Source organism: Clytia hemisphaerica, unplaced genomic scaffold, assembly GCF_902728285.1.
Source record: "Clytia hemisphaerica strain Z4C2 unplaced genomic scaffold, Clytia hemisphaerica genome assembly, whole genome shotgun sequence".
Classification (NCBI taxonomy): Eukaryota; Metazoa; Cnidaria; class Hydrozoa; order Leptothecata; family Clytiidae; genus Clytia; species Clytia hemisphaerica.
In genome coordinates, this window is record NW_027104146.1 from 780,098 (window position 1) to 992,690 (window position 212,593).

At 36.0% G+C, this 212,593-nt stretch overlaps 17 protein-coding genes and 1 long non-coding RNA gene across 23 annotated transcripts; 6 read left to right on the top strand and 12 right to left on the bottom strand.

The window, feature by feature from the left end:
* Nucleotides 1-1,197: 1,197 nt before the first annotated feature.
* On the bottom strand, nt 1,198-25,302 carry LOC136813859 (dolichyl-diphosphooligosaccharide--protein glycosyltransferase subunit STT3A-like). The gene is made up of 15 exons (XM_067070353.1): nt 25,051-25,302; nt 20,900-20,960; nt 20,386-20,507; nt 19,724-19,918; nt 18,025-18,173; nt 17,520-17,630; nt 16,912-16,992; nt 16,419-16,577; nt 15,676-15,909; nt 14,938-15,030; nt 14,284-14,565; nt 13,401-13,620; nt 12,755-12,943; nt 12,208-12,257; nt 1,198-1,913 (listed from the first exon to the last, which is right to left on the bottom strand). Exons 1-15 carry the CDS (start codon nt 25,163-25,165, stop codon nt 1,815-1,817), a joined length of 2,160 nt encoding a protein of 719 aa, XP_066926454.1. The 5' UTR covers nt 25,166-25,302; the 3' UTR covers nt 1,198-1,814.
* Nucleotides 25,303-27,102: 1,800 nt separating this feature from the next.
* Nucleotides 27,103-52,610, top strand: LOC136813860 (coiled-coil domain-containing protein 73-like). The gene is made up of 12 exons (XM_067070354.1): nt 27,103-27,229; nt 27,364-27,390; nt 27,890-27,961; nt 29,992-30,063; nt 30,418-30,453; nt 30,880-30,954; nt 31,309-31,347; nt 31,810-31,945; nt 48,526-48,740; nt 49,514-49,570; nt 50,267-50,482; nt 51,426-52,610. Exons 1-12 carry the CDS (start codon nt 27,113-27,115, stop codon nt 51,996-51,998), a joined length of 1,635 nt encoding a protein of 544 aa, XP_066926455.1. The 5' UTR covers nt 27,103-27,112; the 3' UTR covers nt 51,999-52,610.
* On the bottom strand, nt 35,056-36,918 carry LOC136813864 (uncharacterized). The gene is made up of 3 exons (XR_010847560.1): nt 36,815-36,918; nt 35,923-35,983; nt 35,056-35,353 (listed from the first exon to the last, which is right to left on the bottom strand). It is a non-coding gene; the product is annotated as an uncharacterized lncRNA (long non-coding RNA).
* LOC136813861 (uncharacterized) lies at nt 39,010-41,997 on the bottom strand. Its single transcript, XM_067070355.1, has 5 exons — nt 41,873-41,997; nt 41,557-41,689; nt 40,601-40,702; nt 39,996-40,188; nt 39,010-39,367 (listed from the first exon to the last, which is right to left on the bottom strand). The coding sequence occupies exons 2-5, from the start codon at nt 41,599-41,601 to the stop codon at nt 39,078-39,080; spliced, it is 630 nt and encodes a 209-aa protein (XP_066926456.1). The 5' UTR covers nt 41,602-41,689; nt 41,873-41,997; the 3' UTR covers nt 39,010-39,077.
* LOC136813863 (uncharacterized) lies at nt 43,183-46,425 on the bottom strand. Of its 2 annotated transcripts, none has more exons than XM_067070356.1 (4): nt 46,331-46,425; nt 45,767-45,829; nt 44,998-45,055; nt 43,183-43,475 (listed from the first exon to the last, which is right to left on the bottom strand). In XM_067070356.1, exons 2-4 carry the CDS (start codon nt 45,827-45,829, stop codon nt 43,234-43,236), a joined length of 363 nt encoding a protein of 120 aa, XP_066926457.1. In that variant the 5' UTR covers nt 46,331-46,425; the 3' UTR covers nt 43,183-43,233. The 2 variants fall into 2 exon arrangements, 1 of the variants encoding a protein (XP_066926457.1); XR_010847559.1 differs by lacking the exon at nt 43,183-43,475 and adding an exon at nt 44,399-44,715 and having other exon boundaries at nt 46,331-46,424.
* A 2,219-nt stretch (nt 52,611-54,829) lies between the features above and the next one.
* On the bottom strand, nt 54,830-60,029 carry LOC136813865 (kelch-like protein 20). The gene is made up of 2 exons (XM_067070357.1): nt 58,550-60,029; nt 54,830-56,763 (listed from the first exon to the last, which is right to left on the bottom strand). The coding sequence occupies exons 1-2, from the start codon at nt 59,811-59,813 to the stop codon at nt 56,330-56,332; spliced, it is 1,698 nt and encodes a 565-aa protein (XP_066926458.1). The 5' UTR covers nt 59,814-60,029; the 3' UTR covers nt 54,830-56,329.
* Nucleotides 60,030-67,685: 7,656 nt separating this feature from the next.
* LOC136813866 (sperm flagellar protein 1-like) lies at nt 67,686-75,689 on the top strand. 2 transcript variants are annotated; one of them, XM_067070359.1, is made up of 8 exons: nt 67,686-67,857; nt 68,251-68,361; nt 69,774-69,883; nt 70,626-70,740; nt 71,400-71,527; nt 71,855-71,949; nt 72,579-72,681; nt 73,521-74,003. In XM_067070359.1, exons 1-8 carry the CDS (start codon nt 67,743-67,745, stop codon nt 73,881-73,883), a joined length of 1,140 nt encoding a protein of 379 aa, XP_066926460.1. In that variant the 5' UTR covers nt 67,686-67,742; the 3' UTR covers nt 73,884-74,003. The 2 variants fall into 2 exon arrangements, with proteins under 2 accessions (XP_066926460.1, XP_066926461.1); XM_067070360.1 differs by lacking the exon at nt 73,521-74,003 and adding an exon at nt 74,159-75,689 and having other exon boundaries at nt 67,688-67,857.
* Nucleotides 75,690-77,145: 1,456 nt separating this feature from the next.
* LOC136813872 (uncharacterized) lies at nt 77,146-119,263 on the top strand. 2 transcript variants are annotated; one of them, XM_067070369.1, is made up of 5 exons: nt 77,146-77,302; nt 90,624-90,689; nt 118,196-118,343; nt 118,559-118,763; nt 118,922-119,263. In XM_067070369.1, exons 2-5 carry the CDS (start codon nt 90,685-90,687, stop codon nt 119,233-119,235), a joined length of 672 nt encoding a protein of 223 aa, XP_066926470.1. In that variant the 5' UTR covers nt 77,146-77,302; nt 90,624-90,684; the 3' UTR covers nt 119,236-119,263. The 2 variants fall into 2 exon arrangements, with proteins under 2 accessions (XP_066926470.1, XP_066926469.1); XM_067070368.1 differs by lacking the exons at nt 77,146-77,302; nt 90,624-90,689 and adding an exon at nt 117,577-117,930.
* LOC136813867 (histamine H2 receptor-like) lies at nt 77,385-80,954 on the bottom strand. The gene is made up of 3 exons (XM_067070361.1): nt 80,687-80,954; nt 80,111-80,266; nt 77,385-79,141 (listed from the first exon to the last, which is right to left on the bottom strand). The coding sequence occupies exons 1-3, from the start codon at nt 80,817-80,819 to the stop codon at nt 78,432-78,434; spliced, it is 999 nt and encodes a 332-aa protein (XP_066926462.1). The 5' UTR covers nt 80,820-80,954; the 3' UTR covers nt 77,385-78,431.
* Nucleotides 82,829-84,196, bottom strand: LOC136813953 (uncharacterized). The gene has a single exon (XM_067070466.1). The coding sequence runs from the start codon at nt 84,194-84,196 to the stop codon at nt 82,829-82,831; it is 1,368 nt and encodes a 455-aa protein (XP_066926567.1).
* LOC136813954 (uncharacterized) lies at nt 84,288-86,161 on the top strand. The gene is made up of 2 exons (XM_067070467.1): nt 84,288-85,205; nt 85,412-86,161. The coding sequence occupies exons 1-2, from the start codon at nt 84,288-84,290 to the stop codon at nt 86,159-86,161; spliced, it is 1,668 nt and encodes a 555-aa protein (XP_066926568.1).
* LOC136813869 (uncharacterized) lies at nt 87,421-99,313 on the bottom strand. Its single transcript, XM_067070363.1, has 9 exons — nt 96,415-99,313; nt 95,161-95,274; nt 94,742-94,849; nt 93,689-93,799; nt 93,176-93,289; nt 91,344-92,843; nt 90,117-90,320; nt 89,257-89,361; nt 87,421-88,332 (listed from the first exon to the last, which is right to left on the bottom strand). The coding sequence occupies exons 1-9, from the start codon at nt 99,170-99,172 to the stop codon at nt 88,211-88,213; spliced, it is 5,136 nt and encodes a 1,711-aa protein (XP_066926464.1). The 5' UTR covers nt 99,173-99,313; the 3' UTR covers nt 87,421-88,210.
* LOC136813800 (uncharacterized) lies at nt 114,404-115,639 on the bottom strand. The gene is made up of 2 exons (XM_067070288.1): nt 115,277-115,639; nt 114,404-114,970 (listed from the first exon to the last, which is right to left on the bottom strand). Exons 1-2 carry the CDS (start codon nt 115,527-115,529, stop codon nt 114,549-114,551), a joined length of 675 nt encoding a protein of 224 aa, XP_066926389.1. The 5' UTR covers nt 115,530-115,639; the 3' UTR covers nt 114,404-114,548.
* Nucleotides 119,264-121,348: 2,085 nt separating the features above from the next.
* Nucleotides 121,349-125,694, bottom strand: LOC136813801 (uncharacterized). Its single transcript, XM_067070290.1, has 6 exons — nt 125,234-125,694; nt 123,383-123,627; nt 122,820-122,922; nt 122,415-122,564; nt 122,004-122,144; nt 121,349-121,813 (listed from the first exon to the last, which is right to left on the bottom strand). The coding sequence occupies exons 1-4, from the start codon at nt 125,342-125,344 to the stop codon at nt 122,514-122,516; spliced, it is 510 nt and encodes a 169-aa protein (XP_066926391.1). The 5' UTR covers nt 125,345-125,694; the 3' UTR covers nt 121,349-121,813; nt 122,004-122,144; nt 122,415-122,513.
* Nucleotides 125,695-131,306: 5,612 nt separating this feature from the next.
* LOC136813871 (bone morphogenetic protein 5-like) lies at nt 131,307-138,209 on the bottom strand. The gene is made up of 2 exons (XM_067070367.1): nt 137,739-138,209; nt 131,307-132,996 (listed from the first exon to the last, which is right to left on the bottom strand). The coding sequence occupies exons 1-2, from the start codon at nt 138,148-138,150 to the stop codon at nt 132,083-132,085; spliced, it is 1,326 nt and encodes a 441-aa protein (XP_066926468.1). The 5' UTR covers nt 138,151-138,209; the 3' UTR covers nt 131,307-132,082.
* Nucleotides 138,210-141,716: 3,507 nt separating this feature from the next.
* Nucleotides 141,717-176,618, top strand: LOC136813870 (mRNA-capping enzyme-like). 3 transcript variants are annotated; one of them, XR_010847561.1, is made up of 19 exons: nt 157,735-157,915; nt 162,215-162,324; nt 162,763-162,866; nt 163,562-163,650; nt 164,746-164,821; nt 165,213-165,243; nt 166,009-166,233; nt 166,597-166,694; nt 167,373-167,474; nt 168,584-168,719; nt 169,458-169,532; nt 169,970-170,050; nt 170,748-170,831; nt 171,252-171,320; nt 172,780-172,880; nt 173,541-173,607; nt 174,448-174,571; nt 175,105-175,799; nt 176,366-176,618. XR_010847561.1 is itself a non-coding variant. In XM_067070365.1 (18 exons), exons 1-18 carry the CDS (start codon nt 141,752-141,754, stop codon nt 175,197-175,199), a joined length of 1,707 nt encoding a protein of 568 aa, XP_066926466.1. In that variant the 5' UTR covers nt 141,717-141,751; the 3' UTR covers nt 175,200-176,515. The 3 variants fall into 3 exon arrangements, 2 of the variants coding, with proteins under 2 accessions (XP_066926466.1, XP_066926465.1); XM_067070365.1 differs by lacking the exon at nt 157,735-157,915 and adding an exon at nt 141,717-141,791 and having other exon boundaries at nt 175,105-176,515; XM_067070364.1 differs by having other exon boundaries at nt 157,769-157,915; nt 175,105-176,514.
* A 553-nt stretch (nt 176,619-177,171) lies between these two features.
* Nucleotides 177,172-178,483, top strand: LOC136813874 (uncharacterized). Its single transcript, XM_067070371.1, has one exon. It carries the CDS (start codon nt 177,299-177,301, stop codon nt 177,920-177,922), a length of 624 nt encoding a protein of 207 aa, XP_066926472.1. The 5' UTR covers nt 177,172-177,298; the 3' UTR covers nt 177,923-178,483.
* A 2,580-nt stretch (nt 178,484-181,063) lies between these two features.
* LOC136813873 (mitochondrial 2-oxoglutarate/malate carrier protein-like) lies at nt 181,064-182,485 on the bottom strand. The gene has a single exon (XM_067070370.1). The coding sequence runs from the start codon at nt 182,316-182,318 to the stop codon at nt 181,416-181,418; it is 903 nt and encodes a 300-aa protein (XP_066926471.1). The 5' UTR covers nt 182,319-182,485; the 3' UTR covers nt 181,064-181,415.
* Nucleotides 182,486-212,593: the final 30,108 nt, after the last annotated feature.

Sequence of the window (212,593 nt, forward strand, 5' to 3'; positions counted from 1 at the left end):
ATAAAAATCTGCCCTCCTACGCAAATTTTGCGCCCCTTCTGTCTATGCTACTGCCCACCGACTAGGTGTTACGGGGCGCTTCTTTAGCTAGATAGCATATTAGAGCCGATATATGAATCCGTACTCTTGTTCAATTTTGAGGGGATAAGCCTTCAAACGTTTCAAGATCGGTTATACAAACAGACTGTTGTGAAATGTATGTTTTCGCTAATGTACCGGCCCCTTGTGACGGGATTATATGATATTTTTAGGTGGCCAAAACTCCTGTCTCGAAATGAAAAAACTTCTTTTAGCCCCTAGTCACAAAATAGTATCTTTAGAGAGAACGCGTTGGTCTTGGGCCTAGTCATTGAAGGCTGAAAATGCCATTCATATCTAGTGGTGAAGTTCTGTACTCTGTTTCAACGCTTATTGGATTTGGAGTGGGTACCCTAACATTTATGTATATGATATCAGATAAGGTCATTCTTGCACAAGAATCCCAGTCGAGATAATCTAACGAAAACCCTATATCAATTTTCTATGAGTCATTGATCTTTCCAAAAAATGAAGAAATCTTTGGAATGGAAAATTAGACTCCATTATTTCTTATCAACAAAGGGGTGGTCTTCAGTTTGTATAAATTTCGTGTTTTTCGCCGGTTTGCTGATAATCGAAAGAACAAAATTATGCATACAAGATAACCCTATGGAAAAAGATAAGATTGGATTGAATGCAAATGTACTTCTAATGAAGTGCTGGAGAAGATAAAAGCAGCTCTCTTAGAATTATCACCCACGGTTGAAGGAAGGATTATGAAGTCCCTCTTGTCCAGAGGAAATTTGTAATAATATTGGAGGCAAAACCATGAATTCATGGTAAAACCAATATCTAACACAAGATTAGATTCCTTTGCCACCTACTAGCGGAAAAAGACCAGAACTACGGGTATTTGAAAAATGAGCTTCGGAAAGTCAGGTAGTTTTGTGAGTAAACACAAGATTTTCCGTACCATTAGAAACAAACCTTTTCCAATCTAATGCCGGTTATCGCGGGAAATATAGCGGGAAAGATTCCGGAAAAGTAACAAGAATATTAGTGCGGAAATGGGAAACTTAAAAAAAAACGATGGTACCTAACAAGGAAAACAACTTCGCGGATCAAACTCTGGACTAGGCGGACTAGGGTAAACGTCAACGAAGAACCAGTTATTGTCAATTTTGAGATATTGAAGTAGTATTTCAATTGAATGAAAGAAACATTAATCTCAAAACCTAACTGATACAATTCGCTTTTTCAAAAATATTGTAAAAAAACTCGAGTCCCTAAAACTGATTCAAAAAATATGTTAAATTAAAAGCTATAGTGTAGACTGTTGTTCAATTTATAAGAATTCCACAAAAATATGTGGCTCTAGGCAGACAGTACAAAGCTCTCATAAACCAATAGACGAGAATATCGGCTTAAATTAACGTGAAAACTCAGATTTGACCTCCGAAAGTTGCCCACAATACTTTGGGCGAAAAGAAGTTCTCGGTGAAATTTTTCCGCACAAAGCATTGTGGAGAATTCTCGGGGGTCAAATCCGAGTTTTCATGTGAAGCCGATATAGTCTATTTAATAGCATCCTTTGCTTTCAAAAATTGACTCTCATATGTTTCATATGGCAGGTCAGCTAAACAAAAATTATCAAAATACATTAAAATAAAACCCAAGCGAATAAAATCGTTTGCAAAAAAAAATTGTTACAAAATACAAAAGTACCTAAGAAATGAAGTTATTTTTGTTTGTTAATTTAGTGAGTGAGTATATTACTACTTGGTCACACCTCCTCTTTAAGCAGTACCACGGTTGTCGAGATCTTTGACTTTGTAGATTCGAACCAACCAATGTTCTGTAGTGTAAGCTTCTTCTAACACGTCTAGTTCAAACTCCTGTAATGAGAAAATGAAAAAAAATTTACAGTCAATTTCCTCTAATCTGATGACAGATAGTCATAATTTTCTTACGCGCGCGGTAAACCTCTGATGAAGGCATCCCATTTATTGCTTCAGCGTGGTGGGCAGAAACAATCAAGATCTGATTTCATGTCAAATTTCTCTACTGTAGTTTGAACCTCAATCATTTAAACTGAAACGAGGGTTGCGAAGCTGAAAGAAACCCCCTTCTTCAAATTCGAAGCATATTATTGGACCTCCATTTGATTACAGCTTCGAGCATGAGCGACTAAGCTTTGACGCGAGATACACGATATGCGTTATTTCAGTGAATCTGATTGACTGTAGGTAAATTCATTCTCAAAAGTTTTCGAGAACCTCATAAGATCCGCGTTAGATATTTGATTGCTGAGGATTTTTGAATAAATGCAAGTGTAAGGATTGTGTTTCATGTTTAAAAAAAACACACATTTTCTTGTTTAGTAGTATCTCTCAAGTTTCTAAGGCATCGAATGAATGTCAAGCAAAACAACATGGTACTTTAAAAGCAAGAAGAGCCATTGACCACAATACAAAAACATGGAACATACTTCAACTTCCGCTGCGAAAAGATTCCCTTGTCATCACTGCCTTGAAAAGACACTAGTGAAGGACGTTTTAATAAGGGTTAGAATCGGTAGCAATATCCATAAATTTGGCATATTTGAAAGATTTCTTCAACTTTGCAGGGTTCTGGAATAAATTAATATGAACACACTGGCCTTTGACCTTTTTGAATTCTTTACAAAAACACAAAATTGATCATAAAAAATTCTCACTTGAGAGCGACTTCCTATCTGCCTAGCTCATCTTTATGCGAACAATGGCCGTTCGGCAAAACAGTAAATTAAGAAAATTCGCAAGTTTTATGAGAGGCCCGGAATTCCCGAGTTATTTTTTCCGAGTTAAAAAAACCGAGTTAAAAAAAACCCGAGTTATCCCGAGTTATGACGTCATTTTTGAAATTTAGTGACGTCATTTTTAATTTCATAACTCGGTTTCTTTTGCATCCTTTAACTTTCCGAGTTATTTTCCATTTTTTAACTCGGGAATTTTTGCTTCCTTTAACTTTCCGAGTTATTTTCCATTTTTTAACTCGGGAATTTTTGCTTCCTTTAACATTCCGAGTTATTTTCCATTTTTTAACTCGGGAATTTTTGCTTCCTTTAACTTTCCGAGTTATTTTTCATTTTTTAACTCGAGAATTTTTTCTTCCTTTAGCTTTCCGAGTTATTTTTCTTCATAAAAAAAACACCAGTTTTAATCTATTGATCCCATACCAACCTAAATCAAAGACATAACCATCCATTACCAACTAGAAAAACCTTAACTTGCTTAGTAAAATGAATAATCAACAAACAAGTGAATAATTGAAAAGCAAGAACTGAAGTTAAAACCTGCTGGATAAACAAAGTGTAAGCCCTTCAAAAATATTACAGCATAAATAAAATCTCAAAAAATACTACAGGTAAGTGATGAGATAAAGCTATTTCAAAATTTATATTTCCTCCCTATTTCATTAAAGAATACTGTAAGTGACATGACAAGATTCTCAGAAAAATTCACTGAGTCCTTCCCCCTTCGCTGTAAAAAATTTGAATAAATCACCAACGATTCTTGAATCAAACATTTCACAGACTATTCGTAGATTTTTATGAGAGATGTTAAAAAATAAATAAATAAAACTGTCCAGAGTGCACACACTCACCAAATCAACTTACAGAAAAACATTCGAAAGTTTCCCGCACGCATGTGACCTTTGCAAAACATTCGAATTATGAATCGAATCTTTTTGTGTCATAAGGCTCTAATTAGACTTGCGGGTAAAAAACATTCCGGGGGTCAAATACGCTACTTTTTCAAAGTGGAAAGTCTTTAAATGTTGACCTGAAGGTATATTGTTATTCGAATGTTTACCCCCGTCTTTTTATAAAAATAATTCGAACATCAAACCCCATTCTGCGCAATGTGAAGTGAAAGATACTGGAAAATTTTACTTAAGCAACGAGGAAACTGCTAGTCGAGTTTTTTGTCACTCGTTGTCACACGTACAAAGAATAAACGTAACGTAAGCGAATGAATGAACACTAAATTTTCATGAGAAAATTTTTAGAAGCAGAAAAGTCGCCCTTGGCTTGGCACATCCCTGTGTTATTGAAAAACAATGGAGGGATCGTGTAAGACCCGTTCGGCTTTATAGAAGCCCCGGGGATACTAGGGTTGCCAGCTGACGGGTATGTGCCGCAAAAATTGAGGAAAAAACTGATTATTTCGGGATTTTGTGACCCTTATTGGAACTATTGGCTGTTTTTACAAGCCAAAAAAAAATGGAAAATAACTCGGAAAGCTACAGGAAGCAAAAATTCCCGAGTTAAAAATTCAAAAATAACTCGGAAAGCTAAAGGAAGAAAAAATTCCCGAGTGAAAAAATGAAAAATAACTCGGAAAGTTAAAGGAAGCAAAAATTCCCGAGTTAAAAAATGGAAAATAACTCGGAATGTTAAAGGAAGCAAAAATTCCCGAGTTAAAAAATGGAAAATAACTCGGAAAGTTAAAGGAAGCAAAAATTCCCGAGTTAAAAAATAGAAAATAACTCGGAAAGTTAAAGGAAGCAAAATAAACCGAGTTATGAAATTAAAAATGACGTCACTAAATTCCAAAAATGACGTCATAACTCGGGATAACTCGGGGTTTTTTTAACTCGGTTTTTTTAACTCGGAAAAAATAACTCGGGAATTCCGGGCCTCGTTTTATGAAGAGTCTTAAAAACAAAAGGAGACTTATATTGAGTGAGTGAGACTTTTCGACAAGCTTTAACAAACTGTGAGAAACCCCGTTAGAATAGAACACGCTAGCAGCAGAGATGATACGCATTTTTTCATAAGAACTTTAGGTTTCGATGGCCAAAATATTGAGAACAAGTTGGGAACATTTTAAGGCTTTACAGACTAAAAAAAAAACGATTTCTTAGGAGAATGGACAAAAATACTCACGAAATGGCGAAAATAAGAACATTTTTAAAAGCTAAGAGCATCCGAAGGCTTGCAAGTATTTTGGATGCTCCTATAAAAAAACGTGTATTTTTAGACAACATTTTCACGCGAAACAGACAAACCCCATTCGCAACTCATAACAACACGGGTGAATTTCCTTTTCTGAATAAATTTGTTCTATTCGACAACTTTTTAAATAACATGTACACAAACAGTCCCCACATGAACGGTTTAAACCGACAGTTTATTTCGGGACATTAGCCCCGGAATTCTCTTTATAGGGAAGTGACTAAAATAACCATAAAGTATAGAAAGCACCGCGACCACTGACCTTTTCAAACCCTGGACCAAGCTTTTTAGAAAAGTGGTACCTTAATGGTAGCAGTTATCAATTTATAAAAGAAATTTTCCGTTTGAAAATGTTTTCACCCACATACAGTAGTGGTACCGTCAGGCGTTAGGGTACCTTATCGGGGAAAACTTCGTCGGGGAAAATCTTCGTCAGGGAAAAATTCGTCACTTGCTGGTAGTTGGTAAACGCATTAAGGTCGGGGAAAATATTCGTCACTTGTCCAAAATTTCGTCACTTTTCCCCGACGAAGTTTTCCCCGATAAGGTACCACTTTCAAAAAAAAATCAGCTCAAAGACTTTGTTTAGCTGGGATCGAGATACTGTGTCGAGGGTATATGAAAGCCAGTGACTTCGAAACGGTTCGTAGATATTGTGCGAAAAACATAAATAAAGTTATATGAAGGGAATAGTTCATCAAGGAAAGACCAAAAACAGAAAGCGCCAACAGAAACCAGCTCAGGATTAAAAAAAGATTCAAAAAGCGGGCAAGAGACGATAAATAGGGCTTCCAACCTCTAGATTTAGAATGTCAATAGATTTTACGTTTTTTATAAGAACATCCAAAATTTTGGAAGCCTTCGAATGTTCATAGCCTTTTCAGTTTAAAGCCTAAAAAAGTGCTTATTTTAATCATTTTGTGAGCATTTTTGTCCATTTTCCTAAGAAATCGGTGTTTTAGAGTCTGCATAAAAAACGTGTAAGAGCTTGTCTTCCAATGTCTAGATTTAGGAAGCCAATTAGACCTCTCAGTCTCAGTCTAAGGAGGTTTATGAGAAGTTAATAATGGAACTGTTTGAGGTGTCGCAAATAAAATAGCGTGTTTTTCTAATGACAACTTCATGAAAGCTTTAAATATCATTAGAGGGTCGACCTTAATCAACCAACAATGAATTGAACTCATAAAAGGGATTAGATCACTGTCCATAACACAAACAAAAAGCGGTCTCGTTAAAAAAGATGAGCTCATATTGGAAATTGACGAGTCGAGTTAAAAAGAAATATACTTGAAATTTAGTAGCTTCCAAAAAGATAAAGGCTCCTTAGATTAGAGGTAATTTCAGGTGATTTTTGAGCAATACATCTCAACAAAAATTAATGACGACCATTTAAATTTCAAATCCGTTAAAAATCTATCTTGCAATATTTGAGGTAATAAGATACAGTCAACTCTCTCTAATCCGAATTTTATTATTCGAATCTTTCCGTAATTCGAACTATTATATTGGTCTCCTCAACTGGAAAGTCGTTTTAGTTACTCTCTGTAATTCGAATTTTTCTTTAATTCGAACAAAAACATATGTAGTCCTCCTCGGTCGGAACCTTAAATACTCTTCGTAATCCGAATCTTTCTCTAATTCGAGGAAGATTCTCGGCCCCTCATTAATCGAATTAGAGAATGTCAACTGTAAATATGTTCGAAAATCGGAGTCTTCATGTGTTAGAAGTAGACCGAAGCACCATCAGTCGGCATGCTTCAAACATTGTGACGAGCACCTCTGATGAAGGCGAGAAAGAAAAAAATGAACAAAAAGTACAAAAGGGTTTTCTTTCTTTGATCGGATGAATTTTCTAATGAGGGTAATTAAGATTTAATTATACCAATTAAGGGAGCATTAAGGAGTAAAGACATATTAGAGTATCGTACAAAAATATTTGTAATTCTCTTAGCAAGAAGTTTTAACTAGTGTTATAATACACTATATATAATTTCATGAACGTGATGATGGCTAACTCCGAAAAGATTCGAAGAAATTGTTTCATGAATATTGAGTTACAGTATTTTCCAAAGATACTTAAGTCCAAATCAAAAGCAAACACACGGGTGTGACCGAGTCTAGATGGAGTCTAGATGTAAACGCTTCTCTACTTGGTAAAGACCTATCGACATTTGTACACCTTGCAACAGAAACTGACCACCGTTCATAAACTATTGCTGCAGAGTCTTAATTGCTGTAAATTTGAAAACAAATTATTAACCATGAAAGGACAAAGACGATATTGAGCCTAATTGAGCTAACAATATAGATATTAAATTTTACACGTTTTTTGTAAGAGCAAATTATATAAGAACACAAGGCTTCGATGATAACCATATTATTAAGAACAAGTTAAGAACATTTTAAGGCTTTTTGGACTTTGAAACACTCGATCTCTTAGAAAAATGGGCAAATGCTCACAAAATGGTCAAAAATATCAACAAAAAAGAGAAAATAAGAACATGTTAAGGAAATTAGGCTTAAAAGTCAAAAAGTTCAGAGCATTCGAAGGCTTCAAACATTTTGGATGTTCTTATAAAAAACACATGTAGTGTACATACTAAATGATAGGTTGAGCGAATTTGATAGCTGGGTAGCCAATATGTCAGTGTCTGAACCATCAAAACAAAGACCGCCTAAGGTTAAAGCATTTCATTCAAAACAAAAACAAAAAGTCTGACTTTTAAAAGGATAAGCTTTAAGACAAATGATATAGATGGGGCTTAAGGATCTCATTTTGCAATATAGATGGGGCTTAAGGATCACATTTTGCAATATAGATGGGGCTTAAGGATCTCATTTTGCAAAGGGAGCTAGTGATCTTTCTATATTAAGACCATTCGAACTGGTCTAAAAAAGTCTTATTTTCTTATTTTCAATGCACTTGTATTCGCATTTTCAATACTTAGGGGGATAAATTAAACAACTTTCTAAACTTTGGAGACAATTTTCTGAGACGAGACAAGATTTAATCCCTTGATTACGAAGAAGTAATTAAACTGATAAAAAGAGAGTAAAAATAAGTAGGGTAATTTGAGAGAAATGTGAGTTGACCACCCGTTTATTAGGTTGTTGGCTTTCCGTGAGATTACGTTGAAATAAGTTCAGGTCCTAAGAGGAAGTGTAGACCTATAGAGCTTGTTTATAAGGGTCATTCATGGTAGTTAGCTGTCGAAAAAAAATTCGACGGTTCTGTATTATAAAAAGACCTCAAGTTTTAGTGAAATTAGTCAAATGGTTGGCCTCTTTCTTGTATGTTTTCACTATTTCTAGGGTGCATGTCTAAAAATTCTTGAGAACATGTTCTTCTCAACGTTTTTCTCTCCTTACAAGGTTTCGAAGCTTAGCAATTCATAATTTTTACAACCTTGAAAGTGTTTTGCTCGTTTCCTTAGACGGTCCTTGTAGTGAAAATTTACCTCGGAAATGTAAACTTAGATGCCGAACATGTGGAGTTGGTCATTTCTGGGAAAGTATTCCTAGAGCCCTTTTTTCAAAATCTGAACGATATTCCACAAGCAGAAAAAGACTTGTGACTTGTTTTTATAATGAAATGAACGAAAAAACCTAAAAAAAAACCACAAGGAGTGTAAAAGTTTTGCTCCTTTCCTTAGTCGGTTGTTGTTGTGCAAAGTCACGACCTCGAAAAAAACTTAAACTTAGTGCCCAAACAATGGAGTTCCGTCATTTCTGGGAAGGTATCCCTAGAAGCCCTCTCCTCAAAAAACGCGAACGATATTCTACAAAAAACGGTGACTTATTTTCATAATGAAATGAACGAAAAAAAACTAACAAAAAACCACAAGGAGTGTAAAAGTTTTGATAAGACACAATAAATAATGATATAATAAGGTCATGGTATGATGACATACTATGCATATTACGTGATGAGTTGACGTGTGTTGAAAATACACAATCATTGGCAGGAAAATGTTTAAAAACGAAGAAAAAAACCTTTCATGAACTTTGGATAATTTGAAGTGAACTTATTCCATGTTTAAAGTTATGATTTTTCTGTCATTAGTTTAAATATTAGGGTGACCTAAAGTTCAGTAATGTTACATCCCTTGAAGTTCCATTTGTTTTGATCGACTAAATCTATGCCACACAAACAATCAAAATAGTTAGAGAAAATATAAAGGTGTTCTTCCATAACTTTAAATCTTAAGAAACCCCAGGATTATCTCAAAAGATTTCGATAAATAATGTTAAATTCTCTCGAGGCTTATTCTAATTGATATTCTAACTGAGAGAGTAGGCAAAAAATTTAAAGTTTAGCTTTAATAAATGTCTACCCTATCCTCTATCATCATCAACAAGGTCAACAGCAAAGATCTTTAATCGAGATTGATTGAAAGAAGTCATCGCATCGATGTCTAGACAGCAAACTTTTTACCAACTTTAATTCGCAATTAGAATAAAGAGGGCGAAAAAAGACCGTCTAGACTAGTTTAAGTGAACGGGGCTACGTAGGCGTAGCGTGTCTTTGTCTAACGTTTTCGAGAAATGAAGCCACGCCCCTTTGAAGAAAAATCATCGAAAACTTATCAAAGAATGCACCAATAAAAATACCAAACGCTTCACATTTAAACATACGTTAACGACTTTATTAAAAATCCAAAATACCTTTGTTCAGAAGTCATCTTCAATCACCCCATGATGTCTTAATTAAGCTATTTTTAACGAACGCAGATCTATCAATGTTTGATGTGTATTTAATGGGAAGGATAATGGTTTTTCTTGGATGGTGTTACTGAATTAAAGGTTTCCGAATGTGGTTTAAGAGATTGCATCATTTCATGCGTAAACCGGATGCAGATAAAAAAAGTGGAGAAAAGCCATTGTTGTTGTTGGCCAATAATACAAAGATTGAAAAAGACCATCGGCCGAGATAGCTTATCAGTGGAAAATTCGACGTCAAAAATTTCGTTACCGAGCAATTTTTTTCGTCACTTTTGTCTAACGAATTTTCCGCCGAGTTATTCACTCAAATGAGATGATGCGTGTTTTCATATACACTCTCTCACATAAACGTGACTTATTGGTTTTTAACTGACAAGATAATAATACAAGGATTAGATGAAGATTTTTACGAAAAAGAAATGTTGCACCTTTTATGGGTTCTGTTACAGGGATATCATACTATTAATAGATCAAAATGGTTTGAGGGAGGGCGGAATTGTCACCCCCTTCTATAACAATCCGAACACCCTAAACTTTTACAGAAAAATGAAATGAAAAACATTTCAATTATGAAAGAGCGCACGTGTGAAAGCTTCATAACTCAAATTTAAAGAGAAGTCCTTAAAAACGAATTTGAATGATCGAATGGCTTCAAGAGAGAATCGAAGTCTACCGACAACTCTGCATGACCAAGGCAAATATGTCACATCGGGGACGGTCGCTTTAAGAGCGCGCGGTCTGAAAAAAACAAAGCAAAATCTAGCCTATAGAAACGTCATAAAAGACTGTCCTTTTACTTAAGCCGATATAGGTTTTCATTTTAATCTACTTTTGGCCACAGTAGGAAAGAGGCTTTACTTTGTCGTCCGAACCCCGGTCACTGCTATAATATACATAAGACGTATGTGTAAGTAAATTTATGTTTATAAGAAACTTTCTTCGTTAGGAAAATTTAACCAAAAGTTAACGTCGGGAACTTTCGTCTTTGACACAAATCACTATTACCGATATGAATCTCGAGGCTCGTTAGTTCAGCTATTTTGAGCACTTTTACCTATTCGTTTTTCAGCAGAAAACTGATGTTACAGATATCCTCGTATTGAAAGACGAAGTTTCTTATGGGTAAGCAGTGAGAAGCTTGTAATCTTTCTCATACAATCTCTTACACAAAGAAGAGAATGCAAAAGAATCTGATGAGAGATAGATACGTCACCACACAAAACAACAAACAAAGAAGCACACCGATGGAGTGTCTTACCTACGCATAATTTATGCAAGTATTTTTCTTGTCAAATGATGATTAATGATTCATGACTAATTATGCAGAAGGGAAATTCTTTTCGATCTGTTTTTTTTGTTGTTGATTATAAATAATTGATGATTGTAGAGGTGGATGGTGACCGGTGCATAGCGGGGTGTGTCCGTTTGAACTATGTACCGTGTTGATGGTTCATTAGAAACAGAGACGAGAACCTTTTATATTGTAGAAGGAAATTTGCGTGGAGTCACATTGTAATGTTAAAACCCGAATCAAAGTTTTCAACTTTTCGAATAACAATATCAGTTGAATTGACATCCACGATTTCTGGTTTTGAAATAGGTGCATCCAACTTTCATAGTCAAGATTGGATTGTGAACTCCCGAGAATTTGATTCGTATTTTCAGTGTTCAAAAATTCAAGATGGTTTGGCAGGTACCGTTGAATAAAAAAAAGCTCAGATTATTCGGTCACTGAGTGCTAGGAGTATGCATCTCAAACCAAGTCGAACATTCAAAAGAGTTTATTTTTACAGTGGAGGAATAACTTAAACACGCACGGGGAACACAAATTTGTTCGAGTTATGAAGACAAATGAAGCATAGAGGTGCAAGTTGAAGAGTCTCTAATGCACTGGGTTTGCGAACTGACGGTATGTGCGGGCCAAAAATTGGCTTTTAAAATTGCACCCTTACAGTGCAGCAAAAATCAGTGAAAATCATACCCTTAGAGTGCATTTCCCTCCAAATTTTCGATCCCTTTCGTGCAAAAAATGGTCAAAATTCTAGTATTTTTGGTCAAAATATCTGGATTTTTCAAGAATTTTCTGAAATTTCTACCCTTACAGTGCATCTTTAGTTTTTCCGACCCTTACAGTGCATTTTAAACATATTGGAAAAGGTACCCTTAGGACCCGCACATACCCGTCGGTCCTTTTGCCCAGCTGCCCCCCCCCGGGCTCTAATGTATTAAAACAACGAACAGAAATACACTTTTTCGATCGTAGCCGCGCGGACAGGCGCGTGCCACTTTATCATTTAATTTACCACCCTAAACTCGATCCAATCCTTTTTTTTACTCTTTTTTCTATCGTCTTTAGGTGCGAAAAAAAAGACTGGGACGGTTTTAGGGGGGAAAACGGACAAAAAAATGCCCGCGCGGCAATTGGCGGCTACGGTCGAAAAAGTGTATTCTACAAAATATTTCCATACCTTATTTCCAATCTCTGCATTACGGACACGATCATAACCAGTTGGTTTTCCTAACGAAAGAATAATGAAGAAAGAAGAAGGTTACAAAAAGATACACCATAACCTAATTGAATAAAAACCACTGACCTTTATATACCCTGGACAAAGCTTCTCAATCCTGGCAAAGGAAAATCTTTGATCGGAGTTTTTTGAAAAGTGGTACCCTAATGACGGAACTACTCAATCGCTGTGTAAACGCATCGAGAGACATAAGGTCTACTTTCTCTCAAATACTTTTGATGATGTAGCGCCGTTAGACGTTAATTTCTAACATTGCAATGGCTTCATTTCGGGCACCAATTCCAAAAAAAAAACTCCAATCAAAGATGGCAGATATAACTTGAACCAGGGATATATAAAGGTCAGTGATAAAAACAGGCTTTTGCCTTTAAAAAAAGATTCTAGTCAGCAGAAAAGTGAGGGGCCATTTGAGTGATCCGGAATTCACCCCCCTTGACGGGATCCATGGAGGAACAAATCAGACCGGAGGTCAAAACCAATATCCTACCTTGTTCAGTGTAGACAGCGCCGAATCTGTAGAAACACATTTTGTACATGAGACAATTCAACAATGTGGGTGATCCATCTTTGTCGATACGGAATTCACCGGCCGGTGTGTAATAATCGTGCTCTTTGATGTGCTTGCCAGTGTCTGTGCTACCACCGATACGTACCATCCATAAGAATTTGTTGATGTCTGTGAAAGAAGATTTAAAAGGGAAGGTTTTTTCATTGAGAGAAAGCTTTCTGAACCCTCGATATTTTACGCGGAAAGCAGAAAGGATATTGTAGAATTTTTCTCAACAGTGTTTGTTGCAACTCGGTGTTGTTAGTATGGACGGAATATTTAAAATCAGACTTTATTTTTACGAAATTCATCTCGGAAAGCTTATTTTGGAACGGAGATTCACGTTAGAGATTTCAACTAGATTGAATCCCGTCAAAAAGAAAGTTAGAACACTGCTTCAAAACCTTACTATTTGAGTTTTTTATCAAACATTCACAGTAAAAAAATGCATTTTGATAACCTGCTGCCGACTCAAACTTAAGTAAAACTTTCGAAATTTTTCTTAAAAAATAACTCGGATAGGTTGCCAAAATCTACAAATACCAGGTTAAGATCTAAAATTAATGAAAAACTCTAATCAACATACCATCAGAAGCATATCCAGTCAATCCACCAAAGATGACAAGAACATAGTTGACATCCAATTCTCGCATAATCTCATATGCTTTATCTTCTGGCGAAGCCATGGCTTGGCCCACCCTTGAGATATGTGTATTATTCCATGTGTTATTGTCTACCAAGATGGTCCGGTTAGCCATGGCTGTGATTTGGTAACCGTAATCCCACCATGACATCACTTTCGCATCCTGGAAACGAGAAGTGAAAAAATGAAATGACAAGAGCAAGTGCGTGTATGATCTCTTATATATCAATTGATCATTTTCCAAATATTCTAATTATTTCATTTCTTCAAAGGGCAGGGCCAAATTAATTCGTTGGTCTACCAACCGGACAGACCAAGATTTTGAATATCTTTCGAAAATCTTCCCATAAAACAAGAAATTAAATTTTTCATGCTTCGGCCGGCCAGGATTCCTATTGAAATTCTAGTTATGTAGGTTTAAAAAATCCAGTATGATGGTTTTGGAGTGCATCTTAAAACATCGATTTCGAATGGGAATGAAATCAAAGTCAATTTCCCATATGGGCTGAAATTCCAGGGTGTTTTCCCACCGGGGACGTTATTTTTGCCAGATTTTCCAGTAGGACCGGGTTCCCAGGGGGTCTGTGACTCACACAGGGCTGTAATCACGATTCTGGATAGAAGGGAGCAAGCTCTTAGGTTTTTTTTGGGGTTATCAGTTTCGTCAGTCAGTCTTTTAGCCATAACAACTTTTTGCAGACCCGCTCTCAAAAAAAGTCTCAAAATCCTATCTATTTTCGAGCCAACCATATCCGTCCCACAAAGGATGTCTAAGGGTTGGCCTGTCACTAAGAAGCAGCCAATAAAATAAAAACATCTCACTTACCTCGGGAGTATTTTGACGTAACCAATAATAAGCTTCCCTGAAATCGTCGAAAATGATCCTGGAACCGTCGTTTTGTTTTGCGGAGAGGACGATGGAGGGCGATGAGTAGGCTTCAGAGGTGACCCAGGTACAATGGAAGGTATAGGAGATCAAGAAGAATGTGACCAGACCAACCATGAAGGTAGCTACTTCGTTCTTGATGGGGTAGGATGGATCAGTCTGTTTTCCTTTACGGTTTGGATGTTTTTGTGCGGGCTGTTGGCTGGAAGTGAGTTCTACGTTCTATAAAAAGGAAGGAGACATGAATGCAGTCAACTCCTCTAATTCGAACCCCTATTATTTGATTCTTTCTCTAATTCGAATAAAATTGTTGGTCCCTTGGAGATTGAGTTAGAGAGAGTCGTTGAGAAATGCTGTTGTGATTCTTGAATGATTGATTAATCAGGGTTAAAGCTACCTGTTCTTCTACTACTTTTTTGGAAGGTGACAGTACTGAAAAAAATTGTCTATTAAAAACTAATGGTGACATTAATGAAAATCGATTTTTGCAAGATGATTGTAATTTTAAGCATACAAAAAATAGCTCAAAGCCTTGAATTATACCAAATTGAACTACCATATGCAGAAACGAACTCTTGTTAAAGCAAACCTTACCTTCATATAAGTGGACAACACAGATGAGATACCAATTCCAGCAAGAATACAGGCAACTGGCGCGAGTACCAACATCAAACGGACCATAACACCCTGGTGATGACAAAAAAATTGATTTCATTAGCTAAAAACATTACGGGTTGGTTAACGTCTTGATTAACTGTGTTAAGGCAGGTCAAGGTATTCTGAGACTTAAATAAAGAACTTGGGTGCACAATGAAGGGTGCATGAGATCTAATGCTGTAGGCTGACAAAAAGATTGGTGCAAGATCCAGTTTTTTGAATCTGGACGGAAATTGTAATCAATCTTTGGTTTTGTGGGACCCTTTTTCTGGCATAACGGAAATTGTGTGTTTGTATTTCAACTGGGCAGATTACACGTTTATTTTATTTTAAGAAACACACTTTTAAGAAACATGAGGCTCAGAATGCCTAAAAACTAAGAAACATCTAAGAAACATGCTGAGGCTGAGAATGAGAAAATAACATTTTTAACTCAGTTTTTTTTAGAACCTTCCAATCTTTGCATGAAAAATAGGCTGATTATGTCAAAAAGTTTAGAAACATGTAAGAAACATTTAAGGCTCAAACGGGCCGATTTCTTAAGAAACATTGAGGCTGCTTGGTAAAACTAGTTTCTTAAAAAAAAAAAACGTGTACCGTCTTCAGAGGGAAAAATTGCAACACTGAAAAATCAAGTTTAATTCTACTTGTTGCCAGAGATTAAATTTAACTTACTGCAAAATAAATACTGGTGACACCATAAATAATAATGAAAATATTGGCGTCAGTCAATTTGGAGAAACAGTAGTACAATCCCACAGGGAACATAAAAACCAGCATTTGTAAATCAAAGTAGAACGATGACCAAGTGGTCGGTTGATGTTCAGAGACTGAAGCGATGATTGGAATATTGTTCTTGGCGTATGAAGGGTCTAATAATGAGTAGAAACGTCCGGTCCATGGAGCAACCTAAAAAGGCAGTAGAATTTATGAAATTTTCAACAAACTAAGTTATGTTAAATGAATGTGATACGATGAAATAGGTTATGTTATGTATGTTATACAATTATACGACTAAACTTGAAGGTTTCATCATGTTTGAATTCTTCGGTCAGCAAAGAGTTAGAAAAATAAACACGATCAATATCCAGAAATTTCAATGTAATTGCCTTGCACAAACTTATTTATGCCACAATCATGAATGTGCCTTGTTAAGGTTAAAAACTCTTCCCAACCCCAAAAAAATCTTGAAACTTGTTAAAACCTAATTTAGATGGCAAACTTTCTTTCTAACCTTTAAGACGATAGAAGGTCGGCGAAAAATTTAAAAAGAAGTTATCCCATTGACTTTTAAAATAAAACAGCCAACCTCCCAACAAACTTCCTAAAAGATAAAGGACGGCAAGGTTGGAAGTTGGACCTGTAAAATAGAGGTAAGGTGAGAGACCAACTGCAACAGCGAAGATCAGAATTCCTACCTTTCCAGTGATGGTCAAAATAGCACCAATAATTCCGGCAATTGTAGCCGACAAGATCACCAACGATTTGAACAAAATTTCGAAATGTTTAGCACTCAATCTGAATCTCAAGTAATCAACAAAAGCATGGATCTGACAAAGTCCAAAGATTCCAAGAGCCTGAAATAAATATAAGAAAATTACAAGACAGTCTGATGGACAAAATGCATAAAATTTTCTAATAAGGCATTAGATGTCCATTCCCTTAAATTTCAGGATTTCCTTTTATCTAAAATCCTTAAATCTCTCTTGAAAAAAAACAGCCACCAAACAATGAATCCATTTCAATGTTGGGTTACAATAGCCAGACTTTGACATTTAGTCATTTTAGTAAGATTCATATATTCTTTTTCAGAAGTGCAATAATTGACCCCTTCAAAAAAATAAATTAGGTTCTATGTTTACAAATTCCCTAATTAAATTATCCAAAATCAGATCAGAACGAATTACTTACAGCCATATGTTCGCTAGTTTGGACGGGTTGGAAACCAACAAATGAAATTTGCATAGACAAAATAGTTCCAATACAATAAACCTGAAATTAAAAGTAAAGTACTATCAGTCTGCTTTCTTTGTCTTGATTTGAGAAGTTCAAGTCATAATTTATTGCCTTTTATCTTAAATTTGTTCAACAATTTCCCTGGTTTCATTGGAGATCATTGCTTATTTGTTTTGGTTGGCTGTCCTCTTGCAGCCAAACCAGAGTTTCAAAATACGTTGAAGACAATCAAAGACCAGCTCTCTGAAGATATTGGCTGTTTGGAAGAAGATTTTTTGATGGGTCAAACAGGATTGAAAAGCAAGCCATCCTAAGCCAAGAGTTTTTTAGAATGTCATTGGTTAATTTGAGCTAAGAGGTAAGTATATGGGAGATGAGAAAGACACTCTTATCACTTGAGTAGAAAAGGGCAAGACTTTTCTTAAATAGTCAACAGACGTCCAAAGCGTCCAAAACGCCCGGTTTTGTTCCAATGCAATCTTTAAACTCATGTATACCCCTGTGTTAACGGTTAGGTAGTAATTCTAAGGGAATGGATTTAGTTAGGGTTAAAATAAGCTTACAGTTGAATAAGCGACGTAAATACGATGACTGAATCTTCCAGTTAACATTAATGCAAAAACGTGCATTGGAATCAAGTTGATCAGGAAAACGTAACCTCCCCAAGATGAGACCTGCAAGTAAAAATAAAGTTAAATCTTTTAGTAATAGTGATGATTTATGAAATTACTAAGGTTATATTGCTTTATAAAAATTGACTAGGCTAAAGAAAAAAATGTTTCATATCACATATTCATTCATTATAATAATCACATTCCCAAAATACATGACAGGCCATTTTTTATGCCCTTTTAGCATCCAGTCATCGGACGCTGCTCCTCTGGAAAATCACTAAAATTTTGGTAAAAACAGCCTTTTTAGCAGAAAAACACAAGTAAAAGTGCCCTTTTTGGCCCCCAACGGACGCTGCCCTGCCTTTCTAAAATATGGCCTGCATGATTTTCCAAAAGATGATATCAAACTTCAGCATCATTTTTTTTCAAAAACTAGTTAAAAACTAAGACTAACCATGTAAAAGTAAGCTAAAGAGCACAAAGTAGACCATAAGAGGGATCCGCTCTTGACAGATTTAATCCATAACCAGTAGGTCAACAACATGCAGAAAATAGCAATGCCTTCGTTATCGTAAGATCCAGCAACAGAACGAGAAATGTATCCTATGAAAAGAAAGAGTAATTTCTAAGATTTTGCAAGATTATTACTAATCACCATTCATTGAAAATATTTTGAAGAAACTGCTCAATATCAAGTCAACAAGCAACATGCTGAATGGACCTACCTGTTGATCAAAATCAGATAAAAGTAGGCGTTCTACATTTTACTATTGGTATTGAGCAAACACAATAAGTTTTAGAACAATGCAAAAACGTCTGATTTATTTTCTTTTATCATTGTGTAACTTGGTCGTCTTTTTTGAAAATTTTATGACGAAAAAAAATTTTCCGAGAAAAATTACTTCAGCCACATTTTAAGGTACCTTGCACTCTATCTTTCTGACAAAAAAATGAAGCAATTTTGCACCAAGTCCAAAAAAACTTATTTTTAGGTAGTTTTTGGCCCAAATTTACCCCAAATTTTTTTTTCAAAATCAGGCTCCAGTCACTTTTTAGGCATTACTATTTTGTATCATTGTGCAAAAAATGAAAAAAAATAATAAGCCGATCCCGAGAAAAGCTGCTAACAGGAAAATGGTAAAACAGAAATTCCCCCAAAAAAGAAAATTCGTATTTTACGACGAAAAAAAATTTTCCGAGAAAAATTACTTCAGCCATATTTTAGGGTGCCTTGCACTCCATCTTTCTGCCAAAAATCAGGAAAAACTAATAAAGCAATTTTGCACCAAGTCCAAAAGACCTTATTTTTAGGTAGTTTTTTGGCCCAAATTTGCGAAAATCCGTATTTGACGACGAAAAAAAATTTTCCAAGAAAAATTACTTCAGCCACATTTTAGGGTACCTTGCACTCTATCTTTCTGCCAAAAATCAGGAAAAACTAATGAAGCAATTTTGCACAAAGTCCAAAAAACCTTTTTTTTAGGTAGTTTTTGGCCCAAATTTGCCCCCCAAATTTTTTTTTCCAAAAATCGGGCTCCGTCACTTTTTAGGCATTGCTATTTTGTATCATTGTGCAAAAAATTAAAAAAAACTAATGAGCCAATCCTGAGAAAAGCTGCTAACAGGAAAATGGTAAAAGGGAATTTCCCCAAAAAAACGAAAATCCGTATTTTACGACGAAAAAAATTTTCCGAGAAAAATTACTTCAGCCACATTTTAGGGTACCTTGCACTCTATCTTTTTGCCAAAATCTATCAGGAAAAAAAAACTAATGAAACAATTTTGCACAAAGTCCAAAAAAAAACCTTATTTTTAGGTAGTTTTTGGCCCAAATTTGCCCCCCAAAAATTTTTTTCAAAAATCGGGCTCCGTCACTTTTCAGGCATTGCCATTTTGTATCATTGTGCAAAAAATTAAAAAAAACTAATGAGCCAATCGCGAGAAAAGCTTGTAACAGACGAACGGACAACGGTCAAATTAAAGGACCTCCCGGTAGGTCCAAAAAGTGAGACTTGTTTTGTACGTATATGAAAGGTTCTTCAGATTATTCTTGCTTCCCATCTTAACATTTATGAGACACCATAGAGTAACAATTTGTGTATGCAATTGCACATTTTTTATTTTTCCCATAACAATAAAGCAAAAATACCAACCTGGCACAATAGCAATCATGGATGCAGCAATTAAACCAGCTCCAGAATCTTTCAGTTCCTTGGTCAATTGGTATGTGACCAATGCGGTGAATGAGGAAAAGAGAGGAGCCAAAAATACGCATACATTTCTTACTTCAATGGTGATGTGAAAGAAATGCATCACATGATATAAAATGGCTGATGTAACCATCAATCCTGCAGTAAAAGAATGGAAATATTCAAAATAACTAGGGTGTTTATATGTCTTAAAAAAAACAGGTAAGTGCCACATACAGTGGGTCTAAAAAATTAAAACTTGTTTCTAAGCATTAATTGCACAGAATCTTGAATAAAGCTCAATGTTTCAGATCTTTATCTCATCATGAATTGACGGTATAAGACCGCAGTTGAGTGAAAATCAATAAGATTTTCAGAATAAATCAAAAAAGTGAAAAGCAAATCTCTTTAAATATTCCAATCTAAGCTTTAGAATCAGTTCGTTTTTTATATTTATCACATTCTAAAGGGAAAAAGCTGAAAAACATCACTCAGTATTTAAAAGGGAGGGAAAATTAAATTGTCAATAGAAATTATCTTGATAAATTTAGTTTACAGTAAGCTCAGCCATATACTAAGTGAAAGTGAAACGAAATGGGAAACAGGGAAAATTAATTAGAATTAACCTGGATAGATTGTTCCACCAATAATTCTTCCTAAAGGATACCATGCTCGATCATCAAACCAGTTGTGAAACTCATAAAATCCTTCACTTGCTAGGTATTGTGTAGTACGATAGTTGAAATACCTACGGTCAAAATAAATCATAAATGTGAAGATAGTGAGAAGAGCCAGGATAAGATATTGTAAAACTTTCATACTGCAGGTCACTTTGGGAAGCCCACTAAAATGGGAAATGGGTTGCAAATTTATAATAACTATATACAAAGAAATTTCAGAACAAAAAAAAGTAGGATTTATGTTAACTCTTCCAAAGGAAACCCTTCTTTGAGCAATTCATACCATCTCCCATCTTGGGTTTTTAGCATGGGCAATCCTTTATAAGATAAGGAGATTTGAGCTATTGAAGCCGCAAAGTGAAGTAAACAATCAAGAAGATAGTTATTTACAAAATAGAAAATCAATCAACTTTGAACTTGAAAGTTGAAAATAAAAAAGAAAGAAAATTAACTGACTTACGGATCAAATTCGTGAATAACGCTTTCAAATCGCAAAACAGAGAATAATCTTGTAGAGAAAGCTGAAAAATAAATTAGAAAAATACTTAAAATTTTAAGTGCTCATGAATTCATTATGTTTCCAATTTGGAAGAAGATACAATCCCCCCTTGCAGATGGTTTAAAGTTTTCTTCATAATGTCCCTATTCTGCTGATTTATGCTACAAAGATAATTAACAGCATTTTTCCTCTTTGTCAGGAGGAAAAGTTTTAAAATTATCTCTCTGTCAGTCGGGAAATCCTTCTAATTGCACGCTTTAAAATGCCTAGTTTTAAACGTGTAGTTGCACGGCTATCAAATTCCATAATTTTTGTGTGCTTTTGTCTATCAATTTCACCTTCCAAATCATCAAAATCAGTATTATAATCATTGCTTTGATTGAGATATAGTGCAGTCTAAATGTGCCAAAAGTCATAAACATTGTGCACAAGGGCGTAAAAGCATGAAACTTTGCACAATGGTAGTTTAGGGGTCAAAAATGGATTTAAATCTCAGACCCAAAAAATTGACATCTGTTTGTGTATTTTACAGACCAGAATAGGTTTCCACACTAAAATGAAAATTTTTTTCTCCAAAGTATGTCATGTTACATACCGTTGGAAAGCATGTTTCATGCCCGTTCAGAAAAACATTACAACCCATATCTGAAAATGAAGCCAATAAAAGTTATTGGGGAAGGTTGTTTAAAAAATGACCGAAAATACCGTAATTGCTGATGTCAGCAAAAATTCCAGGACCACCCAAACGTGTTTATTTTTGTGAAATTCAATAGAGTACCTCTCAGGTACTAAATACTATTGGTTAGATCAGCTGCAAGCTTATTTTCAATAGTTTTTTGAGTATTGTTAGGTTGACAAATTTTGCCTTAGTAATGCTCTACCATGGGCATACCCGGTGCAAACCCTTTAGCCTAAGGCTTTCGACCGGTCATGAAAACGCCATATTCTATGTCAAGTGAGGTTAACTCTCAAGCAAAGCTATCCATTTCATTGAAAGATCCTCTATTGAATTTCACAAAAATAAACGTGTCTGTGTGGTCCTGGAATTTTTGCTGACATCAGCAATTATGTCATTTTCGGTAATTTTTCAAACAACCTTCCCCAATAACTTTTATTGGCTTCATTTTCAGATATGGGTTGTAATGTTTTTCTGAACGGGCATGAAACATGCTTTCCAACGGTATGTAACATGACATACTTTGGAGAAAAAAAATTTCATTTTAGTCTGGAAACCTATTCTGGTCTGTAAAATACACAAACAGGTGTCAATTTTTTGGGTCTGAGATTTAAATCCATTTTTGACCCCTAAACTACCATTGTGCAAAGTTTCATGCTTTTACAACTTTGTGCACAATATTTGCACAACTAGACCGTACTAATACATCCTTTACAAGATATTAGAAAAGAAATGAAAGCACTTTTCGTTTGTGTGAGCTAAAACAAACGATTTTTCTTGAGTTTTCTCGGAAAAAAATTGGATATACCAGGAATATTTTATGCAAAATTCAACATTCTGATGCAAAAATCAATTTTACTCCATTTGACACCATGGCTTTATCCGTTTTCAAACAAACTGAGCCCCACTATTTCACACACTGTCACACAAGCTTTCTCAAGCAGGGCGGAAAATTAAGAGCCATTTTCTGTAAAAATCAGACAAAATCAGGCAGGTCGAGGAAGTGATATCCTCAGATTTTGCCAATTTTTGGATATTTTGCTCAAATACATGAAAATAACATCCTGTGAAAATTTTTTTGAAAAATCTTTTTTCGTTCCCAAGATATGGGCCTTTAAAATTTGGGCCAATTTGCCCAAAAAAGTGCACTTTTGATAAATCTTTGACTTCAAGAGCAATTTTAGACATGATCAAGCTTAAGATTCATTTCAAAACATATTTTCCTGGAAGAAATCCATGGGTACTTTGAAAAAATGGCATTTTGAGAAAAATTTTTTGGCCCTATGGCTAGAAATCATTGCCTGAAATCACAACATTTCTAATTTTGAATAGATTTTGAGAGCAATTAGCTGGCTTGGCCACAAGTGTCACATTGATATTTTTGTATATTTCTGAAGTCTCTATGGTCATTTTAACTTTCAATTAAAATTGTCATGTGACACTTAAGGCCACGCCCTAAAATGGCGGTTAAACATAGCTTTTCGCTCAATTTTTAGTATTTTCAATGAGCTTTTAAAGCCATGGCCCTAAGTTCCACCACTGAAACAAACCATTTTTAGTTAGTGTTTTGGCCATATTACCCAAACCTAAAATCAAACCCATGTGTTCTAATACCATTTTTGCACAATTTATCTTCGAAAATCTTTTTAAGTCATCAAGACTTAAAACCAAAGACCTAAAGGACCTAAAACCAAAGCACAAAAAGAAACCCAGCCATAAAGATTGACCCCCTTATTTCCCAGCCATTTCCTCTACCATTTTGTGCGCCTTCGCCCTGGGTTTCCTCAAGTAACTCATATCGCGCATTCTGATTGGTTGGAGAAAACGAAAGTGGTTTTCGCGTGTGAATCGCATGTTTTAATTGGTCGAAGTAAACTTGGTTTCAGAGTATTTTACCGTGCTGCTACTGGAAACATATTTGTTAAAATCGAAGTCTGGAATGTCAGTTAGTCACACTAGCGTCCCGCCAAAATGCGTATCAAAGATTAATGCTGTGAAAGTGCTATATCCAGTTAGGGAAACCATCCAGGATCCTGCCATTCTATCAGCCAGCAAAAACTGAATGGCACTTGTAAACTTAAGTTTCTTACCATTTTCCATCGAAAACAATCGAAAACATTACTGCTTCCCAAAGCCGGAGACCAAAGCAAATGATCTTTCTTAATGAGGGCGCCCTTTTGGATCTATTGTTAACTCATTTAAAATGGTGGACAGAGTTGCGGAATGACAGAGGCGCCCACTTGCTTCGAGGGTGGTAACGCCAAAACGCCCAATATGACCAGCCAACAGAAGACGAGTTTGTTGCCGCGCGAGTTACGTCATGCACTCCACCGTAGCGAAAGCGCGAACGACATTTCACAATTATAAGAATATCTTATGTGCTTAATTCTATTTAACTTTGAGAGCTTCATGGAAGATGAAGAAGTAGAAAGATGAAAAATGCGCTGGTTAATTTTTTTTAAATAGGTGTGTTCTATCATTGTTGAAAGTTGAAGAAATTTCTACCGACGCATAATTTTTTTACAGCCAATTAAAGGCACAGTCTGCTTATACTTACTATGTTTGCTATATCATCATCTAGGCAAAAAACGGTAAAAAAGACACAAACACAATTTTTTTATGAGTGTGGTTATGATTTTTTTGATTGCGGCCGCGTACAGGAACTCGCCAAATGTTCCTAACTGATATCGTTTACTTGACTCTCAAGCAAAAAAATGCGCCGCAAAACTTCTAAAGGGGTTCATGAAAAAATAACCGAATCAAAACATTTGGCTGCCATTATTGGTGGCAAAACAAATGTGTTCCCCAATGTTTTCCAAGCAAGGAACCCCGGAAAAAATAAGAAAAGATTAATACAGAAGTCCAAATACTCCAAATCAAAGAAAAAACTCTTTCATTAAAATTCTTTAATTATCTACAATAGATTTCCAAAAGATATTTAATTCTATTATATTGCATCACAAGATATATTATATTAAGCTTTCTTTTTCGTAAACCCCCGGTTTCAATACAAAAAAGGTTAGCGGGCCAATTTTTTTGCCACCAATAATGGCGGCAAAGGCAAAGATTACATCATGAATATCATGAATTTCACTGATGGTTATGATTTTTTCACAGAACATAGTAAAACTATTCAGGAAGAACTCTGAAGAATCTGTTAGTTCTGGAGATGTATTGAAAAGTTTAGACATGGGTAGTTCGCGTTCGTGTTTCGCGTTCCCAAACCAAACGCACGTGAAATATTGACAAAGTATATGGAATTTCAGAGGGTTCAAATAAAAAATTGAGCGGAATTTCCGAAGCACTTTGAAAAATGGACTGCATTTCCAAGTACTTTTTTTATCTGAAAATCCTTGTTGCCCACCCATCAAACTTTTTCTGGAAAAGCCCAATTAATAGTCTGACAGTACAAAAACAGTGAAAAAAAACTACTTACACAAAATGCAGGCAATAGATAAAATCAAAAGCTTCAACAAAGTTGTTTGCCTGTCGAATGACATTTTCGGCAGATAGCTGGCCAAATTAAGACCTCCATCTTGGGTCTTGGACATGCTAAACAAGTAGTATTTCGAGCTGTTTCCAAACCAAAGCTATACTTGCCAGAGATGAGGTACTTTCGCTTGCTGCTCACGTAGCCAGTCACCGATCTCGTGTATTATTCGTGTCACTTTATTTCCGTGGTTGCACCGCCATTCCGATAATTTAGAAAATAAGTACAAATTTTTTGTTTTGCAAATGTGACCACGCTCGCACATTTTACGAAAGAAGACATTGCTGTGTAGAAGATGCACCAAGTTGTCGACAAACAACTAACGTGGAATTTCTATTGTGTTTTGAACAGCCAGCTTGGTACCGAGTTTTGAAAATTGCGCGGGAAATACGGACTTTCATTTTCACTTTCGAAAGATTCCAAGAATTCGAGCCAGAGGGGACTCCAGTCAGGGCCTCTTTGGTTCTTCTGGAGAATCAGAAAGTATGACAATATTACTTGACTTACTAAGTTTTTTTCTATTTTCATTTATGTTTTTCATGTTGATCTTTTCTTTGTAACAACACGCAATACTGATAATGTAGCTAGTCAAAGAGAAAAAAAATATTTTTGAAAAAAAACAACCTTTTTAATTTTTTAATTTTTGACAACTGTTTGGAATTGTTTTTATTTTTAAGTCAAAACATCTTCTTTTGAAAAGTCAAAATTTCAAGGACCTGTCCTGGATAAAAGTTTTTCAATGGTTTTTTTCTCTCAAATGCAAGATGTAAAATTCTTGCATTAAAAAAATTCCTTTTCTAAGATATATAACACAGCTGTTACCCTTTTGTATTGAAGTTAATTTGTTATTCCATGGGCTGTTGCATTCTCCTAAACAATGATATATGATAGCATTATATTGTGGATTGATAACAATTAAGCCTACCATAACCAAACTGCCAAAAGGTGTTCTGACTGAATTTTCATGAAAAAGGGGGAGGGAATAGCAAAAGGGAGGGATAGTTTAATAATATATGTTGTAGATTATTTTCAAGCACAAGTTATGAAATTTGGTCTTCCTGAAAGGAAGTTTTCTGTTAGAGTAGTCTGAGTCGAAAAGAAGAAAGAAGTTTATTATTTCGCTTTCTCTCTAAGATATTTCACCATAAAATATTTGTTAGCTATTTTTGTCCAAAATCCTTGGGGATAGGTATTTTTAAAGGTTAGGGGGGATGCCAAGAAGGGGAATCATTTAAAAAGGGGGGGGGTCAGACCCTTTTCCGCACTATGAACCCAGTTCAATAGTTCTTTAGGAGATGGCATTTTTGTTTGGTGTCTACTCCAGCTCTTTTTTCTGCATTCCATGGTTACGACCAGCTTTCTCTGAAGTAAACAAAAGAAAAAACCGATGTAGTAAACGTCAATAAAAGTGGTAGTGTCATCTCTTACAGTCAGGGAAATCCCTCAATTGCGATATACTGCAATTGTGGCAGTTTTCATTTGTGATTAGCCTACAAAGGCTTATAACAGCTACATATAGTGCTGGTCGACAAAGATAAACAAACATTGACTGTAAAAAATTGTACGAGAAGATAGCTTTTCTTTATTAAAAGAATCTGATCTACGGAAAAAATATTTTGTCTGTGCGTTAAAAAGATATTACAGTATCAATTATGTACAAAGATTGCCTGTTTTCTCCTTGAATCTTGAATTCTGTTTCTTGAATATACTGCAATTGCGGTATATGAAAAATTTAAAAGTGACGTTTATATCGCAATTGCAGTAAGAAATTACTACCGCAAAAATTTGAGGGATTTCCCTGACTGTCTTAAAGGACTAACCATAGCTCACTTTCAATAGAAACATTAAACACCAAAACCCTTTTGAAATTTTGCTGCTTTGGTTGGTCAGGCATTTGATGGCTATGCAAGTTTCCCTCCACTGGTGCAAGTTACTCGACTTCACAATACCTTAGAATAGAACTAGGACTCCTTTTAACATATCTCATTATTTAGCTACTAATCCAAAAATGACAGACATCTTGGATAAATCAATCAAGACAAATAACCATGACTTTTCAACAAATATTTTACTGGTTGAAAATCTCAAGCAAAATTATGATTCACTCAAGAGAAAGTTTTTAGAGGTATTTATAATTTTTGTTTTGAGATCAGCATTGAAACCAATATTTATCTAATCCTCAGCCAATGATATGTAGGCCAAATTTACAATTCTTTTCAGCTATATAAAATTTGTTTTTTTATTTGATTTTTTTCATAGCTTGCAGAAGAATTGAAGATGAGAAGGGTGAGTTTTTTTACTTTCAAATATTGCTTTACGTGTGAACCAAAATTCTAAGCTCCTTTTTTATATATATCAAAGTAGTCCATCTTATCTTTATAATTCAGGTAAATGAATCTCAAAGTTTTTTCAAAAGATTTCAGTACAAAAAACTTTTTGCAGGATTGAAAATTGAAACCATTAGATTTTGCTTTTTCATACGGTGTCTCTTAAAGTAAAAATTTCTTGAGTTTTATGAATTTTAATGAAGTATTAAATAGAAAAATAAGATAAATTTAACCTTCATTTATCAAATTTGGTGCCTTTTGTTTTCATTTAAGTGCAAATTTTGATCCAACCAATTTTGATAAAAGATCCATCAAAGTTTTTAAGCTTGTCCTTCCAGGTCCTTCCTCTTTCTAATTAAAAATTTGCACATTAAAATAAATTATTTCTGGAACATCTTGTAGGAAAATTATTTGATAATCATTAGGACTTGATTTCTTACAACTTCTTTTATATTTAGAAAAATGATAAAGAAGCAGAAACAAAAATCAACAACTTGATTAAGGAAAAGTTTGAATTGAAAAAAATTAAAGTAAGAATTTATATTTTGAGTTCACTGAAAACTTAATTTACTAATAGAATATCCTGAGTTTTTGTTTTTTGCTCTGTTTGCTAGCTAAAAGATGAGCTCTTATTTTTATAGAACAGAACCCAAATTACCAGGTCATTCATCTTATACCTAGAACAGATTTGAATCTAGTAGTATCTAGGAATATTCTAATCTGTTGGAGTTGAAAATTGTACGGTTTTCCAGCTAGACAAAACTCAAAAAAGTATAAATCATTATAAAACTCTTCAGTGATTGCCTTTCCATTATTAAAACTTTGAGTATTTGGATGGGTCACAGGCAAGAAACAACAAAAATTTATTTATTCATTGATAAATTTTCTCCCTACTCTATGGTAGAGCATCTTCAGATCTAACATAACTCATAAAAAAACCTATCTTATAACATCTAGCATCTTCAGACATTTGATTAAAAAATTATTTTTATTCCCTAGATAAAAAATTAATTAAGTTATTCTTATGAACAATAAAATCATTAATAAAAAACAATAAAATGATTATAAAAGATTTTCCCATATGTTTGATAAAAGTTTAATTTCTTCTTTTTTATTTAGTAAATTAGTTTTGTGTTCCTTAATTGCAACTGCCTCTTTGAATTTTCTCATTTTGAAATTCCTTTCTCTAAAAAGTACTTTTACATCATCAAACTCTGCCTCGTGATTGGTTTGTTTCAAGTGTTGAGACAAACCAGATACCTTTTCTTGCTCCCCGTTTGCACCTTGTTTATGTTCTTTCATTCTCGTTTCAATCGTTCTTCCCGTTTCTCCGATGTAATATTTCTCACAGTCTTTACAGTTTACTTTGTACACTACTCCTGACATATCTATCATAACCAAAGTATTTAAGAAGAAAACACATACCGGCCAATACTCAAATTTTAATTCTAATCAACCATATCATGTGAAAGTGTCAACAATCAAAACGTTGACTAAACGTGCAAAGATAGTTTGTACAAACGAAGAGGATTTACACAAGGAATTGAAATATATCGAAAAAACAATGCAACTTAATGATTTCCCAAATAATGTCGTTAAGAGAACCATAAAAGAATCTCTTAAACCAAATGAGAAAAAGAAAGTTCGAGATGAAAATGAGGAAAATATGATAAAAATGTATTTGCCCTACGAAAAAGGTATATCAGAGAAAATTTCAGCTAAAAGTAAACATTATAACGTAAAATTGGTCAATACAAAAGGAAAAACGTTGGGCAATGCATTGAAAGTGAAAACAAATAATAATGTAGAAACACAAGATATGTCAGGAGTAGTGTACAAAGTAAACTGTTAAAGACTGTGAGAAATATTACATCGGAGAAACGGGAAGAACGATTGAAACGAGAATGAAAGAACATAAACAAGGTGCAAACGACGGGGAGCAAGAAAAGGTATCTGGTTTGTCTCAACACTTGAAACAAACCAATCACGAGGCAGAGTTTGATTTGATGATGTAAAAGTACTTTTTAGAGAAAGGAATTTCAAAATGAGAAAATTCAAAGAGGCAGTTGCAATTAAGGAACACAAAACTAATTTACTAAATAAAAAAGAAGAAATTAAACTTTTATCAAACATATGGGAAAATCTTTTATAATCATTTTATTGTTTTTTATTAATGATTTTATTGTTCATAAGAATAACTTAATTAATTTTTTATCTAGGGAATAAAAATAATTTTTTAATCAAATGTCTGAAGATGCTAGATGTTATAAGATAGGTTTTTTTATGAGTTATGTTAGATCTGAAGATGCTCTACCATAGAGTAGGGAGAAAATTTATCAATGAATAAATAAATTTTTGTTGTTTCTTGCCTGTGACCCATCCAAATACTCAAAGTTTTATAAATCATTCTTTGATTTTACAGAACAAAATTCAAATAGAACAGATCACCATTTCCAACTGGAACATGAATTTAGAACACATTTTTGAAAAATACCCCTTCGTTGTCATTCCTGAATGATTTTGTGGTCATGTTTTTAATTGAATTTTTTTTTCTTTCAAGGATGAAGAATTGGTAATGCTTTCAACTTCTTGTGATGAACTAAAACAAGAAAATCTCAAATTGAACAAGGAGGTGAATTTCTTCTTATTAAGTTGCCATAATTTTTTTTTATTAAACAATTATTGGACAAAGCCGAATCCAATATGCAAAAATATTGGGCGTCATATTGATGAGACTGTGTCCAAATTGGAATGGTTTATCCTTTCATCGCTAAAATATTTCTCGTTCTCAAGAAGCATAATTCCAATTTATAAGCTCATTAATCTGGTTTCTCATCAAATTCTTCGCGTGACGTCATTCGAATGTTGCTATTACCCGCGTCGAATAATAAAATAGAATATAGGCTTTTCCATGCCGTTGAAATGTCTTTGTGGGAAGCAAATTATAAATTACAGTTTAAAGAAATATTTAAAAATTTCATTTCAGCTTGAAAAGAAGACAAAGCTACATGAAGAAGAAAAGGTTTTCATTATCTCGTTATTATTTTTATGTGGTTGTATGACAAGTCCTGTTGCTCATAGCAATGTGAATTTACGTTCCCTAATTGGAAATTCATTTTATATCAAAACAGGGGAAAAAATATTCAGGGGGTTAATCCACGAAGAATTTCCAGGGGTGTAAAGGAGTGTTTTACATTTTTCCAGGAGGTAAAAAGTTACTACAGGGGTATAAAACTGATTTAATCCATCCACCCTCACTTAAAGGTATGGAAAGTTTTTCAAGGGTCTTAGTTTGCAAAATTTGTCATTTTCCAGGGGATATCCACGCATATCCTAGAATATTTTTGATTTGAAAAGTTCAACTATTGCAGTATAGGTATTTAATGGAACAGCCAAATGGTTGTCTTATTTTCATCTTTGTCTATATCTTACTGCATTTTATATCCAGAATACACAAAATATGTCGATCAGCTCAACATCTCAAGGCATTAGATCTTTAAAGGATGAAATCCTGTCACTGCAGGTTAGTCCATCTTCTTCAATATTAACTTTTAACATCTCTGGAAAGTACAAATTCGACTAATCAGATTTCTGTTAGTTTTTCTTTGATTGAAAGTGTATTGCTCATATCAGAATTTGCACAATAATTTATACAATTACTACTACTACTACTCATGAAAATATTGAAAAATGACTTATTCGAGAGTGTTTTTCTGATATTTTTATAATATTAGTATATAAGATTCCACTGAAGATTGGCGTGGAGGTGCAAACTCTATATGAAACTCTGAGTTTGAAATTTAAGAGTTTAGTAAACTTTCAATGTACAATAACATTGTTCTTATTATCGTAATTTTACCTATTCTTTCTCAATCAGTTGACAAAATACAGCTTACAAAAGAAGATCAAGGACCAGGTACTAAATCCAATCTTTCTGACGCACGCTCATTCTGTTCTTCTCATTGTTATTTTTCTCCCGTTCGAATTTTGAGAAGGGATAAAAATAAGTACCTTGGAAATGCAAACCATAGGGAAATGCTGTAAACTGTGGCAAGTTTCATATTGAAGGACTAGAAGAGCTTTAATTAAGTAAAAAAAATCAATAAAATCGCTTTCTATTTCTTTTTCCAACTAGAATTGTCCCGCATGTATGCCAATTAGATTTCAAAGAACTTTTAGTTTAAAATTGATGAGTAAGCAAACAATATCAAGGCTAGAGATAGAGGAACTGGGCACTACGTTGGCTGATCGTGAGTGTGGAGGGAGGGTTGTCTCCGACCCACTACCACTAGATCGAAGGATGATGATGAGTAAACAAAGAATATCGATTTTTTAGAAAACAAAAGCTTTAACCCTATAAACTGTTCATTTACATCAGGACCATCAGTTGCAATCAGAATGTCGTGCCAGGGATGATACCTCCAAACAGATTGAAATCTTCAAAAAATCTACAGAGGAGTACAAACAACAATGCGAGGGAGTGTCCAAAAGATTACATCATCTGTCCAAACTTGGTATGAATGTTTTATGTTTTTGTTTGTTCCCCTTTCTGGGCAAATTTTCTACTTAAAATTGGATATCAAAGATTGCACTCCAAGAACAATCTCCACTGGAATTTTTGAGCTGGGAACATGTCTTGATGATTACTGATTACATGTCTTGTAAATGCGTTCCTTTACCTTGAAGAAAATCTTATAAAAATTTATCACTTCCAATTTTCTCGACTTGGGCAGTTCTTATTGACTCTATCTTTGTACTTACTTGTTATACAAGACTTTAACGTCTGATTTGTCGATAAGATAAATAAAATTTTCAGAAAGTTGCATATGATCAAATATCATGCAACACATGTGGTTATTCGTTATTCTTTTACAATAACATCCTTCGGATATTAGTGTTCTTAACTTGTTCTTAATATTTTGCCATCGAAGTCTTACCTTCTTAATAATTTGTTCTTATAAAAACGTGTATTCGGGCAGTTCTTATGGAATCTTATGTGATACATTTTCTTAGATTTTAACGTCTGAAATAAAGAAAATTTTCAGAAAGTTGCGTATAATCAAATATCATGCAGGCGGTTTTTCGTAAAATGAAATATATATAGATTGATTTTTTTGGAAATTTTATCTTTTCACATGTACGTGAAGTCAGACGTAAAGTTGTTTTCACCTGGTCATAAACTTTTAACCCTATGCAGGTGGAGGTGACTTTTTTCAGGTGGGGTTAGAGAGTTATTATTGACTAGTTTCTTATTTTGTCTCAAAAACTTTCTTTCCTCAACCTAGTTTATAAAATGGTACAAAGACAATAAAGAATTTGTTAATTTTTTTTCCAGCCCCCCAGACCTTAGTAGAACCTCCCCCCCCCCCCCGTTTATCAATTTTGAAAATATTTTCAGCTGTCAAAAAAAGAGTCCCTTTATCTATATATTAATAGCCGTAGTCTGTATGTGTGTTTGTTTGTTGGTTTGTTTTTTGTGTGTCACTTTCGTTTTTGCAAGCAATGTTTTGTTTTTTTAAAAGATGACTTTTGCTTCTTGCTCCACAAATGTGTTAAATCAGATTCGCGCCGTTTTATAAAGACTTTGTTTTGATTGATAGATTAGACTTTTTCTTTTTTTTTTCTTTCTTTTCTTTTGTTTTATGTTTTCGAATGTAATTAACGACCTTATTTGATTTGAGACATTCGAATTCTTTTCAAAACAAAAGAAAATCTTTTAAACAGAATCTGTTAAAGAAAAGAACAAATATAAAATAAAACATAAGAATCACAAGACAAGTTTGTTAGAACAACAGCAACATTAAAAATACATTCAAAAGGCGGTAAAAACTAGAGTTCTTTTTTCGTAAAAAGGGACCTTTAAACATCAATGTCGATAATTATTTTGCTGTAAATCTAAGTCATTGCAGTCATTGTTGAATTTGAAAAGTTATCGAAGTTATGACGAAGTTATTTTATAAAAAGCAGCATAAAATTGCGCTATCACGCTTTTTTGTCTGCGTGTCCTAGCTGCCTTCCGGGGGGACTATGGTTGCGAGCTGACTTTCGGCCCTGTCCCTCGGACCCTTAGCAGAATAAAGAGGAGAAGAAACAAGGGAAATTGTGTGAATTTTAATTCACTTTTTGGAACTAATTTGACCAAATTTCTATCTTTCTGGGGGCAAAAACTTGAAATTTTCCTATTTTTCCGATTCTTAGTGGGACTGAAGTTTGATTTTCCGATTTTTCAAACTGCCATGTTTCAAAAAAGGCACCCTTAAGGCCGGAACATACCCATAGCCTTCTCTTACCTAAGTACCCCCCCCCCGGGCTGCCTTTTTTCGACGAATCGCGTGTCATGTCTATTATTTCACTCCGCTTATCTTGACATCAAAGTTTTCCTAAACATCAAGAACTACGGCAAATATAACGCGAGCGAAGCGAGAAAAAAAATCTAATTGCAGAGCCGTCTCGGACGTCGCTGGTCGCCGGTATGGTGTAATTTGGGAATGACGCCCTTTCTGTTTTCTGATCATTTTTGCCACAAAAATCTTTTTCAAAATATGGTTAAAAGATACGTCACCCGGGAGGGATAGAGTCAAACTTTGAAGAGAATTCTTCCCTTTAATTTTGATTTCATCGTGTTTAAGCCACCTTCCCAACATCTCAAAGGACTTTAAATGCGTTCAGCAAACAGCTAAACCGGCGTGCGACGCCGGGTACTACCGGCTAGTTTTACTTTAAATAACCAGGTTTTTAGTCTAAAACTACCTTATTTTGGGGCCATTAAGAGGTATAATTTCCATCCCCCATATATTAACTTTTGGAAATTTTTCCAACTCCTCCCTCCCCGTTTATTCCGACCCCCTAGACATCCAATCTCAAAACCCTACCTGGTAGCCCATGTGTGGAAGCTGGACTACGTTTTATGTCAAGCCTTAGACTGCTGGCATCCATTAACGGCTTTGCGCTCTTCTAACTGTGGTTTTGTGGAGGTCTGCGGTTTAGACTAAGCTTAGTTGAGCCTGTGTTACAAAAAAATGTCATTGAGTTTTAATTTAAGACTGGCTCTGAGCCGAAGAGCTGTTGTTTTGTTAAGTTTGTATAGAATTTAAGAAGGGTTTTGGCGTCACCTTTACTAGGAAGAATAGTTTTGATAAATTACGTCAATGAAGCGGGCGCGAAGTTTAAAGGCTATTTTGGATTGGAAAACCCGCGCTTTATAGGCCGAAATTAACAAGGTTGCGCCGAAAGTAAAGATGACATAAGAAGCATTTTGGCGCCGAAAGACCCCGCTGGGGAGCATCTTTAACCCTCCCTGCCACAACACAACTAGCTTTGAATGAATTACTGTTTTAAATTGGCAAAACACATTTTTATAACAACATTCTAATTTTTCTTTTCTTAACTTTCCGAGTTTTAAGCCTAGAAATGTTCTTAACGTGTTCTTATTTTCATTATTTTGTGAGCATTTTTGGGCATTTTTCAAAGAAATAAGGTGCTTTAAAGTCTACGAAGCCTTTGTAATGTTGTAATGTCCTTATGCTCTTATATTTTTTTTTCATAAAATAACGTGTATTTAGTTTTAAACTGAAACCAAATTGAAGTAAGTCACACTAAAAAATAATTCCGAGACAAGTTCAAATTAAAGTTATGATTATTATTTCTTCAAATTTTATACTTCATGGGTTCTTTTCATGACAATTATGCATTACATTTGATATCACAACAGAAAAAACCTGCATAAACACCACGAGGTTGTGTGCACTTTTGGCCAGTGCAGTCTACATTCCATTTGGTTTGATTTGAAACGAATTTACATTGGATGTTGAAAAGGTTTATTTTGTTTTTCTGGTGACATCGTTGAATCTCTGGGAAAGATGAAAGTTTGCAAATGGTGTATCTTACGGATCCGATGTTGCGTTTCGTTATGTCATGATTTCCTGCAAAAAAAATACCTTGTTTTAAAATCTGAAGTATTTTAAAATTTGCATTTGACATGAAATTCCTTGAGGGTTAAACTACAGAGAACCATAGAAAGTAGAAGATAAATAGTGCTTTTCCGGGGTTTGGACTGGCTAAGGAAACTGACTATAAGATAAAGAGGGATTGTTTGGCGTAAAAATGATACCGTCGTTTTTTATAAATTCCCATTTCAGCACTAAGATTCTGGTCACTTTTCCGGAATCTTTCCGCTATTTTTCCCGGGACAAACGGCATGAGATTGGAAAAGGTTTGTTTCTAATGGTACGGAAAATCTTGTGTTTACTCACGAAGCTGCCTAACTTTCCGATGCTCATTTTTCAACTACCCAAAGTCCTGGTCTTTTTTCGCTACTAAAGTGGCAAAGGAATCTTAGTGCGGAAATGGGAAAACAACGGTACTTCGATGAGATTTTAGTTAGTACAACAAAGGAAATTTGTACAACAGATTTTTGATTTAAGGGGCTATTTTCGTACAACATAATATTGCTATTTAGCGATATCCAGAAGTGAATGACTAAGAAATTTACCTTCGATTGGTTTTGTTTCTCGTTTCATCTCTTCTTCGAATTCCATTTCAATATTTCGACACTGTAGACCGAAGTAAAAGAATAATAAGATACACCTGTTTGAAATTGTAAAAGAACTAAACTCAATTACGGTCACTTCAGCTTCTCGTTATCTCAACTCCTGATGTGCTGGACTGGCTATCATCCGGATGACATGCATAATTGGGTACTTTCCAGAATAAATTTGAATATGGGCCTGGAGGATATAACATTTTTTGGAAATTTACCACCTCCTCCCAGACATTGTGACTTTTGACCCCCCCCCCCTGTCTGGACATTTACCTTCAAACAGAGCAAAGTTACCCAAAAACATAGCATGTTTACCCCCCCCCCCGGGATAAGGCAATTCTAGTCGATTTTTCACTACCCCCGGACACTATATCCTCCAGCCTTCCCCCCAATGTATGGACATTTTCTGGAAGAGCCCATTATCGTAACTAATTCGATTGGGTAGATCCTAAGGTGGTGTGATAGGCCACTGACCCTTATTAGCGTGTTCCCTTATTGGTAGGAAATTCGTCGATAAAAAGTGACGAAAATATCACTTAGTGACGAAATCTTTTACGACGAATATTTTCACGGACGATTTTTTTTAACCGATAAGTAAGGTAGTAAGTCTGTTGTGTTGTAGAAGGTACTTTGTTTTTTTAGATTCTTTTTAAATTTTTTTAGTAAGTGACGAATTTTTTTGTCGACGAATTTTTACACAGTCGAATTTCTACCGATAAGGTAGAAAGCCAACGCTACTCTGGTAAATAATTCGTCGTTATAAAATGATGAATTCTTTGTGGTAAATGGTAAATTTTTTTTCGACGAATTTTCTAAGGTGTCAAATCTGGTGTGGTCGCCTTACCGTAATGTACGATGCCAAACAAAGAATGGCCAAAACCAAGAGATTGATTTCAATTATCTTCATCATTTCTATGATAAATCTAAAAGCGAAATTAAATGAGAAAGATTAAGAAGAAGATAATAAAAACAGAGTCCATGGGTTTCGTACTCAAATATAGTGTGTGCTACTTTCCAATCTCGTACCCAGAGCCACTTCCACCACTTTTGATTTACTTATGGACCTGATAAAATACTTTTGTGAGCGCTATCAGAATTATCAAAAAGTGAGCTAAGAGACTAGATACAATTTTGGCTCCTTTTATCAAACCCTTACTCGTTTGAAATGGTGTTTGATAGTTTTTTTGGTATTTTTTGTTGGCTTTTATTGATTGTATTTGTACCGTGTAGACTGTCAATCCTAGTATTTAAATTACCAAGTTGTCGACTATAAAAAAATCTAGTGGGCGATTTCAAGGACTTACATATGTTTAAATATTACTCATATTGGGTTTTTTGACAACATTTTTCGAGTGAAATAAAATATTGGCATTATATTATTTATCTTGCAACAGTAGACTCTTAAAAGCTCATTTTCCAAGAATCTTTTACCAATTTTTCTGAACCTTTTTCTTCGGGAGCTGCAGTGGCTCACTTAGCGCAGGCCTCTATCATGAAGGTTCCGTTATTAAAACTCATGAGCGACACGGCACCTTTTATGGGGCTTATGCCGACCCGGCGGAAGCGGGGAGACTGGGTAGACTCCAGCCACTCCCCACTTGTGAGCAAATGAGATTTTTTTCTTAAATTTCTAGCGAATTCTATCTCACTTTGAGCCTTCAGCCTCCCCACGTTTATTATTGTTCCGCCGGGCCTGTTATGTTATCTGATATTCCAATGGCCGCCCACGCTAAAGCTTTAAAGAAGCGCGCTAATTTACATCGGCGAAGAATGATAGTCGGCCTTTAATGTGCCGAGACCAACTGACCTTGTCTGGAAAATTCTGTCTGGTCAAATTATTCTGTAAAAAAATGAGTACGCCCCTTGAACAGACAGGTGTTGAAAATTTTCTCGACCTTCAGATTTTTAGTGTTTCTTTGCCAGGTAAGGGGCTTATGGGACACTTTTCTTAGGGCCTATTTTATTAGTTAGTGATTTGTCTTAGACTATAGCATTGTCTACCTTCCATAGGTCCTCTGTATAGAGTCGAAAAAGTCAGCGTCATTAAATCCCCATTTACGACTCATTAATCATGCTATATTTTTGAGAATTTCCCAACTGAGGCTGGGGTCATGCAATAATTATGCTGATTTTTTAGATTTTGTCTGTTCAAGGAGCGTACTCATTTTTTTGTAAAACAAATTATATAAGAACATTAAGACTTTGGTTGCAAACTTTAAAGTTTGGAGGAAAATTCTAATATGCTTTAAGGACACTTGAAGATCTTGTTTTTACATAAGTGTTTCCATTTTGAAAGATTTAGAAATTCAAGCATTCCATACACTAAGATTTTATTATGATCTTCATCGAAGATAAAAAAAAGTGAATTTTTGATCCAGATATTTTTTGCAAAACATTTTCGTTACTTTACCAACCCTAATAAATGAAAAATTTATTCTTATTTTACCGACAGGCCGACCCATATTTTGCTAATGATCTGCCCGTAGAACAACAAATTAAATTGGTCTCGCCTAAAAGCAAAAATATTTTTATTTTTCCTTTCAGACCAATCTTGCTCCACATCCGTGTCAATTCAATATCAAAAAACTTTAAATTAAAATTGATGAGTAAGCAAATGATATCCCTCTTATTTAAAAACAAAACCTTTAAACAATTCTTTCTTACTGAGGTCCCCGTTTCATATGGGGTACATTTGTACAAGTCCAAACATAATAATTAGTGCGACAAAACTAGAAAAAAGTTTTGAAATGTCCGACTCAACATGAAGACACGTCACTTTCTGACGTTTCCTTTTAACCCGAACCGAACATTACCTATAAGAATATTTTAAGACTACAATTTTCAAGAAGTTAAGAATATCTAAGGGTTTCAAAACTTTTTGACGTTCTTATAAAGAAGCGTGTTGTGAGTAGAACAGTTGTTGCCAAAATCTTTTGAAGAAACATGAAAATGTCAGAAGCATCCTTTTGACTCATTGGATATCATTTGAGTGTCTGTGAAAAAAAACTTTTGGGGCCCTCTCAGATGACACTTTGAAAGTTTTGGATTTAAAAATATTTCTTCTTATGAAATAACAGTATAAGCAATTAATATTATCACATCTTCTGTCACGCTTGACAAGTTGCATCACAGCAAATTCTACCAAAAGTCATATGAATCGGTCTCTTACAAGATATCTTGGTCAGACCATCAGCTTTAGTGGAACATTGAACCATCCATTGACAGGTGTTTTGTTTTGTTCCTCTACACTGGACATCTATAAGGTGTGGCTTGTTCTTATCGTGACATTTTATAATTTCTGAATACGAGCTTCCAATTGAGCAAGACAGGTGATATACTTTAGAAATTATCACATGGATATCTCGCTTATTTGTGACTCTTTCTTCACCAGAGGCTCCTAAAAGAATAAAAACGATTTCATTTACGTGTTCTTCTTAATTTCAGTTGAAATTTAATCTAAAAACTGTCTGTCTGCCAGAACCTATCTAGAAACTGTCTGTCCGCAAGAACCTATCTAGAAACTGTCTGTCCGCCAGAAACTGTCTAGAAACTGTCTGTCCGCCAGAACCAATCTAGAAACTGTCTGTCCTCCAGAACCAATCTAGAAACTGTCTGTCCGCCAGAAACTGTCTAGTAACTGTCTGCCCGCCAGAAACTGTCTAGAAACTGTCTGTCCGCCAGAAACTGTCTAGAAACTATCTGTCGGCCAGAACCTATCTAGAAACTGTCTATACGCTAGAACCTATCTAGAAACTGTCTAATCCGCCAGAACCTATCTAGAAACTGTCCGTCTGCGTGTAAAAAACTTTGGAGACATCCTAGAGAATACGAAAATGGCCTAATATGGGTAAAAATTTGTAGCAACTTGTTCCTCGAGAAATATGTAGTAATATTTTTTGTTCAAAAAGAAGCAAGCTAGCCTAGGGATCTCTTTCAAGATATCTTAGAATTTTTTTAAACTGGATTTTGCTTTCGTCCTTTATCTTTATCTATAGATAATTTGGAATCAAAAAAAAAGAACTTACTTAGAATTTTATGTTTCATTTCTTTTTCTGCTTCTTTCAACCCATCAAAAATACGGACTTCCTTCGCAATCCGATTTTGACAAAACTTCGCGATAATCGGGAATCGGGAAACGTCAAATAATGCGATCGGTGTTATGAGCTTTTTGATAGCCATGTAATTATTGCTCTGGCCTGGAAATTTATTAAAGTGATTCTGAAAAAAAGAATAGACTTGTAATAAAACCGTCTCTATCTCTAAAACTTGATACTTGTAAATATAACATAGTTGTAACCTTGATTTATTGTGGACGAGGAGTCAAACAAGCAAAGATGTAGACCTTTCTTTTCCCGGATAAAAATTCTTAGTTTGAATCTAGTGTAACCGAATCCCGACCATCATGTGGCGTTTTTGTACCCATTTTAAAGGGTTTACAATGAACTACATAGTTTAGAGTCGGTTAAAAAAAGTTAGAAAAACTGCAGATGACTTCAAAGTCCATTCCACCCCAGCTGGCACACAACTTTGTTTCAACGCTAATCTAACGTCAAATGGACGTTGTGAACGTTAGATAAACGTTGAAACAACGTTGTGTGCCAGCTGGGATAGAGGTTAGTTTTGTTTGTACCTTTTTCAACCCTTCGATTACGTCATCAGGGGTTGGTTCGTCTTTCGACATTTTCCAGACGTCACATGTATTCTCCTCATCCGTTTTTCGAACAACCAACCGCTAAGGTTATGAAAGTTAGGAATATGAATTATTTAGGGAAGTTCTTTGAACTCTTTTGAGAAACACCCTCCAATTTTCGAAAATTAAGATCATGGTCAGCTCATAAGAACAAGAGATTACACGAATATTACTAGGCAAGTATTCAACGGCCTCAAAATTAACACGCAAAAAAATTTATTTGCTTTTTCGAGGACACCATGGCTGGTTTTAATTAAGGGGGTTTTTATTGACACGAAATTTTTCAATTCGTGTTAATAAAATAACTTGTAATATTCGTGTAATAAGGTATTTATTTCTTTTCAATATCTGTGTGGCTAAAATTGCTAGAGTTGCTAACTTATATTGAACTTGAAATTTTCAGCTTAGAATCCGGGGAGGAGGGTAAGTAGCGATCTGTGTAGGAGAGCAGATTTTTACGACAAAGCACATATCTATTCGTGATATAAAAACATAATTACCGTGTCGTTTAAACAGTCTGCTCTTCTAAGCAAATGTTCCTTCACCTCTGTCTACGCTACTGCGGGGTGGTACTAGGTTAGCGAGGCGGCAAGTATGTCCGAGTCAAAGTTCGAAAATCGGCCCTTTGAGAGACCGAATTTCGAAAATTTGCCCCTTTTTGACTCTTTTACGACCCTTTGAGAAAATATTTTGCCCAATTTTCAGCCAAAACTACGCGAATTTATGACCCTGTGAGAGAGTCTATTTTATATTTCGTAAAATTGTGACCGTTTCCAGAGACTCAATTGCCAATTTATGGTTTTTGTACCCCTTTGAGAGACTTTCGAAGGCGTAAAAAGGGACCCTTATGGCTTGGACATATTATGCACTTATTTTGCCTAAGTTGGCTGACTTACATTGTTGAAATCTTTGAACTGCTTCTGAGTGTCTTGGGACGTCATAGATTATCATGTTGTTTTGTTTATCCACTGTGATCTTTTCTTTGTATTCGTGTCCATTCTCACGAAATTTCATTTCAAAGTTTTGACACTGGTGATTGATTAATATAAGAAAATATTATTTAAAAGCACTCTATATAATTTTGTAAAGGCTTTCGACTTTCATACAAAAATATTGCTTGAAAAAGCGAGTTTAGAATAATCCAGAAATTTTAAGTCCTTAGCCTGGGAAAAATTTGAAAATACCCAACAGGGGGATAAAGTCTTGACTTACCTTAATGTACGATGCTAATAAAATACAAGTCAAAAATAAGAATATGGTGAGCTTCATTTTTGAGATGACAAAATATTTATTTTCAGTGTTTTCAACCGAGTGTTGAAATCAAATTCCAGGGGAAAAAGTTCCTTAATAACTGATTTAAGATTTTGTTGAATTTTTTATTTGAAGTATATTCAACCCGAGTTGTCATTGGCTTCCAAAAGTTTCAAAGTAGGCAATAATACTACTGACGAGTGGGTAATTTCAAAGGACTGACATAAAAAAAACTGACATATGTTCAAATACAATACTTGAAGGCTTTGATTAAAATGTAGGAGGTACTCATAACTCGTTTACTTTATATTTTTTAAGTGTAGGCGAGATATTTCAAAAAGTTTTCAAGTATTATTTATTGTTTGATCTGCCAGAAGGTTCTAATTCTTTGCTCTTCTTTTATTCGTCAGCATATCTTATAGGGACCGGTCCATTACCTTAAAGTGTATTAATTTTGGCGTGGATTAAATTTGGCGGATTTAACGATATATGGTAAAATCTGTCAAATTAAATACCCGCTAAAATCCATCCGCCAATTTAAATACCCGCCAAAGTTTACAAATTATGTCAACCGCCAAATTAAATATCCGCCAAAAAATGCATTTTGGCCAACCGCCAAAGTTCACGCCAAAACTAATACACTTAAAGTAATTTTCCCTGATTTCTGTTATATTTTTTAATCGAATCTCTATGTCTCGAATGTCTTCTTAACTCGAACAAGTTTTCTCATCCCTTCAGTTAACAATACCTTATAAATCTTACTCCATAACTCGAAATTTTCAATTTGTTTTCCCGTGCGGGTTCGATTTATGGAGAGTCCACTGTAGTGAACCTCAACTGAAAAAGTTTTGAAGAAAAATAATTTGAAATTTCGTGGGCAAAAATTAACTACTCAAAAAATTATGGCAAAGTTTGACCTATATAGACATAATAGAAAATCTACTTTAATGGGATAAACTTTCGCGGGGATTAAATTTCGTGGATTTTGAGGATTTGGGTTCATCCGCGAAAATCCGCGAAATTAAGTCTCAATGGAAATTTGGAAAGGCCTCATCCGCGAAATATTTCTAAAGAAAACTCAAAACATGTCAAATAAATACTATTTGAATGGTTACAAATAATGTGTATTTCAACAACCAACAAGTTGTTCAACAACCCAATAGTGCCATCCGTGAAATTAAGTCCCCGCAAAATTTTTGAATTTCGCGGATAGGCCCAACCGCGAAATTTAATTCCCGCGAAAGTTTATCCCATTAAAGTAACAGAACAAATCAGGCTTTTAAACATTTTAACCCACAATATATCTTTCAAAAGAAAAAAAATTATATGCTACAGAACAAGTCACAGCAATCGATTTTTGATTGGCCGATCGGTGGACTTGGGGTTGGGCACACCCAATGAGATCCTACTCGGTTACACCTGACGGTTACTTCATCCTTCAACCGACACTTCATGGAAATCTTTTCAGGGTTCTTTTTGCATTTGGTCAATGCGTTGATATTACCTTGAACTGAACAAATGATTTCCCCATTCCATTTTAACGACCGTTTAGATCTCTTTGAACCTGAAAAAAGATAAATTTGGAATGTTAAAGTCTATGTACTTAAAAGACTTTCACGATCTTAATGTAAGAGATAATATGCCCGGGGTGTCGAAATTTGCGAAAAAAGTGACCTTGAATGGAACTGAAATTCCAAAATGTTCTCAAATGTTCTACTTTTTCCCCAAATTTTCCAAAAAAGGCACCCTACGAGGGCGGACGTGGTCGACTGATTGAAGAGATTCCATGCTAATCGATCGCGTAGCGTAGGTCCTCTCGCATTGCTAAACACCCCATGTGACGGGAAGAACCAACCCTTAGGATGGACGCATACCCCGAACCCCGAATATAAATGGTTTAGTAAAAATAGACATTCAGACATAAGACATTTAAACAGACATTTTTGATTCCTTAAAATGCAATGTTGAAAAAGTAACATCAAAGATAAGAAAAACGTTTGACTTGTTTTCTTTCGATTTGTGTTAGAAAATCGAAAAATTAAAAGTCACATTCGATGGCATTGTATAAAGCTTTTCGTTTCGGCTTTTTGGCGATTTTTTTTCAACTTTTGGATTCGAATCATTGTTGCTGACGTCAGTGATTTAGTTACGTTACCTTATCGGCGGTAAATTCGTCGGATAAAAGTGACGAAAAAAATAGCCGGTGACGAAATTTCCGGCCGAAAAAATTAGTGTCCGACGATATTTCCGCCGATAACACATCCTGAAACTATTTCTCAAAATAAACGAAAACTTTTTTGCTTCCGGCACGTCACGACTTAATGAAATATTTTACACGAAAAGAATGAAAAGCTCAAACACATCAAATCAGTTATTCTTAAATCACTGTCATAACCTTGGGATACGAAGGTCTAGTTCAAAGCTTGGTGAGGCATTAAGCATTTCGGTGCCTTGTGTGATAGGGTGAAAAACATACGATATAAAAAGTTTATGGTGGCGATATTATATATTTGATATTGTTTATTTGATATATAAACCATAAAATATGTCAATTTAAAATGCACATCTTAGGTCGCAACAATGAATCTGATGCTTTTGGGTCGTCGGCCTTTTGCATTTTAAATCTCGACTCCCGGTGTACTCTCTACCACACTCCATTTCTCTTGTGACGGTTATTCGACATTGAATATAGAGCTTGTCAAGTCTGTTTCTACATCTTTTGAGCGATGTATGATATTTGCCCATATCACAGAGGTGGACTTCCGTTAGTGTTAAGGAACGCTTAGCTCGATTTTTGGTCTTCTCTAAAAATGAATATACAGTGGTGTCTCCATAAATCGAACCTCCTTAACTCGAACAAGTTTTATGGGTCTTTTAGTTGACAATGCCTTATAAACCAATCATAACTCGAAATTTCCTTCATTTTGTGTTTCCCTGCGTGTTCGAGTTATGGAGACTCCATTGTATTATCTAATAATATACACATGCAATTTGATAGGATTGATCCTATATTTTTTTGATTCCCTTTCTAGTCTTGTTTTTTCTTGATGAATGTACCAATGTGTGGAAGAGGTTAAAAAGTTTACCTCGTAAATGGTCTTGCAAAAGCCCACCCATGACATTGGTATCTTCTTTCGAATGACCCTGAAAAAATATAAGCGAATGTTATTTCTTCCTTCTCGCGATTACTCTTAGGTGCCAAATAAACGGGGGGGTTGGAAAATTTTTGAGATTTTAATAAACGGGGGGACCTAATTGCCGGGGGTTAGAAATTGTACTTCTGAAAACTCAAAAATAAGGTAAATATAGGCTAAAATCAGGCTATTTAGAGCAATATAAGGAGCCTTTTCTTTGACAGCTGAAAATATTTCTAAAAATTAATAAAGGGGGGGGGGGTCCTAATAAGGTCCGGGGGGGTTGGAAAATTTTCGAAAAATTAACAAGCGGGGGGGGCCATTTATTTGGCACCTAAGAGTACGTCAATCTTGATAGTTCTATGGGCCTTCCGAGATCCGGTATTGCCGGGTATTCCGGTATTGAAAAGCCGGATATCCGATACTCTTCAGAACATCTTTGACCGGTATTAGAGAACTTTTTCGCTATTACGCTGGTATTTTATGAAAAAATACTGAGTTTCCAGTATTTTGTACCCTCTAAGCCCCACATTTCTTAAGCTTTCTTAGCTTTGCCCAGTGATATATAAAAGTTCAGTGGATTTCTCTCAAAGTATGATTGTTTTTGTCCATGCGAAGAAAGCTACACAATTATATATCTTCATACTAGAGGGTTAAATTTTTTTTGCTTTTGGATAGAAAATCTGGCTCATATTTGGAATCATATTAATATCAAACAAACCTCTGACTCTGTAAAGACATAGAACGTCACCAGTAAGAAAAGCCAACTAATCTTTGTTGACATCTTAAAAAGAAAAGAAAAGAGAAGTTAGCTTTCCAAGGTTATCGAAACTCGGTAAAACTAAAAACAATTCCAAGGTCAAGAGACAAGTAGGAAGTCAGTAGTCTACACAATAGACAGCTCCAGGCTTTTAGGCCTTACTCTTGGTCTATAGGCACTGCTATAGGCGGCCACTAGTAACCCCCACCGGGAATTGCTTATTGATATAGGTTTAAACATAATAGACAACTTTCACAAAAGATGTTTATCAATAGAGATTTCCAATAAAGGATGATTAAAACACAGCTGATTTGCTTAGGATTCGAAACTCTCTATTGTTTCATTAAAACCTCACTGTGCATTCGATTTATCCGGAGAATTTCAATATTCAAAACAAGAGCAGTGCTCATATCCCGAAGAGTAGGAGTTTTACGCTCGAAACAAAGGAAGACATGACGTAGCCTAGGAAGCCAGCTACTAAGGCTTATGTTACTGTATGTGCAATTTCTCTTAGTAATAGTATACCTTTTGAATTTTCAGTGTTTTTTCGCTTTTTAATCTTCTTAAAATCTTGCTTCAGTGAAGTGATGACAATAAGAAAATATTTTTTTCAAATATAGAAAAATCTTGAAAAATATATTTTATGATAGTTGTCAATCAAACTAAATTTCGACCTCAGAGTTAGTTCTAGTTTCCACTTTCGTTTTCAATTTTGATCGAAATTTTCATGATATTCTTACACGAAACGGTAACTGTAGCAACAAGCCACTTATTAAAGGGATAATCAGATGGTTTGTAATATTTGGCATGTGGGATCCTTCGATTGTCCTGAGTTTTTCAAAGTCGAGATATTTAAGTTACAAGTTTTTGGCTTTTAGGATGAAAACAATAGAATTTCAACGTAAGAACCGTGTAAGAACCGTGTCCACTTTCGCGCGAAGCGCGCGAAACTTTTCACGTTATTTGTAACGTCATTGGTTGATTGAAAAAAGAAGCAATTCCATTGGTCAAAATTGACGTAACGGTTGAAAAAAGTTAAACTTCCTTCAACTTTTTTTTTATTTGCGCGAAACTTTTTTATGACGTAATCTTTTCTTCAGGCAAAAACGGTTAAGAAAAAATCTTTCGCGCGCTTCACACGAAAGTGGACACCGGCCTTAAGAACCCATTTTCAAAAATCTCAAATTTTGATATCTCGATTTTGGAAAATTGTTACACAAAAATACTTAGAGGTTTTACTATAATGATCACAGAAAGTAAAAATAGTGGATATATTCCGGAAAAGTGACAAGAATCTTAGTGCGGAAATGGGAAAGTTATAATAAAGACGGTAGGAACCATGTCAGCGTAACAATACTAACTCCCTTGAGAGTAGTTTCCCCAAGTTGCCGTTCAAACTAAAAATTTTTTTTCACGAAGAGCAAATATATTTAGCATACAGTTAGCGTGGGATTTTTTTTTCTTAAGGGTATGTACACTATATTTGAAGACCTCACTCAACGCGAAAATTAAAAACAAAGTTCATTCAGCTGTTTAACTGTATAAACAGTATTCTCAAGTGCCTAATCTCGCTTTTTCACTTACTCGTATACAACTTTTCGACCGTAGCCGCCAATTGCCGCGCGGGCATTTTTTTGTCCGCTTTATCCCACTGAAATCATCCCAGTCCTTTTTTCGCACCCATAGACAATAGAAAAATATGTTAAAAAAGGATTGGATCGAGTTTAGTGGGATAAAAGTGGCACGCACCTGACTGCGCGGCTGCGGTCGAAAAGGTGTATTGTAAAGAACAAATTTTCAACTTCTGTTACATAAATTACATGAAGATCCTATGAAGAAAAACTCGTATTTTAATACCATAAGTTGGTCTTATGTCGACAGCCCCCTTCTAAATTCGACACTCTTCTTCTGAGATAGGAATAATATGAAGGTCGGGATCGCTTATAGACAAAAGATTCTTTCTTCTCTTATTATTAAACAAAGGAAAATAGTTCACATCAGCGATTCTTGCCTTCCGATTATTCCTATCTCTAAAGAAGGGTGTCGATATTAGACCAACTTCTGTTTTTCACCAATGCCTGTAGAAAAAGATCATTCCTGTGATGTCTAAAATCAGCGGGACTGAGTTCCAATTTAATGTTTCTGTTTTTCTCTTTTTTTGGGTCCATTAATTGCTCTGTATCATTAGCGAGTTTATTTAATTGCGCTTTTAAAAAGGGTAAAATGAATTTGGAATAACCCACAGGTCTGAGGATGGTAAAAGTGCTGATTTACCGTTGTCCAGTAGCGTGGAAAGTGGTGAATGAACATTTGCTTAGGAGAGCAGATTTTTACGACAAATTTATTATGTTTTTATATCACGAATAGGTAAAGTGCTTAGTCGTAAAAATCTGCTGTCCTACACAGATCGGTCTTCAACCCCCCCCCCCGTCTATTGGTTGTCCTCAGTCAATCAGGATCTAAACAAATCAGAAAGTTCTATTATACTGTACAATAGTTTTCTTAACTCGAATCCTTTTCACTCGAATGTCTTCTTAACTCGATTAAGTTTTCTCGTCTTTTCAGTTGAAAATACCTTATAAACTTTACTCCGTAAATCAAAATTCCCTTAATCAGAACAAATTTGAGTTCCCGTGCGTGTTTAAGTTTTGGAGACTACCCTGTAGGTATTATTCTTATTTTAGACCAATCTTGATCGTCATTGTATTCTTCTAATCTAGTTATCAAGACAGAGAGTATGCATCAGAACCTGCTGGACAAAAGTAATCATCACCAATGCATTGTAGATAGTTATGAAAAAAGTATGGTTCAAATACAGGAAGAATTAACTCAGACCAAAGCTAAACTTATTGAGCTTGAGAAAGAACGAGAAAAATCGTCCAATTTGTCTCAGTTAACCAGCAGTTACTCAGGAGAAACAGCAGAACAGAAATGGGTAAGCGAATCAGATATTTTCAAGATAAATTCAATTAGATATAGTCGAAAGCTTAGAGGCGAACCTTTCCCAGCTAGGAAAACAAAAATCTAGTGTCTCCTTGTTTATTTGGGTCTAGTACATTTTTGAAATCTAATGAAATGATTATACACCTTATCGGGGAAAAAAATTTCGGGGGAAAGTAACGAAGATGCTTCTAGGTGACGAAATTTTTCCCCGACGAAAAAAAAACCCGACCAAATAAAACTCCGAAATTTTTTCCCCGATAAGGTATTACGAAGAATGCGAATCCGATTCTAGCCTTTAGCTGATATTTCGATTTTCAAGGGTCATCGAATTAGAGAAAGATTCGAATAACAGGGAGTATTCAAAGCCATTTTCCAGTTGACGGGATAGACGTTTTAGTTCGAATTACAGAAAGATTCAAATTGCGAAGGTTCGAATTAGAGAGAGCGTTGACTTTAAGACCATGTTCACACGTTACTGTTCCGTTACGCTCCGGTATGATTTTCGTTACGGATCGAGTGTGTTCATATTGGTTTCGGAACGTTTTGGAGCAACAAAACAGTGTAGTTCCGTCCCGATGAAAAAAGTTAAGCGAAACCGTTTCGATCTGTTTTGCTTTGTAACGTCTTCTTTTTTGACATTTCGAATTTTGACGTTCACACTTGTTTTGGAACCGTTTCGTTTCGTTTTGTTTCGGAACGGAACCGTAACGTCTGAACATGGTTTAACTCATTTCGAAATTTATTCTTTTACCTTCTTGTCTTTAGAAATCATTGAATGGTCAGCTAAAGAGCGAGATCCAGAATGCTTTGCAGCAAAAACAGGTAACTTTTGTTAAATAATAATGATGTCAGATTATGAACAGTATTATGAGCAGTATTTCTACAGTAGAAAATTCGTCGGTAAAAAGTGACAAAAAATTTTTTCGACAATTATTTTGCCGGGGATTATCCTAGGTCGAGGGTTTTTTTTTTGACGATTGGCAAATAATTCTTAGATAATAAGTGACGAATTTTTTGGAATCATGAATTTTTTTTTCCGACAAAATTTTGTAGTCGACAATTTTTTTACCGATAAGGTTCTGTACCTGAAAATGGTTGCTCTGAAATGGGAATTTAGTTTAAAGTCAGGTTTTTTCCATAAAATTATCGATTGAGACTTCGGTGGTCACCTTATTTAAACGACGGTATTTTTATGTTTCGACGCAAATTTACAATGGATTTTTTTGCATAGATATTTCTTAGTTTCCTACAGTAACAAAGATCAAAATCTCTATTATCGAATCGAAGATGCTTCAAAACGCGAACTTATGAGAGGCTTCCTAATGGACACAAATCCAGCCATTCACCCTGTTTGTTTGTTTTTTTCAAAATTCATGGACTCTCGCATCGAAAAAGCTCATTCACGTATATTCACGGGAACCGCTGGGAGTTCTCACGATTCTATGACCAAAAGATTTCATATTTTGTGTTCTTTTAATTTCGGGGTTATCTAAAAAAAAATTTATTTTTTGTTTTCAGTTCTACATGAACTCATTGGCCGAGACGAATCGAATGTTAGCGGAGATCCAATCAAAATTTGACACGTCACACACAGAGAACCAATCAATGAACAGTCTTTTGTTTGATTTAAAGAAAGAACAAAAGGAGACGTTCGAAAAGTTGAATTCTTTAGAAGAAGAAAAAGAAAAGCTGTTGTCGGAAATCACGCTCTCCGACACAGATGCTCAGAAAAAGGTACTGGATATGTTTTCAAGTTTTGACAATACTTTCGGCTTCCGGTAGTATGGCCTACTAAAGGCGTACAAATTTCGTTAAATCTGACGCACAAGTTTTCGCAACTGAAGGGGAATAAATTTAGAAAATCGCGAAAGTTTATGTTTGCAAAAGTTGTAATCAAAAGCCCAAGATATTCGTCCAAGTTAAGGCAAGAACATTTTAATATCTAACGAGTTTAAAAATCTAGCTTTCACAAATAGTCTTCCAGTGGCGAATAATTCGAATGAATTAGATTTCCTGTTTTAAGGTTTGGGGACACGAGAAGTTTTTTTTGCGTTGGTGCAATGCATCATGCTCCATCCCACCAACACAAGAAAAAAAGTGCGTGTCCCATGGTTTCTTTTATTGTTTCATGGGACAAAAAGTGAGGGAAAAAATCCCTGGGACAAAAGTGAGATTTCACTTTTTATTGGTAGAAAGAAAAATGGGGTGGAGGACACGAGAAAGCGTTTCAGTTTGGTGGGATGGAGCATGCATTGCACCAACGTGAAAAAAACTTCTCGTGTCCCCAAGCCTTTAGTAGTTTGGATCAGTGAGATTTTTGATACAGTGTAGTTTCCATAACTAGGGGGACAAGAGATTTTACAAACTCTTATTTGATTTGTTTGGTCGTTAGTTAACCTGTAATACAATAAATTTGGGACATGGTGGAGTTTTTACATGGTCTTATTTGATTTGGTTGGTCGTTAACATGTCATAAAAACAACTTTGTTACGTTTTGCAAAGAACGCGTCGTCTCTATTACATAAATTAGTGACGTATTTCATAAAAACTTCGGCTCATCCTATCACTAGAACACACCCGGGGAACACAGATTTTTCCGAGTTTGAGGAGACATTCGAGTTACAGAGGTTCGAGTTACAGAGACTCAACTGTATAATCTCTTTTACGCCATTGACAGATTCTTGCCTTGGAGACGGTGGAAACAGAGAATCAAATTCTCTCTAAGAAGGTTACCACCCTAACAGACACAAACGAAAAGTCTAGCAAGAAAATCGAACAACTCGAGAAACGAATCGAAGATCAATCGAGTACAAAAGAATCCATCGATTTTGAAGCACAGTTTCCGAGTGGTGGAATTTCATCAATATCTTTGGTAGACAAGTCAGTGATTTCTTCTACGCAGTCTGGGGAGGAGTTTACACAAACCGATGTCATAGTAACAGATGAAAAGCCTCCTGTTATCAGTATTATGGAGATAAAAGATCAGAAAGGTATTCGTCCATCATACACCAGGTCTCATATTACAAAGATGACACCAAGCCCTAAAGATGTGGTGAAAGATGAGCCTGATCTAGTGGAGATAAAAGACAAAACTGGAAGAGGGATGATGGAGGTAAAAGAGAACCGTAAGCGTAGTATTAGGGAGATGGAAAAGCAATCAAATATTGGAAGTGACGTGATGATGGAAGATGTTTCGAAAGAGACTGTCGGAGGAGAGAGGAGAACGCCTTTTCGTGAATCTGTAATTTGAGAGACAAAAACCTGCTACTGATTGAAAACCAAAGAACATTTCAACAGGGCTATTTATTTATGGGCTAGTTAAACAAAAGCAAAGTGATACTCAGTCCGGGGTGAAATCGGGGGCCGAAGGGAATTCTAATTTTGTTCAATATAACAATAGCGTTCAGTTTGAGGTCGTTGTTGTTATTTTCTGCCCGCACAGTTTGATTATTAGCCCGAGAGTGTCATTTGGGCCCGACGCGAAGCGGAGGGCGCAAATGGCACTAGAGGGCTAATAATCAAACTGCAAGGGCAGAATTAATGACAACAACGAACGAAAGCTTAACGCTATTACTATTATTATCCATATCGGAAATTCAAACAACGTTTTTTCTAGCGTCAGCCAAGTCTTTTCGCTTCAATGCAATGACTTCAACAAGTTTTGAGTACCCTTGCGAGCGGGCCGCAAATGACCAAAAAGTGTTTTTTTTCTGACGTCGGTTTAGTCTCACCGCTTCAATGCAACGACTTCAATAAAGTTCCGAGCGGGCCGCAAATGACGTTATCGCCCTATAACCAGGGCGGTTAATGATATTTCAGCCCTCTGAAGCACGACGCCTTAGTTTTCTCAGCGCGGGTATGACTATTTGAGTCAAAGAACCTTTCAATACCGCCCGCCTTTCGAACCTTTAATGGCTTACTTAATGACCGCTATATGGATAATAATTCTACTTTACCTTCGATTTGGGTTGATATTAATTTGTGTGGGCGCCGCCCGAAAGACTTCAAAAAGGGCGATTTTGAAGAGCGCTTTTGCAGCTTTTGGAGCTTTTTCGAAGAGCGAAAAGGGCGCTTCAAAAGGACGCCAAAAAAGCTACACTGATCATTAATTTTGACATCGCCATTTGTTTTTACATCCTACAAATAGACTGAATTACGGGTTGCTTTAGGTTGATAATTTTATATCGGTATCTTTAAGATCGTTTTAATGCCTGATTTCTGTTCACGCGTGCAATTGACGTCAGAGTGAGTACTGGAGAAGTTGAATTGTTCTAATGTTGTGTAATACACGTATTTTTATATAAGAACAGCTAAATTTTTTGAAGTCTTCGGGAGTGCTTAACTTTTTCGGCTTTAAGCCTAAAAATGTTCTTAAAATGCTCGTATTTCTCCATTTTGTGACCATTTTTACTCATTTTCCTAAAAAATCAGGTGGTATCGAGTCCGCAAAGCTTTAAAATATTCTTAACTTGTTCTTAGAATTTTTGCCATCGAAGCCTTATGTTCTTATATAGTTTATTCTTATAAAAAACGTGTATACGATTGTCGTTATTTATTTACCTTTTTAACTGTTGTTATTATAAAAATGAAAAATATTTAATGTTGAATATCGAATTGAATTTGAATAACATTTGGTATTTTTCCCTTCGTTCGTTTCCGGTCCCTTTATTATTATTTGACTCATTTTTAACGAACGCCCAAAAACCCGAGCCCGCGCGTTAACAAAACGGTATCCCGGGGGAGGGGGTACTTAGGCAAGAGTGGGAGCTGAGTATGTGCAGACGATAAGTGTCGGATTTTTTACCTTTAAAAGTCTCTCTGAGGGCTGTTGAAATCAGAAAATTTCAAAGTAGTCCCTCTAATAATATATAATATAAGGGTGGGAAATATTCATGTTTTTAGGAAATTTTTTTGATTTCGAGAGAAAATAGACATTTTTCAAAAATCGAAAGGAAAGTTTAAAAAGTCTCTCTAGGGGGCACTTGTTCACTAAAAACTTGGTCTCCCAAAAGGATTGGTTTTTGAGGCCCCGTCTACACATACCCCTCAACTGCGAACCCTAGTACCCCTCTCCTTAGGAACGGTATTAGTCTGTATTATGAAGCGTGTTTATAGTTTAAATTCGCTTTTTCAATGCGTTTTCGTGTTAATGTTGTTACCTGTATTTATCCAATTTTATGGGTCATTCAATTTTATCCATATTCTATAAATTTCAAGGGGGTAAAAGACTGATTTTAGTTCATCCGCCTTCCTTTTAAGGTATGAAAATAATTTTTCCAAGGTTCTTTTTTTGCGATTTTTGCCACTTTCCAGGGGTATCAATATTGATTCCAAGAATATTTGTTGACTTGAAAAGGTTCGTCAACCCCCTGTATGGATATTCCATCCAACAGCCCAATCACTCGATCAGGAGTCTCAATGGTCTAGATGAGCAGAAGCCTATACGTATATATTTTCCTCTGATCTGTGTTTTGTACATTTCTTAAGTACAGTATTATCTTTGCATCACTTGAATTGACAAATAAAAACGAAACGGCTTTAATAAAAACAGATAACGGTACAGTCCAACCGTTACGCCTACAAAGCAATCAAAATGGTTAAAAAAAGGTTGCTATAACAACTTATTGCTTCTTGAAGTAGCATGATGGTAGGCACAAACAATGAAGCACGATTAAAAGCTAACTTAATTAAGCGTTCGCCATCAGATTAAAAGCTTATCGTTGACAGTGAAATCTTTTCATTAAGAAAACAAAATCGCTCTTTTATGATCCGTAGTGCATTATAGTATTTGAACTATTGTGCTAAACTGTGTAGAACAAAACAAACGAATGAATGAATGAGTTATCGAATGAGTGGATGAACAAGCGAGTAAATGACTGAATGTTTCAGAACGAACGAACGAAATTGCACTATTTTTGGGCTTGGGACAATAGAATTTCTATCCCCATTGTGATTTAGATAGAAATTTTCATCCCACTGTGGGAAGAACTCACAACAGGGCTGTGAGGCTGGAATGAACGAATGAATGAGTGGGCTAATGAATGAATAAACGATTAAAGAATGAATGGACGCACGAATCAATGAAATTAAAAGAGATTGAAAAATTTCAGCAAATGAAATATCATCGTATTTGATAATCTTTTTAAAAAATGAGAAAAAAATAGGTAAAAAAGAAAAATTATGTATACAATGAAATGCCGAGTACGTTAAGCGAGCAAAAAAATAAAAAAAGGGAGAAAAAATCTTCGCTAGATTGATATTTTTCCATAAGAATGTTTCTAAAGAGATTTTAACAATAGACCTATTGTGGTGAGACAATAGACCTATTGTGGTGAGACAATAGGTCTATTGTGGTGAAACAAAAGGCGAGTGTATATCCCTTGAATTTTCGCATTTATGATTGAAACATTCATGCTATTACGTCGGCTGAAGTGGACAAAAAGCCGTGTCATTACATAAATTTGTTCTAACCTTAGAAACATTTTTCTTCTTTTCGGTAAGGAGGTTAAAAGCCGCAATACAAAGGGAATTTCTAAGAATTTTTATTTTGACATTATCTTGAAACAGAGTCTTGAAAGGATGTCATTAAAGCTAAAGGCCTAAAGTATTTCGACATGTTTTCAAATTCAATTGTCTCTTCTTCTACTTAAGTTTTTAGCAGTTAAAATAAAACCTTTCCGTTGTTTTAAAGATTTGCAACTGATAGTGAGCAATTAAACACACTTAAAACTCCCTTTGAAAAATTTAAAGGTTAAGTCTATAAAATCTTTTCGAAAAAGTAGGCATCTTTTCAAAGCCTGAGAAAAACTGAACTAAAAATCACTCTTAGAAAAAAAGCTAAAATATTTTTTAAACAAAAATAAAACTAATTTAGTTACAAAAAGAATTGCATTGCTTATTAAAATCTAAATGACAAACCGAAAAAAATAATTTTTTTTATATGTATAGAAAATCAACTAATCTCTCTTGTAAAATAAACTATTTTCAAATATTTACATTACCATCCTCATATAAACAAACGAATTTAAAGCGCTTTTAAATAAACCCCGGTGTCACAGACCCAGTAGCAGCAAAGCCCCACTGGAAAAATTGGCCAAAACATTCTTCCCGCTGGAAAAAAACCCTTAAATTTCAAACCCACTGGAATATTGCCCTACGATTGCATCTCCATCTGAAATTAAGTGGTAAATACTGCACTCTAAAGCCATCCCCACTGGTATTTTAGATTTGGAAATAATAGATTTTCTAATCCCATCGGGATTTCGATAGAAATTTTCATCCCCATTGAGACAAAAAGTTCAACGGGGGCTGCGAGACAGGGGTGTTTAAATATAAAACATTTTTCCAAACTTAAACTTCAAAGCATCGACACAAAAATAAGAAAAAAATTTGGAGAAACAAAGCGGTTTATGCTTTTATTAGGTCCAAGTGAAAAGAATTTTAATTATTACGAAGACTTAATCACTAGCCTTGAGAATTTAAACACGTACTTTGTGTGTTAGACCGAAGTGAGTACAAACAGTTATAAAAGGTGTTCCCGAAAAAGTTTTGCCTCGTTAATAAAAACAAACGTTCATTAATTCACATTACAGCCACGCCACAACCCGCCCTCGCAAAATTCATATTCGCAACACGCTTCCAGCGATTCGTTTCAGGGTTATATGTCTCAACTGAACTCAATCGATTCACGCCATCGAAACCACCCACAACGAAAATATGATTCCCAAGAATTCCCGCCCCACACCACGCTCTTGGTGAAAGCATAGTGGATATAGCGGTCCATTGCATTGTGGCTGGGTTATAACGTTCACAATAATCAAAATATTGATCACTCCCTCGATTCCGCCCTCCAATGGCATAAATGAAATTATCGACAGATAATAGATTGAGACCAGATCTTGCTTTTTCCAGCTCAGCAACAAACTTCCATTCATCTTTATCCGGACAGTAACACTCGACGGACGCGCGGTCAGAATGAACCGTTCGGTCATAACCACCAGCGATATAAATCATTCCTGAGGAAATAGAAAAAAGACAGAAGGTTTAAGAGGAAAATTAGCACAAATTCTAAAACTTCTAGTAGTGAAACACTCCCTTTTAAACTAAAGATTATCATTCAAATCAGTTCAACTAAATAATCATTATAAAAGTAAAAACTTAGCGATTTACTCCTTGAAAGCCTTAGTTGAATCGTAAAGTTTTTAAACTGAGCAATCAGAGAAAAGTGAACGGAAATCAATTTAATTTCAAGTACCATTTTATCATAGAGGAACTTGTACAAGTTAATATAGGTAGTGTTTCCGTAGAACATGGGGATAAATATTGAATAGGGAAATGACAATATTGCTTAAGTAGTAAGTCTGCGACCGCAGTCGGAAGCGACCCGAAGGCTCCTCTTTCGATAAGCTATCTACCTGACGGTAGAAGAGGGCGCCATTTCTTTCTCACTCCTTGCTTAAGAAAGAAGAAAGGCAAGTTCGTTTTTCTCAAGGTAAAGTTTTAGCATTGAAAGATGTATAGCATGAGTAGGTATGACCCTCAATTTCGAATAAAATTAATTCGTTATACTACAAAGACGTCATTCGTAAAGATAACCACATTTCTTTGTAAATAGAACGGTTGAAAGGGTGAAAAAAAGAGAAGATTTGTCGGAAAGGAAATTGTTAATAAGTTTTTAAAACCAAACGATTTTTTTAAATGGTTGAAAAACAAAAGATGACATATGTCAATTAATTAAACAAATACTCATTAAGCCGTTCAAAAATCTTAATTATTTTAATTACAGTAGACATTAAAAAGACATTTCATTTTCCGAACACGTTCAAGAGCGATTCCATTTTAATGCCATGATCTGACCTCGCCATTAGCGCATTTAGAAATATTATAAGTGAATAAAAGATTTTTTAAACGCTTTTTACAGATAAGGTTAATTCGATTAGATTTTAAGATAATAGTTTACATGTTTTAAAACGTTTCATGTGTGCAAATGAAAAGGATTTAGCTGATTTACCAAATTGCATTACACGCTTTTTCTTTTATAAGAATAACTTCTATAAGAATATCAGGGTGAAATTTTGGGTTTAAAACAATAGGCCCATTGTTTAGAACAATAGAAAATAAAGAATAATGCTCACCCTCAACCAAAGTTCTTATAAAAGAAAATGCGTGTGACTGTGTAAACAAATTGAGTTAACAAGGCTAACCTAATAAACTTAACTTTCTGCTGCTATCAGTGTTGACAGCTCCATTTTTCTAAAATCCTACAAAAATGCTTTGTTTTTTGAAAAGCAAAAATCTTCAGAAAAATACACTTTTTTTAAAGCAACAAGGTTCGAACTCGAACTCAGACTTAAATATTTTTACTATCTTGTAGAGGAAAAGCCTTTTAAAATCATTATGATATGATAATTAGGGTAGGTCTTAGTAAATGTTTCCGAACTTAAGCTAGAATGTTCCAGCTCTGAGCCTTAAATCATGTTTGCTTTAAAAAGATGTCTTTACCATGAATTTCAAAAATCAATGAAACCCAATCAAATGCCTGCAACGTGTATACTTATTTTTATTATAACTGCATATTGTAACTACTTTTTTCCCTTTTTTATATGAATCTTAATTTGAAACTGGGTTGTATTTTTTGGTTCTCAAATTGCTTACTTTGATGTCGGCTCTTCCTATCATTGTGAAGCAGAATTCACCAAGTGTTGGATTGTTCACCCACTAATAGGGAATGTGATTTATATACTATAACTTTGTTCTGATAAAAAAATTTTGCAATGATAATTTTCATAACAAAAAACTTACCATCGTGTTCTGTAACACCTGCTCCTGCTCTTCGTTTTTGCATTGATTTCACACGAGTCCAGCGATTTTTCACTTGAGAATAACATTCAACAATATCATAACTTGAAGTCCTATCTTCTCCTCCAAGAGCATAAAGTTTTCCATTGCAAACTACTACAGAAACGAATGAACGAGGCATACTCAACTCACTAACAGCAAACCATTGATGTAAAATAGGATTGTAAGCCTCAACATATTGCAAATAGAGTGTATCATCATGAGGTTCATTTACCGCTCTTTCACCAGCAACTGCATACAAAATACCATTTAAAACTGCTGCACCTACTGCTGTCCTAGCAATGCTCAAACTACATTCTTCATGCCATTGATCCAAATAAATATCATATCTTTCTACTGTACTGAGTTGGCAATACATACTATTCCGTCCTCCGATAGCATAAATTGATTGTGGGAGAGCTCTTGGTGTACATAGATAATCAGGAAGTTTTTCAGGGTTTTCATTCATAACACGAGCAAGTATTAGCTGGCATTTTGTGTCTGATTTAATGAATGAGGCAGCAAACACTTTGTATTGTAAAAATTCCAATGAAAGCAGTGGTACTCTTATACATCGCAGAATTTCAGGTACAAAAGGTAACCTTTTATCAAAGTCATAATAAAGCCAATTTTCAAGAGCATTGTAAACGTCTTCTTCACTTCTGACCTGTATTCTATCACTGCTTAGTAGATTGATAACTTGGTCATATTTCATTTGTAAGAATTCATCATGGTTTATGGTGGCAAGAAAATGTTGATATAAATATTGGGTAGCTGTCTCTTCTAAATCTTTACAGGAGTAAACAGTTGCAAACTCTTTTATACCGATGCAGTTCATGGAATCTAGCTGTTTTTGCAAGAATCTAGAACAAGCAGTCCTTAATCTTTCTATGCTTAATAATGAGGATCCGGCCAAGATTTGTTGCACATTTTCTTGTGTAATCTCAAGTGTTCCTGTGTACGAGAAATCAATGAGGAGTTCCATTGTTTTTTCATCTAAACCATGAATATCGATAACTTTTTGAACACTTTCAAGCATACCATTTGTAAACATGGCCTTCAAATAAGGACTTGTTGCAGCAAGGACAATTTTATGGACATGAAACTCTCTTTTATTCACTTTTAATACAACATCGCAAAGCTTCTGCTCTTTCCTAAGTTCATTCATTGTTTGGAACGATTCTTCTGCAAAATGGTCATTTCGAAAAATTTTCCTCTGAACTCCCATTTCTCCCTTTCAAATACAGCAATTCTTATCGATAACAATCAATAAACATCACAAAATCGAACATACATACACAATTAGATATCCACCCTATAAAATCATATCGAACATAAACATTTACCCAAAACAAAACAGTGTGTTTAGTGTTGTTTGGTCAACTTCTAGCTTGAAAATGGTCATCCGACATCAAACATTTGACGCGAAGCTTTTTGGTTTCACTTACTAAAATAAAAAACAGGGATTTGATCAGTTTACTCTGATTGACGTTTGACCCATGTATTTGTTTACATTCTTCTCGCAAAAGTGCTAACATGGCTGACTTTATTTCATTTTTTTTGTGATATATTTAGCCTTTGTAACCAGAAAAATTGAAAAATTCATACTTTAAAAGGATTCAAATCAATTTTTAATTTTTCAATGTAAGAATTTTTGGTTCTTTTTAAAAATGTTATGAAATTTAAGCAAAGACCTAAAAAGAAATCTTCTTTGCTTCCGAAACCAATGATAAACAAATATGGCAGCTGTGTATAACAACAAAACTATGCTTTCGCTTTCTCAAGATTTCAGCATTTTTTCAGCTCGTGGATTTGATTTCTATTGACGCAGCTATCCTTCTGCTAAACCAATCATCTGCCTGGTCTGTTTTTGTTATTTTTGTTTTATTTTCAGTCTTTTTGCCAAGCCTAGATCACTTTTAAACCACTACTACTGCCATATTTCTAAAACTTTCATTCACCCTTTTTTCCTATTCTTGATATGCGAAAGTGTAAGTCATTTTTCTACTTTAATAGAATAGAATAGAATAGAATAGAATAGAATATATTTTCGCTGCAACACAGCAGGATAACCCCTTACAAAAAAAAATAGATTTCTCTAATACAATGGGGAACCTAGAAGAAACTGAAAAATTATTACAGAACTAAAGAAAAAATGAATAAACGATTATCATGATATTAATAGTGACAACAAAAAAATGAATATAAGAAATATTTTTTATTTTTTATTTTATGACAATTTCTTTGAGTAGTTTTATTTATAAAGTTCTTCCTGTTACACCACCCACCCCCCTCCCACCCCCTCCCACCCTGGGAAAACACACTAAAAGTTCACGCACACAACAAAACAAGAAGAGGCGAAATCAAAGATAATGAAAAGAAATCCCAAATCTGCAAATTTTACAAAAGTGGAACATGCAAGCATGGCCTAAAAGGAAAGGAATGCAACTACACTCACCCTAAAATGTGTCGCAAGTTCACACAACATGGAACAAAGGCAACCAAGAGGATGTAACCTTGGAACTAAATGCAAGGACTTTCATCCAAAAATGTGTTTAGATTCCCTTCGGAAAGAAGAATGCTTTTCAGAATCCTGTCGTTTTGCTCATGTAAAAGGAACAAAAAGACAACCTCCAACTGTGAAAAGTAGTGTAGCGCACAATAACAAACAATCAAACAATAACAAACAAGAGCCTGGTCATTTTTTAGATGTGATTCATCTGTTGAAGGAAGAAATTCTGGAAACACTGGGACAGAAAATCCAAGACATTCAATTTCAAGTACAAAACCTACAACAGACTCATCAATTACCTCAACAACAGACTCACCAAATACCTCCACAACAGACTCACCAAATACCTCCACAACAGACTCATCTGATACCCCCACAAGGACTACCGCTCAGACCACCATTCCAAATCCCTCAACTACCATTCAACCCAATGCAAACATTCCAGTAGTGAATAGCTTTGCATTTTTTAACATACAAGGGCTTTGTCCACAAACAGTACCCAGCAAAGTTCCCTTTATTAAAGATAATGTTTGTAATGAAAACCAACTTTTTGTTGGATTGTCAGAAACTTGGTTTATATAACCATAAAGACGCAGAACTTAAACTTAAAGTAGAAGGTTTCACTCCCTTCCGATGTGATTCAACAAGAAAGAAGAAATCTAGAGGCAGATTTACTGGTGGAGTTTGTTTTTATGTCAGGGATGATATTGCAGCTTCATGCGAAAAAATCTATTCTCACTCCTCGCCCAGTGTACAACTTCTTTGCCTATACTCAAGCATCGAAAATCTGGCTATCCTGGTAGTCTACCGACAACCTGACGACAAAGCAAATGGTAATCCTTCAACCGCAAATGATTTTATCATTCCTATCAATGGTGTGTAAAAAATGCACTTTCAAAGTTAGAAACCGTACCAAATATCATTTTTTGGAGGTGATTTCAACCCTTCCAAAAGCAACTTGGCCTGAGGGCCTTCCAAAATCAGGATGTACTATCAACAACCGTCTTATTCTAAACTCTTTGAATCAGTTTTGCAACGAATTCTTCATGTCACAATATATCGATTTGCCAACACACAAGGACGGAAATACATTAGACCTTGTTTTCACTAACAACAAACAAATAATACACAGCTACACAACAGTACCTGTATTGCAAAGCACATCACATCACGAAATTGTACTAGTATCAACAACTCTGAAAGTTCAAAACTCCTTTCTGGACGACGATCAACAAGAGCCACGCACAAAATTCAACACACTGAATTATTTTGCTGATGACATTGATTGGGAAACTATTAAAGATGATCTCAAATATGTCAACTGGCCAAGTGAGTTCAATACTGAAGACCCAGATGTTATTTTGGAAACCTTTAACAACATATGCTACAGAATATGCGAAAGCAGAGTTCCCGTGAAGGCCAAGACCACATCAAAAACGAAATCAAAAGCTGAGAGATACCGTCACTCTCTTACAAAAAGAAGAAGAAAAATTACAAAAAAACTTTTACACACCAACTCCAAATCCAAGAAAGATAAGATAAAAGATGAACTTTTACAAATTGAGAAAAAACTTCAAAAAACTCAAAAATTTTAATGAGTCAAAGCGTCACGTGGAAAGCAAAGTGATTGACTCAATTAAAAAGAATTCAAAATAATATTTCTTTACCTATGCAAAAAAGAAATCGAAAATTCGGTCTAATATCGGACCCCTATTGAATTGCAATGAAGAACTTACACAAAGAAGCAAAGAAATGGCTGATCTCTTAGCCGACCAATATGCTAAAGTGTTCAGTAAACCAAAGCAACCACAACCACAACCTAACCAAGACAAAACAAACGTCAAGATTGATGAGATTAACATAACAGAAGACTCCATCGTTAAAGCAATAAATGAGCTGTCTCCATCATCTTCTGCAGGACCTGATGGATTTCCAGCTATGTTTCTCAAAAAATGCAAAGATGAGTTATCCGTTCCACTGTGTTTACTCTGGAAGAAAAGCCTAGAAATAGGTCTTGTTCCAACTGAACTGAAAAAATGCACCATAACACCAATTCACAAAGGAGGAAGCAGATCTCTGGCTGCCAACTACAGACCTGTTGCACTCACCTCGCATGTGATAAAAATTTTCGAGAAAATATTGAGAAATCATATTGTAAATCACATGAACAACAATGACCTTTTCAATCCAAACCAACATGGTTTCAGAAGTGGGAGATCCTGCCTTAGTCAGCTTCTCAAGCAACACGACCTCATTCTTGACATATTAGATGAGGGTTTGAATGCAGATGTTGTTTACCTTGATTTCTCAAAGGCTTTCGACAAAGTCGATCATGCAGTTGTACTTGGGAAATTAAAGCAATTGGGTATATCCGGACCAATCCACAGATGGATTGAATCATTCCTTACTGAAAGATATCAAACAGTAATAGTAAATGGTGTCAAGTCCAAAGCCCAGAAAGTAATTTCAGGAGTCCCTCAAGGCAGTGTATTGGGACCTCTTATATTTCTAATATTGATTGGTGACATTGATGAAAAAGTACTGTACTGTATATTGAAATCATTTGCTGATGATACACGTGCCACCAAATCAATCAAAAACACAAAGGATGTTGAAATTCTTCAAAAAGAACTAGAAAAAGTCTATGACTGGACTGAAGAAAACAACATGAAACTAAATGACACAAAGTTTGAACTTCTACGCTATGGTCCAGATGAAGAAATAAAAAACCAAACTCACTACAAATCCCCTTCAGGAGAAAATATCGAAAGGAAGAAATTTGTGAAGGACCTGGGAGTACTAATGTCAGATGATGCTGTCTTTACACATCAAATAAATTCAGTCATTGAGAAAGCAAAAAACTTGATTTCCTGGATTCTGCGGACTTTCTCTTCGCGTTTACCCCAACTAATGATTACTCTTTACAAATCATTGGTTATTCCAGTCATTGAATATTGCTCAGTCCTATGGAGTCCAAGTGCTGTCAGTTCTACCCAAAGATTAGAAGAAATCCAAAAATCATTTCTCAAAAGAATAACTGGCACTCCAAAAAACTATTGGGATTGTCTGAAAAAGCTAAAACTTTACTCACTTCAAAGAAGAAGGGAGAGATATCGGATCCTGTATACATGGAAAATAGCTGAAAATCTGGTTCCAAACATCAACAATAAATTTCAATTCAAGGAACTCCCAAGATTGGGAAGGATGTGTGTTCGCACCCATAGTTCAAAACTACATGATAGCACGCTTGTTGTGCAAGGTGCTAAGTTATTCAATTCAATGCCCAAGAGTATTAGAGATATGAAGAATGTTACAGTCGAAAAGTTCAAAAACTCTCTAGACAGACACCTCAGTTCGATCCCAGACGAGCCACATATCCATGGTTACACAGGGTGCAGGAGAGCCGACTCTAACTCCATTCTTGACATGAAAACTGTTTAGTTGCCGACATCCTTCCTTTATTCAGGTTTGATGGATGCAGCATTGTGGTGTGAAGCAGAAAGTTTCTTGCCAGAGCATGAAGCTCGAAGACAACCAAAAGTAACCAAAAGTAAGTAACACACAATACACGCACACATACACACACACACAAAGATTATTCGTCTTCAGCTTTGTATTTGTCTAAATAGAATTTTGTAGCTAAAGATTTTAGTTCATCAGTATCAAGGTTGTGAAAATCAGTGTCAGGATGATTTATTAGTGACTCATTCCATTGTTTTGACGAAAGACGAGAGAAAGAGTTAAGTCCAAAATTTGTGGTTTTGACCGTTGAAAGTTTTAGTAGTTTAATAGCTTTGCCCCTGGTGCCAGTTTTGTGATCAATTTTATCAAAATTAAGTGTTGATAATGATAGGACATCAGATGGAAGATTACCCTGGAGGTATTTTTGAATAAATAAGATATTCATTACTTTCACCTGATCAAAGATTTTGAGTAATTTAAGCTCAGCAAACAGGAGAGTGGCAGAAGTTCTTGGCTCACTAAAGGTCATGAGTCTTAGTGCAGTGTTTTGAAGAGTAAGAATTCACAGTAGAAGTCACAAAATCGTGAAAAATATTGCCTACTTTAACTTTCAAATCATGAATGCTTGTTGGTGTTGTTGAAATACACATTATTTGCGCTTCTTTGATGCAAGTAACCATTCAAATAATATTTATTTGACATATTTTGAGTATTGTTTAGAAATATTTCGCGAATGAGGCGGACACGATCAATAATATGAGACCAATTTTGGCCTACTTGTGGACATATTTTTTCCTTGCTAAGATTAAGTTCAATTTTTGCCAAAATTGTTAAAAATTTATCATTTTCGTGTCCAAAATGCTCTCTCATGAAATTGTCTAAAATCTAATTTAAGTAATCCATCGATCACATATTGATCCGTCATCGAGCCGTTCCGATGATCGATCCTATCGAGCGCGGACGTCTGGCCGATGGGACTTAATTTCGCAGATTTTCGCGGATAACACCCCAAATCCGCGAAATCTGCAATATTTAATCCCCGCGAAAGTTTATCCCATTAAAGTAGCGGAAACACCCTAAAAAAGCCGGGATTTAACCTCTCTCTGTTACTAAAAATAGAAACACAGAGGTCAAAAACCGGCTTTTTTGGGTGCTTCCGTTAAAAAATATGACGTCATCTTGACTTAAGCATATCAAGAATAACGATATAGAGATAGGCGCTAGCGTTTTCAGGATATGGGCATTGCTCTTGTTTTGAATATATTGAATTTCTCTGGACACATTCCAAGCACATTGAGGTTTGATGGAACAATAGAGAGTTTCGAAACCTAAGCCAATCAGATGTCAGCTAGCTCTAAAGCTCTAAAACAGCATCTAATAACATGAAAACCAGAATATGATTCTTTAATGGGAATCAAAACTATAAAGTGCACTTACAAACATCAATATATCAGATCTAACAAAATTAATAACGGCACTGTCATCATTGACAACAAAACAAAGGATTTTCTGTCAAGAGTCTTGTAAACATTCCAACAACTTCCATCAAAATGATCTGTCACAGCTGAGTCTACCTTTTTTAACACCGTCCGAGGATTGAGCCGAGAACGCCCGCAGAACGGCTGCAGTCTACCACGGGCTCCTGCGCGGATGAAAAGTTTAATCTGTCAATCATTTGCTCAGCGAAGAGTACGCAAAGCGATTCTAGGCTTAGTATTCAATTATCATTATCCTTTTATTTTCATTCCTAGAACTTTTGCAAAAAAAAAGGAAAAATAGAAAAGTTGTATTTTTTACTGCTCTATTCACATACTCTTGGGTGCCTAATAAACATACATGTACGTTTATTTTTTCGTGTCAAATTTCCCGCCTGTACGAACCTTATTAGGACCTGTAGGTTTATTCCCTCCTGTACGTTTATTCCCTCCTGTATGTTTATTATTTTTGACCCAATATCGCTCTATTCATACTGGAAAAATTTTTTAAGTAAGACACGTTTGAAAGTCCGTTAATTACATTTGAACGTATTGTGGAAGATTTCGAATGTTACATGAGTAAATTTGAATATTTTGCTATAAATTTGAGCGTTTGATTTGAATTTGAAAGTTCAAATCAAAACAAAATGTACTTTTATTTATTTTAGCTCTGATTTCTCGCCTGTACGTTTATTTCAGCCTGTACATTTATTATTCAATTTTATTCCCCCCCCCCTGTACGTTTATTTTGGTATCTATGCATTTATTAGGCACCCAAGAGTACTGAATTTGAAAGATCTTCTATGTGGCATTTTTTTGCAAACTTCAAAAAACTGATTTTTGTCCCACCTTTGTGGGACCTTGGCTTAAGTGCTTGTGTGCAGCATAGGGTACAAAAGTCCAAATATGCGCTTCCTGTAAGTGTTTATTTGAAACATTTGTTTATTTTTAACTTCTTTTGTTTCAAATTTCTATTATGTTCAATCATGGTGTCCTCCAGGTTTTTAGCTCCCCCCATCTGGGGCCTAAAACCCATATCGTACTGCCATCTTATTTTCTCTTTTTTTAATGAAAGCTTAATTTTCAAGTGTGACTAACTGAAACTGAGGACTGAAATGAGAATTGAAGAATTCAGGACTAATAAGGCCATTTTCTGACTATCATGACTAAACTGATAAAGAAGCTCACAAAACTCTTCTACTACAGAACATAAATCATCTTGAATCACCCAATAGACCGTTTAGCAGTCTCGCTATCTCCATAGTGTACCACCACAGAGGTAGTAGGTAAAAATGCGCACTTTAGTACTACTGGCAGGTAAGAGGAATGTAAACATTGTCAATTTTTCTCTTTCCTTTAAAGATAATGATTTAGATATTTAAACATGATTAAGTCTGAAGTCTTATTTAAAACAATACAACTGAGGTGACATCACTGCGCATCTGAGACCATGAAAATGTACTTTCACTGTTAGCAGGTTTTTCTTAATTTCTTAATTTGATTCTGACACCAATTTGAGGACTAAGATAGTGCTTCTTCAGTGCAATCCAAACTCCTTATCGTTGCATCATCAAGTTTATTTATTGTGCTGGAATAGGATTGCCCACATTTTCAAGCAAATCTTGCTCCTAGAGACAATTTTACTCCAGCATATTTTTATTGTTTTTATTATTTTGAACAGTTTTGAACTATAAAAAAGTTAAACAAAATGGCGGAGGATGATGTCTTAGATGAAGATGCATTACAACAAATTTACACATGGATAGATGAAGTGCCATTGTCACGCCCAAAGAAAAATATTGCACGTGATTTTAGTGATGGAGGTACAATTTTATCTTTCCTTTCACAAGAAAGATTTTTTGTCTGGATTTTCCTCTTCTAAAGGCTCTCGTGTCTCCAAAAATCTTGAAGCATAATATTATTTTATTACATGAACAATTGCCACCAGATTACTAAATGTTATTGAAAATAATATAAAAAAATAATTCATAAAACATGTATTTCTGGTGAAACGGAGACAAGAGAAATGCATGCCGTTAGTAATATAGTTAGACTCTTTTCACATACGTTTTAAAGGGAAGAAACTTCTGCTGGAAGAACTTTTTGAAAACAAATTTTTGCTTTTTTTTGATAAATCCGCAAAATTAAATTCTGCAAAAATTTGTTCCTGCGAAAATATCTTCCCTTGGTAAAGGTACATTTGGAATCTTTTTCAGTTTTGATTGCTGAAATAATACACCATTATTTACCGAAGATGGTAGACCTTCACAACTATTCACCAGCGCATGCTACAGCAAAGAAAATGGATAATTGGAATGTGTTAGGAAGTAAGAGTTTTATTTTTATGTTTATTTACCTTTATAGTGATTCTTTTTTGGACCTACCTCCGGGTACCCCGGTGGAGGTCCTTTAAATTAACCCATGTCCGTTCGTCCGTTCGTCCGTTCGTTCGTCTGTTGCCAGCTTTTCTCGAGATTGGCTCATTAGTTTTTTCTGATTTTTTGCACAATGATGCAAAATGGCGTTGCCCAAAATGTGACGGAGCCCGATTTTCGGGAAAAAATTTTTTCCGGCCGAAAATGCCGGAAATATGCCGGAAAAACTGGTTTTTTGGCACTTTCTCGAGATTTTATCATTAGTTTTTTCTGATTTTTTGCTCAAAGATGCATATTAACAATGCCCAAAACATGGCTGAGTCCGATTTTTGAGAAAAAAATTTTTCCGGCCGAAAATGCCGGAAATATGCCGGAAATCGCCGTTTTTCTGGATTTTCATTGGACTTTTTCCTTATAATTGGTTGTTTTTTCATTCAAAAACATTATTAATAGCAATGCCCACCATCAAGCATGTTTCAATTTTCAATAAAATTGATTTTTGAAGCCGGAACTATTCAAAAATCGCCGGAACAACCTATTTTCGCCGGAAAGACAGTATTTCTTGAATTTCTCGAGCTGTACTTTATATTTTTTTTATGAAATTTTGCACACTGATGCAAAAGGACAATACCTAAAATGTGACGGGGCCCGATTTTCGAAAAACATTTTTTCCGGCCGAAAATGCCGGAAATATGCCGGAAAAACCGGTTTTTTTGACATTTTCTCGAATTTTCATCCTTACTTTTCTCTGATTTTTTGCAGAATGATGCGTATTCGCAATGCTCAAAACATGACCGAGTTCGATTTTTGAGAAAATGTTTTTTCCGGCCAAAAAAGCCGGAAATTTTCGTTTTTGCAGATTTTCATTGGATTTTTTCGTTTTAGTCTTTGTTTTTTTCAAACAAAAACATCATTTATAAGAATGTCCACGATTAAGCATGGTTCAATTTTCAATGAAACTGATTTTGGTACAGGAACTTTTTAAAAATCGCCAGAACAGCCGAGAATCGCCGGATTCCATGAATTTCTCGAGTTGTTCTCGTATTATTCTGCATTTTCATACTATTGTTCTCATTTTTCAATTGTCTTATTACATCAATCTTCAGGTAGGTCCATTCAGCATGTAGCTTGTTCTTCTTTTTTTTTACTTTTTATGGAAAATTTTCACGTGGGCCAAATTTCACAAAACGGTCTCTTTTTCACCAAATTCTTTTTCATTTTCCTAGGTCCTAGCTTTGGACAAAAAAATACTAAGCTGTCATTATAATACTTTATTCTAGATGTGACTCATGAAGTTTAATTTTAATTCTTATATGCCACCCCTATTTAAAAACTTCCTTAGGCAATTATTCTTTTTTCAAAAGGAAAATGCTTCAATAAATTGAATTTCAATGTAAAAGATGGCCTGATCAAAGGAGCTGTCTTTGCTGAACCTGGTGCTGTGGAATTGATTCTGAGAGATCTGAGACTTTGTGTAAGTTGAATGTTTTTCAAAATTATATGATTCAGTGCTGCAAATAGGGAAATTTCAGTTGGCCGGAAATTTTTCGAGTGTAACGAGAGGGGGTCTGGCGGAACCATCTTTGTAGTCTGTTATTACAGATCGACTTATTGGATTATTAGATTTGCTAAACACCTATTTTAATGAAGCGCTATAAGTATTAATCTAAGCCTCTAATCTTCAAATTTTAAACGGACAAAATAAAAAACTGAGCTTCAGAATGGCCGGTAGAAACTATGAAATGACCGGTAATTACCGGTCACCGGCCGTTATTTGCAGCACTGTGATTATTATTCCTAAATCAAGGCTTTAAGTTTTTACTCCTCAGGAAAAAGAGATTATGGGTTGTGTTGTGTCATATATCAAACGAATGCTTGAATATTTAATTTTTCTCGCTTTTTAATGTGACTGTACTGTACTGGTGTCTTAAGGGCTACAAATACAGACAAAATATTTTGTCAGACAAAAAATTGGTGAGTTGTGAGTGTTAACAGTATATTGTAAAGTGCTTACAATATATTGAAAAGGTGTTTACAATATTCTTCCAGCTCGATTTACAACATTCCAAAATAGGGTGATTGTTTACATAGGAAATTCCACCTTCTAATAGACTATCTGATTGTTTACTTCGCACATTACGGATCGCAAACCATATTACCAATTATTGTTCGGTCTAAGTAGCCCTTTAGGTTAAAATTTTTCTTCTTTGCTCCAGATTGACACATATGCAGCACGAAAGAAAGCGCAAGCCATGATGGAAAAACACCAAATACACGATGAGTTATCTAACAGTACAAATAGTTATGAAGGAACCGGTCAATACCAACCAGGTCTGTATAATTGAGATCATTTATTGAAAGAAAATAGTACCCTAATGGAAGAACTACTCTGTGTGTCAATTTATAACTCCACGAAATTTTCCGTTTAAATTTTTTTTTCACCCACATTGAGTAGTGTTAAAAAAACTCCGATCAAAAATTTTGCTTGACCGTGCGAGAATCGGGATTAATCGATTGAACTGTTGGCTTGTCCTATTGGTTATACAATTTTTTTCAAAGCTTTTGTTAATCTGATGAGCTATCTGAAAAAAGTTTAAAAATTTCTATACTAAACGTCTAAATCTCTTCCTAGGCGAGACCAATTTTATTTATTGTTCTACGGGAAGATCTTCAGTAAAAATGTGGGTCGGTCTATTGGTATAATGAAAATAAATTTCTTAAAATCTAGGGTCGGAAAGTCCATCCAGCTTTTCAAATTCGATAATTAATTTTTCGATTTTGGAAAAAACAGGGTCGGTCGGACCCGTAGAACATAAAATTAGTTTGGTCTCGCCTTAACCAATACAAATGTTTACCGTGTAAAGTATCTTTAGAAAAACTGAACATGAAGTTGAGTGTTTTCATAATTTTACAAATCCTTGAACTCAAAAAAACTTTAGAAAGTTTCTCCCTTAAACTCGGTGACAAAACTAAAACGTTTTCTCTCGAAGGCTATGAAGGATATCAGTATGAACCACAAGTTTCAACCCAACAAGAAGCATACCACTCACAACAACAACCTCCACAATCTAATGGTCATTCACTGAACGAACATGGCCCGTATAACTATCAAAGTCAGGTAATATTTAATTTGAAACTTCATTTCAAAACCTATTTTACAGATAATTTTGATTTTTGTTACTATCTTGTGATACTGAGTGAAAAAGCCATTATTTTCAAGATGTTATGTTTTCAAACGTTATGGACTATATTTGATTTGATTTGGTCGAAGTTTTAGGCAAGGGGAAATTCCACTAGTCAGTTTTTTAAAGATTCAAAGTTTTTTTTGTAAGTTCAATAGCCAATTAGAAGAAAATATTCTGTTCTTTTTAAAATATACTCGCTTTAGAGAACTCGTTTAAATTTTGTAATTTTGTACTGTATTTTAATTTTCTTACACATACAGCCACACGCGGTACAAAGCCCTCAAAAAGCAGACAAACCATCGCCTCAACATCGTAAACCTGTCACGCAAGTTTCCAAATACTCCAAACCTAAAAGGTATGGACTGGTATTATTTTTTGTATCCGTTAAAAATTTATTTGCGTTCATCTATCAACCCTTTCGTGGCGCGATATGCTTTTTAGGGGACTGGTAATGAATTTGCAAAGAAGTTTTTCTCGGCGCACGGCATTTTTAAACTACTTCTAAAACAAACCAAGCAAACTCCCGCCAAAACTTTTACTTCATTTCGAGAGACATTTCCCTAAGTTTCTGAGGTGGAGTGCAAACTAATTTTAGCATTCGAATGGCTTAATTTAATTGACGTAGCTTTCTCACAGGGTATCTAACATATCTTTCACAAGATTCCTTCTGAACTTGTGTTTTCGATACAGTCGTCACAAGAAATTTTACTTGTAAATTCAATGTCAGTCTCCTAAAAAGCTGACCGCACCGCTAAGGAATTTTGATAGATATGCAAGGCTTATTATTGAAATACTTATGTTTATACAGTCGAGTTTCTATAATTTGAACTTACACGGGGAACACAAATATGTTCGATTTAAGACAATTTCGAGTTATGAATTAGGGTTTGTAAGGCATCTATACCTAAAGAAACGAGAAAATTTGTTCGAGTTTTTAGGAGGCTTTCGATTTGAGACTCTATTGTATTTTTTCACAATTTACAGGAGAGATTCAGACAATGAGAAAGGTAACGGACAACAAGAGAATTTGAGGATTGCTTTGGAAGAAAAAGAACAAGCTTTGTTGGCTTCACAAGAAACTGTACAGGTATACCAACTTTGTTACTTCTAGTTAGCTCAGCTTCTTAGACCATGTTATAGGGTGTTCCAAAAAAAAAGTCCTGATTCAAAACGCGACCACAAGTAGAAATATTTTAATTAAAGAGAGAAACTAGACATACACAAACAAAATTTCTTCTGCTTGAAGTCGTGTTCTCACACAGGACTTTTATTCCGGGACACCCTGTATATGTAGAAAATATTTGTGTGCTTGCGTATTTTAATAAGATGCAATCATTAATATCTTTTGCTTTGTATGAAAGAGCATAAAAAATAGTTTATTACACAATTGATTTTTTAATTATGTTTATGACGTTTCTGTTTCATTAGAACCACTTAAGTGTCAATTACTGTTTTGTGTTAAAGAGAGAAGCTAACACACAGAGATCTTTCTACTTGTAGTTGTGTTCTGACACAGGACTTTTCCGGGACACCCTGTATATCATGAAATAATGAAAGTCTTTTTAAATGAGTCTGTATTAATCATAGCCTTTTTGTTGGGGGTAATTTGGCTCATTTGAGTTGGGTACCTTAAGGGAAGAAATATTCGCGGAAAGAAATTTTCGCGGAATTTTAAAAAACCGCGAAATTAAATTCCGCAAAAATTTCTTCCCTTAAGGTAAGTCAAAAGTGATCCCACAGTGGCTATAAAGAGCGTGAGTGAGATCAAAATAAACAATATAACATATGATATCTTATAATAACTAATTTTTGGGCTGCAAAAAAATAGTTCTTGCCAAAATTAAAAAAAACCGCTTCCTCGCTATAAGTTTGAACTATTTAAGGACTTTAGTTAAAACTTGAACTTTATAAAAATTTCCATTTCAGATTCTTCAAGATAAAGTGAAACACTTGGAACATCTTGTACAACTAAAAGATTTAAAAATAATTGAACTAAATGATGAACTAACCTCATCAAATCAACCCCGCCCTTCTTACCAACCCCCAACTCGACAACCGCCCTTATACACCCCAAATTCCACCCAATACGCCTCAACACACCCATACAGTCCTAACACAACTCAATATGTTCCGAACACACCTAATTTAGACCAATATTCACCGAGTCCTGCTTCTCAACCTAATGCACCAACTACAGTCCAGTATATCCCTTCCCAGTACGTACCGCCCTCCTCTGTAAACCCTCACGCCCAAGACCACCGGGCTTTCAGAGCCTCTTATAAATATTGAAACCTTTAAAACCTTCATAAACTTGAACTATCAAAAAACAGACTACACCCACCTCTAAAATTATTTTAATATTTGTAAAGATAAATCTTTGGTAAGTATAAGTAAAGTAAAATGAAAATAAACTCATTGATAAAATTTTAGCATAAAAACTCAAGTCAATTTAAGTATTTTAAAATACCGAGATACTGTAATTATTTTTAAAGTAAAAAAAAAAAACGATCTCATTTGTTTCAATATAATATGATTTTTTTCAACGTTTCACCATTTGATAACAGATTCTTCAAGCAAAAATTCGTCGTCTTGAGCATTTACTTCATTTGAAAGACTTACGTTTGAACGAAATCAAAAAACAACTTCCGCCTTCCGCCCAAAGCCAAATTACATCCGCCCAACCACAACCCTTACACCCTGGAGCAGCACCTATGTTACCCGGAGCTTATAGACATTTACATCCTCAGCAAATTCATCCGGGCGGTCCCCCGCCCTCTCAACAATTTCCCATCCGTCCACCATTACCGCAAATTCCGAGACCGCCCGGTAACGAAGAATATCGGAAATACCCAAGATGAGCATTTTTTGAAATGGTGTTAATACAAATGAAAAATTAAGCACGTTGGAGAGTGAATAGTGCATTCGATGAAGCCATCCTGAACAGTCGCACAACCGGAGAACGAAGACATTTAACATCATTATTGTGGCTTCATTGGCTTGAAATTTCGAGTTTCATTTATATCAATACTATTATAGAGTATTGTGTCGAAAAGCTACGAGGAATTTAGATTGACATAGTTAAGGTTGATTTACATATATGCTGGGATCACACAGTATATTTCACTTATAGACATATTGATAAAAGTCTGAAACTTGTTAAAACTCGGATTTATAGATCAATATAGCATTAATATGGACAATATGGAATCAAGTAAAACCATGTCGAATCAAGTTAGACCATGTCGAATCATCTTCTTAAGAATTTAAATATTGGTATGCTTATAAATTTGTGCACGCAATGAAAAGATGTTAATTGAATACACTCATTTTGTTTTATAAGCATACGGTAAATTTCGGCTGAAGCTCACTATGCTTAAGTGAAGCTCAATTTTGAGCCTCGACTTATGCTTAACCTTATGCTTGGTAAAAATATTATGAAGAGGGGCGGGGTAAAAATTTTTGCAAATTTTCCCCTCTTTAATCTTGAGAAAAATGAAGATATTCTATTGTTTTCAAATGTTTACCATATAATTTCGAATCTTTTGTTGTGTGTTCATGTTTCAAATACAGACTGCTACACTTCTGAAGTTTTGGAAATTATGATTCTAAAAATTTCTTTGGCTGAGCCTCAAGGTATGCTTAGCATATGCTTAATTTTTCTGGAAATTTGAGCTTCAGTATGCTTATAAACGTTATGCTTATAAAACAAAATGAGTGTATCTCCCTGGTCGGGTAGTTGGCTTGTTTTTGAATTTCGAGGTTGATATTTTTTTCCCATTATTTTTTGATCACATGATTAAAATCTGCGTCAGAGAAAGAGAGGTCAATAATTAAATTGTTGTGGAAGCTGCATTGACATTCTTACAGACAAAAAAAATTGCCGTTGGTTCCTTTACCTCTAGTTTAGACGGCCCACTTTTCGCCCTGCCTATTCTAATTGTGAATTAAAATGGGCATAAAGTGGGCTGAAGCGCCCAAAATCCTCCTATGCAACTGAAATCCATTTTCCACGAATAATTTATTTTGTAAATACCTTCTTTTTTTTTAATACAATGATGTAATGCTAAGATTGTAAGATATGTTAATTATATATGATGATTTGCACTTTTTTTATACTTTTTATGATGATAAATTATAAATGTCTGGTTGAATGAATGTTGGAAAAAAATCTAAATTAAAAAACTACTATTGGAGATATTTTGGAGTGACCTAGAATCAGTAGGCATTTTGCTAATAGGATAATGGTCTATTCCAGAAATAGTCTGTACCCCCTATGTTGAGGAGGTGTGACGTCCAAACCCCAGTATGTTTTGGTTTTTAAATGAAAAAATCTAGGGTGGTCAGTATAATCGGGGTGAAAATCCACGGGTGGTCCGTATAACGAGGTCGAAAATCCAGGGTGGTCCAAAAATGGGAGAAAAAAATCCAAGGGGGTCCTGAAAAATTGGAAAAAAATCCAGGGGGGTTGCCTTAAAAAAATAAGACCTCCTCAACATAGGGGGTACAAATTTTTTCTGGAATAGCCAATATTGTAGGAAAGTTTCATCATCTTACGGTTGGTATGTCACGTGATTAAGATTGATCGAAATAGAGCAAGCAGATTCTTTACATACTTTATACTGAGTTCATTCGTTTCTGTATCCCCTCCCGTATCGTCCTCCTTTTATACAGGTCTAGACAGGACGCACAAATTATTTCCCTTCGAGTTTCTTTTTGAGTCTTGAAGTAAAATGGTGGCTTATTTATCTTGAAAAACTACATAATTGTAGCTTTAGGAATGATCAAAAAGTTTCGAATATCTCAATCAAACGGAGGTATCTTGAATGAATCAAGATGGTTCGAAGGGGACCTGGACCTTTTTATACCCGAAACTTGACAATGCAAAACCCTTGGATCCACAAAACTGGGAAGGTTGGATGATGTTCATATATCCCTCCTCTGTAAAACTTGTGGTAAATATTCCGATATCCTAATTGACTCCTTCTTTTACAGTGATCACAGTTCTCTCGCAACCCTGTCGACGCACCGGACAGTCTGGTGTTTTCTCCGGTGCCAAAAAGTATCCCTCAGCCACACCGGAAACCTTTTTTCCGGTGTTAATTTTTCGAACTTCTGAACACCGGGCACGTGTGTTTCAAAAATAATGCGCACCGGACTCAAGTTCGATGTTGAGGTTGTCCGGTGTTAAAAAGTATCCTCATCCGATACCGGACTTTGCGTGTCCGGTGTTCGTAAAGTCCGGTGCGTCGGCAAGGTCGTGTTCTCTCAGATAAGTTTCTGTTTCCAGTAGTAAAATTCAGCAAAATATTGAAATCGTAGTACATTTATCATATTGAAACCATTTCCTGTACGACATTTTGCTTTGGCCACTGTTTTAAATTATACTTTCAAGCGGCACACCCCCGTACCGCCGGAAAAAAACTTGAAATCTTTAGGATATGATATATTATCTATGAAGTCTTTTCGAGTCTTATTACCAGATAGGAGTATTAGTTTATTAGAGGTGTATTGTAAACGGTTTTAAAATTTTTTTTTTTCCCAAAGATAATAATCCACTACTAAAAAATATTAATTACAAAAAAATAACAAATGAAAAATATAATATACACGAGGGCTCAATGGAATGGTAGACCATGAACGGACACGGTTATCACGATAATGGTTTCAATTCGAAGAAAATTTATGAAAAATCGATGGAAATTTCCAGCGTAAGTTTTTTTAATTTTTTGTTTTTAATTTCTTTCTTGTTCCTCTTCTAAACACAAAAATATACATTTTTTTTATAAGAATAGTGTACTTTGGATGAGAGTCAAGTATTCTTAAGGAATTGCCAAAATTGAGGGTGATATATTCCTAACGTATTCTTACATTTTTAGACTTTTTACAAACATGAGAAATGATCAATTTGAGAGTTTTGGACGTTTGAATGAACATATAGAGCTAAAATTACATTTCTGTCTCAAAGTTTAAATTCGAGTCTAACAAAGGAAGCAGGTTTATTCTGTTAACCAAATACAAGATGACTATATTCTTATCAAATTCTGTGAAACTCACCCTAAAGGGAATTCTTAGGGTATTCTTACGATTTGGCCAATTTTCACCCTGATATTCTTATAGAAGATATTCTTTTAAAAAAAGTGTGCATTTCATCTGTGTCTCATCAGTATTTGTCTTCAGTATATATCTACCATCCTTTAAAAGGTGATAAGACTCACAGATATCTTATATAAGACACTAGATAGAGCTACTCCGTCCCTATTTGAATCAAAATAATCCGCCATCTTTGATAAGTAGACCATAGTTCGGTGCCGGCAATTTGATCGATCAAGCCTATTTTTCGCCTCGTTGCCTCGCGCCATTCAGGTTTTTTTTGCTTGGTTGAACAAATTGTACCGGTACCAAACTGTGACCTATTGTGAGCTACTTTCAGCAAAGATGGCGGATTATTTTGCTTCACCTACCGTTGCTTGGGAAATACAGAGCAGCTCTATCTAGTGTTTTATATAAGATATCTATAATGGATAAGACTGAATTCAAGTCTACCAGGAATGACATCAAAATATGTATTAAGTCATTGTATTAACATTCTCATAAAACGAAGAATTTTGACGTCATTTCCTTGTAAATTCGTTACCAGTCCCTGAAACCAACCACTCCGCTAAGGGTTGATACAATCAACTCTCTCTAATTCGAACCTCTACTACTCAAATCTTTCGATAATTCGAACTAAGATATTGGTCCTTCAGCTAGAAATTAGTATAAAATGCTTTCTGTAATTCGAAGCAAATTCTTGGTCATGGAGTCAACTCTACGTGCATTTGTAACCTTTCATCTAAATCACATAGCAGCCGATTTTTCCAAATTCGATACACCGTCTGATGATGTATCGGTTATCAATCGATATCGAGTTTTTCGATTCGTTTTCCTCACAAATAAAGATTGAATCGAGTTTCGAAAATCTTTCATTCGTATCGAATAAACAAACGGGTTGATCGCGCTGTTCGAGACGAGTAGAATGTATCTTATAACGTATAGATCGTATCGAGTTTCACAGCTACATTCGAAACAATACTGCGACAAATTCAACATAACGAGTGCGGGAATATACGTTCCCATGAAAATCGATAACACGATTAACAAAACAATTGTGACTCGCTTTTCTGCATTGTATCGAGAAGACGTCGATGTTATCGATGCGCTTCGTAGTTTCTCGCAAAATTGTCGTTCGTTTTGTTTCAAGAATCGATACATGAGAACGAAAGTTATAAACATAACAATAATGCCAGTTACAAGCATAAAATAATTGTAAACCATGAACGATATCGTTTCATAGGGCCGATACGTGATCAAAAAACCTGATCCAATCGATATAACCCATATTGCGGATGCGATTTTTAAACACCGACCGTGCGACAAGTGTACGCGATACTTGAGCGGCCGCGTGATACCGATATAGCGGTCAACTGAGATGATGACTGTACTGAAGAAAACACTGAGAAGGGAAATGCATGTCAGACAATGTACTGTCTTCGATGTCAACCGAAGTCCTGTCAAAAGGAAAGAAAAAGAAAATTATTAATTAGGTAAAATGTAACAGCTTTTCTGATTTCTGAAAGTTACTCAAAATTTGTTCACAGAGACTTTACTGCGGACTAGGCTTGCATTTGAGAAATTGGCAAAAATCAGTCAGTTGTTATTCCAATATACCCAATCGCTGTCGCTGCTTAGAGTTAGACTTGGACGTAGACGTAGAGGGTTGTTTGTCATACATAATTTGTATGTATAAATTTAGTATGACTTTATAGTATTCAGACTAGAGATTATTATGCTAAACATCAGTTTTTATTAATTCATGCATGAGCCTAGTCTGAATCGCAAACCTCTACAAAACCGATGGTAGTATTTTTGGAGCAAGAATCCGTTAGTGGATGCCAACAGCCTAGGCTGAGTCATAAGAATTATCTGACCATAGGGATATTACTTTCTGCCGTAATGAAGTTGATCTACATGTTACTTTAGGCGTACAAACTTTCGCGAACAGAAACTTTCGCGAGGACGAAAAATCGCGAAATTCACGACATTTACTTTCGCGAATTTAACGAAAAAAATCTTTTTCGCGAGCATAAACTTTCGCGAATCAAGACGTAAAATTGATAATTTTCACATGAAAAAATGGCTTAGAGGGACAGATACTTCTTGGATTGGCTTGAAACATTTGTCATTTGACTTATTAGTCTTTTAGCAGGCTAAAAAGTGCCGTAACAGTTACATTTTATTCAAAGTTTGAGGTTTTACAGATTTTCTGTTTTGTCAAGAATTTTTCGCGAGCATAAACTTTCGCGAATGGTCCTTCCTAGAATTTTTTAAGACATTTACTTTCGCGAAAAAAAGGACCAAAATTCGCGAAAATCGCGAAAGTTTCTGCCGCGAAAGTTTGTACGCCTAAAGTATAAAAGGATCAAAAGTTAGCTCAAATGTAACCTTTGAAGTAATAAGATCCCAAAATGAAAACACACCTTTTTCATGATCTAACAGATGATAAACCACAAATGGAACGGCAATAGCTCCTTGAAGAGCATCAGCTATGGAGAGATTGACCACGAATGATGTGAAAGGAGATCTCAAACATTTCAAAGGATCCAATATAACCACAATGATCGTCAACAAGTTTCCTATAATATAAAATCAGGATGTATTTGTAAAAAAGGGAAACCTTCAATCAAGGTTGAATCAAAAGTGGCTACCCTCCTCAAGTGCCTAACGCCCCTCCCCGTTAAATTTTCGGTTTTTCTCAACCCCCCCCCCCCCCCGACCTTGTTATAAGGATTTTTTTAAAAATATTTTCAGCTGTCAAAAGAAGAAGCCCTTATTATACCCTCTTGCTATTTTGTCTATAATTACCTTGTTTTGAGTTGTATTTAGAGGTACAATCTCCAACAACCCCGCTTGACAATTAGATCCAATTAGGGCAAATTTTCCAACACCCCCCCCCCCCTTTATTGGGCACCTGAGAGTAAAGTCTTGTCCCAACTTGTCTAATTTCTATTCAAAATGTTGTGTGTAAATCAAAATCTGAAAAATAAAGTACTCACCGATGCATGCGATCAAAGCAATCAAACTCAACACCACCGAGAATATATAGGTGCAAGTTGTCGATGGTTCGAATTCATCGCAAAATATATCATCGTCAATAATACTGCCTCCACTATTGTTTGATAACATCATCCCTTCTTACAAATTCTTCTTAAAATGTCTAAACTCTTTTTGTGCTACTATGAGGAAACCACCTTCAAAAGAATGCACTTTTTTATAAGCATAACGTTTATAAGCATACTTAGGCTCAAATTCGGTAAAAAATAGGCATAATGCAAAGCATACCTCTAATATAAGCTGAAATGCAAAAACACTTTGTGCAACTTTTTTAAAATAAAACGCTGACCTTTTTAGGGTTACTTTTAAAGCTGTTTGACCTTTCTTAGACCAAATATTTTCGTCTGCGGCGCCAAATTACAAAAAAAACTGTAATTCTTTGAGCCGAATCAATGTTACGACTTAAAATTCGAAATTTTTACGAACCCAAAGAAAATCAACAAAGCAAAGCCTAAGCATAAATAAGCATAAATTAAGGCTAAAAAATCTGAGATTTTGCTAAGCATATGGAGCCTCGACCCGATTTTCCCGTATGCTTATAAAAAAAAGTGTAAATTAAATGACTCCCATATGGTTTACGGGAGGGGGGTCCCGTAATTGCGGGGACCCCCCCCCCGTACAGCCTTCCCGTGACATTTTCAGAACTTCGGACCAATTTCCACGTGGAAGTAAAAATGTGTTTGGACTGATCATGAGGAGACTTTTATAATGCCCTTCATTTCTCAAGATTGAACAAAAAAAAACAGAAATCATAACTGTGTGCAAAAAAGTAGACAAAATGCTGTTTCTAGATAAAAAACATTATTTTTAAGGGTCAATATCTTGAGTACAGAAATCACCTATACTCGCAATATATTTCTAATCTTAATTTTTTGAGAGCTTTTTATACAATGGAGGTCTCTCTTTTCTCAAGCAGAAATTTTCATTAAATTTTGACCCTATGATTTTTGCCTGAGACCGTCATATTTATCCGAAAAACACACCAAAGTGTCCGAGAAAAAATTGGCACCTATATTATTTTGATTCCCCTACTCCTTCTTAGCTTTCTAAAAATGTATAACAAGTGCTTTGACTTAAAAACTCGCACGACCTCAGAAAATGAACAAATTCCCCCCTACTACTTGCAATAAATCGGTTGTATTAAGGAGGCTACTTTAGGCGTACAAACTTTCGCGAGCAGAAACTTTCGCAATTTTCACGAATTTTGGCCCTTTTCGCGAAAGTAAATGTCTTAAAAAATTCTAGGAAGGACCATTCGCGAAAGTTTATATATGCTCGCGAAAAATTCTTGACAAAATAGAAAATCTGTAAAACCCTCAAACTTTGAATAAAATGTAACTGTTATGGCACTTTTTAGCCTGCTAAAAGACTAATAAGTCAAAGGACAAATGTTTCAAGCCAATCCAAGAAGTATCTGTCCCTCTAAGCCATTTTTTCATGTGAAAATTCTCAATTTTACGTCTTGATTCGCGAAAGTTTATGCTCAGAATAAAAACATACTGGTTTAAAATATTTTGCTCTCTCTTAGAGCATCTTCAGTTTTTTTGAATAACAAAGACGTTTAACAATTATATTTAACGACGCTAGAACGGCATTACAATGACTTCTTCAGTTTTTGACGTCACGGAACATCTGGTACACTTCTTTCGCGTATCCGTGGCAGTCTTTGTTGAGACCTGATGGAGCCAGAGTTTGGAGTCTGCACATCCATTTATCTTCGGCTCGTTCTCTTTCTGCGGAGGATGAAAAGTCACTTTCTAGGATCATCACCTCAAGGTCAGCAAAGGAGTGGTAGCGATGGAAATGTTCTGCCAACTCTGAATTTTTCGGTCTCTTTCCAATGTCGTAGCGGTGCTTTGAAAAACGCGTTGACAAGGCTTCTCCTGTGTGACCAACGTACAACTTGTCATGGATCTTGCATCTGGCTGCATACACAACGTTCTTCGTTTTGCAGCTACCACCATTGGTTACACGTTTAGTGATACCATTGTGAGTGATTTCTGACTGGGTGACAATGTTCGGGCATAGCTTGCATTTACCACACGGTTTCGTGGTGTTTTGACGTGGTGGGTCTTTCCAAGATATCATTTCGCACGATTTTGTTGGCGATTGTTTTTTCGGCGGCGGAAGGCGACTGTTGGAGTTGAAGGGAAGACGGTGGATAAGGTGATGTCGTTTTTGACGATGTTGAAGTTTTGACGAAGAAGTGATGATAGGTGTCTGAGAGCTGGATGCCATGTGCAGACGAAGATGGATTGTTGATCTTGTTTATCTTTTTCTTTTGAACGAAAGAGAGATTCCCGGCTGCTCTTCAGGACGTCTTTGTACGCGTTTTCAACAACATCGTGTCTGTACCCTCTTTTCAGAAAGTACTGAAGGAGTTGTTTGCCATGGTTGATGTAGTCAGCTACGTTCGTACAAATTCGACGGATTCTGATGAATTGTCCCTTCGGGATGTTTCTGATGACATGGTTTGGATGACAAGATTTGGCATTGAGGTATAAGTGTGCATCTGTTGCTTTGGAATACACGCTTGTCTGGATGGTGCTGTCACGAAAACGAACCTCGACGTCAAGGAAATTTACGGAGTCAGTTGATTGATGCGTCTCGTATTGAATGGTTGATTTCATTTTGCGGTTTTTCGAAAAGTTATTGCAAAAATCGATAAACTGATTCAGTGACTCGTTGCCATGGGTCCAGATGAAGAAGATATCGTCGATATAGCGGTACCAAACGAGGGGTCTGAGCTTGGTGAGTTCGTAATATTCGTCAAGCATTTTCGTCTCTAATGATGCCATGAAGAGGTTTGCGTAGTTTGGAGCCATTGGAGTACCCATCGCGGTTCCTTTGATTTGGTGGTAGATGTTGCTCCCAAATCGGAATACGTTTGACCGTAGTACCAGAAGTATCAGCTTTTTTAGATAAGATGAGCTGATCGATTTCTTGTTGCGTTGTTCCAGATGATCAAAGCAGGCATTTGCTCCTTCTTCGTGATCGATGTTGGTGTACAGTGAAGCAACATCCATTGTAACGAGTATGGTGTTCGAAGGAAGCGATGGAAGATCAGCTAGTCTTACAAGGAAGTCTTTTGTGTCGCGAATGTAAGAATTCGTTTTTTTTGCGCTTGGGTATTTCAGGAAGCCGTCAAGGAATTCTGAGAGTCGGTTACTGCAGGATGAGAAGCCGGAGACAATCGGTCTTAGAGGCGGGAATTTCGAAAAGTTTTTGTGTAATTTTGGCAAGCCATAAAATACTGGTGTTCGTGGATTTGATAAATGTTCAGTTAATACGACGTGTTCTTTATTGGTGATTTTGGATTTCGATTTAAGATTGTCAATCTCCTTTCGTATGGTGTCTGCGTAATTCTGATTTGAATCAGTATCAAGCTGTTCATAGAAATGTTTATTCTCGAGTTGATTATTGCAGGCTACGATGTAGTCAGACCTGTTCATCACGACAATTTTCCCACCTTTATCTGCTTTTTGGACGATGATGTTGCGGTCCCTGGAGAGTTTTTCAAGAGAATGTTGCTCTTCCCTTGTGATGTTACTTTTCGGCCGTTTGGAATCGTCAGCAAGCAGCTTCACAATATCCGACTTGATACAGGAAAGATACTTCTCGAGTTCTCATTTCTATGAACAGCTTGATACTGATTCAAATCAGAATTACGCAGACACCATACGAAAGGAGATTGACAATCTTAAATCGAAATCCAAAATCACCAATAAAGAACACGTCGTATTAACTGAACATTTATCAAATCCACGAACACCAGTATTTTATGGCTTGCCAAAATTACACAAAAACTTTTCGAAATTCCCGCCTCTAAGACCGATTGTCTCCGGCTTCTCATCCTGCAGTAACCGACTCTCAGAATTCCTTGACGGCTTCCTGAAATACCAAGCGCAAAAAACGAATTCTTACATTCGCGACACAAAAGACTTCCTTGTAAGACTAGCTGATCTTCCATCGCTTCCTTCGAACACCATACTCGTTACAATGGATGTTGCTTCACTGTACACCAACATCGATCACGAAGAAGGAGCAAATGCCTGCTTTGATCATCTGGAACAACGCAACAAGAAATCGATCAGCTCATCTTATCTAAAAAAGCTGATACTTCTGGTACTACGGGTCAAACGTATTCCGATTTGGGAGCAACATCTACCACCAATCAAAGGAACCGCGATGGGTACTCCAATGGCTCCAAACTACGCAAACCTCTTCATGGCATCATTAGAGACGAAAATGCTTGACGAATATTACGAACTCACCAAGCTCAGACCCCTCGTTTGGTACCGCTATATCGACGATATCTTCTTCATCTGGACCCATGGCAACGAGTCACTGAATCAGTTTATCGATTTTTGCAATAACTTTTCGAAAAACCGCAAAATGAAATCAACCATTCAATACGAGACGCATCAATCAACTGACTCCGTAAATTTCCTTGACGTCGAGGTTCGTTTTCGTGACAGCACCATCCAGACAAGCGTGTATTCCAAAGCAACAGATGCACACTTATACCTCAATGCCAAATCTTGTCATCCAAACCATGTCATCAGAAACATCCCGAAGGGACAATTCATCAGAATCCGTCGAATTTGTACGAACGTAGCTGACTACATCAACCATGGCAAACAACTCCTTCAGTACTTTCTGAAAAGAGGGTACAGACACGATGTGTTGTTGAAAACGCGTACAAAGACGTCCTGAAGAGCAGCCGGGAATCTCTCTTTCGTTCAAAAGAAAAAGATAAACAAGATCAACAATCCATCTTCGTCTGCACATGGCATCCAGCTCTCAGACACCTATCATCACTTCTTCGTCAAAACTTCAACATCGTCAAAAACGACATCACCTTATCCACCGTCTTCCCTTCAACTCCAACAGTCGCCTTCCGCCGCCGAAAAACAATCGCCAACAAAATCGTGCGAAATGATATCTTGGAAAGACCACCACGTCAAAACACCACGAAACCGTGTGGTAAATGCAAGCTATGCCCGAACATTGTCACCCAGTCAGAAATCACTCACAATTGTATCACTAAACGTGTAACCAATGGTGGTAGCTGCAAAACGAAGAACGTTGTGTATGCAGCCAGATGCAAGATCCATGACAAGTTGTACGTTGGTCACACAGGAGAAGCCTTGTCAACGCGTTTTTCAAAGCACAGCTACGACATTGGAAAGAGACCGAAAAATTCAGAGTTGGCAGAACATTTCCATCGCGACCACTCCTTTGCTGACCTTGAGGTGATGATCCTAGAAAGTGACTTTTCATCCTCCGCAGAAAGAGAACGAGCCGAAGATAAATGGATGTGCAGACTCCAAACTCTGGCTCCATCAGGTCTCAACAAAGACTGCCACGGATACGCGAAAGAAGTGTACCAGATGTTCCGTGACGTCAGAAACTGAAGAAGTCATTGTAATGCCGTTCTAGCGTCGTTAAATATAATTGTTAAACGTCTTTGTTATTCAAAAAAACTGAAGATGCTCTAAGAGAGAGCGAAATATTTTAAACCAGTATGTTTTTATTCTGAGTTTTACTTCGTCGGCAATGCTGAATTGAAAGTTTATGCTCGCGAAAAAGAATTTTTCGTTAAATTCGCGAAAGTAAATGTCGTGAATTTCGCGAAAGTAAATGTCGTGAATTTCGCGATTTTTCGTCCTCGCGAAAGTTTCTGCTCGCGAAAGTTTGTACGCCTAAAGTATACTTCCTCATGCAGTAAAGATCCTACGTATGTAGCCAGCTACCGGATGTTTCAAAAAAAAAGTGTTTGAATTAAGATTGTGAAAAAACTAAAAATGTTAAATATCTATACTTTTCATAATCAAGAAGAGGAAAGGCTAACTTAAATTTTGAGCTATTATACTTTAGCTTTGCTTCACCTGTTCAAAGTTATGAAGAAAAATTCAAAAGAATTCTCCGGAATTCTCTTTCGAAAAAGCATCATTTATGAGAATAACTACCAAAGAAAATAAAAACACCTCTACAAGATATCAGCACGCTTGTAACGAATCTCGTGTTCACTTCAATCACTCATATAATTCGCTTCAAAAACCATGAAGAAATGTGACACTAGGCTTAAATAAAACTGTGTACACCACCTCCTCAAGATTAGAGTGCAAAATAAACACGTGAAGGAAGTTGTCAGCCGTCAAACACAACGTCAAAACAACGTCCATTTGACATTCATAACGTCCAAATAACGTTAAAACAACGTTGTGTGCCAGCTGGGCAGTCGTCAAACACATCATGCACTGTTCACATGCTTAAACAAGATTCAGATGAAATAAGAATGTGCTGGAGAAGGGGAGTGGGTTATTAAGACCAAAATGGGTGCTAGAGATTTACGGACCATAAGGGGTGCTTTACCACCTTCTTAAGTCTTCTTTCTCTAAGCCCCGACCCTTTACCAAAAAAAAAAAAATTCAATATGGTATGGATGAAAAAATATTCAAGTTGATCGAAAGAAAACATTTTTTTTTCATTTCATGATGGAACCTTCTGATTCATCGGAGAGTGTTCGAAAGTTTGGCAAAAATTTGAGAAATTTCCCTTTTTTTTGAAATACAGACCCTTTAAAAAGTCCTATGCACTACTTACTGTTTTCCTTGTGTTCAGCTAATACACCTTACGTCATTACGTTGACTTAAGTTTTCCTTATCAAACCTTTGTTTACTTTACTGTATATGCATTTCATCAAGAACATAAAAAATTATATTACAAAAATTTCCATCATATTATCAAAGCTTGTTGTGATAAATGAGTTTATTGCCGATTCAACTCACTGCGTAAACGTTGCTGTGTAAATGTTTTTTCAATAGGGTTAGTCTTAGCCTGTACCAGACTCTTCTTCGATGACTAAAAAAGATAAAGTTCGGTTTGCCAAATATATGAAAAACACCCGTTGGCGGGGTGGTACAGGCTAGGTTAGTCTCATAGCGATTCCATTAATTAGCCGTGAATCGTCTCCGATTTTCAATATATTGCCCAGTGAGGAGAAGAATTATCCTTCATGGATTTCAGCGATTCGAAACAAACCAATGTTATCCATACACAAAATGCCAACCTCGTTCCCTGTGCATTATCAGCTTTTTTATTCTTACTGATAGCGCTAGATAATTCCCTGGCGTCAATCATCAACGTAAATAAAGCCTGAGACACACGGGGACGCGGTTTACAAAATGCTTCTGTTTTTTGTCTCAGATTACATGAATTTGCCCTAGACTCTTAGACATCACCTAAGCGATTCTAACAACAAGCAGTTTTACTGTAAACAGATGTTTTGGTGGTGATAAATGGAGCGAATATCCTGGCGCGCAGATGAGATAGAATCCAGACGGCGTTAATCCCAATTCTGTATATTTTGAAGTAGCCAATATGGTTTTGAAGATTCACATAAAACTGTAGCCCAGAAGAATCAACTTTTTCATATATCCAGTGAGCGTTAGTTCCTATCTTCAAATGATGGGTATGGGCCAACAATTTTTGCCGTTTCCATAGTAACCCATACTGCAAACACATTCTCCTGATGTACAATCAGCCTTTAAATGACAATCTGAACATTGGTTCCGTTTCGAGGCTAGAAAAGTAAAATAAAATTGTCTTTGAAAGAATCTGAAATTCCTTTTTGTGATTGTGAAATTGATGAAATATTTTATAATTCAGTAGAGGGGGCGCAAATTAGATCTGTTAAAAGTTTTTATGGACAATAAACTGACGTTACAGTCACAACTTTTGCCCCCTCTCGATGTTCTATAGTCGAATTTTCTAAAAACGGGTTTTGATTGGTGGAATTGGGGTTTGGGGTTGGCCCCTACTATAATTGGCGTTGATTGACTATTGAATGGCATAGATGGCAATTTTACATTGATGAGAATCTTAAATTCCAGGGGTTTTTTTATTATTTTTACGAGCCTACAGTATAAGGGTTTTAGGGTTTTCTGTCTTAATTGTTTCAATTATATGTCTAATATTCTGTAGATTAACCAGGTACATGTTTTTTATAATGCACTTATAAGCATATCTAGGCTCAGATATGGCAAAAATATAAGCATTTGCCAAGCATTAGCTTGAGCCTACGAAAAAAATGTATTTTCCTGATTTTAGCTGGGATTGTTTCGGATTTTCAGAATTTCCTTCAAATTTTTCATCCTTATAAGCATTTTTCAGCCCTGTCAAGCCCTTGTCCTAAGCATCTCCGAGCCTGTTCTCGAAATTTTGTGTGCTTATAAAAGACAAGTATCACTTGTTACACGTTTTCTTATAAGAATAAACTATATAAGAACATTAGGCTTCAATAGCCAAAATCTTAAGAAAAAGTTAACAACATTTGAAGGCTTTGAAGACCAAATTTCGTAGGAAAATTGGCTAAAATACTAAAAAAATAGCAAAAATAAGAACATGTTAAGAACATTCCAAGGCTTAAAAATGTTTGGATGTTCTTATAAAAAAACGTGTACGTGTACCATTTTTCTGAACCTTGTTGGAAGATGAGAATACATACCGTGCAAAGGTCGACACTCGTATCCATCTCCTTCGAAATTATTTTTACAGAAACATCTTTCACCCTCACATTCAGCGTCCAAATGACATAACATGCACGTGTCCACTAGTAGAAAGGAAAAAGTCATAATTATGTAAACGACGAAAAAACTACCCAGAGGAAGGATTAAATTGCAGACTTGTACGGCAAGGGACTGTAATCGAATCCCGATCACTTCCAGTCGGGACGTAGGTTATTATGGTGAAAGAATCTCTGCCTTAAGGAAAGAAATTTTGGCGAATTTAACTTTATAGGTCACTCGCCAAAACAGATTCTCGCCAAATTTAATTTTCTTTCAAATTAGTCTCTGTTTCTTCTAAAAACCTTTTTTTTTCCTCTTTTTTCAGCTAAAATATTGAGAAAAAAAATTAGTCATTCGCCAAATTTTATTCGAGCGCCAAATTTAGAAATTTTATTAAAAATAAATTCCGACAAATTGCACCAAAATTGGCAAATGGGCTCAGTCGCCAAAATTTCTTCTCTTAAGGTATCTTCACCGAACTACCCAGAGCTTTCAGATGGACCTCTACTCTATTCTTGCAATATCTTTACCGACCAAAGATAAAATTTCCCTAAGTGTCCAATAATTGGTATTTTATAATCCCCGGACCATGTTAGGATCCCCTTTTTGATAATTCTTGAAAATATTATCAATATAAAACATAAAAACAAAACTCATGAAAATTGCCTGGTGGTAGGGGCCTCAACCTGTTTAATATAGAACTCTATTCTGCAACAGTGCAGTGGCTTATAGAGGCCTGTGAAATTCTTGGACGAAGACAAGAGATTTTAAAGTTCAAAAGAAAAGTAGTCTGACTTACCTGTGCACACTTTTCCGTCACCGCTGAACCCCGGTTTACAGACACAACCTTTCTGTTCACTCCCCTGTACACAGTCTGCATTCTCGTTACATTTCCGACAATTGTCGTTTAAAGTCTCGTTATTTGTCGCCGTCGGTTGTCGTGTTAAAGTGACGTCATTGTCGTTATTATGTTGTCGTTTTGTCGTCTGTACGTTTTCTTCGACTGTAAAATATATTCAAAATTTGATTTTTTCTTTATTTGTTGACATAATTTTCATCATATATTAAGATTATAATAAAGGATTATATTGAAAAATAAAACAAAAATGGACTAAATTTCCAACAAGCAACTTATATTTTGTACTGTTTTGATAACTCCATGAACTTCTGGCCAATAATTAAAAATGGACACGTTGAAGCGTTGAAGCGTAGTTTCAACGTTTATCTAAATGTTCATAACGTCCATATAACGTAGTAAGTTTTTTTCCTAAATGTTGTTACTTCAATAATAAATTCATATTTTCAGGCATGTTGGAAGTTATAATTGACAGAAGAATTCTCTCATTACGACGTATTTACATAACAAAATGAGGTAAATTAAAATACTTTTTTGTAATTTTTCCAATTCGTTAGAAAACGGCCTCGCGGAGGTTGTGAAGATTTGTTCACTTTATAGGTTTTCTATGTTTCATTAAGTTACGTAATTTCCGCCATTATGAAAGCAAGTTATCGCCTCTGCATATTCGAACGCTTCCGTAATGGTGTAAATTACGTAACTTAGTAAAACATGGAAAACCCACTAAGGTCAGTATTACTTTGACCAAGCTATATCGGCAATCTTTGATCGAAGTTTTTTTAAAAGTGGTACCCTAATGGTAGCGCTACTCGATGTGGGTCAGTTTATAATTAAATAAAAGTTTAAAATTGTTCACTAACTTTGATAAGTGCTACCATTAGGGTGGCCTGATTAATGAAGCCAGATATTACAGCGCGCGATATACTGTATAAAGATGTATAGCGTTTTCGGTGCTTTAATGATTTTTTTATATCCGTGAAATTTAAGTTAGCGCTGAATAACAGTATTTCAGTCACAACTTAACTTTCATATTTTATAGCAAGTGACTGAAAACTGGCTTAGATATCTAGGCTACCATTAGGGTACCACATTAAAAAAACTTTTTTTCTTCACCGTGATCGCGAAACTTTGTCCAGGGTATATATACACTATTTCAAGCCTTCTTCCTACCTTCATCGGGCAACAAAAGTCCAGACGGTTTCGTATTTTTTAAATGTGCTTCTTGCTTTTCCTCTATCTCTTTATAAATGTTCAACTTCTCCTGTGAAAGTTTACAACATCCAATCTTCACGCACCACGGATCACAAAATAACCTGCAGAATTTCGGACACAATGAATTCTCGGACAAAGAGACCGTATTGCGGGGAACCGGTTTTCCCGGATTACGGGCATGGTAGTTGATCAATGCTTGCCGTCTCCAGCTTGTATAAGCATTTTTCTGATGGTCTGTAAAATGTTTGTATGGATCGTCAGTAGCGCCTAGGGCGTGTTTCTTAACGCCCTTCATCGACGCCCCAACACCCGATTTGGCGTTGTTAATGTTTGTGATTTTATTGGTTAAATTATATAAATTCTGCATAAAATGTTTCATTTCTGAAAACGGGGATTGTGTTGCGTTCCCGATTTGTCCCGATCGGGATTGATGATTGCTGTTTGATTTTCCCGACTTTTCTACTTGTGGTATGTAAGGTGCTTTTCCCTCTCTGAGCATGACTTTATTAGCACTTTTAATGATCTTTGTAGAAAGAGTTTTTGTAGCTTGGTCAAACATTTTTAACATGTCCCCTATTGTTTTGATATTGCTTTTATTATCATCATCACTACTCGGGCTACCATTTCGATTTAAATTCTGTTTGCTCATTTCTGATGTTTCTGCATCTGGTCGATCGAGTTTTGATCTTTCGCTTGCTTGTGCCTCGATAGTTTGTTTTGTTTCGAACGTTTTGCTCGATTGTTCATGTTGACGAGCGTGGTGTGGTAAATCGAGGTATGAATGATCTACAAAAACATTCTGTGGGACGTGTTTTTCGTTTGAAATGTGTTCATCGTGGTCATGTTGCTGATGCGAATTCTCCTTTATTTCTTCATGATGTTTTTCTACATCCGAAATCACTTTCCCCGCCTCTTCATCATTATTAGGGGCGTGTTTTTGTTGGGCGTATTCACCAACGCCCACTGATTCACCCACATGGAGATGGTTATGACTTAATGATTTATGTTTGTATTCATGACCTTCATTATCCTTATCAACTTCTACGAAATGTGTTTGATACCGGTCATCTTTGATGTTTTCCGGAAGATTTTTAATTTCGTCTTCGCTTGTTGATGTACTGACAACCGCTTTATCGTCTTCCCGGGATGAATGCATGATGACGTCACCGTGTTCTGCAAGATTCGGTGCTCCGACAAAATGGGTACCTGGAGCTTCATTCATTGCAGCAAGCGCAACTGGATGCGGAACTAAACTAGCGCCTGGGTTTACTAACCCTTGCGGCCCTTTCCGTATCTCTTCGTGGGTTTCCGAATACGGATTTCCGTATTGATCCGTAGACCGGTATGTGAAAACATCACGGATGTCACTATTTGGGGCGTTCATTGGGGCGGGAATAGCCTGTGGACCAACTTGTTTCAATGGAATGGTAGGCGGTGGCTTTGTCGGGCTGATGTAATCTATGAGGAAAAGGTGAAATGTTACTGGTTGAGCAGTTTTGTTTTGAGACTGGCTATTTTGTATTTTGACTAGATGCTAATAGTTACATTCCAACTAGATTGTACTAATTTGGTGACTTTTGTGCATAGTTTTTTCGTCTTTTTTAGATTGTAGTTTCTGGATTTTCTTGGTTTCGTGCGATGAGGTCATAAAAAGACCACTTCCTATTTTCTTTTAGCTTTGCCACTAGCTTTGATTATATCTTCTTAAACCTTGGGGTGACTGCATTTAAACTGAGCTTTGCTCTGGAATTACAAAAAACTATTTGTAAAGTAATTCCTCTAATACGAACCTTCACAATTAACACCTCGGAAACTCAACGGACATGCGCAGTAATAATGATCCACAAATTCTCGACACGTCCCTCCATTCAAGCATGGATTGATCGGCTCGCATTTTGATTCCACTAAAACGTTTAGTAAAAGAAAAGAGTTGACTTAAACGGAGTCAGGGTTTGTTACTTCCTATCTACGAGCACGTGAACACCAAATCTAATCTTTAGCTGATCTATTATGCGATTCTTTTTTGACTTTTCTAAGATTTAGTGCCGTCCGAAAAAGTTGGCGTGTGATCGCCAGAGAGGATTAAGCTTGTATACTTGCCGATACGTTCAAAAAAAAATCCAAACGAATACAATCCAAATTAGGTTGGAAATCGGAATCTTGAAAATATTCAGTACGGTCAGATCTTACTTTTAAGTTTTTGACCCGACTTATCTACGGTTTCAACTTGGCTACAGCGAGAGTCTTAATGTAACCGCTTGGTTGTTGGCTAAATTAGAGGGATTGAACAAGATGATACTTACTTTCACAGAGCCTTCCCTTGAAACCAGGTGAACATTCACATTGTACACCATGTTGTGTTTCTGTACACAAACCGTTGTTATGGCATGGATTCGGATGGCAATGATCCAGTACTGTAGGAAGAAATGATTGAGTGGAATTATTTTCACTGCACTAATTATTATTTTGATCTTAGTTTGCAAAACAGTGACTTGTTAGTTTGACTGTTGTGATCAGGTCGGGTTAGCGTGGTACATGGGTATGACCCGGACACTAAAAGCAACTTCGTGCCCAACATAAATTTTACAGACCAAAACAATTCTCCGTCACTTCTGACTGTCCCGCATCGCACCCAAAACGACTTTTCTTGACTGTCCCGCTTCGCAAAAAAAATTGGAACAGCACTACGCCCATCCACAGTGGACGGGTGTGGTATAATTCTAGTTTGAGTACGAAACGGGACAGTGGATGGGTGTTGCATAATTCTAGTTTGGGTAAGAAGCAGGACAGTGGATTTCACTGCCCGGGTTATACCAATGTACCACGATAACCCGACCTGATCCATCAGGTTATTAAACATTTTAAAAGATTAGCTGGTGTGATGGAATTCAAGCTTGGAAGTTATTTGCCGTGAAAATAGAGGTCTTTCATGTTATATATGTTATGTTAAATATGTAATTATTATTACGTAACTAAACAAAACATGATCAAAAATCACTATTAGCCAATAAAATAACTTGTCAAAGACAGTTCAACTCTATTCCCAAATTTGAAAAGAGAACGTTTTGACTGAGAAAATTTGCTCATGAAATGAAACTCTAAAGTTACCTTATTACACGAAAATAAGTAGACATGTAATTAACACGAATTAAGAAATTTCGTGTTATTTAAAACCCCTTTAATTAAAACCAGCTGTGGTGTCCTTGAAAAAGCAAATAAAATTCGTGTTGTTTTTTTGCGTGTTAATTTTAAAACCGTTGAATACTTGACTAGTAAGATTCGTGTAATTAGGTATTCGGCCGAGAAAATGAATGTTCCACGTGATCGTCAAAACGTAAAACAGAAAAAGAACTCACCATTACAGAGATTCCCTTTGAATCCAGCTTTGCACGTACAAGTGAACCCGTCCATATTCGGTGAACAAATTCCGTAATGACATGGATTCGGAAAACACGCGTTCCGTCCTTTAAGAGAATGTGAAATGTTCTAGACTATTATGTAGTGGGAGCCAAACCTAGGGTCTCGTGATTCGGAACATGGGCTTTCTATCCTCCAGCGATCTCGATGCATTTACACCACAAGTGAATTAATTCAGAAATTGAATCAATAGTTGCTAGCTAGAAAGATTTTCTATGATACCTCGGGAATAAGCAAATATAATATAAATGAATCGTGCAAATATGGAGAAGATTGTAATCTCAAGAACCCATCAGATTCTAGTGATTAAGAGACTACATACTAAGCACAAATTTATTTCATCAAATGAGCTTCTTACGTTCACAATTGGTTCCGATCCAACCAGGCAAACAACTGCAATAATATTTATCTGGATGCGCTGTACAAACACCTCCATTCAAACAAGGTCCATACTTGCAAACTGCGTACCCGTCTGTGAACAAAGAGAATAAAGTTTTTTTAAGTCAGTGATGGTTCATATGGGTACATTTCTTGCTTATAGGCCATTTCACAGTCGAAATGGATCATGGGTAATCAGGACTGTTTGCGCATCTTTAACGGCCTCCCGTTGGCTGGACGCAAAAATCTTAAAAAAATTTCAAAACTTTGGACCAATAGTAAATCGTCGTTAGCGCACAGTGGTCCTGATTACCCATTACGCTTTGCGACTGTGAAATTGCCTATAGCCATATGGGTACATTTCTTGCTTATAGTCACCCAGCTGGCACACAACGTTTTTTAGACGTTTATCTAACGTTCACAACGTCCATATAACGTTAAATGAACGTTGAAACGACGTCGTGTGCCAGTTGGGCAGGGGCTGGTATTTTGAGAATCGGAACAAAAGAATCCATTAGGTGCTGTTTATATTGAGGCGGGCTGGACAGACTAGTGAGATGGGATGGATTTTCATACGTTACGTCACAGTTTTCGACGAATCAGATTGCTAAAAATAGATCACGTGACGTTCGAAAGTCTGTATGGATAGTTGTTTGTGATTGAGGACCAAAAATGGTTAGCCGAAAGGTAGCATTCAGAAATAAATATGTTTAACAAGGGCCTACTTTTTATGGAAACTTTTTCCTACCATTCAAAAGAAAAACGTTCTTTAGTTTAATAATATGAAAACTGTGAATATGTGAAATTTTTGTTTTATTTAAAGACGTGGTCGATACCGTCAACGTCAGCGTCAAAGTCACAGTTATGTTGTAAGGTCTGGTTACTGATTAGAGAGGCTACGAACACACCTCTCTGTGTTACAGACCCGGTAACTAAAAAAATTGACCAAAATTTCATATCCGGTTGAAAAAAATACCCTACAGTTTCAGCCAACTGAAAATGGACTTTCATTTTATCCCCATTCAAAATTTTGATATAAAAAATTGCACTCCAAAACCATCCCCATTGGGTTTTTTGAGCTGGGAACAATAAAATTTCTATCCCTATTCTATTGGGATTTCGATAGGAATTTTTAACTCACTACTTATGGGGAATAGTAAGCCAGGGCTGCGCGGCAAGGGCGTTTTCTATACTGTATCAAAGTGCGAATAGGTCTTAAAGAACACCGACTTACGATTGACGTGCTCTTCAGGAAGAGTGACAATTTTCTCAGGTACGAATTCATCGTCCGTGTTATGTGAGACACTCGTATCAGACATTGCATCTTGGAAAGTTGTTTTCCCTTTGTGTTTGTTGTGTCCAGTCTTCTTCCTGTGTGTTTCTATCAATTTCTTCATATTCACTGTCGGTAGATGTCGGATCTGCTCCAACACTAAAGGATCGATATCATTATGTACAAAGTGGGATTCTTTGTGTAGTAAACGCTGTGGAGAAAATCCTGCAGCTTGGCTACCATATTGTCCACCGGTGACGCAATTGGGACATCTTGTTTTACCGGTAACCGATTGAAGGTTTTTATTATTATTCATCTGGTTTCTTGCAACTGCCGTGCTACTTGTGGAAGACGGTTCACCTAATGACGCCCCGAAAGAAAGGGTGTTATCATTAAAACCACCCTCAGCCAATTCGTTTCCGCCCATCATCATCGGCTGTTTTAAGTCGATAACGTTCTTAGAAAACATCGCTTCTCCAATATTAGAAAGATCTTGCATGCTTTTGAAATTGTTTGCGTCTAACAGCATGTTATTCTGGGCTAGGTAATATGGGTTTGTTTTCATTTGTTTCTCAGCTCTCGCTAACTCTCTTGTGTCTAGAAGCGGTTGTGGTGTAACTTGCGGCTGGTTTAAAGCGACGCTTTTGACTGGTAGTAATTCAGACCCAACTTGCATTAAACCTGAAGTAGGGCTTTTTTGTTTTGGTTGCATGAAAGCGTTTGAATCAGGTAACATAGCTTTGTTCGGATCAAGATTGGATAAGCGGTCGAGTACGCTTTCAGGTAAGGGGTCGTTGAATTTTCCATTGGAGAGCATGTCGAGGAGTTGTTCAGGTGGAGTGAGAGCTTGGTCTGAGAAAGGATCACTTTTAGTCGGCATCATGATACGGTTAACCATTTCGTTCGCCACGTCCTTCTTTCGGGCCGCGCGGTCGATAGACGCGATCAGATTCTGTTCACTCGCGGTCAGTGCCGAAGGATGTGTATTGACGTCCAGGGAATCGGATAATTGGGGAATCACATGCTGCTCTTCTATAGATGGTGCTTCCCCTGTCATTTGTTTCGGGGATTCCTCTACTTTTTGTTGAGCTGTTGTTTTGACTTTTGGAACTGTCGGCAGCGAGTGTAAGGATTTCGAATGTGTCGATGTTTTATGATGTTTATTCGAAGACCTCTGTTTGACTAGTTTCTTGGACTTCCCAACTTTCTCGCGCTGTTTCTTATATTTCATTTTATGTGAGCGACTGACGGCTGCTTTATCAACCGCCTCCGCTACAGTCGCGATATCACCCACCATAGAAGAAGGGAATTCCTTGACATTTGAAAAAGAAGATTCCTTGGGTTTATATTCATAAGCAGACGAACGTGTATCCGTTTGTTTCTCTTCACCCGTGGCTAGATCAATATCTTTTTTCATTTCTGCATTTATAGCTTCTTTGACTGAGTTGTCCAGTAAATTGTCTTGGGTTACGGCTTGTGAGAAGGCAGGGTCACCTTTAATGGCTGTTTCTGTATTCATAAAACTTGTTGGTGAATATTTCGCTGATGTCTTGATTGGTTCTAAAATAGAATCCATCATTTTTGAAGGGTCACCTGAATCAAGTTTAGATGTGGTTAAGGAATCACTAATCTTTGAAGATTCCCCAGTTTGAAGCTCTCCTGGTTCAATTTTTGACATCGTCAAGGAATCACCGATCTTTGATAATTCCCCCTGTGGATCATTACTCTCTATAAATTTGGACAACGATTCTGTCTTCTGTCCTTCGACCCCTGCTAATTGTCGACTAACTGCTTGCTCTTCAGGTCCATCTGTTGGCGTCTGCAAGCTCTTCATGAAATCCTTGTTCCCATTATAACTCCCTTTCAGATAATCAACTTCAGCTGGTATATTCGATTGCAACACAGCATCGTCGAGTGATTTGAAACCACCAAAGGATACAGACATCGGAACAATGCTTCCTTTAGCTGAATCTTGGTTCATCATCAGATTCTGCTCCAATGATTCTGGATTCTTACCATCAGCATTGGTAAGAAGGTTATTGATATTTTCTTTCTTACTTGCTAACACATCTTCTTCAGGAGCTATAATGTTACCGACAGCACTGGAGGTTGTGTCTCGACCTCTGACGACCCCATCTTCATCAATTTTCGATGCATCCAGTAAAAAGACTTCCGCTTTTTTATGGTTTTCATCTTTGGTGAAATTTGTTGGTTTAGTGATTTTTTGGTGTGTTGTGAGACTGTCTTTTTTTGTTGACACGTGTTGTGCCTGTTGTGGATGAGTGATTGTATGTCGTGTAAAGTGTTTGTGTTTTTGTTGTCGCGTTTTGGAACGTTTGTCGTTATGTTGTGATCGTAGTGGATGGTATTTTGTGACTGTTCTATGTTGTTTTGACGTGATCGTGTGTCGCTTTGAAGCCGTCGTTTTGTGGCTTGATTTAACGTTGTTTATAATTGCGTGTCGTTTGGTATTAAGCTCCTTAACATTGTTATTTTTTGTCATGTAGTGTCTTTTGTGTTGTGTATTGCGTCGTGCGTTATGATTGGTCATTTGCTGTCGTTTGTGTTTTTGCGTGTCGTCATGGTGATGTTGTTGTATATGAGACCTTTTCTGGGTCTTTAAAATCTTACCATCATCATCATTCTCGTGGAACAAATCTGGTCTGCAAAATACACACCCCAGACTGAGCCAAAATCCAATCAAGCAAAATAGCCTCATGATTACAATCCCAATACCAACGAAAATTTACGTCAAATTTTAATGTCAAGTTACGCGTGATAAACTCATTTTTACGAGCCAAAAAAGCCAAAAAATAGTCTCGGCATCGAGAATGTAATCGAGTCTTTTTAAATAGTAATACGTTTCTTTAACAATTGAAACAGAGTCAATCATGTAGAACGATTACTCATTTTCTGTATAATAAAAAAGTTTTATTACGAAAAAACAGATTTTCGAACTTTTAGTTTTATAAACTTGTTGTTTCAAAAAACCAACAAAATAATGAACATGTATATTTGATTTATTCTTTCTTTAATTCTCTCTCTCTCAATGGCATCTGCCAATGGCATCATATGGGATCGCTCTATTTTAGGAGCTCTAAAGGAGCACCGCAACCCAGCCCCCCCCCCCCCTGTTTTTTAAACAGATTGGTCCAGATTGGCATTTTATTCTTAGTTGGGACGTGTACGCACATTTTAAATAAAAAATTGTTTGAAAACTTGAAGTTACAGAGTGATAGTACTTAGTGGGTTAATATCTATATGGGGCCATTAAACCATCCCAAGTCTCTCTAGAGTTAAAAATACAGCCGCTTTAAGACCAACTAACTGTCAGCTCTACTGTGATTTGACGTCAAATCTTGTCTTGGTCGTACTGACGTCGGTATGTTTTTGAACTTCAAGCGGTTTTATTTCTTTGTGTGTTTTAGTCAGAGAGTTATTGTAATAAATTTTTTTTGCTCAGAATTTCGTGCTCTTTCAGATGGTACCAATCATTTCCGTTTATTTAGACTTTTGAAAATCAGCTATTTTCCTACACCTTATTTTCCCTTGCAGTTGGTCATAAAAAGTTTTCCCGTGCCTAATCCGCGTCCTCCCTCTCAAAAATATTTTGTAATATGCTGTTCTTTGGAATGGACTAAAAATGGCTAGGTCGTAAAAAAGATATCACGGGACCCCAGGCTTGGCCCCCTACTAAGTTTTACAAAGTGAGAAAAAAGTCAAAAAAGTATTTTTAAATGTAAATAAAAAAGTAATGAAAAGTAAAAAAAACTACCACCCATACCCGATAAATAGATAAATCCGTTTAAGTTATTTTCAACAAATTTTAACATCTTTACAAAAATCGCAAAATATTGTATACAAAATTAGTTTTCTTTCAAGTTCCATCTCCACTAACACACAACTTAATTTAGACGTTCGTCGGATGTTAAAGATTGTCACCAGATGTCTTTTTAAGGGAACCAGTTTATTATGCTGGTTCATATTTTTTAGATAATCCAATAACGGGATATCATTTGACTCGATCATCTATCTTAACTTTGCTCGATTATCTCACCTTTTTGCCAAGTTTTTTCATGCGTGTGTTATGTTGGTTAATCATTTATCTGAATAGTTTTTTAACGATTGTTAAATTCAATTTTGTAAGCATTATGCCAATTTTCCATTATTGACAATAATTGGCTTAGTTTTCATTCGACTCTCGTAGAATATGAACATTAGTTTGCCATAAGATGAGATGAGATCTTCTTCTGATTTTATTTCGCAAAGTAAAGAATATCTCGCTAAAAGTTTCATATTGTCTTACTGGTGAAACTTTCTTTAACCTTTCTTCTCCCAAGTTATTACTTTTATATGATATCATCAGCTCTTCGCTTTTCTTTGATATTGCTACGCAGTTATATGGAATTGTGTCAATGTTTCATCATATCTTGGATTTTCACATCGTCGTGTTGTTGGAATCTTGTTTGAACATTCCTTCTATGAATTCCATTATCCTCAGCTATTAACATCCCAGCTGACACAGAGAACGTCATTATAACGTCCATCTGGCGTCCCTAACGTCCATATAACGTTACATGAACGTTAAAACAACGTTGAGTTACTTTTCCGTTTCACTTTCCCAGAAATAATATTTCCGATTCCCCAAAAACAACTTGTTTGAATCATCGAGTTCATCATAATTGACTCGTTTATTCTTATTAGCGAACCAACCCACCACTATTGCCATGGTTACCAGAAACAGAATAATGCCGATACAGATAAACGATATTTCCCAGATCTGCAAATTACCAATACCATTTCTTTGTGGTGGAGGGGCGTTTGTAGCGGGCGGTGTGGTATAGTTGGAGGGCGGAGTTGGATTTGATGGTACAATGCCTGTAGAGTGAAAGCATGAGATTAGGGTAAAGTCAGTGATGACTGTATACAAATTCTTATCATCTAGTTTACAAAGTTTTGTATAGAAGTGTACGTCATATCCTTATTAAATTCCCTGAGGGGAAGTACTTAGGCAAAATGGGTGTCGGGTATGCGCGCTCCCTTTTTTGCACTCACGAAAGTCTCTTAAAATCGACTTCTTCAAAGGGTCATGAGTTCTCATAGTTTGGGGGAAAGTTTGGACTTTGGGAAAATAGTCTCTCTCAGGACCAATTTTTAAATTTTGGCATGGACATCTTGCAAACCTGTCGCCATTTTTTATAAGAACATTTAAAGTTTTTGAAGTCTTCGGAGAAAGTCTTAACTTTTTAAGTTTTAAGAATAAAAATGCTCTTTTAAACATGTTCTTAATTTCACCATTTTGTGAGTATTTTTGGCTATTTTTCTAAGAAATTGGGTATTTTAGAGTCCGTAAATCCTCAAAATGTTCTTATATAGTTTATTCTTATAAAAAAGGTGACGTATGTCCTTGTCTGAAGGTGTCACTTTCGTTATCGCCATTCTCGAAAGAACTTTGGGGAAAAAATGGTACCTGCATCAACAACGCCAAGATAAACCATCAACAAGGTGGTGGCACTAGAGTCCATGCTTCTTCAAAATACTGGAGCAAATTCTGCATTCACAATGTGCAACTCCTTCGGCCTAGAAAGTTACTTTGATTCGATCAGTGGAATAAATCTGCTTGTAAGTCGTTTGTCTTAAATAAGTGCAGTATTCCAAGGCAAACTTCAAAACCCGTAATTATAAAAAAATCTTTAAGGCGCCGAAAATGCTATATTGCAGTAAACCGTGTGGCGAAGCCGTGCAACTTAGTTAACTAGGCTACACCTCCTGCAACCCACCTCTTCAAAACTCTCTTTTCTTTTCTGTAATGATGACAAAGATTATATGTTTTAATGACGAGTCATGTTGTGTTGTGTTTGAGTAAAACCACAGAGATAAATAAACGTTGTGTTGATAAATTCTTGTCATTCTTTCAAATAAACAGTTCAACTCTCGCCAAGTTTTTCATACTCTTTTTATAAGCACTTTTACTCACATTTTATGGGCATTTTATAAGAAACTCTGTCGTAATAGCAGTTTAGCTTCTTTTAGGTTTTTACTTTTCAAAACTCATCAGACTTTAATTGTCTTTCTGAGTATGTTAGGGAACTTTATGCCTTTTTCGTATGTATAATCTGTTAATAAAGCGTCCAAAGTAAAAAAAAAAGATTTTTCTCTAGATGGAGATTGAGATAAGATTGTAAGGGAGTGATGTCTGTGCGGGATAAAACGTTAACCCTACAAACTAGGGGTTCCCGAATCGAATCCCCGCTTTTTTCAACGTTTCTGTGCATTCCCGTTCATTCATAAAAACCGACCCGGTCTGCCGTGGACTTTGACATAAGATTTTAAGAAGCGATAACTGAGTGGTCTAAAATCCTACAAACAATAATTGAATCCCCGCTCCCTTCTAGCCCTTCTATGCTCGGTTCATTCCCCTCATTCATAAAAGTCAATCCGGCTGGCCATGGGCCCCGTTCAATGAATCAAAGGACGGGTCCATCTACGTTAAATATCGTCAGTTTGTCTTTCTGAAGAGTAAACTCTTCGGAGCATTCACGGGAATTAAATCGACTTAACACTTCTCTTTTCTTTAAAATGCACTGAATAGAATCTCTAATTCGTGTAAGAAAAGTGTAGCTTTAAGATTTGCGCCGGCATTTAGGGCGATACTCATTAGCCCCCATGGGAAATGAAAGCCACTTGTTTATCATCCAAAACGCGTGACCTGCGTGGTTTTCAGATCGAAAGTAAAATCCGCACCGCCAGATTTCGAAAATATGCTAAAAATATTCTAAAATATTCTAAAAGTGGTGCAAGTCTTAAGGCTTCACTTTTTTCTTGCTTGAAAAAGGTTGGATATTCCTCTCTAGCCCCTTGGGCTAGAAGCTCAATGGCGACAATTGCTTTAAGCCATGTATATTATCGAAATCTTTGAATGTTACTTTTAGACCAACATACACATGAAAGGCACGTGTCCACCTAACCTAAGTTGGAGAAAAGTGGCTGCAAATCCTACATAGGAGATTCACATCTAGCCATTACGGCTTATACTTCAATGGTTCTAAGAAACTTCTGTTCTTTCAAAAAAACGTCTGGTGTCTGAAAAAAAAAAAGATCTGAAAGCTTAGCATGTAAATGACAATTTTTTTCAGATTTTAAAACAGTGTCTACAAGCTGACACACGAATGGAATGCGATCTGAATGAAATACTTGAACTTCGAGTTTTTTTCAAGCGCTAAGGAAAAGATTGAGCGCATTGAGTGCTTTTGCTTTTGTTTTTAGGCAAAGGGAAACCACAATTTTGAAGGGTTTTGGCTGAACAACAATCATGTCAGATCATCACATTCACCCCACATCCCTTTTTGAGCAGAGCGTGGTGTAAGAAGGATAGGTGATCTATTATGAGATTATCTAAGAATAACCTTTACCTAATCTTGAATATCCCTGTCGAGCCCCGTTTCCGTTTCTATCAATTAAGAAGTCGTCACATTTTAAGACTTTAAGGTCGAATGATCGTAATAAGTTATTAGACCAGCGTACAAATTTCAAAACAATGGTAGGGCTTGTTAATTTTCAATATGTCTAGATGGTGAGATATTATAATTCAAAGATTGAAAATTATCGATATTTTTTGCTGAGTCAGCAGTTTCTCAGCATATTTACCCACCTTTAAAATGAATTATCTCGAGATCTACAATCGGTGCCATAACATATTGGCACTTTTGGCTAATTTACCATTTTTCGAAAATTGAAGTTCGAGCGAGAATATCAATTTCGGGCCTTCAACTTGATTTCATCGATTATTTCGATCTGGGAGGGATTTATTGGTTTCTAGGCTATATTTCAAGCCCTGGACTATATTTCAAGCCACTGGACCATTTTTGAACTTTTGGATCCTCAATCTTAAGTCTAGCGTTAAAACTCAGAGTTAAAACTCTACCCTTCCAACCTACTTTAGAGGACTTGCAAGTCGATTGTGGTTTCAAAACACCCCGGTGGATTTCCTTTTTGTGCCAAGTATTTCGTCACCGATTGTAGACCCCGAAACTTAACAAACCATACCATTTATGGACATTAATAAATCAGTGTGAGGTTATTTTTTTGTCATCAGGAAACGCACAAAACTTTGCTTTCGGCTTAAAAAGGCCATTTCTATTTTTTTTTTCATCCTTTTGGGTACACTAATAGAATTTCATAAGTACATAAGTAAGTCTAATCAAATCCAACTATGATAATTTCTAATATAAAAAGAGTAAAAATTAAAATAAAAAGTTTGACTATGTACATGTTTTACAGGTACATATGGACGGCACCATATGCTTGAAACTTAACTCTTTAAGTGTCAGGGTCCTTTTTTTCTAAGTCTATTAAGAAAATCGCTAGTTTAACTTTAAAGGCTTATATCTCCGTATCTAGAAGAAGTTAGAAGCTGGTTGGATAGCGCGGGACCTGACTGAATGACAGAAAGGTGCTGGTGGTAAAACTTCAAATCAACTCGCTAGATGATAGAATAAAGTAAAGCAGGGCTAAATTTGGAAGTTCTTGAATCACTCGGTCAAAATTTCCAAAAAGTGGATTTTTGTCACATTTTTTGCATTTTTTTAGACTTTTTGGCTTTAAGATATTGCTGGATGAACCCACTTTTGATTTTTTTTGCTTGACCATGAAGCACAATCCGATTTCTATGAGTTAGACCAAAAATGACGATTTCTAACTCAAACTGGGCATTGTCCTCCTATATAGCCCATGTCCGATATACCCGACATTGGCACTTAAAGGGTTAACAAATAACCCCATTTTCTTCAGCTACTGTTCGTGCTGATACCGTTGGTACCATCAAATATTTGATTTTCAGACTTCAAAAAAATTCATGGTAATATAGATTCTATCGATAACTAAAAACCGATTCACTCGAAAACTGCAGGAGATTCGAGAGGCAATTTTTTTGTCAATTCTAAACCCAAAGATAGAAGATACCTATTTACAAATAGACGCTTTTTTTTTTAAGAATAATTTTATAAGAACACGAGGCTGAAAATTTGCAACAACCTAAGAACAAATTTATCAAATTTTATATAGTATTAAAAAAAATACTGATTTTAAATAAAGAAACTAAGCGTATTAAAACATCGTAAGAATATTTAAGCCTGAAAGTTTCAAAACAATTAAGAACAACCTGAACCAAAGTTTACTTACCGGTTCTTATAAAAAAATAGCGTGTATTGAATTTTAAATCCTTTTTAAGAAAATAACGCTTTACATTTTTATCTGAAAAATAGATCTTATCGGAGTTTTTGATTTTTCTAAAAAAGCGATGCCTTGTGGGATTGTTTCGGGAGTATTACAATAGAAATCTTTTAAAAAGGAATTCCTCGAGGGAATTCTATTTTAATACTCCCGAAACAATCTCACAATGCATCGCCTTTTTAGAAAAATCAAAAACTCCAATAAGATCTATTATGATGAAATTTGAAATGATTAAATTTGAGATTTCCAGAAGAAAATCTTTCCAAAAAAGTTCTTGTTCTCTTGTTCCATGTGACCGGTTTCTCGATATAGAAACCATGTCAATGTGGTTAGACTTATTTTCTTGGAGAGTGGTTTCCACAGAGTAGCACTTATTGTGAACAGGCCATAGGATAACCAAACTCTTTGGACGTTTCTGTTTAATGAAACATTTTTTTTTATAATGTACAGTAGAGATCGAAGAAATTAGAAATTGGAAATCGAAAGTAACAGTCTTGAAGAGAGTCGATCCAGTCCTTATTTTATTCACTTATTGACTTATAAGGAGCTTAAAATTTTTCTGAGCCATTTCGAAAATCAGAGGGTGTTGCTCTTAATTTGTTCTTAGCTTTTTCCCATGTTCTTGCAAAAATGTTCCTATAGAAAACACTTCTTGCACGTGTTATTTTCCAGTCTTTTTTTGGAAGATCCCAGCTGGTACACAACGTTGTTTCAACGTTCATCTAACGTTATATGAACGTTGTGAACGCTAGATGAACGTTGCAACAACGTTGTTTGCCAGTTGGGATGCAAAATAAAAGCTTCTTTGTACACAGACTAGAGTCTACTTCTGACTGGGCTTGGCTTTTTGTTGATTTTGATGGCGCTGAGTCCAGTGAAGTAGACTAGAGGATATTGCCATCTTGATTTTTTTCACTTTCGTTTTCGAAAATAATATGAAAACAACAAAAACAATATGATACATTCTAAAATCCCATCAAAGCTATGAAGAGATGATAAAAACTTAAAAATACCTCCAAACTTTGAAAACAATCGATCCCTTGGTCATAGTTTTCTTCTTGTTTTTTCGCCAAAAAGGGACTGGATCTAGTGGCATGTATTTGCTACCACCTCAAGCAAAGCCAAAAAATGGAGTCTACCAAGTTACATCGCGGGCCACTTATCAGCGACACCCAGTCTATCAAAAAGCTATAGGTGGCCCTCATGCTACTTGCTTTGTACAGATAATAATAATTCAATCATTTTCTTTCTGATGCCAGCTCTGTCTTCCAATGTATCTTCATGACGCAAAACGTTGAAGAATTTGTTGAATGCGCTTTTCGCTTTTTTGACGTTAGACGAGATTCGGTATGTCGTGATAATGGTGCCATCTAATTTTGTGATTGAAATAAGGTTGTGGTCTTTATCATAAAACACCTTAATCCAATTATTGTTTTTGATATCGAAGGTTAATAACTTGATTTTTTCAGGGTTTTCTACAATGTCTGCTGCTAATTTGCCATATGCATTACCAAAAATATTTTTTTGAATCTCGTTTAGTTCTCCGATTGCGCGTTTTGATAAAACAGTAGAACCTTCCATATCATTAAAATTGAATTGAATGCCATCTGATTGATATATACGAGGCTCAACTTCTTGCCCATGTTTTTCTACATGATTCCAGAAATTCTTTTGCGATGTCCAAAAGTCCTTGTAATATTCACTGTAAAAAAATAAGGAGAAATCAATATCAAAACGGGTATGTTTTCGACAATTAGCAGAAAGGTTCATAGCGAAATACTACCTTAATGGTATACACCTTTTCGACCGTAGCCACCAATTGCCGCGCGGGAATTTTTTGTCCGCTTTATCGCACTAAAACTGTCCCCGTCCTTTTTTCGCACATATTATATAGGCAATATAAAAATATGTCAAAAAAAGATTGGATTGAATTTAGTGGGATAATTAAATAATAAAGTGGCACGCGCCTGACCGCGCAACTACGGTTGAAAAAGTGTATTGATTTCTGCGTGTGCTTAGTTTGACGGTTGACCAAAATGCGATTTTTGACGGGTAGTCTGTAAAATAGACGGAAACTCTCTTCTGAAACTGAGTAGCTGTTGGCGCCTTTAATTTGAAATCTGGACCCGCCATGATAGGTATTGGCAGTCTGATAGAGTGCACAATATTTCAGTTCGACAGCCTGTGTAGATTGCAGTTAACAAATATTTTACAGAACTTTACGTAAGTAATGTGATTTGTGATTTTTCACTCGAGGGTGACCTAGACTGGGGGGTTTCATGGTTGGCGGAGGAGCGGAATCGGCCCTTTTTTCGGACGGAGTGGCGGAATTTGGCGAAAATTTAGACGGAATTACGGAAATTGGGTTCTCTGACGGAGACGGAAGATTAGACAATTTTAGTGCGGAAAAACGGAATTTAGCAAAAAAATTTGCGGAATTTCGGAATTGGTAAAAGATATTCAAAATTTGCGGAATTTTCGACAAAAATATTGAATTTCAAAGGAATTTTCGGTGACGGAATTTTTGTTCAATTTAAGACGGTTTGACGGAAATTGGAGAAAAAATTGGCGGAATTGCAGAATCGGGTACCCCCTGAAACCCCCCCCCCCTAGACTTCTTTTTCCTTAGCTGTCTACCCAAAGGTAAAAGAAAGTGTGCCATATCGTTTCCTGAATTTCGTAACTTACACGTTTTTTTATAAGAACATCCAAAGTTTTTGAAGCCTTCGGATGTTCTTAACATTATTCTTATTTTCACCATTTTGTAAGTATTTTTGCCTATTTTCATCAGAAATCGGGTGTTTAAGAGTCTGCAAGGCCTTAAAATGTTCTTAACTTGTTCTATTTTTGCCATCGAAGCCTTATGTTCTTATATTGTTTGTTCTTATAAAAAAACGTGTATCGTTGGCCCTTGTATTTGCTTGCTTAGTATCAAAAGCACCGAGTGCCATTTTGAACTTCTTTGGTATAACCCGACTGAAAGATGAACCCGCAACCTTGTGAACCTTAACCCGGGGGGGGGCGCTCATATGGTCCAACCTACAGCATGTGCCGCCATTAAGGGTAGGTTTTTCGAGACCCTCAAAATACACTGTAAGGATGTACTTTTGATAGTGTGCACTAACAAGGTCTTCTTTTAGCTGGATACACTGTAAGGGTGTGTTTGTCTGACAGTAAAAATATGATGTATCTGATGTATCTTTATAGTGCCCCTTTGCCCCTTTATAGTTTTGAATCGCACCAATTTTGATTTGTTTTGCACATTGTGTCGACATCTCAGGCTCATTTTTGGTGGCTTCGGTATATGCAATCAAACTACACTGTAACGATCAGAAACGTTCGGTAAAATGCACTGTAAGGGTACCTTTTCACTGCTCAGGAGTTGCACTGTAAGGGATTTTGAAAGTCAATTTTTTCGCGGCACATGCCGTCGTTTAGAAATCGATTGCCTCCCCCCCCCATGCCATTCATCACGGTCGCTTCTTAAATAAGGCCATGACGTCCTTGTCGAAATATTTACCCATGGTGTTTTTTCACTCTTGGTCCCCTCTTGGTGTACTTTTATCAAAATTGTTCATTATGGGGGTACCAAACACTGATCTCTAACTACTTGACTGGATGGAGCTTTTCATATAAAGGGAAGCGTGTTCAGTTTTCATCTTGTTTTCCATTCTGGTCGTCAACAGTGCGATTCGAATGTTTTTAAACATGGCGGAGACAATTTCAAAATTGGACAGTGTGTAAAAGAATATGATATCTGTGGTACCAAACGTAGAGGGTTTATAATTTTTAACCCTTTCTTAAGGGATACGAAAGCTCTTTCTAGATCTCCGTATCGGCAAAGTTTATACAAAGTTGCCAAAAACTTTGACTTTACATAACTTACCATCCCGGGGGGGGTACTTAGGCAAATGGTAGGTACGGTATGTGCCGCCCTTAAGGGTAAATTTTTGGACCTCCAAAGTCCCGCTAAGGGTCGGAAAATCAGAAAATCAAATTTCAGTCCCGCTAAGGGTCGGAAAAATAGGAAAATTTCAACTTTTTACCCCCTGAAAGATCGAAATTTGGTCAACATTGGTCAAATTTGTCCCGCTAAGGGTCGTAAAATTCCTAAAATTTTCTCCTTTTAAGTCCCGGTAAGGGTCCAAAGTTCGAAAGTCGGGCGGCACCCCCGTCAGCTCGTAACCCTAGTCCCCCCCCCGGGCTTACCATAGCTTTTCAGGAGTTTCACTTAATCTTTTTAGTTGTTCATAAATTGTTTGCTCGGAAACAGTCGATCCGATGCTATACCCTTGTAGACCACCAGTCATAAAAGCGAGAACCAGCATCAATGGGTCAATACGTTCATCTTTAATAACCTAGAAATAAGTAGTAATAAAACTGATGTTGGAACAATAAAGTATATGTATTTTCCGGCTTCTTGATATGCGTAAGTCATTAAGATATGGGATTGTCATCGTCATGGTTACTTTTCTCTACGTTGATTGTGCGCTGAAAAGAATTGCTATTCGTCGTCACAGGTCGGAATATGGTATGTAATTTTCACGGTAACCATTATTCAGATTGAAACTGGACAGAATAGACTTTAACAAAACGCAGCTGTCACGCATCGTTCATCTAACGTTATATACACCCGCCCAACCCTTAGCGGTCAGCTTTTTAGGAGACTGGCATTGAATTTTTAAGGGAAATGTCTTGTGACGACTGTATCGAAAACACGTAGCGAAGGAGCACTTATGTAAAAAAATAAAGTAACGTCAATTTTGTTGAGCTATTTGAATGCTAAAATAGTTTGCACTCCAGCGCAGAAACTCGGGAAATTGTTTCTACAGTTTTGGCGGGAATGTGTTCAGAGGAAGCCTAAAAATCGGCGCACTGCCGAGAAAGAATTTCTTATAAATTTCCCTAAAAAGCCGACCACATCGTTAAGTGTTGATAGGTGCATTATATGGTTTGGACATTACATGAACGTTGAAAAATGTTGTTTGTCAGCTTGGAAGAGGAATCATAAATTAACCTTTTTTAGAGCTTCAGCAGAACTGGAGGTCAAACTTGCTATCAAAGTGCTTGTGATTTTGGCTGTTCTAATGATGCTTTCCAATAATTCACGACTTATTTCTGTGGTGTTCACGAAGAAGTTGGTGACGGTTTTCCAGGCTGAATATGTGGCCAGTCCCGTTATAATTAAAACAGTTGAAGACGAAAGCGCAACATCTATGGTCCATTTGGTCCATGTAAAAGTTCCACGAATTCCGTACTTCAGTGCGTTCTCCGCTCCTAAAATGAACGATTTTAGATCATTTTCCTGTAAAATGTTTTGAGGATTTTCTCAGAAAGATACGGTGGTTTGATATGAGACCATTCTTTTAAAGGGACATACTGATGAAATTTGTAAACAAACCGTATGCAGCGGGATACAAAATAAAAACAAATGTCCAAATAAAAAATCAAAACAAATATACACCCTTTTTTTATAAGAATATCTTCTATAAGAATACCAGGGTGAAAATTGGCCAAATCGTAAGAATACCCTAAGAATACCCTCTAAGGTGAATTTCACAGAATTTGATAAGAATACAGTCATTTTGTATTTGGTTAACAGAAAAAACTGCTTCCTTTGTTAGAGATAAATTGAAGCTTTGAAGAAGAATGTAAATTTAACCCAAATGTTCACTCAAAAGTCCAAAACTCTCAAATTTATCATTTCTCATGTTTGTAAAAAAGTCAAGTCTAAAAAATAAGAATATGTTAAGAATATTTCAACCTCAATTTTGGCAATTTCTTAAGAATACTTGACCCTCATCCAAAGTACACTATTCTTATAAAAAAAAGCGTGTATGGCTGATTTTGATTTACAAGTTTGTTTTAAACACGTGATTTTAATTTTTCTCTTTAATGACACGTGGTTCGAGCAATGTTTACATTTTACTACTTTTATGTCCCTTTAGGCGAGACCAATTAAATTTGTTGTTCTACGGGCAGATCGTTAGCAAAATATGAGTCGGTCGGTCGGTAAAATAAAAATAAGATTTTCATTAATCAAGGAAGGTAATCAGGTTTTAAGTAATATTTTCAAATAATCTTGATCGAAAATTCATCATTCATCTTTGATGGAGTTTGTAATAAAATCTTTCGTGCATAGATTTCATGATTCTAGATTTTTTTTGAACTTTTTTTTAGTGTAAATTTTTTCAATGACTTCTTATTATTGGAAATTTGTGGCACAGGAAACTCAATATTATTATTTTTTCGTTTGCAGCAAATACTGGGTCGGTCGCGCCCGTAGAACAACAAATTAAATTGGTCTCGCCTTATGTACTTAAATACTTTCCGATCATTAAGATGCCGAAGCTTTCCTTGAATCCTAAAAAAACTCTGATCAACCACGTAATTATTTGGGAGCTACCTATTTTCCTTCAAACAAAATCCTTATTGAAAACGGCACGAAATTTTGCAAAGGACCCTAATGTGGTCTGAAATCTTTTAACCTATTTCATAGAATTCGTGTTTTTAGTACATGATATTTTTCTACGTCACTGCAGTAATCAACTTTTTAATGTTGAGAACTTCTCTGCGAATTGAGAACTCTTTTGCGAATTTCTTAAATTTTTCAACGTCTTTCTTGAGGGTCTTGAAATCTGCAGATTGTGCATTTTTCCCTTTTGAATACACTTTTCTCGAGATACATAAATTTATTGTTGTCCTCGTTTTCAAACAGATTTCATTGCTATAAAATTACATATTCACAATGATAATTGTGTTGTTTATACCTCATGAGACATTTTGAATTTCAAGTACTTTTGTTTCAGAGTTAATGTTTGCCTTTTGGGAATTTAAATTGGTTTAACTGTATAATTTCAGAGCAATGAAATTTGTTTGAAAACGAGGACAACAATAAATTTATGCATCTCGAGAAAAGTGTATTGAATAGAAAAAATCATGTAACAAATGCACAAATCCTATGAAATAGGCTATTTATTTCGAGCAAGCCAACTTTTATGAAATTTGATCTTTAACCTGCAACACCACCAGAGAGCACAGCACCAGCCAAGATTTTGATGACAAGAGCCGTTCCAATGGGTGAGATTGCCAAAACTATTGTTCCTACTGCAGCCATTAGACCTATGTGAAAATGGTTTTTTTTTATTAATAAATGTGATATATTAAACTACAAAACATGAAAGATTGTTTGTTCTAAACTCAAATTAAAGCCTTGAAAAAGGGTTGACCTTTGCTTCCCTTTTTTTTCACCATGACTTGGCGATTGACCACCTCTGGACCGGGCTGTACAAGTGATGAAAATTAAACCGATTTCCTTAAGGGAACTAATTTTCGCGGTGACTAATTTTTGCTGAACTAATTTTCGCGGTTGACACCCAATCTTTTGCCGAAATTTTTTCATTTTCCTAGAGGTTTTTACAGAATGTAAGTAAAAATACTATTTGCGGAACTAATTTTCGCGATAGACACCCAAAAACGCGAAGGAGGTCTAAATTTCGCGAAATCGCGAAAGATAACTGTGTCTCTCACCTGAAAGTAAGCCTGCAATGATAGGTTGCAAAGAGTCTGGTGGAATTCTTTCAAAATCAGGATGCGTTTTCAACATTTGCAAAATATCATCAGTTGATTGGAAAGTAATTGTTTGCTCCACATTCAGAATCAATTCCCTATTTAAAACATTCTCAGTATTTTGATGAACTTCAAGATTTCCAGTGTTTTTATAGAAGTTGCAAGGAGTTGACATCTTCTGTGTTCCTTTTATTCCTGGCCCTGCTCCCGCGTTCCGTCCCAATCTCGGCCCCGAAGTGCCAATCGTTTCTGTGTTTGGATTTGCAACAACTATAGGACCTCTATTAGAGCCAAGCTTTGGTCCAGAATTAGAGCCAAGCTTTGGTCCAGAATTAGAGCCAAGTTTTGGTGCAGAATTAGAGCCAAGTTTTGGTGCAGAATTAGACTTCATTTTTCTATGTCTAAAATGAAATAAAATATACAAGACCAATAAAAAAAACTTCAACGTAAAACAAAGTGTTTTTTGTCGATATCGATATTCAAATTCTCATTTCAAAAGCAGCCTGGATATCAAAGCAGCCAGGATATCCAGGCTGTAAACATTGTTTTTATCTATGATGTTTCTGGTTTACCGTCTTGTCTACCAAAAGCAATTTGTCGCCTAAAATACTAAGTATAAAGGTACAAAAGCCCATTGGACCAAAGTCATTGAAAAAATTAAAAGATCAATTACTGTAGTCAAGATAAAAGTTTAGCTTAAACAATAAATCATACAATTTTTGCTTGCCAAAATAAACTACCTTAAGGGAAGAAATTTCGGCAAAGTCCTTGGAAAAATTAAAAAATTAATTATTGTAGTCAAAAGTTTAGATTAAACAATAAATCATACAATTTTTACTTGCTTAATAAACTACCTTAAGGGAAGAAATTTTGACGTCTGAAAAAAGTTTTTCGACCATCCGCCAAATTAAATTCCCGCTAAAATTTCTTCCCTTAAGGTAGACGTGTTAAGATTTTATCAAAAGCTACACCCCCTTCTCACAGACCCACTACGAACCCTTCCCATTGGAAAAGTTGGCCAAAAAATCGTCCCCGGTGGAAAATTGTCCTCCCATTTTTGTCCCCATTGAAAATAATCAAATAAGCCAATCCTCAAAGCAAAATTTTGCTATTTTTCCCATCCCCACTCAATTTTCTTGCTTGAAAGAATTTAAACCCCCGGTCATGAAAAATATGGGAATATCAACCCCCATCGAGTTTCAGTCCGTTACTTTTACCCCCAATGGCTGAAAAAATCCTACTGGGTCTGTGAGAAGGAGATGTAAATAGTACACCTCGTTTATAATATTTTAACTTTAGTTTGTATTTCCTTTGCCATCAAAGACTTCGAAGTTGATGACACCATGGTTCTCGTTATTCATTTTGCATTTGATTCTCAAAGCTCTTGTTTCTTCGTTGAATTCGTGCCATGAAATTCCTCTTGAATCTTTATTAAACTCTGTGAAAGCAACTGAATATGCCAGTGCACTAATATCTGTTACATTACCAGTTGGGTCGGTCCCATGTCCAGAAACATTTCCATTCGCATCCAGGACGCCATCTTCACCACGGATTTGAATCCCACATTTATTACATCTGTTTCTTCCCAATGAAAAACCGAGACAGACAATGTGATTTTTACCAGGCGTTCGTGCCTTCACTGAGATATACCCTTCAACGTAACTCTGAGCGCCAGAATGTGCTATGCCAAGACTAGCGATATTGCCAACCCATTTCCCTTAAGTAAATAAAGATAAATAGATGTTATGGAAAGTTCATGGATACAGCTTATTCTCTCTAGTTCGATCTTCAAGCAAAAACCTTCTTGATTCGGATTACGGAGAGTTTTTACACCTCCTTCCAGCTAAGGGCAAGTGGCGTAATGTTTTTGTTCGGATTATGGAAAGATACGAATATTAGAGGTAAGAATAAGAGAAAGTTGACTATATTTTGCTTATGAAAGTTCTGTCTGAATATGATCACACCAGACTTAAAAACGCTATATCTATCTAGGGTAGATAATGTTCTGAATTTTATAACATACCAAATTCACCCCATCCATGCCTATGCCACATTAATGCACCTGCTTGACCTGGCTCGATCATATAAACATCTTTTGAAAACATTTGAACCACTGGCTCCACACACCACCCTGAAATCACTCCATTATTTACATACTCCAAATTATAGCTGGACGAATTTTTGATTACCACGCCCAGTCCGACGTTCGGGTTTTCCTTTGTAAAAAACTCGGAGACGCAATCATCTATTTGCGCTACGGATCGTTTGTATGCCATATTATTAGACTAAATAAAAAGAACATTCCATGGTGGCCGGCGACCCTTGAAATCCTCCCAACTCTGTAAATACCCTTAATTTTTTCCTGCCTTTGAAAATTTCCTTGAAACCCTTGAAAAATCAATATTATTTTGGAACCCTTGAGGTGCAAGTTTTATACCCTTGAAAACCTTGAAATTTCATATTAATTACCCATAAGACGTTTTCTTTAACCGGCAAGTACAAAACGCCTACTACCTACTACTTAATACTTACTACCTACTACTTACTACTTACTACCTACTCAGTTTGTATACTTTACAGACCAGAACTCTCCTTCGCTTGTTCGAAATCTCTATTCTAAAAAAATTGGTTTTGTAATATCTGAATGCTAACACACAAGTCTTTGCTTTATATTTACTTGAAAAAAGTGTTATCTAAAAAAATATTTAGCATATTTACGTAGTGAGTAAATATTCTCTTCGCCTCATATAAGTATACTGAAGTATAAAACAAAAGGCCATTATCTTGATTTTTTCTTTTTCCTAAACCTACTCTCTCTTATGTTATGACTCTTATTATAAGAACTTTCCTTTTTCCTAAACATACTCCCTCTTATGACACTCATTATAAGACGATAAGAATACACGTAAATGTCTAAAAAAGGCTCTGTAATATAAATAGGGGGTCAATCTATCTCTACCCTATTGTATGATCTGCATCATGTCAAATGGTGCCAAAATATTTCTTGGAATTGGTTTGCGAAGCTTTGTCAATATTTTTAACAAAAATTTAATTTCGTCAATACTTTGACATGGTGAAATTGACACCTAAAACAGCTCTTTGTAGTATTTTCCTACTGAAAATTTCTACCTTGCGATACTGAAAGCATCTTATTGAGCGAGGGGTAAATCACTGAAAAAAATCACGTACACCTTTTTGAAAAATCAAAAAGAAATCAAAAATCAAAAAGAAATCAAAAAGAAATCAAAAATCAAAAAGAAATCAAAAAGAAATCAGAAATCAAAAAGAAATCAAAAAGAAATCAAAAATAAAAAAAAAATAAAAAAAAAATAAAAAAAAATAAAAAAAAAAATCAAAAATCAAAAAGAAATCAAAAAGAAATCAAAAAGAAATCAGAAATCAAAAGGAAATCACAAAGAAATCCGTGCACCGAACGTATCATTTAATTTTTTAATATTTTCAAAATTTAAAAATTGAAAACAACAATAAATTTCAATTTTTAATTTCATAACACATTGTGAAAATTTTAATTTTAACGATAATTTTTGAATTTTAATCTTCAAATACTAAATTTTCAAAGAAATATTGGTTCATTAAAAATTCTCTTTTATAAAGAGTTGCGCGGAAAGGCTCATTCAATTTTCTTTATCAGTTTGGGATTCCAATTGTCACGTGACTTCTCTTAAGTGTCCATTCATTACTTCCACTGATTCATTAGCTCTTAGATACAGATAAAAGATGGATCAAGTAGATCCTCAATACGTGGCTGAACTTTTTGAGGAAGGAAAAACAATTTGGGAAGTCCAGGCAAGATTACAACTTTTTTTTCCTGGTAAACGTGGGTTTTCACTTATCTCCGTGAAGCGATTTTGTCAAGCACATGGCCTTTCACCTCGAATTAAGATGAACTCTGTCAGGAGAGTTGTTGCTGAGGCTGTTGATCAGGTAAATAATTTATTATGATACATAAAAAACGAAGGTTTTGGTCTTTATTGAGGACTGTTATATCTACGTGTGTAGGTCCTAGAAATTAACTATTGTTCGTTCATTCACCAGTCTTTTATGGGATTTTCTCAAATATACTGCCGGTGGGTTCATTCAGTATGATGCTTGTTAGTATTCAATCGACCCTTGCTAATTTTTTGTTCTGCTGAAAAACTGATGGCGGTGTAGGAATTTTTAGCCAATACAGAATACACGAGCATTATTCTACTTGCTTTTCCATTGTCGTAAATGATCCCAAATCTCACACTTATATAATTTTTATAAGAGTTATTCTTATAAGTACAAAAGCGTGTATTAAAAAGATAACAATTCGTTTTATAACAAAGAAACTACTTCTTTTAAGGTTGGACCAACGTATGGAAGAAAAATGATGACTGGTTTCATTAAACAAAAGTACAATGTGTCGATAGGTCAGAACAGAATAGCTTCTGCTCTCGCTCAAGTTGCTCCAAACTACAATCAACGTCGACGAACAAATACTGCTCGTTTGATTAATCCGATCCCATACCAAGCTGACTACTTTGGTCATAAGTTACATGTAGACCAAAATGAAAAATTGATTCGGTATGGTGTCACGCATGTTTGTGCCATTGACGGACACAGTAGATTTATTGTAGCGGGCACGACTATGCCAATTAAGAACAACCTCACAATTTACAAAGATGTTTACAAGTTAGTTAGTTTTACATCAACATTGCAACCTAATGTAATTTTTAACAATTTATGAAACTGTTAAAGAATAATGATTGCTTTTCTTACTTCCAAGCTTAGGCACGGTACGGCACTCTTCATAGTGGGGCAATTTTATAAAGTAATGCTGACCTTGTTATTAAAAAGTTGACTAAAGAATATATAATAGAACACTCATTTTGCATTGTGAAACACAAAGACACTTTCTAGGACCTAAAATTACCCCATACTCATTATTTATCTTTAGAAAATCTGCACTGGAGCACGGAATGTTTCATCAAGTTAGAGTCGATTGTGGTAAAGAATTTTATTTAATGCTTGGAATTCAAGAATTATATGCCCATCTACGAGGAGATAACAGCATGCTCCCATACAGACAAACTCAATCTAAGAAGGTACACAGTTAACACATTTTCATCTTTCTGCTAGTTGCCCTCTCCTGCAATCCTAAAAAGTCGAATTTACAAAGAATCGAAGAATCTTTCCAATTTAAAACACACTTAGCAAGAACGCTACTCGTGGGGGCCCTACTTTGGGTTGTGGAAGTAGTAAATCCACGAAGACTATGTTTGTATTTTTTATTCTATTTTGTTTATTATTTTTCTTTGAGAATTTGCCAATTGAACGTATTTGGGTTGAAGTAAACTCCAGGGTAAATTACCCCTTGAAGGAAGCATTGGTTGAGATGGACAACACACTTCAAATTGATATGGAAAATGACGCATTTAAATTTTGTGTATCAGAAGTGAGTTGTCGGGTTGCAAATTACGGTCTTAACGTTGTAATATCATCTTGGAATCAACACCCTATCTCAGGTTATATTTTTACTCTCGACTCTTTAAGTTTTCATAATTGCCATAAACCTGAAAGCAAAAGTTTCATTCCATTTTAAAATTCGTATGATGTTTATCTGTCTTTTTATCATATTATTAGGACTTCCTAAAAAACAAACGATATTTATTTTTATTTTAAGGCCGTGGTGTTCCTTCAACGATAAAAGAACGGACAAACAGGTTACAACCCTTGAATGTCAATGATATTCCAGAACCTTTGGAAGCAAAACAGATGTACGAAACTATCTATTTGGGAAGGTTGACAGAGGAGAGTCATTTTGGTATTGATCCATTGGTCGGCTTTGAAGAGCTTATCAACCAACGAGAAAATTCGTTTCAAGCTGTTCATCAAATTCCGACAATATTCAATCATTTAGTAAATGGAAACCAAGCACCTTTCAAAACTGCTATTTCAGATTTTATACAGATAACTTCAAATTTGACAGCTTTTTAATACGGATTCTATTTAACTTTTTGTTGGTTCCTTGCCAGTTGAAATACCAATGCTTCTATTATTTACGATGTTTTGATTTTGCAGGATGTTTTGCAGTCCATTTAAATAAAATTTGCTTTAAACATGCAGAGCAAACTATTGTTGAAAAAAAGTTTACAGCTTGTTTGTACATAGGGTACTCAACCCTTTAACTAAGTGTAACAAAAAAATCCATAGTGCCAACTTTATTTTTCAAGCTCAATGAACCCTCAATGAAGTATATTCAAGTAATAATTTCAAAATTCCGCCTTTTAGTGAGATTTTTGGACTTTTTTAAATAAATTCTTGAGATTTTGACCATATTTCGTCAACGTGCCAACGAAAACTAAATTTTCATCAAGTTTGACTAAAATAGCAATTTCAAAGTCAATGTGGGTGTTACGGGATTAGCCGTAATAGCCCACGGTAACTTATATACTTATTTTGTTATCGTTCAAGGGTTAATATATTATCGAAATATTGACAGTCAGTGTAAACGCTCTAACGATATTGTCAAGATTAAAAAAATTAATTTTTTCTCGTGGAAATGTCCACAATATATTGTTGGGACCGATTGGGACGTTTACACTGACTATCAATATTCCGATATGGCAGTCTACTTTTGATTTGATTTGATTTTGATGTCAATTTCCAATTTCGCTCATTCGATTTTTCGAAATTGCATTAAATATTTAGACTCGTGCATATGGCAAGCATATATTGAACCTAAAATTACCATTACCTTTAGCATATCCGAGCCTGACCAAGGGGCAAGCGATTGCTTATAAAAAACTCTGCGTATTTTTCTAGTGTAAGCACTCTTTTTTGTTTATATCGATTGCAAATAAATAGGGCAATTTTGTAGGACGCAGGTCGTTTTAGATCTGGCCGACATTTTTGTTTAACAATTTTTTGGCCTCTCCTCCAAAAAAAAAGGCTAAAGTATGCATGCTTTTTTATATAAGAATACGTTCTATATGAATACATGATGAAATTGGACAAAAGTCCAGAGAGTCTGGCTGTCCTAAAATTTTGTAACCAAACCCAAAACGTCGAGTTTAAAGAGCTTTTTAATATGTAAATCATTTCCTACCAGTAACTGGCACTTCATTCAACTAAAAAGTTAAAATATTCTTTGAAATTTTCTTGGTATTCTAATTTGATGTTTCGTAGGAGTGGAGTTTGCATTTTAACCTAATAATGCCTTTAGGATGATTTCGACCAAAAAGTTAAGAATATCATCATAAAACAAAAATACACCATTCTTATATAAAAAAGCGTGTAATGCTAAGCATACCTCCAAGCTGAATTGCGAAAAAATTTGAAGTTTTTCTTCCTTCCCAAAACTTTTAGTAAAAAATTCTCAAAATTCTAACCAAGCAATTTCAATATATCCTATTTTTTGGCCTATTTTGTTGATTCCAAGTTGAATCAGCCTTTCAACAAAAGACATTAAAATTTTTCATCAAATCAAAGAAAAACAAGCCGGATGCTGATTCTATCTACCTGATGAAGACAGTCGAAAATAGAAGAATAGAAAAGAAACAAAGGAAAAACGATCAAATTTACCGTGCAAAAATAAATGGCATATTTCCATCACTTTCGGCCGAAAAAAAATTATCCTCTGAATTCGGACTTCGTCATATTTTGGGCATTGCTAATACGCATATTTGTGCAAAAAATAAGAAAAAACTAATGATGAAATTTCGAGAAAAGCTGGTAAGAAACGAACGGACGGACAACGGTTAATTTATAGGACCTCCAGGTAGGTCCAACATACGGTTGAAGTCTTAAGCATACAGTTAAGCTTAATTTGAGGCCGAAAACTAAATTTTGCTAAGCATAATATGAGCTTCAACCTGATCTTCCCGTATGCTTACAAAAAGAAGTGTAGTTGCTATGGTTTTCACCATAGTATTCCATAAACAACTTTTCTTGCTGAAATAATGGTGAAAAAGCTTTTTAGGTTGGAATGCAGCAGTCAAATTAAGAACAGCTCAACTCTATGCTCAAGTCTACTTGCAAAGCATTTAAAAAAAAGACTAAAATCACACCTTTTATTAAATGGATAAGAAAATGTAATCTTTTCGTCCCTGAATACAGAAATAAAATTCTGGTAAAAACACAAGACTAACTATAGATAAAAATCTAGATGAAAAATACAAGAATACTACTATACAAGATATAAATTCACTCTCCTAAACTCACTCTCGTTCAATTTCTTCCAGTATGGTTAGAACTGCATCAAATCCTTTTATTCCAAGCGTACTGAAGTTTGGAGATCTACAATATGGGCATTCTGTTCCAAGGAGAATGTTACATAGGCTACATGCTATTAACACTTTGCAGCATTGTGAGAAAAAAAGGGGTCCTTCTCGTATTCGTTCGTGGCAAATTTTGCATTCTGTAGCTTCTCTCAAAGGGTTTACCAATTTGAAGCTTTTAATACCATTTGTGAGCGTTCTTCTGAGACTTTCCAAGTTTCCATTTGTGATCCCAGTCATTGATATCACACCCATGTTGTTATTTAACACTTCTTTAAGCTGTCTTACTTCGGTATCTGAAAAAGGAAAATGAGAAATTTGACATTGGTTTGAAATTGAAATAGACATGAAAATGTGATAAATATGGATAAATCACGGTTTTGCAATACAATCCTTTTCCATTGAAGAAATATTTGGTTTATGGACTAGAAACCTAAATTTTATTTCAATAACTTGAATTCAAATAATTAAACTGAGAAACCATACTTAAAGCTTGTAGCTGTTGGACCATCATTGGATGCATTTGCATTTGCTGAATCGGTGCTTCTCCTGTCATTTCTTTGTTTCCAGTATCTTCAGGATCCACAGCATAAACGCGCCTTGCGTTAGCTGTCCAAAATGATAGTTCTATAACACAAATGACATTTTATATAATGTATGTTTTTATAATCACTTACCCTTACCTTTTACACCTTAAAGTCAACTGATAAAGTTATTACTTTAGTTATATTACTTCGTGTATATATTGTAGCTTCATTTGTATTTATTTTTACAGTATTCTAAAATATTCATTCTAAACTGTAATATTTCTAACCAATATTTTATTTGAAAATATTTCTAAGTTGTGACCTTTCAAGAACTTCACAAAAATTTTCAGGACTAATCGATTTTATTTACCTTTAGTTATGTCAGTTTCTTCAATTTTGTCACCACTGGTGTCTACTAGTATCAAGGACTGGTTTCTGAAGCCATCTCGGACTTTACGCGTAATGGATTCTACGGAGCATTCGTCTTGGATACTAATGTATTGTGAACGATCTTCCTTGCCTAAAAAAATCAAGCACTTTATTCTTATTTTTTTTAAGGTGGATAATTTATTACTTTTACAACTTTTAAAATTAGGTTTAAAAATTCCCAACCAGATCATTAACGAAATAATCAACTTTCTAATAATTAGCCTTTATTAGACTGAGAGTAATAAAAGAAGGATTTTTTGTGAAATCTGAAACCAGTTGAAGTACGTGTGGACATGAAATTGAAACTTATTTTTTATGAAGTTGACATAACTGAATGTTAACTTACTTGGAACTTCTTTTTGCCATTGTTTCTTTTAGAAGCGGTTACTTTCACATAATCTTGAGTTCGTTTTCGCTGTCGTGAAGTGGAGGTGGAGCTTACAGAAAATCTGAAAACGTGAAATATTCAACAATTTACATAAACTGTATTTTCATGTCAATTTCCACTAACTTCCGAGATAAATTTCTTACAGTAAGATTTAGAAAAATGTTAAAATTGTTTTTCTTAATTAAAAAAAAAGTACTAATTCTACAAAACACCACCTTCCATAAAAAATAGTGAAAATTATTGTTTAGTTTTTATTCGCCACACCCCATTATATTTCTGTATATTTCATGTATATTTCCGAAGGTTACCATGACAACCGAGAAAAATTTAGAATTCTGAATAGGAATGAAAACAAAAACGAGTTTGTTTGCCTCCTAATAAAAAAACTGAGAGCAAAAAAGTCGGAATAAATCAGGAATTCCGGAATTATGGGGGAAATGTTTACTAATTGAATCTATGAAAATCCAAGATTGATTCCTTTCACTTAGAGCCTTGCCTTAGAAAATTGCCTGATTGCTTACCTTCCAGGTAGACTGTTTCTTCCTCCAACACGTCGGAACGGCTCAGACAACTGCTGTTGAAATGGGGTTGGTAATCCTGGTAACTGGTTTGAGGCTCCTGTTGAGTTTGAGTTCTTCTTTTCTCCTTCGACGGTGAAATGTGTAGTTTCATTCTCACGAAGTTTAAAGGTTCCGTCTACTTTTGATGGGAATTCAGTCTTATTGGATCCATATCTCTCTACTAGATAGATTGAGGATGGAACGAGCTGTAAACGAGAAAACAAAAACATATCAAATCAATAAGCCATAAAAAACTTTGGATTCCATTTCAAGTTGATCTTAACAAGAGTTATAATAATTCAACTGACCTCAGCTAGGGATCACATCGCAGTGATGACTTGAGGCAAATCACTTTTTTTTTAACTTTTTGCGCCTAGCTCCAAGAAGCCATAAGTCACAAAATAAACATTACAAAAAAAATTATTTTGGTATAAGTAATTTTCGGGAGAGAAAAAACCCTTCTTCAGAATAACTTTGTTTATTCTTTTCCAAACAAATTATAAAACAAAGCATAACAAAACATCAACTCTTTGTCGATCGATTGATGTAGGAGTTTTGAGGAAGAAAACTATTTTCTCTGAAAACACAAAAATTGCTTTAAATGTTTGGCCAAATCGCGAATATTAAGTTCCGCGAAAAATGCTAGGTCGCCATTCGCGTTAAGGCCTGTTTCCATCGATCGCGCGAGCGTGCACGGTAGGGCAAAATTTCCTAAAATAGCACATTGACGTCACGAATTAAATTTTCTTGTACACAAAATGTGTACGCTCTTGTACGCTTTTGCGCTCTTTTCTACGCTGAAAATTTTCAACTGTTTTGAGCGTACAGGAGCGCACATCTCAATTGACAATTCTTTAACCAATCAAGAAAGCGAAAAACTGCTGAGTAAACAAAAAAATGTAAACATACAGATTGTGTATGTTTTTGATGGAAATCAAACATTGATCGCGCGGAGTGTGCGGCCAAATCTATTTTAAGAATTTTGGCCTAGCGTGCACGCTCGCGCGATCGATGGAAACAGGCCTTTAAGAACATTTGAAGGCTTCAAGACTATAAAAATAAGAACATTTGTTTGTTTATAATTATGTACACAGCCAGCTGACCTAATAAGTGGAAAATCGCGTTTAGAGCCAATTAAGACCCCTATGAGTAAATTTTTGAGACTTAAATTAATAGACTTAATTAAGAAAATTTCAAGGCTTGAAACCAAAAAATTTAAGACCATTGAAGGCTTCTTTGATTTTGAATGTTCTTGTAAAAAACGTGTATTCGCGAAAGTTAAAATTGATAAAAAATTTCAGTTTTTAGTAAAATTTAGTAAATCTAAATTTAATTAATTAAAAAAATTCCAATGAAGATTTTTCCACAAAATGACCGAAATTTCCTTAACCTTTCAAAGCCGCTGTCTTTTTTGAAAAAGGCCAAAAATTTCATCATTTTTTTCTGTAAATTTATTTTTTCAAAGGCAATTTCTCGACCAGGACAAAGGATTCAGGTATCAACTTTGGTATCGTTGGAAAGCTCTTTCTCTCAGCTACAAAAAATAGCAGATTTTTTTTCTCTGAATCTCAAGTGGTCAGGAGTTATGACCAAAAGACTGTGTATCGGTAAAATGACCTTTTCAAAACGTACATATACGTGTTTCGACTCCTAAGGGTTAAAGAATATTTTTTTCAGGAAAGAATAATCTAAACATAGGCGCATAGACCCTACACAATGAAAGATTTTATTTTTATCTTTTGATGTTTTCATAAATAATATTTAAAAGTCGCAAAGGACATTTTTGGAGTTAGAAGAAAGAACATTACTAACCTTGAAAGCAAGTCCTATAATCTCAATGTTCATATTGCTAGATTTGATTGTGCGCTCAACCAAATCATCTCCATTTTCACAGATCAGAGTGTATTCTCTCTCTTCTGCCATCTTCCTTCTCTGACTGCTTGCATACAATGAAGAGGTCAAATGAAAATAACCCGGGGGGGGTACTACCCTTGTCGACCGACGGGGGTGCTCCGCTGTGGTTCGAAAAATGGACCCTACGTGGGACTCGAAATTTGCAAAAAAAGTGACCCTGAATGGGACTGAAATTCCAAAATTTTCTCAAATTTTCTACTTTTTCCCCAAATTTTCCAAACAAAGGCACCCTACGAGGGACTGATTTTTCCATTTTGGTGTTTTTGCGACCCTACCTGGGACTCGTGGAGGTTAGAAAAGGTACCCTGACCAGCGGAGCATCCCCGTAACCCATTTTGTCCTAGTACCCCCCCCCCCGGGGAAAATAACCTTGATTTTTATTCTACCCAGAAGTAGACAAAAGACTCCAGTTCACCCTAACCAATCAGAAAACATTCTATTATTCTTAGTTTTATCAACCGGCCAATCAGAGTTTATTTGCTGTTTGAAAATAAACCACCAGCGAAAGGAAAAATTGTGTGTGGCGCTTATTATTTTACCGGGCCCTTTGAAAATTTTTCAAAGTATGCATAATAAATTACCAAGAAAAAAATTGGAACCATCTACTATTTATATTGACGTGGCACACCAGTTAAGACATCCCCAACCAAAAATAGTTTTTCTTTCTCCCTTGCACGTGCAACTTTTTTTGAGAATTGTGAGAAATATTTTGTTCCTAGATAATTGGAATATACAAAACGAAACTTTTTATGTGATGCACTTAAAATATCAATTATATTCGGATATTGATTTTTTAATATTTCATTATTAAATTGAAAATTGAAATTTAGTGTTGTTTTTAATTTTTAAATTTTGAAGAAATTAAAATTTGAATGATACGTTCGGTGCACGGATTCAAAGAAATCAAAAATCAAAAAGAAATCAAAAAAAAAATCAAAAATCAAAAAGAAATCAAAAATAAATCAAAAATCAAAAAGAAATCAAAATCTCGTACGCCTAATTTTTAGTGATTTACCCCTCGTTATTGAGCACAATAAGAATTTTTGCTACATAAAATGAAGTCTACAAAGGTCATATTTTACGACCCTGTCAATAGTTTGGTTCAAAAGGGTCATTTTGTCAATAAATGTCAAAGACATGTCAAAGGATTTTCAGTAAGTACTCAGTGAAACATAGGGCTCTACTTACATGTTTTTTTTTATAAGCATAACGCTTATAAGCATATGAAGGCTCAGATTTGCAGATTTCCTAAGCATAACTTAAGCATATACGCTAGCCTGAAATATTTTTCAAGTAGTCAATCTCTTTCTATTCAAAAAGGTTTGCAAGTGGTCAAGTAAAAAAAGACATTTCACGGCTAGCCACATTCCACTGCTCAAAAATTTAAATGCTTTTTGAATCGAATATTAACAAAATTTTAACAAAGATTTTATTAAAAAATTTGGTTGGGTGAATCAAAAGCATAATAATTCTTAAGCATATAAAAAGCATATTCTATGTCTGGATGCTTTGAAAGCTTAAGCATACTCGAGCCTGACCAAGGGGCATACACTTGCTTATAAAAAAACATGTACTTAAAGTATTTTAACTTTTTAGATTGATCGATTCTTATAAATAAAACTGACATGAATAAGTAAGTGTGCGAAGGAAATATTTTTCTCTACTACGAAGAAGTGCGTCTGTAAACTTTATAGAAAAAGCGCGAGAAAAAGTCATAAACAAAATAAAAGAGAGAAAATATTTTGAAGTCTTCAAAGTACGATAAAGCTTGGTACTCACTTGTTGAAAAAGTGGCGTTTAACACTAAACGCCGGTGTATAACTTTATACGCGCGCGTCTAAAACCATAAGATCTCTAGTGAGTACACTCAATAAACGCCGGCGTTTAATTTATACGCCCGCGTTTAATGTTAAACGCTGGCGTTTATCGAACTTAGAAAAAAAATATTTAAACGCGCATATCAAAAAATTTTGATATGTGCGTTTAAAGTTCAAAGGCACCGCAATGTAATCAAGATTAAATCTTTTTAATTCTTTTGTAATTTTTGGTTTTTACTTTCGATTTCGTTTCACTTTTCCCCTCTTTTACTATTTCTCTTTGCTAAAGAGCTCCTAGTGAGTACATAGATGATCTGAAAAGTTAAACGCCTGCGTTTATCATTAGACGCGAGTTAAACGCCACTTTTTCAACAAGTGAGTACTAAGCTAAGTTTTAACTTTTTTGCCACCAAAGTTTCAGATTTTGCTAATTTTAACATGCTGAATATTTTAAAGGTAATTTCGAGCCGTTTTGAGCTATTTTACAGTAGGTAGTAAGTAGTAGGTAGTAAGTATTAAGTAGTAGGTAGTAGGCGTTTTGTACTTGCCGTTTCTTTAACCTTGAAATATTTCGAACAAATCAGTTTTTTCGATCCCCTTGATTTTGAACAGAACCTCAATAACATTCTACAGCAGATACTTTCTTTATAGTTGTGGTAAAGGAGGGCCCTTTCTCAAATTTAACAACAAATTAAACAGCAATAACAATTCCTTCAAATTATGCCTTTTTTTGGACACTGTGCCAAGAAATAAAATGATTATGATCTTTGTGATTAGTGATATTTATTGGGTAGTTAAAGTATAATTTATTTGACAAATTCAACGATTGAAAGACAGCACTCCTTCTGGTTGAAAAAAAATTATTCCATCCCACCAACACAAGAAAAAAAGTGCGTGTCCCATGGTTTCTTTTTTTGTTTCATGGGACAAAAAGTGAGGGAAATACCCAAAAGACACGCTCATTTTGTCCCTGGGACAAAGGAGCAAAATTAATTCGAATCAATTTTGCTCCATTGACCCAGGGACTAAAGTCAAAAAAGTGAGATTTCACTTTTATTGGTAGAAAGAAATATAGGGTGGAGACACGAGAAAGCGTTTCAGGTTGGTGGATGGAGCATGTTGCTTTGCACCAACGCGAAAAAAACTTCTCGTGTCCCCAAGCCTTAAAGAGTGCTCTTAATCTTTATAAAAAATTCGAAATATTCTGGTCCGTAAAATGCACATTTTTCATCCCACCATCTCGAAACTTCACTTGAATGTTTCTGACCTTAAAAACTAACATCTGTGAAATTTTAATGAGGTTTACTTGGCTTTTTGCTGAGCTTATAAAGAAAAACGTGACAAATTTTTCTTGCATTTTAGGGCAGTTCTGACTTTATTTTTCAAAAATAAATAGGCTGTAAATCCCAAATAGTCGTCTAAAATCCATAAAACAACTTTACTGACTACGAGCAGAAAGCATTAACGTCTATTTCATGGAAGAATTTAGCCCTGTGTGAAATTTAAAAGTTATATATTTTTTAAAAATTAGATGAAATTTTGATATTCGGCTCTGTAAAATACACATTATTCGTGCTACCATCTTGAAATGTTTCACACACAATCTTTGATGTCTTCTAAAATCATGCAAAATCTTAATTGGTTTTAATTCGTAGTTCATGAGATATCTTGAAATGTAGTGCCCTACTTCAGGCAAAACTGCTCCAAAAATCCCTCGATACACCCCCTCTGAAAAGCTATCGCCCCCTGGTTAGCCTGAAAACCATTCTCAAAATATAGATATGTTTGAACCCAAAAACAGTTTCAAATCTTTTTCACCTTTAAGGTCGTATCTCATGCCCCATACTTCCTGGACTAAAAAGCTTCAGTTAAAAATTTTCCATAGTGACTAAACGTCCTCAACAAACAAAATTTGAAATCCTCATTTCAAACTTCTCATGTGATGGCATTCCTCTATCTCAACAAACAGTCTGGAAAAAACAATAAAGAATGCTCTTTTTTATTTCTTTTTAATTAGTAGTAACTGGACGACTAGTATCAAATTTCCAAAAAAGACGGAGGAGATCAAGATAAAACGACGTGGTGTTATTTGCAACCAGTAATTTAACGAGAGAAATTAAGCTCAAATTTCTTCTCAGAATTTGGTTGAATAAAAAGCTGACATTTTATGAAACTCTACCTACATGACCTCAGTAAATACCAAACGACTTCTGAATTTTCTAAATTTAGCCTCGGAAATAAGCCCTATCAAGGTTGCCCGGCGCCTGATTTAACCGGAGACGTGATGTAGGTGGGTTAGATGTAAGAGCTGTTGCTCACAAAAGGATTTAAAAAATTCAGTCAGTGATTACTACACGGTATGAACAGACAGACAGACAGACGGACGGACGGACGGACGGACGGACGGACGGACGGACAGACAGACAGACAGAAACCTACCTAGGCAAAGGCATAGGCTTTTCAGATATACTGCAAAGATCATGACACAAAATTACCACATGGTATGGTACATAATTAAAGCCCGAAGGGAAAGAATCTTCAACCTTTCCCAAGTAAGAAAAAGTAAATCCTTAAGATTTTGGCCGCGTTTAGAATGACAGTTTGAGTCTAGTGATAATTTTTACTTTCAATCAGGCATTTGGTGTGAAAACTACGCAAAAAAACGCGAATTTATGACCCTTTGAGGGAGTCGATTTTTGATTTTCGTAATTTTACAGAGACTCGATTTGCTTTTTAATGGTTTTTGTACCCCTTTTTGTAATTGCGAGGGTGTGAAAAATCCCTTTTATCCCTCTTATGGCTCGCACATACCTGGTACCCATTCTCCCTAAGTACCAATTTACCGGGTTACAATACCTGACCACAAGTATAAGCTAGCGTAGGACGGTTCTAACGAGACGTCTCCTAAAGCGCACCGGGCATCCTTTGTAAAGAGAAGCGAGACATGAACTTTAATGAAGTAAAGGGTTTTTCAAAGATCTTTTTATTTTTGGGTTAATCATCATAATACTGTTTTTGTATTTACAAAATAATGTCGATAAAAATTGTAAAGTAAAATGACTATCAATCGGATAAATTTTCGTGAGATGTAAGTTCGCGTTTTTGCGTATTTTAACCATTTTCGCGAAAACAAAACTGTGTGAAATCGCTAACTTGCCTTAAATTTGTACGAAATTTCGAAAATTCTTATTCAGAGTAGAATACACCATGTTTACAGGGCCACATTCAATAATTTTTCTTTGGGATACGCATATCTAAAATTATCTTTCAAAATAAATATCGAAGTTTTCGCGATTTTTTTTTTACGAAATGAAATCTCGCGAAAAATATTCCGATTAAAGTATGCTTAAATCTACGGTTTCCCACTGGCGATTTGAAGGTTTCAAAACAGGGTTTGAGATTTCTAGAAAGCCAAATTAGAAAACCTGCTCCTTACATTTGTCGTCTTAAATAAAATTTACCTTAAGGGAAAAAATTTCTTTCCGCCAAATTTAAATTTATAGGTTCTTCACCAAATTCCCGTCAAATTTAATTTTCTTTCAATTTAGTCTCTATTTCTCCTAAAACCCTTTTCCCCTCTTTCTTCAGCTAAAATATTGAACAAAAATGCATAGGCGTAGCGAGATACCCTGCAAAATTTATGAAGGAGTGCAGACGTTTATGACATTCATTATCTTTTGATAAAACAAAGACAATAATTACAGTGTCGTAAAAACCACTCTCATCCATAAATTTTGCAGGGTATCTTGCTACGCCTATGAAATGGGTCGTTCGTCAAAATTAATTCTTGCCAAAAATGTTTGAAACTGACGCAGAATTCCAGGACAATTGTTTTTCCCGCACGTGCAATATTTTCTTTTCTAGATACACGTTTTTATAAGAACAAACTGTATAAGCACATCAGGGTTTCGACGGCCAAAAGAATTCATGAGTATTTCAAGGCTTTACGCTCTAAAACACCTCTTTCTTAGAAGATCGCAGAAATGTTTCAAAAATACTCATAAAATGGTGAAAATAAGAACATTTTAAAAACATTTTTAATCTCTTCCAATAGTCACAGGGTTGATTTTTGAACATTAGCTCGGCCATACCCATCATCTCGCAAAACTAGTACATGTTTTTTATAAGCATTGCACTTGTAAGCATATCTAGGCTTAGATATGGGGAAAAATTAAGCATATGCTAAGCATTACCTCGAGCCTATGAAAAAAGTATAAGTTACTTTGTAGAATGGATATAAGTAGTTTTATAGTAGTATAGCAGTATAAGCAGTATTAAGTATTAGGATATAAGCATCCCTCAAGCATTTTTCAGCCTTATTAAGCTTTCGACCTAAGCATCTCTTAGCCTTTTTTTAAGAAATTCCCGCAAAAGTCTATATTCAGTTCATTTAAGATAACTTTAGTACTAACGTAAAACTACAAAAAAAATAAATAAAACTCTTTTTGGCTCTTCGTTTTTCTCTCACAAAAATCAAAAGTCTTTCCGTTAACTTGTTTCAAAGATGTCCTTACATTTGTATGATAAGTAAGGGTCTCTCAATTTCTAACATGTGTTGCCATTACTATGGCGCTTTCAATAATAGCGAGTTTATGGATTTGCGTTTTTGAGGACGGTAAAGTGACTGAGGCGATTTGGAATAACCCGCAGTTCTGACCTGCAAAATCGAGGACGGTAAAAGTGGTGATTTACCGTCGTCCTTAGTTGGTCAGGATCAAACTAGAACCTTACCGTCTCCGTCGCAGAAAAACACTCATACATAAACTCGGCAATTTTATTCCTCAGAACTTCTCCATATTTGCATTACGGCATAAATGAATGCGTAATATCTAGCAATTGTTTTTTTTTGCTAAGCGTAATATCTTTTTATACTACGTATGCGCATAAAACGATTATTTACTACGCATGTACACTACTGCTGTAAATATTTTTACTGACATGCACAATCGTTGACAACCATATTCGCATATTTCTTCATAATAACATTATTCCGCTCATCCAAAAACAAAACTTGAAGTGGTTCCAGCCGTATGGGGGCGCAACAGGGCGGTGGTACATATTTAGGGAACATCAGGTTAACAAGTGTTTGTATAAGGGCGTGGTTGGTGCTCTCGTTCGAATGATCATGGCGGGCGAACTTACACTCGCCCTCACAATAGGACGCTTTGTATCCTTCAGGTGCCATTATCCAATCCGACCATCCCAAATCTTTGAAGCCAATAAAAAGTGGTTTTCGTTTACAAATAGACGTATTCTTCTTATTAGGCCCTCCGGACATACCTCCAAATCCGGACGCGATATTTTCCACCTGCGGGAACAGATCTTTTAGCCCTTCAAGCGCTCTCCGTCTCCGCGCATGCTCACTGCTCTTGTAAATTTCTTCTTCTTCCTTCCAAGGGACTTGCTCAGCCAAAATCTCTTCTTCGTCTCCCGATTGGTAAAACGAGACCAAAAACGGTTTATTCTCATTTTCTCCCTTAAAATCAACCAATCCACAATCAGCTAACGATTTCATTTTCTTATCCAATGTCTGACACACTACTAAGACGCCATTATTAGTAGTCGAGTCTTGTTTCCAACGTTTCGTCGCATCAAGGACATCGAGACCATGCCATGCTGATTCTGTTGCGTTAATCTCTATGGAAACGAGTTTTCGGTACCGTTTCTTTGGAACAACAATTTCGTACAATGTTACACGGAGTCGTGAATCAGGAACGGTTTTATTCGATGCGTCAAGGTAAAGACGAAGCTCAGAGGCTAGTGTACGCTTCACGACAAAATTAGACTGAACGTCAAAATACATACTTCCATCCTCATCACTTATATTGGGTCTTGGAACCAAGGCTAAAAAGCAACAAAACGAGAATCATCAATTTGGTTTTAAAGCAGAACATTTTTGTGAATTATGTTGCATGAATGACGTGTCCGAGAAAGAGTTAGATGTAGATCTAATATGTCTACATTATCCGTCGGCCCTCACTAAACGGTTTTTTCGTCATTTTTATCCGACGAATTTTTCCACCTTTAGCGTGTTATAATCGACGGGATAAGTATGTACAGTTTCAACAGCCGTAAAAATTCTAATAGAAATAGTGAAACAACATCATCCCGGGTATCTAGAGCAAAAGTATGTTGACAACAAGGCTTATATGGTGTATAATGAGTATTTTTACATCTCCAGGATTCCGAGGTAAGGTCGCAAAGAATGTAATGTTCGAGTGAGGCATGGGCAAAGTCAATTCACTCAAACTGCACTGCATTATTGGACTTCAATTAAAGCAGACTGTGAAATCATTAATGCCCACTGTAATTGCATGGCTGGTCTCAGGGAAGTTTGTTCACATGTTGGAGCAATAATGTGTTATCTATATCTGACTTCAGAACACAACAAAAGAACTTGTACAGGCTTAGATTCGTGCACCATAAATTTACTTGAAAATTTTTCAATAGTGCACTTTGGAATTCATGATTTTTGTGACGTAATGTTTTCTATGGAATGCCAGAAGTGGCAAATTTTAAACTTTTTTTTCTGTAGCTTGAATTTGTCACTACTGGTTAAAAATCGAGGTGTTTCCGTAAAAAAAACATTAAGTAATGAATATCACGAAAAAGATAATTTTGATATCAAGAAGCTTATCAATCTATCCCTCCCGCTGGTTTGGAAAGAACATTAAATTTGATTAAACCAACAATAAGAACGTGCCACAGATCCTTATCTTGCTCCAAAATCTTTAAATTCAATGATCATTTTGTATAACTAACCGTAAATTAAATTACTTATTTTTACAAACCGCCCCTTTTTCTTTTTCTCTCTTCTATAATCACATCAAATTAAAATGATAGCGGTCTTAAATAAATCATAGTCGCGTCAATAAAATGAATTTGAAATTCTAGCCAAAATGGTAGTTTAACCCCTATACGTGAGCTTTGGAAATTTAAAACATTTCGAAATTTGACCGAGGGTAATTTATCCCGAATTTCACGAAAACAAGCATGGGATTCCTGGTTAACCTCATGGTTTGGATTGTAATTCTAACAACTCTGAAAGACGTCAACTTAACACTGGAAATCAATCTGAAACTTTAAAAACAGGTTTCAAAAAAGTCATAGAAACGCGAATCGAGTTTTAGATGGATGGTATTCCATTTACTTAAGCCTTCGAAGTTAGTAAGAAATTCGAAAAAGATGGTGAATTTCCAAACGATGGAAATTTCACTTTTGTTGGAAATTACAAAATCTAGGAGGGGAATTACAAAAGCTAGGAGGGAAATTACAGGTTTGCGGGAAATTACAAATTAACGTAAGCAAAAACGTCAATCGAATTTCAATCAACCATGAGATGAAAGGAGTAACTCATTCACTCATTGGAATTTCGGTTCAGATTGGTTGAAGTGATCACGTACGCTAAATTAATTGAAATGTTTTTTAGATGATTTGTCAAAATATTTGCGCTACTACTAAAGATGAAAATCCGCATAAATTCTTAAAGGATTTTGAAGATTTAAATCTCTCTCTTAAGAATTCTTTGACGAGATAATCGTTTGTGTTGATTAAAAGAAAGGTGATAATTTGTTGAGAAGACAGTGTTAAAATTTTTGATAGGGAAATCGCTTTATTACAGAAGATTTAGCGATTTTTTGTTATGACTCATTTTTCCATTATAGATAGTACTCACAAGCCTCGACGCGTCTTAAAGCTAATCTATACATACATGAAGGTACATCCCCGCCGACTACCTGGGTCGATCCCCCTGGGTAGTAGGGTAGACAAGAGGGGCGCAAAATTTGTGTGGGAGGGCAGATTTTTATGACAATGTTATTATCTTTTCATATTATAAGAAAATATTACTGTGTCATAAAAATCTGCTTTCCTACACAAATTTTGCGTCCCTCTTTTCTGCGGAACTGCTTGGGAAGTACGGATAATTCGTTGGTCATCCCCCCCCCGTACATGAACAAGCGCTCAAAGTCATGATATGCACCACTGGAGAGTCTTCTGAGAACTTTTAAAATTTTCCATCCAATTCATGATATGCACCATTGCAATGTCTTCCACGGACCCAACAGCTGATTGGTTGAAAGTTGACTAATTTTACAGTACCAGAAGCCAAGTTTTCATAGAGAAAATATTAAAATATTCGATATTTTGTTCGAGCTTTGATACTCACGGTAGTTGGGTCCGTGATTTAATGTCAGAAGACATTGCAATGGTGCATATCATGAATACGTCACTTAAAAAGTAGAAAAAGTGACGTATTGGGTGGAAATTTTAAAAAATCATGGAGGACGCTCCAGTGGTGCATATCATGAACTAGTGTATATGTATAAGAATTGCGAAGCGATCCAGGCAAGTCACTCGATTCGCAAGTTGCAAGCAAAATATTTATAGGGTCACACACTAGAAATTGCAAGTTAAAATAGATTCATGATCAATTCGTAAATGTAAACCCCGCGAAACCCCGACAACTGCTCAGGTTCAGGAAGACCGAGCCTCTTTACGACGTTTACTTCTACGGATTTGAGGAAAATTATATGGTTTTTTTCATGAATCGTTGTGAAAAGTTCAATAATCATTTGTCCGCCCTGAGCCTTGAGTATTTTTATTTCTTAGTTTTTGTTTTAGACTCGTTTTACTTCCGGTTTCGAACTTTTGCGTTCAAAATCGAACATTCGAATCTTTCTAATTAATTTTAAATTTCGAACGTTCGAACGTTCGAATAAAAATAACATTCAAAAACTTTTTACCTAACATAAACACCCCTGTATGACGCGATCGCGGGATGTGCCTGACTAATAAACACCCCTGTGTCATAGACCCGCTGGAAAACTTGGCAATAATTTCTTCCCGGGAGGGAAAATACCTCTCTAGCCTCTTCAAAAGGTCTTCCTTGCAAAGAGCCCAGAGAATCAAAAAAAGTTAAACAAACTTTAAACATCACTCGGTTTATTGAGACAGAGATGTGAAACACAGAGGATTTCAAGACTAGAATTTAATAGAAATAAGTTGACTTAAGTAGTTTCAAAATTCAATAACCGGATAACCATATTAATTAGGAATATATATTGTATCATTACATTGCATCCTAAATTTAACAAAGTTCTAAAATTATATCTAAACTATTAGCGCTGTAAAATCCTGAGATAAAAATAAAGAAAAACCAGATAAAGAAAACTGAGATATAGAAAGTATTCTTCAACGATTGTACTAAGTAAAACCTCTAAATTTTACTGGCTGTGATTTTTTTCAAAGTTGGGAAACTCTTAGCTTAAGTTTGCTGTGGAGGCAAGTACTTGACAGTCTTTTACCCTCTTACTCGAGTTGTTGACAAACAGGAGCAAACTCTTCACATAAAAAGTAAAAAATCTGTGACTTTTTTCTCGGCTGTAGCACAGGAATTTAAAACAGTTAAAATGCATCCATAAACATAATGTCATGTTTTGTCGTTGTATTTCGACATTTTACAAGTCATTACCATTAATTACCATTACCAACAATAAAATCTTTTAAAATACAATCACATGTCAATGTTCTATTTCTCTGACCACATGCGTATTCCCAGTATTCATAAACAACAAACAACAACCAAAGATCCCACATTATCGAGGGTCGGTCAAGCTAAAATTTCATAAACAACGAGAAACAAACATTTCTCCTTCCACTGAATAAGGGGAGGAATAAATTCTTCCAGGTTAGCCATATCCAAAAGCGCAAAATATTTTTGTCCCCGTCAATTCAAAATATACAAAAAGTCCAGCACTTCAACATACTACCAAGATTCAATTCAATCTAAACCAAAAGCCAAAAGGAATGGCTTTCCCACCATATGTATACAGTTCATTTCTTCAGCTTAGATCCTCTTCTTGCAATGAAGCAAAAACTCTGTTGAGCCTTGCCTGTCGATGAACGAATAAAAGTTCCATCTTCTTTCTTCTCATTCCGCAAGTTCAGCTGCTTTCTTCGTTTCTTTTCATCAAGCACCATCTCTTTTCAAAACACCAATTTCTCTTTTCAAAACAATGTTGTTTTCAGTCAACTTTCGAATTTGGAAAAGTTCGAAAGCCCTTCGAAAGAGTTTGCTCGAGTCAATGCAATGACTTCTTGAAAAATGAGCGCCATTTGAACGCTTCTTGAACGCTTCCAGCCCGCGCTGATTTTCCGACCTCTTCTTTAGATTTCCTAATTTAAACCTTAAGGAGATAAAAACAAGGCTTATCTAGTACTGGTGACCGCGTGTATTATCTCCTTAGCTTTTAAGAATTGGTATATCTAAACGCACGAGGCGACACTTTTTGAAAAAAACGAATTTAACCATCCGTAATTCCAGGTCTCTCCGCCGCGATTCTAGGTTTGATCTAAGGAAGGGCGGACGGCTTTCTCAATCATTTCTGCGTTTGAAAGATTGGATATATAAAGTAATTTTTCATTTGCGCTCCCCAGCGTAGGTGAGATTTAAAGGTACATATACACGATAGCAAAACTGCTTCGCTCATGTATATTCGCTTCGCAATAACAGAGAAACCTGTCAAATAAGATCCAAAAGTAAAAGTTAACTGTCAACAGTTAATAAAGTATTTTTGCTGACTCACCATTAGTGTTGACAAAACTGACCACAGTATCCGCATCTTTCATCATTTCCATGGTAACGTTCGTTTGTTTTGGTTGTGACGTCACACAGTCTGACGTCACTGATGTTTTATATAAATCATACATGTATTTCTTAGCGGACAGTGTGTTACGGCTTAAGTGTCCGAAAAGATCGGGGTTCGGACGGAACTGTATACCAAATAAATCTAACATGTCTTTCCGAATAGCAGCTCTTCGCTTTTCATCTTCTTCTATTTTTCGCTGACAAGGCGTTTTATTGTCATCATTGCTGCCGCCATTATTGTTAGTGATTTCTTTGTTGTTGTTTTTCGGTTGCTTGGATACAGAGATGCTAGAAATGGTAGCTGAATAGGTGACCAGTAGAAAGATGATTGTAAATAACTTGGCTGCCATTTTGTTTTGCGTCTGTATCTTTGATTAAGTGTATTTTGGAAATTTGCTTTAGTTTTTCTGAAATGATAATGAAGATGTTACTTTGGTCCACACACATGGAGCGTTTTAGTATTGTAAAAACTTGGGATTGCACCATGGGGGGGGAGGAGGTCAAATTTGAATATCTGCATAAAATGGTCATAAACATCAGTCTACTCTGCTTGATGCTCAGCAATCACAGAGAATGGTAGAGGATAAGCGGAAAGATCCATGGAAAGTGAGTGGTACCCTCCCCTACCTTTAAGTAGACAGCTAAGAAATGGGGAACCTTCGGGTCACCCTCAGCTTCCCTTAGTCGCAAAATTACTTAACTCATTGTTTGATAACGTGTTGTTTTAACATTTGTTAACTTTCTGGTTTGCTAAAAAAATCTAAAATTTGAATTTATAATCAGTCCCCATCATGGAGTAAACTTCACAATTCCTATAAATCAAGTGTTCCTGCTAAAGTTCAAATTAGCGAGAGTCGACAATACAGCTTTCTCCACCATACTTCATCAACGCAAGCGCTGAATGAAAAAGTAGAACATTCAAAGTGTACCTTGGAAGTATTTCATTCAACAGTTTTAAGCTTTAATATAAAGTTCGAATTAGCGAGAGTCGACAATACAGCTTTCAACCATACTTCCTCATCAACGCAAGCGCTGAATGAAAGAGTAGAACATTCAAAGTGTACCTTGCAAGCTTTTCATTCAACAGTTTTAAGCTTTAATATAAAGTTCGAATTAGCGAGAGTCGACAATACAGCTTTCAACCATACTTCCTCATCAACGCAAGCGCTGAATGAAAGAGTAGAACATTCAAAGTGTACCTTGCAAGCTTTTCATTCAACAGTTTTATGCTTTAATACCACCCGATAACGATCTACAATTCTCGTAAATCCTTTTCTTTATAAGCATGGGAAAAAGTAATTACAGAACTGTTGATAGAGGTTTGTCATGCTCTGTTAAGTTACATAGCTTCCGCCGCCATTATGGAAGAAAAACGTTCGAATCTGAAGAAGCAATCCCTTAAGGCCGGTCTCCACTTTCGCGCGACATGAGCGAAAACTTTTTGACGTTTTTGTAAGGTCATTGGTCGGTTGAAAAATGAAGCAAATGAACTACTACCTTCAACTTTTTTATGACGTTATCTTTTCTTCAGGCAAAAAAGGTTAAGAAAAAAACTGTCGCCCATTTCGCGCGAAAGTGGAGACCGGCCTTTACGCAAATCAAACGAACGTTTGCTTCCATAATGACGGAAATTACATAACTTAACAAGACATGAAAATCCTCTATAGACCAAAACCCACTCCAAAAGAAAATATTAAAACTACCGTTCCCAACTAGCAAAAACAATCCCAAGAAAATATATAAGACAAAATCGATGGTAAAAATCAATCGATGGAAATAAAACAGAGGAAAGTTTATCGATTCGCAATCTACTTCGATCTTGCATTAAACTCGGCCATCTTTTCCCAACGTATGAACTCCCCTGATGGTATGGCTGCGAAAATTCCCGCAAAGGATACGAAAAAGTTTTTGCCAGAAAAATAAAGATAAATTAGAATTTTTGAAAAGTTGCTCAGTTTATTCAAGTTTGTTTATTCTTCCTTCCGAAGATACCATTTTCAGCTTCCCATTTTGCCTCCAATGAAAGACGTACTGCTCTCTGATCGAGGCTTATTTAGGATTCCTTTCTCGACTCCTGGCTGATATACATTACATCAACTCAGGTTAGCGGTCCTTGAGAGTCTATAATTTTGACTGAACTTTAATCTCTGACATTGTTGATAAGTTCAAGTCAATTTAAAAAGCCTTAAGTGTCCTCCAAACTAACTATGACCGCGTACCCAATCTCTCTGTACCGTGAAAATCGCAAATATTTTTTGTGATTGAACTTCAGCACATTCAGTACACGTTCAAATCACTCAACTTTAACTGAGGCAAATACAGCAAGCTTTATAAATCTATGGGTAAAGATCTTTAATGATCCATCTTTCTCAGCTGTTTCATCTTTCTTATATTCTAAAATCAGATCCAAATGTAAATTAAGGCAACTAAAAAGCAATCATACTTCCCTAGGAAATATAGTCAATATTTCAATGTCGTGTTATAAGAAATTTGTATTTTCCACTAGTCTTTTCTTACAAGAGACCAAAGTATAATTAATTCACATTAATATTTTTTCCTCTCTTTTTTGATTGGTATTGATTGAGCGTTGATAACATCGTCAAAAACTCTTCAATGGAACTGAAATTCAATGCGCTACCTTTGATAGAAAATGAGCGAATTTATGGATTTGCTATATTTAGAGGTCGGCGGAGTGACTGAAATGATTCGGAATAACCTGCAGTTTTAACCTTCAAGACCGAAGACGCCGTCCCTAGTCAATCAGGATCTAAACAAATCAGAAGCTAACCGTTTCCGTTGCACAAATAAACTCACCATCATTATGCCAAACATATTGTTCGTTAATTAGAAGTACAGTCAAATCTCTCTAATTCGAACCTCTACTATTCGAATGTCTCTGTAATTCGAACTTAAGCATTTGTCCGCTCAGCTAGAAAGTCATTTAAAACACTCTCCATAATTCGAATCTTTCTCTTATTCGAAGAAAATTCTTGGTCCCTTGAAGATCGAAATAGTTTCAACTGTATTTTTTACCAATTAGATATCTCGCACATTATTCTTTTGACTGGTTGATTTTCCAAACTCAATCCTGTCAAGATGAAAACTTCTGTACTTAATAATTAAGAACGATCAAAATGTATTTACTACCCCCCCCCCCCCAAGAAACCCGTACTAGAATAGCACACCACTATTTCACAGCCCGATGGAATGTTTCTCAGAAGTATAGATGAAAATTTCTGTCGAAATTCCAACGGATTTCTATTGTTCTCAGCTCAAACAACTTCAGTGGAGATAGTTTTGGAAAGCAATGTTTTTTCAATTAAATTATCGTTGGAGATAAAACAAATTCAATTTCCCAAATTAGATATGATGTTGGATCCGTGCTCCTTATAGATACTACCCGGGGGGGGGGCAGCTGGGCAAAAGGACCGACAGGTATGTGCGGTTTTCCAATATGTTTAAAATGCACTGTAAGGGTCGGAAAAACTAGAGATGCACTGTAAGGGTAGAAATTTCAGAAAATTCTTGAAAAATCTAGATATTTTGACCCAAAATGCTAGAATTTTGACCATTTTTTGCACGAAAGGGATCGAAAATATGGGGGAAAATGCACTCTAAGGGTATGATTTTCACTGATTTTTGCTGCACTGTAAGGGTGCAATTATAAAAGCCAATTTTTGGCCCGCACATACCGTCAGTCCGCAAACCCAGTGCCCCCCCCCCCCGGGATACTACCTGGGGTTTTGTAGAGGTCTGCGATTCAGACTACAAATTAAGCTATTTTTCCTACTGAGGACGAAATTTTAGTCACGTTTTCCAGTAAAGGGGAGGGTCCACAAGATCTGTGTTACAGGGGTGTAATAGAAAGCCAGTAAAAAAATTAAATTAACATTATATTATCTTCTTTCACCAGATTCCTGAAAAGCATTGTAAACCACATGATAAGAATGTATGAGGGAACCGGAAGATTGCCTTCACCCAATATTAACTTGTAAGTTATCATTATGACATCTTTTACGAGATTTTATCGATTCGAGGCTGCCGCAAAATTGCAGACATGCGAAGCTTATTACTGTTTACGCTCTCTAAGTCGACGTTCTTCTATTATTCGACGCCCTCACCGTCAACAAGGAGCTCTCGTAAAAGACGTTGTACTATTCGGCACACTCTCTTATTCGATGAAAATCCAATTCCCCTTGAAAATCGAATTAGAGAGCGTCAAGTGCACTACCGGAGTGGAGAAGGCAATATACCATTCATTGAAGTCTCTATAACTCAACCCTTTTTACTCGAATAATAGCACGAATAAGTTTTCTGGCCCATTCAGCGATAAACCATCATAAACAAGTCTCCATAATTCGATTTCTCCATATCTCGAACAAACTCGGAATCTGCATATCTCCACACTAAATTATTTTCAAACTCAGAGTTTCATGGCGCGTCCACGCCAATCTTCAGTGATAGCTCCATAACTTGAGTTAACTCGCAATCCCCGATGCTTTTACTGTATAAATAAAATGGCTTAATCTGATTTATCAAGATGCACCCAGGTAACGTCATTGTTTACTCTATCTGTAAAATGGAATGTCTGTACCCACATTGAACGAATTATTAAAGGCGAATTTCACAAAAACGTAAACCATATAACTTTTACGGATACTCTATATCAAATGAACTGAAAAATCTTTGGAAAAATAATTTTGCTCTCAAAAACTATTTTGATGTTAAGATACTTATCAAGTGTCTGTAGGCGTTCCACTTGAAACGTCAAGTTGAATACCGCAAAAATAACAATATTCGCGATCGTACCACATTTCTGGATAGCGCCAAAATTCTAAGAAAATTTGAATTCTTCTAATCTTTTTTATTTTTCTCGGGGGAAAAAATGTCGAAGTTTTATTTAGTCGGGTTTTTTTTTCGTCGGAGAAAAATTTCGTCACCTAGAGGCATTTTCGTCACTTTCCCCCGACCAAAATTTCAAATTCGTTACTTTTCCCCGACAAAAGTTTTGGTTGGGGATAAAAAGATCGGGTAAAAGTTTTGGTCGGGTGATAAAATATTGGGGAAAAAATTCGTCGGGGTAAAATTTCGTCACCCCTTCAAAACTTTCGTCACTTTCCCCCGATAAGGTATTCTCGGTTCTTTTACTTACGTCTATCTTCTCGCATCCATCAAAATCTATATTGAATAATAACTTCAGGTATTTGTTTAGTTAAAAAACGACCGTATGTGCGGCCCAAAATTAGGACTTCAATCAACAATCAACCAACAATCTCGAACTGCCTAAAGTGTGAAACAAGAATGCCTGTAACTTTTGATAGTCAAATATAATTGCGAAAATTTCTTTTGCTTGTTTTAGAGAATCAAAAGCGCTATATTTCAATGTATTATTTGTTGAAAGATTTGCGATTTTTAGCGGTTAAATTTGCGATTGCAAAAATTTAGCTTTTTTTCTACTTATGTGCTACAACGTTCATTTTTACACAAGTGGTATTTTAACCTTAGGTTAAGAAGGTTTTCAAATTTCAAGGCAAACAAAAAAGTCCTTCGGAAAATTTGGGACCCGAAATACCCCTTGGTAGCACTTTTCTATGAAATATCAAATCTCCAAATTTTTGCTAACACTTAAGTAGAAGATCCAAAAAAATTCCAAAATTTACGACGAAGTTCCTTAAATGGAGCTATGCAGCTATCACACAACGTTTTCCTCACGCCCAACAAATATCCCATGAATGCTGAAAACAACGATGGACTCAAGTTCTTGCTATTACATACTTGCTTGAACCCAGACCCTTTTCTCGCTTCATTTATTTGATAGTACTCACGTCAATCAGTAAAATAAAAAAAATGGTGCAAGCAGTTCTAGATACCAGATTCTTGACACTGGATTCTTGAGCTAGATTAAGCTATCCCAGCTGGCACACAACGTTTTTTGTGTGTCCATTTAACGTTCAAAAAGTCCATATAACGTTAGATGAACGTTGAAACAACGTTGTGTCCATCAGCTGGGATCCCACTCATAGCGTTGCGAACACATATAACATTTCCTGAAGATGCAATTTTTGAATAAAAAAACAAGGAAGGAACGACAAACAAAACATTCTTAAGGCCTCAAACACAAAGAATGAAATAACATTACGCAATTGTTGGACTTTAACGGCGAAGTGAATTACCGCAAAAACAACAATGATCGAACCATCTTTGTTTTTAAATCGCGGTGAATTTTTCATACATCATAAAACTCAGAAAGATGCGCTCTCTACTCTACGTTTGTAACACTTCATTTTTCATCCGTTTGATGCGGCTAAATTTAGCGTGACTGTCTATAGTCCTTTCGTGTGCCCTCCTTTTTATATTAGAAACCGTATCTCACAGGGATATTTAAAAGAATGAAAAATAATAAACAAATTCAGTGACATTTCATTATCCCTTGCATTTGATAAATTTATTCAGTCCGTAAAACTCTCAGTACATTCTTAGATTTCAATAATTTATATGACGCTCTCTAATTCGACGCTCTACTATTCGATACGATCCATCATTAGATAATATTGAAAGTCACCATCAACAAGAAACTCTCATAAAAGACGCCCCACTATTCGATACGCTCCCTTATCCGATGAAAACCCGATTCCCGTTGAAAATCGAATTAGAGAGCGCATATGCGCATTTTCTGTTTGATAAATAATCCCCGTACGGAAACCTAAGCGATGAAGTATGCTTTATAAATAGCAACACTTTTTTCGTCGGCTCTCCTCTCTCATCCGCACTTCGATCGCAGCGTTCGGTTTGAAAAATCTCAAATCAGAAAAGACATTGACAACAGACCCTCTACGGCAATAAATTTTGAAATTAGCCGTAAATATCGGGTCTGTGTACAAACTAAAGGACTGCCGGATAAAGGGACCGTTTTTTGAAAATCGGAAACTTTAAAGTCAAAATTCGAGGTAAAAAGCCCAGGATTGAGGATTCTAATATATGCGTATCAATAATTGACTTGACCCCAAAACAAAATACCACTAGTGTATCAAAGTAAAAGACAAATGAAACACATATGTGAAAGCCATAAATTCATGATATGCACCATTGCAATGTCTTCCATTCCACCCAATAGCTGATTGGTTGAAAGTGACGTATTGACTGCTTTTACGTCACTTCCAACCAATGAGCTATTGGTTCCGTGACGTAATGTCAGAAGACATTGCAGTGGTGCATATCATGAATATAAACAGCACTAGCCAATAATAACAAATTTTTTGAAAACAAAAAACAGTAACAAGTACTTGAAACTTTGGTTGCTTAGTATCAAACTTGCACAAGTAAAAATATTTAATATACCTTATCGGGGAAAACTTCGTTGGGGAAAAGTGACGAAATTTTGGACAAGTGACGAAAATTTTCCCCGGCCTTAATGCGTTTACCAACTACCAGCAAGTGACGAATTTTTCCCCAACGAAAATTTTCACCGACGAAAATTTTCCCCGACGAAGTTTTCCCCGATAAGGTATATGATTTCGGGCGAGAGAAGAGAGAAGTGAGCCCTCCGAAATCATGCGGAATGAGCCCTATCCCTGGATAGATACCTACCCTAGGATAGGGAAATTACCACGCTTACCAGACACTGCTAACCCTGCGCTCGCGACAAGACAGAGTTATTGGTGTATAGACGAAGATACTCGAACTACATGGAAGGACATACATCTTCGCAGGTGTTGAACCCATGAGTATCGTAACCACACCACATGCAATGCCTATCACACTCTCCATACTCTTTTATCAGAGTGATGGTGCCCAGTTCCCCTCTCAAGGCATGGGTCGACCCGGGTGAAGATACATTCACTTGCCAAGTGAATCATAGCACCGAGTGAGAATCGAACCCTGACCTCCCAGACGGGAATCAAGGTTGATAAGCACTACATTACTACGCCTACTATGATTTTCGGGTGAATATAACAATAGCGTTCAGTTTGAGGTAGTTGTTGTTATTTTCTGCCCACGCAGTTTGATTATTAGCCCGAGAGTGTCATTTGGGCCCGATGCGAAGCGGAGGGCGCAAATGGCACTAGAGGGTTAATAATCAAACTGCAAGGGCAGAATTAATGACAACAACGAACGAAAGCTTAACGCTATTACTATTATTATCCATATCGAACATTCAAACAACGTTTTTTTCTAGCGTCAGCAAGTTTTTTCGTTTCAATGCAATGACTTTAACAAGTTTTGAGTACCCTTGCGAGCGGGCCGCAAATGACCAAAAAGTGTTTTTTTCTGACGTTAGTTTAGTCTTTCCGCTTCAATGCAACGACTTCAATAAAGTTCCGAGCGGGCTGCAAATGACGTTATCGCCCTATAACTAGGGCGGTTAATGATATTTCAGCCCTCTGAAGCGCGACGCTTTAATTTTCTCAGCGCAGGTATGACTATTTGAGTCATAGAACCTTTCAATACCGCCCGCCGTTCGAATCTTTAATGGCTTACTTAATGACCGCTATATGGATAATAATTCGTGATAAAAACTTTCAACCTATCAAAAGTTTTCAGCTTTTTACCATAATATAGACGACTATAATAATAGTAAAGTCAAAGTAATATTTTCCTGATATTTTCACACCCCTTTTTCACCCTTGCCCACCCACTAGAAAAAAGTTGGCCAAAATATCATCCCGATGGGAAATTATGCTCCATTTTGTGTCCCTGCTGAAAATAATCAAATAAACAAATCCCCCGACAAATCCTCATTGCAAAGTATTGGGCTATTTTAAACCAGCCCCTCCCCCTGAAATTTCTTACTTGAAAACAATGGAGTATAAATCCCCAGCCATAAAAATATATTAGCAGCCATATCAATCCAATTTCATCGATTTTCAATCCGTTAATTTTACCTCTTCCGACTAAAGAAATTCAACCGTGTCTGTGAAAAACAAAACTCCAATCATAAATATTGCTGTTCTCACACTCGAAAATCGGAAAGATTTCTCCAATCATAGATTTTGAACTACAGTTGATGCTCTCTAATTCGACTTATCAATTTTCGATACGTTCTACTATTCGATAATATCAAAAGTCACCGTCAATAAGAAACTCTCATAAACGACGCTCTACTACTCGATATACTCCCTTATTCGATATGCTCCCTTATTCGATACACTCCCTTATTCGATATGCTCCCTTATTCGATATGCTCCCTTATTTGATGAAAATCTAATTCCCCTTAAAAATCGAATGAGAGAGCGGCAAACATTCTCGCACTCGAAAAGAAGTAACCAAAAATTTTCACAAGCCATTTTCAGCTCATCAAAAAATGTGAACCAGTGTTGATTATCAAGAGAAACAACAAAACAAAATCTTTTTTACTTTTATCAAAACATTAGCATTTTTCGGCTTCGACAAATCGTTTCTATCAACAACAAAAAGGGGGTTATCGGTCTTCCCTCTTAACATAGCATGGGGTAGGCTTAGCACCTTCCATCACAGGCTTTACACAACGTAATAAAAAATCATCTTTTAAGACTTATTGTTCTCTGAACCGTATAAGAACTTTGCAACACTAACGAAAAAACGAAAATACTTGAGAGGGAAAAATAATCTTTTAAGGAGACCAACAAACTACTTTCTACTTAATTCTTTGAACTGTATAAGAACATTTTTTAAAGTGTAACACATTCATCATACAGTTTACTCTCGCTAATTCGAGCTCGAACGGGAAATCTTATTTATTCGAATTACAGAGAGACTGGAATTATAGAAAGAATTTTAAGAGGATTTCTCCTTGACAGAGACCATGAATAAGTTCGAATTATAGAAAGATTCGAATAATAAAAGTTCGAATAAGCGGGAGTCAATTGTATTAATACGGTAACATCCCGGTTTTAGCCAGTAGTGGAAAATTTCAAGCAGTTTTTCTCTAGCTCAAGTGTCTTAAACTTACCACTACTGGCTAAAACTGGATGTTTCCGTAGAAAACATGACGTCATGAATATCATGAATACCAGTCATTCCAGAAAATAAACGAAAATACTTTTATTAAAGGAATGAAACTTTAGAGCGAACCCTTTAAATATTGCACAGAATTAGCTATTTGCCTTAAATTTGCGAAAATCGCGATAGTTGTTCACGGACTGTTAAGGTAAGTATCTAGATAAAAGAAACGTATTCTGATAAAGTTATTTTTTGGGGATGGTAGGGATGTATGTAGGTGATTTTTAGTCAAAACCTTACAAAAAAAGTCCAAAAAGCTATGCGTTAAATCAATGGTGTTTTTCCATTTCTTCATTGATATAAAATAGCTTTTAATATAATTATTAACTTTTTTAGGGAAAATCATCCTACAATATTTTTATGGTATTTAATAATTTAATAATTTAATAATTTCGCATACCTCAAGTAAAAATATTTTTGTGATAATTTTCTTTTAAACAATGCTCTAAAAGTGACATTCTTTTACATTTTTTATTTTACTGTTGCCGAAAGATATGGTGGCATATGTGTATACGGTCTAGATTTACGACTTTAATGGCCCAATGGCCCATTCTACCTTAATCACCAAATGGCCCATTCTTACGAAAGTTGGTACCTCTTTGCTTGATGCTCAGCAGGCAGGAAAAGAGATTCAAGGGTAAGCCGAACGATATAGGGAGAAAGAGTAGGGCTCTCCTATAACACGAAGTATCTAATGAAGAGCCTTCGGGTCACCACTGCATGTGGTCACAGATTTACATCACTTACAATTACAATTCCATTGGCCTATTGTTACGGAATATGGTTTTATAGAATTTCCGAAAATTATTTATTTAATGTTCCTATAAGCAGTTTCTCATGAAAAAGTGCGATAAAGCTTTTGAAGTGTCAATCATAAAGAGACGTCACTCACTCATCACAAATCAATCCAAAGTGTCTTTCAACACTCTAAAAAAAAGGAATAGAACTTTTAAGTGGAATCACTATCCCTTTTACACCTTTTTTATAAGAACATAACGCTTCGATGGCCAAAATATTAAGAAAATTTTATGGCTTTAGGGACTCAAAAACACCAAATTTCTTAGGAAATTGCACAAAATACTGACAAAATGGTGAAAATAAGAACATTTTAAGAACAATTCAAGCTTAAAACATCAATAGGCTTTGAAAATTTTGGACGTCCTTATAAAAATATGTGTTTGTTTAAAAATACATCAAAACTCTCCATAACTCGATCTCCATAACTCAATCCCTGAGGGGTCTTGCTTTGCTTTGGGCTTGGCGAAAGACAAGTTTGATCGGCTCAAGACACGAGTATGTTTACGATTTTTAATGTAGCCAATGATCCATCTTTCATGGTCGTAAGAAATTAGCGAGTTTATGTATTTGCATTTTTGAGGACGGTAAAGTGACTGAAGCGATTTGGAATAACCTGCAGTTCTGACCTGCGAAATCGAGGATGGTAAAAGTGCTGATTTACCGTCGTACCTAGACTAGCAAACTAGTATGTTAATTAATCATGTCAGAGGGCGGAACATAGAGGCGGCGGGCGTTTGCTAGAATAGGAGCTGCATAGGAGAACGAGCAAAACTTGGTGAGAGGCTGCTGATTAGCCCTCGCCGCCGACAAAATTTCTTCCTACGCTTACCTAACTCCTACGCTCACTTTTCCCGCCTGATACCGTTCCAGCCCGACTGGCGTGCCAGTCTACGTCGTACTCAGCTGGTCAGGATTTAGTCAACCTTACCGTCTCTGTCCCAGAAAAACCCACACACATAAACTCGATATTATTGGAAATCGACGGCCTTTTATCGGTAAAAATTCACAAAATTTGAACTATAGAGAGTCAAAATGAAGGTGCGACAGTCTTCCTGATTTCCCGTAATTCATTGTGTGCAATAAATCTCTTTGAACCAAGCTTGATAGTTTCAAATTCTAATGGGTATATCATTTATCTAACTGTGAAAATATAAATCTCCTTCTTAAAAAAAAGCATATATCCCCTATCGCTTTTATCCCTCCCTTTAAGTTTTTAAGGCGGTGCTTCCCTCGCTAGAATGGGCAGGAAAATAAATAGCACCCTCTAGAGTGGATTTATAAAACATTTCAAATGTCAAAACTTAACAAAAAGAAATGAAATGGAAGTAAAATCTTAAACTTATGGGTCCCGATAAGAAATACAAATGTACAATGTTTTTGTACCCCAAAATTTTTATCAAAGCACTGAAAATTATTCTACTGTAATTTCCAATACCCTTTTAATTGTGTAGTCATTGCTTTGAAAATATTGTTTTATGGAGCCAACCTTTAGGATCCGTAGTATCGTTCGTGAGACGCAATCGCATGTGATTGGTTCGAAGGTAGATAGAATTTCGAAACTTTTTTGAGAGGGGGCCGCAAGTTAGACCTGAAAAAAGTTTTTGTCAAAAACTTACGTTAAAAGCAAAATTCCTAACCCCCGAAATGAGTAAACATTTGACGTTCTTCAAAAGTCGAATTCAAAAAACTCTTAACATCCTTCTTTCAAACCAACCACATGAGGTTGCGTCCCCGATTATGGTGTCTATAAGTAATGAAAAAACCGACTTTTCTCACCTCCAAACGAACCATCGCACACACATAAACTGATAAAATTACCATTCCCCTTGATAAACGAATCAGAGATCGTCAACTTACTTTACGTGGCCACTTTTTAGGCTTTTTTGTCAAGATAAAGAGACTTTTCTCACCTCCAAACGAACCATCACACACACACAAACTGATACACAATAAACACTTATAAATTTATAAAAAATCATTTGTCGACCAACCGACAATCAACACTAAAGTTTCTGTGAAGCGACAAATACTTTTTTTGACATTTATCCCTTGTTAAAACTTCCCTTTGAGAAAGAAAAGACGCTAAGCTTAATTTATTCAAAATTGTTGACACTGAATCTTCGCTTTAAGCATCTTTTATATAAAAGTGCCCTGGGTTTCCTATAACCTAATGAAAAATGAAACTTAAAGTGATCCCTTAGCAACGGTAACCGAATTCGGTCTCAGCAGCAAAGGTTTTTGGTCACCCTCTGTTATCACCTTACGAATCTGTTTTCCTAGCTCCACTTTAAAACACCCCCTTCTCACAGACCCGGTAAGATTTTTCCATCCAGTGGGGATGAAAATAACGGACTAAAACTCGATGGGGATTGATATTCCCATATTTTTTATGGCTGGGGATTTCAATTCTGTTGAGTCAAAATATTCAGTTGACTTTTTTGCCGCAGAATAATTTCATAATGAAACAAGAATCAAGAATTCTAGGTCCTAGGGGAATTCAATTTGATTTTTTTTGGCCAAAAAGATTATCTCAGAAGCATAAAAAAACCCTTAAATAAGCACAAATAGCACAAATTTTGGAATTCATCATGAATAAATAAAATAAATCTTTAATAAATTCGTCAAATCCACCAAATTTTATTCCGTCAAAATTTCTATAAATGTGTTAAGTAACACAGTGGGAACCTAATATTTTCGAGAGAAATAGGGTCTAAGACCATGTTTAGACATTACGGTTCCGTTTCGTTCCGAAACAAAACGATTCCGAAGCAAGTCTGAACATCAAAGTTCGAAACGTCAAAAAAGAAGACGTTACAAAGCAAAATGGATCGAAACAGTTTCGCTCCACTATTAGCGAGTTTATGTATGTGTGTTTTTCAGCGACGGAGACGGTAAGGTTCTAATTTGTCTAGATCATGACCAACTGAGGACGACGGTAAATCAGCACTTTTACCGTCCTCGATTTTGCGGGGCGGAATTGCGGGTTTTTCCAAATCGCTTCAGTCACTCTACCGTCCTCAAAAGTGCAAATACATAAACTCGGTATTCTCATCGGAACGGGAACTGCTCTAGCCTATACTAGACGTCACGGCTTTTTTTCTACGCTGTAACGTCTATTCCACTTTGCGACTTTTTTGGGTTTTCGGGCTCTAAACTTTCGATTTTTTGACGTCACTTTTAACGTTTGAAGCAAAAAATCGAATTTGCGTCAAAACACTTAAAAGGCTTCTATTTTTCGAAAATCGTCAAAGTGGAACTCACTAAGAAACGTTTTTGGTGAGGTGCTCGCTAGAACTGCTCCGTTTTCTTGCTCCGAAACGCGTTCCAAAACCAATATGAACACTCTCGATCAGTAACGGAAATCTATGCTACGAAATCGTAACGTCTGAGCATAGTCTAAATAAGGTTCTCTATACGAACTGATACAAAAACTAAACCATTATTCAAAGTAGATAACTTTAAAGAAAAAGGTAAAATATTCTTCAGACTTTCATCAAATTCTTAAATCGCAACATGTTTTCAAAGATATATTACTAAGCTTTCAGATTAAACTTTATTCTTAAAGGCTGTAACTTTGCTTGATAGTAGACCGCACCCGACATTATGTTGACTATCACCTATTCACAAACCAACGTACCCGTCTTTATTATACTTTGACTTAACCTAGAACCCTTGACGACAATCCTATTGTCTACGCAAAGATCACTAAAAAGAGAATAATTTAAAAGGTGGGTATAACTTTGAAGTGCAGAGTAAGCAGTGGTGGAGGTCGTTTGTCCCATACTCTACCGCAACTATTTCTTCCTGTAAACCGCCGTGATGGCAGTAAACTCTACACATATACATTTCCTGTGGTTACCATTCCTCTATTGGACGATAGCATCGTCTAATCGAACCCATACTCTATATCTCAATGTAACTCACAGTGCCGTAGCAACTGGGGGGACAAGGGGGGGGGGCTATGCCCCCCAAATTATTTTTTAATTTGTCATAATTGTCTTTATGTGCATGTTTTGAGTGTATTTTTAAGCAATCTAGAGCTCAAATTTTCAAAATTTTCCCCCTCGGCCCAAACCATGGTTGGCCCAAGGACTAAACTTCAGCTCCCCAATATGAAAATGCTTCCTACGGCACTGATTCAGATCTGGCGTTGCGTTCTCCATATTGCTCCTTTCTAAATTGCATTTTTCAAATCTAAGTAGTTTTTTTTACTGATTGGAAACTTTTGTGCTTTTCTTTCAAAATGGCGACCGCGTCAAGTGCTCCTAGTCTTCTTCAATGGACTCAGCGTCATCAAAAAGCAAATTTTAGCCAGAAGTAAAGAAAGACTCCATCGCTCTTACTTTTAAACCAAATAAAATCCCAAGATCAAAATTCCAATCCGAAAGATAATCCAGCACATAAAAAACTGACTCGAATTTTTTAATATATCGTTAAAACAAATTTACTAAAAACGTCAAACAAAACAAAAAAAACAACAAACTTCCAAAGCAAGAATAATATCCAAAAATTTCTTTTTGAGTAGTAACATTATAAAGATACACGTTTTTTATAAGAACATCGAAAAAATTTAAAGCCTTTGGATGTTCTTAACTTTTTGGGTTTCAAGCCTAAAAATATTCTTAATATGTTCTTATTTTCATAATTTTTTGAGCATTTTTATCCATTTTTCTAAGAAATCAGGTGTTTAAGAGTCTGCAAAGCCTTAAAATGTTCTTAACTTGTTCTTAACATTTTGGGCATCGAAACCTTATGTTCTTATATAGTTTGTTCTAATAAATAAAAACGTGTATCATTATTACACAATAGGTCTATTCTAATGACCCGATTAAATGTTCTAATTACAATTTGATTATCCTTGTTGATGCGAACCGCATTCCATATTAATTTCTAATCAAATGAATGATCATTAAACTTCATTAAAATGTTCTGATACCCGCAGTTTTTTCACTGGATTCAATCTACCATTTGGATATATGGAGAACTCTTTGAACTCATTGAACTCTTCCCGAGTCCTTTTTTCCACCCTCCTATTACTTTCCAAGCAAGTGAATAGTCATCAAACTTCATCAAAATGATCTGATGCCCACATATTTTTCACTTGATTCAATCCACCATTTGGATACACGAGGATTCTCCCCACATTATGTTACAATTGTATATTAGTTTTTCAGTCATCAAACTTCATTAAAATAACCCGCAACTTTTTCACTGGATTCAATCCACCATTTAGATACTTACAAATCGAATTTCTTTTTAGCCCCTTCAAACTCTCCATACCTTTCATACACCTTATATCATCAATTTCTAATTGGATGAATGGTCCTTGTGAAGAAATGTATGCTGGGTAAAGCAAGTGTGTTGCTGGCTAATCATTTCGAACAAAATAACCACGGTGTCAATACACGAAACCAAAATGCTTTTATTCGTCTGCCCAAAATTCGTTTAGAAGTTGCCCGACGTGGATTCTTCTTTATGGGAAGAAGGTTGTACAATACGCTACCAGTGGAATTGAGAACCGTAAATGACTTTAATATTTTTAAAAACAAAATAAAGTCTCATACTTTCAATTTTATTTAAGTATAGTGCCTCTGCTTAGCCTTTAACTTGCCACTACACTATCTCTTTTCTGGATAATTTATTTTTGGATCTAGTGAGGCTTTGGTTTTCACTCTCGTTGCTACATTTAACTATATCCCTAATATTCTGTATCAATTTGTTTACAACACCACAACACTACGTAATGATCTTTTACCAGAGATAGTAAAGAGAGGCGTTTAGGATATTTTATCTAATATTTGTTTCCGTCTTTTTTTTTTTTTTTTTTTTTTTTTTTTTTAACATTTTGAATACTTTAACCGGATTAATTTTCGCGAGATTAAATTTCGCGAGTTCAAAAATTCGCGAAATTTTTTGGATTTATTTTCGCGAATGAGCCCTTTGAAAAATTTCGCGTGGATTTAATTTCGCGAATGAGCCTTTTCAAAAATTTCGCGTGGATTTAATTTTGCGAAGGGAAGAAATTAAAAAAAGATTTACTTCGGTTATCTTTACGATTTTCTTGAAACTTGACAATTTTGCTAAAAACAACTATGGTACAAAAATTACAATTCTTTCTCATCATCAAAATTTTCAAAAATGTCAAATGCAGAGCGTTGCTTCTCTGGCAAAACCCACGCGTCCTCGTCGTCATCTTCGCCGTTATCTTCTTCCTCCGTATCTTTCAAAAATTCGCGAATTTTTTTGGATTTATTTTCGCGAATGAGCCCTTTGAAAAATTTCGCGCGGATTTAATTTCGCGAACGAGCTATCCCAAACGATTTCGCGAGTTTTATTTTCGCGAAAATGGCGAAAATTCGCGAAACCGCGAAATTTAATCTCGCGAAAATTAATCCGGTTAAAGTATGATAATTTCACTGTTTTTGGGTACTTTCTCCTTTTCAGAGTTTACACATTGCGTCACACTTTTCAGTATTAATATTCTCAGTCTCGACATACTGTATTAATAGACTTCACATACATGTATACTCTTAGTCTTGTTTACATTAATTTTAAGATAACCTTTTGAAGTATCTATCGATCACAGCGTGGTTTTTCTGCGGGTATAACCTTTCATATTTAGTTTAATATATTCTCTATTAGTTCTATTTTATGTTTGCCTCAGTTATTTTTCATACTGTGTTATGCCTCGTGTTTTTCCTTACTATCATTTACTCATGCCTTTCCAACATTGGAAAGTACGTACACCTCTCAATCAAAACGAGATCTAACATCGTAATTTCTACTTTCATAGCGAATTTAACTCCTCATTCAAATAATTAATTTTTAAGTGCTTTTTCATAGCCAAATTCAATACGTTCGTAAACTATGCCAGCATGCCTTTTATTTAACTTATAATTTATTTATTATTTTAGATTTATAACAGGACCAAAGGTAATATCAGATACTTGTAACTGTTTGCGTAATCCTGTATAAATATTCAATAAAAACTAAAAAAAATTAAACTTCGATAGGTTTAATCTGACAACCGCCAATTTTTAACAGTTTTTAATCCACCATTTGGATACAAGGGAAATGATAAATTCATTTGCCCCGTTGAATTTTCCCCATCCCTTTGCCCCTTTGCCCTTTATATTATCGATTTCTAATCAAACGAATGGTCATCAAAGTTCATTAAAATGTTCTGATACCCGCAACTTTTTCACTGGATTCAATTCACCATTTGGATACTTACAAATTCTAATTTCAGCCCCATTAAACTTTTCATTGACACTTTATATCATCATTCTATTAATTTCTATTATAAACTAAATTAGATATGACCTTTTTCACTGGATTTAATTCATCATTTGGATATATGAGGGTTGATAAATTTATTTACAATCATTGACCATTACGCAAAAAGAAGATTGGATACGGGTTTAACAGGGTCGAATGACGTCATATGCTTGTACATGTTTTTTTATAAGAACATCCAAAAAAATTTGAAGCCTTCGGATGCTTTTAACGTTTTGAGTTTTAAGCCTTATAATGTTCTCTCAACATCTCTTATTTTTACCATTTTGTGCGTATTTTTGTCCATTTTTCTAAGAAATCAGGTGTTTTAGAGTCTGTGAAGCCTTACAATGTTCTTAACTTGTTCTCAATATTTTGGCCACAGAAGCCTCATGTTCTTACAATCATGGTCGTAATATTTGAGAAAAAAGGGAAATCCACCGGGAAGTTTTGAAACCACAATCGATTTGTAAGTGCTCTAAAGTAGGTTTGAAGGGTAGAGTTTTAAGACTTAGGACCTTAGGATCTCAGGATCCAAAAGCTCAAAAATAGTCCAATAAGGCTCAGAATATAGCCTGGAAGTCTGCCAACTCCTCCCAAATTGAAATATTCGATTAAGTTAAAGAGATAGCCCAAAATCGACTTTCTCGCCAGAACTTTAAATCTTGAAAAACGTTAAAATAACCGGAATTCTCATTCTATTTCGACCATGATTGTAGGTTATTCTTATGAAAACGTATATCTGTAGGCCATCTCATGGTCCAAATGAATCATGGGTTTATCAGGACTGATTGTGCCTCCATAAATAGCTCTCCGTTGGTTAGACGTAAGGTGGTTTTTAGAGGAAAATTCAACCCCTGTCAATAACGCACCCTGTTTATTAGATTTTGAATAAATATCAGACCCCCCTACTATTCGGGACCTTAGTGTATGTCAATGCGAGGTCTTGATAAATTTGATAAACTCGACACCAATCGTCTGTCATGAAGTTCTTGGCGATATATAGATAGGCTTGTTACTTTGAATCTCGGATACACGTTAGAATGAGTAGCTCTTTTCCTGCATCGATGCACAAACTTTGCCAAACAATGAAACAACCTTGCAGTGATTTCATAAAACTCGTTATGATGTAGGGTTATGAACCTGCCTACCTTCCTAGCTACCTTCTGGTCTTTTAATTCGTGTTGTTGTTTTATTGTCAAACTTACTGTTTTTCTCATTGATATAGATAGCTTTGTTTTCGTCAGTCATCACCACTCATTATCTTGTCGTGTTGGTCAGCTATCGCAGTTGTTTCCTCAAGTTTCGCCTTTACCAGACCAAGTGAGGATCGATGTTTTGTCATTCTCCTAGCTGGTTCTGATTACTCCGCAAATACGCTAAATGGGTGACTCGTAATGGGAGAAGACGAGACGAGACAAGATGGTAAAGATGAGATGTTTTGCTGAAGTCAATCTCCTTGGTAGGATTTGAAGCCAACAAATCCTACCAAAGTTGCGCGGCCTTGAGCGGCTCGCCTGGTTTTTACACAAATGACAGATTGAAACTAAAATTTACCGCTAAACTTCGAAAAAAATATCAATCGTAAACAAAGGAATTGCTAGATTCAATCTGTCGTCAAAAATGCGGCGCATTTTTTAAGGCTTCACTTTTTCTTGCCTGAGAAAGGTTAGAGATTGAACTCTAGCCCTTCGGGCTTTAAACTCAATGGTTTTGCTTGCTGCGGAAATGGCTGCGGAACCGATCCCTATAGAGAGTGCGTGCGTGAAGTGCTTGCAGCAATCAAGACCTACATGGAGGTTTTTCGGGAAAATCGGGAAAATCGGAAAAAATCCGGAACGGGATTTTGTGAAAGTGAAAGTGATTTTGAATTTTCGAGGATCCAGAAATAATTTCAGCCACCAAGCAAGAAGACCAGACCACCAACAACCAACAACCAAGGTCCAGACAAGCCACAATTTATCTTACCAATAGAAAAACTGTGTCAACTTAGATGTAACTTGAGGATGGGAACAAGACCACCAAGATGGCTGAACTGTCCCAGGAAAAGTGTGATTATAAGTGGTAAATTTTTATTTTTTCTACAGTGCGTCACAAACAGCCATATAAACAAAACTCAACATTCTCACAAAAGTTGTCTTTTTGATTTCCCAAACATTCGTCTCAAGCGTTCCCTTCCACAATAATTTATGTAATTGCAATTGCGGTCAGTCCACAGTCGGCTTCAACATATACACATGTTTTTATTTACGTGACCGAAGTGCCTACTAAAACAATCCGGGGGTAAATAGCGAAGTAACACAGCAGATTATTCGTAAGTATCTTTTGACATTGACAATCAAATACAATATATTATACTATATTTCCTTAATTCAAAAATCAAAAATTCATTTTTCATTCGCGAAAAATAAAAATAAAAGAATAATGAATTAATATTACATACTAAGACGCCCCCGTCTTTTACTCTCATTTAATTTCCAATCTCGGCACGTGCAAAACGCCCGTCCGCCCAATATCCACCCAATCAGCTTAAATTCACTTTAATTGTCCAGACGATCTCAATCGAACGGAATCGACGATCGAACCAGTCGAACCAAATCGAACGCAATCGACCGATTGAAATTCGATTGTCGAACGCAATCGAATCTCAATCGAATATTACCGCGATTTTCAGATTCAATTGATATTCGATTGCGTTCGATTGATGTTTGAATGCGTTCGATTGCATTCGATCGTCGATTCATTGACCCCCGGATTGTTCATCGCATAATTTCTACGGGAAATCGAAAGTAATTTCATTCGGCTTGTGATGTTTGAGAGCTTGGATGTTGGGAAGCTGCAAGACTAAATCCAGATGATCTCAATCGAACGGAATCGACGATCGAACCAGTCGAGCAACAATCGAACCAATCGAATATTACCCAGAATTTTGACGTTCGATTGCGTTCGACAATCAAATTTCAATTGGTCGATTGCGTTCGATTTGGTTCGATTGGTTCGATCGTCGATTCCGTTCGATTGAGATCGTCTGGTAATAATTACAAAAACAAAAAGTTTGATACTTCATTTGTGAAATATTCAATAAATTCCTGGTTTCAATTTTCAGTGGGCGTTCTTCTAGGGCTTCGTTTATCGCGTAATTTTTGCGTCACACAAACTTTCTTGGCCGCTCGTAATAATTATACATTGCCAAATTTGGTTCTCCATTGTCGAGTCAGGATCGATGGTGACGTCACCTAAGCATAAAAAAGAAAGGATTTCGTCAGTTTTATGCATATATTAATTTGCGAGATATTCTATTCGCCGCGCGAGCGCACTTTTCGTAGACTAGTCGGAGTACTTTCTTTTACTCGCGGGATTGATGGTAACTTTTCATCTTCGTTATTTTTAAAATGAAGCACAACCGAAAAAAAACGAAACTTCAGAAAGTTGCGTATTTCCAGTGAGTAAACGACTCTGACAATTAACAAAATTGATGATGATGATTTTTTTTCGGTCAGGCCAATGTCTCGTATTGGGGGTTCTAGTCTTGAGCCCAAAGCCTACGCAGGATTGCAGCGTTTGGGTAAACGAGACAAAACTCTAAAAAAGCTGGTGTTTTGACGCGCTTCCGTGCTCTCGAAATATCGCGGTTTGAGACGCACTGTTCTAGCTAGATGTGTTTTCCTGTTCCTGGCGGCCTCTGCAGAACTTTTTTAGAACAAGGCAGTGAAGTTCCAAAGCTTTAAACCAAGCGATCGGGCTCGATAGGATCGAAAATCAGAACGAATCAAGAAAAAGATCGATACCGTAAGTCAGACCTGCCAACTTCAGATGTTCATTTTGCGTGAGATAAAAATTTTGAAGCAAAATCCGAAATCTTAGCCCCATTTTTCCAATTTTTTGACATCAGAAAACGGAGAATGTTTTCCAAAAAATCAAATTTTCTGAAAATCCGAAAAACAGGGCGGGACACCCCTCTAAAGACGACACGGGATCTGTAAAATAATCAAAACAAACCTTGAATGAAATTCTTGGTATCATTGGGCCATTCCAGAAAAAAGAAATTACCCCCTATAATGGATGACATCAATTTTTGAAATAAATTTTGGCACGGAATTCCAGGCAAACTTTAAAGAGAAAGTATCGGAATTCCATGAATTTTACTTAATTTTGCATTAAAGTATTGGAATTCCATGATTTTTTTAGGTTACAGTAATGGAATTCCACGGTTTTGATAGGTATTTTGTAAATTTGTTATATACGGAAATTCCGGACTTTCTTGAAAGCAATTTGGTACGGAAATTCCAAGTCGTCCATTGGGGGGGTAACGAATAAAAACTGGAATGGCCCATTCTTATCAAACAAGTTCATGCATCAAATTAGAAGTTCAGTAAACATTGCAATCCTTTCAATAGACCTTTTTTTAAAGAGGCAGCCATGTTGAATAATTATGTACTCCAGCATAAAAACAAAGATACAGCCATGCATAATTTTTTAAATATGCATGATACAGTAATTATGCATGGCTGTATCATTGTTTTTATGCTGGAGTACATAATTATTCAACATGGCTACCTCTTAAAAAAAAGGTCTATTAAAAAAGCAGCCAAATTATAAGCAGTTTTACACAACACACGAAACACATGCATGCAAACTTCCCCGTAACTTTATCGTGTCCATCATTAAAATTTTACAACTTTAGTACGCTTCAAGTCATGTGATAAAAATAATTCGCGCGCTTAGTCAACCTGGTTTCCCCGTCCTTAATATTTATTGCAAGCCAAGCACACGCTCTAGGCGCTAAGAGGTCGCATTAAACCTCTAGGCGCCGCACCTAGCCACCCGGCAGGATGGTTGGCGGTCACATCAAATTCATAAGGAAACCAGGTTCTTTTTATTATTTACGGTTCAATGTAGAAAGGTCTACTAAAAAATTCCTTGCGTGCAAAATGTTGTTTTGATTTAGGCATCTTCGTTAATAGCATGCTAATTAGTTTTTTAGTGATTACTACATCGTTAAAGGTTTCTTTTCAAACATATATAAGTAATAACACTTCACATTTCTCATATTATATCAACAATCTGTGACGTGATAGGGAGAGTACAATTTAGTGATTGATTGATAGCTTTGGTATGTATTTGTTTATGTTTGATTTTTTATTTCGAAGACCAGCTATGTCGAAATAACAAGACGTATGTCGATATTAGACGATTCTACGGTAATGGATAGAGGATAGGATTGATATGTAATCAATTTAGAGAATCGTTTGAAAAAAAAGATTGATAAGGGATCATGGAAGTATCAATACTCAAGATTTTTTAGAGCTCAGGGTACCTAAGGCACTCTCCAATGGTCTCTTGAGGTTGCGCCCGTTAACGTAAATGTTTTTTATGTTTTTGGAAGCGTTTCGATATAGAAAATGAGGTGGGGCATTGTCATATGGTCCAACTTGTTAAAAAACCGAAAAATTTCGAAAAAACCTAGCTCGTTTGTTTGGATGGTGGACATTTACTCGTGGCAAAGAAATTCTCACCAGAAAAATCATCATTTCATGCTAAATGTTACTTTGCCATGACCATGTTTCTTTTTGATAGCTTGGGCTGTTTTGAAACCAAAACAAACAAACGGCCCAAAGTTTATGCCTCAGGTTCTCTTTGTTTGACAGCCTGCACGGTCCACAAATTTTTGGGTGAAAAAGTTTAGAAATTATCTCTGTTATTTTTTAAATGTAAACTATACAAGCCGAAGCAAAAGTAAAGATGGCTGACAAAACAGCCATTGATTTTGTATGAAGGTTTTGGGCTACACTGTCCTGAGGCTGAAACCCTGATTGGAAGAAGTCCTCCTATCCTCCCCCTTTAAAGCTTTTCTTGAAAAGTCAGATTTTTCCCTTAAGAAGGGGGGGGGGCTCACACAGGGTTAGACTATGTAATCACCATATCATGTTGAATAATTTAAGGTTTTGCTTTTACTGAAATTTGCCCTTGCATATATGTAAGGCAATCTATACATTACATGTCACAACAAAAAAACAACTGAGAAAGGCCACTGGATAGGTAAAAAAGTAGTAGTAGTTCCTATGTTTCCTAGGTGGCCAGTCTCAACCGGGCTTTTGTGTGTTGTCTACGCAATTGTAAAGAAGAGTAGACTGGGATGAGAAAGTTTTTTTTGCAGCCATCACAAATTTCTACAACCCTACCTAGGTGTGTCCAGGCAAAAAAAAATAAAAATTGGAAAACTATTTCACAAAGCATACAGGAATGAAAAATAAAGACAGCCCAATCTAAATACTTTCTACAATTATTTTTGTAGAAATTATTTTCAATGAAACAAGTTTTTTATTAAATCTTGTTTCAAAAGCTTTTATTCTTTGTTTTTAGATAAATTCATTGCTTTCAAGACCTTTCTGGATGGCAAATTCGACTCTCAAGTCCCTATGGAAAACATGTTTCAATACCCTATGCTGAAATCTTATGTTTCTAGCAATAAGGTTTGAATACTTTTTATATAATTTCCTTTTTCATTACTTTGAAGACTAATTCATGGTAAAAGATGAATCATAGACAATAAAGACCATTACGTGCTCTGTCAACAACTTTGGTCTGTTCTAAATTTTGGATATTTTTGCGACAAACAAACAGGAAGTGGATATGAGAGAGAAGAGCAGCGAGAAAATTGAACCCTCTGAATCATCTGGAATTGGCCCTATCGCTGTATAGATACCTACTCTAGGATAGGGAAATTACCACGCTTACCAGATACTGTTAATCCTGCGCTCGTGACACAACAGAGTTCTTAGTATAGAGACGACGCTACTCGAACTAAACGGGAAAACATATTAGGTTATGGGAGTCCTGATTACTATTGATTACTATCAGCTTTAATATTGATGGCCATTTTGGTGCAATGAATGTTCTTTTCTCTACAGAAAGAGCTTGGGATGGTATTAGATCTGACCAACACAGGTCGGTTTTATGATCGCAAAATCGTGGAAACTGATGGTGTTCGATACTGTAAATTGCAATGCAGAGGGTAATGCTATAACTTTCCTTACTTTTTAATAAATTCTTTTACCAATAGAAAATTTGATCCACCTGAATTGTAAAATGTACTCTCAAGAAATTCTTGAAATTCATTCTGATAACGGTTTTGTATAAAAAAAATTTTTTTTCTACTTCTCATGATGAATAATGAATTATGTTGTAAATTTGAAAATAGGTTCAAGTCCTTTTGCTCTGAATTTGAAAACATTCACATGTTACATACTTCTTTTTAAATGGAGACAAGCCTCTTTATTTTCCATCAACAATATGATAAATGTTTTGTGTTTGAGTGAGAACGTTGTTAATCCTGCGAGTTCAGGCTGACACTCAAGAGTATTGACCTTAAGGCTGGTGTAAATCCTTTTTGTTTTTGCTGCGGACCTGATTCAGCAAAGCCTAATGGGTAATCAGGACCCTGCGCGCTAATGACGACTTATACTATTGGTCCGATGTTTTGAAAATTTTTGAAGATTATTGCGTCTAGCCAACAGAAAGCCATAATACACGTAATGGAGCCGCACTCAGTCCTGATTATCCATGATCCATTTTGACAGTGAAATGGCCTATTCACAGGGCTGCTGAAATCTCAAATTTGCAGCTTTTTATATCTCCGTTGGCTTTCATAATCACCCAAATCTGAATTACAATTTTATCATACTCATTTTCCATCTTTTTTACATTCAGACATGGAGAAGCACCTAATATCGACCAAACAAAAATCTTCCTTCGAATTTGTGACAACTTCTTTCAAAAGAACCCTAACAAAATCATCGGTGAGTTCTTTAAACAATTCTGCAGGGGATATCAGATTGGCTGCAGACTCTCGAAATCCTTGAAATGTCCTTGATTTCTTTCCTATCCGTGAAATTTTGGAGACCCTAAAATTATGAAGGTTTTCTGAAGACTCTTGAACCAAGAAATGTGCACAGTTAAAACTCTAACTAAAAGGGAAGATTTTAAATTTAAAAATGCAAAACTATCCCCATTACTTGAAGTAAAAAGAATGTAAAGATTGGATTTCTATCACTAATTTTAAAATGCAATCTCCTTTTGAAAAAGGGGCTCAAAATTTTTCACCTGTGACACGAGATATACATAAACTCCTCTGTTACTTGAGCATTTTTGAACTTTTTGAGAAAAAACATATACCATATACCCCCTGTTAAGGAGGTTCATTCCCATTCCAAAGTGGTGATGTTTGATATGTGATGGAATTCCATAGTGATATACAAAAATCTTTTACAAAAATACAGCATTATACGGAAAAAATTGCCTGGAATTCCAGGTGGTTACATGATTTCCAGCCATCAAGGGTTGGCAAGGGGTATTAGTTTTTTTTCTGTATAATCCTATTTGAAGCTGAAGATTTTATGTAAAAATGCAGGCAAATTTTCAGGATTTTGAGCTGCTACAGTTTTTATTTTAAAGATTGAGTTTGAATTCAGTTCGAAGAACAAAATAATCAACCCATGCTCTGTTAATTAGTTGAGAACTATTAAAACACAAAGAATTAACCTCAGAATGGGCTTTTTCTGTTAATTAAGGGCCTAGAACATCGAATTTTTGTCATGATTATCTTGGCTCATGTACAAAAATTTGGACTAAGTTTCAAAATTCAAGCAAAGATTGAGTTTCTGCCACTGCTATCCGGTAGCAGAAAAGGCCTGGGAATTTCCCTGAAATGCTATAATGCTAAAATTTTACTAGCATTTCACCTTTGAAATTGAGATTCGTCATTTGTCATACAGAGGAATATTCAATGTTTTCCTATGACAAAAAGCCCAATCTTAATACAGAACAGAATTGAAAGATTTTCAATTTTCCAAGGCACTTGTTTGAGATGGACCTCTCTCTCTCTCTTTACAAAGGTGTTCATTGTACTCATGGCTTCAACAGGACAGGCTTTCTGATTGTCTCTTATCTTTGCGAGACTGAAGAATGGAGGTATGAATTAATTCTGTTTTATTTACAGTTGATGGTCTCTAATTCGACATTCTACTATTCGATACACTCAATTATTCGATATTATTGAAAGTCACCGTCAACAAGAAACTCTTACAAACAAAGCTCTACCATTTTCGATACGCTCCATTATTTGTTGAAAAAAATCCAATCCCCTTGAAAATCAAATTAGGAAGCGTCAACTCTGTAATTTTCTTTTAGTATTTTCCTTACAAAATCCCACGCCCTTGTAAAAAAGCAGATTTATAAATGTAAAACTTTAAATTATTTGATAAATTGTTTGAATTGGATGAAATTGTTCAAAAGAAAAACAGCAGTATTTTCAAATTGATGTCTTCATTCAAATTCAATGTTCTTCTTTTCATATTTTTAGTGTGGATGCTGCCGTACAATATTTTGCCAAGGTAAAAAGTTAATAATTAATAGTTATCAGCCAGTTGCGAGTACAATACAAGAAATATTTTACGAGTTTCGAGATTTTTCTGTATTGTACATGAGCTTGCGTCTGATAACTGCTTTATCGGTGACCCAAAAAATGCACTTTTTGTAGCAAGGTGAGGTTAGATTGAAGCTACCGCTACAATGCAACAACATCTTTTCGTCAATTTATATTTTGTACATGTAAAATACAAGATATATTGTACTCTTTTTTTTAACCAATCAGATTGCTGATATTTTTACGACTTCCGATAAAATCTATTTTAAGACTCATTGTGTGAGAAGAAAAGTTTATCATGGGGAGCATTTCAAATCTTGCTTCCTTTGTATCTAAGTTAGCAGGAATAGCATATCACCGAAGGTGGAAAGTCTATCACACAGATATCTTATATAAAACACTAGATAGAGCTACTCCGTCCCTAACTGAAACAAAATAATTGGTTGGTTGGTCGTTGCTTGGGAAATACAGAGTAGTAGAGTAGCTCTATCTAGTGATTATTATAATAAGATTATAATAAGATATTTAAAATGGTCTATCGTCATGCTTCCCTGGAAGAGCTTCAGCTTCAAACACAGTCCATCGTGGTGTAAATCTGCGATCGAAATCGTGACAGTGTTATCCAGATGGATAGATGAATGTACAACGAGTTCATCGCTCTATGCTCTAGCAGAATATATCAAACTCATAAAAATTAAATGTTAAAAAGCAATGTTCATAAAAACTGTTTCAGTGTCGACCACCCGGCATATACAAACAGATGTACTTGCAAGAACTTTTCCAACGCTATGGTAACGTCAATGACACGCCAAAAGCACCAGAGTTACCTGAATGGTGTTTCGATGAAGAAGATCAGAATGTCAGTGATGATGAGGGTGATGGCGTTGAACGAGATGATGAGACGGGCGGGAATGAAGGGCGGCAACCTAAGAAAATGAAACGAAGGCCGTATAATGAGGTAATCTTTTTTATAAATTATTATTATAGGAAAGAGTTTTTTAAATGTTTACTGATGTAAGTTGTAGAATGTCACAACGAATCTCTATATTTAAAACGTTCCGTCTCCAGAAAGAAATTTAATATGATTTGCTTATAATCTTTATTATCATTTTTGTTTAGAGCTCTTGATGCATTTGCACCACTATTGAGTAGTGCTACTATTAAGTTTTTGGTTGGCCGGGGTTGAGAAATTGTATCCAGGGTCTATGTAAATATTAGTGACGCTAATAAGGGCTACTTACAATTCTTACTGAGAGCGTGGTTAGAAGGTCCTTTGTTTGCATAACATCGGCTGTTAATGTTACTAATACTTCTCTTCCAGAACGCGAAATTTTGCGAGAATATTCCCTTGGAGACAGTGAGTGCCCGAGGTGCAGAGAGGATACAAGATATTTGTGATGAAATGCTACAATGGAATAGGTGAGAGGTTTTCGTTAATATTGCAGAGGTTCTCGGAAGTGAACTTGATTATGATTCGTCAACTTTTCAGGGTTTTCAATGATCCTTGAGCCAAGGCTAGTTGTCCAATGAAAATACTTTGTCTTCAGAATCACTTTCGAACAAAACTTCAATGCTTCAAATGAAAATACACTTCACTAGTAATTTCTTCCGGCTTTAAAGAATAATATGTTAAAAAAATCAAGTTTCGAGCCAAGTACACTTTGTACTATTATACATACATAACTAGCAAAAGAAACTAATATTAATCTCCGAGCAGATTCTGATATTCCGCGCATGACACGTATTCACTCTAAAGGCCATGGCTCCGTAAAAGAATCAGCCCAGGTTGGCGCAACGCTTTGATCTTTTTTCTTCAAGATTTAAGATGAAAATTAAATGAGCTTTTTAGCGCGGTGATTGGCTGAAAAGACAACAATAGCACCAAAATCAAACGTCAATCTCATACGTAAACAATACATGAACATTAGAACAAGAAAAACAACGCATTTTGTATTGTTTTGACTGAACAACCAGTTCAGATCATCACATTCGCCATATCAATAAGTTTTTAGCGACCGATGACGAGATGTAGATACTTGAAGCTGGTTTCCTTCTTCTAATGAAGAACTGTCTTTCAAAATCTTTGTGTACTTTTAGAGGCAACTTTGGAGGAAGTCAACCTGTGTCGATGGATAGAAAAAATGTAGATTTTATACAACAAAAGCCTTACAGAGTAACATGGAAAGCCGACGGTACAAGGTATACTTGTACTCTTTTGCTGGAGTCGTTTATAATTCGTGTTCTATGATAATACTAATTATACTACTATGATAATATTGTTTTTTCTACTACATCTAAGTTAGTCGTCTTACATTATGTATCATAGTTCATCCCTGTCGCTATAATAGTAAAGTGCATACTTGTTCTTAAACTAGACCTACCACGTGATATTACAACCCTGTCTCTTGATCGAACACCCCTGTCTCAGTAGATCAGATCCGACTACAATCAGTGACAAAATACTTGGCACAAAGGGAAATTCCCCTCGAAATTTTATAACCACAAACAATTTGGAAGCGCTCTAAATTAGGTTGGAAGGATAGAGTTTTAACTCTGAGTTTTAACGCTAGACTTAAGATGGTCCAGTAGGGCTTGAAATATAGCCTAGAAACCCTTAAATCCCTCCCAGATCGAAAAAATCGATGAAATCAAGTTGAAAGCCCGAAATTGACATTCTCGCTCGAACTTCAATTTTTGAAAAAGGGTAAAATTGCCAATATATGGCACTGATTGTAGTACCTATTTCGGCTCATTATGGTACACCTATGTTTCACGAGACTAGAGCTTAATTCATTCAGGTGATGTTTGCCCCATTTGGTTTAAAGCATGAAGGTCTAGAGAGGTATCTTCTATTTGAAACTTAAGATTGCGCCTCACCTTGGGACGACAGATTGAATCTAGCCCTTTATTTACTTAAGCGGTAAACTTTTCCAAATTTTGCAATAAATTTTATTTAAATTCGGCGTTTGTGTAAAAACCACGCGAGTCACGCGTTTCGGACGGAAAACAAGTAGCTTCATTTACCATCCAAGAGTTTATCCTTTTTGAACTTTATGCTCGCTGTACTTGTTAGTTAGAGTCGATATTCGATAGCGCAGTAATCTATGACTTTTAAGCAGTTTTTCGAATGTTTTCTTTCATCGGGTCCATGGCCAGCTGACTCGGTTATCTTAACTTAACTTGAAATTGGATAGAGCGGGGATTCGAACTGCGAACCCCTAGTTTGAACCACAGACGCCTTGACCACTCCGCCATCGCTCCTTAGACCGAGCGTTCACTCTAGCCTGAACTTATTTTCTGCATTATAGGTACATGATGCTGATTGTAAAGGAAGGAGAAGTTTATTTTCTTGATCGTGATAACAGTGTGTTTCTTTCGGATAAATTCTTTTTCCCGAGACGTAAACAACCAGAAGAACATATCTTTGATACACTGGTTGATGGAGTGAGTCTTTTTCTTTGTTTCTTTTCTTAAACAGTCGCATGGGCCACTGGGATACTTTGAGAATGAAAGGTGCGAAAATGAAAGGATTCTTGTAGCGAAGAAGATCGATTATGGTGTTAGTCTTTTTCCGTCTTTTAGAGCTTATGATTCCTTCTTCCTTAAATTGCTTGATTTACCATCGTTATGAAGGATGGTCAGTGCTCCAATTTCAATTGGCAGGTAGTTTTGGGAGCGTATTGAAAATAATTTGAACAGGGCTATTAGGCCCAAAGCAGGGGTTCTAGGGCGGCAGAACCCCCTTGCAAAATCTTGAAATCTGAAATGATCCTAAGATAGGCTTAACTACAGTAAACACCCATTTTGATTTAAAAAAGGAACAAAAGAAATGTAATTAACATGATTAAAAATTAGCGAAGCCTTTATAGCCTTCAAATTTTAACCAGGCAAAGTTAAAAAAGTAAGCTTCGGAATGACCGATAAAAACTACGAGAATGACCGGTAATTACCGGTCACCAGCCGCTATTTGCAGTACTGATGGTCATCCGCAGTAATAACTGGTAACAAAAATACATATTCCGCCTTCTTGATAAGGGTTTTTCAATAGAGGCAATCCCTTACGAAGACCTAACATTTGCTTCCATAGTTACGTTACTTAGTCAATTTGAAAACTCTCTTTTTCAAGTGCACCACATTAATTTAAAACGGTCTGGAGGTTTAAGCTTTATTTGTTGTTTTCAGGAACTTGTTATGGACAAAGATGAAAAAGGAAAACTACATCCAAGATATTTAATATATGACATCATCAAATTCGAGGTACCAGTCGGCCAACTTTACTTTCTGCTGTAAGATTTGGTGATATTCATTACGTAATCTCTTTTTTCATATGAACAGCTCTTGATCACCTATACGACTGCTCTCTAACTACTGGACTGGATCAGGTTTCCCATATAAAAAGAAGCGTGTCCAGTTTTAGAGCTGACTAGTCCGTCATCTTGTTTTCAATTCTGGTCGTCAACATAAAATTCAACAGATTCGAATGTTTTGAAATAAAAACGTTCGAAAATCTAAGATAAATTAGAAAACAACATGTTGGAATAGTCTCAACTTCAAAACGGACACACCTAGGAGAAACCTTGAGCTGTTAGCCTATTTTGTATGTAAAGGAATTTGATATATGTGGCCCATACGAATATAATTGTGCAGAGAAGAAAACTCTTTAGTTGATCAACACTTTGAACTTTGTAATTCAGGGACAAGATGTTGGACACACAGATTTGGATCGAAGATTGCTATGCATCGATAAAGAAATCATCAAGCCAAGAGCCATCGGTGTATGATTTTTCATTCAACTATTTAATTACACACTTTTTATAAGAACATTCAATTTTTGAAGCCTTTGGATGTCTCAACTTTTTGAGTTTTGAAATGTTCTTGAAATGTTCTAATCTTCACCATTTTGTGCGTATTTTTGTCCATTTTCTTAAGAAATTGGCCGTCTTAGAGTCCGCGAAACCTTAAAATATTCCTAACTTATTCTTAATATTTCAACCATCGAAGCCTTATGTTCTTACATAGTTTGCTCTTATAAAAAACGTCTATGAAAGGTCGTTTACCCATTTTCGAATGCCGAAATGCCGTAACTTTAGATCTTGAAGTAATTAGTTTTAGGATAAATACCCAAATTAAGAACACTCCTGTCTCAACCAAGTGAAATAATATTATATTTCATTCGGAATCATGTTCATTCGGTAGTGACTGGGTAGCTCAGCCGGTAGAACATTCGCCTTACAATCCAAGGGTTGTGGGTTCGATCCCGGGTCATCGCCAACTCAGCGAATGGATAGCTAGACTGGGTAATCTGTTCTAGGCGGTAAGTTACTGGGAGTCTAGAGTAGGTGTGACGCTCCACCTCAGCATTCAACTTCCCAGGTCTAGCGCAAATAGAAAAGGCGATAGACTTTCTCACTCCTAGCTCCACCAACAGCCACAAGATGAATATACTTACTTTTTACCCTACGGTGTTTTTAGGTTCAATCAGGTCGTGTTGACAAATCCAGTGAGCCGTTCGGTATTCGTAAGAAAGCTTTCCATGCTGTAGAAGGTGCCCAAAAGGTTAGAGTTCAGGGTTTTGTTTCTGTGATGCTTGAGAAAAATTTACACTAAGATTTTGTCATTTAACGTCGAAATTTGTCTAATGTGGTAAGGATACGTCCAAATCCAAGAATAAAACCTGTTAGACAATTAAGAAGAAATTTTGGCGAATTTAACCGAAATTCGTCAAGTCAAATTAAATTAACGCCAAAATTAATCTTTTCGACCACCCGCCAAATTCGAATAATTTTATTCAACCCTCAAATTTGTGCTATTTCGGGCCTTCAAAAAAGGTTTTATTGGCTTTTCGCCAAAACATCCTTATCCACCAAATTAAATTCCCTGTGAAAAAACGTCCATTCTCGCCAAAATTTCTTTCTATGCTGAGCACGTCATGTTCGATTACATTTTGTATTAAATGTTCTATATCTTTAATTTCAGTTAATGGACGAAATTATGCCGAAGATGCCGCATGAAACCGACGGTTTGATCTTCCAACCTCTTCTTGATGTACGTAACCTCTTTTCCATACAAACAGACTAATTTCTTAAGATTTGGGTTTTCTCGAAATACCTTTACGGCAGTTTAACAATGATCTTTCTTACCCGAAATTTAGATTACCAGTTTGCATCTTTTATAGTACCTTTTTTTATAAGAAAGTTTATCCCGCATCAGTAAGATTCTAACGATTTCATTGGTCAAAAGACATCACGTGGAGGTGGGATATATACCGTATCTGTCTCCCTCACGTTCGATTGAGAAAAAAAAGAAGACATTGCATATTGACGAATGTGCTTTCGAATGTTTTGATCAAAATTCGAATGTTTTGTTTTGAAAATAATTGAAATCGAAATTGAAATGGTCGGGGTTGAGAAAGTCAACAAACAGAAAATCTTCAAAGTTATTTTGATTTTTACTTTTCTTGAGTTTGTATGGATACAGCACGACTTTTAATTGCGATGTTATAAAATGCAACTTTCATGGATCCCACTTTCACTGTTTGATTTACTTTGTAGCTCTTTGATGTAAGTATCTACTTGATGGATAGTTCTGAATTTTGTTCGTGCTTTTGGAAAAGATGAAGGGACTTCAACGGGATAAATCCGTTGCACGGTCGTCTCGAGGTGGGATACGGAATATACAGGGATCAGTAAAACCGTATTGGGACTCGGCAAGCCCTGCCACCAATACGGTTTTACTGACCCTGTATATCCCGTATCCCACCTCGAGAAGACCGTGTAACTAATAGTCTTCCCCTATATCAGGCTCGCATTATGTATAGCATTCTATTGTTCTTAGACAATAGAGCTATTGTTTAGGTACCAAAAATTGAGGCTGCATATGCTTACAAACGTTATGCTTATTGAAAAAAACATGTAACACTTTTTAACCCATTTGGTTTTCTCAAACGGCTACCGAAGTTCCGTCGTGGAAATTAAATACTATTTTGATTTTTTTTGATTTCGCCTCCTGTCGTAATATAATTTTTTTAAACCTAAAAAAATAACCGATCTTATTCATAAACTTCACTGTTAAAAGTTCTTTCGTCTCAGCGAAGTATATATATTTAAGTATAAAGAGGCTTGCTTTTCTGTCTCAAAGTTCTGCATCATTCACAAGTTTCAAAAACATGTGCTTATTTCCTGTGTAAAATCCATTTTAAATTTCCGTCGCAGACAAAAGAACCTTGCTTTGACCACTTCAATTTGTCTAAAAGATTTTATTTTTGCTTGAGTCCCGTTTCATATCAGACACAAATTTCTTATCAGGACAGTGTCTGCCTAGTTTTATATTAGGCTAATCTAAGCGAAAAAATGTTTTTCTTTTCCTCTTTCTGACCAATCTTGCTCCACATCCGTATCAATTCAATGCGAAAAAGCTTGTAAATCAAAAAGGATAATTAAGTAAACGATACCACGCTTATTTAAAAAACAAAACCTTTAAAACTGTTATTTTCTACACTTTTCAGCCGTACGTACCTGGTCAATGTCCATTTGTTTTAAAGTGGAAACCTCACGAACTGAACTCTGTCGATTTTTTGTTAAATATCATCACCGTAAAAAGAGAAGGGTAGGTCTCGATCAAAGGTTTATGTAAAATTCGAAGGGCTAAATGGCGCTTTTCCAAGCAAGAAAAATGAATATTGCAAAAAGTATTGTTGCTATTATTTTAGAAAATCCGTGAAGCTTCTGATTGGTCAAGCGCTGGAATTCTATTGTAATGTCCGGTAGGATTTCCTATCGAGAAACGGCACACTTTTCAGTCAAAGCCAGCCATCTAGCACTTCGGGCTTTATAAATCTGTGGTCTCAATCGTTACTACGTTCTGTAATTCACTCTCTATCGCGATGTTGTCCTCTTGATGGACGACGCAGTGCTTAATATTTCACGGAGTTATTATCGTACCGTACTAATGGCTAACTATTCGAAAGTTAGGCTGCTTGCATCCACTAACGGATTCGTGTTGGGGTTACCGAAGACTCTCTAGAAACTTAATCTGTTTAACACTAATCTGTCCTCGGCGCATGATTTCTTGTCCTCTTGTCCCCTTAACTCGCAAGCCCTTATAATAATAGCTCTCTGCCACTACAACTCTGACTCCATAACCCAAAAAAAGCTTAAGCGTTTCAGGCTTGAAGACTGGACTGTAAAAATTGAAATAAAATAAAATGAAACCAGCTATAATCATTTGTAAGATGTTAACCAATTTTTTTTTCTTTTCTTTTTTCAGGTGTCTAGCGGAAAGAATGGGAGCGCTTTTCGTTCAAGGGTACGATCAACCATTCTCGCAAATCAAGGTAAGTATTTAGTATTTAAAGCCATTTAGCGTTTCCTGAATGTATGATTACATTTCGGAGTTTTATTTCGTTTTTTGAACAAAAATGACTATAATCCTAGTACCCTTCTGTTATCAATCAATTCTGTAGCTAGTTTATGTATCTGTATTTTCCTGCAACGGAAACGGTAAGCTTCTAATTTGTCTAGATCCTGACTGTCTGAGGACGACTATAAAACAGCACTCTTACCGTACTCGATTTTGCGAGTCAGAACTACGGGTTTTTTCCAAATCGCTTCAATCAATCGACTCCACCGCCCTCAAAAGTGCAAATACATAAACTCGCTTATGTTTGAAAGTTTTCACTAAATCGAGGGAAGATCGAAGATTTTGGAATTTTGGGAGCTTTATTCTGATTTTTCCCCGAAGGTTAGATTTCTTTGGAGAGGGGCTAGACTTATTGATTTTTACACTTTACATTACGATTTACACTCCACAGGAGCCTGGAATTCCCGAGTTAGAAGTGATAACTCGAGTTTTTTTTAGCTTTTAACTTTTCGAGTTATTTTGTTTTTTTAACTCGGTTTTTTTTCGTGCTTTTAACTGTTCGAGTTATCATTTTTGTGATGACATCATAATGACGTCACAAAACTGAAATTATGACGTCACTTTTAAAATAACTCGGGAATTCCAGACCCCCACTCCACATTAACGCGAGATCATTTGAGGATAGAGAAGTGACTGAAAGGGTTTGGAACAACCCTGATTCACCGCTAATCAGGATCCAAACAAGACAAAAAACCAACCGTCTCCATCACCGAAAAACACATCCTACATAAACTAACTCGCTTATACCATTTAGGTGACGGCAGAGTTGAAACATTACGACAAACGAATCATTGAATGTACTTGGGATAAAAATCAATGGAAATTCTTGAGGTTACGTGAAGATAAAAGTTTTCCTAATGCCTTCAAAACCGCAACAAGTCAGTATCTAAAAATTCTGTAATCTTAGTCGTTTTCACATTTATATTTTCGTCCACCTTTTACATGAAAGTTTTACATGAAATTGCCAAACCTTTATTTTCAGAGCTAAAGCCAGATTTTGGATAATGGAGGGGCCAGAGATATAGTGACTCGGGAGAGGCAATCATGGTTTACACCAAGGGGAAAAATTTTGATTTTGACACCCGCAAATGCCTTAAAATAGTCCTGTTTCAAACTGATTTGCAAGTACTCTCGAGTACCTAATAAGCGTCTCCCCGCTAGTTAATTTTTCGAAAATTTTCCACCCAGGACATTCTTATTCCAACCCCCCCCCCCAACTTATTAATTTTTGGAAAAATGTTAGCCTTTTTTTCAAATTTTCCACCCAGAACATTTTTATTCAACCAATCCCGCTTATGGCCCTGATTTCCCTAGGAAAATTGGACTCTGCTTATTTCACTCAGCCCTTCATTTAAGCACAAAAGAGTAACAAATGATAAACCAATCACTTTCACTTTCACTTTCTTTTCAGGTGTATGCGAAAGTATCAAGAAGCCTGTAACAAAAGACTTTCTCTTGGACTATATTAAACGATTCGGTTTTCGAAGGCCTTTAGGTCAACATTAAGATCCGAGATATTGTAGTGGAGATGGTTTTTTATATACGATTATAATAGTGAGAGATGAATCGTTGGAAATATTTCTGGAAGTGGACCAGACTATGATCATCGTAAATCGTAACGGAAAGATACGTTTAGAACACTTCCATCAGCTCTAGTCTACGTTAAAGCATGGCTACACTCCATCGGGCTCTTCCAGAAAATCCGTTCATTGTTCTAATGACCCACCCTGGAAGCTTCGATTTTTCACACCATGGACATGTATTATACTCCTGGGCGAGCATCAAGTTGACCCCATGGCCACTTGAGAATTACCACATTTGACATTTGAAATTCACCCCCATGAACATGGCAGTTTTCAGAATACTTTCGATATCCCCGGACAAGATATCTTCCGTCAATAATGAGCGTTTTTTTCTGGAAAAGGCCAATATATGTGATTATGCCAAGATTGCGAAGTATGGATGGAAGATCTTAAATGCTGTTCTCTGGGACGTGTGTTGTTGTTTTATTGCTTCTTAAAGCACGATATATCGGCATATTAACATTGTTGGACACGGTTATGTGAGATGAAGAAACCTTTTTATAGGAGAATCTAGTATTCGCTGGTAAGAAACGACATGTTATTTCAAGTTTTTAGAATTTCTTACCAAGAGGGCTCTGGATTTGTACATGGTTGATTGATTTTTCGGCATTGGGCTTTTCCAGAAAAAAAAATTAATATAGAGGGTGGAAGATTAACATTTTTTGGATATTAACCCCGCCCCCTCCCCCGGCATTGTGACTTTTGACCCTAGGACAGCAGGTTTAATCCTCAGACAAGCATCAGTTGACCCCTTGGTCATTCAAAATCACTCCCAAACAGAGCAAGTTAACCTCCCCCCGTATAAGTCAAATTTTGTAGATTTTTCGTTTCCCCCGGACACTATACCGAGTTTATGTATGTGTGTTTTTCAGCGACGGAGACGGTAAGGTTCTAATTTGGCTAGATCATGACCAACTGAGGACGACGGTAAATCAGCATATTTGCGGGTCAGAACTGCGGGTTTTTCAAAATCGCTTCAGTCACTTTACCGTCCTGAAAAGTGCAAATACATAAACTCGCTATTCATGTTTCTAGTGCTGGAAATCAGGCTCTCGTTTAAAGATCTACTTTTATTGAATTGCAAAGTAGTATCGTTATGGTGAGACAAATCTTGAAGGTTAGCTTTCTATCATTGATATGCGTTGGTTAAAATGGCGTCATTTTTCCTTTCGGTAAAAACCAAAGAAGCTGGAATTCACCACTATTAGAAAATATTGATCGAATTCCGGGTTTTTTTTTCGGATGTCCTCATTATACCTGTTTACAAAGAAAATTTTTATTCGAAATTATTATGTATTAATGATATATTTATTTTAAGAAAAAAACGGTCTTTGACCTAACTTAAACATATAATGTTTTACTGATCAATTCATCAGCTACAACTAAGGATGGAGGTATAGCGGTTGATTCTGATTGGTACGATTTAAAAAAACTTTATGCTTTTTATTCAAAGATAGATTACGTCATGATCTACATCATAGCGTCATCACCAGGACACTGTGTATTTCATAAAATGTCGCTTTTTTAACATTGCTGAAATTGCAAAGATTAGATTTCGATGTCTGGTGTAATGCATGCATGTAGAGCAGAACTTATATCTAAAATAGCTTTTTCTACTAACATTGTTGATGTCCCTTTGAAAGACTTTGATGTGCATTTTGACCAAAAACCAATCTCGTACCCAGGGCCACTTGTACCATTTTTTGATTTTACTGATGGGCGTGAGCGCTCTATCATAATTATCAAAAAGCGGGCTAAGTGACTGGATACGAGTTTGCCAAAGGCCCACTGGATAAAATAATGGTAGCTTTTCTCGATTCAAGTGTGGATTTCAATAACTGAATTATAATGTCTTAATTTGATGTTTCATATTATACTCTTTTATTTTCAGCCCAAAAAAAGTAAAAAATAACACAAACGAAAGTCAAAATTATTACTTCAAGCGTCACTAAAATTATCAGACCATTTGGTCTTTATCAATCTTTACTCGGTGGTTTTAAACGAGGCTTTCATTCAATAATAATGGAAATCGAGTTCGAAAAATACATCACACAAAGGAAAGTATGGCCACAAGAAGGTCGCCATATATTGGCGCAGCATACGAAAGATTATGTCATAGTTTACCAGGCGTTTAAACCATCGTTAGCGGAGTATGCTGTTGAGCATCAACGTTTTGGAGGTGCAGAGTACAACCCGGACCCGGATCGAATGTCTTGGATCAAAACTAATTTCTTGTGGATGATGTATCGATCCGGGTGGGCCACTAAACCAAATCAAGAACGTATTTTAGCTATTTTTGTTAAATTGGACGGATTTGAGGAGATTTTGCGGAATGCTTATACAGGAAAACTGGAAAAACACGAAGGTGTTGAAAAGGATGATATTCAAGTCCGCTTGCAATGGGACCCTGATCACGACCCATACGGCGAAAAAGTGCTACGTCGGGCAATCCAGCTTGGTTTGAAAGCGAACATTAGAAAACAATTTAATGAGGAATGGATCTTGGAAATTAAAGATGTGACTGATTTCGTGAAGGAGCAACACGAATTTGTTTTGAAAAATGATTTGGATAATTTGACGGTACCGAGAGAAACGGAATATCGTCCACTCGATGATAGTGTTTATGATCGAGTATTTAACTATTGAGATTGCCTCTAAGGTGTTCGGAAAAAACAAACAATAAATAATTGATTCGATCGATCGAATCAAAGCCTTTAAATCCAAAAGTCTTTCACGCCCGAGCAAAAATCTTCTTTCTTTGGAGTTGAAATTTCCGGGCGTCTTCTCTTGATCTTAAAACCCAAACATATTGTCTTGCCATCAAAACCTACTAACGATCAAATCATGCCATCTTTTGAGCTTTGTTTGAAAAGGCAAATATTTAAACTGGCAGCTGATGACGTCATTAAATATGGCGAATTTGGGGCAATCCTTGGGGTTGAATCGAAGAAATTAAAAAAAAAAAACACTGTCTAAATTTTCGATATAGAAACTTTTTTTACGAGACTAAGTTGGTTTAAAAGATCCAAACTCAGAAGCAGCCGCCGAAGATATTTTTTAGAAATATGTGTTCTTATCTTCTAGGAGACCAAATGATGACCATTCAATTTTTTATACAAATGATGTGTTCTGATTTCTAGGAAACCTTTATCGCACTATTGTTTTCCCTAAACTTATCATTACTATATGGTTTGATGTGTTATAAAATCTCGGAAAAACAGTTTGCCAAGATAAACTTGTAAGATATTTGTTTTGCTCCACAAAAGATGTGTTCTGGGTTCTGAAGCTTTCTAGGGTTTACGGAAGCCCTAAGCGGCCACAAGGACAACAATTTCACACAACAATATTAATCACTCGCAACAATATTTCAATATTTCACAACAATATCAATATTCTCACAACAATATCAAAATTCTCACAACAATATCAAACTTCCCACAACAATATCAAAATTCTCACAACAATAATAATATCGACATTCTCACAACAAATATGAAGAAACTGGAAAAAAGTGCTCTCCTCCACCAGTGATTTTTTACGTCTTGTTAATGATGAAAAATCTTCCATGAGGACAGGACCTTAAATTACAACACATGTAGAGGCGCCTTGTGTTACAATAAATTTACAGAGAGAGTCTGGTCATAGTCGTCATTGAGTGCCGTGGAGGAGACTGCACCACAGTCACCTTATTTGCAGGTGTTTTTTATTCGATCTTAGAAGCTGGTCCATACCGTCCGTAAAGCTTATGGTACTTATGGTTTCTCTGGAAATTGGAAAACTTTATACAGTGGTTAACTTTTTTCCTATCATTTGTAAGGTGACGACTATCAGATTCTCTGTTATTTTATTGTAATTATTCGACCATTCAATCACCACGTGATTTAGCTACACCTACACGTAGATCCGGGGGGGGCACTGACATTGACGGCCGACGGAGACATGCCGCTGGAGTTTGAAAAGTGGACCCTGTCAGATATGAATGTTTGGTATATTTGGGACCCTGTCGGACCTATTCTCATGGAAGATTTTCATCGTCATCAAGACGTAAAAAATCACTGCGGGTTACCTAGACAACAAGGACACGGTAGATGACATTGATTATACTCCTGTTTCATCAGAACTCATCATCATTTCTGGCTGATTAATTTTCGAAGATCAGATCAGAACAGATCAAAATTTCTAGCTGAAACATGCTCTCAGAACACATCGGAAAAAAAGGTCGCCTCGCCGGCTGCTTTCGCAAACTGATCAAAGTTTGAATGTGAAAATCAAAATTTTATAATATTAGTCATCACGTTTAGACAAGCTGACAATGATTTTGCCTCCTCTATAATTTTAACGAGGTGGTAACGATGAGCTAGATGTGCTTTCTACAAAATACAAGCAGGGCTCCCACAGCTCCTCAAATCTCCTCAATTCTCCTTAAATTTCAAATGTCTCCTCAATTCTCCTCAAATCTCCTACTTTTTCTTGAATTTCTCCAATATTTTCTTCAAATCTCCTCAATTAAATTTGATCAAAAATATAAAAACATTCAACGTAGTATCGCTGGCCCTCTAGATGTTTCGAAAATTGATTTTCAAGAATAAAATGCAAATTTTTTTGCTTGCTTCGTTTGCACATTTCTTTACTCTAATATCATGTTTCCATTTCCTCGTTGCTTTTCAATATCTCGAAATCAGCGCCGTTCTGGTAAGGACAGGGGGCCATGACCCCCAAACAGAGTTTTAATAAGGAGCAAAATCAATTACGAAGTAAAAGTTTAGAAACTCTGAGGGTGGGGTGCCACTTCGGAAAATTAAGGGTGTTATTTAGACTATTGCCGCTATTGGTTCAGGCTGTTATAACATGTCTACATTTAAAAATATTTTCAGTTTTTTGTAGTTTTACACTTAGAGCCCCTGCTCCCCTCTAAGGCCTCTAAGGACCTAGCCCTCCCCCAAGATGGAGACTTTGGTAAACCTTTCCTTTGTTTAATTCGTAAAAAGCTCATTTTTACAATAAAGGAGACAATCTCAAAAGATTTTTGTGCTTATTTAAAGGTCATTTTCAGGAAGAGCCGCGCCCCTATGGCATGTGTGGATCATGCCGATGTAAAACATTATCCAATTTTTTTATTGAACAGTAAAGTGTTGCTTTTTTAACAACAAAAAGTATCATTTTAACTTGAAAAGAAAATCTCCTCAATTTTTTTAAAAATATATGAAAAATCTTTTACAGAAATCTCCTCAAAAAAGTGAAAAATCCTCCTTAATTCTCCTCAATTCTCCTTAAATTTGAAATTTTGAAAGCTGTGGGAACCCTGAACCCTGCAAGGGAGATGGATGTCCAGTCGTTTTTAAATACATTATCATACACAAACATTTTTTCTAAACATAGAAATGATCTGCTGCATCTGTGCTTATATTATACACAAAATAAATTTTCCTAAACATAGAAGTGATCTGACACCTCTTGTACACGAAAATTTATCCCCTCATCAATACTTAAAGATGCCACGTGTCCAAAAGCATGTAAATCAAACTTCCTCAAAATGTGACAGAAAATTGATGAGGGATGATGAGTCTTTTTTAAAGCTGAAAGATGATATCATATGACTGTTTAAAGATCAACAAAACACTTAAGTAAAAGGAAAAATTCACTGTTGAGATTGTAACGGCCAGACCAAAAAACTCTTCTACCATTATTTTCTACTGTACTATACCTAAGAAATTTTGAAGCTCATATTTTTTTGTTCAAAAACAAATAGTAGTATCAAAGAATCAAATGTCATTATCATTGTCATTATCAGTAATTCTACTTTCTTTTTCTAAAAAATTAAAGCTAAAAAAACAAAACAAAACAATTAGAAAAATGTTTTAAAGAACAAAATAAATACTGTTTTAAATGTTTTAGTTTTTAGGAAGAGACTTTTGTACATTTAATTTGTTACGTTTTACATCTTTTATAACCTAATAAATGCATTATAAATACAACAAAGAGACATGAATTTCTTGAAACATCTTTGTGTTTTGGACTCCCTTTTTTTAAACAAAAAAAAACATGCCAGAAAATAGGAATATAAGAAAATATACTAATCAGTTGTGACTGTTCAATCTACCTAAAAATACAGTTTCACTTTTAAAAGTTTGTAATTTTTTTAAGAAGCATAACGTTTTTTTGCAATATTTTGAAATTGTTCCAAAATTATGAAGGTTAGAACAGTATGGGGACCGATTCGTAGATAACATGGGGTGAATCCTTTCCACAATGCAAAAACTCCCTCGTTGCGAACAACTTTTGTCAAAACATCTAGTCCACCTTTGTACTCTGGTTTCCCATCGATATATTTCATGCTTTGGATTCTGGTCTTCACGATATCTGGTGGAAGTGATGCCCACGTTGTGGCAAGACCACTCACCATACTTGCGCAAAAATGACAAAAAACATTATCATCAAAATACTTCAGAGTCAGCAAATATTGTTTCACTTGAGAATAAGTTGCAAGTTGAGCAGCATTTACAAAAATGGCCCTTGTAATTGTTGGTAAACATCCTCTCCAGAGCGTTAAAACTCCTTCCTCCTTCACGACACGGAAAAGAGCATCAAATACATTTTTGTAGCCTCTCTGCTCATTTTTAGGAAGTCGACCATCTGAGGTCATTCTGATCAACGCCAATTCAGCTGGAGTCCCAACAAAAGCTCCAGTTCCTCCTGCAATCATACCAAAAGCACACTTCTGTAAAAAACTAACATTCTCTCCTGGTTTTTTGAATGAATCCATCAATGTTGTGTAAATTCCTAACCGTGTTGTTGTGTATGTTGCTTGTCTTAATAAACCGGCTGAGAGTCCATTATAAAGTGAAATAGGTCCTTCACTCCTAGCAATATTGATAAGAGCGTGGAATGCAGTTTTGTGTTCTCTTGCACCTCCACCAATTCCACTCATCTGCATTCTTGTTTTGACCAAGTCAAGCGGTTGAACAACGCAGGTAGCTGCCATTCCAGCACCTCCTCCCATCATGAATCGAACATATTTTGGAATCTCTATGTTGTTTGACATTTTAAAATCAACCAAACAACTTGTGCTTCTATTAACTTGAATCAAAATAACTTGAACTTGGGACAGACAACAGACAGGCTGACTTCAGGACAGAACTGAGGCAGGAACTGAGCACTTTCCAATTTCCGTGTTTACATTTTTGCCTCACCTTCCCAGTTAAAAGCTTTCAAAATAAGTCGGATATTGTTTACTTATCGAGACACACTCGTGGTACTTTATCTACGGGTTGGTCTACATGACAAAAAATGTAATCAGGTAATCAGACTATTTTATCAGTCAGGAACTATTGCAAATTAGGCTATGTTCGCCGATTCTGGCCTAACTTGGATACGATGGCTTAATTAAGCCAGAAATTGTAGCCTAATTAGGCTGGAAGGAACAAAATTCCAATTTTTGACTTGGATTTCAAAATCCACGTCAATATTTAGCTTAAAATGTCAAATTCTTATTTATTTGAATGAGTTCCGAATGTTTTTTGGGTAAAATTTGAGCGGACTGAGAAAATATTCAGTTTTTAAATATTATGCTGTTTCAGCAAAATTATGTTTAGATATATACAGCAGTACAGTCGAAATTATTTCAAGATTAATGTAAACAAACGTAATCCGAACTTTGCTTTAGAAACATGTTTTATCTATCTATTTTTTATCTTCGTAATAAACTTGTTTTGTACACTTTTAGATTTTATGAACAACCTTGTCAGCTATAATATATAAAAGAACGTAAAAAAGACCTTCCTCAATTTAAATATTTAATCAATCTATCAAGTGTAACTTTAATATCTTAATAACATATCTTTCAAAAAACTATACTTTTAAAGCCCACGATAACAACAATATATTATGATACTAGGTTTTTTTTCATTTTTCAGACAAAAAATGCTGCATGTAGAACTTAAATCGGCTTAATTTGGCTATCATGGCCAAATTAAGCTATATTTTAATTAGCCTCCGTCTCAGAACGCGGTCAGAAAATTTTGCGGATAATTTCACAGCGAAAATGCATCCAGTGAAATGTGAGTAATGTATCATGATTCAAGTCGACTGACATAATTATACATGTTACAAGTTACAACATGTTACATGTTACAAGTTCTGCCTACGGATTCTCAAGCTCGGCTATAATAAAACTATTACATGTTAGTAGCAGACCCGACTGACCAATGTTATGTAGCAGGTTGAAACAGGAGTTTCTGCTGGAAAGATGCAGTTTGTTTTCAAGTTATATCTTCAAAATAAATCAAACTGTGTGGGTTTCTTTACTTTCAAACAACCTACCAATAGTTTTGAAACACTCCATAATAAAGGAAGATGGCTCTTCTTGAGGAATGGCTTTCTGATACCCCATATAAACACGATGTGACATGAAAGTGAAGAGACATGATTTGTTGGTTTTTGTTTGATTTGTTGACTCATATATCTCATGGCAAATGGGATAGCAAATGACTTTTCATGTATTGCTTGGCTCTACATATGATACCTCTAACTTTGAACACCTCCAGAATGTTGAAAAAAGCATTTTACGAGATAAGTTTCGATTGTAATTTTCATGGAAATTTTTAATCGACAGATTTGGCTTGGTGTCAGTTAAGTTTGGTTGATGTTTGGTATCGTGCTCATTAAAAGCAATGAAATACCACACAGTCACCCTACACATGATGCCTCCAGCCATGATTGGTATCAGAATGTTGGAAAAAAAAACATTTTACGAGAAATTGTTGATAGAAATTATATTGACTTATTTTCACAATTTTGGCGGTGTGGGTTTAGTTGGTTGATAATGTTTACACTGTGGGATGACTGGGATGGTTTTCAAAAAACTGTTATATTGATTGTTGTTTGTTGGAATTGATTACCAAAAAAAAGAGAACTTTTTTGATAAATACTTTATTTTTTTCATGAATCGAAAAAACCGTGTGGATAGTATGTCTTGTAGTAACCAATGCAGTGTCTGTTTTCAAATTTTGAAAGCTCTATACCTGCTGAATTGAAGCTCTGACTAGCTCTGTTTTTAAAACTTTGAGCCATGTTTTTTTCTTTGTTGCTATTAAAGATAGATTTTTAAATTGTCGTAATGTAAATTTATGGTAAGGTTTTAGTTTTTGAGTTTAGTTCATCAGTAGTACATACAGTAGTATTTTTTCAGTAATCCTTTCTTGTAAATATAGTAACATTTAACCAGACTCATTGCCCTCATTATATTCGAATTTGTATTTTTTAGGACTGATAAGTACATATTTTAAACACCAAAACAAAGCAAACAACATGCCCAGTTCTTTCTGGACAAATATATATGTTATGTATACTTTATTGTGTGCTTTGAGTTCTATTTTAATCAACCCTCTCAACTGCTGATCTTTCAACTACTGTATCATTTATAGAATGGGCTTCCATAGTACCATTTTCTCTAAGTATTTTGTGCAAATTTTCAACAAAGTAGACTTCTTGACTGTCCTTGTCCCTTATGTTAAAAGTTGTTCTGATGGAGGACAATGCTATTTTTGGTAGCCTTCACATATCAATAAGGAGCTTTGGTGTAAATGTTTTTTCTGATGAAATCATACTAATCTGAAACTATTAGGCCTTTATGAACTTTTTAGAACAATAATCTTGCTCCAATCTTGAGAAACACTGGAAAAATAGGTTAGCATTCCCTGCCATAATTTCACAGATTTCCTCTGCTTTCTGCTTGAAAACGCTGTCGTATAGCCGAAAACGAAAGTGAAACTGTGCAAACGTCCGCAAATTCGGGCCCAGTCCTCTTCCGAGACGGAGGCTAATAAGATAATCACATCTTTTCACTCCGCTCTAAAAAGAGAAAAGTTTTTCGCTTTAAATACTCTTCTTAGTACAAGTAACAAGTCCATGTAGTAAGATTGACGCGGATTTTACTTGTTCTCAAGATATTTAGGTTTGAATATTTCATATATCCAAATTAAGCCATTAATATCCTAACTAGGATATAAATCCTAGCCTAATTAGGCGAACATCCTAGTTTGGCCATCATAGCCTAATTTGCAATAGTTCCTGACTGTTTATATACTCTAATTAGATAAAAATCGACAAAGCTCAACCTCATCTCCGTGTTGTTACTTGATTGACGCCAAAGAATCAGCCATGGTGGTGGTATATGGTGGTATGTTGGCCAGGGGGGGGTACTTATTAGGCAAAAATGGATGATGGGTATGTGCGGACGGTAAGGGTCGTTTTTTTCACCTTTCAAAGTCTAACTAAGGGTCGGAAAATTCATGATTTTTAGGAAATTTTTTGATTTCCAGAGAAAAAATTGTAATAAAATCTCTCTAGTAAGGGTATGACTTTTTTCAAAAATCAAAAAAAATTTTTAATAAAGTCTCTCTCTCTAAGGGTATGACTTTTTTCAAAAATCGAAAAAAAAAATTTCATAAAGTCTCTAAGGGTCTTTTCAACAAAAATCAGTCTCTCTAAGACAAGGGTCGGTTTTCGGAGGTCCGGTCCGCACATACCCCTCATTCGCCAACCCTAGTATCCCCCCCCCGGATGTTGGCTGATACTAGCACTTTGAAATTGTATCTTTACATTACATACAGACAGTGGCACTTTTCCAAATTTGAGTAAATCTGGACGAAAATCGACCTCTCAAGTCAACAAAGGGAATTTTAAAGATTTTCGAGAAAAATCTACCAAAATTTAGTCTGCTGCCAGCACTTAAGAGCCAAATTTATTTCACTCCAAATTATCAACGAGGTTTTGGCCTTTTTCTACCAAAAAAGCTGATGTGGTGGGAGCAACAAAAGCCTGAAAAGTACCGTGAAAAGCACATGCCGAAATCAACCTGTGCGTGTGCCGACCAATCGAGATTCTATTTAGCGCGCAATCAGCAGAGAAAAGTAAAGTAACCATGACGACAATTCAAGATCTTGGATTAAGTTCAAAGTTGATATTTCGACGAAACACAACTAAAAAATGTAACCAACGCTTTTTAAAAAGAGTCAGCGATAAAGAGAATCATAACATAAAGTCTGTCTATTATTCCGATTATTCCATTGAACTCGGGCAAATTAAGGCATGAAATTTGGACCAAAGTAAGTTGCACATCATTAAAAGGATCATTTTGAAAAACACTTTTTTTTGAATTTTTGCTGACGTCAGCACTTTATTGCAAAATTTCGTATTTTGCTGATTTCTGCTGTTGTCAGCAAAATTTGAAAAAAAAATTATGCAAAAATGTTCCTATTATTGATATGCAACTTTTGTCTAAATATCATATTTATACCATAAGCCAAACTGGAGTTATTTAAAAAACAAGTTTTGCTGACGTCAGCATTTTTTGGTTTTTGCCTAATATCTTTTTTTGGGTGAAAAAATTAATTATAATAGCACAGCCATTCCAGTGATCTACACTCCAATAGACCTTTTCATAAATTACGTCATGAACATCACTTGCCTCGTTTTGAAATTATTGCCATGGTGATTAACTCCTAGCAGATTTTATTAGAACTACTTTCTATTTATAAAAATATCATTTAATGTCTCAAGGGACATAATCACCATGGTAATTGTTTGAATGCGAGGCAAGTGATGTTCGTGACGTAATTTATGAAAAAGTCTATACGCTTCTTTCGATGTATGAAGTGATATGCTATGACAAGTGGAAACGGTGATAAAAAATTCAGGTAAATTTGAAAAATCTGGACAGGCCTTAATTTGCCTGAGAAGTAACGTTACCATAATTAATAGTTTAGTAACTACTGTTATAATACATTTGGGAATCATGTAAAAGATTTCTTTTGAGAGAAACTCATTTCAATTACACTTGGAGGTTTCTAGGGAATTCGCCAATAGTAAACATGCATTAAATAAGGCAATAATTGGTAATTAATTGGTAATAATTAATATGGTAATCGTCAGCCGTGCAAAATTACTCGAATCTGATTGGTTTAGAGGAGTGCGATTAATCGTTAATTGCACTATTACCACTTTTTGCACTCTTCGGCGGGGGGACACTTTTGTCCCCTTATCCTTTACTGAAGATTACCTCGGAATCGTATGGTTTGTCGTGCAATTAACGATTAATCACACGAGTAACAAAGGAGATAATAGTAATTTGCACGGGTTGGCGGAGGAGCGGAATCGGCCCTTTTTTCGGACGGAGTGGCGGAATTTGGCGAAAATTTGGACGGAATTACGAAAATTGGGTTCTCTGACGGAGACGGAAAATTAGACAATTTTAGTGCGGAAAAACGGAATTTAGCAAAAAAATTTGCGGAATTTCGGAATTGGTAAAAGATATTCAAAATTTGCGGAATTTTCGACAAAAAAATTGAATTTCAAAGGAATTTTCGGTGACGGAATTTTGGTTCAATTTAAGACGGTTTGACGGAAATTGGAGAAAAAATTGGCGGAATTGCGGAATCGGGTACCCCCTGAAACCCCCCCCCCTGTTACGAGTGATTAATCGTTAATTGCACGACAAACCATACGATTACTAGTACTAATATTTGCTCTTCACCTTTGATTCTTTCTACAATGATTAGATTAACACATGCGCGATAAATTTCTCTACTTGGTTCAGAGGTTGATGATGTGTTCTTTGAAAACTCAACCTCTGATACTCAGGGGGTACTCAGGGTAGCAAATCACCTTTTTGTGCTCTTTTCTACGCTGAAAATTTTCAACGTTTTTGAGCGTACAGGAGCACACATCCCCCAATTGATAATTTTTCAACTAATCAAGAAGGAGAAAAACTACTGAGTAAACAAAAAATGTAAACATACTATATTTATCAATACTCAATATAACTCTATAACTCTATAACCTCTGATAGTGGGGGGGGGGGGGCGTACGAGATTTCGGTATTGCGGAAATGGGCCTATTTTTGTGCGGAATTTCGGTAATCACGTCAAAAAACTCCGGTATTTCGGAATCCAAAAAGACTTCGGTTCCGGAAAAATGCCTATTTTTACTGCGGAAATTCGGTCTGAAGAGCTTTAGTTTCGGTTTTTCGGTATCCGATTGTGTGCTTTGGAAATAATTTCTATCCACAAAAGACGCTTTCTGGATCAATGACGTCAAGCACAAGCGCGCGCTAGAAGCTAGCGGCGTTCGCGCGCACATATTATGGGTATAGGTATGGATTGCTCCACAACACAATCTTATTTCTTGGGCAGACCTTTTGTAAGCAGTGGAAAATTGAAGATTTTTCAAAACTGATCAAATCTCGCACGATGAATGACATGATGCCTTGAAAGCTTTGTAAGAAGGTCATTTGTCTTCTTGTTTTTTTATTTCTTAATATGACCAGTATAATTGAATGCCATAACTTTAGTTGCTCAAGTAAAACATGTTGAAGCTTTTAACTTTCGAGTCCAGATTGAAAATGAACAAATAAAAACATGCGCGCCTTTTCTATTCACGAAAAGAAAGGTAAACGAATCCAAATCTTTTTTTTTTAAGTTCAAACTTAACATTTTATAAAAAGGCGTTAATATTTTACTGAGAGTCATAGCATTACCTATCATTCAAAACGATTGAAACTCTAGTTCTATAAGCTATATAGCTTCGGTTTCAAGGTCAAGATTGTTCTTATTGCAGGGGCTTCAACACAAGGGTCTCTATCTAATTACAATTTCTTACTCTCTTCAATAAAAGGGTGAATAAGAATAAGAGGGTATACAAATTATTGAGGCGATCTATTTACATTACCGAAGACAGGTATGAGCTAGATTTTTTCCCTTTTCCACAGAAAATTATGAGCTGAAGTCACTTCCAGAGGCTATTGGTATCTGAAGCATTGTCCTCTATTTTGTCATTCGAGACAGACCAGAAAGAGCATCGATAAAACCCTGGCTTCTCTAACTGGTGTTCATGGTTTTGTTCCGACCAAATCATTTATCTCACTTCAACTTCTGAATGGTCTTTAAAAAAACTTAAAGAAAACACCGACATGTTTAATTTCAAAAGCACTACATGTTGAGTATATGATGACGCTTTCGGTAGAACATTTCCACTCAACTAACACACACAAAACAAGTGCTTATGAGCCAGCTACAGTACTCGCGTGAATTTATGAGGCCCGTGAAAGAATCTCTTAAATGTTTGTACCCATGGTCGGCTCACTATTTTACCAGCAGGAAAGGGTATGACCGAAAAGTTCGATAAACTTCAAAGAACTTTCTTGTGTTTTACCACGAAAAAAACGATCAAGTTACCCTAATCTCCAAAACCGACGAAAAGAAACTACGAGTCTTGACAAACAAATATACTCGTGCCGTTCGTCAACGCACAGTCTGCCAAGAGACAACTATGGCTAAGACGGGTACACTTTCCCGCCATTTGTATTCGTCCAAAATTAGTGAAATTGCAGATACCGCTGAACTCAAATCAATATCATATTAGTGACAAAGATAAAACTAGCAATTAGCTGTCGCTATGAATGCCCCGCCGATAGCAGATATTAGCCCAGAGGAACTTAGTCATGAAGAGAGCAAGGGAATCATAATCAGACTATAAATTGGTGAAATGAGTCTTCATAAAAAGTGCTCAATGTTACTAGAGCTGTTTAAAGTTAAGAAGCACGAGCCGATGCGGTTAAAATTTTCTCAGTAAGATCCATACATAACGAAAGTGTCAATCCAAAAAAACATGTTTAATCTACCCTTTCTGATGCAAAGTGACTTAAATTAAAACCATTACAGGTTTCGCAACATATTAAGAACTAGAATGATATCAAAGTTGATTTTCTTCAATCACAAGATAAAATCAATAAAATCCCTTTTGAAAACCCAAACATAAGAATGTGTACTGTGAAACTGAAATGCTTCCCTTTCATAAAGAATATACATAATGGCAGATTAAAAGGTGAATTTGAAAATGAAATTGAATATAATTTCAGTCATTTGATTTGAAATTTAAAAAGTAAGTAACTTTGGACTGGTGGCATACTGTAGATAAATTTATTTGTATCACAGGTTACTGAAAATTATCTGAAAAACTTTAACAATCTTTATACGTGTTTCTGCAAAAAGTTTTCAGTTAGAATAAATTTCTTCATGTTACTAAAGATATGAATTTGATAGTTGCTCTCAAAATTGCCAGGGGAATTTCAGATACCGTTCCTGTTGCAACCACCGTCAACATGGTTAAAAACTTTTCACTTCACATGTAGGTACAACATTGTGTTTGTATTTTATTGGACGTCTGGTTCTAAAAAGTCAAAAAGTTTGTTCAGATTTGATTTGAGCAAAGTATACTCCTGCGTTCAACATCAATACGGTACAATGTGCCGTGGGGGTTTAGTAGAGAGAGTGTTCGAGTCTGTTCATAATATGAGGCTGAAAATCTTTCGGCGTACCTTACATGGAAGTACCGGTCTGACACCGTGACATAAACAGCATTTTCAAAGTTTGCTTTTTAAGCTTCAATATTGGCGTAAAAATTATTCCACAAATCGCATCAAATACTTCATAATCCATCGTTTTTCGGCTTTTTTTTTCCGCTTCTGTTTACATTTTTTCTGCGCGCTGCTTCCCATGCACAACCATTTTTTTGCTGTAAACACTGTGCTTAAATGTCCACGAGAATGAATCAGTTCATGTTAGTCATAGTATATTTTTCATTGGCATGTCTCACTCACTAAACCTTTTGTAAGAAACTCGATGTTGGTACCAGTTTTTGGCACGTTTTGGCGCAAGGCTTACTCTTTGAAAAATTACTTTCGGCGCATGCAATATCCATATAATTATAGGGTACTCTGGGTTTTGTCTTTCCACCAAAAATTTCAATTTAATTTCATCCTTCAAAATGAAATCACTATATAGGTAAACAATATGAATTAACGGTCAATTTCCCTTTTGTCTATGCCTTTATAATATCAGCAGGGTTTCGTTAGAGCAGCGCATAACACTCTGTCTGTGTGTGTGTGTAAACAAACTGTCATTGAAGATGTCCATCGTCCATTCTGACAATTGTATAAGGTTTGATCTAATATCAGTAGTTTGATAGTTATTAGTTTGATAGTTATTCATTCAGTAGCAAACAATGTCCCTCAAGTAAATCCAGTTGAGCAACTACGTTAAAAAGATATTAACCAAGCAAAAATAAAATCTTGTGTGCTGTTTGTTGTTTGTGAAAGCTTTTAGCTGTGTGGACTGGCAGTGCAGACGGGGAAGGGAAAGATCTAGTTTCAATCACCAATTCCGCCCTTCTCCTCTTTTTCTCTATTTCCTGTCTCTAACTCTGTTTTTTCTGATTTCTGGACTTACTTTTTTCTGAATTTGACTATTTGAAGCTATTTTGCTAATTCTGAAACTATACTCCCACAGCTCGGTTCGAACCACCAAATGCAAGCAACCTTGGTTTTCAAACCCGACGCCTTACCACTTGCGCTATCGTCGCACAGCAGAATTTCGCAATTCATAACATATTATACCAAACTGGCAAAAGACGGGGGTAATGTTATTATAATATGGGTAAAAGTACCCCTTTTTAAACCTGACTGAAATTCGAGCCGTTACTAGCAACCCTGCGGGGCCAAAGGCGCCGAGTATGCACCCGGCACAGTGACAAGCCGTTACTAGCAACCCTGACCCTAACGGATAATCGAATCCTGACCCCCGGAAAATTACCACGGACTAGAAAGAACGAAAAAAAAAAACTTAACATTTTTATAAAAGGCGTAATATTTTAGAGTCCATCATTACCTATCATTCACAACGATTAAAACTCTAGTTCTCTCAGCTATATAGCTTCGTTTCAAGGTCAGATTTGTTCTTATTGCAGGGGCTTCAACACAAGGGTCTCTATCTAATTACAATTTCTTACTCTCTTCAATTATAGCGTGAATAAGAATAAGAGGGTATACAAATTATTGAGGCGATCTATTTACATTACCGAGGACAGGTATGAGCTAGTTTTTTTCCCTTTTCCACAGAAAGTTATGAGCTGAAGTCACTTCCAGAGACTATTGGTATCTGAAGCATTGTCCTCTATTTTGTCATTCGAGACAGACCAGAAAGAGCATCGATAAAACCCTGGCATCTCTAACTGGTGTTCATGGTTTTGTTCCGAACAAATCATTTATCTCACTTCAACTTCTGAATGGTCTTTAAAAAAACTTAAAGAAAACACCGACATGTTTAATTTCAAAAGCACTACATGTTGAGTATATGAGACGCTTTCGGTAGAACATTTCCACTCAACTAACACACACAAAACAAGTGCTTATGAGCCAGCTACATACCCGTGAATTTATGAGGCCCGTAAAGAATCTCTTAAACGTTTGTACCCATGGTCGGCTCACTATTTTACCAGCAGGAAAGGGTATGACCGAAAAGTTCGATAAACTTCAAAGAACTTCTTGGTTTTACCACGAAAAAACGATCAAGTTACCCAATCTCCAAAACCGACGAAAAGAACTACGAGTCTTGGCAAACAAATATACTCGTGCCGTTCGTCAACGCACAGTCCGCCAAGAGACAACTATGGCTAAGACGGGTACACTTTCCCGCCATTTGTATTCGTCCAAAATTAGTAAAATTGCAGATACCACTGAACTCAAATCAATATGATATTAGTGACAAAGATAAAATAAACCTGAGAAGGTACCCACAAATTTTGACAAAGACAAAGATGAGAAGGAACATGAAAATACTTACGATCTTGAGAGTGGAGGCAGTGAAGCTGAGGACGGCCAAAAAGCTAATTCGGAAACTTGAGGCTTAGACCAAGCGTCATTCTTTATGATTGGTCGATCATCAAGATTCAGACGTGCAAAATCAACTCCTCAAAGTTTGTATCTTAATCAACTCAGTTCTTCACCCAATTTTAAATTGGTTTGATTTTAGTCGATGATTTTTATTAATTTTGTAAAGCGTGTTTAATGTGAAACTAGAATTAGGGTGTAATAGTTGTACTGTATGTGACAAAAATATTCTTTTCCCCACACTTTCTTCCTTGATTTTATGGGGGGAAAGCAAATTTTATCGGAATTAGCGAAATATTTTTGCGGAATATCGGATATCAGGTAAAAAATGCTCGGAGTTTCGGAAATCAGAAACCCCGTACGCCCCCCCCCTCAAAGGTACTCTAGGAAGAGCCCCCAAAGCATGTTTGATGTCAATGAGAAAGAGAAAAAGCGCCAATATAACGAAAGAATTATTCGTGTCGAAGTTGGCTCCTTTACCCCATTGATTTTTACCACAAGTGGGGGGGTCAGGAAGAGAGGCTCAGATCTTTATCAAGGCTTTAGCCTTAATTATGTCGGAGAAAAGGGATGAACTTCTTTCAATGACACTGAACTTTATCAGAACAAAACTTTCCTTTGCACTGATTCGATCTACTGTGCTTTGTGTCAGAGGAAGTAGGACTCCAAAGAAAGCACCTGACCAATCAATGGACATTCAAATGACAGAAGCTATAGGCTATATTTGATTTTTTTTTCTAGATATTTTCTTGTAAAATTTCACATCATATAACTTTTCTATACTGTGCTTTGTTAGTATCACATTTTTCTCTATTCCGCTAAGGAGTAACATTTTCATTGATTTTCTTATAAAGAATATATTTTATCTTTAGAAAAAAAAAAAAAAAAAAAAAATTCAATCTGTCAATAATTTTCTCAAGCGAAGAGTATGCGAAGCGATTCTAGCTTTACGATAGTGCCGCGGGTCATCAATAGGATAGTATTCAATTATCATTATCCCTTTATTTTCATTCCTAGAACTTTTGCAAAAAAGGGAAAAATAGAAAAGTTGTATTTTTTACTGCTCTATTCACATACTGAATGTAAAGGTCGGACACTGCCCAAAAAAGGACCTTTGTATCCAAACTGGTGAAAAGAGAATCGACTCCATTGAAATATCGTTACACTTTATATATTCCAATAGGTGAAAAACTGTGATTTCACCCGTATGCTCACTGAGCATAGCTCACACAAATCTACTTTACAAATTGTCTTATTTATACAAAAATCTACAAGTTTTTACTTACATTTTGAGTCCCAAAGGGAAAGCTAACAAACGTAAAGGTGCAATTACAGATAATAAAAGTGATAAAATACAATTAACTATATACAATAAAAGGATCAATTCACAAATGACTTATAAAATAAATAACAAATTAATTACTGCTCAGCGGCAGTAACACTTAATTTGAAAGATCTTCTATGTGGCGTTTTCTTGCAAACTTCAAAAAACTGATTTTTCTCCCGCCTTTGCGGGACTTTGGCTTAAGTGCTTGAGTGCAGCGTAGGGTACAAAGTCCAAACATGCGTTTCCCGTAATGCTTGTGTGAAGAGTTAGGTCTACACTGTAATAGCCTGGATATCCAAGCTCAAAATTTTAGAAAAAATAAGTTTTACCTCAGCCAGACAAAGTTCTAAAATTATAGAGCTTGGTTCACCTAGAAATCAGGTGAACCCCTGTTGACAGATTTTCCTGCATGAATCCCATGGCTGCAAATAAATATATGCACACAATGGCATGTATAATTTCAAGATGGTACCCCAGCAGTGATAAATCAATTTAGAATGGCAGCCTTGACCATAAAATATAGACAGTGTGGTGGAAAGTCTGTTTAGACAAAAATTGCAAAGTGAATTTTGGAGAAAAAAAATACTATTGTCGAATGAAGTTAATGAGTTTTATTTCAAAACTAATAGTTTCACGCCGTGAAGACGATCATCAGTTGAAAATAAAATTTAAAAAAACTAAAGTTCGTTTTGAATATTTACGAAGAACAATGTACTGGCTTCTTTTGACAACAATTGACGTCAGTCTTTCGAATCGTGTTGTTTTAGCGTGAACTTGTTCACGTGGCGGCATTTCGAAATCAGTTCGTTTCTGGAGTTCAACAGCTTGTCGGGCTGGTTGAATGTTGCAATTTCAAACTTTTCACTGAGACAAAGTGAACATTTTACCGAGGCACGGTTGAAGGGCGGACAACGACGGATTGTTTTCCAAGTAATCTTTGGGTGTCGGTTTTTACGTTTCAACCTCCAAATTTCCTTAGAAAGTTCTGTCTCCTTTTCGTACTTCTCATTAGCGAATGAAGACTTGTGGTTTGCAAAGCGTTTCTTAAATTTGGGTTCAGCCAGTCCGATATAAAATCTTTCACCATATTCCGGTTCATCGTCACAGGTCACTGTCGCTTGATACACTGATCGCTCGACCAAGCAGGAGCCGTTGAGGGGACATGAATGCTTATCCCTACAGTTACATGTCCGTGCGTCATCTTCACCGTTGTCGCGTGAACCGACACCCAAAGATTACTTGGAAAACAATCCGTCGTTGTCCGCCCTTCAACCGTGCCTCGGTAAAATGTTCACTTTGTCTCAGTGAAAAGTTTGAAATTGCAACATTCAACCAGCCCGACAAGCTGTTGAACTCCAGAAACGAACTGATTTCGAAATGCCGCCACGTGAACAAGTTCACGCTAAAACAACACGAATTCGAAAGACTGACGTCAATTGTTGTCAAAAGAAGCCAGTACATTGTTCTTCGTAAATATTCAAAACGAACTTTAGTTTTTTTAAATTTTATTTTCAACTGATGATCGTCTTCACGGCGTGAAACTATTAGTTTTGAAATAAAACTCATTAACTTCATTCGACAATAGTATATATATGCTTCCGATTCCGATTGGTCAAGCACTCTTCTGATGAATGAGAGTTCAACTCAACAAGAAGAGAAAAAAAATATATATATAGTATTTATAAAATTTACATTTTCGTTTTTGCTTAAAATATATATCATCATACGGTCAAGAAATAAAATTTATTTGATTTCACATTCTCTATTGTCAAGTTCGTTTAGGTCGCCTAACTTTATGTTTTTGAGGCCACGGGAGCCTCTAACACATACAACCGCAGTTCTAATTAGACTGAACATAATTTTCCTCTTCACCCAGGATGAGGTGCAGGAGAAAGATGTCGAGTGTTTTTCTGAGAGCATCTCAGCTAGCCTCTGGTAGATATTGTTATTTGCTTCGAAGAAGAAAAGTCAGGGAAATTTGCAAAACAGCGCATGCGCCTTGCTGATCACCTGCGCGGTCCAACTGAATATTTAGGCGAACACTTCAAGTCGGCTCGTATAATTTCTTATACGCGCGCCACCATTCAGATCTTTGACCAATCAGAATATCCGCATAATCATCCTCAGATGAGAATGCAGACGATCTAGGTAAACCAAGAAATATCAAAGTCAAAAAAAAGTTTACGGGCTGGATATCCAGGCTAGAAGTGTAACACTGCAGTCTAAATTCTTGCTTGCTTGGTCCATTTAGTCTGAGGTCGAAAAAAGTGGCTAGAAAGTGATTTTCGTGACACCATGGTCATATGAAAGAATTCTTTCATATGACTATGGTGACACATCTCTTAGAACTAACTTTATTTTGTGGAAACTCGCAATAATTAGCTACTATGTCCTTCTACCGTGAAAAGCACAGGTCGAAATGATATATCGACGCTGTGCCGACGAATCGAGATTCTATTCATCGCGCAATCAACGAAGACAAAAGTAACCATGACGACCATCCAAGATCTTGGATGAGGTTCAAAGTTGATATTCTTATTCCCGTCGTTGAAAACACAACAACAACAAAATATCATCAACGCATTTTAAAAAGAGTCAGTGATAGAGAATAATAACATAAAGTCTGTCTATTATTTCGATTCATTTAAAAGTGACATTTCCATAATTGATAGTTTAGTAATTACTGTTATACATTTGGGGATCATGTAAAGGATTTCTTTCGAAAGAAAATCACTTAGATTACACTTGGAAGTTTCTGGGGAATTCGTAAAAAGTAAACTGCATACTGATAGATACAGTCGGCTAGACATTAAAAAGGTAATATTTGCTCTTTATCTTTGATTCTTTCTACATTGATTAGATTGACACATGCGCGAAAAAATTTCTAATATTGGTCTTCAGAGGTTAATATATTCTTTGAAAATTTAACCTCTGATACTCAGGGTAATGTCCTTCTGATTGCAAAATGTCAACTGGAACTGAAAAACTTCGAACTTCAAAATTTGTCTGATTTGCCTGAAATTATGCACACTTGGGCCAAACCACACGCAGTTAATTATCAGGGGAGTTGGGGTCAAAAATCCGAAGCACAGAGGCCGTCGTTCAATTCATAGAGGTCGCCGTAGAAATCATCGATATCGTCGTCTATTACATAGAGGTCGTGAGCGGACTATAGAGGTCGTAGTGGGTCGTAGTGTAAAATTCAACATTGTAAGATCTGGTCTTTGATTTATAACATTAAGGTCTGGAAAATAAACGAAGGTCTGGAAGATGACAAAATTTCCGTCGTCTAGCATAACATAGAGGACGCTGTCCAATCACAGAGGTCGTTGTCCAACCGTAGAGGTCGTCGTACAACCGTAGAGGTCGTCGTACAACCATAGAGGTCGTTTTTCAACCGTAGAGGTTGTCGTACAACCGTAGAGGTCGTCGTACAACCGTAGAGGTCGTCGTACAACCGTAGAGATCGTCGTACAACCGTAGAGGTCGTCGTACAACCGTAGAGGTCGTCGTAAACCGTAAACGTCGAGTAGAGGTCGTCGTACAACCGTAGAGGTCGTCGTACAACCGTAGCGGCCGTCGTTCAACCGTAGATCCATTCGTTGTCATCTAACCAGTCGTAATCAGTAAAATCGATTATAGAGATTGTAGGAGAGGCCTGGAATCATCGAGTTAGGAATTTTCGAGTTAGCAATTTTCGAGTAAGCTATATTATGACGTCATAAAAGTGCAAATTATGACGTCACTCGATTTTTTATTTTGAAAAAATCTTTTTCGAGTTAGAATTAACTTGATTTTTTGTTTTCTCAAAAAGTTTTTCAAGTTAGCTACCACGGTTTTCTTTTTCACAAAATATTTTTTCGAGTTAGCTAACTCGGTTTTGTTTTTTTGTGCTAAAGTTTTCGAGTTACCTTTATCTTCCTTTATGGCAGAAAAAAGTCGTCCAGGGTAATTTTACGCTGATTACTAAATAAAATTAAAAAAAATGCAACACGGCATAGAGAATCTTTTTATGGAGAAATCCAAGATTAATTTATTACTGAATAATACTGAAAGTTTAAGAGTAATGGACAAAAAACAACAAATCGGGAAAATCGGGAAAATTGGGGAAGTCGAGAACGTCTATAAGGTTGGACGACGACCTCTACGCTTGAGCGACAACGCATCTACGTTTGGACGGCGACCTCTACGTTTGGACGACGACTTCTATGATTGGATAGTGACGTGTATTTTCCAGACCTTAATGTTATAAATCAAAGACCAGATCTTAAAATGTTGAATTTTACACTACGACCCACTACGACCTCTTTAGTCCACTCACGACCTCTATGTAATAGGCGACGACATCGATAATTTCTACGGCGACCTCTATGAATTGAACGACGGCCTCCGTGCTTCGGATTTTTGACCCCGAGTACCCCCCCCCCGGATAGTTAATTCCCGTGATTAACAATGAGGAATGAATCGCTAGGGGTGGTACAGTCGCTTTCGGCGTAGTAACTAAAAGGTGAAACGTCAGAGAAACGGGTGGAAACGGGTGGAAACGGGTGGAAACGATATGGAAACGGATGGAAACGATACAGAAACGGGTGGAAACGACACGGAAACGATATGGAAACGGGTGGAAACGATACGGAAACGGGTGGAAACGACTATCCATGCATTTAAAACGGACGAAAGCATCGTCTACTTTTCCCCTAGCCTTTGGAGTGCCGTTTATATATTGTTATGTTTTGAATCTTAAGAATGGCGTTTACCAAATAGAGTTTCTATTAAATAATTTGCTGTATCCAAGGCCACTGTTTTAAAGTGAGAATTGGGACATTGTCTAATGCCTTTTTTGTGACCTACCGCGAAATTTCTGACATTAACGGAGTCACGGAACTACTCCCCTGTGATTTTTAACTACTCACTTAACTTAACCGTAGATACTAAACACCGAAACAGATGGGAAACTAGTGGAAACGAATGCAAACGGGTGCAAACGAGTGGCGAAACGGGTGGAAACGAATGAAAAATAACTGGAAACATATGAAAACGAGTGGGAACGAGTGGTAGGGGGTAAATATAAATTGGCCTTCGAGTTCTTTTCGGGTTCTAATGGTGATCGGTGCCATATACTTGATGGACCTTTACGTTTTGGTGAAAATATTGTAAAAATGTTGTTTGGATAAAAAAATCTTTCGTCACTTTTTGCTCTCACCGAAAACAATATTGCTTTCCCACTAAAAATCGCTAAAACTAATTTTTATTTAGTCCTTTAGTCCCCTTGAAACAAAATTGCAAAATTCCATTTTTTACGAAATGCAGACAAAATATAATTTAAGCGTTTTCGCGAATTTTCGGCCTTTTTTGCGAAATCGTTTTGCATTGCTCTTTCACGAAATTAAATTTACGCGAACAAACAATGAATACGGTAGTAAAAAGTTTAAAGAAACAATTTTAAAGTGAAAAGCACTAACAGCACACTCATGAGATTTTGAATTTTTTGAAAGGAGTTGTTGCAATAAACAGGCTGTACCTTTATAATCATAAAGGTTGGCGAGTCCAGTCAAAACACAGATTTGATCTGCAGCGTCACGCTTCACCTTGCCTCAATAGTTAAGTCAAATTGAGACAAAGCATTGCCAAACAAACTCTGGTAGTTTTTTTATTATTTCAGAGAAGTAAATTCTATATTATGACTATTATGGCACATCAAATTGAGTGTTCTATTTCCAAACGAATTCCAATTCGAGAAAAGCTTTCTTTTGATTGGGATAAAAATGCTGGGGGATTGTTCATTCATGCAAACTGTATGTGATCTAAAATATTACCACTTATTACTAGATATAGCTTACACTAAGTGCCACCTAATAATAATAAATAAAATATATTATAATATATAAAATATAAGCATAGGTTTGGTTACATGAAGAAATAATATGAAGATTTTATTTTTTAACAATGTAAGAATATATCTAAAATAACTAAAATGATGGGTTGGTTTTAAAAATGACAATATAAACAATCCATCCAAATAAAAATGATGGGCTAAGTGGTTTTTTCTATATGCATAAATCGACATAAGTACAAATCACAACAATGACTCCTTTATAACTACTTTTAAACTGCATCCCATTAAACGAACCCTACCCAATTTCTTCCTGGTTATCCCGTAAAATATATATAGGGAAAAGATTCCAGAAAAGTATCAAGAATCTTAGTGCGGAAATGGGAATCTTATACAAAACAACGGTACACTGGAGTTTTTAATGATTCAAAATGAAAATCCTGATTAGCAAAAGGTATCAAGATCGGTGATGAAGTTCTATATTGAAGCTTCATTTATTACCTTGTTGCCCATTTCCGACGGCTTATTAGCAGACGCCACACTATAAAAGCTTATAGAGCAGGCAAATATCTATCAACCCATCGGCCGGGCGATGTCAATTGAACTGTTTGATTACCGAACCAAATCGAACAGTCATCGAACCAAGAAATTGCGGTAAGGTCAATAACTGGAACTATTTGAGCTACAAAAACATTGATTGAACTTGATCAAACTGCGATATAACTTTAATCAATACTGAAGATTTTCTGGTAAAGTTCGATTACTCTTCGATCAGGTTCGGTAATCAAACACCTAACCGTTTGATTTCGTTCGATGAAATTTGATGGTTCGATATGATATACGACAATCGGTTTGATAGGGTTCGGTTGACATCGCCCCTGGGCTGGCATCGGGGAGGAAAAGCTGGAACTTTTTCTTAAACCAAACACAATTGGTTGAAAACCAATCAAACTTCATCAGATAAAAGTAAAAGATCATACCTGTGGCTGTGCTGTTTGTAGTTTTGGTGAAGAAGAGGGCTATGAGTTGTTGTGGAAAATTAACTCTTTTTGTACTATTTACTGAGCATTATCAATTTATTGGTGCATTCACTAACTACACAAACATAAAATACTTAGTAGTAAACAAATAATAAACCTCTTTAAATACTCTACAAAAGACCAGAAAACATGATAAAAATTTATAAAAACAGCAGCAAGTTTCAAAAGGCGGTGAAAACTAGTTTCAAGCAGCCATTAAAAATGCTCACAATGAATGTTTACAAAGGCTTGGTTACACTTCTTACACTAGCGTATTTTAATTATTAAGAAAAGCGCTGTTTTTTATCTTTGTGAGTGAGTCCACCTTTAGAATATTGGCCGTAGTACGCCCGCAGCCAAACACCCACGCCATAATCCCCCAATGTACGGAATACTATAAATACGGGCTAGCTGTGTACGACAAAAAAAAAAAAAAAAGACGGCGAAAATTTAAACCATCTGCACAACCTCGTGAAGCTATGAAGCCACCTATGCTCGCTGTGCTCGCTCGGTGGCAATTAAAACTTACCGCTTACAAGACTTCATCATTCCTGACAAACACCGTAAACAAGCCAAGATTGGTCGCTCTCGCTGGAAGTAAATTTTGTCTCCTATATCGCAAACACTGTATGTAGTGTTATAGTTTGGAATGCAAAAAGCTAAAATCACCTTTTTTTGTCATAAAAAATCCCCTTTCTTTTTGTCATAAAAATATCCAGCCATAAAAAACATTTACTAAACATCAAAACACAAAAGTATCTGAAATGCTGGATTTGGTTTCAAATGAAAAGCTGCTTGTACTTCTATCAAAAAGAAAATCACTTCCATTCTATTATCAAAGCAGCGTTCTGTTTTTAACAATGTTTTAAGAGGTATTGAAAAAAATTGATTAGTTTGATATGAACCCCTAGCACTCATTTCCACTCGTTTTCATGTGTTTCCAGTTGTTTTTCATTCGTTTCCACCCGTTTCGCCGGGGTTTCGCCACCCGTTTACATTCGTTTCCACTAGTTGTCCATCTGTTTCTGGGTTTAGTATTTACGTAACTCAACCCATAAAACCAAATGTTTAACCTCTCCCCCATTTAAAACTCCTTGGAAATCCGTACACCTACTCTGAAAAAAATCAACACTGTTTCAATAAATTTCAATCAATCAAACTGGCTTATTAAGGTTAAGAATACTTGACTAATGATACAACAGAAGCTTTGTTCACTGTTGGTCGTTTACCCGTTTCCAATCGTTTCTTCCCGTTTCCATGTCGTTTACACCAGTTTCCCTGTCGTTTCTCCCCGTTTCCAGGGCGATTCCCCCCGTTTCCACCCGTTTCTCTGACGTTTCACGTTTTAGTTATTACGCACTTTCGGTCGGGGTTGTGGACGGTAAAATATGTCGTTTCGTTCTTTGATAGTTAGGGTTAGGGTTAGGGTTTGAAATATGTCATTCTTTGATAGTTAGGGTTAAGGTTTGTCGTTCTTTTTGTCGCTTTTTAATAGTTATTTGTTATTCTTTTTAGATTTTCTGGATAGTATTTATACCTAATTTGTGGAGAGTATGTCTCACAATACTCAAAGTATAGTCTTTAAGCAATTGCAAAATAATTATTTTGAGTTTTTTTAGGTAAGTGATTACCAAATTAAAATGGTTGTGTCATTTGTTAATGTAACATTTTTGGAAGTTGTGTTATAAAATAAATCACCATTATATTGAGGTCATCAGTCGAAGCTACTGTCTACAAGGTTTTCGGCCCGCTGTTGCTACAATAACCTCTCATAGTAGTGGGCCAAGCTAATTGGTAAATTAGTGTCCTCAAATGGTGTTGAAGAGTTTGAATTTGAAATCAGGGTTCATGGTAAGAGTTGAGGGTGTAGTCTTATAGATGTATATGCTATATGTTCTATCAAGACGTTTGAACAGTGTGGTGACTGTGTTTGAATGACAAAAAAGTTTTTCCTTTTATAGTAAGAATCAGAGTGCACTGTGGGTATGTTCTATTCTTTTTGAATTCGTGTGTCCAGAAGTACCTGTTCGGTTCAAAAAGTGTGCCTACTGTGGCGGTATAAACTACAAAGAAAAAATCTCTGCCGGGTGTATGTCAGAAGAATTCATCCCATTAATAGTGAAAAAATTAATACCATTAATGAAACAAATATCGTTTTCATGCAAGTATTTCAGAAAATACTAGCGCCCTCTGAGGCCGAAGAAAGCGACCTGTATGGACCTAAGTAATGCAGATAATATAGTCAATTTTCGTCTTATAACATATATTATATTTCTCCAATAAACTTTACAGTACCAAAGACAATATAAAATATACATATCCTATAGGATATTGTGTGTATAGTCCCTGTATAGTCTTTATAGTCTGTTGTAGACGGTAGCTTCAACTGATGACAACCTGATTTGCATCCACAGCTACACCCCTCTCTCAGTGCCCCGGTGGAACCTTTTCCCTCAGTGGGGATGAAAATTTCTATCGAAATCCCAATGGGGATATAAAATCTATTGTTTCCAGCTCAAAAACTCCAGTGGGGATGGTTTTGGAGTCCAATTTTTTCCATTCAATTTTCAATGGGGATAGAATCATAGGGCAATTTCCCAGTGGGGTTGAAAATGTAAGGTATTTTTCCACCGGGGACAATTTGTTGGCCTATTTTTCACCGTGGTGGGGGGGGGGTCCACCGGGTCTGTGACACAGGGGTTTACAGCTGATGAAGGATAAGATGCTATCGGGGGCGATGGGTAACGATATCCATTTGATTTACAGCCCACCATTTCCACCTCCCATCCGTGGTCACTTGCAGAAGATAATCTCAGGATTGGGGTGACAGTTATGTATGCAGTTCTTCCATATGTATGCAACAAGAGAGAATCATCATTAGGTGGGAGCAGTTCCTCGGAAAACTTTCCACTTTTGAAAATGGTAAAACGAACCCGATTCACGTCGTCTGTTTCTTTGTGACCGTACAATTGACAAACAAAATGATTGAGAGAGGGCAAATCCCGGGGGGGGGGGGGGTACTTAGGCGAAATGGGTGCCGGGTATGTGCGAGCCATAAGGGTACCTTTTCTCATTCCTCAAAAGTCTCTCAAAGGGGTAAAAATTCAAAAGTTAGTCTCTGAAAGGGTCCCAAAATCACGAAAATCAAAAATTTCTCTCTCAAAGGGTCACGATTTCCACCAAATATTTTGACCAAAATTTGGTGAAAATCAAACCAAAATTTGGAAAAAATGGACCAAAATTTAGGAAAAAGTCTCTCAAAGGGTCCCAAAATCACCAAAATTTTGTCTCTCAAAGGGTCGATTTTCGATTTTCGGCTCGGACATACCCGTCACCTCGCAAACCTAGTACCCCCCCCCCCCCCCCGGGGCAAATCCTCTGATAGCGAGGTACCAAGTAATGAAAATGTTTCCAAATGATCCTCCTCGTCTTCAATTGCTCTTAACATGTGGGAAATCGGCGAGGCTTAAGTCAACGACTACTTAGACAATTTGCTAAGTGAGGCTGACGCTTACCAAACGATGAAGAAAGCCAAATTGAAAACCTTTGGTACTCAGTCCCAAACGATCAACGTGAAGAAAACAAAAAACGAAATTGTTGCAATCAAATCGACCAAAGATCTTTTTGCAAAACTATTCGATTTCGAATTATTTCACATCTTTCAAGTGAAGATGAACACCTGTGTTTATTGCCCCCGCAGGAGCGCAGCGACGAGGAGGCACTCGTAGCTTCACGTATAGATATTGGAAATGAATCTCGATTTTTGCGCTTTGTGTGTGTTTTTATGTCTGACATCGGCGTTCCGGCCAATAATTAAGGTGTCGGTAAATTATGCAGTGGTAAATGTTATACATATTTTCATATTACGTTATATGCATGGCACTCTAAATCTACAGGCCTAGCAAGCGTGCATAGACGTCAAAAACTGCGGGTGTCCTAATATTGAAGTCGTTACATTGACTTTTTTTTTGTCACTTTTTATAAACAAAAACAAACGTTCACACACCCATTTTTGACGTTGCGCAAAGCAAGAAACAAGGTTCGAGATGGGAAAGAAATGCTTCATTAAAGGATGTAAATCCAATTATGACAATTATGATGAAAGTTGCGCTGAAAGGAATAAAGGTTTGCGCTAAAGAAATGACAGCTTTTTAAAGGATTGTCAAAATATTCCACTATTCGGATTACTATCCAAGAAGAAAAAATACATCGAGAGACAGAGACGGATAAAGTCAATCCCTTATCAAATGAAACAAACACCAAAGCTTTAGAACACCATGTCCCTGTCCTATGAATGATGACCTATAAAATATTTCACAAAAAGTACAAAATTCATTTCTTATTTCGCCTGTTTTTTCTTCCTCGCCTTCTTCCTAAAAAAAATAATTTTTCCTACGCCAATTAGATTCCGCAGTGGCTTGTAGAGGGCATTACGTATTTTTTTGTCTGGTTTGTAATTTTGATGTTTCCTCGAATCAAATGAATTTCCTTTAGCAGAGTAATGGGTCCCACTAAACCTCCAAATGCAGCGATTGTATTGGCTATCCAAAAAGCCATTTTAGATTTTCTTGAAAAGCCAGATAAATTGTGGACCAAACCGTGGGTCGGGGCTACTTTTTCATGGTCCCTACCTCAAATAACAGGAGATCAAAGACTGGACTTCGAAATTTCCTTGGACAAAATAGCTTCCTGAAGAAAATTTTTAAGCCTTAAATTAGCCCCAACCCTAGATCAGGTGCCCCTATGTACAGGCCACCCTAAACAGTTGTTCTTAACCCTTTAACTCTCGGCCGAGTCGTTGCACTTTTTGTTAAAAGCAATTTTGGGACACCTTACTTTACTGGTCGTGTACTCGCGTTTTTTGACAGTTTTAAGAGGCCCCCCTCAGCGGTTTGCGTGATGGCGTGATTGGAGATTTTTTTGGCGTGATGGCGTGATCAAGATTTTGGCGTGATTAGTGATAAGGCAAAGATTTTAGGCGTAATGCGTGATTTGGGCTATTTTTCACTATTTTTTGCGTGATGACAAATTTTAGCGATTTTCGTGATGCGTGATGGAGAAAATTCTTTTGCGTGATGGCGTGATTAGTGTGGGGCGTACATCAATCTGGAATCGCGTCATCCCGTAAATTTTTTGAGGAAATCCCGTCATTCTGTGGTTTTTTTCTAAAAATACCGATCCCGTGAAGAATTTTCGTAAAACCAAGAAAGTTCCTTGGTCAAACTTGATAGTTTGGTAATGTGAACTCCAAAGATTTATATCATGACCCTTTATTTGGCAAAAGACGTTTAGCTCACTCATCAACCGTATATTTATGATTTTGCCGAAAAACAAAATAAGTTCCCGGCAAAATCAGTTCCCTTAAGGTATCTCGACTTTTCAAAATAGTTGGACTGTACCAAAATATTTAGAGGTTTTTCCGGTATACAGACAGTATCCTATTACCCAGTTTCCCGTGGCGCGGTCAGAGATTCTTGGAAATTCTTGGGGGGGGGGGGAAATTCAAAATGGTAGCTAAAATGTAAACAAATCGGTAGCGACAGCCAAATACAAAAGTGAAAGTAAAAAATATAGGAAGGTAGAATGAGCGCGAAGAAGTCAGTTGAAAATGTCTCTAAATTTACCAAAGAAGAAGCATTAGAGTGGTTAAAAGACATTGGTCTTTCTTCAACAGGCTCCAAAGATGAGCTGATCAATCGAATCAAACGTTTTATTCGCTACCCAAAACTTGTAAAAAAGCTGAAGAATAAAGCTAAGAGACATTACAAGTTTTCGTCCAGTTTGAACCCTTTGGAAATTCCTCCTTCTACTGCAAAGTGGTCCAGTAATCATGATTCATATCCAAACATCACCAGTGAACAATTCAAATCTTATGCTTCGCAAAAGTCAGAAGGAAGTCAAGGGCAGCAGATGAAGGCAGTTAGAATGTTTCAAAGTAGGAAGATATTTTCAGTAAGGACAATCCAAGGACTTGAAGAAGGTGATTTGTTTGTAAAAGCCATGATCAAGAAATCCTTTGGATATGAAACCCGGCCAGCAGTTTTATATTTGAAGAATAACGCACCGTCTAAAGCGCATTGTAATTGTCCTGTTAGCTCGTGTGGACTTTGCTGTCATGTGTTGTCCCTGTTGTTGTTTTTAAAGCATTTTAACGAGACAGGTGAAAAGATTATTGAATTGACTTGTACACAACAACTGCAAAGGTGGCACAGAAGAAGCACCAAAAGTTCAATTCCTATGGCACCTTTGAATGAGATTAAAATCAAAACGGCGAAACTAAAGAAACACAACCTGCTGATCCTCATTTGATTTTGATTTTGATACATTGAAACCATTAAGAACATATATAAAAGCACAAGTTAAACGAATTTCGATGGTAGAATTTATTGATGAAATGGATATGCAAAAATTTTAGTACCTAAAAAAAATCCTTTAATATTTCTTTTTGTTGGCCTCTGGAAATTACATGCTTTGTTATGCGTTGTTAACAGGCCTCAATTGTTTTTCAAAGGAACAATTATTCTGAATGCCTATTTTGTTTGAAAAATATCTCGGTTTGCGTAGTTTCAAAGGAAAAATAATTCTAAAAGACTATTTTGATTGAAGAATATCTCAATTTGCGTATTTTCAAAGGAAAAATTATTCTAAAAAGCCTGCTTTGTTTGAAAAATATATTAGTTTGCGTATTTTCAAAGGAAAAAGTTCTAAACTTATTCTTTTGAACAATTCAATAGATTAAAAAAAAAATCTTTCAAATACACTTTTTTTATAGGAACAATTTTATAAAAACAATTGAGGCCTGTTAACAACGCATAACAAAGCATGTAATTTCCAGAGGCCAACAAAAAGAAATATTAAAGGATTTTTTTTAGGTACTAAAATTTTTGCATATCCATTTCATCAATAAATTCTACCATCGAAATTCGTTTAACTTGTGCTTTTATATATGTTCTTAATGGTTTCAATGTATCAAAATCAAAATCAAATGAGGATCAGCAGGTTGTGTTTCTTTAGTTTCGCCGTTTTGATTTTAATCTCATTCAAAGGTGCCATAGGAATTGAACTTTTGGTGCTTCTTCTGTGCCACCTTTGCAGTTGTAGTGTACAAGTCAATTCAATAATCTTTTCACCTGTCTCGTTAAAATGCTTTAAAAACAACAACAGGGACAACACATGACAGAAAAGTCCACACGAGCCAACAGGACAATTACAATGTCTGACTGTTCAAATTGGTCGTTTTCTTTTTGTTTCGGTCGATTTAGATAAATTCCTTTGATAGAACATAAGTCTTGAATGGCAAATCCTTTGTCACTCATAACCTCATGACCCTCTTCAACAAATTGCAAAATCCCTGTTTTCTCAGTAATTGATGAATCTGAGATTGAACCTGGATAAACATCACTGAAAATTAAACCCATACCGTGTGGAGCAATTCCAACCAAAACCTTGCCTGTTGTCGTGTTTTTATAATTGGAAAACATTAAGCTGCTAAGTTCATAATTTGAGGCTGCTTGAAACTTAAATTCTGTTGCATCAATAATCAAATCTGTAGTACCATGTCCTGTTTTGACAAAAGCTTCAGACATCATTTTTAACAAAAACCCATGACTTGGCGTCAAATCGATTCTGTTGAAAACAGTTGAGAGAAATATAACCCAGGCATTGAATATTCTGCTTACAGTTGAGGGAGAAGAATTAAGAATGAAAGCCATTAATTTTTGATCCATTCCGTGACGACAAATTGTTAAGGTGACAAGGAGTTGAGTCTCAAGGGAAAATTTAGTTACTTTGCGATTGTCAGGATAAGGTATAAGGTGTGTGTAAGGTTGGATGCAATCGAAAATCAAGTCAAATTTTTCAAGATCGATAGCGCATAAATATTCAATAGCTTTTTCATTTGGCTGTGTTAACGTAAGAGTTTCATAATTTATTTCAGTAGCTTGTAGGTCGTAAATGGTTGATAAATTTTTAATGTTTTTTTTTCTTTCTTCTTTCAGGAGGTTTTCTTTTTTGACAAGTTCTGTCTCAAGTTTCGATATTTTTTCTTGGGCTTGCTTCAACTGTTCTGTAAGAGTCAAGCATTGTTTACGATATTCTGCTTTGGATGGTGATGATGGGGTTTTTTCTTTAAGGGTCATAGATGGCTTACGAATCAGCTTTCTTCGAGGGGTAGCGATTGGTGGTGGTGGTTGTGAGTTGGCAGATATGGCTGTTGTTAATCTCAACTTAGCTTGCTTGTATTGATTGGAGATTTTTTCATTTGGTGTTTTTAAAGATCTATAAAGTTTTTCAGCACGTTCAAATTTTACCCTAATCAAATTCATTTGTTTTGGTGGAACGATTATTTCTGGTAAGTGCGATGATGATAAACGTTTACCATCCTTCCAATGTGCAGAGCAAATGAAACCATTCTCCCAGTTCCATCCAGATGTTTTGAAAACTTTCGCATAGACTCTCTGCACTGATTCTTTTCTAGGTAGTCGATATTTGGGAAGTCCCTCAGTTTTTGTCTGGTATGTATTACAACATAGTGCAGAACCACAGCTCCATTTGACCATTTTCTGAACTTTGAGTGTCAGCAATTCTTTCTCAAAAAAATTTCAAATCAAAACAAAGATTCGGCGCTCGCTTTATTTTTTTTCCCTCCAAAAAAGTTTGCTAGTCCCAGACCCCTCGCCCGGAAACACGGTAATAAGACAATATCCTAAGACAACAATTTAGAGTTAACTTTGATTGATCGACCAAATCTCGAGGAGCCACCAACAAGGAAGAAAGATCCCTCGTCAAGAGCATTGTCCATGTTGATGGGTTCGTTCATCACTTCGGAAGTGATGAACGAACCCATCATTCCTCCTCATCGCTTGATTCATCAAACTTATCAGGTTCTTCTGCTTCCTCATGTTTTTCTGGTCGCGTTGTTTTAATTGGGTTTTCTGATTCCACTGGTTTTTCTGGTTCCACTGCTTCTACTGATGATGACTCCTTCTGTTGATCGTCTTGGTTACGCTCAATTGTTTGATCTTTTCCGACTCTTTGATAAGCTTTTGTTGACTTGATCACTTCACTCAGTTTTGTCGTGTAAATGTAGTGTGGTAATGTCTCCATTTTCGCCATGGTTGTTTCTTGACGTACCGTTCTTTGTCGAACTGCTTTGGTATAATTGGTAGCCCAAGTTTAATTTTTCAACTTTCTGTCTATCCATTGGGATAGGAGATTTCTTTTTCGGAAGGAGCGCTGCCAACGTTTTGAAGTTGAAACTTCTTTCTGGAGGAGGATACCAACTCCCCTTTCTACTGGTAAAATAATGAGCCGACCAAGGGTTTGTTCGCTTGAGACATTCTTTTATTGCATGCATGAATTCTCTTGCATATTGAAGCTGACTCATTAGAACATGTCTCACGTGTGTGGTGGAATGAAAATGCTCCAAAGACAGGGTCATCATGCTCAGAAAGTTGGTGTTGTTGAATTTAAACGACGAAAGATTCTCAATCAGTCTCGTAATGGACCATTCCGTCAGCTGCAATGACACGAACGACTTTGTAGACACGAACCCTTGAGCACCAGTTGATACAGCTGGAACATTGTTTCCACTGGTCTAGATATCTTGCTCGAATCCAGAAATGATATTAAGTGACTGTGAAATCATTTTTAATCCATTCGGAAGAGCTTTGAGTTCGTAATCACCTAGAATATGTGGTGTTTTCAGCATTAAACGATTATACTACTTAGAAACAAAAATACCTTAAAAAATATTTTCGGCTAAACAATACGTGCATGGAATGGTAAATCATAGTAACAGCAGGATCGCTCCCCCTTCAATGGGTCAATCCGCCACGCCGATCCCCTTTGCTTAAAATGTACGGATGTACCTGTCCCAAGAAAAATGCCTTTTTTCAAGAACTTTCGCTAAAACAAATTTTGTACATATAATGATGCAAGTCATTCCCTAATTTGGGTAATGTGTTAAATACTTACCAAATTGCAAGTTCTGTCTCCCATCGGGCAAAATTATTTGAAATTTCTCAAATTTTACCTCAAAATTTGATATTTTCTCAAATTTTACACCCTTAGAGTGCACTTTTTCCCACTTGCTCATAAATCAACCCTTACAGTGCACTTTTCAAAGTCCGAAAAACCTACCCTTAAGGGCCGCACGTCCGGTAGGTCACTTACCTAGAGTGCCCCCCGGGTTGAAACAACGTTATGTGCCAGCTGGGTTACATTTTTGGGAAAGCTTTACCCCTCCCCCTTTCTAATAGGGTAGTTCACACTGAAGATTTAAAAGAGGAGGTTTAAGATGGCACAAACTAACACGTCATACCTTTCTTCTCATGAATAGAGAATACTCTCAACAATTTACCAATTTGCCTCCAAAAACGTTGCTGTGTGGACCATTGTTGATGCTATCTTTATACAGGACGTTTGTAGTCCACAATATAAAGAACATTGTCAAACAAGTATTCGAATATTTAAAGCCCCGTTTATTTACGCTTTAACTCTCTGGTTGTGGTGAGAATTGCGTACCGGCTGTACCGTCCTTCTATGATTTTCACCGAAAAACCGTAGATTTTTACTCAAAATACCGTATCCCGATATTGAAATCTGACAAATACCGTCACCGTGGGTCATCTGAAATCCCGTCAACCCGTAGTTTTTTTTCACAAATACCGTTATCCCGTGTTTAAAAAAGCCTTATCCCGGATACCGTGAAACCGTACGCCCCCCTGCCGCTAGGGGGGGCCTCTTTTAACAAAAGGGTTTGCCCTAAACTTCAGTTAAAAGGTTATATTTTCACATTAAATCAATTACACAATATTTTGGACTTGCTTATACGTTTAAATTTGAGCTCAATACTCTTTATTTTAAAAATGGCAAAATTTGATAAATTTTACAGACCAGCAAATTCGGCTTCATTGACGCACTCGAGCAAAATGGGCTCAAGGTCAAAAAGTTATACTAGACATAAAATATGCCATATATTTCCAATTTTTTTTGTAGAATAAAAATTTTAACAGGTACAAACCTATAAAAAAGGAAAACAGTTAAAAGTTTAAAAATCAAAAATTTGATGTTTCCACCAAATTATTACATTCAACTTATTGTTCCAATTAAAAACTAGTTTCATTTGTTGGGTTGGATCGACCTGCACAGTTCTTTCAGAAAGAGGTTTGTTTGCTAAACCTAGGTGTGTAGTTATCGAGATATTTGGATTTTAGTTTGTGGAAAATATACGACTATTTTAAGTTTGTGGAAAAATACGACTATTCGCTAAGAAAGCATTTTTACAAAGTTTTTGAGACATTTAGCCTGAATATCTTTGGTTGTATAAAGAAAGAGTTGTCGATACTGTCCTTTATAAATTTCTAAATAATTTTTTTTATTTTGAAAACTTTTCCTATAATTTCTCAAAAATAAA

Excerpts from the sequence above, each read along its gene's own strand:
- LOC136813859 (XM_067070353.1), bottom strand. The coding sequence starts at position 25,165 with ATGTCCAAGACCCAAGATGGAGGTCTTAATTTGGCCAGCTATCTGCCG. Across the intron at positions 16,993-17,519 it reads TTTACGTCGCTTATTCAACT|GTTTATTGTATTGGAACTAT; the intron begins GTAAGCTTATTT and ends TTTTAATTTCAG. Across the intron at positions 12,944-13,400 it reads GACTGGATATGCTTCTGATG|ACATCAACAAATTCTTATGG; the intron begins GTATGTTGATTA and ends CTTCTTTCACAG.
- LOC136813860 (XM_067070354.1), top strand. The coding sequence starts at position 27,113 with ATGACAGACATCTTGGATAAATCAATCAAGACAAATAACCATGACTTT. Across the intron at positions 30,064-30,417 it reads ATCTCAAATTGAACAAGGAG|CTTGAAAAGAAGACAAAGCT; the intron begins GTGAATTTCTTC and ends ATTTCATTTCAG. Across the intron at positions 48,741-49,513 it reads AAACAGCAGAACAGAAATGG|AAATCATTGAATGGTCAGCT; the intron begins GTAAGCGAATCA and ends TCTTGTCTTTAG.
- LOC136813861 (XM_067070355.1), bottom strand. The coding sequence starts at position 41,601 with ATGACGTCCCAAGACACTCAGAAGCAGTTCAAAGATTTCAACAAT. Across the intron at positions 40,189-40,600 it reads TAATCGAAGGGTTGAAAAAG|AATCACTTTAATAAATTTCC; the intron begins GTACAAACAAAA and ends TCTTTTTTTCAG. Across the intron at positions 39,368-39,995 it reads AATGAAACATAAAATTCTAA|GAGCCTCTGGTGAAGAAAGA; the intron begins GTAAGTTCTTTT and ends TTATTCTTTTAG.
- LOC136813863 (XM_067070356.1), bottom strand. The coding sequence starts at position 45,829 with ATGTCAACAAAGATTAGTTGGCTTTTCTTACTGGTGACGTTCTATGTC. Across the intron at positions 45,056-45,766 it reads ATGTCTTTACAGAGTCAGAG|GGTCATTCGAAAGAAGATAC; the intron begins GTTTGTTTGATA and ends ATATTTTTTCAG. Across the intron at positions 43,476-44,997 it reads TTTGCAAGACCATTTACGAG|GTTCAAAGAGATCTAAACGG; the intron begins GTAAACTTTTTA and ends ATCTTTTTTCAG.
- LOC136813865 (XM_067070357.1), bottom strand. The coding sequence starts at position 59,813 with ATGGGAGTTCAGAGGAAAATTTTTCGAAATGACCATTTTGCAGAAGAA. Across the intron at positions 56,764-58,549 it reads AGGTGTTACAGAACACGATG|GAATGATTTATATCGCTGGT; the intron begins GTAAGTTTTTTG and ends CTATTTCCTCAG.
- LOC136813866 (XM_067070359.1), top strand. The coding sequence starts at position 67,743 with ATGGCGGAGGATGATGTCTTAGATGAAGATGCATTACAACAAATTTAC. Across the intron at positions 70,741-71,399 it reads AACCGGTCAATACCAACCAG|GCTATGAAGGATATCAGTAT; the intron begins GTCTGTATAATT and ends TTTCTCTCGAAG. Across the intron at positions 71,528-71,854 it reads CGTATAACTATCAAAGTCAG|CCACACGCGGTACAAAGCCC; the intron begins GTAATATTTAAT and ends TTACACATACAG.
- LOC136813867 (XM_067070361.1), bottom strand. The coding sequence starts at position 80,819 with ATGATGTTATCAAACAATAGTGGAGGCAGTATTATTGACGATGATATA. Across the intron at positions 80,267-80,686 it reads TGCTTTGATCGCATGCATCG|GAAACTTGTTGACGATCATT; the intron begins GTGAGTACTTTA and ends TTTATATTATAG. Across the intron at positions 79,142-80,110 it reads TCTGTTAGATCATGAAAAAG|GACTTCGGTTGACATCGAAG; the intron begins GTGTGTTTTCAT and ends TCCTTTTGACAG.
- LOC136813953 (XM_067070466.1), bottom strand. The coding sequence starts at position 84,196 with ATGAACAGGTCTGACTACATCGTAGCCTGCAATAATCAACTCGAGAAT.
- LOC136813954 (XM_067070467.1), top strand. The coding sequence starts at position 84,288 with ATGTTACTTTTCGGCCGTTTGGAATCGTCAGCAAGCAGCTTCACAATA. Across the intron at positions 85,206-85,411 it reads TAAATTTCCTTGACGTCGAG|AGGGTACAGACACGATGTGT; the intron begins GTTCGTTTTCGT and ends CTTTCTGAAAAG.
- LOC136813869 (XM_067070363.1), bottom strand. The coding sequence starts at position 99,172 with ATGAGGCTATTTTGCTTGATTGGATTTTGGCTCAGTCTGGGGTGTGTA. Across the intron at positions 93,800-94,741 it reads CAAAGGGAATCTCTGTAATG|TACTGGATCATTGCCATCCG; the intron begins GTGAGTTCTTTT and ends TTCTTCCTACAG. Across the intron at positions 93,290-93,688 it reads CAAGGGAAGGCTCTGTGAAA|TGGAATCAAAATGCGAGCCG; the intron begins GTAAGTATCATC and ends TAAACGTTTTAG.
- LOC136813800 (XM_067070288.1), bottom strand. The coding sequence starts at position 115,529 with ATGGCATACAAACGATCCGTAGCGCAAATAGATGATTGCGTCTCCGAG. Across the intron at positions 114,971-115,276 it reads GCATGGATGGGGTGAATTTG|GGAAATGGGTTGGCAATATC; the intron begins GTATGTTATAAA and ends TATTTACTTAAG.
- LOC136813872 (XM_067070368.1), top strand. The coding sequence starts at position 117,626 with ATGATGACTGGTTTCATTAAACAAAAGTACAATGTGTCGATAGGTCAG. Across the intron at positions 117,931-118,195 it reads ATTTACAAAGATGTTTACAA|AAAATCTGCACTGGAGCACG; the intron begins GTTAGTTAGTTT and ends ATTTATCTTTAG. Across the intron at positions 118,764-118,921 it reads GAATCAACACCCTATCTCAG|GCCGTGGTGTTCCTTCAACG; the intron begins GTTATATTTTTA and ends TTTTATTTTAAG.
- LOC136813801 (XM_067070290.1), bottom strand. The coding sequence starts at position 125,344 with ATGGCAGAAGAGAGAGAATACACTCTGATCTGTGAAAATGGAGATGAT. Across the intron at positions 122,923-123,382 it reads AGAAACAGTCTACCTGGAAG|ATTTTCTGTAAGCTCCACCT; the intron begins GTAAGCAATCAG and ends TCACGTTTTCAG. Across the intron at positions 122,565-122,819 it reads ATGGCAAAAAGAAGTTCCAA|GCAAGGAAGATCGTTCACAA; the intron begins GTAAGTTAACAT and ends TGATTTTTTTAG.
- LOC136813871 (XM_067070367.1), bottom strand. The coding sequence starts at position 138,150 with ATGGCAGCCAAGTTATTTACAATCATCTTTCTACTGGTCACCTATTCA. Across the intron at positions 132,997-137,738 it reads CAGTTTTGTCAACACTAATG|CCTTGGTTCCAAGACCCAAT; the intron begins GTGAGTCAGCAA and ends GTTGCTTTTTAG.
- LOC136813870 (XM_067070364.1), top strand. The coding sequence starts at position 157,858 with ATGGGAACAAGACCACCAAGATGGCTGAACTGTCCCAGGAAAAGTGTG. Across the intron at positions 165,244-166,008 it reads CCGTACAATATTTTGCCAAG|TGTCGACCACCCGGCATATA; the intron begins GTAAAAAGTTAA and ends AAACTGTTTCAG. Across the intron at positions 166,234-166,596 it reads AACGAAGGCCGTATAATGAG|AACGCGAAATTTTGCGAGAA; the intron begins GTAATCTTTTTT and ends CTTCTCTTCCAG.
- LOC136813874 (XM_067070371.1), top strand. The coding sequence starts at position 177,299 with ATGGAAATCGAGTTCGAAAAATACATCACACAAAGGAAAGTATGGCCA.
- LOC136813873 (XM_067070370.1), bottom strand. The coding sequence starts at position 182,318 with ATGTCAAACAACATAGAGATTCCAAAATATGTTCGATTCATGATGGGA.